This window comes from Pogona vitticeps, chromosome 3 (assembly GCF_051106095.1).
Source record: "Pogona vitticeps strain Pit_001003342236 chromosome 3, PviZW2.1, whole genome shotgun sequence".
NCBI lineage: Eukaryota > Metazoa > Chordata > Lepidosauria > Squamata > Agamidae > Pogona > Pogona vitticeps.
In genome coordinates, this window is record NC_135785.1 from 148,507,413 (window position 1) to 148,795,770 (window position 288,358).

Below are 288,358 nucleotides of genomic sequence, written 5' to 3' on the forward strand. Positions count from 1 at the left end.
AAACCTTGTAAAGAATTAGGATTCCCACCTTATTTCTGTTCTCAAAAAGCTTCCTCTGCTGCTAGGCCTTTAATAATAGCCAAAAGGTGAGAAATGCAGCAAATGGAAATTAGCATAGATATAACTGCCAGACATGCCTTCACATGTTGGCGAAAACTGTATTTACAACTAGACATTGGAGTAAAGCCTGGTTGGATAAAGCAGCCTGATGTTTTTGGTGTCCAGATCCCATAATCCCTTACAATTGGCCTGAACCAGAGCACAGCTGCCCATCTGTGGAGTAAAATGTGTTATAATTTTCCTCACAATTTGGATTAGGGATGAGGAAGCTCTGAGCCAAAGGTCATTTTTGGCCCACTAGTCTAACCATCTAGCCTGGAAGGGCTCAGTTGAGACTCTCCCCTGCTTCTGAAGCCCCATCAGAAGGAAGAAGAGGCAGGAGAACAAATGTGACACCATCTCAAGACTTTCCATGAGTTCCCTTGCCCCTGTTGTGGAGTTTTGAATTTTGGTTAAATTCCAATAGCTGTGCAACAGAACTACAGGGACTCACAGAGCAAAATATCTTCAAGTCCCTCAGTTTAGTCTATCCCTTTTTCCTCATCAACTGGCACATACAGTCTCAGTACGTACGATACTTGGATACACTATCAGGAGAAAGAATAAAAAAGTTTTCATTTATTTACATATCTATAGCAAACTGACAAAACATGGCCAGCTGACGTTTAGCAACAAGCCTCAACAGACTCACTGACTGTGGGGGTAATGGCAGGGGTAGGACTTAACAAAAAACTTTGTTATTCATGGCTTCATGGGAGCAACTTCATGCTTTGTGAGTCATCAACTTTTGAGTGACATTGACTCAGTTGACCGAATCATCAACTTTTGACAACTCATGAAGCGGGACGACTCACCAAAATGGTGAGTCATCCCCATCTCTAATTAGGAAGAATTGATAAGGAGGCATCTTACATCAATTAACAGGAAACATTAAGGCAAAGATAAATAAGTATACAACAATTAAAAATGTCATTCTGAGAAATGGAGAACAAAAAAAATGGAAAACTCAAGTAGTACTAACAACTCATGTAAAGCAGTAAAGCATGTCTATCTAAAAATCACACACAGGTAGCTGAGAGAAGGCTTGCTTGAAGAGAAAGGTCTTTTCCTGCTTGCGGAAGGACAGGAAAGATGGGGCCAGCCTGGCCTCCTGTGGGAGGGAGTTCCAAAGTCTGGGAGTAGCAACAGAGAAAGTTTTCTCCTGTGTCCCCATCAGAGACACCTGTGAAGGTGGCATGACTGAGAGAAAGTCCTCTCCTGATTATCTTAACAGTCGAGGTAGCTCATAATGGGAGATACAGTCTTTGAGATAGCTTGGACCCAGGCCATTTAGGGTTTACAGGTTAACACCAACACTTTAAATTGTGCCTGATAACTGATTGGTAGACAGTGGAGCTGCTGTAAAAGGGGGTGGGGTTATGAGATCCCTGCAACCAGCCCTAGTCAGCAATCTGGCTGCTGCATTTTGGACTCTCTGAACTCTCCCGATACCTTCCATCTTCAGCCCCACATAGAACACATTAAAGTAATCAAGCCAGGAACTAGGGGGTGAATCACAGTGGCCAGATCAGATCTTTCATGAAATGGACGTAGCTGGCACACTAGTTTTAACTGTGCAAATGGACTTCTGTTCATCTCTGTGACCTGAGCATCCAAGTCCTCTCTGTGTGAAATGTAATGTGAGAAGGATGGGTCCTTTCTACTGTAGCACTTTTGATACATAGATATGCAGTGCTGTGACACTGAGAGGCAGCATGGTGTCATGAATACAATGTCAGAGTGGGACTTGGGAGATCTCAGCCAGGGAAACCCACTGGAGGGAGTGCTTAGCAATAGTAAGGTCCTTTTTGAATGTCTCACGTATACCTCAATGTATTCCCTCTCCATCCTGTTCAGTGAACTAACCCATCACAAGTAAACATTTCTTACCTTTGTCTTTTCTCACTTGTCATATACAGAAATCTAGTCTCTGAACACAGAGGATCTGTTTAGGTGTCATAGTTGGGTTATACTCATGAAACTATTGATGCAAATTTTCTCCAGGAATTTGCTGTCTAATTTCCTTTTAAAGCCATTTAAGCTTGTGGTGAATCTAGCCATAATATATATTTTCCATCTGGCAACAATCAAGTTGCGGAATAAGATATAAGGACCTAGTATGCTTTTTACATTATTAGTGGGCAGATTTCTTATCCCATTTTCCTTAGCATAACAAGGCTCAAGGTTATTAGTAATCCCAAGGCTATTAATAACTTGTTGATATGCCAGTATGACTGACGGAGGAGTCATCTCTGAGAGCAGTAGAGGTGGGAGATAACTGAGTGCCACTCTGATTCTTTGCACATTCTTCGGTTTAGTTTGCCTTCCAAATCCCATTGGAAACAAAGTAGCCTAATTTGACCATGAGTGAAACAGAAGATAAATAATTTCAAGCCAACCCTATTGTTACATATCATTATCACATATATGACTGAGGTAGAAGAAGAAAAAAATAGTTTGGATTATAAATGAGCAACCTTGTCTATTTGGCCTTCACATTAATGCTGCAAACTCAATTGAAACAAAAGTGATTTAACTACTTTTATGGTATTTAGTATTTCAACTGAAGCCAAAACGATTTAACAGCCCTTTTGGTGTTTCAACTGCACTACTTTCCCTTCTCATGGCAGCAGAAACTGAGCAATTTGGTTAATTACATTTTCTTTTTGTGAATATTTTCTTAGAATATTTGACTTGGAAACTGCTCACCTTATTTCTGAGGCTCTTTTACGCAGAGGTGTCCCAGAAATGAATGGAAATTGCACCCTAGTAAGGCTGTTTAAGATAAAGACATGACACTGAGAATCAAATTGCTATCATTCTCAGTATTATTCTCAGCACACTGAATGTTGCAAGATGAGCTTTCAGAATAACTGAACAATAGAAGAGAAGAGTGCAATAAGGTAGGCTTTGGATAGGGGGATTTTTAATACGACTGCTTTCCCTGAAAATATCTTTTACTTTGTACATAGTGCTTCATAAATATCTATTTATTCTTTCAAGAGTTGTAAGTACTGGTATATCCAGACTACTATTAACATTTTTAAAAAAGCTAAATCCTACACACATTAAAACAGTTTAAACTGCACCCAGTGAGATTTAACCTACTCAAGTGTGTACAGGATCACAGCCATTTTCTAATTGTCCACTCCATCGTAAGGTATGCAATAGTTCTTTCTAGTAACTACTATGCACAATTGGTTGCAAAAATGTCCTTTTGCCACTACAAAGTATTGCTATGGTAGATAACTGATTTTATCTCTCTCTTTTCTTTCTCTCTCTTAGCTGTGAAGTAACCCAAAGATAAGGTTATTAAGCATGCACAAAATGATTCTGCTGGAAGCTTTTTCCATTAGTGAGTCACAGACTAGAAGTCTTTTCATATACTCCTTGTCTAAAGCAATTAATATCCAACTATAATGAAGCTGTAAGGGAGGGGAGGGTTAATCCCTCAAGTGATTTAAAGGAATTAACTAAATGTTGGCATCTCTTCAATTGCACTGTCTTACTGTCCATGGTTTTGGGCCAGAAATACTACAAAGGTAGTGAATGTTCACCAAAATAGGTAACATCCAAAGGCAGCTGTAGCTATGCCAACTCCCATGGGGCTTATCTCCCATTCCCCCCCCCCAGATCAATCCACTACTGAAGAAGGAAAGATATATTTGAATGCCTTCCTGAACTCCTGTACTAATAATATCTGCCAAGCCGTTCTGTAGTGTTGTGTTTTGTAGTATTGTGCCCAATGCATAAGGGTTGCCAAGTTTCAGGACACCAGCTGAAGTCTCAGGGATTATTCTGCTTCTCTGGATCTCCTGGTTGTGAGAGCAATCTCAAGGGAATGGTGCCAAAGGAGGATAAAGTTGGATACTGGTACAGTATGTGAAGTGGTTTTGATACCTGGACAACCTATTCCACCTTTTCTCACCTGGTTCTAGCCATCAACAGAAAGGTGTTTGTATATGATTGTGCTTTGCCCTCCCAGCCCTGGAATAAAGACACGAAACAGTAATATGGGTTAAATACAGGCCACACTTTATTAATATAATTCCGAATTTGAATTTGCCATCCTTTGGCAAAAGAGGAAGCATGCTGTAGTGTGGAAACAGGTAAATGGCAGGGGTATCCAAATACCCCTTGATCAACCAATAGACGAGGCCCCAGCCCCAGCTTCCAGCGATCTAAAGACAGCAGGAACCCGGCCAGCCATTAAAGTGATTTGTTGGATCCAGTGCCATATCTAAGAGAAGCCAGCAGCCAATCCTTATTGCATATTCTGCAAGTTACTCCATGCAATTTCTCTTTAGATGGCCTACATGCCAAAATAAACAGGACAGAAGATTTTCCCACAGTAAATAAATGTGTGAGAAAGAAGAAAACAAGAAAAAAAAAAACATCCCTTAGCACATCCTGAGTCTCCAGAGATCAGATGTGATGAAGCCTTGCTTCTTTTCCTGACTGAGGGAGAAGAGCAAATGGGGCTTCCCTACTCATCTAAACAAAGTATACAATATCCAAAGCCAGTCAAGTTATTTTGACATGAGAGCAGAGAAGCTCACAATCACCACTCTTTTTCTCACAGTAAGAAAAGAGCAATAAAAATAAGTCTCTTTTCTGAGATTAAAAAAATAAAACTTCTGTTTTTTGAGGCAACTGCCTCACTTTGCCTTATTTCAGAGATGGCCCTAAATGTAGTATAGAACCAGTATGGCATAGTAGATGTCAATCTAATCATGCCCAACAGACATCACTATCAAGTAAGATTGCATAAGATTCTAGCCTTGTGCATACATAATAGTAATAACTGTCAAGTCAATTTTTGACTTATGGTGACCATGTCCAGGATTTTCCAGGGAGACAGTACTCAGAAACGGTTTACCATTCCCTTGTTCTGGGGGCACGCTGGGACTATGCAGCTTGCCCAAGGCCACATAGGCTGGCTCTTCTCCCTGGAGGCACAGTGGGGAATCGAACTCACAACCATACCTAACTCACTGAGCTATCCAGCCAGCTACATAAGTCAGCCATAATTAGGAAAAAGGATGATGGGAGCAAATGGTTAGTGAACCTGAGACTTCCACTCCTGAATACTTATAGTTAGGTGTGTTGCTGCACTGGACTTGAAGAAGCAATTCTGTTGAAGAAGGTCACAGAAGGAAAAGGACTTTTGAGGGGGACAAGTTCAGATTTAGAGGCCCAGTTGTGTGGGTGGAGGATCAGTGGTAATGAGATTCCTCAGTTTGTGCAAACAGAAATAGTTGTGCTGAATGAAAGCCAGCAATTTGGATGGGGTCTCTTGTATCTACAATAAAGAGGTTTAACACATGTGCCTGAACATTCAGAGGTTAGTCAGTCATGTACCTGCCTGAAGCAGAGCAGCAAACTGTGCCCCCCCCCATCATCAAGTCAAGGCTCAAAGCCACTCACATTTCGGTAGCACATATAACAGGAAGATCTGCAGGCACCTCTTCCCTATTGCTGGCAGTAAAGACACAACAATAACACATTCAACAACTTGCTATGTTCTGCCATTTCACGCTTTCCAAAATTTGCTGTCTGAGGTGGCTGCCTCACTCAGCTTCATGGAAACATCTGGCTCTTCAGGAGGAATCCAGTCTGTAATTTCACTCACTTGAGTTGCTGAGATATATTTTCCACTGTTGATAATAGACTGTACGACGATTTGCTTGGCACATCTTTCCCCCTTCGAATGAGACACTCCCTAGCCTTTTAAGTCAGTGGAGTAAATTATATAGCACACAGCTGAGTGTCACTTTCACAAACACAACAACACAGTGGTGATGGTGATCTGTTTGTGTGTCCAGTGAGTTTCTGGGCAGTAAACCTTGCTAACGAGAATACATATAATATAGCTGTGCGTATTAATTTTCACCTTTTAGGCGTTGGAGTATACAATGGTTTATATGTAAGCCTACATACTGATAATGTTTCAGTGATTATCTCCCCATGAAATGCTGTTCTTCCCATCAAACATCGAGTCGTTTTGTACTGGAATGAAAAAGACTGTGTGATCTGCCACCCCTGCACATTTGTCACATCTTGAAAATCAGGGAAGCAGGATTCTCCCCGCCCCCCCCCCCATCCCTTGTCTAATTTTTCTTCCTCTTAATTGAACTTGTAAGAGACTTGAGAGCAGCAGGAACAGGGGATGAGTTCTAATTGCTTGCAGGCTGATTTCTATCATCTCAAAGTTCATGGTTATATCAGTGATAGTTTGAAGTTCAGTGGTGACCATAATCAGGCTTCAAAGTAAGCAATATCTCCCAAGTGGTGCTTCAGTGCCTTTTCCAGGCAGGGGAAGGGGGTATCTTCTGATCTCTTTTTAAAAATTAATATATGTGTAAGTATAACTCTTTCAACGGATGAACATGAAGCATTTCAAAGAATGAAAGAAACACATAAAGGCTAATAATTTCAAAGGTTTGTTTATGCACAGGCAAATTACTCCTGAGCAGAGAAGCAGAAAAGCTGAGTCTGAAGTCAGTTTTTCCCTGCAGTCTCCCCAAAGCCTGGTGCAAAACTTTGCGAAATTAAAGGGAAAGCCACAGTAATTCATTACTATGCTACATTTTCTTAGCTGTGCTCCTGTGCCTTTTGTGGCAGCCCTAGACAGAGTACAGTAATATGATAGCTAAAGCTTTTCTGTTTATCATAACTGGACACTCCACCACGGAGAAAGAAGGACTGGTTCTCATTGTTCACCTACAACTGGTTTCTCCTGCTTCCGATATTATAACACATGTAAAAAAAAACCACACACCCTGAACCAAAAATAACCCCCAAATGCATATGTTATGCACATTGAAAGAATAAGAAATCAAAAGAATTTAGACATTTTGAGAACCAGGATTAATGTGTGCAGGATTACAACAGAACAGCCCTGAAAAATGTAGTTGACTGCTAAGTAGATGTGTCCCCCAGCATAAGCAGAGGTATTTCTGTACAGATTACATATAAATAAAAGTTATGAAGTGGACTAGCCCAAGGTGAAAGACAAGGTGCCTCTTCCCAGTTCCATCTACACAAACTAACTAGAAGGGCAGGAGGATCTAATTTCAGCACTGGTGACCGAAAAGCATTTTCCAACTCACCTGACACCAACAGCCTGAGGCCACCCTGTCTAGAACAAACTGGGTTGGACTCCAGCAGAGGGGAACAGCCTGGGAAATGGGGTTGGTTCCCCTCCGTATCATCGAGCAGCTGTCACCTAAGGCAACTGCTCCACTCTGCTTTGTGGTCTATGTCTGCTAGGATGATTTAGCATTGGCGTTTGCCCAATGCAGTTGCATTAGGCTATCCAAGAGAAAAGAAAAGAAAAACAAGACCCATTATGTAGAAAATCAGTTAATGGGAAGTTTAGGAGGGGCAGGATTGCTAAACGTGGTTACAGAAACCTGTGAGGCTGCTTGCCATGTTTGTAAGTTGGCTACTTAGTAAGATGTTGGAGAGAAAGAAGCAGAATGTGGCCTGTGGGAAAAAGGAAGTAAGGCAGAAGGAAATTGAAAGTTCCAGTCTCAGTGTTGCTGCAGAAAAGACAAAATAAAACAACACCAGGACTACCTGTTTGCATGGAGTGACTAATATGACTCCATAGGGATTTCAACATTTTTAGGTTACAATATTATGAAATGCCTACCTTGTTGGTCTATTCTACACATGAAGAATAACTTTTGATTTCTGCAACAAAATCTCACTTCTGGGTGAACAAAATGTCCCAACTGCCTAGAGGGTTAGTCAGAGCATTCTGCAGAACATCTTCAGTTAACTAGGCATGCATTTTCTTTCAAAATACATATTTTGTAACATATTTTAAATTCATTAAAATATGATTTTTAGATACTTTTTTTCCTTTACAGTTTATAAGAAAATGAACAAAATAAGAATAATTATCAGGTTAAAGATGCTGAAAAAGAACAAATATATCAATAGAATTGTTTAGGCAACTTTTGATGACATAATTAACTAAATTTTTGTGTGTATTTGTTTGTCTCTCTGTTATTGTTGTTGTTAGCCATGAACTGTATCAGAACAACAGGAAATTGAAAAATGTGTTGAATAGCTGTGTTCTAAATAGGTCAATATGTACCAGAACACAGAATGATAAAACTATCGATGGCTACTAGTCAAGATGGCTTATATGGTGCTTCTGGTACAGATCAGTAATTTATAATACCTGGCTGTGGAGCCAGGAGCTGGACTTTTGGCTCTTCCTGTGCTTCCAAGAGCACATATGGCTGATGTGGTTGTGTTACTTACCACATATGCAATCTTGGGCGATAAATTGCACATATGCAATTTATGGACCCAAAGCAACACCAGAAAGAGTGACTTGCAAACTCTTCTGTTTTATATACTTTATAATACCACATTTTTGTACATTGACATCCTTGGGATGGTTATCATAGCCAACTTGAAGGTTCATCATCATCAGTATATCTTTGCATGCTATTTACTGAGGAATGTGAATAGGAAGGTGCTATTCCATTCATGTTGTCGGATTGCTGTTACAATTTGGTTCATCGCAGCAGACTGGACACCTCGGTACAATTTTGTTGAGCTGAGAAAACAAAGTCAAGGAAGTCCAAACTCAGAGTCAAGGCAATTAAGGGGGTCAGTTCCAAAGCTACAACTCAAAGTCAAATCCAGGCAAGTAGTCACTACAAACAAACAAGAGTTCAAGAGACAAAGCCAAACTACTACAAAATGTCACAAGAAGCAAGGCAGTCAGCAACATGGGTCTGGATACACAGCAGGAAAGTCCAGAAAAGATTTTGCCTCCAGTAAAAACACAGTTCCAAGCTGAAATTTATATAAGTAGGCTGCTGAAGCTCCACCCTGAGGTTAGCTGTAGGCGTTTAGCTCTGGCTGATCACCTGCAGAATTTGGCCTGCTGAATTCAATATGAGGAAGAAACCTTTTCTACCAAGGAGCCTTTCCCTGTAGCCAAGCATTTGATTTGTAGACTCTTTCTAGGCTCATGCCTTTGAGCTATGTCATCCAAGAGAGCTGGGAAGGGATTCAGCTTCTCTGACTCATCCTCAAAGCTGCTTTCATCTGGAGATTCAGGTTCTTGGCCCTCCAAAAAGGCCAGCACAGAGATGTGGTCATCTGGGAGTCTGGCCTTCTGGATTTCTGAGCACCCAGCAGTTTCTCCCTTAGGACAGATTTGAAAGGTTCTGGCCTATTCTCATTAGAACATTCATCTGGAAAAACTATGATACAGTTCCAATAATCAAAAGGAGGGCAAGGAGAGTCAAAGCAATTCAGCTGTAACTGATTAACTGGGGGGGGACTGGGGGGGGGAGACTGACATTACATCCATGCCAACATATTATAGGATTTTCCTCTCCAGAGTGTAGTTCTTGCTGCTCAGCTACTATGACATGAATTATGGGACTTGGAAGCCCTGGTTTAAATCTTAAGCCATGATCACACAAGAGAAATCCCCCCCTTTCTCGTGTCTTCTGTCTGTGTATTTGCATATCGTGGTCATGTGGCATGTATCCTATTATAGTGGTTCATACATTTTTAACTGTTTCACTTGTTTGGGGTGAATTAGATACAGTACATTCATCTACATCTGTTGAGCAGGGCATATCCCCTTCTTTTTCTTGTCCCTTTCTCTGTCCCCTTTCCTTTAAAAAATTTGTGAGTACATCGCTGTGTTGGCAAAACACCCTTGCTGGGTATGTACTACTCAGGGCCATTTCTTCCTGTTTCCATGCTTCATTGCCCTCTGTGGAGGAGAACCTACATCAGTGGCAGTCAAAAGACAATAGGGGTACTGATGCTCTGTATTTGACAGAAGTATACCAACATGCCAACACTCCTGTTTGAAAATTAATCTCAAAAAATTAAGAGGGTTGAGAGACAGCAGGTGAGGGAGGTGGGACCACATGCTAGATACATAGATGTGATGTTCACCCCGTGCCCCGGTTTCTTTTTCTCAACCCAAAGGACTCTCGCTGGTGACGTTCCCTCTTTCTTTCACTGCCACCAGTGGATTTCTTTATCCACACTGTAAAGGACTTTAGTCTAACACTGGCTGCCAACAACAGAACTTGTTTATTAAAGGGTATTCGGGTAATTCAGAATCACAGATGTTCTTTATTCATTTCATATAATCAAACTCATTGGAATATCATATCTTCTGCCACACATTTGATTACCTCCAGTTTTATTTATTCACTTAACCAGTTTATCTTTATTAGTTACAGTTCTCAGGCTTTCTCTAACTATCTCTCTCTATATACAAACCTCTTTCTTTCTCTTGTTCCTCACTCTCTCTCTCTCTAACTGCTTTAACTGACTCTCTGCCTCCACCCCTCCTGTCCTCTCATAGGCTATGCAAATGAGCTCCACCTCTGAGTGACAGGCGTGACATGGGGCATCCATCACAATAGGAAATGAATGAGTTTAGGAGTACACATTCAATGGGATGTTGGTTGTATTGTGTGATGAAAAGTTGAGCAAATATAGTAGTAGCTTTCCAGAGGGCAGAATTTGATGTGGAGATAGCACCAAGGAGGAAAAAAAGAATTAGTATTGGCCTTGCAATATCAGAATCCCCCCCTCCCCCTCAAAAATACCAGTTGACTTTCACAAGGAGTAACTCAGAAACATTTTTCCAGTGTGACCACAGCCTCAGATAAGACATTGAAGGTGCAATTCTCTGCACATGTATTCAGGAAATACACTAACTTTGGTTCACATTTGACTACAAACATGCCTGTTGCAATTTTGAAACAATGCATGAGTCAAAACTCATTTATCCTTTGAAAGACACAGTAAGGGAGTTACGATTTTTTAAAAAGCATATAAAATGTGTGTCAAGGCAATGTATACATGGACCTTCATGTATTAGTCAAAACTACAATTACAGTGCATTAAGTACATAGAATCCTGTTGCACAGTTACTCAAATGGTGTAACATTTAGACATGTATTGTTGCAACTTAAGAAATCTCCATATTCATTACCTGTTGCATACTGAAATTTGTGACTTGGCATGCAATAGATAATGTCTACAGAGACTTCTCACCACACACAATTAACTTCTAAGAGTTACATCACTTGCATAACTGCAAAATAAGATTTCATCTAATGTATTAATCAAATGTGCACACAAAAACACATTTATTAGGAGAAATGCACACATCAATGAATTTCATATAAACTTTGAGAAGTTTACATTTCCAAATGATGCAGTGGTTAAACTCCAATACTGCAGTCTAGTCTCTGCTCCTGACCTGAGTTTGATCCTAACAGATTCAGGTATGTGGCTCAAGACTGACTCAGCCTCCCCATTTTCTGAGGCCAATAAAACGAGTGCTTAGCTCACTGGTGGGCAAGCTGCTCTTTTCATGATTATGTTGTAAACTGCCCAGAGAGTAATTTATCATCATGGGGTGGTATATAAGTTGTAACTTTTATTTATTTATTTATTTATTTATTTATTTATTTATTTATTTATTTATTTATTTATTTATTTATTTATTTATTTTCTATACCATCCTATTAGTGCAAAATAGAGATGGGCATGAATCACCAGTTTGGTGGTTTGTGCCAGTTTGGACAGCAGCCGAACAGGAGTTCCATGGTTAGGTGCCCCGATTGCCTCCAGTGTGTGCCCACTCAGAAGCATCACTCTGGCTTCCTTCCTCCACCTCCTCTGCCTCTGAGTGGGTGCTCACCAGAGGGGGTAGGACACCGAACCACAGAACACATGTTTGGCTGTCATCCAAACCAGCACAAGCTGCCAAATAAAGCAAAGCACTGTTCCAGGAGGTTTACAGCGAAATAAAATAAAGATACATACAAGTTCAATAATCAAATTAATAAATAAATCAAGTAAAATAAGCACAACATACAGTAAGAGGTGTAATATTCCAGATAGGAGGCAGAGCAAGAGTCATGTGAATCAAGCAAGGTTGCATTGAAGAGCCACGTCTTCCGCAGCCTCCTTCAACAACAACAAATTAAGACTGGAAAAATTCAGAACATTTGTAAAATGCTCAGTGGCCTTAAAAAGCAATCCTTTCTTCAATCCCTGTGGTGATAACATTGTCCTACCTTATAGGACAGTTATAACAAACACTGAGGTAATATATATGGAGAACATAAGAGAAGTACTTCATAAATTATCATCAGAGAAGTGTAGTTCTGGTTAGTGATATTTCCTTGAGCTGTGGCAGAAGGAAAAGCCTAGGCAGTATCCAATTTTATATTTTCAGCATTCTCATTTTTCACAATTATATTTCAAATGGCTCACTGAAGCAACACATAATTTCTTTTGTGCAGAATCAGCATCGAGGTTTTCAACTTTTCTTCTTTGTTGTAGACAAACCTTTCACGAAAGATTCCAGTGCCTTTCAGAATGATGTAGACTGCGGTGCATTTGCTTTTTGCTTTATTAATCATTTAAAAAGGGAACCACTTAACCAAGAAATGGTAATTAGATATTTTGAAAAAAAAAATTCACAGATTCTGTAGTCAAGCTTAAGCCATTTCCTTTCTTCCTCTGTGTATGTGTTTTTTTCTTTAGAAGCAAACCCTTTCAAATATATTTTTGAAGGTAGTAATTATGTATCCATCAGAAACTCTTCAACTAAAATGAAGAAGTAATATAAGAACCATTCAAAATATTATGTATGAAATACAAGCTCTTTTCTTTGTGAGTCATGACTTTCAACTAATTTCGTGGCTTAATAGAATAGACATGTGGATTTTAAGTGAGGGCTTTGAACTAAATGAAGTCTTTGTTCTGTAGCCATTTCTTAATCTTCTGATAAAAAGACTCTGTAATACAAGGGCATATAAAGATCATGGTACCCCAAAAAATGTCCAGGAATTTGTTTGCCAATGCCCATCAGGACATAGTGTGCACCTTAACATAGGTCTACAATGTCCATGTGCCTGACTTTACAGGTGAATACAGTGGTGCCCCACATAGCGACGATAATCCGTTCCAAAAAAATTGTCGCTATGTGGATTCACCGCTATGCGGGGCAAAAAAGCCCATAGGAACGCATTAAAACACATTTAATGCATTCCTATGGGCAAAAAACTCACAGTTCTGCAGAAATCCTCCATGCGGCCGCCATTTTCGCTGCCTGGTAAGTGAGAAAGGGGCACGAAAACACAGTGGGTGGCCATTTTCTTTACCCAGCGGCCATTTTGGAACCGCCGATCAGCTGTTAAAAAAACATCGCTATGCATCACAAAGCGATGTTTTACCACTATAAACATCACAATGTGATCGCTTTTGCGATCGCAAAAAACACATCGCTATGTGGATTCGTCGTTAAACGAATCGCTCGTTATGCAGGGCACTACTGTATGTTCTTTCCCATCCAAGTCCATATTAAAGAGAGTGCCATAAAAAGAGAGGGGTTGTTATGTGTCGTCAAGTCACCTCTGACTTAAGGCGAATGAATAATTTCCACAATGTTCTGTCCACAATAGCCCTGCTCAACTCTGTGGCATCCAGGGATCCAGATTGCAGGGTACTCCTCTGAGAGCTGAGTTGTATTCTATCTAAATGACTGTTTTTATCTTTAAATTTGCATGCATATGCAACCCATGTCCTGTTTTCTTCTATTTTGGTGATACCTTTCCTCCTTTTTGGCAATGCTCTCCTAGCCCTATTGCCTAAATAGTGTTCATCCAAACAGGCGTGAAGGGAGACATGTTTTTCTAACATGCTATCAGTTTAACAGGGCAGATGAGGATCTATCTGAACCCTGTTTAAATAATGGAAAACATTAGGCCAAAGTAGCCACGATCTTCACTGTGCCATTACAGCTAATCATCCACACTATGAGAAAGACAGTGAAGAAAGACAGGGGCAAAAATCAACTCATTTGAAACATGGTGTTGGAGTAGAGCCGAACAGATACAAAAGGCAGTCAAAAATGCAGAAAAGTGGGTGATCAATGAAGTCAAGCCTCAACTCTCACTAGAGAAAAAAAAATGAATCAAGTGAGCCTATCCTTCCATGCACATAAAATGGAAATATGGAAATGACCAGAGCAGATTAAAAACAACAACAAAGAGTCTTGTAGCACATTAGGTATTAGTGGCCAGAATCCAACTGCTGTTTGTATATTACTACAAATTGTTGCTGCTATTCGGACTAATTCTCAAGGTCCCAGGGTGCATCTCAGTGGTGCAAGATGGTATTTGGCCAGGCAAACGCCCAGGATGCACTTTAGCACTTTTTCAATTAGCTGCAATAGGCTTCAGAAATATGCACTAACTTTACAGGAATGCTAATAAGACTTTTGTTTAAGATAAGCTTTCATGGACCACAGATCACTTCACCAGATGCATCAAAAATCTGTATCAAAAAAACCTTGTAAATTCTTTAAAGTGCTCTCTGTTGTTTTTGCTGATGTTTTCTACCCTCTGTCAGACCTTGTGTCTCATAGGTTGCTATATCATAATGGAGAATTTATTAAGTAATTGCTTTGATCTCAGCCTAGGACCACTGATGTAAACTAACTTTAAGAGATAGCAACCACACACTTTGTGAGTTTATCAACCTCACCCCAATAAAGGGTCTTTGTTGTGGGTGCCAGCCTTGACTACAACAATGTTTCTATCTCTTATAGAAACGGGGTAAATTATAATAGTTACTTTCTGATGCGTTTTGTTTTAAAATTTGATTTACCCCACACCCACCTGAGATATAATTTGTGACTTGGGAGAGTCCCCCTACCCCAAAAGCAACATGAAATGATTCCTCCTCCCCCAAATTTGGAACCACCAGCTTCAAGAGATGTAGCTATTGCCAGCATGGACAGGATATTTATGCTCCTGCCTGCCACGCAGCTGATGTAAGGAACTTTTTAGAAAAACAAGCTAGCAACCCCAATTCACTAATTCAATTCTTGTTGAACAAACTATAATTGAAACTCCATCTTCCTAAAATTAGGCCCATTAAGTTTCAGTTTCTCACATATCAAAATGTAAGGTTTTTGCACTTCAAATATGAAGAAATTCATAAATGTTGGCAAATTTTCACCTCTTTGGTGGGTCCAAATAGTGAAGAATTTTATTTCAAGTTGCTTTTGAAATAAAAATGGCTCTGAAACATACATTTATTTATATTTGGAACGGGGGAAAAATCAATCACTTCCTTTTTGGGAGGCTTCAATAACGCTAGATCCTCAAGCCTAGACACAAAACAGTTGCTGCTGATTTCAAAGGGCTTGAGAGTTCAGTTCCCCACTGTGCATCCTAGAAAAGCCAGCCTGTGTGACCTTGGGCCAGCTGCATAGTCTCAGGATACCCCCAAAAGAAGGGAATGAAAAACCACTTCTAACTACTCTCTACCCAGAAAACCCTGAAAGGGGTTGCCATAAATCAAAATTCACTTGACGGCACATGAATATTATTAAGCACTAGATACAGAGAGCTGAAACAATCATCAGACTAGACCTACACGCCATGGCCTTTATTATTTATTCCCCAGTGTCCCTCTCCTCCTTTTTGCAGATCAGGAAAATACCTTACATGAAGATCATTTCAGGACTTTAAAGCATCCTGTAAGATTTTTCTAGGGTTGCCTAGTTTTGGACAGACATTAAATGACTGGTGCCAGAACCAATGCTATAATAATAAAAAAGTCTGGATAATTTAGTATACTTCTGGGGAACCTTGTTCTTTCTCAAATCGTTGAAGACCATTACAAGCAACTGTGTGATACTTTAGACTGATTGTTCCATACACTGTGCTGAGAAGTTGCTGAGGCATCTCTCATAGGGAACAGAGAGACTGGGAGGGTTTATGTCCAAGAGAATGTATATTCTCATGGCAGCACTGGAGAAGGTTAATGCATGAGGATTACAGTCATTGCATCATATAGATGTGTGGGATTATTAGCAGAGAAGGAAGAAGGCATGTAGAAATAAAATCTAAAAAGCTATAATGACAGAACAATAACTAAGCAATAAAACACCAATAGTGAGGAAGACTGCCAAATGTGTTAAGGACACATGTGAACAATTTAAGGAGAAATACTGGCTGTTTTCCTATCACTTGCCCATTATTTATATTCTTAACATTTGACAGTGCCATTTCTCCTTGAAAGCTAAACTCACCGGAATAAATTTTTCATTTCTGTAAATCCAGCAAAAAGAAGGAGAAAACAATTCCAGGGATTTCGCTTTATAGTTTCTATTACTATTTTTTTTCTTTTCCTGCCTGATTGCTACCAAGTGGGTTTTTGGGGGGATTGGGGTGGGAGAAGGTGGCAAACTAAGTAACCAAGAATGAGGAATGTTAAGATTAAGCATTCTACATTGTCTTGTGTTTGTGGATCATATACTAGTGGAAGTTTCCCCTGGATTGCAATTTCAGAGATGTATTATATAGAAAGATAAAACAAATTGCCTTCCAATCTACAGGCACAAGAGGGAGAATATTATGAAATCCTATTATCCAACTAGCTTTCTAAATTTCCTTGCAAGGTGAATTTGCGACTCTGCATGTTGCCATACAAAAGCAGTCCTATTAAAAAGGTATGTGGGTTGTTTAGAAACTCAGTTATTCACATATTTTGAAATCAGTAAGGGGTAAAATAGAGATTTATATCTAAAAGGATTGTGTGAATGGCAGAATATTCATCTGTTTGCCTTTCTACAAAACCAGCCAGAGACAAATTCCATCTGCTTCAGCCAAATGCCATGTTTCAGTCTATAAAAATGAATGTGCTATGTGTCAAGTTGCTACTTTGGAACTCATCATGAGAATTAAAAGAATATATTTCACACATGATCATGTCAGTAAACGGGGTCAACTCAATTCATACTTCTTTGCTTATCTATAACGTCAAGCTATGATGAGAATGTATGAGTCTGCCATCAAAACATCCCAACATAACAGACAGAACTTAGTTATACCTTCCCACGGTTCCAGACACACTTAGTAGAGTCGTATACTATCTGGCAAAGCCCCGTTGTTGCATTGTAGTGGAAAGGAGGCATAGCGGAAATAAGTCATTGGTATGTGAACAAGGCTGTTCATGCAGGTGACACACATTCAGAACTGTCCATAGGAAACAATGTGTGGAATGCTCCACTGCATAGACTGGCAAGCGTGTTAAATGATGGCAAAATATGGAGGAAAAGCGAATGAGGCTCTTACTGGAATTCACAAGCTTATTACCTTTGGTGAAACAATGACCCACTTTTAAACTAGAAAAAACAGTAGCTAAAGGCACTGTCCCCAAAGGTAATGGCAGCAGGTTCTCTCATGTCTCTGACATTTGGATACTGATATGGAATGATCAGCTTTGACATTATCTTGTGCACTTCCCTCTTTTCTCTTAGAGATGATGACACATTTCCCATTGGCTTTCTGGGTCCCTCACCTTCTTAATGTCAATATAAGTAAGAGACATCCTGGGATTAATGCTAGAATAGGACCATATGCAGCTACAACTTGGGGCTAATTTGGACCTTTCTTCCCTGCCCATAGCTACTGTGAATGTATCACACTAGTAGAACACAGCAAGAAAGCAACCCTCAGATAAATATACCTATACGTCCATCAAGATTTTTCGGATTCTGTCTTTTTCTGATCTATACATTAGTTATTTATTCATTTATTTCTTGGATTTACATCCCACTTTCCTTCTGCATCTGTCATCTCATAAACAGAGGAGGAATATAAATAAACACATGCAACTACTGAAACAGAATTGATGACATTTCTCCTCCACTGTTGTCCAGATCAGAAACAAGACAATCCTTGTTTTTTATAAAACAAGGAAAATAGCTTGAAATGTGTCCCTTAATTTAAAAATGCCTACAGTTTTACATATCTAACGATGGCTATTAGCTGGCCCATCAACATAGTACGTGTGACTACCCTTCTTCTCTGACTAGGCTGCAGCAATTTCACAGCTCTAGCAGTGGAAGAAATGTTGTGTTTGGGAGGCATCATGTGGGTGATTGCTTTGAAGCCAATGGCGTACATTCATTAACCAGATATAATAGCAGTAGTAATTAATGTGATTCTCCCTGCCTTTCTTATGTCAGCAAACCTGGAGCCTTTTATGCATATGTGCAGAATACTTGTCAGCAGAAATGAAACTGATTTGGCCCAGGGTTGGAGAACTGTTTGCCCTTCATCCACTGTGGCCAGCAGTAAGTGAGTAGAAGAGTTGAAGGCCCAGTGTTTTCCTAACACCCTCTTGACCTGTTATCTCAACTCCTAAGTTCATAACCAGGTACAATGTACAGTATGAGGAGAAAACTAGAAGAGGACTGAAATGAGGTACACAAGTAAGTGTGAGGATTACAGTCCTCATAAACTCAAGGGGATTGGAACTGTCTGTTTTAAGTAATCTGTAAGTGAACATTTCCTATGAAATCGCTAGCCTGGAAACAAAGGAATCATAGAGACTATATACAATCAATGTCCACAAGCCATGGATGTAATTATTATACATCTCCTGCTAAAGTTTTACTTTGTCATCAATGATTAGGTTCTTTTTAATTAACCTCCCCCCCCAGCACTTGTTAGGTTGTCAGGTGAATGAGGTTAGCATTCTACCTGTTCGGCATTACAGGGATTACAGGATATTGTAATTGTAGCTGCTTGCTTTAGCTCTGCTTTTAGTTTACGTTGAGGCAGATGCATATTGACAGCAGGCCATATGCTCCTGGTGCCAGCATCAGCAGGATGCTCACCCCTCAAAAAACATCTGGATACACGGAGGTTCAGAAACAAACCTTGGAAGAAACTGGCTTCTTAAAGCAGACAAATTTTGTTTTTGTTTTTTAAAGTTATAATTACTTTCCACATATTTCTCAGCACAGTGCAATCCTAACACAAGTCTTCTTGGGAACAAGTCAATGGGACTTGTTTCTGTGGGCATAGAATAGCAGCCCTAACTAGACACTGGAAAAAATAATAATAATTGAAAATCAGCTGGCATGGCTACAGTATGAACAAGTGTTCCGTATGCGGAGCGCTATTCACCCAAATATTTGATGGGACGAACCTGTACCAGGTCTGTAGTTTCAACACATGACCCCCGCTAGGCCAAACACCGGCCATAGATTCGATAGTAGTAATTTAAAAAGGAAATTTGCCACTAATCAAATTCCCCACCTGGTGTGGGCCAGGCGGTTCAACCCACATGCCTTGTGTTGTTGTTGTTTTGTCGTTAAGTCATGTCTGACTCTTCCTGACCCCATAGACCAGAGCACGCCAGGCCCTCCTGTCTTCCAATGCCTCCTGGAGTTGGGTCAAATTCATGTTAGTAGCTTTGGTGACACTGTCCAACCATCTCGTCGTCGGTCATCCCCTTCTCCTCTTGCCTTCACACTTTCCCAACATCAGGGTGTTTTCCAGGGAGTTTTCTCTTCTCATGAGATGGCCAAAGTACTGGAGCCTCAGCTTTAGGATCTGTCCTTCCAGTGAGCACTCAGGGTTGATTTCTTTCAAAATTGATACGTCTGTTTTCCTTGCAGTCCAGGGGACTCTCAAGAGCCTCCTCCAGCACCACAATTCAAAAGCATCAATTCTTCAGTGGTCAGCTTTATTTATGGTCCAGCTCTCACTTCCATACATAGTCAAAACCATAGCTTTGACTATGTGGACCTTTATCGGCAAGGTGATGTCTCTGCTTTTTAAGATGCTGTCAAGGTTTGTCATCGCTTTCCTCCCAAGAAACAGGCGTCTTTTAATTTCGTGGTGGCTGTTCCCATCTGCAGTGATCATGGAGCCCAAGAAAGTAAAATCTGTCACTGCCTACATATCTTCATCTTCTGTTTGCCAGGAGGTGATGGGATCAGAGGCCATGATCTTTTTTTTTTGATGTTGAGCTTCAGACCATTTTTGGCCACTGTTGAATTTTCCAAACATGCTGGCATATTGAATGTAGCATCTTAATAGCGCCGTCTTTAAATAGTTCCACTGGAATGCCACCACCTCCAATGGCCATGCTTTCTAAGGCTCACTTGACTTCACTCTCCAGGATGTCTGGCTCAAGGTCAGAAACCATACTATCTGGGTTGCCTGGGATAGCCAGATCTATCTGGTATAATTCCTCTGTGTATTCTTGCCACCTCTTCTTGATGTCTTCTGCTTCTGTGAGGTCCCTACCATTTTTGTCTTTATCATGTCCATCTTTGCAGAAAATGTTCCTTTAATATCTCTAATTTTCTTGAAGAGATCTCTGGTTTGTCCTTTTCTATTATTTTCCTCTATTTTTGCACTGTTCATTTAAGAAGGCCCTTTCTCTCTCCTTGCTATTCTTTGGAAGTCTGCATTCCATTTTCTGTAACTTTCCCTATCTCCCTTGCATTTTGCTTCCCTTCTCTTCTCTGCTATTTGTAATACCTCGTTGGACAGCCACTTTCTTTTCTTGCATTGCCTTTTCTTTGGGATGGTTTTTTGTTGCTGCCTCCTGTACAATGGCATGGGCCTCCATCCATAGTTCTTCAGGCACTCTGTCCACCATATCGAGTTCCTTAAATCTGTTCTTCACTTCCACTGTATATTCATAAGGGATTTGGTTTAGATTATACCTGACTAGCCCAGTGGTTTTTCCTCCTTTCTTCAGTTTAAGCTTGAGTTTTGCTATAAGAAGCTGATGATCAGAGCCACAATCAGCTGCAGGTCTTGTTTTTTACTGACTGTATAGAGCTTCTCTATCTTTGGCTGCAAAGAATATACAGTAATCAATCTGATTATGGTATTGCCCCTCTGGTGATGTCCATGTGTAGAATCGCCTCTTGTGTTGTTGGAAAAGAGTGTTTGTGATGACCAGCTTGTTCTCTTGACAAAACTCTATTAGCCTTTGCCCTGCTTTGTTTTGAACTCCAAGACCAAACTTGTCTGTTGTTCCTTTTATCTCCTGACTCCCTCTCTTAGCATTCCAATCCCCTAGAATGAGAACATCTTTCTTTGGTGTCAGTTCTAGAAGGTGTTGTAAGTCTTCATAGAATTGGTCAATTTAAGCCTCTTCAGCGTTGGTGGTTAGTGCATAAATTGGATTAATGTGATGTTGAAAGGTCTGCCTTGGATTCGTATTCAAATCATTCTATCATTTTTGAGATTATATCCCAGTACAGTTTTTCCCACTCTTTTGTTGACTATGAGGGCTACTCCATTTGTTCTATGTGATTCATGCTCACAATAGTAGATATGATAATCACCTGAATTGAATTTGTCCATTCCCATCCATTTTAGATCACAGACTCCCAGGATGTCAATGTTTATCCTTGCCATCTCCTGTTTGACCACATCCGGCTTACCAAGGTTCATAGATCTTACGTTCCATGTTCTTATGCAGTATTTTTCTGTGCAGCATCAGACTTTCCTTTCACTTTCAGGCACATCCACAGCTAAGCGTCCTTTCGGCTTTGGCCCAACCACTTCATTAGCTCTGGAGTTACTTGTCCTTATCCTCCTCTCTTCCTCCGTAGAATGTTGGACGCCTCTGACCTGAGGGTCCCATATCTTTTAGCCTTTTGTCTCTGTTCATGGGGTTTTCTTGGCAAAGATACTGGAGTGGCTTGCCACTGCCTGCTCCAGGTGGATTGCGTTTAGTCGGAACTCTCCACTATGACCTGTCCATCTTGGGTGTCCCTACATGGCGTAGCTCATAGCTTCTCTGAATTATTTAAGCCCCTCCACCATGACAAGGTAGCAATCCATGAAGGGGCCGCATGCCTTGCTTCGAGTATAATTCCAAGGGTTTTTGCACAAGGAGGCCTTCTAGATTTAGGCACGAGTGCATTACCTGTGGAGGTCAGCACCCGAATTCATCCTGCTTCAAAGCAAGTGCCCAGCGCCAGAACAAGAGTGCAGGAGGTGGCAAAAAGCCTAATAGTAGTGGGCGTATCCCTGGAAAAGGGATCCAGCACAATTAAGGTTGGGGTTTTAGAAGAATCTTATTTATTATTATTATTATTTATTTGATTTATATCCCACCTATCTGGACGAATAGACCACTCTTTAAGTATATACCCCTGTAAGGAGGATGACAAGTACTTTTTGGATGGTTTTAGACACAGATTCAGAATCCTGGCAGAAGGAGAGTGCAACGTGTTTATTTCATGGAACCTCTGATCAATAATTGGCATGGGAAGTATTGTTCAGAACAAGATCGATAAGGAAGTTAAGGAGGGTAAGGTCCTTGGACTGTTCCCAACACCACCTCTTGAAAACCTGACAGTTTCTCCTTTGGGCATAGTGCCAAAGAAGGCCCAGGGCAAGTTCTGGTTAATCCACAACTTGTCCTTTCTGAAGGGAATGTCAGTTAATGACACCATACCCCCAGAACTATGCATCGTTAGGTACACTTCCTGTGATGAGGCAATGCACATGGTTACAAGGTGCGGTATGGGGACTGAAGTGGCAAAATGTGATATAAAATCAGCATTTAGAATTTTGCCAGTTCATCCTCTTGACTTTAACTTGTTGGGAATTCAATTTCAAGGTTCATATTAGATAGACGGGTCTTTACCCATGGGCTGCTCAGTATCGTGCGTTGCTTTTAAAAAATTTAGTTCATTCATGGAATGGAGGATTAGGCACAAGGTGCACTGTAATTCTATAGCCCATTATCTTGATGACTTCCTTTTCTGTGGGAAAAGGAATTCAGGAAAAAGCAGATTTATATTAAACAACTTTCAGGCATTGGCAAAAGAGCTGGGGCTGCCCCTTGCTGAAGAAAAGACTGAGGGACCAGCCACATCCCTCACCTTTCTAGGCATAGACTTTGACACAATACAACAAACTTCGAGGCTGCCTCATAATAAATTGGTGGACCTTAGATCTAGAATAGTGCCTCTATTACACAAAAGAAAAGTATCACTTAAGGAACTACAGGAAATAGTTGGGGACTTGAATTTCACCTGTAGAGCTGTGGCACCTGGACATGCATTCCTGCGGTGCCTGTGTGGTGCCATGAAGGGTCTTCAATGACCAATGCACAGAACCAGAGCAACACGAGGCATGAGGGAAGATCTTCTTTTATGGAGTCAGTTCCTTGAGAAATTTAATGGGATCTCCTTTTGGAGAAGCAAAATTGGTCTGAGAGCAGATTTCCAGGTGCACTCGGACACTGCCGGATCTTTCAGGTTTGGAATTTATTTCTGAGGTAGATGGTGTTCAGGCATATGGCCCAATGAGTGGCATCAGAAAAGCATCACAAGGGACCTGACCTTTTAAGATTTTTTTTCCAATTGTGGGTGCATTATGGCTGTGGGTCGAAGAATGGTCAAATTCAGTAGTTTGTTTTTGGTGTGACAATCAAGTGGTCATTTATATCATAAACAACTTTACATCGCACTTGAAGTGGGTCATGATATTGGTCAGGGCCTTTACATTAAGGGCACTGCAATTTAACATTTTGGTGCATGCCTGACACATACCAAGGTTAGACAAAAGGATAGCTGATGCATTGTCACACTAACAGATGGAGCTGTTCAGGGAGCTAGACCATGGAGCCAGGGGACTATCACATAAGGAAAATGTTAGAGGGATGGTCCAAAGAGAGGGGAAGAGTTTTAAACACTGGAACACCTATTTCCCCTCCCTCATTGGAGTGCATATGTAAGCACTGGGTGCTCCTTTGTAGGGATGAATATGAAATAGTATTATTTGAAGCAGCTTCCCTAATTGCCTTTTTCGGTGCCCTCAGAATCAGTGAACTGGTTGTTGGGGGTAAAGCAGATAAATCTAGCCTAGCCCTACAATGGCAGGACGTTAAAGTCCAGGAGGGAAAAGTACAAATTTTGATTCGGTGATCCAAGGCTAATCAAACAGGCAAGGGCAAGCAAATTATCCTTGGGCAATGCAGTAAAGATAGTATATGTCCAGTTAAAGCCACATGAACATACCTGAAACTCAGAGGACAGGACGCAGGATATTTCTTCCAGCACGCTGATAAGTCGCCTCTGACTAAATATCAGTGTTGGAAGTTGACAGACCTAGCACTAAATAGAGTAGGTGTTCTGGGCACTAGGTTCAGTACCCATTATGCTTAGAATTGGAGCAGCCTCCACTGCAGCAGCCCTTGGTTATAGCTCAAAGAAAATTAAGCGATTAGGTCATTGGTCATCTTCAAGTTATCAAAGATATATAAGAACCCTACCTAACATATAGGCAGGGGCATGGTTTTGTGTCTTACAGATCCTTTAGGGTCTGGAAGGTGAAGGCACATTGTGATCATTGGTCACAGCTACATATATTGGACAGAGCATTATGCTGCCACATCCCCATAGGGGAGTGATTTGGGGCTTGGAGCCCATGCGCACATCACCTGGAAAGGGATGCATGGCGTGCAGTGGAACCATTTATGCAGGTTGGCTGCATTTGACCATTCTCCACCAGACATACTGGTAGTGCATCTTGCCCAAACTTACTGGTAAAGCATTGATCCTGGACATTATTCGTGACCGTAAATGGTTGAATGCCAGGTATCCAGCCATGTGGATTGTATGGTCCATGATCATTCCTCAGTTGGCCTAGTGAGGTGCCAGGAATCTTGCTGATGTTACCACAGCCTGGTAGGGAGTTAGCCAAGAGGTATGCAGAGCCATATGCAGCGGCCTTGGATCGATGATAGGTCAGCAAAGGATCCAAATGGATAAGCCTGATTTTTTTTTTGAAAGATGGAGTCCACCTTTCTGATTTGGGTTTGGATGTCTTCTTGGGAGACATCAAAGGGGGCTTTCTTGTTGAGCTCAAGCGACTTGGTGGCGGCCATGGGACATAGCATGGCTAGTCCCTATGATGTGGCAGGCAGTGTGAAAAAACAGGTGTTTTCCGTTGTATCCCACTGTAATATCAGGTAAGCCAACAGGGCATCCGACCTCCCGGCACTGCGGATCGTGTGATTACAGTGCCTGTAGGAGAATATTGCTGGGCCACTTCTGGATCAACAGTCATCAACTAAAGATGGCTAGGGGTGTTTATTAGTGGTCGGCCAGGTTCTTGCTGTTTTTAAGATTACTGGAACCTGGGTCTGGGGACTCTCCCATTTGTTGATCAAGGGGTATTTGGATACCTCTGCCATTTACCTGTTTCCACACTACAGCAGGCCCCCTCCTTTTGCCAAAGGATGGCAAATTTGACTTTGAATTTAAATCAATAAAGTGTGGCCCATGTTTAACCCATATTATTGTCTCATGTCTTTATTCTGTGGTTGGGAGGGCAATGCTAGAGCCACTGATGTGTCTTAAAGACTTCTGGCAGTGAGGCTGACCCTTTGCCCTTCACCCCAGAGAACACGAGAATATCTAGTCTCACAAGATTTTCAAATAGGAGAGGGGAACTCCAGGTTACTTAAGGGGCGTTCCCCCTCACACCGCCCTCTTCTTTTTCGGCACCTGCCTGCCTGCCATATTTCTCGTGTGTTTTTCTGGTCACCTTTAAAGGGCCGGATAGGAATTTTTGATCTTCATCCTGATTGGCCTTTGGGTGGGGGAATTTTTGCCTAACCCACACTAGAACAGGGACGTTGGCATTTTGGTGGAAATTTTCGGTCACACTAGTGGGTAGTGTGAAAAAAACAGGTATTTTCCAGTGTGTCCAACTGTAATATCAGGTAAGCCAACAGCGCATCTGACCTGGCACTGCAGATTGTGTGATTACAGTCCCTGCGGAGGGAAGATGTGCTGGGCCATTTCTGGACCAATAGTCATAAACTGAGGTCTGGGGGGGGTTATTAGCAGCCTGCCGGGTTCCTGCTGTCTTTGCTGGAACCTGGGGCCGGGAACCTGCCCATTTGTTGATCAAGGGGTATTTGGATATCTCTGCCATTTACCTGTTTCTGCACTACAGCAGGTCCCCTCCTTTTGCCAAAGGATGGCAAATTTGAATTTGAATTTAAATCAATAAAGTGTGGCCTGTGTTTAACCCATATTATTGTCTCACATCTTTATTCCAGGGTTGGGAGGGCAATGTTTCTTGGCACAATTGTTGTAGTACATGCCAGATTAAGCATTCTTGAGCAGCAAGCAAACAGCTTGTGGGAGTGGATGGGTGGAAATTCCTCCTCAAGTAGCATCAAACGGCATCTTAGAATTTGTGTTGCATCTCTTCCAACATCTCTTCAAACAAAGAGTCACCAAGCGCTCTGTATCACCCTCCTCTCCCCACTATAGCCTTATCTTTGAAGCTATAGGCTTCTATATGGCCAGGTGGAGGGGAGGCAACACAGTCATACGGCAGAAAAGTTAGGATTCCCAGTTGTGGGAACCCTCCAGTTGTAGCAGACTGCTTGAAGTCTGAAATTAGCCATGTTTTAGACTTTAAACACACAGTGTTCTGCCTGTGTGGCCACCATTGACAGTGGTCAGAGCACAGTTTGCTTTTCTTCCTACGGGTTTGGGAATAGGGGATTTAGCAATGCCACAGCAAGTAGCAATAAAGGCAACTGCTTTGGCAGCCTGGTCCTACAACTTGTATTATTCTGGGGACATGGTGTTGCCACAGAGAAATTTAAGAGAAAGTGTCTGTGAAATAGCCTTCTATTTCTAGCAGGCTCTTCTTCTTTTTCTCCTTCTTAAAGAGAGAAGAATTCTAGACTATTTCTAGGAGAAATGTCTTCTGAGAAATTTTGGCTCAGCATCATTATTTCTAATATCTTTCCAAAGTCTCTGCAATGCCTTTTTTCTATTTACTGCAGAAAATATTTTTAATATAACTCCTTCCCTCCCCGATATACACCCTGAATTAGACACAAGGAAGGAGAACCTTGTGTACAACTTTAATTAAAAGGTGAAACTAGTACTGGACCCAAGCTTGTCCTCCTACTGGGAGCACAGTTTTCCAAAGAGAAATAGTGTCAGTTTCCTACCTCTTTCTAAGGATCCTTTTGGAATTATTTTAGTCAACTTACCATAACATGGCAAATTAGCAAGGGATGCACTGTTTGGTCCCCACCACCACCACCCCACTGCACTTCTTTTACTCAGCCTGCAGCTTCACTGGCTGCCAGCACTTCCTGCCCTGAAAAAGCACTTTGAGGAGAGTTGGTAGGCAATCCCTGATATATCCTCCATGTTGGTTTCATTTTCCCCTGGTCTGAATAGGCTTGTAAGAAGGACAAAGGACTGGGGGTTAGGCTTCAGTCCTTCTCCACCCATTGTCATGGTCATTAACAGTGATGTTTCTGGTGTGTGGTCCTAATCTTTCTGGGGACAGATGAAAAGGCATCATGATAAATAGGAGTCATTGTATCTAAGATCTCTCAAACCACCTATCTTCTCGGTCCAAAATGAGTATATCTCAGTCATCAAATGAGTGCCCTTTGTCCTTCAAATGAAGGACAAAGGCTCAGGACCACAATCAGCAGAAGGACAAGGACACTCATTTGATAGCCAAGATGCATTCATTTTAGACGAAGATAGGTGGTTTGCCATGACTGAACTTCCAGATAACCTCACCTGGATGACTGAGAATCTTCACAGATATAAAACACAGCAAGATTTAGTCTTAGAGCCACGCTAAATGCTAATATTGTGAGGAGCTCAATGGCCTAGGCCAGGGGTCGTCAACCCCCGGTCTGTGGTCCGGTGCCAGTCCATGGGCTTCTTGGAACTGGGCCATGGACACAGATCTCTGTCCCCACGGAGGGGTGTGCTGAGCTTGCAGAGGGCCGTGTTGCGCTCGTGCTTTGCCCCCATGCCCCCTTCGCAGCTGACTGGCTCACTCACTCACTTGTTGCCCCTGTCTGCCTTCCCTTACGTGCTTCCGGGGTGATCAGAAGGAAGCCGAGCAAGCCAATGGGCGCAGTGCGGCCACCTTGGGGAGAAGCCATGAGCTTCACAGGCAGGTGATGGGGTTGATGGCCGTCCATGAGCGAGAACCTCGGACCCTCCCTCCCTCCTCAGGCCACAAGGACTCCCTTGAACCCTCTTGCTCTGGTGTCCCAGCCCCAGCAAAGCAAGTGGTGGTGGAGCAGGTGTGGCGACTGTCATCCTGGCACACAAAGTGCATCTGCGCCCAGTGATTGCCAGCCAGAGGGGTGGCTGGGCACCGGGTGTGGGATGTGGTGCTGAGCGAGGCAGATGGGGCTCAGACTGTGGGAGGCCAGCCTAGAGCCTCCACCTCATCCTGGAGGAGCCACGGCAGGGAAGGACCGTGCACCGACTTGCAGCATCTTACCCAGCTGGCAGCATCGCCAGCTTTGGTGCACTCTGGGCTGTGGTTGGACTGGTGCACCCCTGATCCCCGGAGTGCCAGTGCCACCAGCGCCTCCATGGCCCCCTCCAACACAGGTGCATGTGTGCCTGCATACCCCCTCCCTCCAAACACACACACACAGAGCCAGGTGCACTGGCTGGCCGGCAGTGAGATGCCCCTTTCCCCTTCCCTCCCAGGAGGCCCCGGAGAAGGGGGGCAAACAAAAGGTGAGCCCAACAGCTGGCCAGGCCAACAGTGAGCTTCTCGGGTGGGCTTTCTGACCCTGTCCCCCTGCCAAGCTGTGATCCTTAGCCCTCTGTTGGGGAGGGGAACTTTTGAACCCAGGACAGGCAGACGGTTTGGGCTAGCAACCTTCTGCTTAATCTGCACAGCACAATCAGGGCTTGGCTTGACCCTCCTTGCTCACCTAGGGCAGGAGGCAGTGTTGCACTAACCAAAGGTTGCCCAAGCCCCGCAAAAGCCATGCCAGGTGCCTTGGCAGGGCGAAGCTGGTGGGTCCACCTGAGGGAAATGGGTCAGTCAAGCAGGGAGAAGGCATTCATGTGTAGCTGCCCCCCCCCCAGGTTTTGTGCATTTGATTGTTTGGCTGTCATTGCCAAGTTTTGCCTTTTACACTTACATGCGTGAGTGCGAAACACCCCTCCGCAAGCATGGCATGCCCACCCACGAGCGTGACATGTCCACCCACGAGCGTGACATGTCCACCCATGAGCGTGACATGCCCCCCAACTGGTCTGTGCATGGAGCCCAGAACCCCCAAATGGTCCGCAATCCCAAAAATGTTGGGGACTGCTGCCTAGGCCATATTACTTCTTTTCCTTTCAATGTGTTCATCTTTGTAACAGGGAATAGAAGAGTCTGTGAGTTTCTCTCAGATCTGAATTTTTCAACTCATCCTAATTCAATAATGTATCCATCTTGTAATATGGAGACCACTTCATATTACATACCATATTCAGGTAGCCTCTTGGAAGAAGAAAACTGAAATGAAATTTTAACCTGTTAGTAATATCAGCCAGATAAATAGTAGGACACTAGGATCAGTTAGAATGTAATATACAAATTGTGGGATTAATGTGCAAATTCTATATTACATTCTAATTGATACATTATAACTCAAACAAATAGTGGATAATTTTTTTTAAAAACAATGTAAATTTAAATGCAATCAAATTTTCATTTAGCAATTAAGTGAAAATAATGATAAGGTTGAGACATTGTGGGTTATACTGGAAAGATCCAGAAACTAGTGGAGAATCATGAGGAGAATTTTTTGTACCCTTTTGTGGTGTTCTGGTTGTTTTACATCAAGAATGTAATTTCTCTTTGTTCTTAATCAGATCAATACTTAAGGACAAAACTAAAACCACTTAAAATGCCTTGTGTGGCTAGGGCTTTGAGCCTACTTCTGAAAAGTAGCATAAACAGAGCAATGTCCCATGGGTGATTAAAAGAGCATCAGGTTACACAGAAAGGCTTAGAGAAGGGCAAATTAGTTTTTCCTGCACATGTAGATTATTCTACATGTGCAGGAAACAGTTGGGAGCTTGGGAAACATACTGCAAGCTTTAAATGTAGAGATGCAAAGGATTTGAGATGAGTTGTGAGCATATCACAAGATGAACTGTCTGGAGGCTGTTTACGTAGCTAAGAAAAAAGTGGGTGGTAAATTGATGTGTTCAAGCTATCCTCAGGGCTATTTGCTGAGTTTATTTATTGTAGCAAAAATTATATTTGATTCATAACTCTTTTCATATTCATCCTTCAGGATGCCCGCGGGGACATATGGGTAAAGCTCTGAAGATTCAATATGATTTTATTACATTTTAATAATAAAATGTCATTGTTGTAACACTTACATGAGCTTGTTAGTCTATAAATATGATCCTTCCTTTTGTATGCTTGGCAACTGAAGCTCTTACTCTTGTCCCATTAGCTTTAATTCCTTTTAAGATTTGCAACACATGATGGCCTGACACATCTTTCTACTTTGGTTCTTTGCTCACAAAGTCAAAGTGTGAACACCTATGTCAGCTGTCTGTACCTCAAAGGTCTGTGAACCATGGAGGACAATCCAATTAAATATGGTGACAATTAAGCCCTTGAAGGCAGTAAAGTCAGGAACCAGGAAAAACTGATTTCCCATTGCCTTGAAGTAGTCATGAGTTTTACTGAATTGTCATCTTGATAATATACTTCTTTTACATTCTAGAAGCTCAGAAACAAAAGTTTTTGACATATTACTTGGCTGGTGTTTCTGCAGTGAGAAAAGTGAGTGAGATAACTCAATTGGTCTTTGTGATATCATAGGCTTGGCTAGAAGAATAGCCTCTCTTTTTTTCTTGACTACAATAAATGACAGACGTGAGGTGGCACAGCATTTGTAAAATAGACTTACATTGTCAGACGTACCTTATGAAGCAAGTTCTAATTGTAAGGTGTTTTTGCATTGATCCTTATTAATTTGGTTTCTAGGATTATTCTCATAATGGTTAAAAACAAAACACTGAGCAAATTGGGAAGGAAAAGGGTACTTAGTTTATCACATAAGAAAAAAATGGGATAAATACAAGTCAAAATGAATGCAAAGTTCACTTTACTGTTTCGCTCCAAATCAAGCTGGTGTTAGTAATATGTAGTTCTCTAGAGGTTGTTGAACGACAGCTCCCCCACACAGCTGCCCTCATATTCCATGCCTCCCCCAAATTGTTATCATAGGTAGTTTTAGAAAGCTGCTTCTTCCTTTCATTACTAAAATGAAGTAGTTCCTTTAAAAAAATATAAATGCTCTGGTATAAAACACATTTTATCCCATCAACCTTGTTGTTCCCTCTGTACCACACAGAGCATGAGGTGGCAGCATGAGACCCACGGCATAAATCACAACTTATAATATGTGATCTTCCTTTTCTATCATTTAGTGAGGCCACACTTGCAACTACTGGTTGCTGTGGGTTTTCTGGGCTCTTTGGCCGTGTTCTGAAGGTTGTTCTTCCTAACGTTTTGCCAGTCTCTGTGGCTAGCATCTTCAGAGGACAGAAATAGCACTCTGTGCTCTGGTGCAGTTTGTTTGGGAGTTGAGTATTTATAGCTGTGAGATCAGCTTTTGTCCTTTTCAGGAGATGGGTGATTATGGTGATCAGTGTGCTTTTGTTGTGGGTGTATTGTTGTGATAAGGAGAGATTATCTGTCACTGTAATTGATGGGTGTCATTAGCTGGTCTTTTGTGTGTAATGATCCCCTGTCCTTGTGGCTGGGTAGAGTTCATTGACCTTTTGCATGCTGTATTTTTGAGAGCTGGGAGCCAAGTTTTGTTGAGCTTCACACTTTCCTCTTTTTTTTGTTGAAGTTCTGCTGGTGCTTGTGGATTTCAATGGCTTCCCTGTGCAGTCTGACGTAATGATTGCTAGTGTTGTCCAGTATTTCAGTATTTTGAAATAGAATTTCATGTCCAGCTTGTTTTAGGGCATGTTCAGCTACTGCCAATTTTTCTGTTTGTTTTAGCCTGCAGTGTCTCTCATGTTCTTTGATTCTGGTGTGGATGCTTCGTTTTGTGGTTCCAATATATACCTGACCACAACTGCAAGGTATCCAGCATAATCCTGCAGTGGCAGGGGGTCCTTTCTGCCCTTTGCTGACCGTAACATTTGTTGTATTTTTGTGGTGGGCTTGAATACTGTTTATAGGTTGTGTTTTTTCAAAAGTTTCCCCATGCGGTCCGTGACCCTTTTGATGTATGGCAGAAATACTTTATTTGTGGGTGGCTGTTTTTCCTCTTCAATTTGGTGTTGTTTTCTTGGTTAGATGGCTCTTGTGATTTAATTCTTTGGAGTAGCCATTTGCGTGTAGGGCCCAATTCAGATGGTTGAGTTCAGTGCTGAGAAACTGGGCTTCACAGTTCCAATTTGCATGGTCTACCATGATTATGCCTCTTTTTTGCTGTGGGTAGTGGTTGGAGTTTTTGTGTAGGTACTGGTCTGTGTGGGAGGGCTTTCTGTAGACCTTGTGTCCCAATAGGAGGTCAGTTTTGCACATGACCATGACATTTAAGAATAGGAGTTGGCCCTCTATTTCTTTTTCCATGGCCAATTGTATATTTGGGTGGATGCTGTTGAGATGGTTGAGAAATTTTTCCATTTTTTCTTCACCATGGTTCCAAATTGATGGCTGGTGAAACATTAGGAAGAACAACCTTCAGAACACAGCCAAAGAGCCCCAAAAAACTACAACAACCATTAGATCCCAGCCGTGAAAGCCTTTGCGAATACATATAACGGTACTCTTAAAAGTGAGTTTTACTCCACAAAAGGAATGAAATGAGCTCTTGCCAAATTCTAATCCTTTTGGCCCCAGTGCATTCCTATGGAGCTTGCAGAGTTTTATTTTTATTTCCTGGCCGGAACGGATTAATGGATTTCAAGGTATTCCTATGGGAAATGGTGCTTTGATTTACAACCATTTCGAGTTATGCGCATATTCTGGAATGGATTATGGTCGTAAATCGAGGCACCACTGTAATTGAGTTGGAAGTGGCCAATAAGGTCATGGAATACAATCCACTGCTTAATGCAGGAATCCAAATCAAATCAGATCTGACAAATGGTTGTGCAATTTTCTCTTTAATGCCTCCAGTGATGGAGCACTCTTTGAGGTAATTGGTTCCATTGTTGTACTGCTCTAACAGTTAAGACCTTTCTCCTGATACTCAAGCTAAATCTGGTTTCTTGTAGTTTGAGGCCATTATTGTGTGTCCTGCACTCTGGGATTAATGAGAGCAGATCCTGCCCCTCCTATGTTTAACAATCTTTCAAGTATTTGAAAAATGCTGTCTTATCTTCCCTTAGTCTTCTTTTCTCGAACATGCCCAGTTCTTTCAGTCTTTCTTCATAGTGTTTGGTTTATAAGGGGGAACTAGAGCGGCACAGAATTTGGAGACTATGCTTCTCTTAAAGCAGCCTGAAATCATATTTGTCCCATCTTCTCAGCCAGACTGGTGGGACCAAAGGCAGGGATGAATTGTGTGTCGTGGCCTGCTTCACTTTCCCACCCAGGCCTTTACACTGAAGAGAATAAGGAGAGACTGACGCCAATGAAGTTCCTGACACTGCAACAGCCACCTCAGTCTGCTGGCTCCATGTGCCCCAACCTCTGATCCTGAGGCACCTCCAAACCCACTTGGTGATTTACTTTCTGCAACACCTTCGAGATTCCCAGCAAAAGACTCACACCACCTTCCCCATAAGTTAGTGGTTTCCAACCTAGGGTGACCCAGTTGCTCTTACAGTGCAACTCGCAGAAATCCTGGCCAGAACAGCTGCTGGTGAAGGCTTCTGGCAATTGCAGTCCAAGAACACCTGGGCTTCCCAAGGTTGGGAACTACTATCCTAAGCTAAAGGCCAATAGGGCAGCTGCAGTTCTGACATGCAGCCACATAATGAAAAGGCAGCCCGGCCAATCCCATCCCACAGCATCAACTGAACCTGCTTCTTATCTATCAAACAGGAGTCAATTGATGAAGAAAAGTCAAGAGAAGAAGGAATAGATCCACCCACTGAGGATGGTGGAGGGTTGTGGATGCCCTCTCACACATTTTGTCCAAATGCCAATCCATAATGTATACCTCCATTCCATCTCCCTCTGCTTCCCACAGTTATGCAATTATTTTCATACCTCCAAATGTCCTGGTTTGTATCCCTGGGGATACATGTATTCCAGATAGGGAACCACTACTTTAGTGAATCTGGAATCACTCATCCAATTTGAAAAGTAGACTGAAGCCTGTAGTGCAGATGCAATTGTAGAGAGCTGTCTGTTGCTACTAAAAGAGTGTCTGAAATACGAGTGAAAGAGATATTGAATATTGGTATTTGTGAGGAATGGGAGTGAATGGATTTAATAAAAATGGAATGAGAGTGACATGGCAGAAAATGAGGGAAATGTGTGGAGGGAGATGGCAGTTTTAATAGAAGAAACTGGAAAGCATTAAAGAAAATAACTATTACTGTTGTTTTATATCCTCCTGTTGAAATGTGTTGCCAGGGCAGTTTGCAATAAACTATTTAAAACATCATAAAATATCTAATACATAAAATAAACTAAAACAGCACTTCTATAAAACTGAAATGAAAATAATAAGCAATATCCTGCAGTATTCTATAGTGCTGCTTGTTTCCGTTTCATGCACAACTAGCAACAATTATATTTTATTGCATTAAAGGAGTGCCATCATTGTGAATGGCACTTTACAGACTGCCCAAGTGCCTATAGTCTAAGCTTCAACATAGAAGTAGAAAAATGGGAGAAGCGGGGCGACACAGATCTACAGGGGAAGCATAGGTGATGTTAAGGCTTCAAATCTGCATACGTTTACAAGGGAGCAAATTACTCTGAATTCCATGGCAGTTACTGCACATGAGGTTATTTCAAAAGAAGCAGGCATAAGCCATTACATTTAGGTACACATATATTCTACAAATAACAGAAAAGAGAAGGGAAACAAAATGCAAGGGAGATAGGGAAAGTTACAGAAAATTGAATGCAGACTTCCAGAGAATAGCAAGGAGAGACAAGAGGGCCTTCTTAAATGAACAGTGCAAAGATATAGAGGGAAATAATAGAAAGGGAAAAAACCAGAGATCTGTTCAAGAAAATTGGAGATATTAAAGGAACATGTTGTGCAAAGATGGACATGATAAAGGACAAAAATGGGAGGGACCTCACAGAAACAGAAGACACCAAGAACAGGTGGCAAGAATACACAGAGGAACTATACCAGAAAGATTTGGATCTCCCGGACAACCCAGATAGTATGGTTGCTGAACTTGAGCCAGACATCCTGGAGAGTGAAGTCAAATGGGCCTTAGAAAGCATGGCTAAGAACAAAGCCAGTGGAGGTGATGGCATTCCAGTTGAACTATTTAAAATCTTAAAAGACGACGCTGTTCAGGTGCTACACTCAATATGCCAGCAAGTTTGGAAAACTCAGCAGTGGCCAGAGGACTGGAAAAGATCAGTCTATATCCCAATCCCAAAGAAGCAGTGCCAAAGAATGCTCCAACTACTGTACGATTACTCCCATTTCACACGCTAGCAAGGTTATGCTCAAAATCCTCCAAGGCAGTATTTAGCTGTGTGGACCACAATAATCTATGACAAGTTCTTAAAGAAATGGGAATGCCTGACCACGTTATCTATCTCCTGAGAAATCTATATGTGGGACATGAAGCAACAACAATCAGAACTGGATATGGAACTGGATATGGAACAACTGATTGGTTCACAATTGGGAAAGGAGTACAACAAGGCTGTATATTGGCTCCTTGCTTATTTAATTTATATGCAGAATACATCATGTGAAAGTCTGGACTGAATGAATTCCAATCCGGATTTAAGATTGCTGGAAGACATATCAATAACCTCAGATATGCAGACAATACCACTCTGATGGCAGAAAGTGAGGAGGAATTAAAGAACCTCTTAATGAGGTTGAAAGAGGAGAGCGCAAAAAATGATCTGAAGCTCAACATCAAAAAAACTAAGATCATGGCCACTGTTTCCATCACCTCCTGGCAAATAGAAGGGGAAGATATATAGGCAGTGACAGATTTTACTTTCTTGGGCTCCATGATCACTGCAGATGGGGACAGCAGCCACGAAATTAAAAGACACCTGCTTCTTGGGAGGGAAGCAATGACAAACCTAGACAGCATCTTAAAAAGCAGAGACATCACCTTGCCAACAAAGGTCCGAATAGTCAAAGCTATGGTTTTTCCAGTAGCGATGTACGGAAGTGAGAGCTGGACCGTAAAGAAGGCTGACCACCGAAGAACTGATGCTTTTGAAATTGTGGTGCTGGAGGAGACTCTTGAGAGTCCCCTGGACTGCAAGGAGATCAAATCTATCCATTCTGAAGGAAATCAATTCTGAGTGCTTACTGGAAGGAGAGATCCTGAAGCTGAGGCTTCAATACTTATGAGAAGAGAAGACTCCCTGGAAAAGACCCTGATGTTGGGAAAGTGTGAAGGCAAGAGGAGAAGGGGACAACAGAGAATGAGATGGCTGGACAGTGTCATCGGAACTACCAACATGAATTTGACCAAACTCAGGGAGACAGTGGAATACAGGAGGGCCTGACATGCTCTTGTCCATCGGGTCACAAAGAGTCGGACATGACTTAATGACTGAACAACAACAACACAAATATATTCAGTATAATCCTAGACCTGTCTAGCCAGAGTGTGGTTCCAGTGAATTCAGTAAAGTTTCCTTTAGTGCCATCATGAGTTTAGTTGCAAAAGGGTATGGGAACAAGGGAATTTCACAGAATTAGGGAATTTCACCAAAAAGCTGTTAAAATTTCAATGAATGTGTAAAATCACTTTCCATTTGTCTTTCTCTGAATTCTGCTTATATTTTTGTCCACTTATTTTTTGTATTAGGTACAAGACAGTTTATATGGAAACACATGCACATTTTAATACATTATTACTTACATGTGCATTTATTCATACATATTTACCTAACTTGCCTCAGTTGACTACAGTCTCCTTGTGTATATCTTTTCAGTTATATGCATCTTATCGATTCACGTTTTAAAATGAGTAGATTGTTTTGTGTCTACTTCATTTTTCCAAAATGCTCTGTAAATTTCATGTTGTGTATCTGATTCAAGTTGTGTATCTTCTCTTTTATGCTGCTCTGGCAGGCAGTGGAATTTCTAGCACCATGTAGTAAGATGGGGGATGTTATCTAAGTTGACCCTTCCATTAGGCAGAGTGTCCTCTTTCCTCTTCTGAAATTGTGTTCGTTATGAAATCTGGTTTAGAAAGAAGCATGTAGTCCTTCTTCTCCTTGTTGCTGGTTTCAACACCAGGTCTAAAGAGGATGATTGTCAGCTTTCATGTAGGCACTACCTGTAAGCAAAAACCCAGATTTCCCATGGTTCTTACCCATATATAGGGCCTAAGGGCAAGAAGGAACTTCTCATTTTAAGACTTGGAGCTGAGAGCTCAAAGAAAAGGGTAAGAGAAGGGATGCTAGGCATTTATTTCCAAGAATTTTCACAATTCCCCATTGTGTGATGCCTGAGTTTCCTTTTGGTGGTGTTACTTCAAACATAGACCAAACAGATTGGTGAAGACGTTCTGTAGTGTTGTAATGCCATTGAACTCTCAGTGTGATCCTCAGTTGTCTGGGCTCATACAGAGGGGATAATAGATTGAAAATTCAACACCAAAGGAAGAGAAGGGAGGACAAATACTCCATGCCATGAAAATGCTGTGTGTGTATTGCAATAATAAGAGAAACATTAATTTGGGGGCTCTAGTTCCCAATATTCCCACCGGTCATCAGGGCTGGGCTATTCCAGGAACTGTATATCAAAAAAAGAATATTTCCCATCTCTGGATATTGAAATGCATGGTTAGTTTTAGCACACCAGTCCTACAGTGGTGGGACAGACATGTAAAAAAATTCATTTGATATTGTGTGTTTGTTCTGTAATGTATTTCTGTGGACAGATGGTACAGAACACTTTTATCCTTCACTCTCAAGTCTTTCTTCTAATACTGGATATTTTGATTGTAAGAACAGATTACTTAACCAGAACAAGATACTCAAGAGTGAAAGCAAGACGTTATGGGTGCTTCACTGGGTCATTCAGCAGTGTAGGACCTGGTCTGTGTGGGGTGGTAGTAACTCAGTAACCTTCAGTGTCACTTATCTTGGAGTACAGATAGCTCACTCAAGAAAACAATAGAAAAGGGAAACTCATCTTCAGTTCTCTTTTTAAAAACTACAACAAGAGCATAGTCAGTCAAGCTTCTTTTGCTCTTATCCAATCAGCCAGCTGTTTTATCGCCAGTTCCATCTTACACATGCTGGTCTTTGCTGACATCCTGTGTTTACAATTTAGTTTTCTTGTCCACCCTGTTCAGCTGAACACTGAGATCCATTGAAAAGACTTAACCATACAACCCAGTGCATACCTTCTCAGAGTTTAGTCCCAGTGGGGATCGAAGCCTTAGTTAGCTTAACACTCATTCCCAGAGCTTGGAAAAAAATTATTTGTGGACTACAATTTCTAGAATTCTTGAAGCAGTGTGGCCACTGGTCTGAGTAAGTTTATTTTTTATTTTTTATTTTATTTTTAAACTACTAGGGATAGGGTAGGGAATACAAAGGGTGAAAGGAAGTGGAAGGGATGGAAAAGGGGTTTTGAGGATAGAACACAGAATATACAATCATCCAATCTATTCATATTAAGTATACAAGCATCCAATCTATTCATTTTTCAATAAAAGATCAACTTTCTACTTCTTTTTTTTAACTGTTTGATTACCTTCTAGCTTTCAACTTACAATTATGTTTTGGTTTGAATCTACCGTAAGTTATTCCATCACTATCAGGAAACTGAGACCAATTGTAAAATACACCGTCTCTTTCAATTTCCTTTTGTCTTGGACATACATTGAGCACACCTGAAAAAGTATACATTTCAATCATTTCCCATATTTTATTATGCTTCTTTTGTTTTCGTGGCTCTGTTTTCTTCCATTTTTTTGGAATAGGAGGGCAAATCCAGGACAGTAATCCAATTTTTAATCTCCCATTTTCTGACTGTTGTAGCTAAATAGCTTACTGGGTAACACTTAATCCCACCTATATTACCTGGCATCGCACTCAATGAACACAGTTCTGGAGTTAATAGAGATTCCTTTAACTGATGTTTAACATCTGATTATTTCTCTTCCATCAAATCTTTGATCTGGCTGAGACGCTCATTTACCTGCTGAAATCCTGTTATTATTATCATTTGCATGGTAACTTGCCATTCATTATCTGGCAAAGTCTCCAACAGTTGATATCTAATTTCTTCAGGGGCCATTTCCATCTTTCCAATGAGTATGATCTGTATAAATAATGCTTTTTAGTTTCTACTGTTTTATTAACAAACCAAACCCATCATCATCAACCTCCCCTGGATATTCCCTCTCCCCCATACCCAGATATTATAGCATATCGATCAACTTTTAACCCAATAATTTAAATTACAACCATGGCAGTCTTATCAGAGTCTCACACAATCCAGCCAAGAAAAAGTCTAGACTAAACAGCAGACACAGGAAGTCAGTCTCTCCAGTATATATTGTTATAATAAATAAATAAATAAATAAATAAATAAATAAATAAATAAATAAATAAACAAACAAATAAACAAATAAACAAATAAATAAATAAATAAATAAATAAATAAATAAATAAATAAATAAATAAATAAATAAATAAATAAATAAATAAATGGAATAAATAAATAATAATCCGTCAGACTCCAGTCCTGGTTTTGCTAGCTCCTCAGCCTATTCAGTTGCATTTATCTCACTGATGATTTCCAGACCGCTTTTTTACTTCCAAAAGTTTATTCCTCCTCCAAAAGCCCAGCAAGGTTCTGTTATCAAAGTGCCAGTCGTCAAACTCCTCAGTCTATTCAGTTAGTCTCACTGGTTATTCACAGCCTGTTTCTTACTTCCAAAAGCTTATTTCTCCTCTGAAGACCCAGCACGATTTTACTGTCAGAGTCCCACACAATCTAAGGAAAAATATCCAGGCTAAACAGCATTCACCAAATTTTAGTCCCTTAAAGCCTGTCCAGTATTATTTTCTCTGGGATATTTTCCAGAAACATAAGATTTTTCTGTCTCACTGTTCTCTCAGTTTGACCTTGAACCAGCCTGCTGTTTACAAGTCAAGTTTTGTTTCGTTTTGAAGGAGCAGGCTGGCAAGCCAGATTCGCCACTGTTATCTTCTCTCCATCAAATATTTTCACTCTCATTTCTTTTTCATCTTAATGAGGTTTTTCATAAATCAAAGGCTTCCACTTACTTTGTTATTGTATATTTTCGGCTGTGCTTCTTGTTCTCCTGTCCTCGGTAGTGGAGTTTCTCCCAGCTGATCTGCCAATATGGCTTCCTGTCTTCGGTCCCCCATTTTCTAGAGGGGCCTCTGGACCGGGTGGTTCCAGCTTTTTCTGGGAGCTATTCCCAGAAGCTGCTGGCTGCACCTCGACAAAGCTCTGGTCTGAGTAAGTTTCATTTATTGTCATAATTTGAAAGAGGAAAATGTCACTATGACGTACAATCTTTCCATTTTCTGGTAGTGGATATTGCTCTTCAATCACCCAGTGATGACTAAAATTCATCTATGGCTTTGAAGAAAACTCATCTGTATCCAATACTGAGCTTGAGCTTGTTTGAGTATCAGTAGTATTAAGTTTCAAAACAAACCCCCATACCATCAAATCAGCCATGTAAACCATGTTAGCCACCATTAGCAGCTACATAATATCTGGAACTGTCCTGGATTGCCCCAGGCACGTCTCTGTTGGGTTTAATATTGTTTATATTTGTTTAGATCAGTGATCTATCTAGTCCATCGACAGCTTTAAAATACCTCAAGAACTCTAAGTAGGGCCTAGGTCTGTGGCTTTATAAATTCAAAATGAGTAGAATATACTTCAACAATTCTTCATCTTCTCTGCCATTTCTGTAGCTCTGGGATTTAAAGATATAGTTGAAGTCTCACTATCCCCTTTATCTGTCACAATCTAATTTGAGACATGACACCTAACCTAGAAGTAAAGGTAATACATTATTCAAGTGCTGTATTACAGAACAATTTCCCTCATTGCTGATAATAGTCATCAGAAATTCTTGTCTAGCAATTTGCAACTTATTTTGAGATTATCAGAGGAGATAGACATTCTCTGATTGGTTACTTGTAAAAACTTGCATTTTGATATAGCAGAAGATGCCTGTCAAGCGTATGCAATATATAACAGCCTTCAAGTTATGTTGGAATCATTTTTTGCTCCTGCGAAAGTTGTAGATGATGTTACTAGCCATGGAGTGTTCCACAAAGGAAATAAGTGATCAGATTATATGGAAAACTATGGAAGTTTTAAAATATATATATTTTAAATTTCAATAGAGAATAATCAAGGAAATTCTGCCAGTGGCCATGCTGGCTGAGGTTTTGCCTCAACACCCAGGAATAAAGAGGCAAGGCACAAGTGATGTGTTTTAACTAGGGTCACAACCTTATTGAACAATTAATCGGGGGGGGGGGACACATGATATCCATCCCTGACTGTACATTCCTGAAGCATGAGATTGTGCATAACATAAACAGAAGCTCATTTGAAAACCAGCATATTGTCTAGTTATTCAGATCAGAAGAGTGGCTAGACGCTGGAGAGAACTTGGTGGATCTAAACCAACACACTTGGCCTTTCAAATCCATTAGCATTTTATAGCTGCATGGAATTCATCAGTTTATTTTCTGAAGACACGTTGTAAAAGTTGATTTATTTCTATCCTTCCCCTTCTCTACTGCATCTTAAAAGCTATATGAATGAAGAAAACAGATCTTCTAACTAAAAATAAGGGAAGTCATATAGAGGGTTTTTTCCCGCACTTCCGCTCCAGCTGCTTTCACACAGAGGCTAACCAATTCATAGGATCCTTGGAGATTTCCTGTGAATTTAAATCTGGGTTGGAGGATGGGGAAATTTTAGTCTAGTTTCCTCTACATTGTTTATTTCTAAAACTCAGTGGTGCATGTCAAGGTGCTAGACATTTCAAGTTCAGTGCAACTTTCTGGAGATCTCAGCCATTATAAAAATGGTAATGATGAATAATACAGCTAACAGGTTGTGTCCATGTAGCAAGTTATTAGCATATCAGCTAGCATTGCCTGAAGCAACTCTTGCTGAATTTTCAGAAAGAAAGGCATACAAGAGGTTGGAGAACATGTTTGGCAGGAAATTAAAAAGCTAGTGTTTTGCCTTTTGTGAGCAAATCACCAGCAGGGTGCATGGGAAAACATTTGCTGGAAAGAAGCAGGATGTGAGAAGGGAGAGCTTAATCTATTCTCCTGTGTACTCTTCTTTCTCTGCAATTGTTCTTCCACAAAAGTGACATCAGAGGCCTGCCTTTGTTGGGCAGCTGTTGATGCCCATACCCAGACAGGTTAGCTACTGCAATTGCCTAGTGACCCATCAGTCCCAGCTCCTTGCTGCCACTGTCTGTCCACTTCCTCTCTCCAAGCATGCTAAGAGTGATGAGAGTGAGAAGCAGCAGCAATAGCCTCCACTTAACAGGTGTGATGAGTGGATGGAGACAGACAGGGCAAATGCATGGCCAGGAATGACAATGTCAAGGAGCAAGTATTTCCATTCAGATGTTTCCAGGATTTACTTATTTCATTTCTAGCAACAAGGCAGCTCACAAATGATTAGAAAACAGTGTAAGTGTATTGTCATTCATAGCATCAGTAGATCACCACTGATTAATAAATTGCCATTTCCATTCCCACGCCAAGTTGTGCAACTGGGATAAAATCAGAAATCTGAGCAGCATCTTATTAAGTGTGTGTAGTTCATCTTTAGTTTTTGGAAATGATCATCTCCATAATCATTTTTTAAAAAAAGAGAGAAGTGAGTGGTTAAGGTTGAGCAGTAGCACACGGATGGACATGCAAGTGACTTACTAGCCCAATACGAGCTCAGAAGATGTGGAGACAGTGGGAGGAGGGCAGGTTTGCTGATGCAGGGCTTGCTGGGCTGTCAAAAACTTGCATCCTTACTTTCTCACGTCTCTCTTCCTTTGTGCATCAAGATGCCTCCGGGGCTGTCACAGAGTTGACAGTTGCCTTTCCTTTCATAAAGGTGGACAGTTGTTGCATCTTTGAAGTCCTGGGGGATTTTGCCTTGTGTCCACATTTCTCAAAATAAGTGTGTTCAGTTGTTGGAGGACTTTATCACTGCCTTTTAAAAATAGATCTCCCCTGGAATTGCATCTGCCCTGGGGCTTTTCTATTGGAGAGTTGGTTAATGGCCTCTCATGTTTCTTCCAGGCACAAGGGAGGTCTATTAATCTGTTGACTGGCACTTGTGGCTATCTGCTAATTGCCTTCTCACTAATTTCAGATGGCCTGCTCAACGCCTTTTGAAAATGTTCAGCCATTCCTGCAAAACCTGTGATTTCTCTGTGATGACTACTGAGCCTACAGGGCTCAGGGGAGTGACAGTCCCACATGTTGGGGCCATAGGTGGTCCTGATTGCTCCAAATAATTTCTTAGTCCTCTCATGATTAGCAAAGCTCTCCTGCTTTCCTGCTGAGACACGAGTTCTGCATCTCTCATAGTTAAGACTTCAACTTGTGATGAATGTTGTTGAAAGTAGCTTCATAGGTAGTCGATTTATTGAGCTGACACATTTTATTGAGGTTGATTTTTTTTTTTTTGCTCAAGAAGTTTTGCAATTTCTTCTTCATTCTCATAAAACCAACCTTGGTGGACACACTTCTTTGGGCCAAGAGCTTTCATAGTCATGATAGATATAGTATTGCAGGGAGTTTTCCATTGATTGTCAATGCTTCTGCTTCTGGCTGCTCTTTGTTCTATATTTGCATTTAGTTCTGTCTTCAGCATCAGGCTTGATCCCTCATGACTGAGCTTGGAAGCATTTATCATCTTTGGTGCTTGTTTTCCTTGTGGGCATTCTGGCAGTTTTATCTGTATGTTCATTTTCACGATGAGTACTTCATGATCTGTCCTACTTACTAAAACAACAATTCGTTGTTATGATTTATGAATTATACTTACCCCTGTCTATTAATAGGTCCAAGATAGGATGCTGTCTATTGAAAATTTTAATGTTTTTAAAATAATGTAATTTTTAAAGCAGACACACACACACCATTAAATAAATCAATGGAGATTACTGTGCAAAAAAGGTACCTTTTCTTCTAGGCAAATTAATGGCTAAAAGCCTTCTTAGAAAGGAATGGGAATTGAAGTCCAGCAACATCTGATGCACCACACCTCCTCCAGTAGTGCCATAGTGAATTCACAGGTGAGATGAGATACGAACAAGGGTGAACACACAGTCTTAATTGCATTGCACCAGCTTTGTATCCTTATTTATTCATGCCTTGGAAGAAATGAAAACAGTACTAGGTGTCTCTATTTTAATTTTTATGGAACTTGCTAGTGGTGTGGATAATTAGAAAATTCAGGACATTCTCTTATGATGATGATAAAGCATTTTAATTTTGTAAATATTGAAATAAAATAATTAACATTTGACTGGTGTTCCTCTCTTTTCACATTACATAGAACACCATGGCACTGGAATTTATCGATCTGTCTACATATTCAGGGAACACAAACATCCGGCTGTAGTCTCTGTGCATATTATTGGAGGAGAATATGAAAAGTATGTGGGTTGAGCAGCCTGTTATAAGGAGCTGCATCAAAGAGGTGTAACATTATCTATGTAACTGTGGGTATGAGAGTGTATCTTTTTAAATAGGATCATTATACTATCTGCCGGAAATCCAATAGTAAGTTGCCACTAGAGTAGTCTCATTGAGTCAGTAGTGATTTGGGGAATCAACACATATGTGAATTCCATTGATTAGATGGGCCTACTCTAGTTATGACTTATTAGTAGATTTTATCTTCTATATTTCAACAGGTGATTCACACAATACACATATCACTTCACAGTGTCATGTATGAATGATCCATAGCAGATCTCCCATTGATTTCAGTGGGTCTGATCTCATCCTGAATTTGGATCCAATCCACTGCTTTGTAGCTGAGACAGTTTACAGGCATTTAGTGACCTTCCTTGCCTTCTCACTATTCTCCTCCTCCATCCCTGTGTTTCAATTTATTGTTACATCTTGTGGTGTCTTTTGCGTGGAACTTTCCATCTAAATATTCAGCTAGCTTCTCCGCCTTAAGAACATATTGGAAAAAAACCCTCTCCTTTCTTTTGGAATGTCCTTTTAAAAAATCCTCCCTTTATTTAATTCAGTCCATTCTATGATTCTATTGAGGTCTGGATTGGTATGAGGTCTCCAGCCTTGGGCAGGGGGTTCAACTAGAAGACCTCCAAGGTCCCTTCCAACCCTATGATGATTCTATGATTCTATAAAGTCATTCTATGCATTTTTCTTTTTCTTTCATGGCCTCCTCTTGATAATGTAGTTTTATTTATTTATTTATTTATTTATTTTATTTAAAATATTTTTACCCTGCCTTTCTCCTTGAAAAGGAACCAAGGCGGCTTTTTAATTTCACCTCCTGCTGGATTCGTCTTTCATTTTCATGGCTTCTTCAAAATTGTGGCAGTGTAGTCCTAGCAGAAAGAGGGATTAATTGTAGGGGGTTGGGATTCAGGATCTGCACCTTCTCTTGGCAGAACTCTGTTATGCTGACTGATCTCAGAGATGTGCCAACACCCCCCAGTGGTTGTGTCTATTGGGTAAGAGCTGCTGCCATAAGAGCTAAAGAGGGGCAAAGAAAGGTTTAGGCAAGCAGGGAACCAGGTTATGTCAGAGCCTAAACTTCTCTAGCTGAGGGACAAAGCCACAATGTCAGCAGAGAGTCAGGAACATTTGAAATAATTTCCTATATCCTTCAGTTTAGGGCTCGGATTCGGCACAGCTTCAGGTGGCCTAGTGTTAGACCAGCTGGACCTTGGCCATCTTTAGTTAGGATTGTTCTCTAAAATCCTAGGCAGCAATGTGTGTCTTGGTTCCTCCCTGTACTCCATTTTTGAGGATTGCCTTGTTTATTTTAAGTCTTTTTGGCAGATAATGGACAGTCTGATTGAAACGGTAGCCATATTGTCTGTTCCCTATGCAGATCTTCCTATAAATCAACCAATCAATCAAACAAACAAACAAACAGAAATTGTGTCTTCCATTGTGTAACCTGATGAATGTGTTTATCCCAATTAATTTTATCTGGGATAAAATTCAGTATAGTGTAGATGTGGATTTAAATTCTGCTTCTCCTCTAGATTTATTGGATTGCTTGGCATTGCCTTTGTTTACCCTGTCTGCTTCCATAGCATGGTTTTTACTCAGCCTTAATAGATAACTCATGGTTATGTCTGTCTTCCTTCAGGAAATTATGTGGGAAAGCCCCTTGTCAGGGTCTCATCACAGTGGCCCTGTCTCCCCGAGGAACCTAGATACAGAACAAACAGATTCCTGTCCCCTTAATCTTGTTTCTTCCTCCCACACTCTGCAGCAGGGAAGGCACAACCAGTGAGTGAGCTATCAGCCATGCCACCCAGACCTTCAAAGTCACATGTGCTCCTAGAGTTCAATTCATTTGAGTTATGCCAGTCTTGCTACTGTCCACTATGGATAGTAAATTTTCCAGTGCTTCCTGTTTTCTCCTGTGGATGGAAGGCAAAGGTCTGTTTTTGTGATCTTCCAGTTTCCCCTATTGGGAACTCCTATAAGTGCTGTGCTTTTACCCTTGTGCACCTGCATTCAGCAATGCAATCTTCCTTAAGCAATTGTTTCTGGCTGTAAATCATAGACAAACATGCACATCATATTATTTCTGCACCGGGGCACCTGTGTTTAAAATTCTTTCAACCCATTAATTCCTTTCTCTGAGGCCATTCTCATTTAAATCCAGTTAAAGACTAAAGGTTTATGACCTGCAAACAAGGCAGAAACACTCGTGTGTGGCTTTCCAGCCAAATATTTTAGTACATCTCAGTTTGTCAAAAGTTTCATGTACTGCCTTTCATTCTATATGTATTCTTTCAAGTCATTTCTGAGTCCTGACTTATGGTGACCCTAACAGTGTTTTCACTGTATGAGATGTTCAAGAAGTAGCTTGCTTTTGACACTAGCCTGTGACTTTTCATGGTCGAAGAGGGGCTTGAACCCAGATCTCCTGAGTTTTAGCCTGGCACGTATTCCACTACATAACACGAGCTCTTGCTTTTTAATGCACCACATAGCTAAACACCAGCTGTGACGTGAATGAAAAGGCTACCGTTAAATTCTTTGTATTCTTATTGATTTCAGTGGGTGAGATTTAAGTATGTGCTTAATCAATGGGACTCCAAAGGGTTTAACTTAAGCTAGATTTTGCTCTGTGTTGGACAACTGTAAAATCTATACAAGGCAAACCTTTTTGGGTCATCTTGTCAATCAAGAGAGCATGTTAAGTACATAAAAAGATAAAATTTGTCCCTAGGCTTAGTTCCTAAAGATGCTGTAAGTACCTGCTTCCTCAGCTTTTCTTTTCACAGCTCTCATCTTGACAGCCTCTTTAAACACCCATTCTTTTTGCAGGTGTACTATATTTATTTCCACTAGACATCTCTCTGGAAGTCTGTTGCTGTCACTTGCTTGCTAGATTTTTTTAAAAAAATAACAAACAAATAAATACCCTATCTTTGCAGGAGACAAGCTGATCACGGTAACCTTTCCAAAACATTAGGACTTCCTTCATTTCCTTTCATACTCCCGTCTTTACCGCTGGAGCACATCAGAGAATTCTCTCTCTCTCTCTCTCTTTTATCAAATGCCATTGACTGAATGCCGTCCTTGCAAAATAATCCATTTGGGAGTTTCGTCTTGCATGGATATTTGTCATGACGGATTTCTCTGCAACTGCACTTGAATTTGCTGTTCCTTCTGTGCTAATACTGCCAGCTTGTTCTCTGAAAAAGCATGTGGCCACATCTATTTTCTAAGACAGAAGGTCAGGTTAAAAAGAGTCAAATGCATCCTCCTCCCTCCTCGAACATGTGTTTGTCACTGAAGGTGAGTAACAGGTACACTCTGTCTGCTCTCAAACATTGCCAACATTTTAAACAAGGGAATTCCATGAAGAAATGCAGTGTCCAGTTCTTGTGTGCTCTACTACACCAGGAACTGCAGACACAGATCAGAAATGTTGGATGAAAAAACAGAGCTTGCGAACGACAACAGATCAACACACCAATGTGTTTCAAGGCTGTTTAACTTTCATCGGTCTTTACTTGTAAGTCCATTCTGTGCTGTTTCTTCAGTAATATGCATTCTTATACTATTTGCATTTAACGTTATGTAACATACTTTTTTCAAAATAAAATGTGCATTTTATATTTTTTTCCATATATTTTTGAAAAGCTTTGTGGGCAGAAAACTACTGGAATATGTGGAAAATGTCTGTGGTTATGATGTTCTGATCTGCATTTTGATTACATCGTAATTCATAAAATTGAAATTTGTCATGCAGCCCTGCCTCTGAAATCTTAAGAAAAAGAGAAAGGAAAGACAGATAACTGCTGCTGATGGATTCATGTACAGTATTTCCTTTGAAAAAAATGGGAACTGATTTTATTTTATTTTAGCTTTTAAAATACGGAAGGATGTTCTGCAAAACTTTGTTATCATTTGCTCCATGGATTGTCTGGTAAGGAAATGAGCCAGAAAGATTGATTACCAGAAAGAACCTCCACCACCATCCAGGACTAACAGATCAGTAGCAATCAATTCCTTGAAATATCAGAGTAAATGTCTGCAACCCTGGAGTGGGGCCTTGTGCAGTGCCACACAGGATGTATCCTTCTGGTGCTGTGAGGCAGATCTTCACCAACTAAACCAGATGGTGTGTGATCTGAGTGGGACAGATAGACGAGCGGAAACAAAATAATGCTATCAAGTCAAGACCTGCTTCCCAGAGATTGTTGGGGCACATTTACAGGCTAAAGCCTAGAATATCCATTGAAAAGAAGTGCATTTCTTAAAAGCAGAAGAAAAATGTTTTCTCCACCAGAGATAAGACTAAAGTGTTCTCCAGAAGCAGCTAGGAAGGGATCTATAAGTGCAGATGATAATTTTTTTTTTTGTTTTTAAATGATAGCCCATAAATAGTGATTATACCTTAGACTTTGGTGTAGGGCATGCAGAGTGCTAAATGAATGCTACCATTGGACTCATTCTTCCAAGATGCTTGCAGCAGACATCAAGGAAAGGAATAAGAAAGTTGTTAAGGTGTAAATTTCAATAGTAGCACTGCATGCAAGGCAATGAAATTGACAATTGCTCCTGAGCAGGTCTAAATGACGTGATTTAAATTTACAAGAATGCACTCTAAAGCTAGGCTTGCCATTGCATCAGCATTTCATTCCCGTACTGCCAAATCTTGAATCTCAAGACTGAAGCTTAAGGCTTGCCAATGCTATTTTGATATATTGCAGGTAAGGAAGAAGGAAGATGTAGCTGGAGGTTTGCGTTATCCATATTTCAGTCTCTCATGTCATGAGGTTTGAGATGGACACTCCCTTGAAATATTTTCTTCTACCCTTTGTCAATCAGTCATCAAGGCAGGCGGGCAATGCATCCCACTAATCTAGCTGCTCAATAAAATGTGTAGAGAAGGAAATATTATTTTACATTGGCCAGAATCCTATAATTGTCTGGGTATGGCTTGTATAACATGCTGCAGCTAAATGTGGCAGGGCACAGCTTGGTGGCGTGCCTACTCACATGCCCAATTGTGCAACCAATATGAGTCTTGGCACCTTATCACCTAGCTGCAGTTAGTAATAAGAAATTGCACAACCATCAATAGGATTCTGAGCATTTCATTTTAGCCCTAGGTGGCCATTTTGTTTTTCTTCTCTTTTATGTGGGTAGAATTTATTTCAATATGTTAACAAGTGTTGAAAGGAAACAAAATGGGTGCAGAGAGCAGGGACAAAATTCTGGGAGAACATACTGACTGAAATGGGAAATAGCAGAACATTCACAATGCTGAAATGATTTGTGAGTGTGGAACCCATCTCTGTGGGTTAATCTAAGTGGAACATATGTTGCACCTTATATGCACTGATGATACTGGTATTATTCCTGCTGTCTAGATGAAATAAGGCATGGTCCAGTATCAGCTATCACAAAGTGGTGGTGGGGATTGTTGTTCCATGCTTTTTAACCTCCCTCTTTGTAGTAGGGTAGGCTTGTAGATCAGGATGGGAGAGGTACCTCAACTTCATTTATTTGAGATGACTTTCTTCAGAGAGAAAAATCGGAAAGGGTAGACAAAAATTCCAGTAAGATTGTTCTCAAGCGGCATTAATTAGCACAAAACAGAGTGGAAGAAATGTTCCATTTGGTCAGACCCTTGGATAGTGCATGTAGCATCTTTGGAAAATGATCTTGGTAGGGCTGATCACCATGGACACCCATCCGTGCATTGGGCCAGGTATCCTGCTGGAGCTTCTGCAAAAAAGTGACAAGCCATCCTTTCTCTCCCTGCAAATGCTACACTTGAGACACTGAGTGGGTGAATTAAAATGCTGAAGCCATACAATGTTCTTTTCAGCTTCAGGGTAGGAAGTTTGCCTGTCATTGGGTGATAATCCCCTTTGAGAACTGACTACCTATTATTGAGTTCTAAGGGGAGAGGTGGTGGAGAGAAATTGAAAGGACCATTTGCTCATTGCAGTCATCTGCCCCTCAGTCTTGTTGTTCACCTTGGGCCCAATAAATTGACCAGAAGCAAGCCTTCTTGGTAGCATGGCTCACCAAGAGCATTTTGGCCTGCCCCCATTGAAGAGAAAGATGCACCTGACCTTCAGTTCATGTCCAGTATCTCACTAAGCTTAGCAAAATCACGTTTTCAAAACTGGTTGGATAGCTCAATGGTTTAGGTACCTGGCTGTGGAGCCAGAAGTTAGTAATTCAATTCAGTTGGAATATATAATTATGCAGCCCAGCTTATTTTCAGGGGGTGTTTTATCTTATAGTCATGTCATCTTCTTCTGGTTGCTGCAAAAGGCTGCACAATGGTGGAGGGCAGGGTTTAACTTAAACAGGGCTTATTTTTGGGGTAGGGCTTATATTAGGAGTATCCTGAAAAATCATACTAGGGCTTATTTTCAGGTTACGTCTTATTTTCAGGGAATAATGCTCCTAATATAAGCCCTACCCCCAAAATCAGCCCCGGTTAAGTTAAACCCCACCCTCCACCATTGTGCAGCCTTTTGCAGCAACCAGAAGAAGACGACATAACTATAAAATAAAACATCCCCTGAAAATAAGCCCTAATGCATTTTTGGAACAAAAATTAATATAAGACCCTGTCTTATTTTTGGGGAAACACGGTATGTCTGATAAGAATATAATATGAAACTGTTATAAGTCTGTCAAGCACAAATTTGAAACTAGATCAGGTCAAAATGTTCAATTACAATTAGTTTATTCTTCAACATGTTGTACTATAAATGCTCTTCAAGTTTATTATGACTACATGATTATTTTTTTACCTGCTCTCTCTCTCTCTCTCTCTCTCTCTGTCACACACACACACACACACACACACACACACACACACAAATTTCAACAGAATTGACTTGGCAGCATGCAATTATTATTGTAAGTCAAGCATCAAGTGGCATTGCTGGCTGGGGAAATTTGGGAGTTGGGAGTCCGACAAAGATACTTTGTCAAATTCTGGTACAATGTCATCCAGCTGAAATGAAGAACACTCAAAGCCTACCTCTTCTTGCTTGGGGAAGCATGAGGGAATCTAGGCAGCACTCTTTTTTTCCCTACTGTAGTCCACTGACAGCTCCTTAAGATCTTTTCCTCCTTCTTCCATTTCTTGCTGCATCTTCTCACATCTTACCTTCCCAACTGACTGTAGATGCCCACCCCCATTTCCCTTTGAACCAGAAACAGAAATGCAAATAGGAAGGAGACAATCCAATCACAGTGACTGATGGAGCACACCCATCACTGCTGTGACTGGCCACATAATCCCAGCTTTCATTCTGCATTTCACATAGGTATCAAAGCACGTCAAAAAGGATGACAAAGAACCCATTCCTTTCTAACTAACTCCTTTCTCACCTTTTTTTGTGGCACAGGAAACTGTTGCCCCCACACAGAATTTTACACATTATGCCATGATAATCTGTGTGTTGTTAAAATGATGAAACAGCTGGCAGAATATTCTGTCTTTTGTATATCAGCAAGAAGCATGGTAAATCCCAGCCTTGTTCCCTCCCATTCAATTTCCTCGATTCATTGGTTTAATGGTGGTCAGATTGCCTTAGGCGATATTCCAGTGGTTCATCTATTCCACTCTAGCTGGAATTCTGAGTAGAAAGGGTTATTCTATCACCATCCACAAGTTAATAGCCAAGAGTGTGGTACCTTATTCCTTCAGTAAGTTTATGTGACTATCCCATTCAGTTGGGGGTGTCTCCCCCCATTTTCCTGCCTGAAATAGTAAAATGCTGCTATTTCAGAGAAGCAATACTCTCACAACAACAGATCGCACTTCAAAGTCTGACTAAAAGACATCATACGGAGTGTGTTTGCAAGCTTCCAAAATATAAGCTATGACAGCTCCAGCCGTGGGAAGTACTTTGAGTAAACAGTAGTAACAGCCAGGAATTTGTCAAGGAAATGATATAAATTAAACTTTGCTCTTCCCAAATCATTTCTACTTTTGCTAATTCTAGTGAAGAGATACGTAACAAAGTTGAAAGTTGGGCATGGTCCATGCTGTCCTTCTGGATCTTGACAAATGTCAGAGGGAAGCCATTTTGAGGTGCTATTGGTAGGAATCTAACTGCTAAGAAGCCCTGCCAACTGAAAGCCCTCATTTCCAAGTTCTTTACTGGTGAGAAGGAAGAAAAACTTTTGAACTCTGCCAAAATATACTTGACTAATATTAAGAAAAAAAATTCCCCCAGCACTTGTCCCCTTACTTTAATTCAGAGTTTTTAATTCTTTTGCTTTGCATGAGTGTTTTAGATACCTGTTTCAGTGAATTTAGCCCTCTGTGCTATTGTATTTTTATTTTTGACACTTTGCGGGTTTATTGTGTACTTCACCCCCTGATTTTACTCTGTGTGCTTTTACCTTGTGCTGTTGTATTATTGTTTCATTGTAAAATTCATGGAATTTTTTCAGTATACTTTTAAACCACCTGGGGAAATGTGGTAGCTGGGAAGTGTGATAAATGTATAAAATAAATAAACAAGATCTCCCTTCACATTTGAAAACAGGTTCTTCGATTTCATCTTGGCTTTCTCAAGTTTCATCTTCATTGTTTTTGAGAGAAAGATATTGTAATTTAATATCAGTTGTCCAAGCTGAACTTAGCCTGCTGCATCGAAGCATAAAACTCTGAAACAGCTCAGTTCCTCTGAAGGTATATAGTTGATTTGTGAGCAAATGATGTTTCCTGATTCTGAGGTGCTAGCAGACTTCCAAGAAAGAAAAAGAAAAAAGAAAGAAAGAAAGAAAGAAAGAAAGAAAGATTCTGTATTTTATTAATTATCATTAATTTAAAAATATGAGTTTTTTCTTCACAATATAAAATTCGCAATACAGTCCAGAATTAGAAACAGTCCAAGTCAGAAAAACTGTTGAATTCCTGTGAAATTCATGAAATATTTTACCTTGAGGAATTGTTTATGAGGGGTGAGGGTGAAGTGGTATTTCTTTTTTCTACCTCATGCAGATGTATGGAACATATGAAGTGGAGTCTTCATGCAAAGATTGGATCATATGGATTTGGCAGTTCCCATCCCAACGCTCATCTTCATTGGTGGAACATAATGGAACTGAATCCTCCATTCATTCTGGAACAGGATTGTTGCAGTCCAGGTTCATATCCTTAATCCACTTAAACCAGAGAAGGCAAAGCTGCTCCTCATTAGTTGAAAGGCAGCTGAAGTGGGGATGGGGTTGCACTCTCTCTGAAAACACAGGTGTGCAGCTTGGGGGTGCTTCTGGATTCATCTCAGAACCTGGATGGCCAGGTTTCAGGAGTAGTCAGGAGTGCCTTTGAACAATTAAAACCAGTGCGTCAGCTGCACCCATTTCTTGAGAGGTCTGAACTGGCCATGGTGATGCCTGCTTTAATTCCATCCTGGCTGGATTACTGTAAAGTTCCCTAAGGAGGGCTGCATGTGGAAAGTGTTTGGAAAGTTCAGTAGGTCCAAAATACTGCAGCCAAATTGTTAACTGGGCACAATTCAAAGTGCTAGTTCTAACCTATAAGGTCCTAAACTGCTTGGGTTCAAACTATCTGAAAAAACACTTCTCTCTCTATGAGCCTGTCCAGGTCATCAGGGGAAGGCTTTCCCTTGGCCCCACCACCATCACAGGTGCACTTGGTGGGGGCATGGGAGAAAGCCTTCTCTGTCCCAGGATGGTCTCATCTTTGCTGTCCTTCCACAAGCAGCCAAAGACCTTTATCTTCAGGCAGGCTTTTCCTTAATGACTAGATGTCTGGGAGAGAAAATAATAGGTCTGCTTCTATAAGCTTAGAAGTCTCCACACTCTTGGACACCCTGCCTTATGAGTTGAATCCACTTAGAAGCTCTCGTCAGAACCTCTTGACCACCTTGTACAAGAAATAAACACATGGGGATATTGGACATTCCCTGTATGTTGTAGAGCAGATTCCTAAGCATCTCCACTGAAGTGCTTATTAGCTGGATCCACTTGAGAATTCAAATGGTGCAAAAAAACAAACAAAAAATCCTTGAACTGTCTTAGTTGTCCCAAGGACAACATTGGATCTGGAAGCATTACTGATTACAATCTTTCTTTTTCTTTTCTTTAGGAGAGTAAGGAGAGCACTGCAGCCCTCTGATTTTGAATTCTTTTCCAGCATCACACATGGCACCACAATCAATGATTAAGGTTGATGGGCACTGCACTCCAACAGCAGTAGGAAGGTCTCAAGTTCCTCTCTCTGATTTGAAAAAGAACGGGTCAAACATCATGCAATAAAGCACATGGAACCACCTACTAAAACACTGGTTCCCAACCCTAAGTCCCCAGATGTTCTTGGACTAAAACCCCCAAAACCTTCACCATTACCTGTACTGGTCAGGATTTCTGGGAGTTGTAGTCCAAGAACATCTGGGGACCAAAGGCTGAGAACCCATGACGTTGACTCTCTTATCTGGGTTTAATTTGTTGAGCTGCACTCAGACAGATAATGATTCTTTCCACATTGATAATGCATGCTGGTGGCAATTTCTCCAAATACTGTCTGAGGTCATTGCTAACTATTACTTGGCTCCTGCTACTATATTTAACTTCTCTGTTGGAACTTTTATTATTATAATATCACAAATATAAAGATTTTTTTAAAAAATCTCTCTCTTAAAAATAAATTATATACATAAAAAAGCAAAGTGTGTTTCTTATATACCACCCCAATGTGCTTAAAGCACTCTTTGGGTAATTTATAAGTTAATTTTGCAGGCTACATATTGCTCCCCAGTGAGTTAGGTACTTATTTTACCAGTCTCAGAAGACTAGAAGGCTGAGTGAACCTCAGGCTGGCTACCTGCAATTGAACCTAGGTCATGAGCAATGTTTTGGCTGAAGTACAGCAGTTTAGCCACTGCGCTACAAGGCTCATAACTCTGTGGACTTTTCTGTAGTTCAAATAATTTCATGACAATTCTCACATTTTATTAAAACTACCTCCCCTTGCATGTGCTGAAAAGTTGCCTCCTATTTGCTCTTAGGATGAAATTGACCGTGGAAGATATTAGAGCTGCATCTGACATTATGAGAACATATTGGGGGTTTATGATGGCTAGACAAATGAATCTGTCAAAGACCATATGCAGACAGCAAGGGAAATTTGCCAGTGCTTGTCTTGGTCCCATCCCCTTAATGCACACACTTTCTGCTGTGTATCTTTTATTGCCAAAAGGGAGATGCACAGATTGTGTGTGGGATTTTCAAGTATTTAAGTGAAGAGGTGAGGAACCTAGAAAGGTGCTGGGGAAAAGGGGGCTGAGCAAAGAGAAGTGTACGTTTTCTTTCCTTCTCAGTCCCAGACATGAGGTCTTCCATCTGTGGATGAGGATATTGCCAAGAGGCCATAGTTCCTTCTCTAGGAAGCACGAAATTTAGCTTCATCCATTAGGTCCACAGAAACCAGTGGGTGAAGATAACAGTGGGATGACCCACTCAGAAAGCCAATATCAGTGCCCCAGGAGAAGATACAGTAAAAAATACCATCAGTACTGGAAGTCTACTGAAGATATAAGACATAGCAAATAGAAGAAAGATCCACTCTCTCTACATTCTCCTAGGGTGTGTGTGTGTTCCTTGCTCTTGTGTGAGCCCTGTGGAACAGTAGCAGTTCTTTCTGGTCTGTGTTCTTCTACCCAGACAAGAAAGGAGCTTAAACTGGGCATATACCAGAAACTGGTAATGCCAATAAAGGTTTCTGCATGTATGTATGTATGTACCAGAAACTGGGGAGGTTGCTTACCAATCTCGTAGGAGTGGTGGATCCACTCAGTGGTTTACTCTGAGCTTGATAGAATCTATCCATGGTGCTACATCCTATCCCTCAAAAAGATTCAGTACCTTGATATCTCCTTTGAAGTTTGGACTGGAAACCAGAGTGTCTCCACTGTCTGAGCCACCAGCCTTCATGGCTTGGAATTCTCATTCCCCACCTCACCCTTCTGTAGGACAAACAACACTATATGTCTCCAGCTAAGTACTGGATTTGTAGTCATTTACTGGCATAGCCTGAGAGACGCTCAATTACAATCTTCTTTATGCTCCTCTTTGAAAATCAGTTTCACAATATTTCCTACCATAAGCACAACACCAAAATATTTGCAAGCAAAAAGTCTAAACCTGGGTGTTTTCCTAGGTATGCTGGTAAGAAGGTGCCTGACACTTTTCCTAAGAAGCTAGGCCATACTGGAAGGAATGATGCTGCCTGTTTTTGCTGGCTGCACCACTTACTGCAAGTTTCTCATAGACTCTGGTATCAGCAGAGAAGCAGTATCTGGTCCTGCTCTGTCCTTTTCCCTACCCAGCTTTCAACAGCTTAAAGGATATAAAGCCTTATTGGACTGATGGCTGGCTTAGTTTATGCCCAAGGCAAGGAGTGGCTAGCACTTGGGCAGATTCCCCTTAGGGAAAAACACCTGTGGTTATATACATTGTTAGGCATCTCTAGCTCTGTTTAGCTTCAGGTTGTGACCTGGCAATCTAATTGCTACACAGGATGTGAATGATACAGCTGCAAATCCTAACTTGTTTCCTGTTTTGCCTTAAGCAATGGCAGAATATTAGCCCCTGGGTTTTTTTTTTAACTTTTTCCATTGAAATGTATCATTTACTTACAGTCTGTCATCAAAGTCTAGAAAACGACTTTTCAAAATAAATTTGTTCCTATGCTTTGTCAAGTGTTCTAGAAGTAATTAATTGCTATTTCCGATTACAATGTTTAGGAAGCTATCTGCATTTCCTCCACAATGAACCTAAATTAAATGTAATCTGTAACTTGAAAGTTCTGTGTAATTGATCTCAATGGATGTTTCCTTATTCCTCTGTCACTGGCTGCACACAGCCCTCTTCCAAATACCTTCAGTTCCTTTAAGTGTGTAACCTGTTAGAAAAATTATACAGCAGCTCATCTGTTAACTAGCAGTTAGTTTCCTTTCAAGAATGTGAAGTCAAAGGTCTTATGATTGCTGGGATGTCTGAAAGTCTGCAGCCTTTCATTTAAGTTAGTTCTTTCTCTCTGCTTTATTTCTATGGTTCATTCTTCCCGCTTTTGGACAAATTGGCAAAAATGCTATTTTCCTGCAAATTAACGTAAACTGTACATGCCTTTGATGCCTCCTTTGCAGCCACAGAACATGTCTAAAAGTTTGACCTTGACTGATTTTGACCTTGCTATTATTGTTGTGCAAGAATGTGAGGACAATGTTGAATCCAGGAGTACAGCAGTGATCTTGTGCTGACAGAGCAAATCAGCATCCTATAAGACAATTCTAAAAATGTGGGGAAATCCAAACAAAAATATATATATCACTCTTAAACTGGGCTTCAGATCAGCACCAAATTTGGCATAGTTGTAGCAGATAGCCTGTTCTTCCTCTGTGCCAAATTTGGACAACAGATTTTTGAATTATGATATTTTAAATGTAAAACTGTTGTATTCTCTCTGTTCAAGAAATAGGTAACCCTAAATGTCCTCTGATTTAAAACAGATCACATAAATTGAAAAGACCAGCCTTGCTTATCTTGGGGGGGAAATGGTTAGCTCCACCCACTACAGGCTGCAGGGGTTGAAATATTGATCCACAAAAAAAGCCTTTCAAAAGGGGAAAAAACAGCCACTTTGTTATAAGACTGAGCATGTGTAATACATATTTGCTTTAAAGGTTTATCAGAAATACATGAATGGAGTGACAGTCCTCCAGAAATGGAGATATTTATTTATTTATTTATTTATTTATTTTTTATTTATTTATTTATTTATTTATTTATTTATTTATTTATTTGTTTGTTTGTTTGTTTGTTTGTTTATTTGTTTATTTGTTTATTTGTTTATTTGTTTATTTGTTTATTTATACGCCGCCCACACTACCCAAAGGTCTCTGGGCAGCTTACATTATATTTTGCCATCTTAATTAAATATTATCTCAGGATTTCTGAGACCAGTCTCCTTACATACCTTCTCAAAGGAGAGATCAGCTCCACTTCTGGGACAATCTGAACTTTTGACCATGCCAATGAAAATCCAATTAGCTGACTTTTAGCAAATTTTTACTCTTTCCTGGCAAAACGGATTATCAGAATTGCAAGGAATTCTGTGTTTGCTTGTAAAAATTCTGGCACAAAAGAACATTAATTTTAAAAAAAACACACAGATATTGGAAATATATGTTTTCTCGAAGGCTTTCATGGCCAGGATCTGATGGTTGTTGTGGTTGTTTTTCGGGCTCTTTGGCCGTGTTCTGAAGGTTGTTTTTTTTCCTGATGTTTCGCCAGTCTCTGTGGCTGGCATCTTCAGAGGACTGGAATAAGACAGAGCATGGACAGAATTCCTACTCCAGTCCTCTGAAGATGCCAGCCACAGAGACTGGCAAAATATCAGGAAGAACAACCTTCAGAACATGGCCAAAGAGCCTGAAAAACCCACAACAACCATCAGATATTGGAAATATTTTTTAATATATTAAAAACAGCACAAATATTCAGAAGCCCAGTTGTTTAATTTGTGAAGTTACTTTTTTCTGCATTGCGGCTGGGGATGGTCTTACTTGATGTTAGCAGAGTTTGGTGCCTATATCCTGTCATAAATTTAATTCCACCAATCGTGTCACTATACGATTGCTTGGTACAGTGGTGCCTCGCTTAATGGGCACTCCATTTAATGATGAAACCACATAGCGATGAAGATTTTGTGATCGCAAAAGTGATCTCATTGCGATGTTTCCTATGTGTTGTTTTTTTTTGCTTTGCGATGATCGGTTCCCTGTTTCACTTACCGATCATCGCAAAACGAAGATTTTTTAACAGCTGATCGGCGGTTCCAAAATGGCTGCTGGGTAAAAAAAAAATGGCCCCCTGCAGTTTTTTTGCACTGATTCCTCGCTTAAAAGGCAGTGAAAATGGCCACCGTATGGAGGATCTTCGCTTTAAGGTATTTTTTTTGTCCATAGGAATGCATTAAACAGGTTTTAATGCGTTTCTATGGGCTTTTTAAAATCGCATAGCGACGAAATCACTTACTGTAGCACCGATTTTTGCTGCATGGATTAATGTTGCTATGCGAGGCACCACTGTAATTTCAAAAAAAAAAAACCCAGTGATGGTATGTACGATCAGGTCATTTCTGATGTGTGGTGATTATATGAGTTAATTACCTCAAAATGTCCTATCATCAACAGCTCTGCTCAAATCTTGCAAAAAAAAAAAACACACACACACACCTCATATAAGTTTGTTCTCCCTTTCTACTCCCCCCTGCCCCCGCCTTTTCCAATAAGTTCTGCCAAGGTCTTAAAACCTAATAACTGTAGATTATTTTCTTGAATCAACCCATCTCATGTAAAATCTTCCTCTTTTCCTATTGCATCCCTTCCCCACTTTTCCCAGGAACATTGTCTTTTCTGACCAGTTCTGTATTCCCATACAGTGGCACCTCAACTTACGAACTTAATTGGTTCTGGAACTCTGGTCATAACTCAAAATGGTCGTTAAGTCAAAGCACCATTTCCCATAGGAATGCATTGAAATGCAATTAATCCATTCCAGCCAAAGGAAAAAATTTCCAAAAAACCCCCACAAAACACTGCAAGGCCCATCAGAAACATGATTAATCTGTTCCAGCCGAAGAGGGAAATAAAAAAGAAAAGCAAACAAACTGTGCAAGACCCATTGGAAATGAAAACAACAACAACAACAAAAGCAAACAAATCCCGTAAGACCCATTGGAAATGGGGAAAAAAACCAAAAAGCAAACAAACCCCACAAGACCCATCAGAAATGAGAACCCCCCCAAAAAAACACAAACCCTGCAAGACCCATCACAGCACAGAAACATAATCCCACCACCTAGCCCAAAACCATGCTGCAAAACCCACCTAGAACACTTTTTAAAAAGCAGAGAGCAGCACCTTACCTTACAAGGCAGTCCGAAGCCTCCTCTGATCGCACTGACTCTAACCATTGGGGTAAAAGAGCTACAAAGAAGCAGCCTCTTCACCTACCAACGGTTAGCAATTTGAATTATCTGCCTTTTCCCTCTGCCTTTTTCTGTTCATAACTGGAAGCTCTGGCTGCAAGTCGAAGTAAAATTTTGCAGCCAGAGCTGGTCGTAACTAGAAATGGTTGTATGTCGGGACATTTGTACGTCGAAGCAGCACTATATGTGCAAAGTTGGATTACCTCAATTTACTCGTTTATACCTATAGTGAGACTTGACTTGCTTGAACACCCACTCATTTGTCTTTCTGGTGATATGTGGTATTGGTAAGGCTCATGTCCAACACGACATTTCAAATGAGGATTCACCCCCCCAATCTTTTTCACTTTCTTTGACATAGTATGGAAGATTTTGACCTTGATTCCAAATGATGATCTTTGCTAACTTTCAGGTTCCCTTTTTTAATTTAAAATGTGAGGAGACATCTTTTGGAAAACATCCAGGTAACACGTTTGTAGAGTAACGGTTTGGAAACCAGAAGATAGCTCTCTTGTCTGCATTCTGCAGAGCAGGCATGGCAATATTAGTTTCTCTGAGAGAATAAAGGGTGTGTATGTTTCTCTGTTGCATTTGTTGCACTCATTCACATGTTTGTGTCACCATTTCATTAAGTCCAAAACAGTTCTTCAAAAATTTTGGCACGGAAGGACTGCAGCAACATCCCAGCTGTTTTTGCTTCTGTCCTCTCCCAGTAATCATATACAGTGGTGCCCTGCTTGACAATGATAATCCATTCCAGGAAAATCGCTGTTAAGCGAAATTGACGTCAAGTGAAAAAAAACCCATTGGAATGCATTGAAAACCGGTTAATGCATTCCAATGGGGAAATACCTCATTGCCCAGCGAAGATCGCCCATAAAGAACTGCCGAACAGCTGTTTAAAATCACTGTCTTCCGAAGCAGGGGTCCGGAAAGCAGCCATTTTGCGAAGGGAGGGAAGCCATTTTGCAGAACTGGAAAAATCATTGCTTAGCGAACAAACAGTTCACGAAGCAGGCTCCTAATCAACGTATTGTGAAAAAAACCCATTGGAACCATCATTTTGCAATCGCAATAGCAATCGCAGAAAACTCATCATAAAGCGATTTCATCATCTACCAGGTCGTTGTCAAGCGGGGCAACACTGTAGTAGACACGATAGTGTTATCCTCTAGTACTGGGTAATTCTACATGAGAAAAATTGTTGCTAAAAATGTGTGTATTTTATGTGTGCTTCCATTTTTAAAAAGCCAAGAAATTTAACTTTTCAAGGACACTCCCTTTTATTAATGTTAGAGACTGCACATCTCTATCTATGATTCAAAATGCCAGAAAATGGCCCAATATTGCTATAAGTTATTGTGCCCATGTTCCCGGCAGGAAAAAGGATATCAGACTTTACATTACAACAGGCAGTCTGAAGGCTGATGACACCCATGTCAGCAGTAAAGATGGTCTTACAACATGCCCTCTTGTGTTCACTACCATTCACACAGAGATGCTAAGCAAAGGAAAATCCCTGACTCCTTTTTTCACCAGTTAACCACTTCTCACCCAAACACAAAGAAATTGTCATGGCTTTTTTTGAAGAAGTTCCCTAGGTTGCTTGAAACCACAAAGTAATCAAAATGCTTAGAAAAAATGGTAGTGCATAGAAAAGGGTGAGACCAACTTGACAGCTAATTAGGGTATTATCAACATTCAAGCTGCCCTTTGCATTGTAGAGCTTGGCATCTTTTTCCTACTAGCAACACAGGCATAATATTGTGCAGCAATATCGGATCAATTCCTGACATTTTCAATCTTGGGTACAGAAGAAACTGAGCCTCGTGGTGCAGTGGTTAAACTGCCATACTGCAACCAAAACTGTGCTCACGACCTGGGGTTCAATCCCAGGTAGCCGGCTCAAGGTTGACTCAGCCTTCTATCCTTCTGAGGTCGGTAAAATGAGTACCCAGCTCGCTGGGAGGGGGGGGGAAATGTGTAGCCTGCATAACTAACTTGTAAACCACCCAGAGAGTGCTTGAAGCGCTATGGGGCAGTATATAAGCAGCACACTTTGCTTTTTCTAATATCCTACATTCATACTGTAAACTGGAGGTTTTTTGAAGAACCAGTTAGCACAGTGTGTGTGTGTGTGTGCGTGCGCTTGCTTGTGTGTGTCATAAGGACATCTTTGGAAAATTTACGCGGTTCCTTCCAGCTTAATGATCTCACTCCAAAATATACCCCACATCCTTTGCCTCAGGAACTTAAGGTGTATCAAATACTCAGAATGGGAAATGATGAATAAGAAATGGAGTGCTGTCAAACAGTATTGAAGCCTGGAGGCATTTTGTTTTTAAGTTGTCTAAGGCAATAACTCAATAAATGTATTAACATTTTCTACCCTGGATACATTAGTATGCCTCTTTAGGTATTTGAGACAATCAACAAGTCATTAGTTTATTAACCTGTTTGCCTTATGTATAAATTATCAGTACCAGAAGATCAAGGATGATACAGGATACACATGTGAAATATATGCATATATTTTTTATTCAGACCTGGTTTATGGACTATTCGGGCAGATTATACACAAATAGCAATGTGAAGGTATCCATAAAATGCTTACTGTAGTAGCAGAACCAGGTAGTGGTCAGTGGTCCATCATGTACCAAATGGCAATGTTTATGTTGTTGATAGGTTTAATTGTATGTCATCATCTATATGAAGTATTTTGTTTCATGTGTCTCTTTGGAGAGAAAAGCACCATATAAATGAAAATAGCTCTTTTACTCTCAAAATGTTCATTTGTTTCCTTCAGTACTAGCACTTCTGCACTGGAAGTGAAGTATAATAAACTTTTTAATTTTTATGTGCGTGTATAAGCTCAGATTTTTAAAAACTGGGTGTTAATTTCAGAAAAATTGTAAAGTCATATTTTTGGTTTAATTGATCATATTTAGACAAATTTAAGATCATAAATGCTTGCATATTTCAGACATTTTTAAGTCATAGAAATTCTCGCCTTAATTATAGGCATTTGTAGTGAAGACAAAGTGTACCCTTTGTGACCCTTTTAAAATGGGGCAAATGAAAAGTCTAGGAAGGCACTGAGCTCTGATGACTGGTAACAGGTGTTAAGCCAAAATTTTCAATAAAATAGAGTCAGTAGTCTTGTCACTTCCACTGGCAGTGCAGAAAACAAAACAAAACAAAAACACTTTTGGGCAGTAAAGAACCTCTCGCCTCTGAAAAACCATTGAGGAATTTCTCTTTTCCTTGGAGAAATCTGGTGGCTCCCCCACCTCCGTTTCTCTGCTCACAAATTGGATAGAGAATTTCAGAAGACCATCTGGGCTCAGCTATAACAGTATGCATTTTGCTCTGTTTATTTTGCCATGATTTTTCTGGTAAATAAAACGGAACAATGCAATCCTACAATTGCAGTATAATGCAATTTTCCATTCAGAATTAAGCTCCCCTGAGTTTAGATGCTCTTTAAAAAAAGCTGGCGCAATACTGGAGCTAAAATAACTTAGAAAATAGTACAAGAGTCATACATGATTTATTATTTATTTAGACTATTTATATTCTACCCTCTGTCATGAGATGTCAGAAAGAGGTATAATAAAAGTAATTTAAAACATTTTAAAACATATGAAACAATTGAGATGCAAAACATTTGAAACCATTTAAAATTATACTCTGACAAAGACTCCACAGCCTATTGTAGTGCCAGTAACAATATTTTAACCCAGAATCGTCAGCTAGAATGGTAGCCTGTGAAATTATTTAAAAGGCTCTGTCTTCCTGAATCTCATGGAACACAGTCAGGACTGGCCAAATTTTTAGGAAGAGTGCAAGATCCCGGCCGTGAAAGCCTTTGCGAATACAGTGCGAAATTTGCTTCAGGCAGCGGATACAGGGGACAACAGTGGTAACTGTTACTCCTGAGCCCTCTGGCCTTTTGCCTTTCTCAGAAGACAAAGCTGCACAGTCCGTCTTCTCTATCTTGCATCTCTTAAACTGATCTGAACGTTCAGGTGTTACTCTGTTTGAACTACCTTTCAGCTGCTAGTTCTGTCAGCTTCTGCTTGTGGAATGGAGGGAGCACCATCTTATCTTTCTCTTCATCCAGCAAAATGTCTTGTGCTGTCCACAAATATGTCTAGTGGAAGAGAGAGAGGGAGGAGGGGAGGAGGAGTTAGGGGGCAAAGTGGGAGGAGACAGTTCAGTGTATCAAGGAGGTAGAAAAAGAAGGAAGGGAAGGAAAAGAGGTGTGAGAAAAGAGAATATGAATATGACAGAATGCACAGGTTGTTGGAGGACTTCAGCAGAAGCTCTAGAATGGACAGTTGTGGTCTTTCCGCAGGAACAAGGTCACTCAAGGAAGGTGATTCAGCTGGACCCTTCCTTCAACCACCCACCACCAGAGGGAGATTGGACCAGATACCCTTGTTGTGGGACAATATTGGAGTGTTCTGCTGAGGAAGCCCACAGATCGGGAATGTTTTGGGCCAGCCCCTCAATGAATCCTGTCAATGTCCAGACAGAGTTATCATCCTCACAATTTGGACAGTTACCAGATCTTAGTTGTTTTGAACCAATAGAAGTTGGTGTAGACTCACCTAATGTTAAACTAAATAAATCTGTTAATGTCCAAAAAGAAACTCAGTTGTCATTTTCCGCCAAAACCGAGGAACTGCTTCAGATCTTTAATGAACCCAATCACACCACAGTTTGTGAATGACATTCCAAACCTTAGGAATTATCTGCATGTCCCTGTTGCCTTCAGTATCAAGGTTCTTTCTCCAGTAAGTACTTGACATTATTGGATTTGAAGGGGCTCTTCAAAGGTGATCAGGACCCTGCACATAGTAAGTATTGTCTTCCACAGATCTAAGTCCACTGCCCTCAGGAAGGGCACACAACTGGGACTGGCCTGCTGCTCACAGGACCTTAAACTCCACTTTGTGCCCCATGGCCTTTTTGGAGAGGAGAGGGACTCGGGTAGCTGTATCTGGCAGAGAGAGTAGCCCGCAAAATCATTCTGCCTTTGGGGGCCAGGACTGACACTGATTTGCCCCCAGAAGGAGCAGGGGCAAGCTCCCCTTAATGGTTGGCCTTCCAAGAGGAAAGGGTTACCTGGATTCCTTAATTTTCCACTACCTCCTATGTCTCCCATCCTCTCTTGCCCCATCCCTTTGTCTGTTGTTTCCACTGCTCTTTCTTCATTCTCCTCCCCTCCCTCCTCCTTCAGTGACTTTAGCTTCTTTCCCCTCCTTCATTTCCAGTGCCATCTCTTTTACTCTACTCTCTTCTCTCCCTTCAATAATTAGGCAACTGGGTCAACACTCCACACATTTGATATAGTGAGATGTAATCCATAAATGCTGATGCCATACAACAGGTTGTTAGTCTCTATGTACTCTGAGATGCTATGTGATACATATTAAATATATCAAAATATGACATCCAGTTTGAGATGAATAGACATATTTTACAAATAAGCAAGCTGAAGTTTAAAAAAGATCCACAATGGCCATTTTGGAAGGGACAAAGGGCTCGGAATGAATAGCCAAATGGCTATCTCTCAAAAGGTCCCAATGGGGGAGAAATCGCTGAATGTTAGAAATAAGGATGATAAGAGGGATTACTTGCAATAGTGATGATATTGTTATGTCTGTAGTTACTAATATATTTTTATGATACTTTTGTATTTTTGTCACATTGAAAATAAAAATATTTTGAACACTGGCAATCTAAGGAGGAGGAGGAGAAGGAGAAGACAGTGAAAAAATTTGCAGGGTTCTACTGCCGGATAGCCCAATGACCTGGCATCAAGTGTTCCTCAAATGTTAGCACAATGAGAAGCAACTGAAGCCTGTTACACCTGCCTGCTTCTATAGCTACATCTTCCAAACAGCTTTCCTGTTAATGTTGCATGAGATCATTTTGTATATGCATTTACAGCTTTGACAATGGAGAGGGAAAGCATTAAAAGGGAGCCTTCTCAAGCCTTAAATACTGAATTCACAGTGTTTCTCAAATGCAAAGGATAATAAATTTACATTTCAAAAACAAAGCAGTACCAAATATCTTACGCTTTTACCACTCTGACAATGAAGATATATGAAGAGTCCTTTTGCAGGCCTCTAAAGGTGAATTCCAACAGCGCTAAAAAACTCCAAATGAAAGATCACATATAAATTTCAGTCAAACCAATGGCAACAATCCTCTGGCTACTTAAATCTACAGTGACAGGAAAGATAAAGATGCTCATAAAGAGCAACTCTGTTCAAAGACTATAGTGAGAACTGAGCTACATTTCCTCCCCTCCTCACTTCCCTGCCTGGCTTGTCCTGCCATCTGCAGGCTTCAAAGTTGGCTGGCATTCCAGTGGGAGGAGAATGTATGAATGAGAAGGGGAGGGTTTCACATCATTTACCAATGAAGGCTTCACTTTCTTGGCTTTGGCATTTTAAAAAAAGCAAAACTTTTCATTCTTTCTCCTTTACAAATATGAAGCACAACCATAGTTGTGTTTTCACTCTAAGGGCACCTATCTTGAAGAGCACACTTAATGAGGACTAGAACTCCTCCCCTCACTTGGGTGTCTTCTGGGTTGAAAAAAAAGTGTTCTTCCCACAAATTTGAGATGAAAAGCTTTATCTGAACATTTGGCTCAGCTGGGGCTAATTTATTTATGTCAGGGCTTTGACAGTTCCATTTTTCATTTTTTAAAACAATATCAAATCAGTTAAAAAATATAATAGAAGAAATCACTACAATCAATACAATTAATCATTAAATTGGAAAAAAAAAATAGGGATGTGCACTAGCACCAAAACTTGGATTCAGAATTCAGATTCGAAATTGCAGGTCTTCAGATTCGGAATTTGGAATTTCAAAAATTCAGAATTTCCAGATACCCAGAACTTAATCAGTTCTGGGTATCTTACTAATCAATGGCAATACTATATAGTCATCATTTTCCCTTTAAAAAAATACAAAGAGGCAAATCATTTTTAAAGGATTTCCTTATGGCTCTGACACCTTCCCAGTGAGTGTGCTAAACAAAAAGAGTGCATATCAGCAGTGCTTAAATATTAGGAAATGACTGTAATGAGTATACTAATTGAATGGTGGGAATACTGGCAGGAAATGCCAGCAGTATTGGGGAAGCAGAGGACAGATATCACTGGGGGAGTGGACAAGTACTCTGGGCAGGAAGGCTGGAGGTGGGAACTCTGCCAACAGCATGGAGCAGAGGACAGTGGATCAGGCACAGTCTTGGGGTAGCAGTTGGAAGAATGAAAGAGGCAGAAGGAGGGGATAGCAAGCAAATTTTCAGACAGAGAGTCCAGGATATTAGTGCTCAAATGGATATACAACTGCTTTCTAAGAACAAGTCCTTAGGTTGGTTATCCGAGAACAAAATTGTTTTTCAGTCTGAGAAATATTTAGAAATAAAACTGTCTCAATCTCTTAGAAAGGCTTTTACCAGACTCAGATTCAAACTGCTGGACTCCATGACCAAACATGGTTGCCTCCTTCAGTTGCCTTACCACGAATGAAGTTGCATCTGCAGTGCCCCTGCTATTGAAGATATTACACATATATTATTTGATTGTGAGCTATATTCCACTGCTACGCAAAACTATCCGTCCTGTTGGGGAAAACAGGTCATTGGAATGTGAACTTTAGACTTTCATAATTTCTTTAGAGTGCCAATATGAAAGCTGTCCGCAATATAGCAAAATTCATATCTAAGGTGATGGGCATAAGATCTCACTACATTGATCAAAAAGAGGTTCCCTGTAGGGGTGACTCACTCAATTAATATATGTACATATTGTTTTATATTTTACTGTTGAAATGTATTTTATCTCTTTTTAGCTATTTACTTCGGATCTATGTGATTTGTACACTTTTGATATAGTCGAAATGACTAATCAAATAAATAAATATAATAGCGTGTGTGTGCATATGTTCAAATTTACCATTATTCAGCGAATTCCAAATATTTTCAAATCTTAATGTACATCCCTAGGAGTAAATATTACTCCTTTACTGATAAATTCAATTCTTCAAAAAATGATTCAGTTTATGAATGTGTGTATTGTGTTTCTGTACCCATGATTCAAAATGCCAGGAAATGGCATGAAATTGCAGCACAATATTGTACCCCCATTGCCAGCAGGAAAAAGGATGCCAAGTTTTACATAGTAAAGGAGAGCCTGAATGCTGAAAGTGTGGCTGCCCTTACATATGCTTACAATAGATAGCCTTATAACAAAAGGCTTTAATAAAGATCTTCCTCAGAGCAGAAGTTGAAGAAAGGGCCAAAGTATCTCAAAGGGGGTGGAGACAACAGAGTGAAGGAGCTGATTGGGTGGGTCTAACTGAGTAGTACCAGCACCAGATCTGAGGCTGGGAGTCCTTGTGTATTAGTGTAAATAGGAAATCTAGCTGAGGGAGGCTTGGGGGTATCAACCTCCCATTACCTGAAAAAATCAGTTGGCTAACTCATTTTATTTCTAACTATTGTTGGTATCTGTAACTACATAAATAAATTAAATGATCAGATGTTCTTGATGTTATCAGACTTGATGAAGCATAACAATTCTGCGGTATGTAACTACTGCCTAGCAGCCCTGCTCTGAATACAGCAAGACATGAGTGTTTTAAAGTACCAGTGGTGCCTCGCTTAACGAGCACACCGTATAACGACAAATTCACATAGTGATCTCTTTTTTTAGATCGCTAATGCGATCTCATACCGATGGTCTCTATGGCCAAAAATCACATTGCGATGATCGGTAAGCGTTTCGCTTACCAATCTTTGCATTGCGATGTCGGGAAATCAGCTGTTCGGCGGTTCCAAAATGGCCACCGGATGACCCAAAATGGCCACCGCAACCATTTTTGCGCCCTGCCCTCGCTTACCGAGGGAACGAAAATGGTGGTGCTATGAGGAAACATCGCTTAACGGTGAGTTTAGAAGCCATTGGAATGCATTAAACTAAGTTAAATGTGTTCCTATGGCATTTTCCTATCTGTATAGCAATGTTTCCCCATAGCGATGGTTAATCCGGAACGGATTAACCTCGCTATGCGGGGCACCACTGTACCTGCATAGGCATAAACACATATACTTTCTGCTGACTGACTAATCTTTCCATCTTTATTTTTATTTTTATTTTTACTCTTCTATGGAAAAGAACAAGGGTGGACACAACTGATGGCCATTTCTCCCAGGTTTCCTTCCTTCCTTCCTTCCTTCCTTCCTTCCTTCCTTCCTTCCTTCCTTCCTTCCTTCCTTCCTTCCTTCCTTCCTTCCTTCCTTCCTTCCTTCCTTCCTTCCTTCCTTCGAGTAAGGGCTGTTCTAAATGTTCACAGTTTGCAGTTTAATTGTTTTCTTCAAGAGAAAAGCGATAGATTCCAATGTCAATTGTTTTATAAATGGATGAAAGAGCCTCATGGCACAGTGGTTAAACTGCTGGACTGCCGCCAAAACTGTGCTCATGACCTGGGATTCAATCCCAGGTAGCCGGCTCAAGGTTGCCTCAGCCTTCTATCCTTCTGAGGTCGGTAAAATGACTTCCCAGCTCATGGGGCGGGGGGAATGTGTAGCCTGCATAATTAACTTGTAAACTGCCTAGAGAGTGTTTGAAGCACTATATGGCAGTATATAAGCAGCACACTTTGCTTTGCTTCAAGTGTTGCAAGAAGTGTGAGCAGCTAGAAGCTATTAGTCTGGCCTTCAGAAAATATAACCAACTCAAAGAAGTGGCTTTACAGAGGGCATTAAGCCAAATAAATAAAACATTTTTGGGATGCTAATAAAGAAGTGCTTATAAAAAAGGAACACTTGTTGAGATAGATAGATAGAGAGAGATCCTAGTAATATTTTAACAGCTTGGCTATCAAGCAAAACTATTATTTGGAGAACTGGAGTGTCACACATTTCCAGTGCACTGGAAATGTAATTGTAGAACTAATCTAACAACAGAATTCTCCAGCAGATGTGACATTTTAGAGGGCTAATTTAATTTGATAAATATCCCCTGAAAATGTAATTTTAAGATGTGAGCATTTCCCCCTGCTGCATTTCGCAACAGATTGAGACAACCAAGGTTACTGAAGCTTACTTAAAGCATGTTTCTAGTGGAAACTCATTCACATTGTGCATAAAATAGTAATAAAGAGAAACTGATGCTTGTGGAATGGCTAAACATATGCCTTCCATTCTTGTTCGTCTTTCAGCAGTGTAGATTTAGAAATGGCTCTGATCCTTTCTCTCTGTGTGTGTTTCCTTGCCAAGTAGTGGGATTTGCTCTCAGGCTGGCAGTTTGGTGAGCAATCATTAGATTTGAACCTAGATATATCATCAGTCTAACCTTCCCTTAGAAAAACTTTCATTTTATTGACTACCAAAAACAAAAGCAAACAAAAACCCAGAAAAGCATTCTAAATGTATATTTGCATCCAAATTAAAAATAAAATAAGTGCATTATTTTCAAAAGTTTTTTGGTGAAATACTCCCTGTCACTTTATCTCTCTTTACTTTATATTTTGAGAGTAGCAGCTTTTGACAGTTAGTGAATACCTTGAAATATATTTCAGCTGGTGGTTCAGTTTATGGGGGGTGGGGTGGAAATTGCCAAATCTTCCTGCAGTCTTAAATGTTGTTTGAATTAGAATGCTATGTGCAGGGGTCTAGCCCAAGCCACTGCCCTCAAGGTGGATTGGAGGACAAAACCCCCCAACATCATCTGTGCTGCTGAAATTTGTAGTCTAACACAGAGGTCATCAACCCCCATTGCCGCTCCATGGCTTGAGCCCGGCTGGGCCCATGAAGACAGACCTCCCATCCCCCCCACACACACTCCCCTCCCCACAGCTGCTTTGCACTTACACATGCCAGGGCCGGCGTGAGCGCTCCCTCACCCCTTCACGCAAGCACCCCTGTGTGCAAAGCAGCCGTGGGGAGGGGAGTGTATGCAGGGGGTGGGGAGCTAAGAGCCGGGAGGCAGAGCATGGGCAGGTGCACCGGCTGTTCGCCTCCCAGCGGGCTCCAATGAGGCAGGGGTCAGTGCTTCTCACTGCCTTCAGCAGGCCACTGCCACTGCTGCTGCCTCCAGCTCCAGAACTGGCACCAGTGGCTGCATTTGAATTTCCTGTGGAGGGCGGCGAGGAGTAAAATAAAAAATGTTTAGTTAATTTTTTAAAAAAGAAAGACTGCCAGGCCACTGCCGCTGCTGGCATGCAATCCCTCACCCCTTCAAGCATGCACCCATGCTCAGGGGTGGAATGGGTGCATGGGTGGACAGGAGCTCCTGCGCATGGGGAAATGTGCATGAGCACGCCTATGGTGCGCATGCTCCCTAACCACTTTGCATGTGCACCAAGGGCCACCCCACCTCTCTCAGAGGCTCCACCAGTCCGCACTACTAAAAAGATTGGGAACACTGGTTTAACACACCTAAGTGGTGTCAAGTTGCAGAAAACTGACTTAGAGCACTGTTGTTACCCATTCTATGAATACATCGGCCCCTTTACCACATGGAGAATATTTTTCATTGTGTGCCTTTGTGTGTTTAAACTGGCCTTTCCTTTGTTGTAATGCAAGTAAGAAGGGGGGAAAACCCACTAGAAATCTTTTAGGAATCCATTCAACAACTCAGCTAACAGAAAAAAAGAAGTAATCATAAGTACAGATAAGAAACCCACAAGGTTAAAATGTGATGAAACTACAATAGGGCTGCAGTATTTGTGGGGGATCAGTTCCAAGCCTCCACCCGCGGATGATGAAAAATATGGAAGTACCAAGCACTGTATATTGCATGGCCTGTGGCTCCCTCTAATGGCCAATTCTGTTAAACACACCCTGGAAATATAGATATATGTTTCGGGAGGGGGAGATTTATTTAGTAATTTCAGCCAGTGGGTAAATGAATTAATGGATACTGATTCTGTGGATAGGAGGTTCCTACTACAGTGGTGCCTCGCTTGATGACAATAATCCGTTCTAGCAACATCGCTGTAGAATGAAATCGTCATCAAGCGAAAGTAAAAAGCCCATTGAAAGGCATTGAAAACCGCTCAATGCATTCCAATGGGTGAAATACCTCAGCGTCCAGTGAAGATCCTCCATAGGGCGGCCATTTTCCGGTGCCTGTAATGCGAAAAATCCATCCTAAGCACAGTGGGGAGCCATTTTGAACAGCGGGTGGCCATTTTGAAAACCCAACGATTAGCTGTTTTTGTTCTGTTGGAGTTTTTACAAGCATACGTTCTGCCTGCAGTTTGTGTGGCTGGGAGGGACCTTTTTGGGCTGGAGTAATTGTCAATCTATGTAGCACCAACCAGTCATTCTTTCTCACCTCTGAATTCAAAGACAGCATCACCTCTCTAGTCTGTTGAAGTCAGTTTGTTTATTGGGTTACTATTGATCTGTTCACAACTGTAAGTAATGAAATGATTATTCTTTCTACTACTAATGTCTTGGAGTCAGTTATTGAGACTGCAAGTGCAATTTAATGTGAGGAGTGGACTATCACAGGAACTTGAAACTACTCTCCTATGTGGATCTTTGTACTTCTACTGTGTCACAAAAGTTTTTATCAGAAATTAAAAACTCTGCAGCAGGCTCTACATACAATAAAGAACCATGGAGATTCTGGATTCTTTATGTTCTTTAGACCCTGTATGCAAACATTTCCTATTCACACTTGTTGGTGAAACAAAATTCTTCCCTGTTCTTAATTAGGCTGAGAAATAGTAACCGGACTAGGGGTGTAAAGCAGGAGAAAAGTGGTATAAAATGCAGCAAATAAACAAATGTGTGTGCAGAAGGTGATGACAGAGGTGGTAGAACTGGGTACTTCCTTCTAACCACGTTGACTATGCTTGATTAGATAACTCCTGAAAAGGACTGGAGTATTCTTAGAAACATGATGACGACAGTGATTAGCTTTTGAGTCTCTAAAGTTCATCTCAGTATTCAGCTACTACCTTGTGTCAGGACAATTGATCATGCAGGATAAATGAAACAAGATAAAATGGAAGCTGCTCCTGTAAATCTTCTATTGTTTTTGCCACTCTTTTGACCTTGTCACTTTGACAATCTGTCTGGTCTTTAGTTTCTGTCATTGACCCTGGCCAAGCAAAGCCGAGAATATCTTGTGGTGTTCAGCAAGATAAACCCTTTGGACAGCAGGAATTCGATTCTGCTTTTATGATGGCTTATAAAAAGTGTCAGGTATGGAGTTAAACACTGTGAGAATGAGGTAGCATCGTTTATTGAAATGGGCTGAAAGCATCAAATAATTGAAACTAGAATGAAAAGCTATGTTTCATTTATTATTTCCTTAGAGCATATGGTTTATTGATTTTTAAAGTTGCATTTTTAAGCTCTGCTACCAAGGAACATATCTGTCTAGATACCTATATCTATATCAAGATAAAAGCCTGTGCTATAGTCATTTGTGGTTTGCAAATTTAGTAGACTCCAACTCATTTGTTAAACTCTCACAATTTACAGGGCAGACATGGGTCTCCAAGGAAACACAAAGTCATTCAAATTAAATAAAGCCCTTGTTGAAGATCAGACATCAGAATATCTTAATGAGATATGGGTTCTATCCCAAGATGTCTCTGGCTTTCAAGTGTAAGATCTCAATTTTCTATTCTAATCTCCCACTGAGAGCGATGACAATTTTTATAGCTATTTAAAAGGAAAGAAAGAATGAAAACCCTTCAGGTATGTGTATTAAGTTTTAAGCCAGAAGCAAGCTCTCTCTATTACTTTTTTTGTGATGGTAGTTATAGTGGAAAATAAACTCAACATTTCATATACCAGAAACATTTTCATTGTCCTGCTGTTCAAGAATGATGCTATTCATATTTCTGGGTTTGTGGTGGAGGAATGCTAGCATAATTTCTGGATTGGTTTCCTCTCAATCTACCAGCCATAATCATGATTAGAGATGGGCATGAACCTGAAAAATGGCGGTTCGTAAACAAACACAAATCAACTGCAAAAACAAAGCAGTTTCCAGTTTGTTTTTCAGTTTGTGCCTGGTGGTGGGGCTACCTACTCCTGTCGCACCGCTACCACCGCACCACCTTGCATGGAAGCCAGGCAGGCTGCCTGTATGCAAGGAGCCAGGCCTGCTGCCTCTCAGGATAGAAGTGGCAGTGGCAGAAGGAGCTTCAAAACAAGGTAGGGAAGGGATGGGGCAGGGGGATGGGCAGGCATCCCATTTTGCCAAAACAAAACAAAACATCAAGGGGGGGGGAAGTTTGGTGCTTCATTTTGTTTAGGCAAAATGGGATCCCTAAACCAAACATATACTGAACCATGTACCAACCCAGTTTGTGGTTTTCTTTTCTTGTTTCTGGATTAGTTCATGCCAATTTCTAATCATGATTTTTAATTTGATAACTGCCTGATTAATAGCACTTTGATAAAAGGCTATCAATCATTGCAGCTCATCTGAATTTGTAGCTACGACATTAGTATAACGCTGGCTGAAATCCACTTGGGCAGGATCTGCCTATGCAAGAGGAATGATGTCACAGATTGTCATTTTTGTGATTTCATGGTGCATGTGACTTCACTGCACTGTGTGCAAGCTGTGTGCACCCTGAAATCACAGAAAGAAGCCTTTAAAGCAGTAATCTGCCACTGCTTATGACAGCATTCCTGTTGCCCACCCTGAACTGCAAAGCAGGATTTCAGCTAATTTTATTAGTTTGCCAACTACTGGTGATGAACTAATATGAATCATTGTAGATTTAGAGCTGCTGGGGCATCTGCATTCATGATGGCATCATAACCCTCTGTGGTTTTGGGACAGCAATACAGTTTTTTTTCAATGCTTGGTGGATTTGGATGGAATAAACCTTTTTATTAGGCATCTTTTACACAATGTCCATTGTACATCCTTTGTGTCTTAAATGATATAAAACACTGTGAAGCTTGTGCCAATCTTGCAGTTTGGGCCAAATTTTCAGAAAATTATACAAATGAAAATTATAGGAATTAAAGGAATGATGTAGAAGCTTCTTGATTTTTCAAGAAAGTTTCAAAGAGGGGGAAAGAAATGTTTAGAATTTCAGATGGTAGATTTTGGAATAGCCTTGATCTCTGATAAGAGAATCATTCTAGTTAAATGAATAAATTGTCTATTAGAAAAACAAACAATCCAATAAATTCTTCGTGTCTTGCAATCAACCCACATTTGACACTTCTGTTATGGAGCGACATCACAAGTGTGATCGCACCAACAAGCATGGATCAAAAAAGGGTGTGAAAGAAAATGTGGTGATAAGGCTCAGGTTCAACGTTGGATGTCTGCTTCTAAGGCCATTCTTTTGCTGTGGCCAGAGGGACACCACAGGTGAGCAGACAAGGATGTACAGAAGGCCCACCACTATTCACTGATTCTCTCCAATGCTGAAATGAAATGTTTTCCATTATGTCTAATGATGAGTCCCTCAACTCTCTCTCTCATTGGGATAGAAATAATACTGGAGATGCCTATTGCCCCTAGCAGAGCATCAGGGAAACCAGAGATGGGAAGAGTTACTTTTGGGACTGCATTTCTCAGAACATCCCCAAACAGTATGACTGGTGGCCACATAGGCCAGGGCATTCTAGGGGCTATAGTATAAAAAAATAACTTTTCTTGTCTCTTCATATTCCACTCTGCTAACTTTTAATCCAATTGTATTAATATTTTAATTGTATTTTATGATTATCTATATTTTATATTGTCCATTTTATGTTGTAAGCCACCCCGAGTAGACATCGTCTAGAGGGGAGGGGTATAAATAAATAAATAAATAAATAAATAAATAAATAAATAAATAAATAAATAAATAAATAAATAAACTAGAGCCTGAAAATACTGTCATGCTGCAAGTAAGGCCTGTATTTTTTAAATGGCTTTGTTCAGTGCATGGTTGCAGAAGGAATTATAGAAATAATAATAAATCTTACTGCAAGCCTATTTTCTGGGTATATGTCTATATGGACCATGTCTGACATATCTCAGATGTAGGAAGCGGATATCTAAAAGTGGATATCATTCCTTTCCAAAATAAGCATCACTAATACCATTCCTGCATCACTGTTTCTGCTTCACAGTCTTGTGTTCACTGAATTAAGACTAACGAAATGGACTCAGTGAGACCCATAGTGAGTCAATGTGGAGAGTCAATAAGGCTGGTTATGTGCTGGGATGTTAACGTCCTGCGTTGGATTCCCTCAGTTCGTGGAAAGACACATGTTATGGTTTATCAGTGCCCTGAAAATACTGCAGTTTTCATATAAATCTGACAAAAGTTCTCTGTGGTGCAGCAGCGTGTCAGAGAGAGTCATCACACATCATAGAGTTCTGGGAGTCTTGAGACTGTCTCCATTCCTCCTAGAAAGACAACATTTTCTTACATTGCAAAACTGTTCCCACATTGGTTAACAGGGAGCTCAGCAGGTAAGGCAATGAACACCTGTGGTTTGGGGTGTTTTATTTAACTCCCAAGAGTCTGATGATTTAGGATGTAGTCAAATTAGTCCTGAACAAAAATACATTTCTCTTTTTATCCCTACTTTTAATAAGCTGCTCAGCAGTCTCAATAGAGAAATAACCCTTTTCCCCAAAAATAAGACCTAACATGAAAATAAGCCCTACTAGGATTTTTCAGGATGCTCGTAATATAAGCCCTACCCCAAAAATAAGCCCTAGTTAAGTGAAACCCCTCCCTCCACCATTGTGCAGCAACGAGATGATATGACAGCATTTGAATAAATGTAGATGGTTATACATGAAAAAAGAATATCCCCTGAAAATAAGCCCTAATGCATTTTTGGAGCAAAAATTAATATAAAACCCTGTCTTATTTTTGGGAAAACGGGGTGTATTCCTAGTCATTATTATTCTTGCCATGAATCTTTCTGAAACATTTTTTTATTCCAGTGGCTACATGGGAGCATATAAGCCATGAATAATCTCCACTGAGCAGCAATGTGCTTTATAGTCCTTGGAATTTTTGCAAAAGTGGACTTAAATCTCTCTGGGCATGATAGGAACTGTATGCTATAAATTCCTCTAATACTGGGGCTATCAATTTTATTTTATGGAGCTAGCTCCTACTTGTGCTTTACAGCTGACTCTGGCTTCACTCTTTCTTAACAGTTTTCTAATATTACTTCCATTAAGAATGTGAAAGACTCTGATGCTTCCTAGAGATGGCGTTATTCATATTCAAATATGAATATATCTGCGTAGTTTGAGTTAACAAGGGTCTGCCCCCTAGGGCTGGACCATCCACTCACGTGTCTGGCAGCAGCAGCAGCCCCGCTCATCCTTCCAATCACTACTAGAGCCCTACTCTCTTCCTGCTTGGCTAGCGACTCGGCAGCCATGAAGGGAGACTTGTTCTCCCTCCCACCTTGCCTGGAGTGACTAGCCAAGTAGGAAGAGAGCAGGGCTCCAGGAGTGACTGGAAGGATGAGAGAGGCTGCTGCTGCTGCCAGATGCATGAGTGGATGGTCTGGCCCCAGGGGGTGGACCCTCATTAACTCCAGCTGTGGGGGGATATTTGTATTCATATACAAATACCCCAATCTCCAATGCTTCTTTAATAAGCACACCAGCTGAAAAACACTTCCAAGGGTTTGTCTGCAAGGGTTTGAAAAGTTGTCTTCGTTGATGCAGAAAAGCAAACTTCCCTGCTAGGCCTTGACTCAGTCATTCAAAGAATCCCTTCCACCTCTGCAGTTCTAAGATTATAATAAGATTATTAATGAAGACTCAGAGCATGGTGTGCAAATTGTTTTTAACAACTATCTTTGAACTCAACAAAGCAAGGCAAGAAGGCTGCATTCTGAACTGGAGTTTAAGTTAATAAAGACTTGCATCTTTTTCTAGGAGTAGTTCAAATTCTCCAGCCTCCTCATTACAAAAGAAGAAGAAGAAGAAGAAGAAGAAGAAGAAGAAGAAGAAGAAGAAGAAGAAGAAGAAGAAGAAGCACTCTGATTGAATTGCCAAGCCTTCCTCCTGTTGCTCTCACTTCTTCCTCCCACATTGCCTCTCCTTTTCTTCCCTCTCTCTTCCTGCTACACCCACCTACCCAGCCACTCTCCTCTCCTGCTCCTGTCCCACTGTGTCCTTACAGTCCTGTGAGCTTTTTGCAAACCACTGTGCTTGAAGCAAGGCTTTGTTTGAGGTGTGTCCACGGAAATTGCCTGCACTGTGGCAAATTCTCTGCAGGCAACTGGCTGGATACCTCACAAACAATTCTGCTTCTGAGAAGTCCTTAGACCTGGTTGTTAGAAGAAAACTAAAGCTGCTCTGGCAGCTTCTCTTTACAGCATAGGGAGAGGAGTAAGCTCCTCCATGAACTGATCATTGCATTTTGCCTAATGGCAGGGCTGGACCTGTGCTATTCTAGATGGTGAGGTCATGAAAAGTGAGTTTAGCTGCCATTCCACAAATGATTCTGAGTGCAAATTTCATTTTCTCCCATAGAGAGGTGAGCCACTATTAGGAAATTCAGTGTACCAGTATCAGGAACAACACTGTGGAGTGAAAGAGATAGAGAACTGGACAGGAATTCTCCAACTCTTCTGTGGTAAGATCGGCTGACTCTTTAGCAATTGCTGTAGAGGTAAATTTGGAAGTGCTGGAGCCTTTTATTTAAGTTCCCCAAAGCCACATCCCTAAGGAGAGTCCAGAAATGCAGACCCCTATGTTGAATCAGATGAGTGACATTCTACCATTAAAATCAGAAAAGTCAAGGAGGAGGATTTATTGCTTATTCTCTGACAGTTATTTAACAAATTGGCCTGAAACAAGAGGGCAGAAGAGATGGGTTTCAGGGTGGCCTATGTCAAGCTTGAGGTAAAGAGGTGAGAAATTAGAGTTTTTAAATGAAAGTTTGCAATTTATTTCCACTGTGTGTTGAGGGACACTGTTTCTTACAACAGGTCCGAGGAAGTTCTGATATACACTTTATGTGGATATTGTATTGGTGCATTTTAAGCTATGGTGGTCTTAAAGGTATTCTCCATAGGAAGGAACATTTGTTAGCTATCATTGAAACTTACATGAGAGTGGACAGCAAGAAGGAAGCAGAATGAGGAGTCTGTGTGGCTGGATATCCAGGAGAAGGGATAGAATTCAGGACAGGAGAGAATTTTGTCAGTTAAAATGGCAGTTGTGAGTGAGTGAACTTAGAAGAAAATAGAACTTGCAATGGGCAAGCATACGTGGAGCCACATGCCAGCCTTGGGCAGCATCACATTCCAGAGTCCAGAGATATGGGATTTTATCCACAATTCCAGATCAGAACCCTTTAGTTTCCCCATTTTCAGTTTCTTCACTATTTGGACACATATAATGAAATATTTCAGAATATGTGGATACAAATCCACTCAAAGAAAATCTGTCATGATTTGTAAGACAAGTAATTTGGACCAGTTTTTGTTTATTTTATTTTTTAATGGAGAGGCAGCCCAAGGCTGTCTGCACATGTGACTGCTTCTCAGCTGAGAGGCAAGCATGTGTGCAGAGGCAGTTGGCTAGGAGCTGGCCTAGTTGCCCCCCCCCCAATTTATTTAAAAATTAAATATTTGAGACAACTCAATGACTCAAAAATTGCTAAAAGTTCACCAGTCCGGGTGCATTTGAAGAACATGAATGAACAAATTAGTGATTTTCAATTATTCATTTCTTGCTTTGTGCCAATCTCTAGTCTAGAATAGTTCATTCCAGCTTCAGTGCTAACATAGTGTTATATAGCTGACAATGATGGAATGATAGGCTGAAAATACAATTCTGTGTCTTCATTCGTATAGAAAGAAATTCAAAATGTTCCTTCTTGGATCACCATCACTCCTAAGATTTCTGTAGCTAGCGTAACTAGTGGGAGTTTCCAAGTTGTTTGAATAGATTCATAGGATGGAGTCTATGCAACTGAAGCTAACATCTAACTGAAGCTAACACTTCTTGTCACCTGCACCTAAGTGATCACATCCATGAGTAATGTAGAACCATCACTCAGCTGCTGATAGACATCCAGCTCTAAGGCAGTGGGGAGGCTGGAGTGTTGCTGAATGGAGGCTGAGGATATTATACACCCAACATGTTGCATCACACACACTAGATCCCAACAATATTGATACTTATTTCTTCTGTTATAAGGATTGCAATAATTTTGTTTTATTAAAGTAAAGGGGATTGAAAAATTGACTGGGAAATGCAAAGGAGGTGTCAGTGGCGGCGGTGGCAGAGCCCCCCCCCCACTTTTTGAATTACATTTTGGTGGAAACAGGTGGTGCAATTCCCAGGCTGAAATGGTGGTTATTCAAATGTTTGCCCCCCCTCCGCTGTTTCTCTTTATTCATAGCAGCCTTGCAAATAGCTTGCGGACCGAAAAGATGACTAGGCCCATATCGCATAGGACCTGGTAATAAAAAGAAGAATAAAATAAAACAAATTAATCATAAATAGGAATTAAAGTAATTAATAAATTAAATGCTAAATTTAAAAAAGGGAGAAGGGAATTAATAAATGGCTAATATATTGAATAAATTAATTATTACTAATTTATTAATTAACTTAATAAATTAATTTGTTATTAATATTAATTAATTAATAATCAGCAAGCACTGTCATTTACATCAATTAATTCATTTTATAAATTACAGATAAAAGCTGTTTCATTCATTTTAATAATAATTAATTTAATAAGGACAGCAAGTGGTTAGGGTAATCAAGGGATCGAATAGTGAATTAATTAGGAATTTGAGCAAATAGGGTCTCACATTTGGTGAATAGACAGGACTCTCCTTATTTAGGTACAAGGTTTGTTGTGCAGTTTCAAGGTCACTAATTAAAGAACCCAGGTCATAGTGAGTGACCATAATTAAGAAATAGTGATAATTACGCACCTAGGGAGTGCTAAGTAGGAACTCAGGTTCTTAACCTGTACTGAGAAGAATTTCAGCTATATTAGCAATTGTATTGCTGAGGCAATCGTTAACACTTAACCAATAGGAAGCCTTGGTTTATAATGGCATCGAGAAAAGGGGAAAAGAAGGGGAAACAGCCAGCCAAGAAAAGGCCAGTTCCTCAGGTGTCTCTGCCCCAATCCTCTTCTGATGAGGAATCCTGGCCGGTATGGGAAGAGCTTCAGGAAAAAAATCTCAGTATTAGAAGCCGAGTGGCTGGGGAGACAAGCTCCGCAGCCAAGTGAAGTTCAGCCACGTAGATCAGCTAGAGATGCCAAGAGCCACTGTAGGGCTAAGCTCAAGGCAATAGTGCATTATCTAATGGCTTGGTTTGCTGTTCTTGAGACACAGCAGCTACCTGAAGTGACCACCGGATGTGATGCAGATGGGGCCTCCTCAACACCAAGGTCACAGCATGCTGAGAAAGGTAGAAGGTCTTCATACACTGGGGATAGACCAAGTATGGCTACAACTTCATTAGGTGAGTTGGCCGCTGCATGTGCACACCGACCCCCGCATGGCGTTGGGCTGACAGAAGTCAATTTAATCACACACTTTACACACCTTACAATTCACAGAGTGCGGGGCTTCCCAGCACCACATGGCCATGCTCCAGTCCACAATTCAGTGGCTGGAGCATGCCATACTCTCCTTTCACTTTGCCAGCCCAACCTAACAATATGGCTAGCATAGGGGTTTGGCCTTACCTGTCCATCCCCAACATGGGTTACAATATTGTCCGTATGGAAACTACTCAATGCCTTTGGGTGATCACCTCACCCAGGCAACACAGGAGAAGATATAGAAGGATAAATATGTAGACGTATTCAAATTATTAAACAAAAATGTAGAGAAGAAGGACTTAGACAAGGAAGATGACAAAGAGAAAGAAAGGCGTGGGAGAAAGAAACCCGACAGAACATGGGCAAATTGGCTTCCCAGGTTCTTGATTTACATGGGGGTGATAGTTAAATCACAGCCATGAAGGGCGCAATCCTTCTTTCAGTATTTGGACATAATTTACAGGGCCTATGTTGACTTCACAGGGCAGGCGTGGCTTCATTATGACTAATTGATCCATATGCAAAGCACAATTCATCCGAATATGTGTTGGGACAAGCTCCTGCCGGGTCTGCGGCTTCAGCACACGACCCCCCCCACTCAGCCAAATTTTGGGGATAGATTTAAACAGGAAAGTTGCCCTTAGTCAGAATCCCCACCCTGGATGGGCAGCCGGTTCAACCCCACCTGCTCTGTTGGGAGTACAACTCCAATGGCACTTGTACAAAAAGGCCATGCCACTTCAGGCATGACTGTACCACCTGCGGCAGCCAGCACCCAAACTCATAATGTTTTAGAGCTGGCACCCAGCGCCAGAACAAGGGCACAGGAGGCAGTTAAAAGCCCAACAGCAGCAGGGGTACTCCTAGGAAAGAGACCCAGCCCAATTAAAGTTGAGGTTTTGGAAGCCTGGTTAAGTTTCTACTCCCATAGAGAGTATTATCTTTTTAAAGGCTTTAAATATGGTACTAGGATCGCAGCAGCAGGAGAACGTAGAGCATTTTTTGCACAGAACCTTTGATTGGTGTGTGGGATGAAAAGTATCATCCAGAGTAAGATTGATGAAGTAAAGGAAGGAAGGGTCTTCAGCCCCTTTTCAATGTCACCCCTGGAGAACCTGAGGGTTTCTCCATTAGGCATTGTGCCTAAAAAGGCCTAGGGCGAGTTTCAGTTAATCCATCACTTGTCTTTTCCAGAGGGAACATCATTCAATGACACTATCCCTCCAGAACTATGTATGGTGAGATATACCTCTTTTGAGGAGGCAGTGTGTATGGTTAGGAAGTGTGGAGTAGGGGCCAAACTGGCAAAATGCAATATAAAATCAGTGTTTCAAATTTTACCAGTTCACCCGCAGGACTTGGACTTGTTAGGATTCCAGTTCCAGGGATCTTTTTACATAGATAGGGCTTTACCTATGGGCTGCTCAGTGTCATGTGCTGCATTCGAACGATTCAGCTCATTTATTGAATGGAAGTTACGTGTAAGGTGGGCTGTAAATTGATGGCCCATTATCTCAATGACTATCTTTTCTGTGGAGAAAAGAACTCAGGAAGGTGTAGATTCATCCTGAATAGCTTTCAGGCATTATCAGAAGTGCTGGGACTACCCCTAGCCGAAGAAAAAATTGAGGGACCAGCTACATTCCTCTCCTTCTTTGGGATAGAACTGGACACGACGCAGCAAGCATCATGACTGCCTGATAATAAACTAGTGGTTCTAAGGAACAGGATAGAGCCTCTACTACAGAGGCAAAAGGTGTCACTAAAGGAACTCCAAGAAATAGTACGGCACCTGAATTTTGCCTGTAGAGTGGTGGCACCTGGGCGCGCATTTCTGCAGTGGCTGTGCAATGCTATGAAGGGTCTACATTGACCAATGTATAGGACCAGGGTTACACAAGGAATGAAAGAAGATCTATTAATTAAGGGCACTGCAGTTTAACATACTAGTGTATGCCCGGCACATCCCAGGTCTGGAAAATAGGATAGCTGATGCATTGTCACGCCAACAGATTAAGCTGTCCAGGGAGCTAGACCCTGGAGCCAAGGAGTTCCCAGATGTTCTGCCCCCAGAGATCTGGCAAATTGGTGTGAAGATTCATCACGAGCGATAGGTCTGGCCCTGGCACCAAGGACAAGGAAGGGTTATTCAGCCATGAGTATAGAGTTCCAGGAATTCAGGAAAATGGTCAACCTGGAGCCGGCCTGGCTGGCACCGGTCGAACATTTACAACAATTTATCATACATCTGAATAGAAATGTATGATATGCACCTGGAACTATTCAGGGAAGGCTGTTAACACTGGCCTTTTATGCAAAAATTAATGGCTACAGTGACCACTCAGGGGATTACCGTATAAGAAAAATGATAAAAGGATGGTCCAAAGAGAGGGGTAAAGTACAAGACAACAGAGCTCCTATATCACCTCTGTTATTAGAGCACATTTGTAAGCAATGGGCGCTATTATGTAGGGATGAATACAAAAGGGTCCTATTTGTAGCAGCGTCATTAATGGCATTCTTTGGTGCCCTTAGAATTAGCAAGGTGGTTGCATCTTGAAAAAATGATAAGTCTAGGCTAGCCCTGCAATGGCATGACATTAAGGTTGAAGAAGGGAAGGTACAAATTCTTATTCAGCAATCCAAGGCTGATTAGCTAGGCAATGGTATTTATTTATTTATTTATTTATTTATTTATTTATTTATTTATTTATTTATTTGCTTACTTACTTACTTACTTACTTACTTACTTACTTACTTACTTACTTACTTACTTACTTACTTACTTACTTACTTACTTACTTACTTACTTACTTACTGGATTTCTATCTCGCCCATCTAGACCAAAGGTCCACTCTGGATGGTTTATAAATTTAGAAACAATAAAACCACCTGGGTCTTGGAGCCAGAGTGCACGTCACATGGAAAGGGCTGCAAGGCATGCTGTGGAGCCAGCTATGCAGGTTGGCATCCTTTGGCCAGTCTCCACCGAATGTGTTGGTGATACACCTTGGTGGCAATGGTTTGGTCAGGCATCCTGGGAATGCATTGATCCTGGATGTTATACGTGACCTGAAATGGTTGAAGGCCAGGTACCCTGCTATGCGGATTGTGTGGTTCATGATCATCCCTCGTTTGGCATGGAGAGACACCAGGTTTTTCCTCAACGTTAACACGGCACACAGGGGTGTTAACCGTGAAGTCTGCAGAGCGGTGTGCAGTGAACCTTGGATCGGTGACTGATCACTAGAGGATCCGATTGGATAGGCCGGAGTTTTTTGTTTTTTGTTTTTTTGGAACAATGGAGTCCATCTGTCTAATTTGGGTTTGGATGTCTTCTTGGAAGACATCAAGGGGGGCCTGCTTGTTGAGCTTCAGCGACTCGATGACGGGCATGGGACTTAGCTATGCTAGTCCCTATGCTGTGGCAGGTAGTGTGGAAAAAACAGGTATTTTCTGGTGAGTCCCACTGCAAAATCAGGTAAGCTAACAGCCCATTGGACCTCCCAGTGCTGCGGATTGTGCGATTACAGTGCTTGGGAGGAAAGATGCGCTGGGCCACTACCAGACCAACAGTCATCAAGTAAAGATGGCTCGAGGTCCGGGGGTGGTCAAATTGCGGGCGGATGGGTTCCTGCTGTCTTTAAGTCCATGAGAACCTGGTCTTCTGTTGATTAAGGGGTATTTGGATACCTCTGAGATTTACCTGTTTCCACACTACAGCAGACCCCCTTTGCCAAATGATTGGCAAATTTGAATTACAATCAATAAAGTATGGCCCGTATATAACCCATATTATTTGTCTTGCGTCTTTATTCCAGAGTTGGGAGGAACTTTTAATTATGTATTTTAGAGATGTATTCTCTGATTTTATTTGTCTCTTTTTAAGCTACAAGCTCTCAGAATGTATGCTCTTTCATTATGTTGTCCCTCCTTCAAAAAGGGCAAAAAAGAGGAACCTGGGAACTACAGGCTGATCAGCCTGACGTCAATCTAAGGAAAAGTTCTGGAACAAATTATAAAACAGTCACTATGCAATCACCTAGAAAACAAAGCAGTAATAACTAGAAGCCAACACAGATTTGTCAAGAACAAATCCTGCCAGACTAATTTGATATAATTTTCTGATTTGGTTACCTACCTGATAGACAAAGTGAATGCTGTATACATCTAATATCTTGACTTCAGCAAAGCTTTTGACAAAGTACCCCATGATCTCCTGATTAGCAAGCTAACTAGGGTGTGGGTTGGATAGATCAAGTGTCAGGTGGATATACAATTGGCTACAGAATCGTACTCAGAGGGTGATGATTAATGGCTTCTTTTCCAACTGGGAGGAGGTAACAAGTGGGGTACCCCAAGACTCAGTCCTGGGTCCGGTGCTCTTCAACATTTTCATTAAATGTCCTTCTTTTTTCATCCAATAGAAGTAATACCATAATATGGATCTTGGAAGGTGTCTTTTGGTCAACAAAACTATGTCTGCTTCTTCTGTCCCCTTGATTCTCATTATTTTGTATGGTATTGATACATTCCCTATTAACCTTGCTTCTCACTTAGTTTTACTGTTCAGATTGCAGCCTCTTGCATTGTTTTCTAATTTGTGTGCATGTTTCCTGTGAAACTTTATTACTTTTTCTGGCTTTTCTTCTGTTTCTGCATAAGCATTGCCACATTCTACTCTGTTCTTACTTTGAAAAGCTGAAGGAATTACACATTTGTTCCTCAAGAAAGAGTCACCCCAAATTAGATACTCCCCAACTTCCAGTCAATCTAAAAGGTGCTCAATTGAAAGTCATAATAATCGTAAATGATTTTCCCCATTTAAAACTCCTCTTTAAATGCTGTTTTAATATGAGTGAAATCTGGCAGATCTGATCATGCCATTTGTTTGGAAATACCAAAAATTAAAGTAGGAGAGGAGTAAGTGAGTCTTTCCTGGCAATTAGTGAGAAAAAATGGAAAATGTACAAGAAAGGACATTGATTACTCAAAAAGGTAAAATAAAATGAAAGTTTCTTTCTAAATAGAAATGGAAAAGAAAACAATTGGTTTTTTTCCAAAGCTTGCTTCTCATGTCTTCATATTGCCAGAGTTAAAAAGCTACTGATGCCCATCTTCAGATGGTAGCTCTCTGATTACCTCTTCAAATGGACATGAATTTCTTAATATTTGCAATGAAAAGATCTTGAGATTAAAAACATGGGGAAGAACTCAAAGTGTCAGACAGACTGACAGGTTCTCCTAATTCAAACTATTAGTCTTAATTACAGTACACTTGGAATATTAAGAATACTGTCCTAAATTTCTCACCCTCATTGATTTTGGCTGGCATCACTCCCAACAATTTCAGAGTGCAATGAAATTTCCAGCAAGCCTCACACACATAATTATGCAATTCCTCATATTCTATCTGAATAAGACAAGTGAGAGTTCACATCCCAAGTGTAGACTTACTGAATCAATGGAATTAACATTGGTGCTGATTTACTATATTCCTGTTGATTCATTGGATCTACTGTAGTGGAGACTGACAAATAGATCTAGGCTTTTGAATGGTTATCCTTTAAATTTTTTGTTTGAATTATGTGTGTTAAAGCCATGTATGTATTGAAATAAGGTGCTATTCCTTGCTTATAAAAAAGAGTCCTTCTTATTAACTCCTGTATGGCAGGAATTGTATAACATGATCTTGTTACAAAAATTAACAATCCAAACACCTTAGAGGAAGAAAAAGACAACACCCACTATGGAAGGACTTTTAAAATTATTTATTCTGCAAAATAAGGGAGTACACATGGGTTAATACCCTTTTCATAATGCAAAGTACCTGAGAGCTAAAAAATTTAGAAATTGAAAGCGAGAGGTTTTCTTATCTTTAACCACAGCATGCTTCCATACCTAAATCTTGCCAACTTTTTGCCTCATATTAATCAATGACTGAAATCCCATTGCTTAGCATAGTGTGTTGCAACTAGTAGGCCCATTGAATCAGTGGGAATTTGGTGAGTCAACTTCTCTGTAAGTGCCATTTATTCTTATTGTGACTTACTGCACAAAGCAACACGATTTCAGCAATTGATTCGTTCTAGGACAAGCTGCTTGCCCACCACATCTATCAGTCTCCCTCCAAACCACCTGACAGTAAGGTACTTTTGACCCTTTTTAGAACTTTAATTGGTGCTTTCTAAATGGTAAGATGTTGTGAATCAAATGCCAAAGCAAAAGAACTGGCTTTCGAAGAGAAGAGCTTTTATGATCGTGTCATTATCATGGCTAGCTTTGCATGAATGTCTGCTCTTTTAAAAAAAGTCTTTGAAGGCTGGTGACTTTCCTGAACAATAAAGGATTTGAAAGGAAGACTCTGATATTTTTCAGTACACTTGGAAGTTCAGTGTATTTGGGGAATTCATAACAACAGAGATCCGCTTAATTAATACTGAATTACAGTGAAAATCCTATTAAACTACATATGACATTTGCATTAATACCAAATGAGTTCATCAAGAATAATGTTATCACAAGAAATACTAAAGGGATTAATAATAGCTAGACAATTATATAGAGCTGTTGAAGGCACCACAGAAGAAGTCAGTTCAACTGAAGTGTAAAAGTGAACACAGCAAGCATGTTGGTTTCACGTTGAGGAGAAATTGAATTTTTATGCATGACCTTGGGAGATGTAATACAAACATTAAAGCATTTATATATAGCTCCTTCTATACCAGAGTAGCTAATATAGTGATCTGAACTGCTGTGGTGATGGCAACAAACGAAACATCCATGTTAGAAGCAGTATATCACTAATTGCCAGATAAGGAGGACACACATCAGAGGACATTCATCATGGCCATGCTCCTTCCATGAGGCAAATCTAACTGACTGCTGGAAACTGAAAATGATGGACAGGATTAAAATGGGTAAGAATTAGATTGATTTTGTTCCAGAAAAGAGATTTTTCAGGAAGAAAATCTTGAAAATCGATTTGAAAATCGATTTAAAAAACTGCACCTTGGATTTTTAAAAACAAGCTATGCTGGAGAAAGTGAAATGAAAAAAATTGCCAATCCAAATAAGGCACTTCAGTGCCTAGCTATTAAATATCTAACTGCAATTCCCATGTATTTAACCATGTTTATGTGCAATTACGATTATGAGATCTTCTTTCCAAGAGGCTCCTAGTTAGAGATGGGCACAAACTGGAATAGCAGTGGTTTGTAATTGTTTGTGGGTCGTGGCTACTCATAAAATATGAATTATCATGAGCCCCCTCATTCATCTTTCTTTTTTTAAAAAAACCTCCATTTTATGAATGTGGGATATTGTGCTTCTATACTCATGATTCAAAATGCCAGGAAGTGGCCTGATATTGCTGCACAGTATCATCTCCACATTACCAGCAGAAAAAAGGATGCCAAGCTTTACATAGCAAAGAGCAGCCTGAATGTTGACAAAACCAATGGCAGCAATCAAGATGATCTACAGCAGTGGTCCCCAATCTTTTTAACCCCATGGACCAGTTGGGGAAGGAGGGGCATCCCCCTGCGCTTGTGCGCATGCGTGAAAGAGGGCGTTCTCTCTCGTGCAGGTGCTCATGCACTTGTGTGCATGTGCAAAGGATCAGGAAGGCATTTGTGTGAGTGTGCATACACTCATGCCCATGCGCATGTGCATGGAGTGGTGCTCAGGGGCACTCGTGCGCATGCATTAAGGGGCGGTGGAGTGCTTGTGCAGGCGCAGGCCCACACAAGCATGTGCAAAGGGGCTGTGGGGGGGAGTGAGGGGGAGGTCTGTCTCTGCGACCCAGTCCAGCTCAGGCCATGGATTGGCACCAGGCCATGGACTGGGGGTTGGGGACCCCTGGTCTACAGGATACCCTCTTGTGCTCACTACCATTCTCACATGTCAAAAAACAGCCTTCTCATGATGTTCTTAAAGTATGACAGCCTCAATTTTATCATTTTTGCCTCCAGAGAAAGTTCAGGCTTGAATTGCTTGATTTGTTTGTCTTTTTCGCAGACCAGGACATCCGCAGATCTCTCCTCCAGCATTGTATTGAAAATGGATCAATTTTCTTTCTACCAGATTTCTTCACTGTCCAGCATTCACATCATGTATTTTAGAAATTCAGTTCTTCATTCACTGCCATTCACATAGAGACACCAAGCATTGGAAAATCCCAGAAGTTGACTCTTTTTTCTGGCAGTTAACCACTTCTCATCCAAACACCAAACAATTGTCAGAGCTGATCTGAATCTGGGTTTTAAAGTTAGAAATTTATATTTGTACTGCCACCCTTTTTAGATTTGCCTTGCGGAATCTTACTTTGCCCTGCTGGCAAGATATCATCAGAGCACAGGTGTGCTCTGATAATAAACTTACCTACATTTATATTCTGATAATACACTGGTTACCTTTCTATTTATAAAAAAGAAATATTCATCTAGTGCTGAGGAATCTGCCTATAAGTTATAGAAGCTGGGGGAGGAGGGGAGGGGTTAGGGTTTGATTTCCTTAATTCTTAAGCAGCCCTGTTGTGGCGATCACCCCTTTTGTTGCCCCTATTTCTTTGGGCCTCACAAAGGAACACACGCCCTTTTCGCTGCCACCAGGTATTTTTCTAATATCACTTCAAGTCCCACACAGGAACTGTCACCCCAAATAGGTCATATACTTTAGGAAGCAGGGTTTATGATTAAGAATTCTTTTATTATTAACCAAAACAACAGGAAAATCATATATGAGTTCGTTCAGGTGTTAATACTTTTTAGATCATACAGTCAATCACTTTACTATCAATTTTATATCTCTCTTGTTAGGCTTATGTGTTCATTCCTGCTTGTTACATGTGTTTTACTTTCACTTTTCTCTCCTAAACCTCTTTAACCTGTTCCTAAACCCTAACACTCTCTGTACATCTTCTGGTCCCTGACTCTTTCTACCTCTCCCTAACTCCAACTGTCCCTAACTGTCCCTCTAACTCCGCCCCCCTGCTCTATCCTTGGCTCCTCCCCCTTAGCTGCTGTGATGGACAGGCAGGAATGACATCACCTTTTTGAATTCCGCTACACCTGTGATGTCAATCTGTTTGGAATCTTGATTCTATAAACAATCCCTCAGACCACCTTAAGGAACCAGAAAGATATAAGATAAACAATAAATGTGGACCCATTCCCCTAGATCCCATTGGACTCTCTCTATTAACCATAGGGCAACTGAATGCTGTGTCTCTGCACATACTTGAGTGTGCTTTCTACCAGGTGGGCCATATGGGATTGAGAATGAGAGATAGCCAGTTGACTTTCTAATTTGTGAAACCAGGAAATACTACCCCCATTGTCAAAAATAGTAACACCTTCAAATAATTGTTCCATTTTCTCCACTTAAAATGGCACCCTGTTTTCTGCCCCTTCAGACAAGCTGTTTCAGCTTACCTAATAATAGCCAGTTGAAATGGTTCTGTGGTGCAAATCACCCATTGTGGGTCAGCAAGGAGAATAAGGAGAATGTGCCCTTGGGGGCATCAGTAGTGGTCAGGGCAATCTCCCTTTTTGATTGCTCCACAGTGGCAGCTGGCACTTCTTGCCAGGCCTCTTGAGACATTAAGCTTTTCAAACACTTTGATGGGCTTTAGTTATACAGCACATGCTTGCTTACTTCTTTCCACATTAGCTGGAGAAATGAAAGTGTGCACACAAAAATTCAGGTGATCCTAAGTAGAAGTTCCAAGTCTCCCTGTCTAATGAGGATACCTAAGGGGCACTTTACGGTTGCTTTCAGCATGAAACACCATCTATTACTGAACATGCAGAGGTACCTTCCATTTCAATCAAGCAGAATGACACTTCTCAAAGGGGCGAGATATTGACTTTTTATTAGTCTTTTCTTGCTTTTAGATTTTTTTCCCCATCACAGCCTCTTCAAATAAATTGCTTCTACCAAAATAAAGAAAAGAAAAGGGAGGAAGGTAGGAAGGAAAGCAGGGGAAGGAAAAGAACAGGTAGAATGTAAGCCAGTATTTTGTCTCAGAGTTTTATGGCAAGCCACAGTATTGACTATCATCATAAAGAGAAAATTTCAGCAGAGGAAAAGTTCACATCACAAGCCCTAATTCTGAAGTGCTGAGAAGAATGAAAACTCTCACATGACAAATAGACGAGGCAACGGAATGAAAATTGCATGAGCAGCAGCAGGTACCTAGGAACAGAAAGGGCCCAATTTTTATTACAAGATCTCTTTTCACCTAGAAGGAAGGATTATGTTTTTGGTAAGGCACAGCTAAGCAGGATGGGATATTTCAGAAGATATTTTAGTAAAATGTCAAATCATTTCAAATTGTAGGGGTTTTATCGAATAGTGGCTGTGTGCTAGGAAAAGCACATCAACGTACGGAAGACGGGACACCAATTTTTCTGTGACATCCTACCCACCCAGTGTTTTGCAGTCCTCCCTCACAAAATATAGCATGCTCTTCTGTCCTTGGCAGTTCTCTAAGCAGACACAAGTTTTTCAAGGATATGGAACAATGGGACAGAAACAGGGCATTACTGCATAGCTGGAATCCAGTTGTGGGATGATGTAAATACATTCTGCTCATGCAAAACTACTGCTATGAGATGCATGGAGCTCAAATAATGAAAGCTGCTGTTCTAGCAATCAAATAGGTCATATGATCAGAAACATGACAGACAGACATCTCATCTGATGGTCACAGGAGTTCCTGATTTATTGCTCTTTGTATCTTAATATTGACCAGAATGTAGTGGTTAAAAAATCTTCCAAACATAGTAGTTAAAAATCTTCCAACAACTTCAACTTTTTAGAATATTGTTTTTTGTTTTTTTTCATTTTGGTGCATCCAAATCACTCTAATCCAGAAAGGTGCAGGAGATGTCTGAATAGCAGCTCCTCTGATGTGGATCAGATGTAAAGCTGAATGCTCATAGAAATTTGTTAGCAGTTTCAGTTCAAAGGGATGTAGACAGTTACGTCTCTAAAAATGTAAAATATTTTTCTTAGGGATGTAAATCATTGGCTGCCCCATTCTCATGCAGAGGGACAAGAAATGGCATTTCCCCCCCATCCACCTCATTTTTGAGATGCCAGGACGATTATTTATGGTGTCAGGAATTAGAGTTTTCTCATTTGCTTGATAGTTTTGCAAAAATTCTATAAATTGCACAAAAATACTGCAGAATTTCTTTATGGACTGCTAATGCTTAGAAGCAATTGATGGGTTGTTCGTATATTTTGCCATCTTTTAATCAATAACAAAGTTCTTCTGTGCTTCCTCTCTGTGTATGTGTGCACATGCACTTTACTTCACAAAAGGAAAAGTCATACGTTTTGCACAGGTATTTTTCATGCAAATTACAGAAACATTAACCCAAAAAGGCCATTCTTTCTCTTGTTCTTGCCCTGGGAATGAGAGCTCTTGCAGGAGATGCTTCTTCAGTGTGAACAAGTAATGTTATGAGAACTTGTCATATACTTAATTTCTCCCCAAATCATCAATATAAGAAAAAACAACAGAATGGATAAAAAATCTAAGGGAGTCAGGAAAATTGGCAGCTCTAGCTTTTGTGAAGGATTTAACAAGTCTCTCCAATATCAGCACTTTGGTAGAAGGATGTTGAAGTAACATCTTGTGGGACTTGATCTAGTGTACTGTAATCTTTGGCATTTCCTTTCTCAGAGTGAGAGTGTTCCAAGAGAATGTAGCTGTGACAGACAGGCCAGAAACCACACCTGTCTATCACAATGGAACACTAATTCAGTAGCCAATGGTTGTACAGGAGGGCGGAACCAGGGAATATAAGAAGAGAATGGAGGACAGTTAGAGTTTCAGTTAGCCAGGAGTTAGGGGCTTTGGTTAGTGATGAGATAGGACAGTTAATCAGGAGTTAGGGAAAGAGTTAGGTAGTTTGAAGAATTGTTTTGGAAAGAAACACTTGGAAAGAAACGTATAAGAGAACTGAAAGCAACTGTTATAAAGTGATTTAAATTAAATATAAAGTACCCAGCATATTTCTAAGTTAAATGAAATGTAATGAATACCAAATACAATTCCATCTATGATTTCCTCGATTCTTAAATATGTTAATGTATTAATAAACAATATTATATTTGACACGATTGATTCTGTGGTCCTAACTGGTAATTGAGGAAGGATTTCCTCTGGTGGCAGTGGAAGTGGAGACAAGAGAAACTGTCATGCCCGAAGGCAAATCTGTTTGATAGGCAGAAGATACAGAGGAGCTGGGTGTGTGTGACAGTAGCATTGTTTCTCCACTTGCTTGGGAAATGCATACAAGTTTTTCTCTTTCTGTCATTCTGTACACCCTACCCATTACTCAATCCTCTTGTATTGTATCACCTTTCTGTGACTTTGGTGGCTGCTAAGAACAACAACAACCCAAAGGCCTGAAGTGCTTTTTCACATCATAACCTCTTAAGTTTCTGCACCTATCTTTCTACAACTGTATACCTTATTTACCTAGGGATTCCTGTATGATGTTTGCCACTTTAATTAAAAGTGATGTGTTCCCCCTCCTCGAAATCCATTAGGGGATGCAAAAAGGCACTGATATTTTTGCTGCAAAATATACTTATGAATGCTCCCCTTCTATATGAGAAACCATCCATTAACTTATATATCTGGCATTTTGCAGGGAATTTTTAAAAAGTAATTTTTTTCAAGCTCTCACAAACTACAGTGGTGCCTCGCTTGACAACGTTAATTCGTTCCAGCGAAATGACTGTAGAGCGAAATCGTCGTCAAGCCAAATAAAAGAGCCCATTGAAATGCATTGAAACCGTTCAATGCATTCCAATGGGCGAAATACCTGCTCGTCCAGTGAAGATCCTCCATAAGGCGGCCATTTTCTGCTCCCTGTATAGTGAGGAATCCGTCCCTAACACAGCAGGAAGCCATTTTGCACAGCGGGTGGCCATTTTGGAACCCCGACGATCACCTGTTTTGATCGCCATTAAGCGAAAAAACGGTTCCCGAAGCAGGGAAGTGGTCATCGTGAAGCGAAATTCCCCCATTTAAACATCATTTTGCGATTGCAAAAGCGATTGCAAAAACCTAATCATTAAGCGATTTCCTCGTCTAACAAGGTAATCGTCAAGCGGGGCACCACTGTACACCCTACCCCTTCAGTATGGATGCAATAAGGCTCTCTGAAACAAATTGCTAGCCTTATCAGAAATCCTTTGGATTTCCTAAGGATTTAACAGTCATTCCCCAGAGACAGAACTATTAAGTTTCAGAGTGCTAAGGGGGAGCTGAGATAGAACCACCAAAGTATAGAAGCAATGATTTCTATGAATCTTCAGTACTTAAAAGTACATACAATGACAGTGAAAGCTCTAATAATATGAGGAAGAGGCCAGTCATTTGGATGGATGGGCTGTGTGTAAAGCCGGCCTGTTTGCTTAATGCAGAGAACTGTGGTACTGCAGTGTGCTTCTCGTGGTCTGTGAACAAAGATATAAACCTGCACCCTGTGGGATCCTTCTTGGTAGTTCATCTGTGTGTATATGCATCATGCATACAAGGCAGTGGAGGTGGGTGTCAAAAAAGAGGAGGGCAAGTATTGCCTTAGTACAGAAGGCTCAGAGTTTTCCTTTTCCCTCAGGAAGTGATGGCAACCTCTCTGCCTAGCCTCATTCAGCATTCTACTTCTTCCTATCACTACTGTGTGACAGATCATTGGGAAGAGAGATGAGATGTTGGGAACTGGCATGTGTATAAACAGATTAGGGAAGCAGACAGGTTGTTCTGTTTAAATCAGCATACTTAATAAAGCTGTCATTTAACTATACCAAATACCATTTGGAATCAAATTTTCCTTTCCCTCAATTTCTCCCTCCTGTGGCTCTACACTTTCAAACCTGGAGATGTTTTTATTTGCTATCTATCCTCCTTCACAGGAGAGCAATTTTTATGTTTTATTACTAATTTATCTTATTGCATTTCACTCTGCACAACAGGGTTTTAAGTGCTTACCAGATGCCTGGTACCTATGAATCACAATTCTTTCTACATTTTAAATGATTTTGTGTTTTAGCATCAGTGAAAACTCTGCAGTTCCTTTTTTGGTATTTTGGAAGATGAAGATTTCCTGAATACAGGAGGAAAAAGATATGGTTGCTTGTTTTGTTCTGTGATTTTTTTTTTAAAAAAATCTTTATAGAAAAAAAGAGCGTAATGAATATCTGTGCTATTAAGCCCATCTATGGGCTTGGAAATAACACGGATTCACATTGCAGCCCCCATACACATTTAACTTGGAATGTAAACCATATTCTGTAGAGTAAACACAGTAAGGCTTAGATTATCCATCACAGGCTATAATCACATGAGCCAAACATTGCCTTCCTATTCCCCATTGAATTTGTATCATAAATTTGCAGTCAGTGATACATGTCCATTAACAAAACCTGGTGAGCATGCTAACTGTGGATCATTTCTCTCTGGGCCAGAGGTGTCTACTTTTTTTGTTGTGGATCTTTTCAAAAAATGTTGATGCATGCAGTCTCATCACAGCTTTTTTGAACTACTGTCACCATGGATGTACTCCCTTTGAGAAGATTCAGGGTAACCTGGGACCTGATTGGTGGAACTGTATCAAAAGAGCAAAAAACAGATGATGGAATTAAACAGCTCAGACAATGGAGCAGCCTAGCTTAGTCTCTCTCAGGAGAATGCTATGCTCAAATGTTTTTCTGCTGCACTCATGCTTTTGGACTATGTTTCAACCTGACTATATTGTAATTAGTGTAGCATAGTTAGTTTTTTTGTTTTCTGCAGGGACTTTTCTAGAATTGCTTAGCTTCTTAAATTTTAAATTCTTGGATATAAATTGCTTCACATCTGTTTGATTTTCCAGTTTTAAATCTGTTTTTGAACTTTTATTTTCTTTTGCAACATCTTTAATAAAAGAATAAAATACTTCTGACTATTTTGGTCATTTGGAGAAATCTATTATGACCAGAATCTTGACAGTTACCATTATTGTTCCAATGTCCTCAAAAAGCTGCTAGTTCCCATTATAATTAGTTTATTTTAGAAGTAATCCTTTCCATTTCTCAAATATAAGTAGAGTATATTTTTTTCTTTCCTTAAAAAACCCAAAAAAACTTAATGCTACAAGCGCTCTCATCTCATCCATGAGATGCTCTCTCATCTCATCTACTGTATGTCCTCATTGATTCAAAACCCACAACAGAACATAAGAAAGCAACTGAACCAGATATTATTCTTCCTCCACCAGTTCATGAGGCCTTATCTCCATAATTATGTAAAGAACAAAAGGTTCCAGGTACACCACAAAAGGAAGTTACATCAAATTACACTCATAATGTTACTATGTTATAACTTCTTTATGTGGGGGGGGGGATAATTACAACCAAGAAGTTATTAATAATTAGCTATTTTCAATTTCTTCTGCTTTCTTTTTGAGCTAATGGAAGGTGAGGGGATGACACTTCGGCTGAAACTTTAGCAACAGTAGTTTAATGTCTCATCCTGGAGATGTCCGAAGCAATGTGCCCTTTCTCAGAACAGTCACCATGACAGGGACAGTAAGGTCATTGTATAAAAACTTCACTGACCTTTATATTTTCTTGTTGTTTCCATATTAATTAGCTCCTGCCTCTTCATCTACAATTCTGTTTGCTGATTTGGAAAGGAGGTTGACATTCTAATACACTGTGTCTTTTACTTTCATCATTTGGTTCCTTTTTGAAATTAAACAATGGAATATCAGGGACATGTACCACAGTTGACATGGCTGACCTCTTTCAGAGCTGTCAAAACCAGTAATTTAAATTTTTATGTGAGGCACATTGTGCAGCAGATTAAAAAAGGAAAGAAAAAAAAGGGGGGGAAAGAAAAGCAAATTCAACATATGGGAAGACAGCCTGCCAAAATTAAGCTGCTTATGGAATCAATGTGACAACAAGATTGCCACACAATGCAAACACAAATGGAGTGAATGGCAATGCTGGGTGACTGGAAACAGGAAGGAAAACCTAGGTGAGATACCAAATTCTACCAGGAAGAACTACTGTGAATTATAATGTAAAGCACAGAGAGTCCTCTGTTCCTATTCATGTAGGTAAGTAGACAACATAGTTGGTGCATGGAAGACTGTGCAAATATGACCCTGAATTATGTTTACTCAAATTGTCCTCTCAATAATTTGGCTTCGTAGAAGGGAGGAGTTGCAAAGATTGATAGGAGGCTCCTCTTCCCCAGACTGATCTATGACAGTGGAGAAACGGTCGCAAATCTGACATCAGGTACGGCAGCACACAAAGGCCAGTGTTAGTACATTTCAACCTCCTAGGACATTATTTCATTGTTCTCATTGGCCATTGCATTAAAAACCAATTGCAGAGAGAGATTTGAAAGGAAGAGGGCTAGATCCATACCTTTGAGTGTGTATCTTCAGACTTAAATAGAAACAGGGACTTTTTCGGCTGACTGTGGCTGACATCCTGTTGCTTAGTGTAGTAGGTCACACTAGATTAGGTCTATTGAATCAGTAAGATTTATTGAGGCAACTCTCTGTCAGTTCCATTGATTTAACTGGTCCTATTCTAGTTTTGACTTACCTTATTGTAGTAAGTCACATCTAGAGTAGGCTCATTTGAATCAGTGGAATTTACAGAGGAGTTAACTCATCCAATTTCCACTGATGGGCCTCCTCTGGTTTGACTTACTATTTATGGAACAGGATTTCAGCCAATAAATTGAATTTCAGTACAGTATTGTGTAGACAGAAATCAGCTTCTTCCACAAAACTCTGACCTCAGATAAAACCATTTTTCTCATCAAAGAAAAATGTAGTCATTGTGGATTAGCAGACTGAAAGTTTTGTATTACCTAATCACTCTTCCTATGGTCAACATGTTCGTGGACTGAACACTATGAAAGTTCATTGCCATTATATTAAAGGGGGAAATGACAAAAAGGAGAGACAAGGAAACAAGGATAAAATATCAGGGCATATTAAAGTCTAAAAGATTTGCTTCAGTGTGAACTCCTGTGGGTCAAAGTCCACTTCTTCAGACACCTCATTAGCAGTGTTAATTATGCAGTTGTCATCTTAGGTATCCCACACTGCTTGCTCACAGAACAATGTACACTATATACATAAACCTGCAGCTCAATATTGTACTCCAGATGTCTGAAGAGGTGGATTATAACCCAAAGAAGTTCAGACTTTAATTAATCTGTTAGTTTTAAACATGCCTGCTCCCAATTTCATCATCTGATTTTCTGGTGGTAAAAAATGAGGGAAGGGTCATTTCATAAATTGGCAGTAAAAATGCCCAAAATTCAGAGGGGGGTGAACCATTCATAATCATAGTGCAGTTTCCACTCCCCCTCCCCACCAGCAGACAGAGGATGAGGAAGCAGCCGGGTATCTCATTCAGATTGGCTTCACAATGATGCTATGTTGTATGATACTAATTAAAGAAAGGATAGTGCCCACTATTACTCTGCCTCCTGGAAAGGACATAATGATTGTTGCCAACTGCTAGGACAGGGAGCATCCGTGATGAAAAAACTAAAACCAAGTTGTACGGATTTTTTAAAAAGATGAGCTGGGGCAGGGAAAAATACTGGGAATATTTTATTTTCTGGAAGCCAACATTTTCTGCCCTAGGCAAATCCCCATCACCACACCAAAACAAGGATTCTTTCCTTCCTGGCCATAACTTCATAGCACTATACCCTGCTAATCCATTGTTCCTAGCTCTTTATTTACAATCAATTAATGATTGTCTCCTATCAATTCATATTCCATTGAACCTGTCAATTAAGGAAAGGAATGAGTGTTGGTTATTCCCATACATGTAGCAATCAAATCTTTTCTGAATTGTTACAGATTTCAATACTGTTACATGTCCTTATAAATTTGCATTCACTGTCTCTTCATTTTTACTGAAAAGGAGCATTGATATATTCATTCTGCCAGAGTTCAGCCAATGGGACACAATCAGAAAAGCAAAGCAGCTGACATTAAAATTCTGTGTGATGGGATTTGGGATTTCTTTCATCTCAACAAAGGAGGTCAAGATTTTGTCAGGATATTCTCTCTTTGATAACTTAATTTTGACAAGCCCTAGTACTTCTGAGAGGTTCATAAGTTTTTTAATATGCTAATTAAATAAAACTGCAGAAGTTCTTTGACTTCTTTAAATGATCCCTTTCAATCTTTCATTACCCCCCCCTCAGTTGTTCATACAATTAAACATATGAACCAAGATTTGCAAGATATTACTGGGTAAAACATTTGCAGAGCTTGAGATGTTACTTTTTCAAAAGAAAGAATTACACATTGTTATTATTTTTTAAAAGCAGTTCATTTAAGTTATTCCTTACTCATCTTTAATGACTTGTCACATTACTCATTAATAATGAGCTTTAGTTTCTTTTTGTTATATTTTTCATAAAATACATTGGCAAATAGAAAAATTGCCAACCCCCCACAAGACCTCTCAAAAGACCTCTCAATGTTTTAAGGGCAACAAGTAAACATTACCCATTGTGACAAAGACCTAGCAGTGTTGGCAGCTCTTTCTTATGCCCTTTTAAAAAAGCATTTGGGTTGGTAGAATTGTTACACCAAAGTATGATGGTAATACCTTCAATGTGTTCCTTCCAATGCTCTTTTTGCACATTGATAGTATTTCTTATTATTCTCTAAATGAAGATGATTAAAATGGCTTTACTCATACAAGCTTTCTTCATTTTTATAGCAACTTGGGACACTTTGTGTTAAATTTCTTAAAAGCATGTTGTTGTTGCTGTTTAGTCGTTAAGTCATGTCCGACTCTTTGTAACCCTATGGACCAGAGCACACCAGGCCCTCCTGTCTTCCACTGCCTCCTGGAGTTGGGTCAAATTCATGCTGGTAGCTTCGATGACACTGTCCAACCATCTCATCTTCTGTCATCCTTTTCTCCTCTTGCCTTCACACTTTACCAACATCAGGGTCTTTTCCTGGGAAAAGCGTGCACAGCTATAAATTTGTTATTGAAATTAGCAATGATTTCTTGCTTTCCATTAAAAAGCCATATTCTGCTGCCCCCCCCCCATCTCAATGTTCCTTTTCTTTCTCTCCTACATCATTATCCACTTGCGGGCATGATGAACTCCTTGCCCTGTATGATAACAATGTGCTTCAACTAGATGTGACATTTGGGGTTTACTCTCTGAATTTATTCCTGAGTCTAGAATGATAAGACAAGAAGTCTAGAATGATAAGACAAGACTCTGTTCTTGTTCCTACTCTGTCTAATCTAGATGTAAATGATATTCTGGTAGCTGGTGTGGTGTAGCAGAGAGTGATGGACTAGAACTCTGACAAACAGGGTTAGAAAATCTCGTTAGCCATGGAAACTCATTGGGAGAGTGGAACTGATAAAACCACTTCTTAAATGCCTCACGTATCTTGAAAACCCTATTAGGGTCACTATAAATCAGTTCCGACTTGACAGGACATAACAATAAAATTCTAAGTATTTCAACAGATGTCAATAAACATCATAACCTAGAGCAGGAAAACAAATATTTTGTTTTATGCTGATAATGTGGTCATTGTATTGCTACTACATCAGAGCTTAAATTGTTACTAAATTGGTTTTCCCTCTGCTCTGGTATCTTCAGCATAAATTATGAATCATCAGCATCATATGATCCACCCAAGATGTGCTCCCCATGCAGCCATTTTGTTGGAAATGGGAAAATCAACAGTTTCTCTTAGTAGTATGGGATTTGCAGGCAATCTTAAAATATAGGTTTAAGAGTTGCATATTTGGGTGGGCTCCTGACATAATATCCCATCTAGTGGATGAAAGCTACAGAAACTCCTGGACAAAATATGTGTTCAAGAATATCTTCATTTGAATGTCTTCCATGTGTCTTCATGCCATAGGATTTAATTCTGAAATTATCATACTAAAACAAAAACACTGTGCTATCTCATTCAAAAAGTATTTTGTATGTCCATGTGTGATCTGCATACCTCATTTTCTAGGAATCTCCTATGAAATCCGGTTTCAGCAAGCCACTTACTTGAGTAATCTGTATATATCTAAATATCACTTGGCATTCCCTTTAGCTCATTTTAATGTTCTGCCTTCTCAGTTGTTAAGTAGCTGATACGCAGATGTTCCCTCATCTGTGATTATTTGCATATACAGTGGTGCCTTGCATTGCGACGTTAATTCATTCCGCAAAAATCGCTGTTGAACGAAAATATCGCTATGCGATATTAAAAAGCCCATAGAAATGCATTAAAACCTGATTAATGCGTTCCTAGGGGCTTAAAACTGACAGTTCAGTGAAGATCCTCCATAGCACGGCCATTTTTGGTGCCTTTTAAGTGAGGAATCTGTCCCAGAAAACAGGGGGCGGCCATTTTGTTTACCCAGAGGCCATTTTGAAACCGCGATCAGCTGTGCAAAAATGGTCGCTTTGCGATGATCGGTTCCCAAAGCAGGGAACCGATCATCGCAAACCAAAATTCCCCCATAGGGAACATCGCAAAGCAATCGCTTTTGTGATCGCAAAAAGTTCATCGCAAAGCAATTTCGTCGCTAAACAGAGCACTTGCTAAACAAGGCACCACTGTATAACAACCGGGACCTGGAACTGGTAGAGCATGTTCTTCTGTTTTGTAATGCTTATGCTACAATTGAACAGTCAGTGATTGCTGGTCTTTTACCCCTCTTCCTGACCAGTATGCCCAGTCCTATGCTATAATATCCAGCAGTATCACTAGGTATTCCTGAATTTCTGTTGATTGCAATAAGAGTCACAATAAAAATAATGAGTGCTGGTAAAAGTTCTTGTGTGGGGTTATGTTAGTGCTGCATTTCCTATATTTGTATTTTCTGGTTCTTATTTGTTTGTTGTTTCTTTATTTGTTTTCTTGTCTACGTATTTGTGTATTTATTTATTTATTTTACTTAGATACTGCCACATTATATACTATCACCATTCTGGGTGGTTTACAACAATAGATAAAACATACAATACTAAATAGTAATTATACACAAATTAAAACATTAGTGAAATGAGGACAATTAGCACTAGGGATAGCTATCTGAAAGCAGGACAGGGAGTGAAAAGTCAAAAACCGATAGTTCTTGTAAATATAGTAAATTATTTTGTATGTTTATTTTGTTGACCATGATAAATTATGTACAGTGGTGCCTCGCATAACGATCGCTCCGTTTAACGATGAAATCACTTTGCGATGGACTTTTTCCCATCACAAGAGCAATCGTTTTGCGATGGCCCCTATGGGGAAAATTCGGTTTGCGATGATCGTGGGGGAGCGCTCCCCTACGATCATGGCAAAGGCCCCGCCGGTCAGCTGTTCCAAAAAACGGGCTTTGCGCTGCTCGCGGGGAAGCACTACCCGGTGAGCAGCCCAAAGGCTCACTTTTTGGAACAGCTGACGGGCGGGCGTTTGGGCTGCTCGCGGGGAAGCGCTTCTCCGGGAGCAGCCAAAACGCCCGCCCCTCAGCTCTTCTGACAGGCTGGTGTTTCGGCTTCTCCTGGAGAAGGGCTTCTCTGGGAGCAGCCGAAACGCCCGCCCCTCAGCTCTTCTGAGAGGCTGGTGTTTCGGCTTCTCCCGGAGAAGGGCTTCTCCGGGAGAAGCCCAAACGCCTGCCCCTCAGCTCTTCTGAGAGGCTGGTGTTTCGGCTTCTCCCGGAGAAGCGCTTCTCTGGGAGAAGCCGAAACGCCCGCCCCTCAGCATTTCTGAAAGGCAGGCGTTGGGGCTGCTCCGGAGAAGCGCTTCTCTGGGAGAAGAAAAAACGCCCGCCCCTCAGCTCTTCTGACAGGCTGGATTTTCGGCTTCTCCCGGAGAAGGGCTTCTCTGGGAGCAGCCGAAACGCCCGCCCCTCAGCTCTTCTGAAAGGCAGGCATTGGGGCTGCTCCGGAGAAGCGCTTCTCTGGGAGAAGAAAAAACGCCCGCCCCTCAGCTCTTCTGAGAGGCTGGTTTTTCGGCTTCTCCCGGAGAAGCGCTTCTCTGGGAGAAGCCCAAACGCCCGCCCCTCAGCTCTTCTGAAAGGCAGGCGTTGGGGCTGCTCCGGAGAAGCGCTTCTCTGGGAGAAGAAAAAACGCCCGCCCCTCAGCTCTTCTGAGAGGCTGTTTTTTCGGCTTCTCCCGGAGAAGCGCTTCTCTGGGAGAAGCCCAAACGCCTGCCCCTCAGCTCTTCTGAGAGGCTGGTGTTTCGGCTTCTCCGGGAGAAGCGCTTCTCCGGGAGAAGCCCAAACGCCTGCCCCTCAGCTCTTCTGAAAAGCTGGCGTTGGGGCTGCTCCGGAGAAGCGCTTCTCTGGGAGAAGCCGAAATATCCGCCCCTCAGCTCTTCTGAAAGGCTGGCGTTTCAGCTTCTCCTGGAGAAGTGCTTCCTGGAGAAAAGCCGGTGCACGCTCTGGAGGAGGGTGGGGGAGCCTTCTCCCACCCTCCTGGCCAAGCGCCAGCCGGTCAGCTGGCCGAAAAAGCCGGCGCGCTCGGGAGGAGGGTGGGGGAGCCTTCTCCCACCCTCCTGGCTAAGCGCCAGCCGGTCAGCTGGCCGAAAAAGCCGGCGCGCGCTAGGGAGGAGGGTGGGGGAGCCTTCTCCTCCCTCCTGCCTGAGCGCCCGACCCATTTTTGGCCAGCTGATCGGCGGCTCCAAAATGGCCGGTGCAACCATTTTCGCGCAATTTCCTCGCTTACCGAGGGCGCGAAAATGCCTGCGCTATGGAGCTACTTCGCTGAACGGTGAGTTTGGGGCCTATTGGAACACATTAAACGAAGTTTAATGCGTTCCAATGGGTTTTTCTATCCTGCACAGCGATGTTTCCCCATAGCGAAGGTTAATCCGGAACGGATTAACCTCGCTATGCGAGGCACCACTGTATTGTGTTTATATTAGTACTACATACTGTACAATCTTCAAAACACAGGTGAGCAAAGGCACTGCTTTGTAAAAGTACATCTTATGCTTATAAAAGCAGGAATTTTCTCATCACCAGAACTGGTGAATTTAAATTAAAGCATCTGCTTTGTTAGTGATTCAGTAATAATCCAGATGTGCTTGAAAAACTAGATTGTCATCCCTCAAACCCATGCTGAAAAGAAAAAGATTTGCTGGTCTTGAAGGTGCCATAATTGTTTGGTTTTAGTTTTTGCTAATAATCCTGGGATATGGAGACATATTTTCCATATGCAAGAGCTCAGAGGCTAGCTCAGCAAGCTTGTTAACCATCTGATCTTTTCGGCCATAGCATTTCCACTTGCTACATTCCTTTGGCTCAATTCTGCCCTCTTGTATATTCATCCAACATCTGGGTGATGGATTTCAATGTCAGCTTGGGTCGTTGCTTGTCTAAATATTACTCACTGCCCACTCTATCTCATAACCTGTTTATCGGCAAGCTGTGTGTTGGCATTTTGTAAGTTTCAGTGTGGCAAGGGAAAATATTTGCAAATATGAATACTGTATATCAATCAAACTTGCTTACCCAGCACCATGGTGAAGTATTTGCATTTATGGGCCATCCGTGGTTTTAACATATAACCTTTTCAACTTTGCCAGTCTACATATTTATTAAGATCATTAATCATTTGCCAGCATTTTTAAAAAGGTCACATTCAGTTGTATATTTAAAAACACCGGATTATTTTTTATTTTATTTTTTATTCCAGTCTGTCATAACCTAAAAGCAACACATCTAATATCTAGGAATCATTAATTAATATCAAGCACACTGAAAAATTCTAAATAACATTTTACTTATGGTTGTGATGACTAGCCAGCAGCTACCAGCTAGATGTGGCCCAGATTTTATTTGTTTATTTATTTATTTAGAAATAAATGAGCATTGAAGCACTGGTAGTCACAACAGATTCCCCTCCATCCACTCCTAAAGTTCTCCTTGATATTTGAAAAATGGCCACAGAGGACTCCAGGCTCTCCAAAGTGGGCTTTGGGAGCAAACAGGAGGTTGCAGTGGGGTCCGTTTTATTTATTTATTTATTTGAAATATTTTTACACTGCTTATCTCCTTAAGAGGCAAAAATAAAATGCACAGAACTATCAGTCTTGCCTAATAGGAGGAAAGTTTCAGAAGTTTTTCATTTTCAGCTGTGATACACCTCCCCCCCCCCACAAGGGGAAAGGAAAGAGTTCAATTCCACCTCAACTTCAGCTGTAATCTTAATATATTTTGAATTGCCACATAACTCCCAAACTACTATACACATTGTGTTTTCAGAAAGCATATATTAAATGCAAATATGTGTTTAGTGTCATCTCTAGTTTGGACTAAAACAGAAACAGGAAAGTATCATTAAGAAAGGTTTATGTGAAAGTGATTTGACAGAGACAGAGAGAGAGAGAGAGAGAGAGATCTTTTTTTTTTAAAGCCATTTAAAAACCTAGCTCTTTAGGCAGGCCTTCCCTCCAGTCAATTAACTCATTTTCTGTTTCTATTAATCTCCCCATCTTGGCAATGTATATATAAATAGTTTGGTAGGGTTTTACTATGTATATTTATTGTTGTGTTTTATTGCCTGTGTTTTTATCACTCATGTAAGCCACCCCGAGTAGACTTTGTCTAGAGGGGTGGGGTAAAAGTCCAATAAAAGTAAAGTATCATGCACAAGCCAAGGTAAAATGGAATAAAGAAGACAAATGTGCTCCAGTTTAACTAAAGAGATGTGCCACATTCTTTTCCATTGGCCAGACTGATTCTTAGTAGATTATAAATAAGGTAGCATTGCCTCTTGGAAAATATAATCACTGAGCAGGTCAACAGTGCCTCAGAGGAGTTCAAAATTATGCCAATTCTTCTAACCTACATAAATAATTAATTTTGCGACAGTTGAAAAATATATCTAAAATAAATTGAAGTCTTTCACTATTAATGAATCAGAATATTTAGAAATTGCAGCAACTGTCATAATTTCTTATGCATCTGTGTTTTCTGTCTTAGCTGTAGGTCAAGGCAAGGGAACCCATTGCTTTCCAAATGGGGATGGACTCCAGTTCCCATTAGCCTGCCCATTTGTGAGTGATATTGGCAGTACTGGTACATCCACATGTAGAGGGCTGGTCTAGAGGTTCTAGTCTAGGGGTTCATCATTAACAGCATCCACACATGTCTGTTTTGCTTGTAGCATCTATCCTTACACATCTATGTCCTGGTAAAACCTTTGGCCTCTTGGTAATTGTCACCAAGCTAACCAGCTTAAGCAAAGCAAGAATTAAAAACGGACTCTTCCTACTTTATAAATAAACATGTAATTTTTCTTGTCATATTCCATTATTCTGTGTCACCTTTGACTTGTCCAGGCTGGGAAAAGATCGTTTCGTTTAGTCGTTTAGTCGTGTCCGACTCTTCGTGACCCCATGGACCAGAGCACGCCAGGCCCTCCTATCTTCTACTGCCTCCCGGAGTTGTGTCAAATTCATGTTGGTTGCTTCACAGACACTGTCCAGCCATCTCATCCTCGGTCATCCCTTTCTCCTCTTGCCATCACACTTTCCCAACATCAGGTTCTTTTCCAGGGAGTCTTTTCTTCTCATTAGATGGCCAAAGTACTGGAGCCTCAGCTTCAGGATCTGTCCTTCCAGTGAGCACTCAGGGTTGATTTCCTTTAGAATTGATAGGTTTGTTCTCCTTGCAGTCCAGGGGATTCTCAAGAGTCCCCTCCAGCACCACAATTCAAAGGCATCAATTCTTCGGCGGTCTGCTTTCTTTATGGTCCAGCTCTCACTTCCATACATCACGACAGGAAAAACCATAGCTTTGACTATTCGGAGTTTTGTTGGCAAGGTGATGTCTCTGCTTTTTAAGATGCTGTCAAGATTTGTCATCGCTTTCCTCCCAAGGAGCAGGCGTCTTTTAATTTCGTGGCTGCTGTCTCCATCTGCAGTGATCATGGAGCCCAGGAAAATAAAATCTGTAACTGCCTCCATATCTTCCCCTTCTATTTCCCAGGCGGTGATGGGACCAGTGGCCATGATCTTAGTTTTTTTGATGTTGAGTTTCAGTCCATTTTTTGCACTCTCCTCTTTCACCCTCATTACAAGGTTCTTTAATTCCTCCTCACTTTCTGCCATCAGAGTGGTGTCATCTGCATATCGGAGGTTGTTGATATTTCTTCCGGCAATCTTGGGATTCCTCCAGTCCAGCCTTCCGCATGATGTATTCTGCATATAAGTTGAATAAGCTGGGGGACAATATACAGCCTTGTCGTACTCCTTTCCCAATTTTGAACCAATCAGTTGTTCCATGTCCAGTTCTAACTGTTGCTTCCTGTCCCACATATAGGTTTCTCAGTAGAGAGATAAGGTGGTCAGGCACTCCCTTTTTTTTAAGAACTTGCCATAGTTTGTTGTGGTCCACACAGTCAAAGGCTTTTGCATAATCAATGAAGCAGAAGTAGATATTTTTCTGGAACTCTCTGGCTTTCTCCATAATCCAGCGCAAGTTAGCAATTTGGTCTCGAGCACCTCTGCCTGTTCGGAATCCAGCTTGTACTTCTGGGAGTTCTCGGTCCACATACTGCTGAAGCCTACCTTGGAGGATTTTGAGCATAACCTTGCTAGCCTGTGAAATGAGTGCAATTGTGCGGTAGTTGGAGCATTTTTCGGCACTGCCTTTCTTTGGGATTGGGATGTAGACTGATCTTTTCCAATCCTCTGGCCACGGTTGGGTTTTCCAAACTTGCTGGCATATTGAATGTAGCATCTTAACAGCATCATCTTTCAAGATTTTAAATAGTTCAACTGGAATGCCATCACCTCCACTGGCCTTGTTGTTAGCCAGGCTTTCTAAGGCCCACTTGACTTCACTCTCCAGGATGTCTGGCTCAAGGTCAGCAACTACATTGTCTGGGTTGTCCGGGATACCCACATCTTTCTGATATAATTCCTCTGTGTATTCTGGGATAACCAATAAACAGAAATTAAGGCCCACAATAGCTGTAAATATATGATAGTCCATCTCCACACCTAGCAAGATACAAGAGGTAGTGCTGGAGTCATAACTGGCCAGAGTTATTTTTCCAAACAAAGCCAGGGAGGACAACTATGGTCCTCTAAATATTTTTGGATCTTTACCATTAGCTGTGCTAGATAAAGACAACAAGAGCTGTAAGCTAGAAACCCCTCCAGGAAGAGAACTTCCAATGAGAAATTTGAGAGTACTACTACTTTCACCTTTCCCTCTCTCCAAACATTGGGAATTAGCAAGACCCACTGTGGCTTGTGCAAGAAGAGCGAGCCTGCATGGCCCTGGGCAAATTTACACAGTCCCAGGGCTCCCCCAGAAGAACGGAATGATAAACCACTTCTGATTTTTCTCTTCCTGGAAAACCCTGAAAAGGGTCACCATAAGTCAGAATTAACTTGACAGCATATGATTGTGTCTATTTCGCTTGTCACAATTTCTGGGAATGTTCACAGTTTCATTAACATGTGCTCCACGAATGCTTCAGGATGTCACTGGGTGAGGTTGGGCTCATTACACATAAGTCCTATTTAGTTGTTTCCTACCCAGTTTTTATCAACATGCTTAGAGAGGCACAATGACCCCTTCTGGTCTCTGTTGTCACTTTCACCACATAGAGAATGTCGTGTTTAGCGGTAGAAAAGCCTGCTCACTTGTAGGTCTAAATTAATAATAATCCAAATTTCATTGGATTCATGCCTACATGTAGAACCTTCATGCAAGCAGGAGTTTCTCTCCTACAGACACATTAATCTACAGGTAGAAAATACAAAGACAGAAAGGGGAAGGCTGCTCTTTTCTGAGCATGCTGCTAACAGCCAGGTAGGTAACAGCTGATTAAGGTTAACCCTATTCTAACCCTTGTATGCAGAAGAGCATCTAAATTTAACTCCTCTGAGTCCTTTGGAGAAAAGCAGGATACAGTATCTGTAGGTGCAATTTAGTAAAATTAAATTCCATTAAATTGCATATAGGATTAAGCTAGATTTGTTCACTCACATGATAGCGAGAAAAAAAAATGTGTTCATGAACTGGGGCTTTACCATATTTTCTGTATGACAAAGTAGCAGTGATTGGATTGAAAAGGGTCACCCAAAAGTGCAGAGCTTCCAAAATGAGCTCTTCTCAATTCCCTTGGATAAATTGCCTGTTTTACATATCCCATCTATTTGCCTACTTGCACAGTTAGCAAATTAATTTGCATCATTTGTGAGAGATCAAAGTACTTTATCCACAATAAGTAGAATCTCTGTTTACCAATTTAGAACAAAATATGTCTCCTGATTGGTAACACTCTCCTTTGATCTTCATTACCAACATACTTGTACTTGCATAGATCTTTCCTACATCTTCTTTTCTATCCCTCCTAGTAATGGGAAAAAATAGACAAACATTTGCAGCACCAGTGCCTTCCTTGAATTTTCTGTGTTGTGCTGAATTTGATAAGTAAGAACTGTAACTACATCTTATTCACAGTTGCTAATGCTAGAATGTCATCATAAACTAAGAGCACATGATGTTATGGCCTTCTTAAAAGAAATGAATGGAAGCTAAATAATTGCAAATAATTTCAAAATAATTAAAAGCTACAGCTCTGAGTAGAGAGACAGAAATCTACCAAGCCCACTTCTCCCTACCCCACACCACTTTACCCTACCCCACATCAAAGATTGTTCTGTGCTGTTTATATCTGAAATTTTGGAGGGAAAAAATCCGTAAATATTTATGTGCATTTTTTTAAAGAGGAGCACTTAGGTATATGGGACCTGAATGGTTAATTTACTAACATATGTATATGTACATTTTAGAAATATGCACAGCATTCTTGTGTATTTTTCAAATAAGGACATTCTGTCAAATACATATTTCTATTTCACAGAACGCATTGCAAGCCCAGAAATATATGGAATTCCATCCATATGTTACATCCATTTCCATATTTGATATTGGTTGTACAGGTTGGGTAAATTCTACACAATGTAATGCGATGACCGCATTAACCTTAATTATCAACAGAAGGGTTCCTTTTGGCTTTGAAAGGCTTCACTAGATCAACCTGACAGCCAAAAGTAATAACAAGATAACTAAATATATAGTTGACAATAGTTAAGCAAATGCATTGCAGATTGCTGGAAGTCAGCCACTGCAGATGGTGGACTGAGGCATAACAGTTACAAATAGGAAGCTAATGCATGTGGTGTCAGATTACTAGCACTTGGAGTGAGAAATGCAGTGTCTTTACACATGCAGTTGCCATAACCAGTATTAAGGTCCAAATTAGATTATTCAGTTAATGCATCATGGGAAACATAATTTCCTGAAGTGATTAAAAAAAAAAGACTGTCTAGCATGAGCTTGCCTCTTTTGCATTTTGCAATTTAGCTTTGTTTTGGTTTTTGATTCCTCCTCAGGAGGTAAACATGCTTAGACATGGCACTGTGGAGAGACTGCATGCCTGAAGGGAAAACACAAAAAGAGCAAGGAACACACAATTGCTTTGACTTGTGACTTGACCTTCAATTTGCATAATGAAAGAGTAGAACAGGATATCTCTACTGACCGAAGATTTCTGTTAAAACAGTCAATATCACAGAGGCCTCACATGTGACCTTCCTTTCTGGCTATTTGCAAGGGAGAGCAACAATGAACTAATTGCCCTGAGCCAATTTCCACTGTGCAGATGGAACAACAGCCCTAGGGACTGTAAGCAGAACAATGTATTATAAGCAGATAAAGAGGGAAGGATCTCTAGACTACACAAAAATCCATGGTATAAATGCACTATGATATGGAACATAGTTCAGATGCAGCAAAATTCCTGAATCCAGACACAATGGGATAGGCCACCATTCACTATAGTCACAATGATAAACATTTCACTACTAGATATGTATATATATTTTGTGATAATCTGATGCAATTTTGCCTTCGAATTCATGCACAGTATTAGATTAGTTGCCTTAAACTTAGTAGCTAAGAAATGTAATAAAAGAGTGATCATAAGGATGCAAATAAAAACAAGTAAAATGAAGAGCCATCTTTTAAATTTTAAGGAAGCGCTATGAGATTAGCATGGTGTTTTTGTAAGGATGTCAGACTACCCCTTGGAAAATCCATGTTCTGATCCCTATACATGCCGTGCCATTTGGAGGAGGTAGCTCAGTGGTGCCTTACATGCAGAAACATCTAAATTCAACCTCTGTCCCTTCCAGTTACATCTGGCAAGGATCTCTGTCTGAAGCTCTGATGACAGTCAGCATAGACAACAATACTGACTTGGTATAATAAGGCAAGTGCACATTCAAACTGCCGGTTGTGTATTTGTGGTTCTGAACATTATATTGCTCAAAATAAAAAAAAGCCCATACATTTTACTTAGTGTGGACAATTTGAGAAAACATTGCTCTATGAATTAAATATCTAGACATGACAAGGGCAGCTATGGTCAATTTAGCCAATTGGCAAAATCATATACAGATTTGATCCAGATATTGCATGGTATTTATGTAACTGGCAATTTCTCTTTAAACTACTTGGCATTCCAAAAGCAATATATTTTGAGATCTTGGCAGACATTCCAATTCTAATACACAGACCTGGCACATAACTCTGCTTGTACAAGCCAATCTTTCCAATATTACATATTTTCAGTGAATATCTCATCATTTTTGCTCCTAATGCTAGAATGCCATATTTCCTTTATTGATCTCCAATTACTGCATTTTGCTAAGCTGTTGCTTGCTCATGTTTACACAGCTATTTAACAACCAGGTTCCATCTCAATCTGTAAGCATAAGTGACATTTCTAGAAGATGTTTTCATGAAATTTCCTCTCTCCCCCTCTCTCTGAGAAAGCCTTCATTTATTGGCTAATACAGTCTTTTTTTAAAAAAAAAAAAAAAAGATAAACTCTGAGGACTGAATTTAGCTTTGATCTTCTTCACATATTAATGGAAGTATATTTAGAGATGTGCTTGTATTTTCAAAGTTTCTGACAATCTGAGCTGAGTCTCAAGGCACTGAGAATTTACATAAATGGTTTGAATTTCCAAAATCTCTAAGTAAACATCAGCATCTTGAAGATTAATTAGAACTTAAGTGACACAGGAGAGAAGAGCCTCAAAATTCTAATAAGCATGGCTTCTTTAAGCCATTGAGATGACTCACACAGAAGAGTATGTCTTAAGAGCAAGATAACAGATTTGAAGAGTTGACTCGGGGAATTAAAATAGCTTATAAAGATAGCAGTTGGAAAAGCAAAAAGATAGCTTTTGGAAAAGCAAAAAGAAAAAACCACCATTTCTGACATCATGTTCACACTCATACTTGGTCACAAGACAGGATTAAGTGTTTTCCTTTATACTTTGAAATAGCAGAAGCAAGAAGATGATTTTTTTTAAAAAAACAAGTAATTACATGTGCTTTAGGTACATAAATACAAGATCTTCTATTTTTCTTAACAGCATGCTAAAGTTTTTAGAATAATTTTTAAAAATTACATTTTGGACCACATCCTGCATAATCTTCCCATGGTTATACACCAGTGGCCATGCTAGTTGGGGAATTTTGGGATCGGTGGCCCCAGAAGCTAATATTTCTAAGATAAGCTTTTGAAATAGTTGATTCAAGCTGAAAGAGAGACCTGCATGCAGAAGCAAACTTTGACACATACTGCTAATGTGGTTGCTCATTTGCAGCTAAGTTTTTCTCCTTAGAATGACTGGAGCCCTATTGATTGATTAATTGATTGATTGATTGATTGAACTTCTTTCCAACCCATCTAATGGCAAGCCACTACTAAGGGCATCTTACAACAGATATTGTATGAATGTTTTTTGGACTGTATGAATATGAGTTTTCTTTTCTTTTTTAAAAAGGCTAATAGGGATATCTAGCTACTGGATATCACACCTCTTGCTTATGTCAACAACTGAAATTTGGCCAACAGTAACAATAGTACGCTAGAGCATCATTCTGCACACATAAAGCAAAGCAAGGAGTAGCGAGACAGAAGGAGTCAATCTCATGTCATTATTGCTGTGCCTCCCTTCATACATATATGGCTGCTTTAGCATTCATGCTGTCTCATCTGTCTGACACATTTAATTCTCCCATGAAGCTTCTAAAGCATCCTTCCTCTATTTGTTCTGACTTAAAATGTCCCCCTGTGTTCCCTAACTGTGGAAAGATGAGATCATAAACCATACACTATACTTCAAAGCAATATAAAATAAAATATACTGCGGCTGCAATGCCCAGACCACTTATTCTGGAATAGTCTCATTGTCTTTAATATGACCACTGCAGAATCCACCATTTATGGGCACTTAGTTCAGAACACCAGATATTAGTTTAGATGGATTCTATTTATCAGTGAGTTGACCAATGCGCTCAACGAGTGCGACATCCAGACACAAGCCATCCTTGTTGGTGTCTGAGTACACGCTGCTGTCATTGGAAATGGAAAGTGCTTAGTGTCAAATTGTTAAGGAGACCAAAATTAGCACAGCTAATAATAAAAATGGCAAGTTTCCCGACATGTTGACAGATTAGCAAAGTAATGATTATGGAAACATCTTAAGCATAAATGCAGCATGCAAATGGGGCTATGATGTTTTTGTGCACATTAAAGATTAAGTAGATGAAAGAAAACTAATTAACCTTTGTACAGGAAAAAGCAAATAGCTTAAAGGCAAATATGTAGTGATCTTCCTTAAAGCTATTTGAATGCTGGCCATCACCAAATCTTATGGTAGATAATTTGAAAACTTTTAGATAGAGTAATCCTGTAACTGGTCAAATTGTTCAAGGACCAGCTGAACTGATAATAGCCCAGCTGAAGCTGTACTGAACAGTGTCAGAGTTACACATTTTTAGGGGTGGCAGTGGTACTGCTGCCCCATTTCTCTGATTATGAACTTTATGCAACAAATGCTGTGCAATAAATTCCACTTCACATTTTGCTTGTCCCAGCTCCTACCAACCTAGCAGTTTGAAAGCATGTAAATGCGAGTAGATAAATAGGTACCACCTCGGTGGGAAGGTAACAGTGTTCCATGTCTAGTCATGCTGGCTACGTGACCATGGAAACTGTCTTTGGACAAACACTGGCTCTATGGCTTGGAGACAGGGATGAGCACCGCACCCTCGAGTCGGCCACGACTGGACTAAATGTCACGGGGAACCTTTACCTTTTTATATATTTCTTTGCAATATCAGGAATCATGCCTTTCTTAGTTTGTCCCGTGCAGAAACAGGACCCTATCTATGTGCATTTGAAGATGAATTTGTGGCTGTCCTTTCCTCCTTGGTTCAAATATGACATTTTCAAGATGGGTGACTAACATTGTATCTATAACTAGCCATTTATCACCTGTCTAAAAGAAGGAAAAATAAATCTTAAACGCTTTTTAGGCCAGGGATTATGACCTAGTGGTCCTGTCTTATTTTTAAAAAAGGTATGTTTAAAAAGTTCACCTGGGGGGCATGAACAGCTTCTATAAAGTCAACATTGACCTTTGGGTTTTCCAGATAAAGTCCCTGAATCAACATCCCCCTTAACTGTGGAACCATAACTACACAGTGACACAGGCTTTATTATACAACTTCTGTGCTCATAAGGGAGTTACATCATGTAGTCTTTTTTTTTTTAAGTCTTATCAATCTCACCCCTCAGGATGAAAGGGCATGAACAGCTACTTTTGATCTGTTTAAAAAAGTTGGTCTGGAACTTGCTGATAGCTGGAAAGAGTTTTTCTAGGTCAGAAAAAAGGATTTTTTTTTCATGTGCCCTGGTGCTTAAAGAGTGACTAGCTAAAATTTGGGAAGTGAGATATGACTAAATATTTGGAATGTATACATTTGAGAGATGTACAAAATTTTTTGCTGGCAATTAGCTTTGGTATATTTAGCTCATGAAAACTAGGTATTATATGGACATGGATAAATTTAAGAAGCTTATCCCTGTTTTAATGAGCATCTATTTTAGCTGATTAACACTGCTGGCCTGAGGATGAAGCAGAAGGAGCATCTCATCCTTCCACTGCATGATGAATGCAGCCACAGGCTGTTAATGTACACCAGATATTTTATCAAAACTGCAGTCCTTTATATGTGTAGTTCTATGTAATAGGGTTGTTAGGAATCTTTGGTGCTTTTGTCGAAGAGAAGAAGGAAGAGATAGTAATGAAGGAGACAACAGCAATGAAAGGAAAGAAAACAGAGGTAAGGGTGATAAAAGTCATCTTTTTAAAAACTCTCATCCAGACAGAATAAACACCCCAGGAATCATGTTTTCATGTGAAACTCTACTAGACTGATTCATACTGATGTATAACCTCCATCCAAAGTTCCAGTCATTCCAGTGTCCCAATCAAATAAATTGGAGTTTTAGGGGATTAAAAATATGAATATGTGCCTAGGTTTGAGACCCAGATCAAACTACAAGAAGCAACAATTGCATTGGACTGAACTGGTCTCTGAAACAAGACAAGAATTGAGTTGGGGATGCGCATGTAACCTGAGTATTTCGTGGAAGAGCAAGCACCTCAAGAAATGCATTTAAGCATTTAAAAAATGAAAAATTGCATGGTGCTGGCCTATATAAACAACTTGGAATTTGGATGACTCAGCAATGGGATCCTGGCTACCGGAGAGAGCAGCTGAGAGAACAGTGGGGAGCTTCTTTAAGATGAGAAATATAAACAAAAACTTAAAGGTGGCTTTGAGAATGCACACTGTATCCGGCTATCTGTTCCATAAAATGCAGACAGCAAGAACACATCAGTCATATCATGAGATCTGACGCGTACATAGCAGCCAAAATTGTACAGTTGTGCAAAATGTACAAATTGTGGAAGCTAACTGCATTAAGTAAAAAAATTTCTGCCAGTACTATCTGTGCATGTCTACAATCCATGTACTGTAGTCTAAAATCTATTTCTGCTTTAGAAGTTCAGTACCAATTTGCTATTTCAGAGTTGCAGTGTGTTGCTAACATGTGCCATTTCAGTAACCAGATATGAAGGCACAACAGTTTCAGACTAAGAAGTCATTGTTAGTAACCCCAAATTAGTAAACAATAGATACCACATTTTTTAAAAGTGAGGAGAAAATGAACATTAAGAAAACCAGTCAGGTGTTTCTCAATAATCTGTTTGCCAACAAGTTGGTTAAGGTGTGTGTGTGTTTGTGTGTGTGCGTATGTGTGTTTTAAATTTACTACACTGGTGTAGATAATAGCTACTGTGCTCCTGCTTTGAACTACAAATTGCAGGGAGCCCAATGAGTTTCTCAGTGTTACATAGCTGAACCTTGCCAACAGAAACTCAGATGGATAGAGCTATTACACTGAAGGGCAAAATACTCATTAAACAATGGTCAATACAAATGGAGACCTTTTTTTTTGGGTCCCAAGGATTTGAAAGCTGAGTAATTTGAGACAAGGGCAGAGGCACATCATGAAACAGCCTGAGATCAATGGCTATTAATTTAAGAGCAGGACATTTCCTAGAATGAAACAGTTTATGTTGTTAGGTGGGATAATTACCATTTTCAATTATCTGACATTTCACACAGCTGGGGTACTATAGTGACAATAACCCTTAGCACCTAATGTCTCCTCCACTGCCAGCCATGCCTTTGAACAATAGCCCTGTAGGATTATTTCAGTGTCAAGCCCAATATTCTATAAACCATTGCTTTCTTTGTCTTATAGTACTGAGAGGTATACACAGTTCAAACTAAGTTCACACAAGGCTTAGGTTGACAAATAAAAGCAGTCAGCCCAGCTGTTTCTTTGGCAGATCTCTGGAAGAGGAGGGCCAGAATGTACTGGAACCCCAACACCCTGGTCAGGGGTGCCTGACCTCCACCCCCCCCATGGATGATGAAACAAATTACAAGGAGGCTCCTATTGTAGTCAAGGGTAATTGATAAAGAAAAGGGAAAGATGCAGGTCATTTTCTAGAACTCATCTACCAGCTGGATTTTTATTTCTTTTTATTAGTTACATCTATATCTTCCTTTTCCTCCAAGGAACTCAAAGTGACATACTAGTCAGGGCAATCAGGGGAAGCAGGTCAGCGTGGGAGAGATGCTGGGAGATACAGCACTCCAGAAGAAAATGTCTTCCCACGCCAACAGATATTCACCTAGTATTGGTTGTGAGACTTCAGCGGGAACTAGAACAAGTAAAAAATGGTTCCCCCAAGTCCCAAGCAACATTCTCATCTTGTCAGTAATAACTGTATTGAGACTTGGGAACAGGGTTTTCGTGCAGATGAAGAGGCAAGTGATTTGAGCTTGAACGTGCACACTTAGTAATTAAATTTGCACTAAAGAGACTGTGGCAATCGACCTTGTAGCCCCTGTTTATATGGCCCTCACAAAGGATCACACCCCTTTTCCTTCATGCTGCCACCAGGTATTCTCCTAATACCAATTATGTTATACACGTGTGCTGCCCAAACTAAGGGTTATTGAACCTAGGAATCAGAGGTTTAATTAACAAATATTCTTTTATTGTCAAGTAAATCATAAAGAAAAATCACGTCTGAACTTCATCATGTATTAACACGGATTGGATTATGTATGCAATCATTTTTATTACAAACTACTATATACTTTTGATCAATATCTCTCTTACAGTACTTATTTATAACTTCATTCCTGCTTGTTCAATATATTTTAAACTTCTCAATTCCCTCTCCTAACACTCTTAGCTCAATTCACTAACCTTCTCTCTCCTAAACCCTGACTGCTATTTCACATCTCCAACTGTCTCTCTAACTCCGCTCCTCCTGCCCTGTATCTGGCTCCTCCCCCTTGAGCTTCTGTGATGGACAGGCAGGAATGATGTCACCTTCTGGCATTTTGCTACAGAGACCATGTAGATATCATAAATCAGGCTATTTAGCTAGCCAGACGTTTAGGGCTGCAGGTGTCCATCAAAGTAGCATAGTGGGCTACTTTGCAGCCACTTACTCTGCCCAACACTCCCCTCCATACTGAAGGTGAAAATGTCTGCTGATACATAGCCCTGTAGCATCTTTCCTTGACAACTTTCAAATACTGAACTTTTATACTGCCATTTTTGATGATTGCCAGTTTTTATCCAAGACATTCAGACAACCACTTGAAGTGCCAGTGTCAATTGTTAAACCCATGTACCAACTTGAATCATCAAACCTAAAATTGTCACACTCTTTATATTTTCATTATTAGTTACATTTCTCTCTCTCCTTTCCTCTATGGAGTCTGAGCTTGTGTCCATGATCCTTATTCCCATTTTAGTCCTGACAACAAACCTGTGGGGGACAATGGACTGAGCTATAGGGACTCACCCAAGAGCACCCACTGAGCTTAATTGTCAAGTGATGATTTAAATACGGGTCACGCCAACACTAACTTAACACTCTAACTGCTCCGCCACACTGTACCTCTAGTAAGGACCCTTTCACAGGGAAATAGTTTTTCTCTAAGGATTTCTGTGTTGCCTTTCGGTACATGTGTTTCATTTTCTCACATATATCTACAATCCATTTTCTCTGAGGTATTAATTAGTACTCCCCACATTTGAACATATCATGTTTTTCTATGTGCTACTGCTTTGTTTTTCTTTTCCTTCCTGAGTTTCTTTCTCCTTGCTGCAATTTTCCACCACTACTATCTTACTCTCAGAAACTTTTCTCTGCATCAATATATAAGCATCTTCAGGAAGGCTGATGCAGCTTTCCAAACACCTGTTTGAAAAGCTGTCAAACCAAATGTCATTTCTCAATATTCTAATAACCTTTTCTTATCTTAGTATAAACATGCCTGCCATAATTTTTTTTTCTTTTTTGGATGAAAGGATATCCTCATGTTTTTCTCTTTTTTGCTGTCCATTGCTATTAAATTCTTGTAGTCATCTCTGCATGGTCATATATGGAGCCGTGCACTTCATTTTGAAATATTGTTGCCTTTAAAAATGTATATAAAGTGAAATAATTCAGATTATCTTCTCAAATAACAGTCTGTTTTGCAAGAGCTATGGCTCTGGGATTAGATGAGCAGAACATCCATGTTCTTCAAATTCTGCTCATTATGTTTCTTCTAATGATAAAGTCAGGATTTATGGAATATTACCTTTACTTGAATTGGTACTGAGGCTCTGTAGAATGAAAAAATGTGCCCCCAATGACATATGACTCATGTGCCAATTGGTGGGTGGATCCTCCATGATTTCATGAGATGCATTGTCCAGCCCTCACATTCTTTAGAAAGGCTGCTTCTGTGTGCATACCTTTTCTCCTAGCAACACAGAACTGAATTTTAAGTATGAAGGTATGCAAGTCAACCAGATGCATGAAAATTATGGCCATCAGTGGAGCAAGAAGCAACTGTTGCTTGGGACAAGGAGAATTAGACTCTATGCCACAATCATTCACGGACTCACATTCATTCTCAAATGCAGGTGCTTTTCAGTTTATTTTTTCTCATGTTATTTTTACTTTTGCAGATCTCTCTCTCACACACACACACAGACACACACACGCACACACACGCACACGCACACACACAGACACACACAGACACACACACACACACACACAGAGAGAGAGAAAGAGAGAGAGAGAGAGAGAGAGAGAGAGAGAGAGAGAGAGAGAGAGAGATTTCACTATATTATTTTCCATTTTCCATTCTGGTTTTCCCATCTGAATTCTATGGATCAATTCTCTTGCACATTCCTTCAAATGGGTAGCTAATATGTCTTTCTTTCTCAGTCTTCAGGCCAAGTAGCTGGAACACAGTGAGCTTCGACAAGAAGTCTGGCGGAAGGTTAGGGGCAAATGTAATGTTTTATAAATGGCTAACTGTGGCTAATTTTCTGTAACTGTAATTTTATCTGATATTTTAATGCAAGTCATTGTGCTTTGTGCTTTTCATTTAATCATTGCATTGTACTGTGTCAGAAATCCACTGATTTTTGTATTCGCGAAGGCTTTCATGGCCGGGATCTAATGGTTGTTGTGGGTTTTTCGAGCTGTTTGGCCATGTTCTGAAGGTTGTTCTTCCTAACATTTCGCCACTCTCTGTGCCCGGCATCTTCAGAGGACAGCACTCTGTGCCACTGATTTTTCTTTGATTTCTTTTATATTGTGCCTTCAGTTCATGGATCTTATTCCCTGTTTATCTGCTATGATTTAAAATGCATCTTCAAATTAATTACAACTATAGATCACCTCAGATCATATCTGATTACACCTTTCACCCACTGGGGGAAATAAAGGACCTCATTTTCAACAACAAGAAACAGGAGGCAGATGCCCCTATTGTATGTATGATAATACCCACAAATTGCAAAAACAGATTTAAAAAAAGAACCTGCCTAGAAGCTGTTCTTATTTGCTATAAAATATGTAGCTTCATGTTCATTTAAAAATAATAATTATATATATATATATATATATATATATATATATATATATTTAAAAAAATAGATTACTATGGATTATTTTCATGAAGTACCGCACAACTTTTTAGGAAGGGACATTACTGCTGATCTGGTTTTTATAAGATCTTTTAAAGTTAATACTTGTTTGGTTTCTGCTCAGCAACTCTTCTGTGAACATTTAATCACATTTGAATGAATATGGTGATAAAATGTAGTGAAGCATACACCTTGAGCCTGAGTAATTGATAATTAGTGTTCTTTAATATGCAGGATTCATTTAACATCAACAGAAGTCACTTTGGGTCTGGTGCTGTATGAAGTATTCATCGAGTCAGTGAAGTAAACAGGAGCCATAATTGATTTTATGAAGTGATAGGTCAAGTGCATAAAATGAATTCTTCTGATTTCCCTTCCATCCAACAAAACACCATGCATCGAACTCAAGGCTATCGGGAGAGACTCTTTTCCAGGGTTGTGTTCTGTGTCAGCAACTCAGAGAACCTCCTTCACCGTGACCCCCCACCCACTCACAACTATGGAATACCTTCCCATTGTGGTTGGCAACACAGCATTTTGTTTCCCAATACATTTTAATTGGTTGATCCAGTCTGGTTGATTATGTTTGCTGCTTTCTTTATCTTTTATGTTGATAATGATGATGATATCATGTTGATGATCATGATGATTTGGTGTGCTTTTATTATTTTAACTAGATTTGTAAACCAGCCTATAGGGATCAAAAGTGTTTTAAATGTCTACTTCTCCATAATAATTCTGATGTATCCCTTATTTGCATTTCTTCCAATTCATCCTTTTGTTACATGTTTAGACTCTCTCTTTCTCTCATACTCTATTTCATCACGTGCACATCTATAACATATTATATATTAGAAAGGAAATTAAATATCAGTTAGCCTACCTGTGCACTTTTTCTCAGCTACTCCTTCTCCTCCCCAAAAATCCTTCCTCTTCTAACTCTGATCTCCACTGGTACCAACCTGTCTGAGGACTGAGCTATATTTGTTTCCCAAATCCTGGAAGCCATATTTTTTTTTGTATTATATATTTGTGTTCAGCCATGTAAGAGTTGATTAGCATCTGTGCTTGGACAAACACACACTAAATTCCCTACACTACTCCACTAGAGCTGCTTTAAAGCAGAAAGACGGCATTGTTAATTTTGTGCACCTTCTGATGATTCTCTTTTCTTTACAACTTGTTCTCTTGACAGAGTCTCTGTGCTTTTAGGGGGGTGCAAGAGAGCCAGATATTAAGTACCGTGTTTCCCCAAAATTTAAGACAGAGTTTTATATTAATTTTTGCTCCAAAAAAAGCATTAGGGCTTATTTTCAGGGGATGTTTTATTTTTTTTCCATGTACGACAATCTACATTTATTCAAATACAGTCTTGTCATCTTCTGGTTGCTGCACAACGGTGGAGGGCGGGCTTTCACTTAACTAGGGCTTATTACGAGCATCCTGTAAAAAGGTTAGTTCTTATTTTTGGGGAAACAGAGTAGTTATAGTTTTTCCTTTGAATGAGAGTTACATGAAGTTTGGGATCCTATATGGAACATCCCAAAACCCAATTGCATCAATGTTCATCCTCATGCGCACACCCCAGCTACAAACAGGAACAATCAAACTGACTGATTCAAGTTGTCGTAACAATGAACTGATGCTGGAAATCTGGTTTGTATGGTCCAAATAACTATTGGAGGGGAAAGTTTTCATTATGCTACAACTCCCAGAAGCCCTCCAAGGAACATGAACGGGGGGGGGGCTTATTCTGGAAATTGTAGTCCAGAAAAATAACTGTCCTCATTTCTTTTATTAAAAAAAACGTTTGGAATCCTAACTACTAATGTTATTGATAACACTATGTAATAATAGCACTGATGACTAAATTGCACTGATGACTAAATTGTGTGTGTCAGCAGTTCTTTCTACTGAGAAGGCAAGTCACTTTTGTTTTCAAAAGTGGACCCGAGAACCAGTCGCTTGTGATCCTATGCCAGAGAGATTCCCACCTTTCACATTAAATCATCATCAGAACCACCAGCACCAGCACCATCATAATCTCTAATGATCAGAGCATGTTGCCTTGCTAGCTTAGCACCAGCAGCCCACTTTGTTTGTTTGTTTGTTTGTTTATATCCTGCCCATCTGGTCAATTGAGTTCCCTCTCCCCACTGCATACGATGCAGCCAGTGAGTGCATCTGGTGTCTTATCATCAGTGGTGTCACACATACCAATTAGATCTTCTCAGGCCACATCGTAATATAGACAGAGAAGCCCCTGTCCATATGAGTAATCTTTGGGATGCAGAAGGGGATGTTGGTCATCATCAGAACTGGATGTGGAGGGAGGGAGTTTAACTGACTGGTTTGCATTCTGCACTGCCCTCTCCTTCCTTCCTATCCTCTCCCTTTGGTTTGGCTGGCTTCCAGCAAGTAGACTGCCGGCTGCCTGACCTGGCCAAATCCAAGTTCCCTTTCACAGGACATTTCTTTCATCTACCCTCCTTAAACAGACAAGGTCAACAAGAAGACAACAACAAGGTGGAAAGTCATCAGAGGGAGATCCAACTTGGAAATAAGGAGGAATTTCCTGATGGTGAGAACCATTAAGCAGTGGAACAGCTTGCCTCCTGATGTTGTGGGTGCCCCATCGCTGGAGGTTTTAAAAAAAAGATTGGACAGCAATCTGTCCAGAATGGTATGAGGTCTCCTGCCTTGGGCAGGGGGGTTGGACTAGAAGACCTCCAAAGTCCATTCCAGCTCTACAACAATTCTATGATTCTATGGCCCTGTGTCTGACTTGGCTACATAAACACTGCACAGACATAGTAATCTAATCAGCTAAGAAGGGAGTATTACACAGCAGTCCCTTCCTTCCTTGCTCCTCCCCCCCCCCTGCTACTTCCCATTTTCTGTGGCCCTCTACTAACAATTTCAAATTCACACCCATACATTTGCCTTACCAAAGCCATCATCTTCTAGCAGTGCTCTCTGACTTTCAGAGGTCAAGGGTGGCGACAGACTTTTAAAAAACCTTTCTAACCTGTATACACCTATCTACAATGGGATCTGGGGTTTTATTTTTATTTTTTAATACCTCAGAGAAAGGGAGCAGTGGAACCTGACTCTTAGCCCACATTAGATTGTTTCTCACGGCCTAACCTGGATATATGCAACATTACACTTCGTATGCACTTGATCCCTTGGCTCTAAATAATTCCACATCAGAATTCTGGGGGCTTTAGACAAGAAATCAGAGTCCTCACACAGAAGTTCTCAATTACATACAGGTGGGAAATGAGGTATCAGTCAGCCATTTTTTTCCTTGAAGAAAGAAGAGAAAATGGGTGGGAGTGAGGAAGCTCCATAGAGCTGCAAGGGATTAGGAGAACTGGTAGTTTCTCTGCCCATTAGGCTGCACACAGAGTGCTTTTCAAAAAAAACATCCAGCCCCTAATCACTGTGCCTATTAGATTATGTACAAGGTGTCTATCAAAAAACTAACCATCTTCTATCAGTTCTTTCTTTCTTTCTTGATTGTTTTATGGGCTGCAATCCATTCTCTGGGGTTATCATTTTTTAAAATATGCACATTTTTGAAATTGGATGCACTGCTTATACACATTTCCCCATTGCCTAAATCATGTCTGAAATCTGCATATTTCTCTATATGCTATTTTAAGATATTTGCATTGCATTGGATATATGTACTCACAGCCATCTGTTAAGGGGTGTATGTTGTAACATAGCATGTCTCAAGTCGATATGTGGTTTGGGGAGTGCAGACAGGAGAAAATCCATATACAAAGTCAACCTGAGCAGATTCCTGTTACAACTCCAGTGGTGCAGCCCTTCACAAGGCTCTTCTGTGCTGGTAATGAAAAAGCATTCTGAGCTCCTGGGTGAGAATCTCTGTAATGGGAATCTCTGTGCAAATGTAGGGCTTGCCACTTTCACGGTATTTGCTTTACACATTTTTCAAGCATGTGTAATAAATGGCAGTTGCAACTTTATCAAGGCTCAACATGACGTTTTCTGTTGAAACTTCTGACCTGAGGGAGCTATTGCCTGGAAGCACAAGACTATAAATTGTTTTTTTTTTTCACTGTGGGGAAAAACACATTGCTTGCAAAAACAAAACAAAACAAAAAACCCACGACCTATTACATTATTTGATATGGAGCTTAATTGCTAATAATTGCCGTAGGGGGCCAAAGGAATTTTTTATAATTATGTTGATAAATGTTAACACTGTTCTGTTGGCTAAACATATTCTTCATTAGTCTTTCATCTTTTTTTTAAAGTAATAAGCAATTAGGTACATAGGAAGCTGTCTTTTACCAGACTTGACTATTTGTCCATCTAGCTTGGTCTTGTCTGCTCTTCTCACAGTACCTTTCTGAGGTTTTCTCATAATCTGCTGTTTGTTTTGTTTTGTTTTTTGAACTGGACCTGCTAGGACTTGATTTTAGGACTCTCTGCATGTAAAGCATGTGGAAAACATGTAGCCTATTAAAAGATTATATTTGTAATCTGTAAAACCATGCTGAAATGGAGCGCACATGTACGTATCTTCAAGCTGAACAGAAAGACTGGAAGCATGATTGAGCTTGGAAATAACTTGCACACTCCATAAGCTGTTTGTCTTAACTTGCAGTATTCTTACCAATGTCACTGCTGAAATTCAGTAGCTCAGGGATGAATTTGATGGTGGCACAACAAGTGGGGTGGTAGTCCTCACTGAGTTCAAGATGAGCAAACCTACACCACTCCACCCCCACCCCTGGAGACTGAGTATTTGTAAGCTAAATTATGAACAATGCAACTGAGCTATTGTCAAATTTAGGAGATCAAGGAAAGACATGTTAGTGGTGGGGAACAATGATGTGATGATAGTTTCCCTTAAGATGCTAATGGCGTCATGTAGTTATCCTGATTGTCTATCATGTCTATCTTTCCTCTTCTACGGCTTTGAATTTGAGTAAAGGAAGAATGTTTCCAGTCTCCAAAGCAGCATAACACAGGGAGTGATGATAGATGCTAGCTTAAAATTGACTGTTGCCCTTCCTGAAACCTTGAGCTTCCCAAAGAACTCTAGTTTATAGTTATTATTCAAATAAATTTTTGTTTCTTTTCTGAAGCTTTATTTTTAGTTCACATATTTATGTGTCCATGCACATAGGTTTTCACACACACATTTACAATGTATGAGGATAACAACGCAAAAGTGAAAGCAGATAGTATTGTTATTAGTATGATTATTATCTTCTGAGACTGAGTCATCAGTAGTGTCCCACCTCCAGAGTCAACAGTGGTTCAATCTGTGTAGCAGGACAGTTCCTGAGCAACATGTACCATAAAGCTGCAATAAGACACAGTTGCTGGTGGGTGATATTTACATACAGAACCTTCAGTCCTAAATGAACCCATAAGATAGCATCAGAGATGGGCTTTGGTATTAATGAATATCACTGTGCTAATGTGCTAATTTCAGCTATGGCATCGTGAGGTTGGCAAGTCAAAGGGTTAATAGCTCAAATATAAAAAGGAAATCTATTGCAGCTTTAACAGGTAGTATTTAAATAGATATTTAATCGGGGCAGTTAAGTGGTAATGGCACCAATTAATCAAGAACTGAAAACACATTCACCTTAGAACAAACCCAACCTGTTAAATTCTGAAGGAGATTAATTGTGTTCATCAAAACCAACAGTGAAATCAAATTATTAGCAGGACAATGTCAAACTGTCTCCCCTCACAGCTGAAGCCCTTCTTGGGTTATGTTAATGCCTTCCCACAATCGATGACACAAAGTTTGGTTTCATGCAATACTGGAAGACCTTACATATAATTGCAAGGGTATTAAGGAGACAACTCAGAAGGTGGTGCTGGGGGACTCCTGTTCAACACACTGGTCCCTTGGGTATCTCAGGGTTTTGTCTTCTATGTTATTTAACATTTACATGAAACTGCTGGGAGAGGTTGTCCAGAGTTTTGGGCTTCATTGTTACCAGTATGAAGATGACACCCAACTCTATCTTTCCTTGCCATCTAAATCTGAGGAAACTGTTTCAGCCCTAGATCAGTGTCTGATGTCAGTAATGGAATGGATGGGGTTGAATAAACTGTAACTTAATCCAGATAAGACAGAGCTGCTTCTGGTCAGTCAAAAGACAGATCAAAGAATAGGACTGCTATTTATGCTGGAGGGAGTTGTGCATCCTCTTGAAAATGCAGGTGCACAGCTTATGGGTGCTACTGGATTAATATCTGAGCCTGGATGCCCAGGTTTCGGCAGTGGCTGGGAGTGCATTGCACAATTAAATCTAGTGCACTAGCTGTGTGTGTTTCTAGAGAGGTCTGATCTGGCCATGGTGACACCTGCCTTCTGGTTGGATTATTGTAACATGCTCTACATGGGACTGTCTCTGAAAACTGTTCCAAAACTTCAGCAGATTCAAAATGCTTCAGCCAAATTGCTAACTGGGACTGATTACAAGGATCACATAACCCCCTGTTAAGGCAGTTCCACAGATTGCCGATCCATTTCTGGGCAAAATTCAAGGTGCTGGTTCTAACTTATAAAGTTCTAAATCAGTGGTTCTTAACCTTGGGTTACTCAGGTGTTTTTGAACTGCAACTCCCAGAAACCCCAGCCAGCACAGTTGGTGGTGAAGGCTTCTGGGAGTTGCAGTCCAAAACTCCTGAGTAACCCAAGGTTAAGAACCAGTGCTCTAAATGACTTGAGCCCAAGCTATCTCAAGGACCGTGTCCCCCTTTATGAGCCTGCTCGAGTGTTAAGATAAGAGACCTGCACAGGTGGAGATAATGAGGGTCTTGCACCATGGTGCCGGATGGTCCACTTATTGATCCGCTGCTCTTGCGGGCTCCACAATCCCATCCTATCACTCCAGAGCTCGCAATGGATTAGCCCTTCCTTGCAGGAGGCAGGACGACAAGCCTGTCTCCCAGGTCGAAGAGTGGCTTGCTGATTGTGAGCTCCAGAGTGATAGTAAGGATGCCAGAGCTAATGGCAGTGGCAGAATTGTGAGTGGACCGTCTGGCACACCATGCAGCCAGACCCTTGTTATCTCCACCTGTGTGGGGTGGAATACAAAGACCCCCATCTCTAGTTAAGATCATCAGGCCTTTCTCTCACTTCCACACTTTCACAGGTGTATTTGATGGGGGACATATGAGAAAGCCTTCTCTGTTGCTGCTCCCAGATTTTGGAACTCCCTCCTACAGGAGCCCAGGCTAGCCCCATCTTTGCTCTCCTTCCACAAGCAGGCAAAGACTTTTGTCTTCAGACAAGCTTTCACTTATTGGAGTTGGGTATGGGCCTCTTCCTCAAGGACCTACAATGGGACTTTTAACTGAAATTTTTGGCTTGGGTGGCAGGTTTGGGGCATATAAATAGACCATAGCTGTGCCAGGTAGTGTGAGGAAAAAAGTAGGGGTGTGTTCACATTGGTACAGGGTTGCCAAAAATTATGGCATCTCGCTGGCAGGTCGAGCCTATTGACTACCAGGTGAGAGGTGTCTTATATGGAAGGACCAACCTGCCAGCTCCCCATTTAGGGTCTCAAGGCTTGATGGGAAGAGCTGGTTAGGGGTACAATTTCATAGAGCAACTGAAGGCGTGCTGTTCAGAGGATGGCACAATTCAGTAATAGGAGCTCACCCTGCTCTAGGAAGCGTGCAGAGATCTACAATTATCCAGACATAAAAGGAACTTACACTATGGTAGGCCCCCTCGTATTTTGGGGGATATAAGTTAAATAAGTTAATAAAGTTGTGGCCCAAGTTTTAATCCAACAATCTTTGTCTCACCTTGTTATTTCCAGGCTGGGAGGGCAATGGCTCCAAAGTTAAATGAAAAATGTGATAAAAACTAGAAACAGTTCTTTCTCCCCTGATGTTATACTGTTCTATGGTCTGGAACTATATTACATGAAGAAGAAATCTTTAAAATATGCCATATTACCTGAAGATGTCTTCCATGTCATTTTGCTCAAGATGAAGCTTGACTCTTAGGCCTGTCTGTACATATGTGCACATTATACATAAAGTATGGTTCTAAACACTGGTACACATCTGATTGACATGCTGGTAAAGAGTTACATGTGCACACTAAAGTCCTTGAATAGCACCACGGTCCCTGAATGAGAACCAATGTTTCATATATCTGCAAATGAATGCACTACAGCAATCTGTAGACCCCTGGTATCGATGTATTGATGTGTGAAAGCATAAAAGCATATTTGAAAGTACACTTTCAGACAAGTAAATCCTTGTGCACAGCATTCATGACAAACTGAAATTAAGCTTTGTAAAGTGTGAGGTGATGAGTGCAAATGAATTTTTGGCAAAAACAAGGAGTAGAAGAGACAGTACTTAAGATTGAGAAAATGTGTGCCTGTATAATTGCTGTGGCATTTATGTTTTATTGTGGGGAAAACAAGTTTAACAGCATCATTAGAAAAAACGCCTTACCAGCAGAGGTTTATTGTTTGACTTGATTACCTGGAGAATTCAAATTTAATTCTTTCACCCTTGGATGTGCAATAGAATAGCATTTTCACTTCAGAGAATATTGGTTTTCCAAAAGTCCTTCATTATTATGCTAATTTCCATTTGGAAATATTTAGAACTATGGCAGCAAGTGCTCACAACAACCAGAAACGTGTATAGAGAATAACTACCAAGACAATATGAAACATAGATTGTCAATACTGCTCTTGGAAATAATAACTATGACATAAATATCCAAGGTTATACCAATGAATCTTTTCAATATGCAGAGAAATAAATGAACCAGCTGAGCTGACAGATGATACTATGATGATATGTAAGTCACAATCTTTGCATAGTTTCAGACCATGATACAAGAGCATTAACATTGACTATTTATTTTTACCTTCATCTTCTGTATTCTTGGTTATTGTCAAGAGATTATTTTAACTTTCTGTTTCAGAGATGCTAATTAGCATACACACACACATACATATATATACAAGAAGGGAAAATAAACCAGTTACAGCAAGAGTGAGAGAACAAAAATTATGAACCTTCCCCCTTCAATCAGGTTCTTGGATGTTTGATATTCTTCTGTGCCTGCAGTAAATACGGAAGCAAACAGGTGAAATGGGTTTTCATAACATTTTGTGTGTCTCTGTTCCATTAAAAAAAGATAATATGCTTAATTTCTGCCTATCACACTGTTGCTAAAGGCACAGAAACTCTGTGAACAAAAAACACAGTTGCCGATTGTATGCTGTTTCCAGTCATCCAAACAGACCTTAAGCCTATCATTCCTTTGACCTTTGACTCAGAACATGGCAGATGATTTGCCTCCACAAAAATGGAGACCGGGAACTGTAATGAATGGTAACATTTTACTGATCCCATCTCTGTGTGTGGCAGAAGAAAGTGTGAGTTATGAATCAAAACCAAATGTTCACAGATTGTAGATTTTGGGTGCTATGAAAGGGCAGCACACTATTTGTTATTTTGCTACTGAATACTGATACATGTATTAGACTTTGCATGCAACTTGACTAGAAGTCCTCTGGTTCAGTTTTCGATTTGAAGGGCTGTCCAGTATATCACCAGATATACTGTCTAGTTGTTTTTGCTGCTGCTGTTGTCACTGTCTGTTGTTCATTCTTTTCCAGCACATGATGACCCTAATAAGGTTTTCAAGGTATGTGAGATGTTGAAGGCATAATTTATTGTTGCCACCCTCCCGATGAGCTTCCATGGCTGATTGGGAATTTGAACCTAAATGATTAGACCTATTCAATTCACTGCCCCAGATTAGCTATTAATTTCTACTGAAATTACAGTAATATTTCTTGTTTGCTTCTGTTCCTTTTGTATTTTCCCCAGTCTAGGCAAATCATTGTCAAGACATGCCAGAGTCAGAGGTTCCAAATAAGTCTGCCTCCCTGTCATCACAGCTGCACAATCAGTTCCTTGATTCAACCACAGACCAGCTTCCCTCCCCTGTACAAACAAATCATACAGTTTTTTCTTTTTGTATCATCATTTGGTGACATCTATATACTAATCATCCAAGGCTTTTCTATATGGGATGGAGGGCCTGGTAGGCTTCTATTCCAGTGCAAATTAATTGAAGACTAGTGCTAGGAAAAGTAAAGGTTGGGAGACCATCTTGATTTCCTCAAATGTTATATTCTTTTCTGTTTTTTTTTTTTAAACTGTAGCGATGAGCTTGTTGTTAAAGATGCTGAAGCAGTTTCCTTCCATCATACTGTAATTCAAGCACTGGATAGAATTCCAGAGGCAAAGTTTTGGGACATCTTCTTCTTAGTGATTCAAAACTATGATTGACAAGATTTCTCTTGTGATATATGCTTTTGGCCCAGATAAGCCCAGTCCAAAAAAAGTTGGCATCACTTAGGCAAAAAAGAAAATAGGAGAGACTGACACATCAAATGTGTGTGTGTGTGGGGGGGGGGGGGGTTAGAAAAGAAATGAGACTTGTGAGCTTCAATTCACTTTTCAAATAGTTTACAAGGACTCCTGCCTCTTTGACATATTAAAATAACATTTTTCTCCCAGAACTGTAAGCAGACTTCTGATTTATTTCCAGTTCCTTTCCTATCCTTTTTTTTTTTTTGGGGGGGGGGAGGAGGGGTTGTGTGTTGGATATCTGTGAAGCCTGTGGAGGACCCTTGAGCTAGAAAGCTGGACTGCAAAGTTGCCTACTTATTGTGTAGAAGATCCCACTTACCAAAGAAGTTCTTTCATTATTGAAACACAGGGCCAGTATTCTGTACATGGAGTACAAACAGTTTCTAGAGATTTGTTTCTTATCACAGTTTAACATTCAACAATCTCACTCTTTTTATAATATTTTTCTTACCTTTTATATTCTTGAAAATTGCGGTTATGGAACAGATGGTTAAGGCATACTTTTCCAGTTGATTGTGAGAGCTATTCATTCACTGAGGTAGAAAATTATTGTACATCATTCACTTTCATTGCGAAAAGTCATCTTAAGTGCATGGACATAATACATTACTGCAGGAACAGCTGGAGGTTCTGTCAACTAATACCTTGTACTACTTTTTCTGCATAAAACTTCTATTAAATGTCTTTTGCATGGAAAAATATCTGATGTTTTAATCCTTCCTTTGGGACTGAAAATGCTATGCTTTGGCAGATAGGTATCTGAAACAAGGGTAGTCCCATAAAGATTAATATAAGATTGTCATTTTTTTATGAGTGGTGAATGGTATTCTGTTATTTAATGTCTTGCAGTTTAGAAATATTCTTCAGGCATCTTGGATGATTTTATTATGAAGCTGAAACACATTCTGGGAAGGAGTAAAGGCAGTCTAACACATGTAAGAGAACAAGACAACAGTCACTGTGGATGAGAATTTTGCTTTCTAATGAAAGGCACAAAACACAAAAGAGGCTTCCCTGCTATCTTGTTCTCATACAATTTGTCTTCTTTTGTTGATTGCCAAAAGAAAGCCTCTAAGATTCATGTGATTTGTGTTTATGAAAGGGGGTACATGAAAGTTTTGTGGTATATGTGTGATTTTTTTCTTCTTCATGTTCTCTCTTGTGTAATCATTCAGCATCCTTCTGTCTATCACATTGCCTGAGAAATTTGCCACCCAGTACTGGTCATGGGAGCTATCAATAGCCAATCAGAATTTCCAGGGATGCAAGAATTTTGAATCTGTAAAAAACATGGAAATAAATAAGGAGTGCGCTTCTTGCTGCATTTGTTCCTTGTGGGTGAAATAACTGTGTGCCTGTTGAACTTCTGCTGCCCCCATTTTTTTTCCTTTGCTGCTTTTTATTCTTTATGTACTGTTGTTGACTTTTTGGGTAAATTGATTCTCTGTTGTCTTATCTCTGCTTTTTTGGATCAATTTTAGGCATTCCTTAGGGCTTTCAGTGTGCCAGAAACATGCATGGAGAAACGCAAAACTTTAAAGAGGCTTCACCTTCCATGTAAAATGAAGACTGGTACACAAAAAAAATACGAAAATGAAAAGAGGCATCCCCTGAACTTGTTTTTAAAGAATGTCTATAGACAAAGACTGACCCACATATGTGCTTATACTGTAGCTGTCTCATGTACCTATTGATTAGTAGTAAAGATGGGCATGAACTGGGAGAACAGTGGTTTGTGATAGTTCATGGTTTGTTGCTATTCATGAACCACAAATCATGAACTTCCTTGAACTTTCAAATGAAACCATTTCATTGTTTATGCAATGTGGGACTTCTGGGAGTGACAGAAAAGCCCGTGCATGAGATAGTTGCCAAACTAACAGCAAATCTTCACCTGACTCTCCTTCCCATCCAATCTAAAGACTGGATTTGGGACATCCAAATTGTAGTCCTACAAAGCAGGTGCCCCAAAAGTGCTCTTTACCATTCTTCCTCTCCCAGAGGTCCCAAATTGTAAGAACCACAAATGAATCACTGACACTCAAATATAGTTCATTATTTTGTTTCATTATGGACAGCTTCATTTTCTTGAAGCACCCCCAAAGTAACCATGAAAAAGCTAAATTTGTGGATTGCTTTCCTTTGTAGTTTGTTTTGTGCCCATCTCTAGTTAGCAACTGTGGTGTCAGCTAAGCTAAATGAGACATTTGGCATACATATGCAACCCCTAATTTATATGTACGCAGAGAGAAAATCCTATTCATATTTATGTCAGGCTTACATAATTTGCTGTGGCTAATTTTGGTTAACTGATGTGATGCCATGGGATGTGTTGCAATCCCATAGCTGGTCATGCACTCAGTTGCACTATTAAGCAAAGCAAAACAAAGCAAAGCATGCTGCTTATATACCGCTTCATAGCACTTCAAGCACTCTCTGGCCGGTTTACAAGTTAATTATGCAGGCTACACATTGCCCCACCCCCAGCGAGCTGGGTACTCATTTTACCGACCTCGGAAGGATAGAAGGCTGAGTCAACCTTGAGCCAGCTATCTGGGATTGAACCCCAGGTCGTGAGCACAGTTTTAGCTGTAGTACAGCAGATTAACCACTGTGCCACGAGGCTCTTTTTAAGATGCACCCTGACTCCTTGTCAATTAACTACACTACAGCATGTTGCACAATCATTAGGAGAAAACCAATTGAATTCTGGCCATATGAATACAAATGCATCATTTTTAAATGTACATTTTTATATATACAACTCTGTCTTGACATTTCAAGAAAACCCTTCAAATTTGGTAATGAAGCATCTGCTTGGTGTTCTTATTTTTAGACAGAAGATACTCACGTATACACTACGGCCAACATTCCCCCCCCCCCGCCGCCAATCTGGTGTGGTGGTAACTATGAGATACATCCTGTTGTACTGCATATTTTATAAAGATTCATGCAATCTACTTATTTTGCCAATATTAAAACATTATCCAGGTAGACCAAATAAATTTTACATCTCTTTTCTCCTCTGATTCCCGAGGTGACATTACAGCTTAGTTTGCAAAATTATGTGTAGCAGCTGGTATGATAACAAAACAGATGGTTAAATCACTTCAGTAATCAGATTAGGAAAACACACTTAATTGTAATCTGAATTCTGGTCTGCTTTGTATTGATTGTAAATACTATATGTTTTACTATTGTATTTTAGTCTTGCATATTTAACATGGCAGATGCATGCTTGTAATAAGAATAAAGTTAAGATCTTTACAACAGGAGTAAATAGGCACCGCCTCCACACAACAAATATGATCCTCTTCTTTTTTATTATGGTTTCCTCACTAACCCACATACTTTTTAGGCAGTCTTTTAATACTTAATGAGTTTGGGCGCTGTGCATTATTTTATGTATATTTTAACTTGCTATAAAGGTTTTTTTTTTAAAAAAAATAGCTTTAACTGATTGTTTTAATACTTACATATGTTTAGTTCTTTTTTGATGTAATAAGTTGTTACATTTTAAATGGTTTGCTTTTTAATAATTTTTGAGGTGTTTTGAGTCCTGTAATTAGGAGAAAAGTGGCACAAAAATTAATCAATCAATAATTACTAGAAATACTAGAATATAGAAAGCCACTTTGAATATCTTTCCCCCCCATGATTGTCCACCATTTGAGGAGCAAGGGGTTTCCTCTCCTTCACCTTAGATGGAGCCCTGCACCCAAGCATGGCATTAAGTGGAGGACATTGTAGAGAAAGTGAAATGATAGCCAGGTTGTCAGCACAACAGTTCTTCCTACTTGCAGTGGGAATGGAAGGAGCAAAAATTCCTCAAGAAATGAACTATCAAAGTTGTACTTATTAACCACAGCTAAAAATGAGGTTCCCTTTGGTGCAACTGTTGGAAAAATTTGACTTTTTCTGGAGTAATTTGGTGAAATTCATGAGAATTTCTCTTCCCGCAAACACAATGGAGAATTTTGCAATGGCATTTGTGCACAGCTCTTAATACCCACTGACTGCTGCATTCAGTAACACTCATTGCTGCTTTCAGTAAATCTCAAGGGATTTACTTAGAGGGAAAGTCACCTTCAATGAGTTTTCCCTGGTGTTTGACAAGAGTTAGAAATTATAATAATATATATATATAATAAAGTGTTTAGTAAATATTTGTGCTCATTCCAGTGTAAAAATGAAAGCAGTATCATTTAAATGAAATATGTGGCATATTTTAGAAAAAGCTTAATTTGTTCCTGATTTCTCCCCACCTAGCAGCTATTCAGCTTGGCACCACAAAACAGCCCACTTGCCTACCCTTTCTTATCCACTCACCAAGGCACCAATTCAGTATCAGTTGGGTTTTAAATGACTTTTCAGGGAAGAAATATAAGGATCACAAAGCTACAGCTGCACATCTTTCTCTACTCTTCTTTGTACCATCAAACATGACAAAACGGATGAAGACAGGTGGCCCATTGCAGTGAATGCAAGTAGAAGGGAAGCAGGATTGTACCTCTAGGCCAAGTCTCAATGCCAGTTCAGCATAAACTGTGAAAAACTCTCTGTTGGGGTAGAGAATGAGTAGTCTTGGAGATGTTGATAGATTTCAGCTCTTGTCATCTTTTAACAATGGTTGGGCTGGCTGTGGAGGCCTACGTCCCTCCATGTTGCTGATAACCCTGCTTTTTCAAAGCTTTCCAGTCTAAGGCACAGCAGCTATGGACACATACTGTGTTTCCCCAAAAATAAGACAGGATCTTATATTAAATTTTGCTCCAAAAATACACATTAGTGCTTATTTTCAGGGAATGTTTTATTCTTTTAATGTACAACAATCTGCATTGATTCAAATACAGTATAGTCATATCTTCTTCTGGTTGCTGCACAAGGCTCTCTTCAAAATGGCTAGGCTGAACGCTCAGATGTCAAGGTTTCCCATCTGTTGAGGTCCATTCCTAAGGCCTTCAGATCCCGCTTGCAGATGTCCTTGAATCACAACTGTGGTCTCCATCTGGGGCGGTTTCCCTGCACTAATTCTCTGTACAGGAGATCTTTCGTAATCCGACCATCAGCCATTCTCATGACATGCCCAAGCCAACATAGACATTGATATTTCAGTAACGTATACATGCTAAAAATTCCAGCTCATTCTAGGACTACTCTATTTGGAACTTTGTCCTGCCAGGTGATACCAAAAATGTGTCAGATGCAACGCATATGGAAGGTGTTCAGCTTCCTCTCCTGCCGTGCACAAAGGGTCCAGGACTCACTGCAGTACAGGAGTGTGCTCAGGACACAGGCTCTATAGACCTGGATCTTGGTATATGCCATCAGCTTCTTATTCAGCCATACTCTCTTTGTGAATCTAGAGAGCATGGTAGCTGCTTTGCCAATGCGTTTATCCAGCTCAACATCTAGGGACAGAGTGTCAGAGATTGTGGAGCCAAGGTACACGAAGTCATGAACAACCTCCAATTCTTGTGTGGAGATGGTAATAGAGGGAGGTGAGTCCATGCCCTGGACCATGACTTATGTTTTCTTTGGGCTGATTGTTAATCCAAAGTCTTAGCAGGCCTTGCTAAAATGATTCATGAGTTGTTGGAGGTCTTTAACAGAATGGGCAACAATGGCTGCATCATTGGCGAAGAGGTAGTCCCACATGCATTTCAGTTGGACTATGGTCCTCGCTCTCAATCTAGAGAGATTAAAGAGCTTTCCATCTGATCTAGTCTGGAGATAGACACCTTCTGTTGCAGTTCCAAACGCATGCATCCGCATGACAGCAAAAAGATCCCAAAAAGGATTGGTGTGAGGACATAGCCCTGTTTCACTCCAGATGTCAAAGGGATCTGATGTTGAGCCATCAAAAACTACAGTGCTTTTCATTTCCTCATGAAAGGACCTGATGATATTAAGGAGTTGAGGTGGACATCCAATCTTGGGAAGTATTTTAAAAAGGCCATCCCTGCTAACCAAATCAAACGCCTTTGAAAGATCTATGAAGGCCACAAAGAATGGCTGTTGTTCCCTGCATTTCTCCTGCAACTGTCTAAGGGAGAATACTGTACCATGTCAGTGGTGGATCTATTCGCTCAAAATCCACACTGTGATTTTGGATAGACTCTGTCTCCAAGCACCTGGAGCCTCTTCAGTACAACATGGGCAAGCAGCTTCCCTACAATGCTAAGAAGGGAGATGCCACAGTAGTTATTACAGTTGCCCCGTCTCCTTTGTTCTTGTACAATGTGATTATGTTTGCATCCTTCATGTCCTGTGGTACTCCACCTTCCCTCCAGCAAAGACAAAAGACTTCATATAGTTCAGTGGTGATGATCTTCTTATAGCACTTCAGCACTTCAACAGGGATGTTATCCTTTCCAGGTGCCTTGCCGGAGGCGAGAGAATCTGAGGCCACTTTTATTTCTGCAATGGTTGGTTTGCTGTTCAACTCTTCCAAAACAGGCAGGCACTCAATGTTATTTAATGCTTCTTCAGTTACTACATTCTCTCTGGAATATAGCTCAGAGTAGTGCTGCACCCAACGTTCCATCTGCTGTGCTCGGTCCTGGGTGATCACACCTGTAGCAGACTTCAAGGGAGCAGATTTCTTCTGCATTGGACCTAAAGTGTGCTTGATACCATCATACATTCCCTTGATGTTACCTGTGTCTGCTGCTATCTGTATCTGAGAGCAGAGCTGAAGCCAATAATCACTGGAACATCTGACAGCCTGTTGGACTTGGCTACGAGCAGCTCGTAGAACTTGCAAGTTGTACATGCTAGGACAGGCTTTGTATGCTGCTACCGCTCTCCTCTTATCCTTGATGGCTGGCATCAGCTCCTCCGAATGGGCTTCGAACCAGTCTGCCGTCTTTTTGGTCTTCTTGCCAAATCTGGACAAGGTGGTGTTATAGACAGCGTTCTTGAAATGTTCCTATCATTCAGGTGCATTTGCATCAGCTGGGCCTGGAAGGGTTTCCTCAAGCGCTTGGGCAAATTCCTCCACTTTTCTTTTATCGCGAATCTTGGTGATGTCAATACGTGGTCTTCCTTCCTTTTTTGTGTGATACAATCTCTTTGTTCACAGTTTTAATATACTATACTCCAGGGAGTGATCAGTATCGCAATCAGCACTCTGATAACTGTGTGTGATTGTAATATTAGGAAGGCTAGAACATATAGTGAGGATCAAATCGAGCTGATACCAATGCTTGGATCTTGGATGTCTCCAAGAAACTCTGTGTTGAAGCTTTGTATATTACAGAATGTATTGCTGACACAGGTTCCCCTTGACATTTAGTCCAGCCGTGTCCGACTCTGGGCCACAGTGCTCATCCCCATCTCCAAGCCATAGAGCCAGCATTTGTCCGTAGACAGTTTCCGTGGTCACGTGGCCAGTGCGACTAGACACAGAATACCATTATCTTCTCACTTTGCTGACAACAGCAAAACTCCAACAAGCGTTGGCCATTTTTGTTCATCCTTCCAGTGCCAAAACATCCTAGACAAGTGGGCCAAGAATTGTGATCCGCACCAACTCTAGTGTTAAAGTCACCGAGAATGAACAGTGGCTCTCTTTCAGGGACTTTTTTGATAGTAGCTGCCAGATCATCGTAGAATTTCTCTTTCACTTCTGTAGTGGATGACAGTGCTAGTGCATATGCACTAATGAGGGTGACCGGTCCTCCTGATAAGTGTAGCTGCAGAGACAGAATTCTTTCACTCCCCACAGTAGGTGGAACAATGCATCTCAGAAGAGAATTTCTGACTGCAAAGCCAACAACATATTCTCTGGTCTCATTCAATGGTTTCCACTGAAAACCAAGAGTATATATTTTAATTTAATTTTAATTGTTTTAATTTTTTTTAACTATAGTTAAATTGTTGTCAGCCACCCAGAGACCTTTGGGTAGTGTGGGCGGCACATAGGCTAAATAAATAAACGAATAAACGAATAAACGAATAAACGAATAAATGAATAAACGAATAAACGAATAAATGAATAAATGAATAAATAAATAAATAAATAAATAAATAAATAAATAAATAAATAAATAAATAAATAAATAAATAAATAAATAAATAAATAAATAAATAAATAGGATAGCCAATGCAGGGAGGGGAAGCTATGCAATGAAGTGGGCCTCCAAGTGGAGAAGCAGGTGCTGATTCCTTCCAGTGGTGTTTAGGTGTCCCATTTGCAGAAGGAGCACAGAAAATCTATATAGCAGGAAATATATATCCGCAGGCTTTGAAGAGCCTTTGGGAAGCTTGATTTAGCCACATACATTTGTTGCAAGCCTTGTCTATGGTAATCCACCAAAAATGGACTAGATAATTGAGAGTGCAAGCAAAACTGAGGCTCCAATTAACTGAACATTCCCCCATCACTAGGGACATCTATTTTGATCATTCATTCTTGTGGTCCTTTGCAATTTCTTTTGAATGTGTCTCAGTGCTGTTTTTGGAGCACTACTTACCAATTTGTGGTGGAAGTAGGCACCATGTCTAATTTTCTCTGTGTTACACATCTTTCCATCATATTGCTGCCTCCCTACCTGCCAGGACTTCCTGATCTGGAAGAGGCTGGTATGGAAGGAGTTACTTCATGCCCTTCTCCTCAGATATTTAATGGAAGAGGAGGAAGCTAAGGAGGCTTCTGGCTGCCAGGAATGCAATTGCATTACGAAAGGCAAACACACACTCCTCAGCCATTTTGTAAGCAGGAGAAACACAGGAACCCCAAGCCTTACTCATGAGCTATTCTCTGATTTTTTTTTAAAAAAAACTCCTTTGAATAGTTTTGCAAAGGCAATTTATGTTCTATCAAATTAATAAGAATGGCTAAACACGCAGACTAAATTTTTGGCACAACTCTAAAAATCCATGTGTAATAACCTAAGAAGAACTGTACTGGATCAGGCAAAAGGCCTGTTTGGTTTAGCATTCTGTTCCCTATGGGGCTGTCAAGTAGATACATATGAGATGCTGAGAAGCAAGACATGGACGCAAGGACAACGTATGTTCCCTAGCCACTAATATATGAAGGCATATTATCTGTGATACAAGTAATAATATATGGCAACCATATACAGTAGGAACTCCCCCCCAATCTTCTGTATCAATATCCACAGATTCACTTATCTGCTGCCATAAAATAATTTTTTAAAAAACACGTCAGAAATATCATTTATACATAATCCAGGGTGTATTTACCAGAACTGGCCACTAGGGGGAGTTAGAGCCCATGCTATGTATAGCATTTGCTACAGTATATCCACAGTTTTTCAGTGTCTGCTGGGGGGTGGCTTGGAACTGATCCCCCATGGATACTGAAATTCTGCTTTAAAGATGTTAGGTGTGTTTATTCAACTGTCTAGTTGTTTTGATCTCAGCTCCCAGAAGATTCGACTATCATGTTTAATGATCAAGAATTCTGGAAGTTGAAGTCCAAAACATCTGAAAATTTAAAGCTTTGAACTACTACTATAATCATTCACTGGCAAACATATTGAGTCAATGAAGAAATACATTGTGCTGATAAATCTTGAAACAGCGGATTTAGAAGACAGGTCACAGTTGTAATCACCATGTTCCAAACCTGGAAGCATGGGAACAGTGGCTCCCTTTTATGCCATCTAAGCAATTTGTGTCTAGGATGAGATTTGAGCTCAAGTCTTCCTGATTTACACCAGCCATTTAAAGCAGCTACAGGGCACCAGGGCTTGAGAAATCAATGTCGGAAAGTAGCACTTGGTCAAATATCACCAAATAGGAGCAAGGAAAGGGAATCTTGAGGGAAGCATCTGCTCAATAGATATGCTGTGAGAAGTCACAAATGCAAAAATAGGTTTACTAAACAAATATTTACAAGGCATGTGTGCCTGTCAGAGACTACAAATCATAGACCCACATTTGCAGGAAACAAGCTTATGGGCTTTTGGGTTAGCTGGGAGTGTGTGTTCATTTTCCTGCTGCATTATTAAAAAAGAGAAATGTCTGACATATTTGAGAATACAGATTTATACATATGCTGAGCAGGAGAAAGGGAATAAAACATTTATCAATGAAATCCAGCTATAGTGAGCTATAGTGTTCTTTCTTGTCAGCAAACAGGGACAGTGGGCTTGGAAAATACAACTTTAAGGTTAGAACTAGATGTTATTAGGGGAAGGAGAGGGATGTGTGGCTGTCTGAAAATTACAGGTTCTGAATTAGAAGCTGCAGACTACAAAATCTGATATTGGAATTTAGGAAGGTGAGATAAAGGTTTTCTCATGACTGGGCTCATCGCTGTAGTGGCCACTTGCACATCACTAAAATATGCATCCATCGTTATACCTGCAGGACAGTGCAACAATGTTATTTTGCAGCACAGCAAATCAACACTCTACATGACAATTCTAAAAACGGACAATCTAAACAAAAAATAATAACTTTCTTGTGTCATCAATGCTCAGAATGCTCATTGTAATATAAAGTCTTTTATTCTTTTTCCTGCTGGCAACACAGGCTCAATATTGTGCAGCAATATCAGGCCATTTTCTGAGATTTTGAATTATGGATACAGAAGCACAATATCTCACATTTTAACTGTTTGTTTTTTGGTGGGGTTTTGTGTGATTTTTTTCCCAGAATTGCGTTTAAAAAGTAGGCAAAGAGGGACACAGAAAGCCGAATAGTGAGCTACAATATATGACCGTGGTGGTTGTCCTTATTCCTTTAAAAGCAGGAAAATATCTGGATGGGCACTTCTAGTTTCTATCTGGGGGAGGCGGTGGAAAAGATGTACCTGGGCAGGACACCCCACTTCCCTATTATGAAAACCACTGCTTTTCTACAACATAATAGGCAATAAGAGAATGGAACTAGTGATGATAGGGTGGTCTGGGTAAGGCGAAAAAATACCTCTAGAGAGCTAGATGTGCTCTGCAAGGCACAGATTGCTTAAACCAGTTTTTTTTTTAAAAAATAACATGCAGGATTGACAATTATAATGACAATGAATGGTAACTATCTGCGATGAATAGGACAGAGATTTCTAAGTCTAAAAATACTGAGATACAACATTTTTTTCCTGGTACTATAAAAAGTTGTGATTTTAGGCAGAGGTCCTCAACCCTCGGTCCATGGCCCACTGCCGGTCCCTGGCATGAGCTGGACCGGGCTGAAAAGACAGACCTTCTGGCCCCCCGCACACACTCCCCTCCCCACAGCTGCTTTTTGCACATGCAAGTGTGTCAGCACCGGCATGAGCCTCACCCCTTCATGCATGCACCCAAGCGCGCAAAGCAGCTATGGGGAGGGGAGTGCATGCAGGGGGGAGGGGGAGGTCTGTTTTCATGGCCCGGCAGTGGCAATGGGAGTTGCCCAGAGCCAGGAGGCTGAGCATGGCTGGGTGCTCTGGCTGCTCACCTCCCGGCGGGCTTCAACAAGGCCAGGGGTGGCTCTCCTTGCCACACTCCACCATTTGAATTTCCCGCTGCAGAGGGTGGCGAGGAGCCCGACTGCAACCTTGTTGGAGCCCGTCAGGAGGTGAACGGCTGGAGGGAGCACCCTGGCCATGCTCAGATTCCCAGGCTTCTGCCGCTACAGCCGGTGCTTGTGCACGTTCCCTCACCCCTTCAAGCATGCACCCACGCGCAGGGGTGGGGTGGGTGCATGGTTGAGCAGGCGCTCCTGCACATGCACGGAGCAGTGGGGGAGCGCATGAGCATCTCTGGTGTGCACAATCCCCCACCGCTTAATGCATGCGTCCGAGAGTGTGAGCACAAGGGGGTGCCCCACCTCCCTCAGAGGCTGAGTCGGTCCGCAGTAAGAAAAAGGTTGACAACCTCTGACTTAAGGGGTAGGTAACCTAGTGTCCACTGGCTGTTTTTGATGAGAGCGCCAATCAGCTCTAGCCAGAATGATCTCTCAGATTTGTCAGGGAGCATTAGGGCCAAGCCATCTAACCTATGCAAGGTGTCCATTCATTTTAAACATGAAATACTATGAGAGCATTTCTTGAAATGCAGTTTGTTACTGAGATGTATACATAAGGAGAAGCTGCAGTCCAGGAAACATGACAAGTCAGATTATCCTCCCTCCCTTTTCTTACCAAAAATCTTGTTCCTCATCAAAAGAGGTAGAAACACATGAGGTTCTCATCTGCTCTGAAGTCTTATGCCATGTGATTGAATTTGTAATAACTAACAGACCTTTTAAGGATCTCTAAATGCGACTACTCACAGAGCATTACAAAATTAGCAAAAGCCCAGTTCAACATGATTGTTATCTAGTGAGGTCTTTACATGCAACAAAATCAGCTGAGACTCTCTCCATGAGCTGACCATTTCCAAAATGTATATCTTTATTGAAAGAGAGAAGGATAAGACATAGAATGCTGCAGTTCATGGTAGCCCACAACAATCTAAATCCTACAAATTTAAGTTTGGAAGCAAAAGGGGGAAAATCTTTTGGGTGCAGAGGCGGGATAAGTAATTAGAAAAAGAACATTTTTCTCTGTTCTTGCTCAATGCAAGAACATTTTCCATCTCTAACTCTTATAATTTTTGCATCTAATCTGGGGCAATTATCTACCTACACCAATTTTGAATTAAAATGTAATACGACATGTTCCCCTAAAATGTCTGAAAAGGCCAATGTGTCAATGCAAGATGAGATTGCATTTATCTAGAAAAGAAGTTCAGCTTCATTTTTAACTGACATTTTATCTTCGGTAGAGCTCTGCCTGTACAAAGCCAGTGGGGGGTGGGGGTGGCAGTCTCTACTCTTCTCTTACTGACAAATATCTAATAGTACAGCAGTTGTTGTAAGCGCCAGTGGCCCTGACTCGGAATTGAAATGTCAGAAGTAGTGCTGTAATGTAGCATTTATCTGTTCAGACACTTAGGAGCATGAAACCTTAGTGCTGTGATTATAACACGGTATGCTTTAACGTTTGTGTGCAGTACACATACAAGGAGAAAGCAGAAAAATGCTCACACCATAACAAATATCAAGAATCGTTCCGTCAGAGCATTTTGAAACAACATAAAGGTTTCCGTGATCAAACACATGTCAATACTTGTGTGAAATTCCTGGCTTGAGGATTTATAGATAACAAAGCAAATGAATGCAAATTTGGGGCAAAGGTTTTCCTTAAAATTTTATTTTAAAGGGAAGGTTTTTCTCTCTCCTGTTGACTATGGACAAGACAGATTCATTAGCATATAAAGTAAAAGATATCTTAAAGAAAAGCAACAAAACTAATAACAATGGAATTGTTTAAACATATTCTGGAAATGGGGCTTCCTTGGCTATTTTGTGGTGAACAGAAGCCCTGCTTTAGAAATATGTACTGCATTTGAAAATGAGGAAGTCACCCCCATGTAAGACTCAGAATGCAAACATTCTGTCAAGTTTAAGTATATTGGATTTTTCCAAACCACACCTGTATTTTACCCATCCTTATTTTGTACTGAATTATGAGACTTTTTGTTTTATTACTGCACTGAAATTAGGGTATGTTTAACCTCCTTTTTCCACAAGTGCTCATCTGTGCATTTTACCAAAATTATGTCCCCTCTATGGGCCTGTCCACACTGTGAAATTTGGTGCAATCCAGCTGATGCTTAAAAGGTCCTTATCTTCAGTGCAATCTATTTTAACTCTTGGTACCCATCTGTGAAGGAAGTACAAAAAACTATTTTGCATCTCAATGAATCATCCCCGAAAGATTGCATGCCCTTTCCCTGTGGCAGAATGATATGGGTCAGCTCAGGATGGATCAGTTTAAGCAGAAACAGAAGTGGACATAGTCTTTTACTCTGTGCTATCAGGGAGCAATATATCATAACTATATGCCAGTGTGGACAGGCTCCGAGTCTGCTCAGGATGGCATGAATACCTCCATATCATTGCAGAAGAAAGCTGACCTACAACTCTAGAACATGAAGGCCTGTTACATACAACTAGCCTGCTATTTCCATATTAGACTATGATTTAAAAAACAAGTCATGTCAGACTAATCTGATCTCTTTTTTTGATACAGTTACAGGCTGGATAGATGAAAGGAATGCTGTGGGTGTAGCATATCTTGAATTCAGTAAGGCCTTTGACAAAGTTCCCATGATATTCTTGCAAGGAAGCTAGTAAAATGTGGTCTAGACAGTGCTACTGTTCAGTGGATTTGTAATTGGTTGACTGACCGAACCCAAAGGGTGCTCACCAATGGCTTCTCTTCATCCTGGAGAGAGGTAACTAGTGGGGTGCCTCAGGGGTTTTGTTCTGGGCCCTGTGCTATTCAACATCTTTATCAATGACTTGGATAAAGGAATAGAGAATATGCTGATTAAATTTGCAGATGATACCAAATTGGGAGGGGTTGCTAATTTCCCAGAGGACAGGATTAAAATTCAAAATGACCTTGACAGATTAGAGTCCTGGGCCAAAACTAACAAAATGAATGTCAACAGGGAGAAATGTAAGGTCCTACACCTAGGCCGAAAAAATGAACTGCACAGATAAAGGATGGAAGACACCTGGCTAAACAACAGCACCTGTGAAAGGGATCTAGGAGTCTTGGTAGACCTCAAACTGAACATGAGTCAGCAGTGTGATGCAGCTGCCAAGAAAGCCAATGCGATTCTTGGTTGCATCAATAGGAATATAGTGTCTTGATCGAGGGAAATGATAGTACCATTCTATTCTGCTTTGGTCAGATCTCGCCTGGAGTATTCTGTCTAGTTCTGAGCACCTCAATTGAAGAAGGATGTTGACAGCCTGGAACATGTCTGGAAGCCATGTCCTATGAGGAGTGGCATAGGGAGCTGGGAATATTTAGCCTTACAAAAAGAAGGTTAAGATGGGACATGATAGTCATGTTTAAATATTTGAAGGGATGTCATGTCGAGGAAGGGACAGGATTTTTTTTCACGGCTCCAGACACTAGGACAAGGAGCAATGGTTTCAAACTACATGCATTTGGTGAGAATGAAGAGAACCTGTTTTTGCTCTTTTTTTTATTCAGGGAGTTCTACACCCTTTTGGTAATCTCAAAACATACAGATTCCTGCCAATATAAACTGTCTCACGAAACAACTTAATTGTTCCTCTACTTCCTCTCCATTTAAATGTGGAGAATGATCCTTTTTAGCCACTTCTAATGTATTCTTGTCTTTCTAATCCCAAAGGTTGCTGAATAAGGCAAACATTTCCCTGTCTCACTCCAGGTTACTTTTATTTCCCTTTAATCAATGAAGAGAGAGTATCAGCTGGTATCAAGCCATTATAGACTCCCTGAGAATATATAACTGGCATGTGAAGAGTATCAGCAGTGGTGGAAAAGCTAACAGCTATAATAACAGCTGTCCACTTGCAAAACATGGAATTCTACTATATCTATCAGTACATCTACAAAACCACACACAGAAAGTAAGGCTTAGAAATCAAGAACCAGTTCTTATTGTATCTGCATGATATGACTGCAACAAACAAACAAAAATCAGCAATGTTGGAAACCATGTTCTATACTGACATATATTGAGGAAACATTTCATTAGAGAAGTACATCTTTACTACTCGCCTCTTGCATGGTTGCAGGAGGAACTGCAACACTCATCTCATCCACAAAGCTTGCAAGGAATTTTCTGGCATGATCAACAGAGTTCTTGCATTAGTGAGAACAAAGTTTTGTACGACAGTTTTCAGGATATTTTCACACAAACATGGGCAAATTATGCAAATTTCAGAAACTGCACAAAATTAGAATTGCTGCTGCATTATTTAAGAATCTGAAGCATTAGATGGATTATTTGTGTTGTTCTGAATAATGAGCCAGTCTTTATGCCTCATCTGAATGTGGTGGCTTTGATTTTCAAATGGAAAGGACCCAGGAGACTTTTTGCACAAATGACAGACATCTTGGGGGGTTGGGAGAGGGCACTTCATCTTTGCTTTCAGCTGAAAGTATAGAAACTTGCAGGGCTTTACAATTTCTTGTCCAGCCACTCTGTTGTGTCAAGGCAGCCTAAACTGGTGAGAATGAAATGTATTATTTTAATCATCAAATATTACCAAGCACTGTTTATTATATTAACTTTGTTTAACTGTTTGGCCCCAGTGAGAAGAACTATGTTCTTCTCAACTGGGAGAACTATGTTTTTCTCAACAGGGAGAACTATGGCAAAACAAAGAATTGCTGTGAACAAAAAAAAAAAGTGAACGCGAATGTCAATCTGCTGCTTCAAGTTGGGTTTTTAACCCCCTTTTTTATTCCCAAGTGGAAGGTATAGTTACAAGCACTTTTGGAGTTATCCATTTTATCAGGCTGCAATTTGAAGTGGTACAGTAAAGCATGGCCCCGTGCACACTGTCTGGCCAGGGCACAGGGCCGTTTGCCATCTCCACTCAACTGCATGTCACTTGTGGCTGTGTATGGTCAGTCAATGGGGAGTCTGCCATAGACTACCCACTTGCCAGCCGGAGAACAGCTGGCCTGCAGGGCTGAATGCAAGCAAACACTGGGTGCTGCTGTGCTGGCTGGTCCGTACACAGACCAACCAGTGTGCATCTAGTGTAAGCATTAAATTCTAATCTAGCTATAGTGGTGCTAGTGCTGGTGTGAAATAAGTATGTGTGTTTTGGACCAGAATCAGAGGCTTCACTCACAGTTCCCAGGTCTCTAATGATAACGAACTGGCACCACCAAAATGGCCACCATCAGTACTCAAGACACCTATCTGCTAATGCTGGCAAGTGGCATGTTGTAGCCCGTGGGTAAACAAACCCAGCATGCGCAGTGCTGAGGAGAGAAATGAATACTTTATACCTCAGTATTCACAGTAGCAGGATGGCCTTCTGGGCCCCCTATCCCTGCAACACTGTGAGGGCCACATGAAACAGCTCAGTGGGCCAGATTTGGACCACGGGCCTTGAGTTTGCCACATGTGTTTTAACTCATAAAAACATATGAGGTGATATTTGGATGAATACCAGGTTCTGGATATAGATTTGATTCATGCACCATACATCTCTATCCCATAAAAGCCATTTTTCTGCACCAGCTGCAATGGATTATTCAATTCTTAAGAAAATCTCCAGTTTACAGCTGAATGTGGGGTATTGTACTCTGCATCCATGAATCAGAACACCATGAAATGAACTATATTGCTGCACAATATCATGCCCTTGTTCCTGGCAGGAAAAATTGTGCTCACTACCATACACAAATTGACAACAAGCAAGGGGAAATCCCAGAAGCCGACTCCTTTTTTCATCAGTTAACCACTTCTCATCCAAACACAATACAATTTTCAGGGCTGTTTTCTGACAAGTTTGAATGGTAGTGAGCAAAGAGGGCATCTTGTAGACCATCTTGACTGCTACCATTGCTGTTGTCATCATTCAGGCTGCCCTTTGCTATGTAAAGCTTGGTGTCCTTTTTCTTGATGAAGGTTTTTGAATAACTGAATTTCCAGACTTTTTAAAAGTGAGATTTAAGTATACATACACTGCACACATATTCCAACAGAAACTTCTCTCATGTAGAATTACTCAGTGCTAGAGGATCCTAGAAGATGAGCACATAGTCTGTAATATGGTTGCTGGAAGGGAACAGAAGGAAGAACAGCTGAGATTATGCTGTAGTCCTTTTATGCCACAGTATTTTGAAGGGCTGTTTTGAACTTAATGAAATGGTAAAGCAAAGATGTGAGTGTAACACATACAACAGACCCTTTAACTTCTCAGCCCACTTTCATCTATCATGCAGCTATAATAGGCCTTGAACTGGGAAAGATGCTCAGTAACTCAGGTTTCTTTTGTAAATAGATTTTATTATCTAAAAAGAAAGTCAGTCAGAGTGACACAGGTATAATCTAAGTGATGCTTCCTTTCCATTGCTTTTTGTTACTGTTTTTTTCTAAATTAACCTCTTGTCCTTATCTTTTATAAAATAGAGTTTTCACCAGAACAAAAACCTTCTTTGTTTATATTCAAGCTGATTAAAACCAGTAGCCATTCATAATTGTGGTCAATTTGACTCCATAATTTAGAAAAACCAAACAAACTGGAATAAAGGATTTGGAAAGAGAAATGAATGAAAAGATGCACAGAATTATGATAATCTATACCATAGTGTTAAACTTGCTTAGATTAGAAGAAGGGAAAGCCCCTTGAATCTGTGCTCTAGCTGATTTTCCACATTCTGTTCATTACTATTATATGTCTCATGGCTGCTTCTGGGGACTTTGCATAGTCAATGTCAGGACTAGATTATGCCACCCATCACTGGCCAGTCTGGAGCTAATTGCCCACACCTGTTTTCACTTGATCGCTGCCTTCGCAATTACATGCCAAGTGTTCATCAAGCACACAGAGCAGGAAATTGGTCCTTGATGAGCTCCATAATGGTCTAATCCAGTGCTGATTGCAAAGAAAAGTAGGAAACAATTACTGGGTAAATCCTAAATGCCAGCTCATTTCTGTGCAGGTCAATATTATATGTTCTGTCTTCCTCCCCACCCCTTTCTCTCTCTATCTGCATCAGTAGACATGAAGGTAGAGCGATGGTTGTGTGTCTTGTATCTGCAGTGTCTTTTTCTGATTACTACTTATTGAATCAGAAAGAGCAATTGCTTTTATATTGCCAGACTCCTTACAGATTAAGTAAGTTATTACCGTAGCCTTAATCTTCAAAGGATGGCTGCCGTAGCTGTGGTGACAAAAGTGTTCAGAGTCAGACAAGAACAAAAGAGCCATTATCTACAGTAGGAGATGTTCAGTGGGAATGCATTATTATCACCAAACTTCAATGTCTGCTGTATCTTCACTGGGAACTTGGATGAGCTTCTTTTTTTAATTATCTCAGGGCACAAATTACTATTCTTAATTGAAAAAAATGGCACCTAACTAACCCATTTGGATGGCAAAGAATGTAATAAGGACTGAGAAAAATGCAAACTTTTTCATTCTTGGAGTGACAGCTGGATGAGAAATGTACTCAGAAAGGGACCTCTGGTCTCTGCATATGATTGTGACAAGAGAAAAAACATTGAGGTATTAACCCATTTTCAGGAACATCTCTATATCACAAGCTGACAATAGTGGGTCCCTGTTGTTAGAGATATTAATTGATTTTATACCTGCATCTGCTCATACTTATGAATTTTTACAACACCCAGTAATGCATGCATAGCTTGATCTTGGGGCCAAAATCCAGAGACCAGCAATCCTGGGACCACACAGGACCAGCCACAGAATGGCAAGTGATGGAGGGTAGCAGCAAACAGCTCAGGCAGTGAAGCCAGGAGATAGAATTTTTGAGATAGGCTGAATGTAATGAGTGAGTGTGATGGGTAGCCCAATACAATGTTAAAACATATGAGGTACAATATTTTAAGTGCATTCACTCCCTCTCCCCATGCCATGGAATAACACACTGGTTTCCTGGCTCTTGAGCAAATATAGGAGACATGGAGAGGGGACTCATCACTTCCCAAGTTTTTCTGACAGACATCTTCTACCAGCGTAAAAACCCAACAGCACAAGGACTCCGTAGAATTGTGGCCATTATGTCCAGCCTGCATGGAATTGGTTTTATGTCCTGCACCAGGAAACATATGCAGGCAAGTTGAGCAAGGACAGTTGAGTGAAATTAATGGACAATCCATACTTGATTTGCAAAAGGATCCCAGAAGGACATTTGAATGGTTGGGCTTCCATGAATCATGCATATGTGTCAGGTCAGCCAGAATCAGTACCTGTACTAGCAGAAAGAATAGGTGCTGCTCAGTGGAGAATTTCACACCTTTCTTCAGATTTTAAAAATGCTATAAATGATAGGTGGGTACACACAGAGTCATATGTGCTGCTACTATTATTTTTTACGTTAACAGCATAATAACGGTGTTTATTCCCACATACATGTGTGCTTGAAGGTAAAAACAAATTCAATTTTACATCAGTAGGCATGATGGTTCTGGACAAGGCTGCATAGAATCTCCCATGGTGGTGCAGGTAAGAGGGGGCTCCAATGTCACATGAATCAATACACTTTTGCTCTTATTTAATGAGCCTATAGGTCAGACAAAGGTCCTTTTACTTTTCTGGCACTGAACGTGTCACAGTTACTGACATGTTTCTCACAGATGTACCACAGCAGTCTCCGTGGTATCCTTTATGGTGAATGTGGTAGGTGGCTAGGCGGAGACTTGTAGCCAGTATAATAGATGTTTGCTTGGCATCGCTATGTGGAGCCTGAAGGTTTGTGCACACACTCTAATGAAGAGAGATCACCTTCCTGTCTTTTTCTGCCATTAACAGCATCACCTCACCTGAACTTGGATCTTATCCAAAGCTGCGAGATGTTTCTCTTTTTAACTGCACAACTCCATCTCTGCAAAATGACACCCCTTATTACCATGGCATTTCAATCCTAGCCCCTTCGGTAGTCAGCCTTGTCCTTGCTAGCCTTCTCTTTTCAAGAACGTTGAAATGCAAGTTCCTGTTCTTTGGGAAATTAAGACAAGCTGCAGGAGCAGCTGATTTCAGCTGATTTGAGCCAGAAGCAGACTCTCACACCACCACAAAACACCCAACATGCTTGATGTGAGGAGAAATTGGCTGAAATCCAATAGTAAGTCTAGAGAAGACCCCCTTGAATGAGTGGGGATGTGGTGAGTCAAGTCCTTTGCATGTTCCATGGATCCATTGGGCCTACTCTAGTTGGTAGTTACTCTTGGATTTCAGACATTTTTTCCAGCATAAAGAATGTCTACAGATAGATTAATTTCTGTAGCTTGGCTCACCTCCACAAGAGAGAGTCTCACAACAAGCGGCAATATGTGTTTTTTGTATTATTTCACTGTTTTTACTATATTGGAAGCTGCCTAGAGTGGTCTTTTAGACCAGATGGGTGGGGTATAAATCAAATAAATAAATAAATAAATAAATAAATAAATAAATAAATAAATAAATAAATAAATAAATAAATAAAATATACAGCATGTATTTTTTCTTACACATGTAAGAGGGTTTCTTTTTTAAACTTTTAAAAAACTCAAACCTTATAGACGTGGTAAGATTATTCTTATACTACACAGTTCCTATGAAGGGATGTTGACGCCTTGGTGAAGCACACTGTTGTTCCATTGTGAATTTCAGTTTTCAATTAAATCAGTGGTTCTTAACCTTTGTTACTCAGGTGTTTTTGAACTGCAACTCCCAGAAACCCCAGCCAGCACAGCTTATGGTGAAGACTTCTAGGAGTTGCAGTCCAAAAACATCTGAGTAACAAGGGTTAAGAACCAGTGAATTAAATCACTCACTGTTGCTTCTTATACATTATATTATGAAACAACAACAAATTCCCTCTTTCAGTTGTCTGATCCATTCATTCTTTGTCCTCCAATGTCAGGAATTTGTTTGCACATTAAGTGAGCCAGAGGGTAATCAACTTTTGTTTTCAATGTACAGTATCTGCATCATTTCATATATTGATTAGTCCTTAAATCGACAGTTATGTGCAGGTTTTACAGGCTAGATGTTTGTGTGAATTATTAAGACTGCTATAATCATGGTTGAAGAGTGTCTGAGATTTTGAAACAGAAAATTAAAAGAATAGTTACAGCAGAGTTATTTCATTGTCTGCCCCCCATACAGACACAGAGAGTTAGAGAGTGAGAGAGATTGAGAACCCCTGAAAGGAGTACCACAGAAATCAGTCACACCATAATGAAATATGTAATGATATTATATCCGCCGTTCTAACTTTTATTTACTTTTAATTCAGAATTCTAACAATTCCTTGCTTTTAAACAAACAACTGATCACTCAAAGCATGAACTTGATCTCAGCTTGAGGTCCTGCTTGATCTAGAAGCAGATGCCATTACTTACAGAGTTAAGGCAATTTCTTTTATGTGGAGAGGTGATAATTGTTGTCCTTGGCTTTATTGTCTCAGAAATAAACAACAAATTGTATTTGAGTTAATGTCACTTCGCTACTTCAATTTTTTTTTCCAGCTAGGAGAAAGTGATGACTACAAAAATACAGAGGTTATGTAGCATGAAGATTTATTTGTTCTTCTTCATGGCCTCTGTGAATGCACACAAATGGGTTCGACCAGCAGTTCTTAACCTTGGGTTACTCAGGAGTTTTGGACTGCAACTCCCAGAAGCCTTCACTACCAGATGTGCTGGCTGGGGTTTCTGGGAGTTGCAGTTCAAAAACACCTGAGTAACCAAGGTTAAGAACCACTGGGTTAGACTGTGCCTGTGCAGGACTCCTCGGAATATTCTAGAGCTTAAAGAAACATGACTAATATTTTATTTATTTATTTATTGCATTTATATGCCGCCCATCTAGACATCGTCTACTCTAAGCGGCTCACAACATGTACGATAAAAGCATTTAAAAATATACAGAGTTTACATAAATAAAAACAAAGCAATATAAAATGTAAATCGTAAGTTTATAATTTATAAATTTATAATTTATAAATTTATAATTTATAAATTTAAATTTATAAATTTATAATTTACAATAGGACGCTTCCCCATAGCATGCATGCTCCACATGCATGCTCCACCCTCCCGTAATACCTCAGTTCCTTGCTGCGATTGGACTCCTTTGCGACATCTAGAGCGAACCTCTCTTTGTATTTTTGACTTTTTGACTTTGGACTGTCTATCTAATTACAATTTCTGGATCACAGACTTTATCTCTATTTCTATGGTTTGATTTGATCTATGGTGTTTGATATGGACTGCTAATCATTGACGTTTTCCCATGAGTTGTTTACCCCTTCCCTTTCCCCTCTCTTTCTCGCCTATTTTTATGGCCTTGTCAGGCCCCTTTAAGCATTGCACATCGTATGCCAACAAGATTCCCTTTACCAACGGCCATGATCACTGTTTATTTTGCTTAGGGAAAAGGCATTAGACGCACTCCTGCCCAGAGTGTAAAAATTGACCAAGTCAGCATTTAAGCTCCACTTACAGTGGCTTCATTCTTATTTGTGGGAAAAATCACTCTCTCCCTCGAGCCCTGCATCTATGGAGCCTACCGTAGCTTCCCCTCCTCCTGCTCCTCATCCTGAGTCTGTTCTTCTGCCAGTTTCTGCTACTCCTTCTCCGAGGTTCTCTTTTAAAGTGCCAAAATCCAAAACTCCTTTGGTATTGACCTTGGTCTCGATGTCGAAATCGCCATCGACAAAAGATCCCAAGAAAAAGAAGGAGACAGTTAAATAAAAGAAGTCTAAGCATCCTTCTAAACCTGTTCAAACTCGAGAACTTCTGCCGATTCAGCTTTCCCTACCGTCCCTGATCCTGGAGGAGTCATTTAGGGAGTTACCGGGCCTGGATTCTCCTTCTGAGGCAGGCAATTCTGTACCACCTCCACAGGCTCAGGCTTTGGTGTCGATACCAAGCCATGGTCGTTCTGAGGCTGATGTGATCTCCAGCCTGACCTCGGCCCATTTAAGCCCTATTTCTATCGGTCAGGCAACAGTGATACAACTGTCTAATTCAGAGGCTTTGCTGTACCAATCCCCTCCTCGCAAATGACTGGCCAAGCATCGTCATATCTCGCCAGCTCAACATTGTACTTCTCTGGCTCGACAGTACCCCCATCATAGTGACATTATTATTCTTTCTTGTTCATCCCAACGTGTCTCGAACTTGGGGTATGAGGAACCTTTTTACATGGAGGCGGACCATCAAGGTGGTAGCTATTGCTATCCAGGAGACAAGCTCAATCCATATTATGACACCGGCGACTATGTGAGATCTAAGTGACTTCACTATGTATATGCATCACCCTCTGCATCTTCTCAGTCACCATCGCCACCACCTTCCCAACATTGATACCGATCCTATTATCAACTTGAACCTCTGCCAGCGAAACACATCTAAGCTCCATCTTCAACAGGTTACTTCTTGACAAGGGCCTCCCCCATAGAAGCGCCCCCGCGTCCCTTCGGTATAGTCTTCCTTGATGTCACACCTGAAGCTATCTCACTCTCTCGCTGGTCAGGGCAGTGCTCCTAAAACTTCCTGCTCATCTCAAACGGCTGCTTTGGTAGAGGTTCCTCGAGCTTTAACTTCTGTATCAGGAGAGCATCATCATTTGCTATCCCCCCCCTCTCCTTTATCAGGGGCTCTTCGGTCTCGACAGTCTCTGAATGAGATCCATCTTCAGAGGCTTCTAGAGAGTCACCTTCAAATCTATCAACCCCTGACTCTGATGTGGCTGACCTTCATCCCCCATAACCTTCTGAGGACTTCACCTCTTACTCTCAGTTAATTTTACACATGGCAAAATCATTAGAACTGGATATAGAACAACCGCCTCCTCCAAAACAGGACCTTGTCTTTGATGACGTAAACCAAGAAAAATCTCCTCCACTGAGTTTGGCATTTATTTTATTGAAATAAATGCTAGACCTCATTAAGGAGTTGTGGGATCTGTCATCATGTAAAAAATCATTATAGAATGCATGGCAGTGATACTACATTTCTGACTGAACATCGATCACCAAACTCTATCATTGTACAGTCTAATCAAGTATGAGCAGGGAATTTTTCTAAGGTCATAGGGGAAGGTCGAATGCTAATGTTTTAAATCATTGCCTCTATTCCCTAGCTATGTTTCTCATGAGGGTCTCAAACTACCAAGCCACTATGGGAGCCTACCAGAGACAACTATGGAACAAGGTTCTACTAGTTCTCCAAGCCGCTCCTGAGGAGACTAGGACCAGTGCCCTCAATACTCACCTGGAGGCGACTACGTTGGCTCAGCAGCAGCACCTAGCATCCCGTCATACAGCTGATGCAGCTTCAAAGGAATGATCTCTGCTATTGCCCTTAGAAGGCATGCTTGGCTGCACTCAATGGGAATCACTGATGATGCCAGATCCCGTACTGAGGAACTTCTTTTTGATGGTGTTAGTCTGTTTAACCAAAACAACAACAACAACAACAACAACAACAACAACAACAACAACAACAACAACAACAACAACAACAACAACAACAACAACAACAACAGAAGGAGTAATGGACAACTTGCACAAGATCCGGAAGGCAGCTCGTTCTTACTCTGTCCAACTACCAAGATACCACCATAACTAGTGGAGCAGGCGCTTTACCTCTCTGCAATCCTATCACCAGGTATATTGTCCTTACAAGCCCCCTGCTCAGGAGAAGTCCAATCCTCCTCCTTCCTCTGCTGCCCCTTCTTATCAGTCACAGGCTCTTACTCAATGTTGGGCGGTCTCCCATCATCCCGCAAGGAAGAATAAGCAATACCTTTGACTATCCTACTTCAAACCCATCACTCGATCGTCTTCATCACTCCCGGCTGGCACCTTTTATGGTCTATTGTCACCAAAGTCTCTTGGGTGCTTGCCATCATATGTTATGGTTACCTGTTAGAGTTCATAGACCTCCCGCCAACTGATCTCCTCAGACCCACAGCTTTCTCTCCTGCTCTGGAAGATGAAATTTCTGTACTACTTCAGAACCATGTTATTCAACCCGTCCACTCTCACGATCTTCTGAACGGTTTCTATTCTCGTTACTTCACAGTTCCCAAAAAGTATGGTGGTCTCCAACCAATCCTAGATCCCAGACTACTCAATACTTATATTCATCCAAGACGTTTCCGTATGGTCACCCTAGATTCGATCATCCCTCTTCTTTGTCCAAATGATTCATTTGTCGTTATAGACCTGCAGGATGCTTATTTTCATATTTCCATCCACCAGCATCTACGCAGGTATCTTCACTTCTACTTCATGGATTTGGTTTCAGTTCCATGCTCTCCGCTTCGGGCTTTCTACCGCCCCAAGAACTTTCACAAAATGCATGGCTCCTGTGGCAGCCTACCTTCATCTACACAACATCACGGTCTTTCCATAAATAGATGACTGGTTGATCGTGGCTACTTCTTACCGCAAAGCATTACCAGACACCAACTTTGTTCTTCAGACACCGGCAGACCTTAGCCTGCAGGTCAACTTTGCAAAATCTCATCTCCAACCATCCCAGGTCATGGACTATATTGGTGCACACCTAAACTCAATCAAGGCCAGAGTCTTCCTTCCTCCCGAACGAATTCAGAAACTACGTTGACTGATCCACCCTTTTTGTCCTTATGCCAAAGTTTCTGCCCACCATACACAGCATCTTCTAGGTCTCATGGCCTCCACCACATCTGCTCTCACACATGCACAACTGAAAATGTGCTCTCTACAGGCTTGGTACCTGTCTCAATTCGATCCTTTGATGGACAGCCTTACCAAGCATCTGCGTGTAACTCCAGAGCTTGTGAGTCAACTAACATGGTGGATGTTCATGCCTCACCTTCTAGTGGCTCATCCCTTCTGGCCCATTCAACTGACAGTCCAGGTTACAACAGACGCCAGCCCAACAGGTTGGGGTGCACACTGTGGCCCTCACAAAATCCAAACCCTGTGGTCCAGGTCAAAAAAACTACTTCACATCAATCATCTATAGATGCTGACAGTCATCAAGGCATTTTGCGCCTTCTATCCTCTCATAGTAGGTCAAAGGGCCCAGGTGGCCATGGATAACACCACAACCCTATATTATATCAACAAGCAGGGAAGGCACCCACTCATTGTCACTCCTATATTTGGTGATTCTTCTTTGGGAATGGTGTTAACAGCCACCACATTTTTCCAATCACCATTCATGTGTCTACAAAAGACAATGATATTGCTGACCGTTTGAGTCGCCTTTCCACTCAAACTCATGAATGGGAGCTCGACGACTCTATTTTTTCTCAGATCAATGGGAACACCGACCATCAATGTGTTCAAAACCCAGGGCAACTCCAAATGCAGCAGGTTTTGTTCTTGATCAGGAAGAGGCAGGAACTCTCTTGGTGACACCTTCATGGTGAACTGGGAAGATGGTATCCTTTATCTGTTCCCTCCTATCCCACTAATTCAGTGGACATTAGTCAGGATATGCCAGCTACACTTTGATGCCATTCTAGTGGCCCCATGTTGGCTTCAGCAACCCTGGTTTACCACCCTTAAGGCCATGACTTCCGAGTTCCTGAAGCTGCCTCCCCAACCATTTCTTCTGACCCAGGATACCAGCAGGGTCTGTCATCCTAACCTGGAGTCGCTCCACCTCGCAACTTGAAGGATCCCCCCAGTATAGCAGAGGTTTTGGACAAAGCCAGAAAACCCTCCAGCAAGCTGTTGTATTCTTACAAATGGGATGTTTTTTCTGAGTTCGCTGCCTCTAGAGGTCTGCTACCTGTTCCAGTTTCGTTGGATACTCTTCTTGTTTTTCAGTGCTATCTATTTGACCAAGGACTGGCCCATTCTACATTAAAAGTTTATATCTCTGCTATCGTCTCCTACCAACCTGTGGGCTCAGAAGCCTCCCGCCTGTTCTCACACCCGACCTTGAAGAGGTTTTTAAGGGGCTCATGTAATATTCGTCCACCTGTTCAGCCTCCATTGCCTCAATGGTCCCTTCAAGTTGTGTTGCGAGCACTTACTCGCTCCCCCCCCCCGTTTGAGCCAATGGCTTCTTTGGATCGTTGACTTCTCTCTTTCAGGACTTTATTTCTTATAGCCATAACTTCTGCACGACGAGCGAGTGAATTAACTGCCCTTCGGGCTGATGCCTCTTATATACAATTCCACCCAGACAAGGTCATCTTATATCCTGATGTCTCCTTTCTTCCCAAAGTTGTATCAAGTTTTCATGTTAATCAACCTTTGATTCTTCTGATGTTATTCCCTGTTCCTTCTTTGGATACTGAGTGCAGGCTCCATTCCTTGGATGTTCGTTGTGCCTTAGCACGCTTTACTTAGCATTTTACATTTCTAGAACTAAAGGTTTCTGCACTTCTCCTAGACTATTTATCTGCTTCCATAGCCCATGTAAAGGCTCTCCTGCCTCCTCACAGACAGTTTCTAGGTGAATCGTGTCTTCTACTATCACCTTGGCCTATGACCTGGCTGGCAAGGCTCCACCAGATGTGTTAAAGGCTCATTCCACTAGAGCTATGGCTATGTCAACTGCTTGGCTGCGCAGCATTGAGGTCTCTGACTTTTGTCAATCAGCCACTTGGTCTTCGCCATTGACCTTTTTAACACATTAGTGGCTGGATGTCAGAGCCAAAAAGGAAGCAAGTTTTGGAAGGGCTATGCTGACTTCAGTATTACCATGACAACCCTCCTTTGGGTAAGTGAGCTTGCTAGTCACTCATTTGTGTGCATTCACAGAGGCCACAAAGAAGAAAGAGAGGTTACTTACCTGTAACCATGGTTCTTTGAGTGGTCCTCTGTGAATCCACACATCCTGCCTATCCTCCCCGCTGTCCATCATGGCTTGTCTAGAGCTTTGTTACACTCAGAGCTATGACAGCAGCAGACATTTCGGAACTGAGGTATTACAGGTGGGCGGAGCATGTGCACTACAGGGAAACATCCTACTGATCACATTTCTTTAAGCTCTGGAATATTCTGAGGAGTCCCACGCAGGCACAGTCTCACCCACTTGTGTGGATTCACAGAGGACCACTCGAAGAACCATGGTTACAGGTAAGTAAACTCTTTTTAAAATTATTATTTTATTTACTATATATGGCCTCATTAGTGTGCACACTGTTCTGAGTGGTTTAGAAGTTAAAACTTACAAATCCTGAAGACCTCACATGGCAATACATATAATAATATGGTAATTTTTTAAAAAAATCTTTTAAAAAGAGAAAAGAAAAAAATCATTAATATTAATATCAATACTAACAGTATCTGGGAGACTCAATTGTTAGAGGAAGCTTTGAATAGTTCAGTTTTTAACAGTTCCCTGATCATAAGAAGGCAAGGAGCCTGGTTGTATCTCTACTTGTAACCTATTCCAGAAAATGGGGGCCAGCACTGAGAAAGCTGGATTCCCTGACTTTACCTTTCCGGACTCCTTTGGTGTGAGCACATTTAGCACCATAGATTGAGAAGAATAAGGGAAATGGGGAACTGATTTCTGGGAGAGACATTCTGACAAGTATTGAGGTCCTAAACTATTAAGGGCTTTATAAGTCATAACTGGCACCTTGAATTGAACATGGAAGCTGACAGCAAGCCAATGAAGGTGTGCCTAGACTGGGGATATATGACTGCATTTACTAATTTCAGAAATCAGTGTAGCCACCGCATTTTGAACCTGCTGAAGTTTTTGTGCTCTTTTTTTTGTGTGTGGTGCAATAAAGGGTCTTTATTAAAAGACAGTATATTACAAGGGTATTGTAAATCAAACATCTAAGCTTCAGGGGTATTAGAAACATATGCAATACAGGATAGCTTTGCAAGCTGTATAGGTAGAAGCACATGCAATGCAGGCTATTCATACAGGGCAGTTTCTTGTCCTCAGCAGCCCAAACCATCTCTGATGGGTGAGGATGAAACAACGTTGTCTGCTGCTTTCAGGGCAGTTCTGTTTGGCCCATGTCCACAATCACACACAAGCCCATCATCCTTCTCATCACCACACATCGGGGTGCAGGCCGGCTTTCTTGTGCTTTTCAGTTTCTGTTTTGGCTTTCCGGTAAATATGAATAGGTCTTCTGCAGACCTGCATTTTCTTCTTAGATTTTCTGTCTTCAGGCAGCCTCTCCCTGAGGCTTGGAGGGGGTCCTAAGGGGCCCAGGGGCATGGAAAAACCCACAAGTCCCTGGTCGTAACCTTTGGGGCGCAGGCGACTTTTGGCTTTCAGCGGGTCCTTTCGGCTTGTCCCAGCAATCAGGTTTTCCTTGTCCTCTGTCATCTCCAAACCACACCGGTCTCTGCAAAGAGCGGCAAGTACTCTTTTCAAGGGCAGGCCTTATGTACAGAGCATCAAAGGGGTTTATTTTTATGGATTACTGTTGTTAGCCATTATTTATCCAGGTAGGAGTGCAACAGAGCAATTAACCAGTTGGTAAAAAAGCACTCCTGGACACAATATTGTATCTGAGCCTCCAAAGAGAGTGTCAGATGCAGGAGTACCTAAGCTGTGAACCCAATCCTTCAGGGGAACTTTAACTCCATAAAGGCCAGGCAGGTCTTCCTCTAATTATTCTGATAACCCTCCTTACAGTAGAATCTCCATCTTATTTGGATTAAGTTTCAGTTTATTGGCCCTAGCCCAGTGTTGATAGTAGACAGCACTCAAGGAGCTGTGTAGAATCATCTGCAGATGAAGCAGAGAGATAGAGCTGCATGTCCTCAGTGTAGTGGTGACAGCACACACCAAATTTCTGAATTACTTCTCCCAGCGACTTCAAGTAGATGTTAAAAAGCCTCAGAAGATGGGCGACCTCTATAAGACCCCATAGCAGAGGAGTTCCCAAGGGATGGAAATGACATCCCCATACCATCTGGGATGGGCCATCCAGAAAAAGCCAGAGCAGGTGGAGAACAGAGCTCTGATCTCTGTGTGAGGTCCATTCTACTGTAGCATCATTGGCAGATTTTAATAGCCATGATGGGCCAGGATCTAAGACAGAAGTAGTAGCATTCCTAGCATTCCAGTGCCTTGTCAGCATCCTCAAGCCTTACTAACTAAAACTGACCCCATGAAACCTGACTAGATAGTGCACTGGACATCTCAAACTTATCTACTAGGATAAATGAGGCATCAAGGTCATGAGAGATGCATTCAATCTTAGATCTGAAGTGGGCTGCCAGTCGGTTACAATTCTTTATACTTGATTGTAACTTTCACATGTGTCTGGCATTTGCAAGGCTGTGGACAAGTCAGAAGAGTTTCGCCTGTTGGTGAGAGGCAACATTAATCAATTGATGTTATAGCTTCTTTTTGCTGCCTTAAGTAAATTACAATATTTGCCAGACATCTCCCTGACTGCAGCAAGATTGCATTCTAAGGGAGTTTTCCTCCATCTGCTCTCCTGCCATCTTCTTAATCACTTCATCACCCTAAATTCTTCTGTAAACCCTGGTGAAAGTCAGGCTCTGAAATGAAGAGCACATTTTGAAGTGATCAGGTCTACTGCCCAGGTCAGTTCTGAGTACCAGGGTGGACCTGGGCTTTGACAGGAGGGCCAAGCAGATCAACCAGATGGAATATCCTGTAGGGGGCATATCTGGGAAAGGGCAACCCCACCTTCCACACCCATCCAAGTGTTATATAAACCAGGTCAACTTTTTTTATCTTCCATACAATCACAAATTAGTTCAGATTTAGATTGACATTTAGCAGCAGCATGAACAGATCAGGTGGTCAACTGGTAGGAGTATCTTGATTCTGCCTGGTGAGAGGGGGACCAGAACATGGGAATGATATTAAACATCTGGAACACACTCTCCTGTAATAGCCTGACCTTCTCCCACCTTATTTCTATCTACCTGTTATCACAGATGCAACCTTGCTCTTGATGACCTCAGCTATGATTAACTAACAGCCAGTACTCTCCTTCCCTTCCTCAGCTGCTAATTTTATCTAGAGTCCCTTCTAGATGCAAGGGGAAAAAAATAAATAAGTTCAGAAATACATTACTATCTCTCCTCATTAGATATGATTAGACTGATTCCTTCTAATATACTTATATACATTAAAATTAAAATTAAATAATCACTCTAAATAACAATAAGTACTCTGGTTTACAAATAAATTCAGTATCACAAAATATATTCCCTATCTACCTCCCAGTAAAGTAAACGTGCTCACCCCAACTTCAACTCAGAAAAAGTCCCCTAAGGCAAATAGACTCAATAGGGATAAAAGAATAAGTACATTAAGTTAAATAATGTCGGTTAATGTAAATAAATTATACAAGGCAGTCTATGGTACCCTATCAGCAAAATCATTTTATTTATTTATTTATTTATTTATTTATTTATTTATTTATTTATTTATTTATTTATTTATTTATTTATTTATTTATTTATTTATTTGATTTTTACCCCGCCCCTCTAGACAACGTCTACTGATTACCAAAATCAATTGGTAACAAAAGGCCAAACACTTAACCAAACAAAAATACAAATTAGCAAATTAATGAATTGACAAATTGATAGGAGTAATAGCTAAACAATGCTGATATTACAACTCTCACCAAATTAATCCAAGAAAATATTTAAGTATCTGGCTGCAGAGCCAGAGGTTGAGGGTCTGAATCCCCAATGGGCCTCCTTGACAGGGGATGGACTTGTTGCTCACAAGTGGTGGGCCTACTCCATGACACTGAAATTCAGTTACTGGAGCACTGCAGAGAAAGTATCTCTTTTCTTTTTCTAATTTGTCTCACTGGAAGATTCTGATAATTGTAACTAACACTGCATAACTGCCCTTTTCCTGGATTTCCTTTTGAAATTGTATTGTAACAATTGCTTCAGAAAAATTGGCTTCATGGACAGATCTTCCCAAATAATGCTGTTACAGAATTTTTAACAATGACTTTTTTTGGGATGATAACTTCCAGATTTTGCCAGCCAGGAGAGCAGAGGGAATATGGGAGCTAGAGTAACTTTTTCAAATTTCACAACTTTTTCAGAGCTCTTGGTTAGTGTTATGATGATAATGTCAGTATGAGTCAGGAACACATAAAAACTAGGGCATGAACCCACATACTGACCTCTGCCTGTTTGGTCAGCTTCCCAGACACTCACAACAGAAGCACTGGTTTTTCAGATCCTCAGATAGTTCATTACCATGAGGTGCCATGTGGAACTTCCAGTGACCAGTCTGAGAGAGTGAGAGCGATAACACCTGCTCCCTCTTCACACCTGAGACTTGTGACACTAAAAGGTCTCATGTCACCAGGGAGGAAAAATGGCTACTTGGGCCCAATTTGGACATTGTCACTCAGGGGTGTACTCACTTTTGTTGCCAGTGGTTTAGACATTAATGGCTGTGTTTTGCATTATTTTGAGGGGAGAGCACATTTATACTTTTATACAAGCTGTATACTCACTGCTTTGCATTGTAGCCAAGTGTCATTTCTTCAGTGTTGTCACATGAAAAGGTATACTAAAATATTTATGAAATGTGAGGGAGTGTACTCATTTCTGTGATATACTGTAAGTGGAAATTTTCCATGCTATTCAAGGCAACAAGAACATGATATCTGAACACATTTCATCATGAGTAAATCTAAATAAATTGTTTTAGATGTTACATGGTCTTTTTCTGAGATATATTTAGAACTGTGGTACCTTTTAATACCCAAACAAAAACCACACTGGGATGTTTTGAACTTTGCTGTCAATGCCAAACATAAATCTCAGCAAGCAAGCATTCTTGATTTGTTCTAAGCAAACATAGGACTGCTTATGTATGCACTTGTGCATGTCATTTTTTTAAAAAACTAACACTACAAATTTAAAATATTTCCATCTGAGCATACAACAGTTCAGTAAAGGATAAAATTGAATTTGCCTAGTACATTGCACACAATGTTGCTGTTAAAAGGAACCCAATAAACATTCAGAGAAACAAATATGGAAGCTATGGGTATGTCAGTCCTGTGGAGCTAGGCAGGAAATAGACATAAATTATGTCAAAATAACAATTTACTTTTAATCAATACTAAAAGTATAATTAGACATGGGCTCATGTCTAATATTATTTCAGTGCAGTGAGAATGATGTCAGCAGCAGCAGATTGCCAGCAATTGAAGAATTCCTTTTCTCAGTGTTGGGATGAGTGAGATTTATATACAATCAGACAAACTTATGAGCAATTTGAAATCAAAAGCAACTCCAACTACTAGCAGTCAGCCAATGTTGCTGTTAACGTCAGTCTGCTGCATAGGCAGAGCTATGCATCAGGATACTGGTCATTTTGATTACAATTTAATGAGGATGATGGTTGTTGTGGTTTTTTTTGGCTCTTTGGCCATGTTCTGAAGGTTGTTCTTCCTAACGTTTCGCCAGTCTCTGTGGCTGGCATCTTCAGAGGACAGGAGTCAGAACTCTGTCTGTGCTCTGGTGCAGTTTGTTTGGATAGTTGAGTATCCATAGCTGTGCGATCAGCTTTTGTCCTTTTCAGGAGATGGGTGATTGTGGTGATCAGCATATTTTTGTTGTAAGTGTATTGTTGTGATGAGGGAGAGGTTATCTGTCACTGTGACTGATGGGTGGGAATAATCAAAACACTGGTTGACCATGCAAATAGGAATTGTGAAGCCCAATTTCTCAGCAACGAACTCAAACATCTGAATTGGGCCCTACAGGCAAAGGGCTACTACAAAAATGAAATCACAAGAGCCATCAAACCAAGAAAACAACACCAAAATGAAGAAGAAAAACAGCCACCCACAAATAAAGTATTTCTGCCATACATCAAAGGGGTCACAGGCCCCATGGGGAAACTTTTGAAAAAATACAACCTACAAACAGTATTCAAGCCCACCAGAAAAATACAACAAATGTTACGGTCAGCAAAGGACAAAAGGGACCCCCACAACACTGCAGGAGTATACCAGATACCTTGCAGTTGTGGCCTGATATATATTGGAACCACAGAACGTGGCATCCACACCAGAATCAAAGAACATGAGAGATACTGCTGATTAAAATAACTGGAAAAATCAGCAGTAGTTGAACATGCCCTAAAACAAGCTGGACATGACATTCTATTTCAAAATGCGGAAGTACCGGACAACACCAGCAATCATTATGTTAGACTGCACAGGGGAGCCATTGAAATCCACGAATACCAGCAGAGCTTCTACAAAAAAGAAGGAAGTCTAAAACTCAACAAAGCCTGGCTCCCAGCACTGAAAAATACAGCCTGCAAAAGGTCAGCGAACTCTACCCAGCTACAAGGACCGGTGATCACCGCACACAAAAGACCAGCCAAGATAATCTCCTCCTCTTATCACAACAGTACACCCACAACAAAAAAGACGCTGATCACCACAATCACCATCTCCTGAAAAGGACAAAAGCTGATCGCACAGCTATAGATACTCAACTATCCAAACAAACTGCACCAGAGCACAGACAGAGTTCTGACTCCTGTCCTCTGAAGATGCCAGCCACAGAGACTGGTGAAACGTCAGGAAGAACAACCTTCAGAACATGACCAAAAAGCCTGAAAAACCTACAACAATCATCAAATCCTGGCCATGAAAGGCTTCGAGAATATAATGGGGATAAATTAACCTATTAACTAACTCATAATAAACTGAAAGTTGTTTGCCATTGTAATGCTTTACTTTAGCCATGAAAACATTCAAGCTTAGCTGTTTTTCTAAGTACCCAATGCATATTTTGGGGGAGGTTGCAGCTGATTGGGAAAAATGACAATGACACAAAGCTCTGTGAAGAGATTTCAGAGAAGGTTCTGCCCTTGAGTTAATTACCTGAACCCACTGGGTTTGAACTAAGGTTGTAAGCAGAGCTTGGCTAAAATACTGCAGTTTAACCACTGTGCCACAATGCTTCTCATTCAAGATTGGTGACACTGCACAAACTAGCCAACCAAACAGATCCTGCTGTATTTTAAGTCAGCAGTAGAAACTGGAGCAGAGATTCAGCTACTCAGAGATATGCTTGGGAAGAAATACATGGAGAAAGCAGTCCCTGAGATACTCAGCCATAGAACACTTTAAAAAACAAACAGGCAGACAGACAAACCTAGCATGCCTGTTTAACTACTAAGCTAATTGTGTCTATTAGAATGTATTTCAATGGAAATGTGAAAACATGGTTAAGAAGAACAACAGGGATCAATGTACATCTACAGAGCTCTCATAATAAGGGGAGAAATATACAGCCTGTCATCCAGCAGGGCCTCAAACCTATATAACAATTTCCCCTCCCAGGAAATAAGTGGAAACCTTTATTTACTTATTACCCCTTGCCAACTCTTAACATGTTAACTCTTGGAAAATCTCATAACATCATTCTAAGAAAAGAAAGATTGTGGTAGATTCTGATTGGAGAACAGGAGTATCTTTTGCTAATATAGTTAAAGTGCTCATTTCTTTGTAGCAGAAGCTATTTTCTTGTGATCTTCCACAGGACATCATCATCCACCAATTAGCAATTTCTTTCTTTCCTCAGTTCCTGGGATGAGCAGGCAGACGTATTGATCCAAAAGTTAGCAACGCATCTCTTGATAAGAAATTTTACTGGCATTTCTGCTCCCTGTATTTTCCATTAGAGGAGTAAGGTACTTTTTGGCAGGGACACCATCTGATGGGAAGCAATACGTCCTCAAATCTCCTCTTTGGCATACATGCTCTAACAAAGTAGAGCTGATGTACCCACTTTTAAAGTAACCTTTGCTTTTTAAAAATCAAATCTATGACACATTTTCTGGGCAGGCACTGAACTTTTATTGCATTAGAACAATGAACTGATTCATGTAGTACAGTGCTTTTACAGGGTGTTTATCTTTGTGCAAGACTATGGCTGAAATCTAGTAGCAGAACTTGTGCTGCACACTGCATAGTTTTTTGGAAGTTAAATATTTCCAGTGCCGTCTCTTCAGGTCCCAAGACTCCTGCCAGCAGTGAATTTTGGCAATTAAAGATGTCTGCCCCGTCCTCTGGCCCTGAATAACTTTCCCACACTGATAGGGATCCCAAGGGAACCCCTTTGCGGGAAGGGGAAGTGATTGGAAATTTTTAATTTCTGAAAAACTGTACAGCTGATGGTGCCATCCACCTTACACAGTGTGAGTTCTGCCGCTGGATTTCAGGCAATATGTGTTTAGCTACCTATACAGCCCACTGGGGGGCGTGGTGGCACTGTGGGCTAAACTGCAGAAGCCTGTGCTGCAGGGTCAGAAGACCAGCAGTCGTAAGATCGAATCCACGCGATGGAGTGAGCTCCCGTTGCTTGTCCCAGCTCCCGCCAACCTAGCGGTTCGAAAGCATGCAAATGCAAGTAGATAAATAGGGACCACCTCGGTGGGAAGGTAACAGCGTTCCGTGTCTAAGTTGCACTGGCCATGTGACCACGGAAGATTGTCTTCGGACAAAACGCTGGCTCTATGGCTTGGAAACGGGGATGAGCACCGCCCCCTAGAGTCCAACATGACTGGACAAAAATTGTCAAGGGGAACCTTTACCTTTATAGCCCACTGGACAGGTGATCTCTTAAGATTCTAAAATGGCTCATTGGTCTGGTACATCCCCACCATAAAAAGCATTTGCAGCATACCCAATACATTACAATAAACACTTACTTGTCTTCCATTTGGAAGAACTATCAGGATAGCCGTCACTGAGAGGTGGGGGACAATTTTCACTCTCTCCTAGGCCTCAAGGGCCCACGTCCACCAACCAGAAATGATTTGAATGAAACGTCTTTTTTTTAAAAAAAAAAAAAATTAAAAAGGCTTTTTCAAACTCAACACAGACCCCTGGGGAGCAAAATAGCTAATAAATTACCTGTCAGTCCCCGTCCATCCCCACATTTGGATAGAGTGATTGATTATTAAATGAGTGATCATTTTTATACTTCTTTTCAGCATGGGAGATTTTGAGGGGCAAGGGAGCAGTCGGGATAGTGGTGGAGTGTGTGCAAACTGCACGTGGTTCTCCCTTGAGCCAGGTTCAAGCCCCCTCTGAGCTATGGAACTCACAGTCCTATCCACTTGTGGAAGTAAGTCCCATTCTATGTAGTTGACCTAAGTTCTGAGCAGATATGTTAATATTGCTTCTCCCATAGGGAACTAATTATTGTGTAGATAGGCTGATGTCAAGTGCAGTGGCATAAACTGCAACAAGTCGCTGCTACTTAACATGTCAATGCTTGTACTGTTCACTAGTTGCATGAGTGAGTGTAGAGTGAGGGACACAAGCAAAAAATCATTAATGAAAGGCAATTGGACACTGTGCTTTATGCCATTACATTTACACCAGCATAAATAACCAATCTGATACTGGCCATGGTCCTCACTTCTTTAGACCCTAATTTGGCACTTAGTCATTTATATGTTGAAGTTGGAGTTGTTGGAATTTTTACAACCTGACATGCTGCCTGAAGAAGAAATGGTTGGAGGGGGGACCATTCTAGACTAGGGTAATCTATCCAGTATGAACCAATAGTTCCTTCCCTGCCTCTGAGCTCAAAGAGAGCCTCTCTGTTCTCTAGAGTCTGTTGAGATCAGTTGTTGAAAGCTGCCACATTTGTCAGTTTGCTGTTCATCTATAAGTAAATGAAACGTTTTATTTGCTCTCCCAGTTAATGAGAAAAAGGAGTGGATTGCTCTGGGGAACTTGAAGCTTTTCTGTTCTTCTGCTGCATAGCTAGAAAAATTTAACCCAAAATTCAAAACTCGATAATAGAAGTCAGTGAGACTTATGATACTCAACAGATGGAAAGATTTCACCCATAAAGTCCAAAACACTCTCTCTTATCAGCTGTTTTCTCTCATCAGTGTTCAGGAAAAAATGGTGAGGTTTCCCAGGCCTGCTTCACCTAAGGCAGAGGTGGTTAAAAGAAACAAGGGGTGCACTAAAACTCTACCCATTGACCTCAGAAACTGCACCCACTCCTGCATCTTGCCAACCCCCCAAAATATTTTCTCTTTAAAGGCTTTCTTTAAAAAAAATGCTTGTTAGGGGCCAAAGTTTAAAAATGGAATGCCACAAGATTCTTGGGAAAATGCTTCTCTCCCCACCTAGCAGGTGCAAGGGGAGTTTCTGAGTCAATTAAAAATGATTTCAAAAACACACAATTGATCACCTTGAGAGATGCATGTAATCAATTGGCTGTACTTGACCAAACTCTGGCATAAGGGGTGGGGTGGCGTTTAAAAGCCATCTTCCACCTGAAACGTGTAGCACTATGTGAGTTGCGTTGCTCAGTTGGGACTTTGTATTGAGGTGTTGAAAAATGGTCACCAAATTATTCTTTCTTGATTAAATAGGCCGGATACTGAGGCCGCCAATAGAGAAGTCACTGAGACTCATTCAATTTCTTGCTTCCATCATGAGAAGAAGGGGTGATTTTCCCCCCATTAAGGTGTCTCCAAAATGTTTATATGCATAAAATGTTTATGTGCAAAAGCAGTATTTTTCTCCTTTCTGAAGCAAACCACATTGTGAGGGCAGGACTGGCTGACTGATCAGAGAGATAAAAACAACCCATCCAATATTTCTTATCTTCAAAAATCCTTGCATCAAGTCAGTAGCTATCACAGTTTTCTGCAAAATGCGCAATTTGCCTAATCTGCACAAAAATAATCCCTTCAAATGTGAGAAATTTTGAAAATATCAGCAGAAAGTATCCTGCTCTCTTGTAGAAGGTAAAGGTAAAGGTAAAGGTTCCCCTTGACAATTTTTGTCCAGTCGTGTTCGACTCTAGGGGGCGGTGCTCATCCCCGTTTCCAAGCCATAGAGCCAGTGTTTTGTCCGAAGACAATCTTCCGTGGTCACATGGCCAGTGCGACGTAGACACGGAACACTGTTACCTTCCCACCGAGGTGGTCCCTATTTATCTACTTGCATTTGCATGCTTTCGAACAGCTAGGTTGGCGGGAGCTGGGACAAAGCAACAGGAGCTCACTCCATTGCGTGGATTCGATCTTACGACTGCTTGGTCTTCTGACCCTGCAGCACAGGCTTCTGTGGTTTAACCTGCAGCGCCACCACGTCCCTTGTAGAAGACCAAACTATTTTTTTTTTGTTTTTTCATCCCTCCATCAGCATCACACTTCCCCAGATTAATTCCTGATAGAGCTGGTCATTTGTCCATGATGCATCATCCCTGATTAGTGTGAAATAAATTTAGCCAAATAGGAAATGGATGACATTGGGTTTATGACCACACCACAATCAACGTTCAGCCTATGGATTCTGCCCTCAATAGGTGTTCTTCACCCTTTAGCTATGTGGAGTTTCCTGGTTTAGAGGAAGTGTCTATTTGGGAATCAAGTGCTGGGTCCAGCCATTGGAAACGAGTTTCAGCATCATAGATACCTGTGTTTCCCAGAGGTATCTAGATGACTGCTCTTAGAGGCAAAATTCTGGACTAGTTGGAACTATCTGATCTAGCAAAGTAGTTAATCCTTTAAGAAAGTGGTAGATCTCATACTTTCAATCCCAACACTTAAATAAATTAAATAAATAAACATTCCTGATTCACTCCCTAGTTTCACCAGGTTGGGGGGGGGAGATCCTAGAACAACCATTGCCTGTCATTATTTATTTATTTATTTATTTATTTATTTATTTATTTATTTATTTATTTATTTATTTATTTATTTATTTATACATACCCCACCTATCTGGACTATTAGCCCACTCTAGGCGGCTTCCAATACAAAAGACAATAAAACACTAGGATGTACACAATCGTTCAATAAAAATGTCAATGAAAGAAAAAAAAGAATAAAATAAGGAAAAAATAGGAAGAAAGATCAGGTACTGGCTGGAGGGAAGGCCTGGATGTACACCATATTTTAGTTGGGTTTTAAAGATACCCAGCATAGGGGCCGCATGAATCTCCGGAGGGAGGTTGTCCCAGAGGCGAGGAGCCACCACTGAGAAGGCCTGGTTTCATGTTTTCTCCTTCTGGGCCTCTCTCGGCATCAGGCTCCTCAGCCTCACCTCCTGACTTGCACGGGTGATCCAGGTAGACCTTGGTGGAAGCAGGCGTTCTGCCAAATATCGAGGTCCTGAACTGTTTAGAGCCTTGTAAGTAAGCATTAAGACTTTGAAGTTGACACAGAAACGAATGGGCAGCCAATGCAGTGTGGCCAGAGTTGGAGAAATGTGTTGGTATTTTCTCACTCCAGTAAGGAGCCTGGCCGCCGCATTCTGCACCACCTGAAGTTTCCGCATGAGCCTCAAAGGCAGCCCCACGTAGAGCATGTTACAGTGAGATTACGAGAGTGCATGCACCAAGGTACTGAGTGCCCACATGTCGAGGTAGGGCTGCAGCTGGGCAATCCGCTAAAGGTGGAAAAAGGCGGTGCGGACTACTGATGCCACCTGCGTTTCCATGGTGAGCGTCGGGTCCAAATGTATGCCCAAGCTGTGAACCCCACTCTTTGCGGCCAGGGTCACCCCCCAAACATGAGAGAGTCACCCAGGCTGCCAACCACAGGGCCACCCCACCCTCAGAACTTCTGTCTTGTCCTGGTTCATCCTCAGCCCATTCTCCTGCATCCATTGCAGTACAGTCCCCAGGCAGCGCTGAAGGGACAGGATGGCATCACCTGCAGTTGGTGAGAAGGAGATGTAGAGCTGGGTGTCATTGGCATATTGATGACACGAAGCCCCACATCCCCTGATGACCCCTCCAGCGGCCTTATATAGATGTTGAACAGCATTGGGGAGATGATTGACCCCTGTGGAACCCCACAATTGAGACTCCACAGGGCCGAGACACTCTCCCCAAGCTGCACTCTCTGGGGACAGTCCCCCAAGAAAGAACGGAGCCAGGCGAGAGCCGAGCCACCAATTCCCAACTCGGAGAGCCGCCCCAGGAGGATACCGTGGTCGATGGTATCAAAGGCTGCTGAGATGTCAAGGAGGACCAACAGAGACATTTTACCCCGTCAGCCTCCCTCAACAGGTCATCGTACAGGACGACCAATGCCGTCTCTGTACCATGGCACGGCCTGAAGTTCGACTGAAACAGATCCAGGGCATCTGTTTCATCCAAGTGGGCCTGAAGCTGATCGGCCACCACCCTCTCGACCACTTTGCTCATGAAAGAAACATTGGTGACGGGCCTATAATTGCCAATTTCGTCCGCCACCATATTAAGTTTCTTTCGAACTAGACTGACCAAACCTCTGACTCAATGTCATATGTTTATATGTGTTCATAGTGTTTTTCACTGCAGTGTATCTGGAAATGATATTTTCCTGCTCATTTTAAGCTGCTTTTAAAACTACTGCTGATCTTCCTTATACTCTATTGATTTGCCAGTTACGTTCAATGTGGTATAATATCCTATTAATACAGGCAACAACTGCATACTGCCTTAGTGGAGAGAAAGCTCATTGAAATCAATGGTGGTTACATCTGAGTAGACATACACAGGCAATGTGCAGTGAGTGTACTATTAGCAAAGCCCAGAATTTGAATTAATCATTCTAATCAGCATTAATAAGTATGTTTTCTTCATTAGGCTAGGGAAAATGGCCCGTCAAATTTATGTGTGTTCCTAGATTCCTGCTATGGTTATAGCTATACTTCCTTTCAGGCTATAATGCTTGCATAAGTGGTTATCATTTAATTTATATGATTAAAATCTGGCTGTAAAAAAATTATTAAACTGTACAGTTTGAAAACAGAAAAATATTTAAAAGAGAATGCTGCTGTAAGTTTAATAAGACCAAAAGTAATTATAGCTGTGAATCACACATTACCTAGCGAAACAGTAAGTGAAAACTGTTCTCAATCTATTATTTCCTTTTGAGAGCTTGTTCCATTTCTGATGACATTGCTAGCTAATCAATGTAAGAATATTAGGAGTGGTCTCTCCACATTATTTTCATACATAATATTTTAACAGATCCTTTGGAACCAGTAAGAATACGAAAATGGAGATCTGATTTGACTGAAAAGGCAAAGGTTGGGAAGAGCAGCATCCTTTTGTAATAAATTCCTTATTTCATTTGTAAATAGCAATAAAATAATTAGGGGTCTTTCAACCACAGCTTAATTCTTCATTTAACTTTCAAAAGTAAAGAACAAACTATGATCTAACATTCCTTTTTATATTATCATGTTGCTCAGCAAGAGGAAAAGGTAAAGGTAAAGGTTCCCCTTGACAATTTTTGTCCAGTCGTGTTCGACTCTAGGGGGCGGTGCTCATCCCCGTTTCCAAGTCATAGAGCCAGCGTTTGTCCGAAGACAATCTTCCGTGGTCACATGGCCAGTTTGACTTTGACACAGAACGCTGTTACCTTCCCACCGAGGTGGTCCCTATTTATCTACTTGCATTTGCATGCTTTCAAACCGCTAGATTGGTGGGAGCTGGGACAAAGCAACGGGAGCTCACTCCGTCGCGTGGATTCGATCTTACGACTGCTTGGTCTTCTGACCCTGCAGCACAGGCTTCTGCGGTTTAGCCCGCAGCACCACCACATCCCTTGTAAGAGAAGTGTAAATACTGGAGGGTTTATGCTATGTGTTGCCATGAGAAATATGACTTATGGTGACCCCGAGTAGGGTTTCCAAGATGTGAGAGATATTTAAGAAGTGGTTTTACCAGTGCCACCCACCAGTGAATCACCATGGTCAAGCAAGAGTTTGAACCCAGATCTCCTGAAACCTAGTGTGTCACTCTATCCACTACATGGCACTAGCACTGATAGGGTGCTGATCATATCCCAAAGCATGTAGATGTTTTCCAAGGGCTGCATATGAGTGTGCCCTATGCACCATTACTTCTTCACTCTAATAGGGAATATTTTACCCAAAGCTTATATTATCAATGCAATGTAAGTTTATAGCCTTCAAAAATTCAGAAGGCATAAAAAGCAATTGTTTTTTTATCATTTCACTTAGAGGTTTTGAAAACATGCTGTACTTTTATAACTCATATAGTATTTGTGCCAAATATGTACAGCACGGCATTCTTTAGACTAGTAAAACATTGATATATGCTGCACACTAATGAGAGAAATGTCATCCCCATAATTTGTTCTGACAACGTTCTAGCCCTTTTCAACACTTCCATTTCACTGTATCAACTGTTGTTGCTGCTAGCTTTTGAATTTCACTCACATTTTGGGAAAGGGGCCACAAGTATTAAGGGCATAAAGTCTGTCTCAAAAAATATATATATATAAATTTTACTATTATTGGAAAGGTGCCTTCATAATATCTCCTAATATCATTCCTAATAAAATATACCCACTGAATGCCACCAAACATTTAATGCTGCTTTACATAAGAATGATGGATTAAAAGACTGCAAATATTCCTGCCTATATGCTACATATTTAAAGCAGATCCACTGAAACTAATGTGACAATTAGCTGTTAAGCATATTTGTATGCCTCTTCCAAGGAAAGGGTAATTCATCTTATGGCAGCTTTCAAATGTGAGATAAACACATGGATAGCTTTCAAGGTAACAGCATTGCCTACCACAGTCTTCCTGAGAAAGGCATTTAATATTCGATAAACTCAATGTCCTGATTCAAGGCTTGATCCACTCTGACCTTATTCAGTGAAATCCAACTGTGGTCTGGAAAGAACCATTCCACTGGTATGAAATAATATTATAATGCTATTGAATCCACTTATGGATAATGATTGTGGAAAGATTATTGGATAGTAAAGGAAAATTTGTGCATCCCTTCTGTCAGCACAGGATTCCAAACTGATCATAGAATAATGAAGTTGGGAGGGGCCTATAAGGCCACCAAGTCCAATCTCCTGCTTAAAGAAGGAATACAAATCAAAGGATATTTGCCAGGTGGCTGTGTACGTTTCTCTTGAATGCCTCCAGTACTGATGTCTGAATGATGTTCTCTAAAGGAACATAAAGGTCATTGGGCGCTTCCACATTTTTAACCCTGAAGAGAAAGCCAGGGAGAGTTGGCCTAGACACAGCATGGAAACCAACTGATATTTCTGGTATATGATGAATAGTGTGAGAGATTCAGTGTGGCATTGTTTTGTGCTAAATACAAAACTGTAACCCTTTCAAAGCCAAGGCGAACTGGAATATGACATTTTGAAAACCCCTGTACCTCCTTGTGTCAATGTCTTCTTTTATATGTAACCATGATCACAAATGATGAACATTGGGTAACATAGCAAAGGGTACATTAGGTAACATAACATATCAGCGGCTTAAAAAAAAGGTCTGATTGTATCCCCCACAATGGAGATTCTATTGACTTCCAAATTTTGGTCTTCAATTTGATCCATTTGATCATGTAGACATTGTGAAAGTATTACCATCTCTCCTGTCCCTACAGTGATGTAGCAGTAAGTTTGGAAGTGTAGGTACTCATTGTTGACAGAAAACCCAGACCACAGCAACAAATGAGGAGCAGGGGGTGATTTGTTTGTTTGTTTTTGGTAAAACTACTTGCCCTGTGTATTGAAACAGAGTAACTTGCAACATTATACTGTCCCTGGAAAACTTCATTTCTGTCCTGGGTTCTGTGAGTATGACAGCTAAGCTCAGAGGTAAAGGGGGAGTTTGATGGGGTGGTCGATGATGTCATCATCTCTGCTTCTCTGAAGGGTTGAGTCTTTGACTCTGAGAACATGACACATTTTAGGATGATTTACATCTGTAATGACCAACAAGCCAGACTTCACCAAGATCTTTAAATCTAAAATCTAAATAGAAGTGTATCCTAATAAATGTGTAAAGTATGGATAAAAATGGCTAAACAAAGACTTCTACACCCAATAAACAAATCAGTTAGAAAGGTTTCTTTATATAAATTTTGAATTTTCTTATTCTTTCTGGATTTCTCATTTTAATTCAGTTGAATTTTCAGTTGGAATTCAGGTGAAATTTTTGAGAATTCCTCACATCTTGAGTTGAGTTCTTCCCAAACTTTGAGAAGTTTTTTTTAAAAAAACTATTGCATGGAAATTGATGTGTGTGTGTTTTCCCCTTTTTCAAAGTGTGTGCTTTTTATATAATACATTATTTTGTAACCATATCCTCATAATAACATTTAAAAATGTTATTAATACACACATTTTGTGTGCACATTCTCCTATATATATACTGAAGTACTTTCTGTCTCATTTCCCCACATCTGGATCATGTCCAAAGTCTTTCTCAACCTGCCCACAATGTGCCTTCTAATCCAACTGTAGCTACATTTGCTAATGTCACAGAGGCTAGGCCCTTGGTAGTTTCCATAGGAGGTTGGAGATATCTCACATTGTGGGCAGGTCGAGAAAGACTTTGGACATGATCCAGATGTGGGGAAATGAGACAGAAAGTACTTCAGTGTATATATAGGAGAATGTGCACACAAAATCTGTGTATTAATAACATTTTTAAAAACATTTTTAATAACATTTTTAAATGTTATTTCAAGGAAATGGTTACAAAATAATGTGTCTCTGTGTGTGTGTGTGTGTGTATATATATATATATATATATATATATATATATATATATATATATATATATATATATATATATATATATATATATATATATATATATATATATATATATATATATATATATATATATATATATATATATACACACTTTTGAAATGAAGTCCAATCAAAACTACATTAAATATATAAAAAGGTTAGATGAAAGAGAGAATAATAAATCTAATGTGTGTTCTGTGCCACCAAGTTGGAACTGACTTATAGCGACACTAATAGGGCTTTTAAAGTAAGTGAGATATTTAAGTTGTTATTTTACCAGTTCTACTTCTGCCAGTGAGTTTCTGTAGCCAAGTGGGGATTCAAACACCATTCTTCAAAGTCCTAGTCCATCACTCTATCCACTATACCACATTGGGAATTCAAAGTCTAATGTACTATACTGAAATATTTAGAAGACCAGGTCCTGCTGCAAAATGATTGAAAATATGTAAATTTGTTCTGAGACTAACATAACTCCATTTATGACTGCTATCATAAACAGGCAAACAAATAAATTAATCAACAGCACATATTATTTCAAGGATTGGGACTGGTCTTCATGCCAGTACTGGAAACCTAATGATAAGGGAAGATGATAAAGAAAAATAGGTTGGGCAAGCAAAATCTTATTTGATAAACTGTGCCGCAATATAAGAATGGGCCATTCATTTTACAAAATGCTTACACTGCAACTTCTGAAAATTGCTTTCAGTTTTTCTTGGTAGATCTCTCAAACAGCTAAACCAGTTAACCTTTCCAGTGGCCAACCCATTTTCCTGAGCAGCGAAAAAGCAGGAAACAGAAGATTAATTCAAAACTCTGGAATACACATTTATAAGAATGCTGCACTAAAAGAGTTTAATGGGTTTCTCATCTCATCACCTTTTATAGCTGTTAGCCAAAACTCCGCATTCAGAATATGTCTCAGTGATTACAAGCATATTATTTTTATGTGCTTTGCTTGCGAGGCACCGTTATCGTAAAATGGCAAGTACATATGTACACATGCCCTTCATGAAATGCAGAGCAGAGCGGACTAGAACCATTTTTAGAGCAGTTGATTTACAATCTCTCTTCTGATTTGCAGTGTAACTACATTTAGACACCCATGCTGGGAACATCTGAAGGTATTGCCTCATCAGAACCCTGATGATTCTGCCAGATGGGAGGGGGAAGAGAGTTTTCCTCTTATCCTTTATACTCAATACAAAACTGAAGTACTTTCTGTCTCATTTCCCCATATCAGAATCCTGTCCAGTCTTCCTCGACCTGCCTACAATGTGCCTTCTAATCCAACTGCAGCTAGATTTGCTAACGTCACAGAAGCTAGGCCCTTGGTAGTTTCCTTAGAAGGTTGGAGAAAATATCTACATGGTGTCTTTCTCAAAGGGGAACATCTGGTCTATTCTATCCTACGATAACTGCATATCCTTTTTGATACCATAGGATTACACCCTAATTATATGGAAATACCTAAAGGAGTGGGGAAAACCCTTGCACAGTAGTTCAAAAATTGTGTTGATTTCCTTATTGTTTATTTAATTAAGTGTAGTTTTCAACATAGCCTGGAAATCCGATATCTATCAAATGATCCTTGGAAGGATGCATGAACATGTGAACAATGCATGTGCCTCTAGAACTTGGAATTTCCTCACTATTAGATAACAAATTTGAAAACTGGAATTTTTTCCAAGAAGCATGACAGGACAATGCACCAGTTTCACGAGTCTATTTTTTTTTTCCAGAGAAAAAGTCATTTAAGATTTTCTAGTGGCAAATGTCATATCATAAAGATTATTGGGGAGTATAAGAATGATCAAGTTGTTCTCCGCTTTGCTTTCTTATAAAAACCTTGATATAAAACCAGAAATAAAGCTCCTGTCATAATAACTTTTTACAGCTAGATTTTAATCAATAAATTAAGTCATAACCACTTATGCAGGCATTATAGCTTGAAAGGAGGTACAACTATAACCATAGTAGGAATGATGGAAGGCACATAAATTCTGCCTCCTCCGCACACACAGAGGTGCCAATCAGACCTTTCTACATTTGTGGTGAAGGTCTAACAAGGCATGTGTTAGCCTGTTTGGTTGAATGTGCTTATAAGGCTATTATGATTAGAAAGACAAAGTTCCCAATCACAGGAGTATTGTCCTATGAGAATACTTCAGAGTTTTGTCAGAGGACAGAGTGCTGTCCTCTGAAGATGCCGGCCACAGAGACTGGCAAAACGTTAGGAAGAACAGCCTTCAGAACATGGCCAAAGAGCCCAAAAAAACCCACAACAACCACAGAAGTATTGTAAGCATGTTCAGTCAAATGAGCTTCCAGATCCCTCTTCAGACATTCACACAGAAAGGTCTGATGGACATTTGGATGGGGACAGTGGAGGAGATGTTGGGGACCCATCTCTACCATGTTCACAGCCTTACTCCCTTTCAGGTTTTATTTCCTGAATAGGATAACAGTTACCCTATATTTATTATGAAAGATACTTTGAAATATCTTGTTTCATATTATTTATGTGCTTATGAAGATCTGATGTAAGCAAAGGTCTTACAATTTCAGAAGTGAAAGGCCAAGATTATATTTTGTGCACATACACAAGGCAAATCCAGATTTACCCAGACATATGTTCTACAATGTTTAATGAGACTTAATCTCTAGTACCTGTGTCTATGACTGATACCTAAGGTGGAACCCTACACACCTTTAAGCTACAATCAGATTGCTCAAGCATCCTTTAGATTCATTCCAGAAATAAGACCACATGAAACCAATACATAAAGCAAAGATCTAGAAAGCATCCAGGCAGCATCTAAACGTTTAATTAATTTTACATCAAGTGCTTTGTTTAACACATGCAATTATAAGAAGCATGTATACTGAACTGCATAAGTTTTCAGAGGGGAAAGTCCAATTTAAGAACCATTGCTTTGTTATGAAGTGGCAAACCAAGATACAATGTATCAAAAGTAATGACAAAATGATATTTTGTGTGCAAAAAAACCCAGCATTTTGTGAGACGTTGTAGCTGAGACTTATTAGCACATTGTCACCATGGCTAATTCACTTAAACATATGGGGGCTTCAGGCAATGCTGTTTGCCAGTTGTAACATTCACTTCCATCTTTTCCTACTGAGGAAACTTTGTTAAAGAGGAAAGGATGGAATAACTGCACAATGCCTTCTCACTATTGCAAAACGAATCCTTTGTCTAGAAATGCCCTTGTGCTGCATTTAGTTGAGACCTTCCATGACAGGATGAAGCTGTTTAAAATCTCCATCACCCACAGAAGGCAGAGCTTGGAAGTCATTTTTCTAATAAGCTGCTTTTTAAAACGAGTTACATTTTGCAATAATGAACTGGAATGGAATCACTTTTTTTTTTTTGCCTGTAACGCCCATGGCTGTAATTCACTACTTTTCAGTGGAACAAGAACAAGGGACTGCCTGTTTCTTAGCAGTTGGGTGGTGAGTTTGGCCTTAGAGTGGGGGGTGGGGGAGGAGGTATTTCATTCTGTGCTCTTGCCTCACCAGCTGCTGTGAGTGAGAAGCAGATGGGATGATGGGTACCAGATAATTTTTGCAGGGAGATGTAGAAGGTATTTTCACATTTTTGCATTTCCTCCTTACTTCTTTCCTCATCCCAGACTTGGAGGGTGAGTAGGTAGGTTGTTGTCTAAGGCTACGCTGAGAGTAAAAGCCACACTTCCAATAAATTCAATGGGATTTATCTCTGTGCATACCCAGTATGACATACTACATGGTAAAGGCTGTCTGGCATACAAGGTTGTGTGAAGAAAATTCAGGCACTTTCCTTAGCTGACAATATTTTCTCACCAAGAGACTTCTTAATGTTTGCAGAGTAACACAATATCATGAAAGGACAATCTTCATGAAATTTGTTAATTTGCTATTTAATTTGTTAATATTGGTAATGCTGTATGTGCAGTTCTTGTTGTTAGAGATGGGAAGAGATTCTTGGGAGATTTTCTTAGGCGAGGTGGAGAACATTCTTCTGCGTCCCCCAGTGGTAGCATTAGCAGTAATGTCTTACTAACAAGCAATACAACAAAGCAGGTGACAGTAACACTAATGATAATGATCTGATGCCCAACTAAACTAATGAGTAAAAGCAATAGTTCCCTTTAAAAAGTAATTTCCAAGCTCTGATACAAGATACAAAAGCCTGGCTCTCTTTTTCCTTCTCATTGCCCTACTCACTGTGTTGTAAATTCTCTCTTTCATACAATGCCTATAGACCAGGCTAGCCCCATCTGTCACACCATATCTCTGTAGGTATGAGTGTAACTCTAGCTGTACCTTCTCCCCGGTAGTCCCTTATAGCAGTGGTTCCCAACCTTGAGTAACTCCAGTTTCTTGGATCAGTGTCATAGTGTGTGGGGGGGAAAGAAGGATCCTCCTGCCCATACTCCCACTCCTCCTCCCTTCCTAAATGCTGTTCTGCCACATAAGTCAGCATGCAAGTCAAGCTGGCAGGGGTTGGGATGGGAGCTGAGTGGCTCTGGTCAGTGAGGGCTGGCCAAGGGCCGGCCACGCAGCCATCACCCACCCTGCTTCCCAGGGGCCCTTGGCAAGCCTTTCAGGGGATGAGAGGAAAATGAAGGGCTCTCATTCAGGAGATGGCAGGGGAGGGCTGGCTTCAGGAGTGCCTGCATGCAGAATCACATTCCAGGGCTGCTGTGCCCTCCTTCCCCAGAGGTTGTTGGAACAAAACGACCCCGTGGATAGGGACAGCCAGATGAGAAAGAGTGAGGTGTGGGGAGCAGATTGCCTCCACCCACCCCGCCATGCTCTGTGAGCCCTCCACCCCTTGCATCATCTCCCCCTTTGGGGGACGCAGAACAAATGAGAGATCTGTGCTTGGAGAAAGTTATTTATTTGAACTATACAGTCACCTGCTGGCTGGGGGGATTCTGGCAGTTGTAGTCCACAGGTTAGAGTCCATGGGTTAGGGGTCGCAGTACATGCCTTGCCCCAGGTACTACTCATGCTACACCATTTTATGGAATAAAGTTCCCAGAAACCTTCATCTCTAGCTGTGCTGGCCAGGATTTCTAAGAGCTGCAGTCCAAGAACATCAACATAGTTCAACATAGGCGTATAAAACATTATCATCAATTTTATCTGGTGTAACTATTCCTTTTCCTAGCACTTGGTCTTTCAGATATACTACTTATGACTTCTTAGCTGCCATGACATCCTTGGGAATGTTTCATCAAGGATGTGTGGCTATATCCAGCTTGGTTTTTTTTTTTTCTGTGATTCTCATTGGTCTGGCCCAAAGCTCATTCAGACTCAGGTCCACACTGGACTGCAAGCTTTTATTTTATTTATTTTTTTAATGCACAGCAATCCTCTGTGCATTCCACAGAACATATGTGTTTCTGTATGCATGTTTGAAATGGATTTTTTTACATGTTTTCCAAATGACTAAAGCATGTATGTATGCCTGCATTTTTAAAACACATTACTTTTTCGGAACAGGGCCTGGCTTTGGAATGGTCTCACAAGCTTGAAAATTGCATTTCATTCTGTGTCCATTAAAATGCAAATCTAGCAAATTTCTCAGGCATCCCTGGTCTCAGCTTTTAATTGAAGTAATACATTGAACAGACTATGTCCCTTCTGTAGTTTTCTGAACTAGACGAGATGATAGTAGTAAAATGGGTAGGACCTTCAGGAAGTTTACACTAACCCCCTTCTCATCCTAACCATGTTTCCCATTGAAGTTTAGATGAGGGCAGCACATCAACTTCTGCCAAATCATGAACCAAATTGGTGCCCAACTTGGGCAGATTTGTACAAGGTGTACATAGATAAGTCAGAATAGTCAGAAGCAGTTCTGGGACAAAACTATCTGGGATGATCTGACAATTTATACAGCAAATAGGATCAGGACTCTGGAGAGTATTTGTATCAACAAAGGAAGAGTGGGAGGGAAAGTAGAAGAGCTGACTTTCAATGGTGACCTTCAGAGGCATGCATTTCACCACTGCTCCCCATCCACAGTGCTTGCAGGCATGCTGGTAAAAGTCATCTCAGCACCTGAAGCAAGAAGAGAAACACCATGGCTGGTACATGTTGTGCACCACTCCTTGCAACACTCACCAGGAGAGGGAAAGGAAAGTGGCACCAGAAGGGACTCATTCTACCTACCCTGCATATTCTTCTCACCCACTCAGCATAGCCATACCTTTGCCAGCTATAGGGATGGGATTTGGAGGTTTTCTGGACTACAAATACCATAATTCTCTATACTGGGAGTTCTACCTACCTTACAAACACTTAAGTGTGACGTACCTGAGACAAAGGCCTCCACTGGAAGGTTTTGAGAATTAGATAAACCAAACTTCCTGTTCCTGCTCAAGTGCTTGCTGGGGACTTTCTTTATGAGCAGACGTTTCAACAGAACTAGGTCTATCTAAGCCTCAGAGCCTTCTAAAATAGGACTTTTTCCAAGGTGTGTTAACTTTAGGCGTTTGTAAGGTGCCCATGAATTAGGTAAAACTCCCAGAATGGAGAATTATAGTTTTGGTAGTCTAGAAAATTTTAAGATCCCATATCTAAATAATAGAGGATTGACCTGAGGATTACTAGGGCCAAAACCTTATGAGAGGGGCTGAGTGAAAACAGGTGATTTCTCAGTCATCTCTCACCATAAGGCCTTGGCTCCAAACCCCCTTGAAGATAGTCCCTCACACAGCCAGCGGAGTAGCAGCAGGGCTATGCAAGTAGGCAGCAGCACCAGAGATAAAGGCACTGCCACACTCCCCCTCCTCCACTCTCCCAGCTCCTTCTCCTTTTTGAGTTACATAGGTGGCTGGGCAGCACCCAGAAGAATAAATGGTCAAGATGGAAGACACTGCTGTGTGTACGTGCATTTTAAGAACTGTTGTTTATTATTTGGGGAAAAAAGTTGAAGGGTGCCAAGTATCCAAATCCTTGACTCTAGGCATCTGAAATATGGTGGGTTTACTCTTCACAATAAAATATGTCATGTTTCCAAATATCATATACTTTGGTACAACAACAACAAAAAGTTACAATGTTGGTTTACTAATGCAAGTTAATGAGGGCACTGGTGATCTGAATGTATCATTTGTTTCAGATCCAGGGCACAGGTTGAATCGGATGGGGCCTTGCTCACTGTGGCCCAAATTAGGAGCCATTTCAAAGTGCCAAGTTGGCCTTTGAGCCAAATGGGAGATTTTGTGCACAGTCCTACTCTAGATGTGCAATAGGCATTCTGTGAGCTGGGAGGGCCATTTGTTAGTTAGTTTGTTTAAAATCAGAGGATTCCTGATAACCATGGGGAATTTCTGGATGTCTTGGCTGATGTAACTGCTGACATTATCTATGAAATGGAGAGATGACACAGCTAGGTGACATAACTGCTTCCATTCTGCTGACCCTGGAAAGCTCTTTGGTATTCCAGAAAACTACAGAAAACTACAGACAACAAAGCAAGTGTAAAGATGATTGGAGCACATGAGGGAAAGCCATCCAATGGGAGGACAGCAGAGATGGGCATGAACTTCCTGGCTCAGTGATTCATGCCAGTTTGTCCATTGGTCCAATAAGTGTTCCGCGGTTCTGAGCCCTTCCCCTCTAGCGAACACACACTCACAGGCAGCACCCAAACTTCCCTGCCCAGCCTCCTCCAGGCTCTGCTTCTGAGTGGGTGCCTGCCAGAGAAGGCAGGGTTCGGAAACATGGAACACCTGTTGGACCAATGGACAAACCAGCATGAATTGCCAAACCAGTGGTTTGCGCCCATCTTAGAGGAGAGAGAAAGGGGGAAGGAAGCTGGTGGGGGCACTGAGACAGAAGCTGTGAAGACAGTGAAAGGAGAACAAAGTGAAAGTATTGTGGAGAGCTGCAGGACATAATGCAATGAACCCCTATCTCAACAGTACACTTCACACTGCACCAGCTGGGACTTCAGTTTCTCTGGAGGCACCATAACACATTTTCAGGGAGTATCTTAGTACATCTTTGCCACCAGAAATAACAATAAGCTTTTGTGATGCTGGGGGCCTTTTACCATTTTTGATTAGCATTTGATAGATAGATAAAACTTTATTATGGTCAAAAGACCAGCTACAAATAAAATATCAAAATATATAAATATACAGAAGTATATAAAAATATTGGGATCAAATGCAAAGCAATAATCAGTTCTGAGGTGAACAACAACAGCATCAAAACATCTCCCCTAAAGCAATTCCAAAATGTCTAGCAAACCATGCTCTAACTACAGAGCATTCAAGCTATGAGACTATATAAAGAGAGACCACCTGATCACGGTTTTCCTTTTCTCTTCTTTGGGTCAGACCATCATGTGATTCTTTTGTATTTTTTCTCAGTTAAGGAAGAAACATGAAGTCCTAAATGCCCATAAGAAATAGCTGATGATGCGGCAAGTATTGACAACAGCTTCGTCTAATAAAAATAGTACAACTTTCTGGGAAATGGTTTCAAGTAGGTTAAAAGGCTTTTCTAGAATTACTGGCTATTACATTTCTTCATTGGATTGTAATTTTTTAAATAACAGAAACATTATCTTAATCAATCACAAAGTAGAATATATTTATTGCTCCCAGATCAGAGCTCCAATTACCTCTTGAGAAGTTAGATAAACAATGTTATGCTTTAAATCTAGAAAAGTATCCAGCCCAGATTTTATTCTTAAAAATGACTCACTATTGATTGGTGGCTGTGGTTTTATTCATGTTTTGTTTGTTTCTTCAGAAGATTTCGACCCACGTAGTCAAGGTGGGCAATACACTTCATTAAAGACCAGTTGTGGGGGAGGGAATCAAAATACATTATATGCTTTAAAACAAAACAAAAACAGAAAGCTTTTGCTTATGAAAAGTTGTCTTCTCCCTGAAATTTGGCTCAAGGCAATAACTATTTTTCTTATTTTTTTTTTTAAAAAATGTATTTATTAAGCTTTCGGGATAATATGGGGAAATTATAGATCAGATTGTCTCAAGAAATATTATGGATAAGGCAAACAAGACACTGTCTTATTTTAGTATATCTGTCAGAAAAAGAGGGGAAAACCCTGTTTCCACCAGCAGGAGGTTATTTGTACAGATGGAAGAGAAATTTGTTTGATTCACATTTTTATGTGATCACAAGACTTACAATTTCAAGATAAGTATTGATATCTGCACTTTTCAAAGGTTTACAAGCAAATGTTTGCACATACAAAATGCACACAAAAATACAGCAAGTCTACAAAATGTTTCTATTGTAGAGAGGTGCATGTCACAACACTTCTCTTGGAGAATGCTGCTTGGAAAAAAACACAACACATTATTTGAAAATTGCATAGAAAACCATTTTTAATGTTCATATTGAAATATGTATCACATTGAAATATGTATCAATATGCTAGAGAGGGTTGCACTCCCTCTGAAAACACAGGTGTGCAGCTTAGTGGTGCTCCTGGATTCATCTCTGAGCCTTGATGGTAAGGTTTTGGTGATGGTCAGGAGTGTCTTTTTGCAATTAAAACTATTGCCCATTCCTGGCCATGGTGATACATGACTTAATTATATCTCAGCTAGATTACTGTATGTGGGGCTGCATATGGAACATGTCAGGAAACTTCAGTAGGTCCAAAATGCAGAAGCCAGATTGCTGACTACAGCTGGTTACAGGAATCATGCAACTCCCCTGTTACAACAGAACCACTGGCTGCTAGTTCATTTCCAGGTAAAATTTCAAGGTGTTGGTTACAACTAGAGATGGGGATATCCGTAATCGTTAATGAATACAAATATCCCCCATCCCAGGTGCACCTAATGTGGGTCTGGCCCTTGGAACTGGCCTGTCCACTCACCTGCCACCATGCTGCCAGCCTCCCATTCTTCTCACCAGCTGCAGAAGTAGCTCTACAGTCTCCCTGCTCTTTTGGCTACTCAGCAGCCATGCAGAAAGACTTGTCCTCCCACCTGCTGCCTGGAGTAGCTAGCTGAGCCAGGAGACAGTGGAGCTACTTCTACAATTGGCAAGAAGAGCTGGCAGTGTGGCAGCACATGAGGCTGATTCCGAGGATCAGAACCACATTAGGTGCACCTGAAATGGGGATATTCGCATTCATTTATGAAAACCAATATCCCCATCACTAGTTCTAACCTATAAAGCTCTAAATGGCTTGAGCCCAAGCTATGTAAAGCAGTGGTATCTAAAACACCTTAAGTCTCCAGAGATTCTTGGACTGCAACTCCCACCACCTCTGCTGGCCAGGATTTCTGGGAGCTGAAGTCTAAGAACCTCTGGAGGTCCAAGGTTTGGGACCACTGATCTAAAGGACCACATTTCCTTTTATGAGCCTGTTTGAATGTTAAGATCAGGGGTCTCTAAACTTTTCAGTATGAGGGCCACTTTATACATTTTTGAGGGTCAAAGGAAGAAGGAAAAAATCCCTCTTGGGACTGTGTCTTTCCTGCATCCTGTCACCACCCAATAAAAAGTGTCATTTCAAGCCAGAGAGAGAGAGAGAGAGAGAGAGAGAGAGAGAGAGAGAGAGAGAGAGAAGCCTGGGGAAGTGTGGAAGCTTCGTTGTTTCCCTGCAGCGGATAGGCTGAGAGAGAGAGAGAGAGAGAATGCGCGTTCGGGCAGGGGATGAGTGGGAGACCAATCCTGTTTCCAGGCACTGTTAGGGAAGTCAGGGAGATAGGGTGGGATGGAAAAGGTCCTAGAGCCACCACCATCCATTCTAGGCAGCCTCATACCCCCAGCATACTGGACTGGGTAGGATAAAAAAGCAAGGTGGGCTGGATGTGGCCCATGGACTGTAGTTTCATGCATTTGGTAGGTAGAGGGTCTTCTCAATTGCTACTCCTAGACTTTGGAACTCCCTTCCACAGGAAGCTAGGCTTGCCTCATCTTTATTGTGTTTCCTCAAGCAGGTGAAGACCTTTCTATTCAGGCAAGCTTTCTTTGGATGACTGCCTGCCTGAATTTTTTAAATGGATTTTTGTTGTTTAGTCATTAAGTTGTGTCCGACTCTTCCCCATGGACCAGAGCACACAGGCCCTCCTGTCCTCTACTGCCTCCTGGAGTGTGGTCAAATTCATGTTGGTAACTTTGATGACAATGGGTTGTTGCACCTTGCTACTTTGAATGTGACCTGTTGTTGCTTATGTATTTTAGTATGGCGTTTATCTGATCCTTTTTGGAATTTGTATACTCACTGTTGCTCGCTTTAATATTGTTGTTAATGATGTAAGCCATGTGGGTCCTTTTAAGAAGAAAGGTGGGTAAAAATATTGTAAATATATAAATAAATAAATGTGATGAAACTATCTTAACTTTTGGAGAAAAAGAGAAGCTCACCATGATCAGACTTGGAAGGCCAATTCAATCCTAGCTATTTGTAGCCTTTGCACATTTTAAATCAAACTTTGATCTGATACCTAGGAAAATAATGTGGAAGAAACTGCTGTAGCTTCTTTAAAAAATGCCTTATCTCACAAAACAATTATATTCAGAACCTTCTGTGCAAATTTGTCAACTGAATTCTATTTTGCCATCTAGAGTAGCTAGGCAGTTTATTTTGCGCCTCTTTTGTTTATTTCTCCATTTATCAACTATTTTGTTCCCTGTCCCTGTCTTAATTTGCCAGGATTCGCTACATTAAAAGTTGTAGTAGTTGATGTTGGTAATGCAGTTCTTTTTCTTCTATACCACATTTTAATTATTCTAATTACTGTAAGAATTTAGCACTCTTGTTTCTGCAAGTCTTGACATTAGCAATTAATTACAACAAGACCAAAGTGTGGGTATTTCTCAAAATTATGTTGGTGATTATGATGATAAATTAATAATGTTTGTTTGTACTTCAAAATCACCCATCTGACCAATGGTCACTGACAACACTAAAACAACTATAAATATATAATTCAATTTAAGCAACAAATAAAAATTAATTTAAATTGGTCAGGTGGTTATATACAAGCAGACACTCAAGTGCAGCTATTAGGAAAGGCAAGATTTAAAATTTGAATTGTTTTTCCCCATCCTAAAGAAGATGGGTGCCACATGTCCTCACACTGTAAGTCTTCGAAATCCCTTCTTCTCCTTTCATATTCCAGTCTAGACTTTGAGTTTCAATCCAGATGCAGGAAAAGTTTAGGCATGTTATCTAGGGACAAGGTCAGTTCACCAAATTTTGGGTTAGCTGCAGTTCTAAGATGAAAAGCATGGTGACAGCGTGCATTGTCACTGTCTGGAGTTTGCGCTCCATCTTTTGCTTTTAGCTCCTGGTGCTCTCTAGGATACTTCCTGAGTACCAAAGGCACTCTTCTCTGGTCAAAGCAGATGTAGAAAGGAACAACATCAGTAAAAGTGTGGGGGGAAGGCATTACAGCTCACTTCTAGTGCTTCCTGCAGTTTTTTCCACACAAATTTCTGAATGCCATGAGGCCTATGAGATTCAAAAAAAAAGTGCAGATAGGATGAAAATGAACTAAGGTCTTAGAATGTTTTAACTGTTGTCCTGTTTTATTAAAAACTGGAATAATTACTGCATTAGTAATCTGCTTGTAGTATAAACCCATTAAGCCTCCCCATGTTCTTCCTTCACTCACTCTTCTTGTTTCTCATCGGTCGGCTTCTTACTACACCTGGACACTTGAGCATCGTGTACCAACTTCACATACACTAGAAACCTTTTAATCTCTAGCTAGTTTTTTTCCTCTTTCAACTCTTTTTCTGTCTTTTCTGTCTTTGCCTCTTTTTATCTCATTCCATCTGTACAATCTTTGCATGGATTAGAAGCCTATCCACACTGGTGCCTTTTCCTTTTATTTTGCCTTTTGTCACCCACCCCAGTGGTGGGCAAAGCAGAATTTGTTAAGATCCTAAGGAAATGCTAAGTCACCTCCAGGTTTGCTTACAAGGAGAAAGTTTATTGAGTAATGGTTGCTGTGGGTTTTTCAGGATATAATCTCTTTGGCCGTGTTCTGGAAGTTGTTCTTCCTAATGTTTCACCAGTCTCTGTGGCCGGCATCTTCAGAGGACTGGAGTCAGAACTCTGTTACTTTACTGAGTAATTTGCAAACACTCAGGTATAACCAATGAACTGGAATAGATGACAGTGTGGTCTGCAGATCATCAAAAGTAGTCTGAATAACCACTAGGCAGATCAAGCATTTTAAAATAATTTTTGCTGTTTACCTCCCCAAGCTGTAGCTGAGCAATATATCTTCACTATGTTTTGCTCTAATGAGCAGGACAAACATGTGAAATACTCCCCATCATATGTCCCACCATGGTAAGCTTAGGTATGTATGGTTGATAGGAAAAAGCACAACAAACTTGTTAGTGGTGTTTGATAAGCACATGTTGTCTTCAGCCCCACTTCCTTGCCAAGAACTCATCAGGACAGCTTGACTGTCCTTTGATCCATCTTTGCACCTGGACAACACAGAAGAAGCTTTGAACAGCCAAGGAATATGGAACACAGCACATCCAAATGGAAGAGATCAGGCTTAACACCTTCCTTTTCTCTCCCTCCTCTTTTCCTTTCTTGCTAGTCTTTCTCTGTTTCCACCCCAACATTAATTTTAAAAAATGCATGCGGAGTGTCAGCGCATCACTTGTTTGTGGATCCTTCCACCAGGTGGTGCTCTTTCTCCTGAGCCCTTCCTCCCCTCTTGGGGACCTCTTGGTAGAGCTGCAATGAAAACAAAGCCCAACTATAAGTTTCTCTGCTGCAAGAGGCACAAATGCAGCAGAGAAACTCATACCCACCAAGGAAATATTGCCAAAACATCGATGTAACAAAATTTATCTTTTTAGGGTTAGGGTTTTTTAAAACAAAGGAAAGGAAAAAGGAGCCCCATAAACATAAGCAGCCCAGATAGAATCATTCTAGTACTGAAGTGTAGCCAGTCATATCACATTGAATTTAGGAAAATGTTGTGGAAATTAAAAAAAAACACATCAGAAGGCACACCCTAGGATGTATGTCACATGACCTGCAAAGTGCAACTGTTCAGGGAGTAAAAGATGTGATAAAATATGGAGACATTTTGCATGTGTGACATCAGCCTGGGACATACTAGAATGGCCCCTAAACCCATGGCAGTCTCCTAGGATTTGGAAACAAACAGGCATATCACCCCACTAGCTCTCTGCATGAGCCACTGAAGTTGTTAATGAGTAAGGGCAACTTCCAAGCAACAGCAAATGCAACACAGGTTTAAAATGCCAGGAGGAGTGAAGCACAGTCTCCGAATGGGGACAATGATTAGAAACAAACCAAGTGGCAATTTAGGTGATGCCAACTCTGCAAGCTGAGCTGCCTTTTGATTAGATATAATTATTTGGATGATGGGTAGAGAAGGAAAGATTGAGTCCAATTAGAGAAAGACTTCAGGTTATGTTTCTGCCCTCGTCAAGGGTCAGCATTTATTCCAAAATGAAGTGTCCTGCTGCAATTAAGATGGAACTAATTAGCAGCCTAAATAAATTACTTATCAAGAGAATACATCTTTCCTAATTATGGCTAGCTTTCAATAAACTCTTCAGTAAAACAGAGCCAAACAATACAATTACAGAACATGCATATTATAGCACTTTATTAACAACATGTAATTTGTAGGAACACAACTTCTAAACCAAACCTACCTAGAGAGGGAAAATAAGTTTATACTAGACTTGGTACAACAGAATAGGAAATTATAGAAAATGACATCTAATAAGTCACAAGATATTTTTCTTTATTTCCTTCCCCTCACATGTCTATTGAAATGTATGTAATTGCACCATGGGAAAAAGTCTGGGAGTGAATGTGCATAACCAGACTGAGTACAATGTATATATGTTACCCCTCCACTTCTAGGACTCAAATCAACACATAGTCTTTGCGGTGATTTCTTAGCTTTCTCCAGAGTTTTAATGTTGTTATGTGCTGTCATGTTGCCTCCAATTTACGATGACCCTATGCATGAGTGATCTTCAGAATGTCCTGTCCTCAACTGCCCTGCTCAACTCTTGTGAAGTCAAGATTGTGGTTCTTTGATGGAGTCAAACCATCTCATATTTGGTCATCCTCTTTTCTTGCTGCCCTCAACCTTTTCCAGTGTAATTGTTTTTTCAAGTAAATCTTGCCTTCTCATGATGTGCCCAATGTAGGATAGACTCATTTTAATCATTTTTGCCTCCAGACAAAGTTCAGGCTTGATTTGATCTAGGACCAACTTGTTTCTCTGTCTGAGAGTGCAGGATATCTGCAAAGCCCTCTTTTGCACCATATTTCAGAGGAATCAATTTTCTTCCTGTCAACTTTCTTCACTTTCCAGTTTTTGCATTAGAACATAGTAATGAGGACTGCAATTGTGTGAATGACCTTGGCCTTGGTCTCCAGTGACACATCCTTGCACTTCATGGTATTTTCTAATTCTTTCATTACTGCATTTCCGAGTCTCATCCTTCCCCTGATTTCTTAGCTGCAGTCTCCGTTTAGATTGATGTACCAAACACACAATGTTTATACATTCCATTGCTTGCTTTATGGTTTCTAGTATACCTTGATTCGTTTCATGTTCCAATTATGTGTGTTGTGCAGCATCAAACTTTCCTCTCACCTCTATGCATGTCAGCCACTAGACATCCTTCAGATTTAATCTACTTGATTCATTAGAAACAGCACTATTCAGACTTATCTTTTCCTTTTCCCCAGTAGCTGAATGAATATTTTCTTACCTGGGATTCTCATCTTCCAGCACTACCTTGTTTCAATATGGGCTGTCTCATCATAGGTTTTTTTAAGGTAAGAAAGTTTCAGAAATGGTTCACCATTGCTTTTTTTTAACAGTACTAACAAAAGTTAGCTCAAGTGTCACTGTTGTTGTCTGTGAAAGATCATCTGCCAGTGTCATCTTTAGTTACTGGTGCTACCCAGTAGCTTCCCTCCACAAGTTTCTCCACACCCATCACAATTGGAACTATTCATTCTATTTTGTTGATGTGGTTGTTACTCCTGAGGAGGGTGGATACATCTTAGTCTGGTGTCGCATTATGAACTTTCCACCTTGGGTGACCCTGCTACAAGTCCAGGTTTATAATGGATTCTAGCATTCTGACAGCATTCCTTCTGGCTACTCAAACCACCTCAACATGTTAAGGTGTGCATCCAGGTGGAGGAGAGTTTTAATACAAGAGGGGGGAAATTGTTTCTCTTCTTGGAGGGCTTTGAATGGCATGAAGAAACTGAAGAGAAGCAGCACATGACTTTCAGTTCTATTTCTTCTTTTTATAATACCAAGTCAAAACTATTCTCCCAGTTTCAGTTTCTGTTTTTAACCTTTTCTTCCCTGGGGCAAAGTATATTTTTAGTCAAATATGTTTTTAATTGGGAGAGGCATGTACATGGAGAGGAAGTTCTTGACCTTTGAGGTGCTGCATAATCCCAGGGAAGGATGGTGATATTTCTTGGGAACAGAGTATTGCTGAGTTCTTCTGTTAGCTTAGGGACCGTAAAATTTTCTAGAAATAAAAACGTCAGCCCTTCACCTTTTTTCCCCATAGAGGTTTCCCGTAGATTTGCTGAAGGGGGTTGTGTGGCTGAATTAGAAGTCTTCTCTCTCTCTCTCTCTCTCTCTCTCTCTCTCACACACACACACACACACACACACACACACACACATTTTAAAAAAAATAGAAAGTGACATTGACCTGATTTCCATGCTTCTGATGTGACAAATGAAAGGAATGGGCAGATCAAAAATGAAGACACAAGCATTTCCCACTTCTATAGAATCAGTTTCCCCCAGGAAGCTCTTCTTCTGTACATTGTGAAAGGTGAAAGCAGGAAGCTCTTTTTAGATGTACTGCTCTAGGGCATAGTGAATGCACAAAGAGTTAAGGATGAACACAGGAGTTCCATGCTGTTCATTGCTGCCCTTCTCATAGAAATAGTGAATTTCCATGTGCCTTTTGTGTGTTCAGGATGAACCATGATTTAGAACATTGGTTTGGAGCCTTAATTTTGCCAGGATTCTAAATCATGCATGCAGGATCCATAGCTGCAAACACTATTTTGCATACTACACAGTGGCCCCTCGCTTGACAAGGATAATCCGTTCCAGCAAAATCACTGTAGAATGAAATCCTCATCAAGCAAAATGAAAAAGCCTATTGAAATGCATTGAAAACCAGTTCAATGCATTCCAATGGGTGAAATACCTCAGTGTCCAGCGAAGATCCTCCATAGGGCAGCCATTTTCTGGTGCCTGTCTTGCGAAAAAGCCTTCCTAAACACAGCGGGGAGCCATTTTAAACAGTAGGTGGCCATTTTGAAACCCAACGATCAGCTGTTTTCTGATCATTGTAAAGCGAAAAATCGGTTCCCGAAGCAGGGAACCTATCATTGTAAAGTGCATTTTCCCTATCTAAACATTGTTTTGCAATCACAAAACCTATAAAAAACCACATCATTAAGCGATTTCCTCGTCTAACGAGGTAATCCTCAAGCGGGGCACCACTGTAAAGCAGAATATCCAAGAAGGGCTAAAGGGTAATTGACTTGTCCTTCCTCTCACCTCATTTCAATATGTGAAGTTGCTCTGAGTCTCCCTGTCTTCTGGAAGGGGCACTAGATAGACAATTTCTGGGAACAGTGAGCAAAGAATCATGGTAAATACATAAGCTAGCAACTGGTTGTTTCCAAGCCAGATTTGGTCTACGGCCCATCAATATTGCTTCTACTGTAATAGTAAACAGTGCTCATTCATGTAAGAAATGAAGAAATGTTCTTTTAACTCATTTTAACAAAGAAAAAGATACATAATCACAAAATACAATCACATGTATCCCTTCCCTGGAAGACACCTATTTTGAGCAGTAGAACACCAAATGAAACAGAACGTTTCATCTATATTTTGTCTAAATCTGTTCTCACGTACTATTTATTTTTCCCTGTCAATGAGATTAATATAGTCTGCTGAATTGCAATAAAAGCCATGGAGGTGATCCTATGTTTTCACCAATGCTGTGCTGAGGGATGCTAATTCTTATACTGAGTCAGACCACTGATCTGTCTGGTTCAACATTTTGCATGATGGCAGGAACTGGTTCTCCTGGGTTTTAGACTGGGACCCTTCCCTGTCCTATCCCCAAGTGCCAGAGACTGCACCTGAAAGCCATCCTTAGTGTCCTCTTAAGGGCAGAATTGTTCTCCTGGATCAGACTGCTGCACCGAGACTGGTGTTTTATCTCAAGGTAGTAGTCGGCTAGATGCCTCTGAGATATTTTATCAAAGTGCTAAATCTGAGAGGTAAGTGATGTAGTTGCAGGGTCGGAAAACATCATCCTGCAGGTTGCTAACTCGTCTTTCACTAGCCTTTCAGTTTGCATTAGCCAAGGCATGCTAACACTACTTCAGACTACAGGGCAACCATTTTAACTGTGGTGAGGCAAGCACAACTAGCTCTAGGTTTGGAAGTGCCCAGAGTCTTCTTTTCCAGTCAGGGAACTTTCACTGTGGATGTCCCAAGTGGCAGTGATGAAATGGACTTAGGAAACCAACTTACCAGCCAGTTGCATCAGGTACACTGGGTACTGTGGGAAAATTTAAAGAGATGGCTTCTGCCTGTTGCTGCCACCAAATAAGTAGTGAGAGTCAGTGCAGTAATGGTTGTTGTGGGTTTTCCGGCTCTTTGGCTGTGTTCTGAAGGTTGTTCTTCCTGATGTTTCGCCAGTCTCTGTGGCCAGCATCTTCAGAGGACAGCACTCTATGCTCTGGTGTAGTTTGATTGGGAGTTGAGTATTTATGGCTGTGAGGTAGGCTTTTGTCCTTTTCAGGAGATGGGTGATTAATCAAAACACTGGTAGACTGTGCAAATTGGAACTGTGAAGCTCAGTTTCTCAGCACTGAACTCAACCATCTGAATTGGGCCCTACAGACAAATGGCTACTCCAAAAATGAAATCACAAGAGCCATCAAACCAAACAACACCAAACTGAAGATGAAAACAGCCACCCACAAATAAAGTATTTCTGCCATACATCAAAGGGATCACGGACTACATTGGGAAACTTTTGAAAAAACACAACCTACAAACAGTATTCAAGCCCACTACAAAAAATACAACAAATGTTACGATCAGCAAAGAACAGAAGGCACCCCCTTACCACTGCAGGAATATACTGGATGCCTTGCAGTTGTGTCCAAGTATATGTTGGAACCACAAAATGAAGCATCCACACCAGAATCAAAGAACATGAGAGGCACTGCAGACTAAAACAACCAGAAAAATCTGCAATAGCTTAACATGCCATAAACCAAGCTGGACATGAAATTCTATTTCAAAATACTGAAATACTGGACAACACCAGGAATCATTTTGTCAGACTGCACAGGGAAACCACTGAAATCCACAAGCACCAGCAGAACTTCAACAAAAAAGAGGAAAGTTTGAAACTCAACAAAACTTGGCTCCCAGCCCTGAAAAATACAGTGTGCAAAAGGTCAACAAACTACCCAGCCACAAGGACTGGGGATCACTACACACAAAAGACCAGCTAATGACACCCATCAATCACAGTGACAGATAATCTCTCCTCCTTATCACAATAATACACCCACAACAAGACACACTAATCACCCATCTCCTGAAAAGGACAAAAGCCTATCTCACAGCCATAAATACTCAACTCCCAAGCAAACTACACCGGAGCACAGAGTACTGTCCTCTGAAGATGCCGGCCACAGAGACTGGCGAAAGGTTAGGAAGAACAACCTTCAGAACACAGCCAAACAACCCAAAAACCCACAACAACCATTAGATCCTGGCCATGAAAGCCTTCGTGAAGTCAGTACAGTACGTTGGATAGAATGTTGGGGGCAGACTCAGAAGACCAGAGTTCTAATCTATGCTGAGCCAAGAAGTTTCCTAGGCAACATTTGTTCAGTCACTATCTAGTAGCCTAACCCAATTCACAGGATTTTCGTGAGGTTAAAAATGGTCAGACTGACATGTATGCTGCTTTTAATTCATTGTAAGAAAGGTAGAGTAGAAGCCTGATAAATAGATAAATAAGTAAATAACTTGGGTGACAGGACCAGAAACGGTGTCAGTGGGGCCAGCTATCTTCAGTGGACCCCAGCAAGGGAGTAGATGACATTTACTAAGTGCCAATGCTATTCCTTTACATCTGTATTGGCATACATAGCTTTACAGAACCAGGTAGAGCAAAACAGTAGTTTTCATTTTACACAACCTTAACTTTAAATGTGAGAGTCAGTGTGCTATAGTAGACTAAATACTGGACTCAGGAGATCTGGGTCTCATATTCTGACTTGGTCACAGCAATCCACATAGGAGATGTGTGTGTAAGGGAATTAAACCACTGTTTTAACATCACCAGAAGTTGGAAATGACTTCAGGTACATAACAAAAGCAAATTTTGAAAAGTCAGAATTTGCTAGGGATCTGATCATCACTACCCAATGTCTTTTATTTATTTTACAATTCAAAAATTCTATGATATTTATTAAGTATTTTATATTCATGCTGGCATAAACAACAATTTGACTGATTGTATCTCGAATATGTAGATGCAGAACACTGTTATATTTATCAGATATAGGAGGCAGAATATGAAAGCAGTTGTCTCCAAATTATTTTTCAGCTATATGAATTTTTTGGTTCCATTGAAGGAAGGAAGGTATAAACAAACAACCATCTTCTGGTTTAGCATTTCATGAATGTCCTTAATATTTACATGATGATTCCACTCCAAAAAGGGAGAAGGAAGCAGGAGCAACAAATACATTGTGACCTCTTCACATAAAGAGACTGCCTCTAGAGACTGATTGCTAGAGATACGCTTGGCTGAATCCAATATATCAATATTTATTAAGCAGACAGAAAGTCAATTTCACCATAACTTGCTTTGCACAGGTGAGGAATATCTCTCCTAAAACAAAGCACCAGTCCTCATTTTAGTGGACCCTATCAAATTTATTGACAGGAACAGTTTTTTCCAAAATGCAGTGATCGATCTGCAGACTAAAGGTGGGGATCAGTAGACAGATATCACTAAAGTTGTTGCTGAAAATTTGTGTTGACTTATTGCTGCCTGATGGTTAGGACAGTAAGGAGAACAGGCTCCTGTTATCAAACACATTCTTTCTTCACCTCACCTCTTCTGCAGCTATTCTTTTCTCCCATTCAGTGTGAACCTTCGCAGTGACCTGAACCTTACAACACAACAGCAACCTACACATTACTCCACAAGACATTCCCATCTTGCTAACATTGGAATTCTGCATCATTTAAAACATGAGCTTGAAGGTTCCCCAACTATCCAGAGCAGGTTTTAAGGGGACATGGAATAAAGGGTCTGCAGAGACAAAGGGGATCATCCCCCACTTTTTTAGTAATGGAAGTGGATCCTGTGAAGTGGTTAGCATAACATCTGTAACAGTGCTATCACTAATCAGAATCAAATTTCTGCTGCAATTCATGGTTGAAAAGAGGTTTGTAAATCGTGGTTTAGGCTAAGTATGCTTTTCAAAAAAAGAACAGTTGGGAGCAAAATCTGAAAGTTCGCTCTCAGTCCAACTTGCAAGTAATGTCTGACGGCAGCCCAATGTGCTTCTTGACACTGCTGTTACAAGCCAGATGATGCTATGCTTAACAATAAAAGAAGCTATCACTGCACATCAAACCATATGTACTGGATATGAACTAAGGAGATGAAAACCTAATCTCATCTATGCCTGAAATCCAGTAGTAAATCACAGCTAGAATAGGTCCGTTGAATCAATGGGGATTTGGCATTCATTCATTCATTCATTCATTCATTCATTCATTCATTCATTCATTCATTCTTTCTTTCTTTCTTTCTTTCTTTATTTATTTATTTATTTATTTATTTATTTATTTATTTATTTATTTATTTATTTATTTATTTATTTATTTATTCATTCATTCATTCATTCATTCATTCATTCATTCATTCATTCATTCATTCATTTATTTAATTATTTAATTATTTAATTATTTAATTAATTTCATTTATACCCCGCCCATCTGGTCCAGGGACCACTCTAGGCGGCTTCCAGATAAATAAAAACCACAAATATACACAAAATTTATAACATCCGCAAGCAATTGAACAGATTATACAAGATGGCAGAGGAAGAGAAGGAAAAGGTAATCCAGAGTTGACTGGAGGGAAGGCCTGTACAAACATCCATGTTTTCAGATGCTGTATTTTTTTGTGTATAAGACATCCCCATGTATAAGACGCCCCCCCACTTTTCTAACCCAAAATTAAGAAATCTAAGTGGGGCTTAGCAAGTGTAGTGGGAAAGGGATCAAAGTCCTGCAGGATCGCTTTGATCCCTGCTTTCCCCTCCACTTGGTTTTTTTCTCTCCTCAGCTTGCTTCCATGTATAAGACGACCCTCAATTTTTAGTCTAAAGATTTTAGACAAAATATAGTTTTATACATGGAAAAATACGGTAATTCTAGCTGTTTTTAAAAATCTAAGGTAAATTCTCTTTACATACATCTGATCCAAATCTGAGAGGTAGCTAACAAACTCTCCTCTATAATCTGCTGCTTCCGCCATTAAAAATCCACAATTGCAGATGGGCACAAACTGCTGGTTTGGCATGGTTCATTTCCTGGCTGAACAGCTGGTCTGTGGTTCCACCCCCCCACTCCCTCCAGTGGGCACACAGTTGGTGGCAGTGCCCCACCCTGGCTCCTCTGGGCACTGCTCCTGAGTGTTGCCTGCTGGAGGGGGCAGGGTATCAAACAGTGAATCAGCTGTCTGGTCAGGAAACAAACTGCTCAGAACAGCCAAATCAGTGTTTTGTGCTCCTCTCTATCCCCGATCCTAACCTTCTCACACTCACATTCTTATTTATCTGGTATTTTAAACACACACTCACTCCTGTTTACTCTCTCCCCATCCCCACTTGGACTAGGGAAAGCAGCCAATCATAACAGAATTCTATATAAATATGTTCTTTGCCCTTCCAACTGTCATAACTACCTTTGCTGTTATTTACCCAACATTCCCCTGTCAAGCAATTCATTTGTTCCAAGTTGAAAATGTCTTATAGCAACCCTAATGGGGCTTTCAAGGTAAGTAAGATATTTAAGGAGCGGCTTTATCAGTTCAACACCCCTGGTGACTTTCCATGACTGAGTGAGGATTTGAACCAAGGTATCCAGAGTTCTTGTCCATCACTCTATACTCTAAATCAAACAGAAACATTTAAGCAGATATTCGGAAATATTTCAGCTTCTACCTTCTTCATTTGAATTTTCATTTTACATATAGATAAGAAATGCACATGAAAAATCTATGTACCTTTTTTCAATTTGTACGAAATAAGAGAAGTGGTATGTTTTGCTCCACTTTTGTGGATTTTGTTTGCTGTGTGAAAACTTATGCAGGGATACCTTCTACCTTAGCTCCTTTTTTCTACAGTATTGAACCTTTCACTTCTGTATTATATCAACTGTATAGTGGTGCCTTTGCTCTTGACAATGAAGAAGTCTATTATTTATTCATTGACTGATTTGTATCAACCTAATATCTGAACTCATCTGGGTGGTGTACATGCTAAAGAAAAATACAACCCAGCAATAAACCAACAATAAAACATGACAGAGAGAAGTAAGATAAAATCACCACCACGAACAGCTGAAATGGCAATCAAATGTGATACCTACAGCAAGTTGTTGTTGTTGTTGTTGTTGTTGTTGTTGTTGTTGTTGTTGTTATCATCATCATCATTAAAAAGTCTCCACTTGGTGCCAACAAGAGATTGTGCAGTACCATGAAGAGTTGGGGACCACACTGTATAGAGAGAGTGCGTCCACTGAGAGGGCTCTCTATCATTTTGTTACCCACCTTGTCTCATTTATCAGAACTTCTGGACAAGTTGGCTATCATTGATATAGAAAAAAATATATAATGCTTTCATTATGTACAATATCATTTCATATGTATAATATCTATTCAGTGATTGGCTTCTGGATTTTTCTCCATTGTCGCTGCAGGAGTTCACTGCATATAAAACATAACTACATAGCTACATGCAAAAGTTACAACACGACAAAAAGTGCTTCAAAAAGAAAATGCACCCCATTTTGATATAGCATATTTTAGTTTTCCATTGCCAGCCACATCGGGACAAAAACAAGTGTCAATTTTCAAATCAATCAAAATCAGATGACAACCACCACCTTAAAGATGAACAGATTTACTGTGGCAGACAATAAGATTGTCAAGATCATGGAACTTTATGCCCCAATAAATGTGCTAGTCTTGCACATGCTATAAGGCTATTTCACTTATTTGATTCTGTTTGCTGCAAAAATGCACTAAAAGAGACCTCCCTTGGAAAGAACTAAATTCTTTGTCATGCTGGTCTGTTCCTGATTTTTGTTTCTCTCACCAGAAATATAATTTAAGGAATAAAATGAAATATGCTTTCCACCTGAAAAAGAGAGTTTACTGAGCTCTCTGTTTACACATGGATGTATATATTGGCAAACACAAAGTGTCATTCAAAGTCAATAAATGAAGGGCTGGAGAATCCCCACCCACCCCCTTTACCTTTCTGCAAATTGGTAATAAAACACCAGAGGCCTGCTTTTCATCACTGCAGCTTATGTCAAGAGATTTGCATTCACTTCAGATGCTGATTAAACTACCCACAAAGCTTACAATGCTAAAATTTGCTTTGAAGTACAGGGATATGTCCTTTAATCATATATCTGTACTAACTCTGAAAACAAGAAACAGGAGAGCAAAGAGTGCCCTTCCCCCTTCCTCAAAATGCACCTTGGCTCTTGTTTAGTTTGGGGTGGTTTTTTACATCTTTCTCCCAATTTGTTGTTCACATTTGACAGCTTCTTAACAGTCATTTGCCCCTTAACTCCCAAGGAGTCCAAGAACATGTAGCTGAAGAAGTGCCAGACTTCAGACTTCTCTGTTGTATTTACTTAACATATGTGAACTGGAGCTCGGAAATCATGCATTCAACGCAATGCACTAATGTTAAATGCATTAATTTTCTGGATTGTTGGGGGGGGGGAACTCTCTAAACCTCCCCCCCATTTTTTATTATTTTGAAAGTATCTTGATGTTGGATTTGCTCATTAAAAATATCAATTTGTATGTCTACTTATAAAGGTCCTCTATCTGTCCATGATCCTTGAAAAAAAAGAAAGTAAGGCATTTATACCTCCTTTCAAAGACCAGAATTATGGGAGCTAATCCCAACTTTGATCCCATAAATATATTTACACTAGAAATGGGAGTATTCATATAAAAATATGAATACCCCCGCACAGGTGGAGATAATGAGAGTCCATTCATCTTCTGCTGCCGCGGGCGCCACACTCCTGTCCTATTGTTCTGGATCTTGCGACTGGCTAGCCACTCCTGGCAGGAGGTGGGACAACAAGCCTCTATGCAAGGTCAAAGAGTGGCTTGCAAGATCTGGAGCAATAGGACAGGAGTGTGGAGTCCGCTGCAATAGTGGATCGGTGAGTGGACCGTCGGGCCACATGGGGCTGGACTCTCATTATCTTCACCTGTGCGGAGGTGTTCGTATCCATATACGAATACAAATACCCCAATCTCTACTTTGGACTATAAGACCCAGAAGCTTAAGCATAGTCAACAGTCTATGGTTTTGTATTCTCAAAGGCTTTCACGGCTGAGATCTGATGGTTGTTGTAGGTTTTTGGGGCTGTTTGTCCATGTTCTGGAGGTTTTTCTTCTTAACATTTTGCCAGTCTCTGTGGGTAGCATCTTCAGAGGACAGGAGTTATAAGTCGGTCTGTGTTCTGGGTTTTATATACAGTGGCGCCCCGCTTGACGATTACCCTGCTTGATGCTGAAATTGCTTAACGATGAGGTTTCTGCGATTGCTATAGTGATCGCAAAAAAGTGGGGAAAATCCACTTTACAACAACCGGTTCCCTGCTTCGGGAGCCATTTTTTTGCTTCACGACGATCTTTACAGCTGATCGTCGGGTTTTCAAAATAGCCTGCCGCTGTTTTCCAGACCTATTTCCGGAAGACAGTGATTGAAAATGGCTTCCCCTATGGAGGATCTCCACTGGACGATGAGGTATTTCGCCCATTGAAACACATTAACCGGTTTTTAAGCATTTCAATGGGTTTTTTTTTACTTTCACTTGACGACAATATCGCTTAACAGCAATTTGAACAGAATGGATTATCATCATCAAATGAGGCACCACTGTATATAGAATATATCTATATATATATAAAACCCAGAACACAGACAGACTTATAATTCCTGTCCTCTGAAGATGCTGTTATATATTCTCTTAGGCTTCTGGAACTTACAGGACAAAATCCTGTTGTGTAACTTTGTACCTGGCACAATTCAGATCAGGCACCATAAGCATTTCATTTACATCAGGGTTCCCAACTTTGGGTAAACCAGGTGTTCTTGGACTGCAACTCCCAGAAACCTCAGCCAGCACAGCTGATGGTGAAGGCTTCTGGGAATTGCAGTCTGATAACACCTGGGTTATCCAAGGTCAGGAACCACTGACTTACCCTAATTAAAAGTTTCCTCTCTATTTGTTTTGTGTTTCAAGGCTCTCTTGGGCTCCCTTTTGCCCAGAGGAACCCTCAGAAATTGGGGAGGGGCCTTTAAAAGTCAAACATCACTATCCGGATTGGGATCACTACACATTGCCCATTGTCCAACAAGATCAATTAACATTATGTTTGGGAATAGATAAGGCCATGAACTACAGGTTTGGCAGTTTCTGTCAGTTTGTCTATTGGTCCAACAGGTGTTCCATGGTTCCGAACCCCACCTCCTCCAGCAGGCACCCACTCAGAGGCAGCACCCTGGCTTCACTGCCCTGCCTCCTCCAGGCACTGCCTCTGAGTGGGCACCTACCAGAGGAGGTGGGGCTCAGAACCATGGAACACCTGTTGGACCAACAGACAAACCAATATGAACTGCTGACCCAGCACTTTGTGCCCATCTCTCTTTGGGAATCATGGTTTTACACAGAATCAGTGGTTGTTCAACCATTTTCAGTTAAACTCTTTTGCCACAACTCTTTAAGTGAAACCTTCTCTTTCCTCCATGCTCTTTTTCTTCTGTACGGCTAGCCAGGTCACTGTGACCAGTGCCTCATACACTCACAGTCTGTTCAGCTGAACATTTCCATTACTGAAATAAAAACGTTATCCTACCAATAATCAATTTTTTTTTCAAAAAATCAACCTCTTTGGAACAAAACCAGCAGTCTGTAAGGATGAGAAAGCTGGTGGCATGCTTCCTCTCCGAAGCGTTTTGACAGATTGTTCCAAAAAAGGACATGTTGTATAATTACAGCAAGAACAATTAGAACAAAAGTGCCTTTTGGTACTTCTAAGTCTAACACAGCAAACTTATTCAATTCTACACTTGTCAGTTTGTTTATTCTTTATGTTATGAAGTGGCTGTAGTATATTAAAGAAACTGTATTAGATATCTAGCCACTGATTTTCCTTGCCGTTTCATGATCCATGAATGATGGGCAGAAAGTGAGATTCAAGTGGGCATGTTGGGCTCTAGTCCGGATTAGTATTTCTGGACTGGTATCTTATTGCATTGCTCCACCTGCACAATGGGAGTGACATTATGGGTCATGGAAGATTGCTGATTTAAAGAGTTCTTTTTTTTTTAATTTCAGGATGCACACAGCCCTAACATAATGATACAAAATTGTGTGCACTCTGAAACAGAAAAAAGGAACTCTTTTATTAACAGTGATCGACAACTTCCAATGATATCATTGCTATTGCACCGGCAGAGTGACATAATAGTTACAGAAAACAAAGAAAAATATATTGCATTCTTGCACCAATTGACATTTATTTTCCTTTAAATTTCATTTTCTGTTTCATTCAAAGTGGAACATTTTCACCTATTGTATTGCCAAAAATATCTGGCTTGGTTATCTAGCATTTTAGCCTCTATGTTTACCTTTTAATCATCAGGAGTACAAAAATTTAGCTATATATTGGGTTTTCTTTTCCACTCTACAGAGGCCTTTAACAGAGATATCACACCAGGAATCCCAGCTACATCTTCCACATAAGCTGCTGGTTTTACTCCAAATAAGTCAGTTTTCAAAAACTGCCAATGGGTGACTAAAGACAGTCTTTAATTTACTTTGGATTGTTGCCCTTTCTCCTGCTTTTTCGAAGCAATTGTTGTTGTTGTTGCATTGTTGTTGTTGTTGTTTAGGGTTTTCACTTGATTCTTGGTTGCCTGCATTGCCCTGCTCCTCTGCAGTATTTAAGGCTTCTTTAGCACTTTGGGTTGAGTGCCAGACAAAACACAAATGGGGGAAAAATGAAATGAAAGAACCTGAAAGAGCCAGTCTGTTTTGAGTTTAACAAAAGGAACAGCAAAATAAAAGACTCCCCAAATCATGAGACATCCTCAGAACAAATCAAACCCAGCAATTTTTCCTGTGTACATCCCTAATACTAGACATTCACATCCAAATTGGGTGGAACATTAACTGTTCCATATTTCCAGATTTCAAATACTAGCTTTCGGGATAGAGAACTATAGTTCAGAGCAAGGCTCAGTAAAAGATTATTAGTAAAATCTGTATCCTCTTTCTCATGGCAACAAAGTATCAGAGAATTATAGCAGATAGGTAGAGAATATAGATTTAACTGATAGTCCTGCACCAAACCCAAATCTGAACTGTCGTTCTCTTAACTGAGAGCTAGGCTTTCAGAAGGGAGACTATGTGGTGTAGTGGATAGAGTGATGGACTAGGATTAAGGTGGTTTGGGTTTGATCTCTGCTCAGCTATAGCAACTCTGGTAAAGTACTTTTTAAATATCTTGCTTGCCTTGAAAGCCCTATTAAGGTTACTATAAGTTGGTTCCAACTTCATGTCACATAAGAAAAATAACAAGACTTTCAGAAATGCATTTTAAATATGGAAACTGGAACAATCAACATTCCATCTAATATGGACATGAGTGGCTAAATCCATTTATTACTCACAAGTAGAAGAAACCCATCGGGCTAACACGAACACAGGTTATGTGTTACCTTAGTAAGTCCCATTCATCTAATGGGTCAACAGAAAGCTGAGCTGGTTTGACTTTAGACCAGTGTAGCGAACAGCCCTGCCCTCATCTGTCCGTCACAGCTGAACAGTGGAGTACGAGCCAGTGAGAGGACGGAAGGTGGAGCCAAGGGGGGAGGGGGCTGGATATAAAGGCTGGTGTATGGCGCCTGTGAGAGAGATTTAGTGAGTGAGTGATAGTGTGAAACTTAAAAGTGAACTTTGAGTGAGTTAGAGATCTTTAAGAACTCTGAATGGAACAGAGTGTTAGTAGGAGTTTAAAGTTAAAGTAGAACTGATTCAAATACAAGTGATTAGCAACCTGTGATTTGGTTATTGAATAGTAAAAATATGTCAACTTCCCTGATATAATAAATCATTTAAGTTTTAAAAGCACACATGTCTCCTTGATTGAATGGTATTGAGACAGCAATGCCTGGTAGCAGCAAAGCAAGAAGAAGAGTGAGAACTTCGTGAAGACCTGAAGGAATAGGGGCTTTAGAGGAAATCACCATAACCAATATATCCCATGTTGATGTCTTTGTCTTCTACCATATTGGAGATGCAGTCTGTGCTCAAAATTAATTGAACTGGCTTTAAAGGGAAATAACCTGGTTTAATTAATTTTATTCTTAATCATAGCTCAAGGTGTGTACTTCACTACACTACATCCAGTTTATCATAAAAAATTAAGAGTCACAATTTCTAAACAGCATAATTTAGGGGTGGGTTAATAAAAAATAAAAAGTGAACTATAGCCACATTTTTCCAATTTGCCTTTACTTTTATTGAGCACTATTTAAAAATCAGGCATTTTTAAAAAATTGCATGTAGTCATTGGTCAATAAGCAAATCAGCTCTGGCAGCAAATTTAAGCCTCATGGCACTGTGGTTAATATCAGTGCACTTAATTTAAATGTCTGATGGCTAGAAGGAGAACATTGAAGTGCGCTCATGGGGCAGGCAATTGCATTTTGTAGATTTAAAGAATTATCTTAGGGAGGAAAGCAGGATGGATTTGCTTTCATAGCACAAAGGAATTTTTTTTCTGCCCTGTGCCTACTATCATTAGGTCAACACAACAAAGATGCTTTTTTAGTTTGGGTTGGTTTTGATTTGGGCTGGGTTGGATTATTTTTTAGAGAGATCATCATGGGTTTCTCAGTACAGATTTTTTAGATTTAGGAGGAAAGAGAGTTTGTATATTAAGAGCAAACACTTCATCTGCACGGTGAATAGAGGAGATGAGGAAACATTTGCTAAACATTTCTAGAATGAACCAATATTGTGTTAAGTCCATCAGCTATTGAGAAGGGGACTGATGTTGGGGCTAGGCTTAGTCTCCTTTTCTCAGGAAATGGCTGATCAGCAAGGCTGCTTTCTTCAAGCATGATAGTGATATGGGAAATCATGGCGCAGTGGTTAAAATGCTGTACTGCAGCTAAAACTGTGCTCACGACCTGGGGTTCAAATCCCAGGTAGCTGGCTCAAGGTTGACTCAGCCTTCCATCCTTCCGAGGTCGGTAAAATGAGTACCCAGCTTGCTGGGGGGGGGGCAATGTGTAGCCTGTATAATTAAAATTGTAAACCGCCCAGAGAGTGCTTGTAGTGCTATGGGGTGGTATATAAGTCCAAAAAATAAATAAAAATAAATAAATAAATAAATAATAAATATTGACTCTGAATGATGTCCAATCCACTTAGTTTTCATTTGTTCCAAAATGAATGCCATGAATGACAAAGAAAAGTAGAATTGCCTAGTGCTCCCTCCCTTCACCCAGGCTCATAGAAGCTTTGCCATAAATATGCGAGACCAGAGTTATGGGTTAAGCATGAGCCACACTTTATTGAGTAATCAATGTTGCCAATCCTTTGGCAAATGGGGGGTCCTGCCGTAGTGTGGAATCAGGTTTAAGCACAGAGGTCTCAATGGACCCCCTAACAAACAAATGGGTGAGTCCCGAGCCCCAAGATTTCGTGGTCATGAAGACAGCGAGAACCCAGCTGGCCCAAATTTGACCACCCTTGGACCTCAAGCCACCATCTCCTTGTTGCCCTGGTTGTGGCCCCAGCACATCTTTTCCCCCAAGCACTGTAATTGCACAGTCCACAGCACTGGGAGTTCAGGTGAGCTATACATTACCTGAGATTGCTATAGGACTCACCAAAAACCTGTTTTATCCACACTACCCGCCTGTGTGACTGAAAATTCCACCTCAAAACTTGTCACACACCTTTTGCAGTGTGGGATAGGCAAAAAATCCCTGCATCCAAAGGCCAATCAGGATACGGATCAAAAACTCCTATCCATTCCCAAAGGTGACCAGATAAACTCACACTAGCATATAGGTTGAGTGGGTGGGTGCCAGCGAAGGAACAGGAAGAGAAGAGGTGGGAATGGCCATTATATAACTGATAGTTCCCCCCTCTCCTACCAAAGTTGCTCACGCAAGACTAGGAAGTCTCGCAAAGTCTGTAGAAAAACATGGACCACACTTTATTGAGTAATCAATGTTGCCAATCCTTTGGCAAATGGGGGGGGGTCCCGCCATAGTGCGGAATTAGGTTTAAACGTAACGGACCCCTTAACAAACAAATGGGCGAGTCCATGGCCCCAGGTTTTGCAGTTGTGAAGATAGCAAGAACCCGGCTGGTCCAAATTTGACCACCCTTGGTCCTCAAGGCACCTTCTTCTTGTTGACTGTTGGTCCGGGTGTGGCCCCAGTGCATCCTTCCCCCCAAGCACTGTAATTGCACAATCTGCAGCTCTGGGAGTTCAGATGAGCTATACATTACTTGAGATTGCTATGAGACTCACCAAAAACCTGTTGTATCCGCACTACCCACCACAGAATAGGGACTAGCCATGCTAAGTCCCAGGCCCGCCATCAAGCTTACCAAGCTCCAAAAGCAGCACCCCTTGATGTCTTCAAGGAAGACATCCAAACCTCCTTCCGATAGATGTATTCCATCTGACTAAAAAAACTCAGGCCTATCCATGTGGATCCTCTGGTGACCCATCACCAATCCAAGGCCGCTGCAGACAGCTCTGCAGACTACCCTGCTAATACTCCTTCATGCAGTGTTAAGAGGCCCGGCTGGGGCTCATCCCAATGTAATTCCATGTGATTCACCCTCCTCCTGGGAATGATTTGTTATAGATCAACCAAGCCTGTCCAGCAAAGTCCTATAAATCAGAACTAAATATTGGGCCCGCCAAGGCTGGGCCTTCACTACCACCCCAGCATAAATTAAGAAACTGGGTAGCCAATTCACCCATGTCCTCTCTGCTCTATGCCTCCTACACCTCTCTTTGTCTCTCTCATCTTCCTTATCCAAATTTTTCTTCTCTGTTCAGCAGGTCAAATAAGTCTACATAACTGCCTGTCAGATTTTTCCTTGGTTGCCAGGGTGAGGTGATCACCCAGGGGCATTGCGTAGTCGCCAAATGGTAAAACTTGTAATGTTACAGTGTTATAGCCAGTATCTGGTACTGATGGGTAAGGCCAATTGCCCACACCAGCTGTTGAATTTAGCAGGGCTGGAAATGTAACTTGTGGATATGGTGCAGCCTAGCCACCAAGCCATACCCTCGTACTAGGCCAAGGGTTGCTTGGAGCCATAAAATTATGCAGATCGTATGCTGAATAGAAGGGGGAATTAATCTGCCCAATGCCTGTCCAAGGCTGAGTGGGCATCGGTGGAGGGGTGTCTGATGTAATGGCTAACTCACCTGACAAAGGCATCATCATGACTGGATCCTCCCTTCCATACTGGTGTTCAGGACCTGTGTCATCCAGCACCTCATGCCTGCCCTGTGTTGTTGCCGCTGTGCCAATTGCTGCCTGGATTGGGGTCACTCTTTCTTCCTCCACACACTGCCATAGCAGTGATACTGCTGCCCCATCTGTGTCCTGTCTGGAGATCCCTTCAGCCTGTTGCTGTCTTTGACAAAAGTGACAATGCCACTGGTCCATCCCTGCTGTACTGGTTGTCTGGACCTGCCTCCTCCATCACCTCATGCCAGCTCGCCATCACCACTGGTGTACCAGTTGCTGCTGGGATTGGGTCGCTCTTCTTTCATCAATTCCCTGCCACAGCAGTCTTACTGCTGCCCCATCTTCTTCCCACCTAGATGTCCCTTCAACCTGGTGTTCCACCTCTAGGACAGCAAACCTGGACATTAGATTATCAGCCATAGCTCTGAGCTTAGCCTTCCGGTGGCTCTTGGCCTGCTTGGCCAATGTCATGGCTGCGCCTCACTAGTCTGTGGTAAATCATTTACTTTAATCCCACTAGTTAAATATTGCAATGAATGTGTTTATACCCATGGGCTAAACGTGCTGTACCACGGCCCCCACGACCACTCCTGCCCCTAAAACCCCACCAATTAAGCTAGCTGATTACCTGAAATTATAACACGTAAAACTAAATCAAAAACACAAGAGGAAGCATTGGGCAAACTGTGGGAGGGAGCCGATGCTACCCCCTCCTTTTCCCAAGGGCTGAGTCAGTGGGCGCCACAACCACACTATGCAGTGTGAAAGGCAGTCAAGCAGCTAAACTTCATCCTTGACTGTTGCCAGCAAAGGAAGAGGAAGATAAGAGGGGGAAAACAGCCCTTAAATAACCTATAGTTCCCCCCTCTCCTATCCAAGTTGCTCACACAAGACTAGGAGGTCTCATGACTTCCGTGGAAGGAGGCAAAGGTGAGCCACACTGCCAAGTGTGGCTCACTAGTAGCTCAATCAAATGTTTTCCAAGTACCTCTCTCCCTCCCTCACAATGAAAAAAAATGCAGTAGCAATAAAGTAAATAACTACCCATAATTGTTTGATTATCACCCTCGGCTACCTCAGGCAGAAGGGATGGAGACTCAAGTCACACAATTCTCTGTCAACTTAAGTTGCACTGGTGACTCAACTCAGACTTGACTGGGGGGATTTTCAATGATTTGGACTCAACTTGTGACTTGGAACCAACCCATCCTCTCCCTTTTCTTGGAGGGAAAAATTGTTTTTAATAGGGACTACAACTTGTGACTTGGGCTCGAGGCGGGGCTTTGTTGCGGTGCTGCCAGCAACTCCAGAGAAGAGCTCTCTGGAAAAAACTGGAACCCTCCGGTCCAGGATCCCCCTTTTGAAATGGGGATCAAAGGAGAGTCTAGAAGAAGTCTCTCTGAAGCAGATGGTGAGCAGCAGAAGGAGAAGAAAGGGAGGCAGACCCGGACTTTTTTCTTCTGAAGAAATCACCGTGCACGGACTGGAGCGGGCACCATTTTTTGGCACTGAGCCGCGAGGAACCCTTTACCGGGGGAGAGGAGAGCAATCAATATAAACTAATAATATATAACAAGTAAGTAAGCCGAAGCCTCTGATTTATGAAACAGCCTCATTAAGCTGAAATAAGAATGAAAATATTTGGCTGAAAGAATAAATGCAGCGGCGGGTTTATCTTATCAGTCTGACTCAAAAGCGAAACTAAGCTTCTCCAAGTGAACTCTTAAAACACCAGGCTGATTCTAAAGCCGAGAGTCTGAGATGGAAAAATAAATCTTATGTTTCTGGAAAAGAATCCCAGACAGCAACACCGTCTGACTGGATTTAAGAGACTTCGGTGGATGCAGTGTGGCTGGGATACGTTACTCTTTGCCTTCTCTGGACTTTGGGAACTATAAATAATAGAATCTGGTGGTTTTCGGGAGAAGGAGCTGACGTGGCCGACTGGACTAAGGAGCATTAAGGGGTTAATGAAGATCACAAGACGAGCTCCAAGGACAATCTACTGGACAGTTTGTGACTTTATGATTGTTGTTTTGTTTGTCGGACTGCAGACCATGTGTATCTAATAACAGAAGCTTGCTGAACCCAGGAGAAGAAGAAATAACTGTGTCACGGTTCTATTTGATATTGTATTTGCTGGGCTAAAAGTTGATTTTTATATTACAATATTTGGATAAAGATTGGAGGGAGATCTAAGGGGAGGATTATGATGAGGGGTTTGAATTGTTGATAAAATTGTGGAAACTGTGGAAGGATTTCTAGGGGGTGATTATTGTGGTATTTATACAAACCCCAAAGCCTGAGATGGACCCCAAAAATTCAAAAGAACAAATGGAGACTTGGTCTGTTCAATCCCAAAGTTCTGGAATAGTGGTGCAAGAAATAGAAAAGGAATGGCAGATTAATATACAAAGGCTAATATTAACAGGGTTCCAGCGAGTGAATGCAGGTCTTAGCAAAATAGAAAATTTGATGAAAGGGACGAAAGAGGGGACAGTAGATGCCAAACAAAACTTAAATGAAGTTGTACAAACTTTAGAATCGTCTGTATTAGACATGACACCAGGTAATATGAATGCAGTAGAGAGTTATCCAGTGACCCATGCAGCTTCCAAAATTAAAAAGCATTATGACAAAAATCTTAAGGAGGCAGAGTTACTGAAACCAGACAATCTTATGGTGAAAATATGGGAAGTGAAAAAAATGGATATTCTGTCAGATGGGCTGAAAGACTGTTCAATTCAAAAAGAAACTGAACGATGGGATGTATTGTATAAATGGCAGCAGCTACCAGACAATGTTGGAATAACATAGAATAAAATTAAAATTAAATGATAAGATAAAAGCAGGAGGGTAATCAAACTGTGAAAAAGCAAAAAGTTGATATGTATTAGTAATATGAATTGATTGGATGATGTTATACTTTATGCTCTCCTATCCCCCAAAACCATTTTTCCTTATCTATCCCCTCTTTCTTTTTGTACCCTTTATCCCTGTTCCTAAATAAATATATAAAAAAGCAAAAAAAACAAACAAACAAACTTGTGACTTGGGCTCAAAGACTTGCCAACATCTACTTCCCTTTGCTTCTGGCAGGACTGTGGCATCCACCTTCGTGCCCCTTGCTTGACCTTCAAGCCCCCAGAGCACACGAAGGCAGACACTCTCTTTAACACTTGCTGCCACCAGGTGATCTCTAAATCACCATTACTTCAGAAAGACTCAGGTCCACACTTCAAGTCCTTTTAAAATAAAACTTTAGTTTATTGATTACATAGATTAATTCGTGAATATCTTCAGTATTTAATCATTCCTCAGAATTCCCCCCCCCCAAAAACTATACATTCTATTACTCTGTCAGGCTTTTCTCTCCTGCCTGACTCTTATATTTCTCTAACTGACTTAATCTCCACACTCTGACTTGAACTTCACACACTGACTTGAACTCTCTTAATCTTACACTCTGACTCTACTCTCAGTGACTCAATCTGACTTAAACTCACTTCATCTCACAATCTGACTGAAATATTGACTCAGGCTCCGCCTCTTATAGTATCTGTCTCAGCTCCGCCTTTCAGCAACATGAATATTCAAAAATCATTACATTGTACAACAAGAACCATAGATCAACTACGTAAATAGAGAACGCTACAAGGACCGTCAGCTTATGTTAACAACAGAGTACAGCGGTTGGTTGCAAGAGATAAAGAAATACTGTTTCTGTGACAATTCCTCAGCCTTGGAAATATTTCCAAAAAAGAAGACAACAAGCCAGGAGACTGCATTGTTTTATATGCTATTTCACTTGTCTAAAATTTGTTTGTTTTTAATACAAAATATAACTGATTCAGAAATATGTTAGTCAGAAAGTTACAATATAGCATCTTAAAAAAACTTTTCAAGAACTTCCATGAGATTGCAGAAATGGACAGGCATTGTTATAAATATTGCTGGCTGAAATCCTATTCTATACGTTATGCCATGTAAGGCATCAGCTGTAGCAATTTTCTGAATATAAAACTTTCCTGACTTCCTCCTTGAAAGCCATGAGGCTTTCATACTTGGGAAGCCAATAGGAGATAGGGGGAAAGTCTTTAATTATCTTATGTCTTCAACACTGGTTTGATGTCACTGGAGGTAGCAATTTCTATTTATTTATTTTATTAGACTTATATGCCACCCATCTAGAACATGTATACTCTGGGCAGTTTACACAATTTTTAGTAATTAAAGACTGTAAAATCTTATGGTCTCCATCAGCCTTAAGGGATTCCATGGGAGTGTTGGAACGTTTGAGGAAAAATACAATTTTTTAAATTTCCCAATAAATTACCATGCCTGATGACATTGCATAACTTACAAAACAGGATTTCTGCCTATGAATTAATTAATATTCACTTAGTTGTCTGGATCTGTTTTTAAAGGATGTTAGTTCATCCAGTGTCCCCTGCTTGTTTTCCCCAAACCAAGGGTTCACTCTGGTGATGTTCTCTCTTTCCTTCGCTGCCACCAGTGGATTTCCCCTATCCACACTGTAAAAGACTTTAATCAGACACTTGCTGCCTACAGAACTTGCTTATTAAAAGATATTAGGTTGAATCTGAATCACATATGTTCTTTAATCATTGCATAGCATCAAAATCATTGAAAACTCATATATTTTGTTACACACTCAATCACCATTTGCTTTATTTATTCACTTTAACCAGTTTATCTTTATTAATATCAGCTCTCTCTATTTCTCTATCTCTCTCTCTTCACTCTTCAACCTCTCTCCTTCATACCCCGCACTCTCCTTCTGTAACTCCTGACTAACTGATCCCGCCCCTCCAGTCCCCTCATAGGCTCATGCAAATGAGCTCCAGCTATGAGTGACAGGAGTGACATGGGCACTTGTCAGTTAGTTTAATAATAATAACAATAATACTAATATAAACAATAACATTTAAAGAATGTTGGTTTAATAATAATATTTGTTCGTTTCCCAGGATGCACGATCTCCTTATCTTTATGTTCTGCATCACTTTGAGGAGTCTCATTGAATGAGAACTGAAAAATAAATGCTGCTGCTGATATTAATACAGGTTTTGTCATTCATTTTATCCTCATTTAGGATTAGGGGGACGTATTTTTCTGAAGCAGGTGAGGCAGCAGAACTGATTTCCATTTCTCCTCCTTGAGGCATTTATTGTCTTTTGCCTGTTCCCTAAATGCTCTGAGTATTCTTGGACCAAAGTAATGCTAAGAACACATGGTTATTATTAATATGTTATTAATAATAAATGACTTCTTGGAGAAATCCATTCAGCTCCATCTGCCATCACAGACAACAATCAAAAGCGAAGGAAGCAAAAAAGAAACCCATAAGAAATGACAGAAATATAGGTGACAAGACCAATGTTAGTGAATGAACAATGAAAGAGATGTGACTCTCACCAAAAACAGTAGAAAAGAAACAATTATTTACTTTGGAAAAAAGAGAGAATATGGAATTATGAAACCAACCATGTGTCTAGAATTCTAATCCTTCAGTTTCCACCCATCCCTCTGCATGTAGAATCCATTTTGTTCAATGAGGCAATGATGTTGTGGAAGCCCCTCCCTCCCCAGAATTTTTCCTGAGACCCCTACTGGAGGGCAGCCCTTCAGGTACTGTGGAAGGTGTTGTCCTACAATTCAGTGCTGAAGTAAAATTCACTTGTCAGTTCAATTTCCACCCACCCCTCTGCATATAGAGCTGGGACACCTTTATTTCAAGCACTGAAACATCTTGGGCTTACCCCCAAGGATCATTGTCACTATGTTCAGATATATAGGACTCAGATATGATGCAGAGATCAAAACAGACTACCTTTAGACTAATTTCTGGGCCTGTTTCCATAAATGTATAATTTTAAGCATACCTTAACAATTATGAAGATTATGTCTGCTGAAACACCAGTAACCACAAATATATCATTTATCTTATTTTCCCCTCCCACCTTCCCTGAATTAATGACTTTGAATTATAAGGGATATGTGTCTTTTAACTCTCTTTTTCCTCTTCCAAACATAAAAAAAAGAAATAAAAAGCAAACTAAATTAAAACAATGCTAACTTTCAGAGAAGGTTGTCAAAATATAAGTAACACAATGGATTTAATGTGTGCATAGGGGGGAAGCCACATGAAGCAATTTTGTTACCAAAATATGACAAATTCAAAATGAGAAAGATAACTATGGAACACCTATTACTGAACTCTGGTTTTTAAATGAAGTTAGACATCTGTGAAATATAAACCCCACAGCTAACAATTTATGTGACACTTTGTTAAAAAGGAAAGAAGGCTTTGACATGCAAATTCCAAGCTTACATTGCATCAGAACAAGGTAACCTTGCAAAACAACCTTCACATACACATGTATGCCCGCTCACCTATACAGTATGCATGTCCACATGCACACACAGAGAGACTGTCTTTCTCTCTTCAGCCTAATGCCTCCCATACGGATCTGTTTTTCCTCCTCCTTTTCTAATCAAGCTGACAGCATTTCTCAGTTTATTATCTATCAAAAAACCTTGGTTGAGCCTGTTATGAACTGCTCTTTTACTATCATTACCCACATTTCCGTCTCTGAGATATAAACAGCTACATTGTGTGAGCTCATCTTTGCATATTGGACATTATTGTGCACACACAAAACACTTATTGCAAATGTCAACCTATTACTGAGTATTAAAGTCAGGTCATGATTAGAGATGGGGACGAATATAAAAATGCTTTTTCCGACGAATATAGCCAATTCGTTAAATATTCATAGATCCGTATTTGTGGGTTCCAGAGACCCCCACAAATATGAAGGGACAAATATTTACCAGTTTTTATTCGTCCTTTGTATTAACCCACCCCCCAAAACTCACAGCATTCTGCCTACCGGCTGCCGATCAACTGATCAGTGGCAGAAAGGCAGCCACCACCCCACATAGTCACCCAATATCACAGCCTACCCCTCCACCCCCTTCCTTTCCCTACCTTAGGCCCCACCCCACGCCATGCCACCCACACCAACACCCTCTTACTTTAATCGCTGCTGCCGAGGTCTTCTGGCCTCAGACACATGCATGTAAAAATGGAGACTGGCTGCAAAGATGCCATCTGCAGCTTCATTTAGGGTAGGAAAGCAGCAGCTGCCATCTTTGCAAAGGGCAGTCTGGATTCCCTTAGCCTGCCTTAATGGAATCCAGACTGCCCTGTGCAAAGATGGCAGCTGCAGCTTCCCTACCCTAAATGAAGCTGCAGCCACCTTCTTTGCAAAGGGCAGCCAGTCTCCCTTTTTACACGCAGTGGCTGTGAAGACCTGATGGAGACCTCGACAGCAGCTATTAAGGTAAGGGGGTGTCAGTGGGAGTGGGGTGGGGGCTCAAGTAGGGAAAGGAAGTGGGTGTGGGGAAGGCTGTTGGGGTGGCTGGCTGTGTATGTGGGGGTGGCTGCCTATTGGCTTCTGATCAGCTGATCGGCAGCCGGTAGGCAGAATGGGCATCTGTGCTGTGTGGTAAACTCTCCTGGGGGGGGATACCTTTTGTTTCGGTATCTCTGCTTTCTTCCAATTTTTAGCATAAAGCTTTCTGACTGTAGTAGATCACTGGATAACTCTTTATCTCATCTATGTTGCCTGGTATCATACTCAATAAAAGCAATTCTGGGGTTAGTGGAGTTTCATTTACCTGTTGTTTGTCATCTAATATCATCTCTTTCATCTGATCTACTATTTGGCTAAGACATTCATTAACTTGCTGAAATGCTGCTGTTATTATCTTTTGCATGGTAGTCTGCCATTCTTTATCTGATACTTGTGCCACTAATTTTCCCAAACTTTGAGACTGGGCAAGAAAGGTCTCCAGCATTTCGTGCTTTAGTTTTTGGGAGGCCATTTTGATCTTTTCAATGAGTGGGCTTTGTATAAAGGTAAAGGTAAATGTTCCCCTTGACAATTTTTGTCGAGTCGTGTTCGACTCTAGGGGGCGGTGCTCATCCCCGTTTCCAAGCCATAGAGCCAGCGTTTTGTCCAAAGACAATCTTCCGTGATCACATGGCCAGTGCAACTTAGACATGGAATGCTGTTACCTTCCCACCGAGATGGTCCCTATTTATCTACTCGCATTTGCATGCTTTCGAACCGCTAGGTTGGCGGGAGCTGGGACAAGCGACGGGCACTCACTCCGTCACATGGATTCGATCTTACGACTGCTTGGTCTTCTTACCCTGCAGCACAGGCTTCTGCGGTTTAGCCCGCAGCGCCACCACGTCCCTTTGGGCACCACCACATCCCTTTGTATAAATAATACTATATCCTTCACTTCACCAAAGTGACCAAGCCACAAATATACCATCTACTCTTTCAGAAGTTTCCACTATTTTATCAACAAACCAAACCCACAATCATAAACCTCCCCTAGGATCTTCCTCCAATCTTTACACAGATGTTACAGTATATTTTAGCCCAGCAGTTTAAAATATAACCGTGGTAAAAATATTCCTTCTTCTCCAGAAACCTAGCAAAATTCTATTACCCATGCAGTCCAGTGAAAAAGTCCAAGCTAAATAGCAATCACAGGGGTTCAGTCTCTCCAGTAGGTGTCTTTATAACCTGTCATATGTTCCTTCCATTAATCCAAAGATCCAATCAAAAACTCTAGTCCTGGTTTTCCCATCTCCACAGTCCATCCTCAACAACATTATCACTCCCAGATCTATGCTATTGAGAAGTCTGGTACCATGATATTATATTTCTCAATCTGATTTCTTTGTTTCTAAAAGCTTTAAGTCACATCAGCTGTTATTCACTCTGGGATTTTTTCCAGAAACAAAAATTTTTTTCTGTCTCACTCTCACTTTTGGCCTTGAACAGCCTGCTGTTTAAGAGTCAGTTTCACTTTTGAGGAGGCAGACCGGCAAGCAAGCTTGCCTCTCCTTGCCTTCTTTCAGCCAAATATTTTCACTCTGATTTCTTTTTCTGCTTAATAGGGCTGTTTATAAATCAAAGGCTTCAACTTACTTTCTTGTTGTATATTTTCAACGCCGTATTTGTTTGTTCTCCTCTCGTCCTTTGACTTTGCCTCCTTCCATGTATATAACAACCCTTAATTTTCCTCTAATTAGTTTAGGAAAAAATGTTGTTTTATACACAGAAAAATATGGTATCTATTATTATTATTATTATTATTATTATTATTATTATTATTATTATTATTATTATTATTATTATTATTATTATTATTATTATTATTATTATTATTATTATTATTATTATAAGAAACATCAGGCACAATCAAAATTATAAAAACATTGACTGGTATTATGTAACAGATACAAGTTTTAACCAAAAAACCAAGTATCTGTTAAATATCGGCACAGTATGTATGCTGTTCTTAATATTGCTGGGTTTTATAGCTCTGATGGTGTGATTTCTGAGATCTGCAACTGCTTATAGTACTGTGTGAAATTTCTTGATATTGTTCCCAAAGCCCCAATGGCTACGGGGACCAATTAAGTTTGTTTCTTCATGAAGCGAGATGTTTCGATTGTCAGATCTCTGTACTTTGTTAGTTTTTTCCAATTCTTTATTTTCAGCTCTGGCATCCCTTGTAATTGCAATGCCAATGATCCAGACTAGACATGGGGACGAATAAAAAAATGAATTGATATATTCATCAGAAATCACTGATTCATTAAATATTCATCCCTTCATATTTGTGAATTACAGAGACCCCGATGAATATGAAGGAACAAATATTTTCCAATTTTTATTCATTCCCCATGCAAGTGGGGGGGGGGAAGCCATCCAATGGCTTTTCCATTCTTCACTGTATTACTACTATGTCTGGTGTGTTATGTTCAAGTTGTCTATCTGTTTGGATCCAGAAATCCCAGAAGATCTTAACTTCCTCATTTTCTGACACCTTTTCTACATGACGTTCCCACAGGTTTTTGGAGGCTGGTGAGTTATATTTTTTGCACAATGACCAGTGCACTTATTTTGCCACTCTGTTGTGTCTCATTTTGTAATCTGTGCAATCTTTGGACATTCACAGATGAAGCGTGACAGAGTTTCTTTCTTTGTTTTTTTTGGCAGATTCGACATTTGCTGTTTGCACTAACTCCTTGGATCTTAGCTTTCATCACATGGTTTGGAGTGCTTGTGCAGCAAAAATTGAGCCTTCGGTTTCTTTCTCAAGCATCCCCAGTACTTTTTCTATACCCCCTTAATTTTTAGCACTCTATATAGACACAATTTTTCATTTTGACACACAGTTTTTCACATTTGAAAGGCCTTTTTTGAGGACTAGTCTTTCAGTCTCTGCAGCCTGGATGCTTTTCAAATAAAAACAGTGGGTGTGGCCAACCATTTTGCTACAACACAAACAAGAGTGATCTTTTCAGTTTATATCTGGCATTTTATATCTGGGGTAGTTTGGGGGATTGCCTGTTCTTAAACTGAGGTAAAACAGTTTTACTTTTTAAAGATCTTAATTTGAAAATCATTTTCCCATTTCCCCTAGATCTGGTGCAGAGCAAGAGCAGACTGTTCCAGAGACCAGTTTCAAAGGCTTTTTTTTTTTTTTTTTTTTGCCTGAGCTGCCCCCACTTTTAGAATTGCCTTGTAGAATGTTGCTTTTCTTTGCTGCACAATAAGGAAGGGAAGAGTAACTACCGTGTTTCTCCGATAATAAGACACTGTCTTATTATTTTTTGGGGAAAGAAAAACACCAGAGGGCTTATTTTCAGGGGAGGGCTTATTTTAATGAACATTGACAGCACTCATCTCGCCCTTGTTGGTCCTTCGGAAGCCGGCCGGAGGGTGAGGTGGGCGGGGGGGAGGAAGGAATCTCCTGCCGCCCCTGCTCGCTATGGGAAGCCGGCAATTCCTCTTGCGGAGCCGGCCGGCTCCTGCTGTTGTTGCTGCTGCTGCTCCCGGGAGCTGGAAGGCTGGCCCGGCCGGTCCGCGCTTTCTCTCGCCCAGGCGCGCCTTTCTTGCCGAGCCTGCACCCGCTGCCACCCCGCCTGCCCTCCTTTCGCTGCCCGGCAATGGGACGGCGGGGCTGCTAGATGGGCAGCAGCTCCTCCCCCGGCGGTGGTGGGTCAGGCACGCCCCTCTCGGCTCCCGGTCCCCATGGCTCGGTAGGGGCCTCCGGCTGCCGCTGCCCAGAGACGCCTTTGCTCAGCCCCCAGTGGCAGCCATGGAGGCTCCTGCGGCTCCGGCCGCCGTCGCCGCCGTGCCTGCCTTCCCCCGGGCCTCCCGAGGCGTCACCCTTGTCTCTAGCCTCCTCGTGGTGAGTCCATCGCCGGCAAGTGCCGGTTTGGGGCGGCCGCGGCAGAAGCAGCCTCGCCGGCGGGAGGGTGGTTGGAAGGGTGGGAGCTGCGGGCCAGGGACTCTGGGGGGCACCTCGGCAATGAGGGAGGGTGTGGAGCAGCTTTCCTGAGGGGGGAGAGGGTGATGTCACAAAAAGGAAGCCCCATCTTTCACCCACCCGACTGGCCGGCGGCCTTTCTCTCCGCCCACTGGTCACCACCGGCGGGGCGAAGAGGCTCCGCCGCCCTTGTTGGTCCTTTGGAAGCCAGCCAGAGGGTGAGGTGGGCGGGGGGGGGAGGAAGGAATCTCCTGCCGCCCCTGTTCACTATGGGAAGCCGGCAATTCCTCTTGTGGAGCCCTCCGGCTCCTGCTGCTGTTGCTGCTGCTCCCGGGAGCTGGAAGGCTGGCCCCGGCGGTCCATGCTTTCTCTCGCCCAGGCGCGCCTTTCTTGTCAAGCCCGCGCCCACTGCCGCCCCGCCTGCCCTCGACCGCCTGCCCTGCTTTCGCTGCCCGGTAATGGGATGGCGTGGCGCAAAAATCAATCTCAATAGGGCTTATTTTCGGGGGAGGGCTTATTTTAGAGGAATGTTACACAGTAAGGGGAGGGCTTATTTTCGGGATAGGTCTTATTATTGGAGAAACACGGTAGCACTCATGTGGGCTCTTGGAGCTGAGATCTTTTGGCACATAGATGGGTTGTGAGTGACCTCAAGGATTATTTTTATGCTATTATCATTGTATGGAAATTTGAGACTAGAAAATGTTTGCATGGCAAGAAGCACTTTTCTGCAGCATGGGAAACCACTGAAGGAAGATTAGTTCTGCTTTGCAACCTGTTCCACAGAAATGAGCTGTGCTTTGCATGTCTGAAAGCTTCTGTCATGAGGGATACTTCTAAATCTACAGTTTATTAAGTCATGCATTTTAAATCAATTAATCATGTTTACCAATCCTGGTTTTGCTTTTGTAGTATGTCTTTAGCATATTGCATCTCACTGCATGCTGTTTCCATCATCTAATACCAGAAGACAATGAGACAGAAAGCATAAGTTTGCAGAGCTCTGTTGTCACCTGCTCTTCCCTCCATGCTACCCAATAATGTTTTATTTTGACTGTCCAATTTGCCATCATTGTATTTGGAATGCCATTTTTTTTCAAACCACATTTTGTCCCTCTTTTTCCAACCTTATGTTTATGTTTTGGTTTTGCTTTTTAAAAAACTGGGTTAGAAATCTCTGGAGGTTTCTTGTGCATTACATAGTGGTGGTGGATTTGAAACAAGAACTGATATTTATTTCCCCTGGGAACCTGGTGCTTCAGTGGATTATGGTCCTGCCTGATGTGCAGAAATGCAAAGCAATGATGAAACCATCTTTGCTCACACTGGGCTTGTATCTGGTGAACTTGAGAGAAAGAAATTTTGACAGGAGAAGAAAAGGAGGAAAATCCATTAAAATGTGTAAGAAGAAGAGGTGAAAGAGCAACTTTCAATTTGGTGCCATCGTCAGATCCAGATCAATGTGTGCATCTACTAGGAAAGGTGCAAATACTTGTGGGAAAGTCCTGTTACTTTTGCAACACTGCTCAGAGAAGTGGACAAAGATGGACCAATAATATTTAATATTAAATAATATCTATCCCACTGTAAGTATCCTCATCTGCATTGTAGTTCCTGTCTGATCTCTACAGAACTGCTGGATGTGTCTCTCCATGACAACAGAATATCCAGATTTCAGGGATCTTGTCGTCTGCGACTATGGTTGGACAAAGATCAGTGCTTTCACGAAAATCATTGAAATTGTGTACTCCTACAGAACATTTGATACAGCCGCATGCACTGAAACCAATGGCTTTAGGTAGGCCTAATTCTCTTTCAGATTGGATTGGATGGCACATTTTCAGTTTGGCTAATTTTGACATGGAGAGGCTGTTTGTCCCATAGAGGGTCCCTCAGGCAGAAAAGTTGCCCACCCAGATGGTCCTAAATGGAAGAGTACTATACTACCACATGGTATTCCAATTTCCATGTTTTTTTAAAATTCTGACTAATAATAATTATTATTAATAATAAACTTGTGCACTAGCTCAGGGGTTTTGTCGAGAGAGAACACATTTTCTTAATACGCACAAAAATGTGTTGGGGAACATGTTTCTCTCTCATCCAGTAGCACCATTAATTTTCTTCAGAGGAAGGAAGTTGAAACAGCAGCTTTGTCAATGGGAGCTTTATAGTCACAGTGAATAAACCCATAAATGCCTGTGCTATGAATTGGAAATGTGACCTCATGCTCTCTGTTGCATTATTCCTGGGGAGAAAGTGGGCACATTAAATCAAAAGTGCTTTATAATACATGGACAATTTCATGATTGTACAAGTGAAAACTATGGGCAATAGAATGTAATGTCTGAGAATGCAGCACAGGAAGAACTTAGTTCAAACGTTACTTCAACTTTAGCAAAGCCCACTTTGCCCCATATCCCCATGATGTTGCATATAAAGCAATTACTTCTGGCCTACTTTTCTGGATTTTTCTCATGATTACTGGACTTGTCATAGAACAGGAGTTCCCAACCTTGGGTAATCCAATGTTCTTAGACAGCAACTACCAGAAACCCGAGCCCACACATCTGGCGGTGAAGGCTTCTGGAATCATAGTTCAGGCAGACCAGGGTTACCCAAGGCTGGCAACGACGGGCATAGAAGATTCTTGACATATCATTCCTTTTTGCAATGAAATGACCAAACTCGGTTTCAACTCTTTCATTTTCTCAAAAGTCCAACCCTCTTTCATTTTATCAAAGACTCATAAAACAAATCCTCTACCAAGTGCCCTTTTTCTTGATCTGTCAAGCTACAATAATCTGAATTAAACCAGGAATCTAAAGCCTCTGGGGTTTGCTTATTTGTTTATTTATTTTGGTGCGCTAAACAAATGATGACCCAATTAACTAGTTCCTAGATTTTCTCATGTCCCTTGACAAACAGAGACATAATCCTGAGCATGCACATAGAAGCAGCCACAAATAAAAAATGCAAATATTTTATTTGGCAAGGAACACAGATTGTTAAAGAAAAAAAATCTGGGAAACGGCATAGAATTTGACTGTAGCATTTTTGATTGCTCATGTAATTCCTTGCATATGTTAAGGGTTGTTTTTTTTTTTTTTTTTTTTTTTTGGTTAGATAACACATCCAATCTGTCAAGGAGGGGTCTATCAAAACAAGAAATAGCAGGTTTTAAGCTCTTAGTCAAAAAGAAATCTGCAAAGTCTGTTTTGCCTGAAGGACAACTTGAAAAGCAGCAACAGTTGGTACTGCAGATGGCATAGATGTCTGGAATGAGAGGGGCAATATTTCTGCAATAAGTGTGGATAAAATATCAGCATATGGGCATAATAGACTTAAAAGGAATCTACGGTCTTTATCTGATTTTTTTTTCTTTTTAATTTTACATAGAAAATACCTTGCTCTATGAGTGGATGTTTACCACAGATTTGCATAAAGAAAATTCTGGAGACCATTTGGAATTTTCATCTAAGGAAGTGTCACAGGAGACCAAAACAGTTTTGAGGACCTATGGACTTTCTTCAGGCATTGGAGGCCCCCCAGTTCCTTCAACAAGCAGCAATCCCTAACTTAATGGAGGCTGCTTTTGTTATCAGCAGGGCTCTGGAAGTCTGGGGTAGCATGGTGGCTTCCATGTTAGGGCCACCTTCTTTATTCCAATGAGTTCTGCATGGAAGGAGATGCTTCTGGCACTTCCAGAGCTGATAAATCAGGTTGGCTGGTGAGTGGTGCTCAGCCTGGAATGTATAAAAAGGGCAGGTCTCAGCTAGCTGGCTTCTTTCATCATTGGAGCTTCAGCAAGAAGAATCAAATTGCCTTGAGAAGTGCAGAACAGAGCAAAGATGAAGAAGCAGAAGAGGTGGAGAAGAGGCAGCGGCAGCAGTAGTATGAGGACAGCGAGGAGAGAGCAGAGTTCACAGCAGTCCCATACTCAAAGGAGCTGAATTCTCTCTCTCTCTCTCCCTCTCCCTCTCTCTCTCTCTCTCTCTTTCTTTCTACCCCACCCATCTAGTAGCAAGCCACTACTCCTGATGGCTGTGACAAAAATAAACATAAAACAAGATAATAAACATAAATTGAAAAGAATGCTCCCAAAACCCAACCCAAAACTCCATGTAATTCCCAGGATGGCGGAAATAGCATAAACTATTAAACAATAAACAATACAATGATGTTAATAATTAGTTAAATTAGAAGGGGGTGAGGTCCAGCAAGAAGAATCAAATTGAATTTGCTTCCTAAAGCCAAGTGGTGGTGGGGGGCCTGACACACCTCCACTGGCAGAGATCTCCATAACGAGGTGGCCACCCCGAGAAGGCCCAGTTCTTAGCTGAAGATTTCCAGGCTGCCCTTGGGATGGGCATTTGCATGTCAGCATTAACAGCTTGAACTTGACCTGGAAGCATACTGGCAACTCCCCAAGTGAGAGAAATATGATCACATTTTAAGGTACTGTATTTTTCGCTCCATAAGACGGACCTTTCCATAAGACACACCAATTTTTTAGGAGAAGAAAACAGGAAAATATAATCTGTTTTCTTCGCTCCATAAGACGCACAGACTTTCCACCCCCCTGTTTTGTGGGAAAAAAGTGCGTCTTATGGTGCGAAAAATATGGTACCTAAAACCAGTCCTGCTGCAGCATTTTGAACTTGCCTTTGAGGGTAGCCTTATACAGTATAGCATTGCGACAGTTATTCCTCAAGATTACCAGTGCGTAAACCAGCGTTATTAAGGACTTCCTGTTGAGATAAGAGTGAAGGTGTGTAATCTGCCTAAGTTGGAAAAAGGCAGATCTGGCCACAGGATTCAGGAGCACACCAAAATTACAAAACTGATCCTTGAGAGGGAATGTGACCCCATCCAGACCAGGCAGAACAGCCCCTAACCTATCAGGTTGCCCTCCTAACAAGAGGATCTCTGTTTTGTCAGGATTTGACTTTAGCCTGTTAGGCCTTATGCACTCCATAACTGCACCTAGCAAGCACTCCAGGGTCCTCACAGCTTCTTTAGCTGAAGAGGAAAAGGAGAGGTAGTGTTGTGTGCCATCAACATATTGATGGCAGCACATTATAGATCTCCGAATAACCTGCCCCAGTGGCCTCATATAGATGTTGAACAGCAATGGCGAGATGATCGATCCCTGTGGGACACTGCATTATAGGACTTGTGGGAACAAAACAGCATCCCCAAGCTGAGCCATCTGGCACTAGTCACTGAAAAAGGACTGAAGTCAGTGCAATGCTGTACCCCCAATCCCCAACTCCATGAGGATACTGTGATCAATTGTATCCAAGATAGCTGAGAGATCTATGAGTACCAAAGGTTCATACTCTACTGGTCACCCTCCCATAACATGTCATCTAGCAGAGTGACCAGAATTGCCTCAGGCCCATGGCATGGCTTGAACCCTGACTGAAACAGAGCCACACTATTGGTGTCTTCCAAGAACACCTGCAACTGGACAGCCACTATCCTCTCAATCAATTTACCCATGATGGTATATATGAGACAATTCATGGCTATTTGTGCAGTTCTGTAGTGACAAGGGTAAAAAACTATAGTAAAAACTATGTAAGTAAAAAACTATAGTAAAAAAACTATGAAAGTGATGTCTTCAGTTTTACAGACTGGGACAGCAGCACTTTTAAGTCTACAGAAAAGGAGCATTTTTTCTTGCATCATAGGCAAGTTGAAGGAGCAGCACCTGGGGGGAAACAGCACAAGAAAAGAAATTGTGACTATCAAGATCCATTTTCAGGACATGTATTTAAGTAGTAGAAAGCACATTTGCATTGGAAATAATTAAATATATATATATGCAGATGCCATTATTAAATGGAATTACTACTATGCATTCATTTCCGCATACATCAGGGAAATCTGAGCCTTCAAACAGCTTAACACCAAAAAGCTAAGCATCTGGCTGAAGTTTGCATTAGTAAAATGATGTTTAACAGGATGTACTGAGGCAAAAGATGTTCTGACACTGTATCTCAAAAATGTTTTTGCATGAAGTGTGGCAGAAATATACTTTAAACAACGAATTAATATTTAAATCCTGTTGTGTTTTCAAATGCATCTGGTCTGTGGCTAAAGTGAAAGAAAATATGTCAACTTTTACAGAAGAATCCAGTTTACTTCTCAGCATACACAGGCAATGTGATAAAACACCAAAAGCACAAGAAACATTTGTGGTTCTCCTGCATCACTTTGCTGGGAATATTATGTTACTCAATGGCTAGTTCCCTATGTATGTATGTATGTATGTATGTATGTATGTATGTATGTATGTATGTATGTATGTATGTATGTATGTATGTATGTATGTATGTATGTATTTATTTATTTATTTATTTATTTATTTATTTATTTATTTATTTATTTATTTATTTATTTATATTCACCCCACTTTTTCCTTAAGAAGGACCCAAGGCAGCTTACATCATGAAAAGACAACATTTAAATCTAGCAAAAGTGAGTTTACAAATATTAAAAAGGATCAAACAAATATCATACTAAAAAAAGTGAACAAAAGCAATACCAAAGGCCATTCAAAGCATTAAGGCACAAAAATCCATTTTAAAGTCTCACACAGGCAGCCAGTCACTGAGGGAAAGTGAAGATAAAGGTCTTTGCCTGCTTGCAGAAGGACAGCAAAGATAGGGCTACCTGGGCCTCCTGTGGAAGGGAGTTCCAAAGTCTCCTATGTCTCCACCAAATGCACCTGTGAGAGTGGTGGGATCAAGAGAAAGGCCTTTTGTTATTGCTCCCTCAGTCAGGCACAATTAATCTCATTATCATTACTTGGCTGGGAAAAAAACAGGGAAATACATTTTTATCCCCCCTCTCCACAGGGCTAATTCTGATATCGGACCTTGCAATTTATAAAGATAAAAAAGAAAGAACCAAGCACTGCTGCTAGGCCAGAGATTGGGATTTGATTTCTCACTGTGTTCCCCGGGAGAAGACACAACCGTGTGGCCTTGGGCAAGATGAACAGCCCCAGGATACCTCCAGAAGAAGGGAATTGTAAACCACTTCTGAGTATTCTCTGCTGAGAAAACCCTGGAAAGAAGTTGCCATAAATCAGAATTGACTTGATGACACACAATTTTTTTAATAGATCTTTTCCCTTTACTTGTAGGACTTATAATGATGTTGAAGAAAAGGTGGACCATCATACTGTTATTTCGCATCTAGATGTCCAAGAAAAATCAACATACCCAACCCATGGATCTTTTGATTTGAAAGCAAAAGTAGTGTGACTGTGGTTATCATTATGCAGACTCTATATAAGGGAAATCAAAATTTCTTCTAGCAGCCAGACACAGGAATTAATTGAGGGGAATAAATATCCCACAGTACTAGAAATGGGCACTTCATTTTCTCTAATTTTGTTTTATTCTACCTTGCGTTATGTGACTTTGGGTGTTTGAGTAGGACATACTTTATTCTGCATACTCCTTTGGATGTGAAACATTTTTATAGCTTTCAGTACATTTGAATCCTAGTTGGAGTTAGAAAACACACTACAAGTCGCAGGCTACATGTTTCTTCACCCTAGTGCATTGGGGTCTTCACCACTTTTCTTAACTGTATCATGGCATGACATCATTGCTAGGTGTAATGGCTGATCCCGCAAACAATCATGGGGGCCTCTGTCTCTTGTACTAATTAATACCTCTAGGGATGATGCTACTTCTTAACACAGTGTAATTCCATTGGGCATGCTGACCAAAGAAATGCAGGCGGAGCCTGGGAGACCCTTGCCTTCAACTGATAAACTGCTTTGTCTCGTCTAAAGCAAGCCAGCCCCATCTCTACAAATCTCAGATAAACTTTCTTGTCCTCTGTCTTCAGGCCAATTTCTTTTTAGATAACTCCTTTTATGGAGGAGTTATCTAAACTCATTTTGACCCTATTATTCTTTGAGGTCAATAGAAACAACTTTATGCTATAATAAATGATTCAGATTCAAATTGAATCTTAGCAGCAACAGCACATGGTATAATACATTGTGAGAGAAATGGATTCCCTCAATTCCATGCTCCATTTGGACTCTACAGTCCAGCTTCATTTGAATTGTAGAGTGAAGGGAGAGTTTTAAAATAATCATTCTGAATGTGCACCCCCAAAAAGTTATATTTCTTTTTTCAAAAGTACCCACTGTGTAAACACTTAGAGAAATAAAATATAGTTTGTGGTTTGTATATATTTTTAAAAGTCAAGCTTCTGTTTGTGTTGGTTTTTATTTAAATACCCAGTACTCAAGGTAAATGACTCGTTTACTGTCACATTATAAATCTAGGTTATAAAATTAGGTTACTGAAAATAAGGCAATGAAGATCACAGTTATCAACGTTCTGGATACCCTGATCTTTACCAAAGGGGTCAAGATGATGAATGTTAAATTCTATTAGATTATATCCTATTTCAAGTTTGTGTTCCATTTTAAAAAGGAAAGAAGGAAGGGCTGTTGTTCAGTGGTAGAGCAGATGCTTTATATTAGAGGTGTGTGTTTCTGTATCTCTTGGACTACAGGTTCCAGAATTCCTCAAGGAGCACAGCTAGCTGAAATAAGCAAGATCATTAGTACTTGGGTTGAAGACAACCGGGATACACACGTTCTCCAGGCAGGACTATGAAAGAATCTTTCTCAAAAACCTGGAGAGTAGCTGCCATTCTTATATATTATAGATTTAGTCAAAGAGTATGTTCACCATCTTGGGTTATCAATGACTGTGCAGCATCAATAAATTGCTTGTTTAGGGGAAAATATTATTTTCAAGATTTGCAAGTGAGAAGCTTCTGGATGCTCCAAGAAGCTTTTGGAAATGGCTGGGACATTTCCATTTGTTGTCATGATCGAAGTTGTGTTAATTGGAGCCATTCTCCTATGGCTTATTCATCCTGGACAACATCTCATTATTTCTAGCAATTAGTTGCAGCACCTGGTAAAGGTTGTTTTACCTTTCATGAAAAATGAACCTTTTTCATAAAATGTAGGCTTTTCTGGAAAACAAGCTGATGAGGAGTAACACTAAACATACCCAGTAAGGCAGAACCTCAGAGTCTGAAAAAAATATCAAAGAAAGGTAGATTCTAAAGTAACTTCACTAGACAGAATGTGAAAAAGGACTATGAGAGCTTTCCATGGCTCAACACTTCAAGCCACTTGTACAACAGAATGAACAAAAGAGCTTCCATCTTAATTGTTGCATGAGCTATTAAGCCCCTAAGTGTCCATGTGCTATAATGTCAGTGACTAGGTCAAATGGTGCCTTTTGCTGCAGAAAGACATGTGGTCTGTGGTCAGTAACAAAAAGTTTAGATAGTACTTGAGAAGAACACCGCAAGGTGATAAAAGCTACGCTCAGCAACACGTTCCATTCCTTGGGCAGGATCACAGGCTCCCTGCTATTTTCTCTTCAAGTTGGAGTTCCCTCATCAAATGCACTTGAAGAACAAAGGAAAAGGGGTGTCTAAGAAAGAACAGCTGAGAAAGATCTGTAACTTTTAAGGTAAATAAGGAGTTCTACTCCTCTAGTGAGTTTTTGTGGCTGAGTGGTAATTCAAAACCATGTCTCCTGAACCCTAGTCTATCATTCTGTCTACTACTACACCATACTGGGTATCAAACCCCAAAAGTAAGTGCACTTAATTCAGTTTGCTCATTTCATGATCCTTTTTTTCTCCTCACTGGGACAATTTTATCACAATAGCTTATTATGAGTTGTGACCAGATAAACATCTCAGTTTCATGGAGAATTTCTTCATCCCTTGAGCAATTTTTTTCTTTTCTCTAAGACATGTTTTTTCCCCTATACTGAAGTAAAACTAAATTATGAGTGGATCAAATTTGGGAGCATTGTATGTTGACATGCATACGAAAGTCTCTTAGAACAGGAATGGACAATTCTAGCCTTACAGGTCTTTGATAGCAAATTACATAATCTGTTGATCTATTCTGAGTTCAATTACATGTAGAGAGCCAGAGACTAATAAAATGATGTTTTTATTATTATTAAAATTCCTAGAATCTCCCAGCCAACATGGCTACCAGCAGCTGGGGATTATTGCCTTGAAGTGTTAAAAATTAATTTTTCCAAGTTCTGCACAGAACCATTTCCCACCTCCATCCCAGAAAGTCTACATTTTAGGTGTGTTTCCATGTAGAGTCATAGAGTCAAGCTAACTAGGTGTGGGGTGGATAGATAAAATGTCAGGTGGATACACAATTGGCTACAGAATCCTACTCAGAGGGTGATGATTAATGGGTCCTTCTCCAACTGGGAGGAGGTAACAAGTGGGGTACCTCAAGGCTCAGTCCTGGTCCCAGTGCTCTTCAATATTTATAATAATGACTTGGATGACGGAGTGCTGGGAATGCTTGTGAGATTTGCAGATGATACAAAATTGGGCGGAATAGCTAATACCCTAGAAGACAGAAACAAAATTCAAAATGACCTTGATAGGATGGAGCACTGGGCCGAAAGCAACAGAATGAAATTCAACAGGGATAAGTGCAAAGTACTGCACCTCAGACAAATAAACTAATTGCACAGTTACCAGTTGGGGTATACCTGGCTCAGCAAAATTACAAACGAGAAGGATCTTAGAATTGTCATAGATCACAACCTAAATATGAGCCAACAGTGTGATGTGGCTACAAAAAAGGCAAATGCTATTTTTGGCTGCATTAATAGAAGTATAGTTTACAAATCCAGCAAGGTGCTAGTCCCCTTTTATTTAGCACTATTTAGGCCTCACCTTGAGTATTGTGTCTGGTTCTGGACATCACACTTCAAGAAGGATGCTAACTGTGGTGCTCGCCCTTGTGGCCCCTGTTTTATTTCTTCCTCACAAAGGCTCACGCTCCTTCCTCCTCTTCACGCTGCCATCAGATTTCTTTAACATCAATTAAGTACTGGACACTTATGCTGCCAAACACAATCAGTTTATTCAACAGGGTGGGGTTAATATTCAGTTGGTAATTGCATTATAAATCACAGGAAGCGAATCACATATATTAAACAAGGTTTGGTTCATTCAAATCACTCTTTTAACTCTCCCTATCTATCTCTGACCCTCCTGGTCCAATTCCCAAGCCTCCAGCTCTCTAACCCTCTTTCCAGCCCTCTCTCTCCTCCTTCCCGACTCCTCCAACTCCTCTCTGGCCCTGCCTTCCGGTCTCTCTATTGGCTCTCCCGTCAAGGTTCCGCAGTGACAGACAGGTGATGTCTGGGCTATCCACTACACTAACAAACTGGAACAAGTTCAGAGGAGGGCGTCAAGGATGATCACGAGGCTGGAAACCATGCCTTATGAGTAAAGGCTGAAAGAATTGGACATATTTAGCCTTGAGAAAAGAAGACAGAGGGGTGATATGAGAGCACTTTTCAAATATTTGAAAGGCTGTCATACAGAGAATTGGCAAGATCTGTTCTCGATCATCCCACAGTGCAGGACATGCAACAACGGGCTCAAGTTAAAGGAAGCCAGATTTCAGTTGAATATCAGGAAAAATTTCCTAACTGTTAGACCAGTACGACAGTGGAACCAGTTACCTTGGGAGTTGGTGAGTGCTCCAACACTGGAGACATTCAAGAAAGACTTAGGTAATCATGTGGCAGATATGCTTTGATTGTATTCCTGTATTGAGCAGGGGGTTGGACTTGATAGCCTTGTAGGCCCCTTCCAACTTCACTTTTCTATGATTCTATGACAAACATTTGCCCCACACAGTACAATGAGGGTATGCATATGTGGCAGTTCTGCCCATTCTACCTGGGGTGTTTGTGTGTGTATCATAACAACAGGTATGCTATATAGTTGTGGATGGTTTATTAGTATGCAAGCATAGACTGGATGTGAGAATCACTGGTGAAAGTGTGATGGAATGTTGGATGCAGGGCTGAATGCTGATTGGTTGGTGTGTTTGGAATGGGAAGAAGTGTTATGTTAGGTTATGTGAAGTGGCAGTTGGGCAGTTAGAGGCAATCTGTTCCTGGGGAGTCAGAGAAGAGGAGTCTGCTTAGAGAGTCTATTGCGTAGAGTATGTGGAAACAGTTAGTTTTGGGTTTGAATTGGGAGAGTGGTCGAAGGTGACATTTGTGTGAATACAGTTAATGCATATACAATTAGAGTTGTTTTTCTCTTAGAATCATAGAATAGTTGCATTGGAAGGGGCCTATAAGGCCATCAAGCCCAACCCCCTCCTTAATACAGGAATCTAAATCAAAGCAGATCTGACAGATAGTTCCCCAATTTTCTCTTGAATGCCTCAAGTGTTGGAGTGCCCAACACCTCCCAAGGTAAATGGTTCAATTGTTGTTCTGCTCTAACTCTTGATGTTCAAATGCCTCCTAAATTACCTTTCCCTTTGTTCCATTTACCTATTCATCCCAAATCATTTTTGAAGAGGTACCCGCATAGGTCTGTGCTAGCATATCAGGAAAAGAAAGAAAGAAAAATTAAAGAAGGAAAAAGTGTTGCGGCATCTTAAAGCCTAGCTGCTATATTTTAATGTGATCTTTCATGGACAAGTCAATTTCTTCTCTCTGAAGAAGAAAATGGACATGTGTACAAAAGCTTACATTAAAACATAGCAGTTAGTCTTCAAAGTGCCACAACACTTTCATCTTCCTTAATTTTTCTTTTTCTTTTGTTTTTGCCCGACATGTCATCCCAAATAAACTCCTCCTGTTTGTTCGAAATACAAATTTTCTCCTTATTTTTTTTAGTATAGTTTTACTAAAGGGTATTTAGCAATCAGCTATAAGGAGTACAATTCCAATGTCTATGCAGTCTACACAGAAGAAAAAGAAGGTAGAGTTTTCACTCAACAACAAATCAAAGTATAAATTCTTGTCTTCAGAATACCTCTGATTTATGAATGTGGTATATTATGCTTCAGTATCCATGATTTAAAATATTGTGAAATGGCCCAATGTTTCTGAACAATATTGTGCCCACATTGCCAGCAGGAAAAAAGGTTGCTTTACAAGCTTTGCATACCAAAGGGCAGCCCAAATGTTGACAATATCAATGGTAGTAGTCAGGATGGTCTACAAGATTCTTTCTTGTGCTCGCTACCATTCACATTTGTCAAAAAACAGGCCTGACAACTGCCTTGTGTTCAGGTGAGAAGTGGTTAACCAATGAAAAAAGGATTCAGCTTTTGGGATTTTCCTTTGCTTTGTGTCACTTTGTCATAGCCTAAATGAGTGAGCTTCTAAATGTTTGTTCTATTTTCTTTTTAATATCCTTTAAAGTATTCTTATAGCCTGACTCAGAATTCCTTTCCCAGCACCATTGCTTTTTTCACCAGGAAGAAGTTAAAAGTACTCCTCCTGAAAGTCAGCAGAGTCCTGATTGCCAGGATCGCCCCAGATTTGGGGCTGATTTCCCTTTTCAAGACCTATACCAGAAGCCTGGTCTCAGAATTCCTGAGGGAATGTTTATTGAAAGCATTCAGGGTTGGAACAAACACAACTGTTCTGTGCTTTGGTAATGCAGAAATAGTTTGAATATGCCTTACAAAACTGTATGATGATGCGTGGTAAAATGTCCCTTTCCAGAGCATTGTCACTTACTTTAAATTAAGCCTGTGTTGGTTTGTTTGACTCTTCCAAGAGAGCCTCTCTCTTGATTGTTTCTTGTCATTGCTCTCCAGACATCTTCCTTCCTGGCCCATGAAGTTCCAAAATGTATCTACTTTGCAACACTTTTGCTGGTAAGCCTGTTCCATGCTCACTTTGTTTTTTTCCCCCTTTTGAAAGGCCTTTTTTGAGGATTAATATTTCAGTCCCTTCACCCTTGAGTCTTTCCAAATAATAATAATAATTAATAAAGCAATTGGAACCATCCATTTTCTTTCAAGATAAGCAACATTGATCTATTCAGTTCATATAAGATATTTTAAAACTGGGGACACTGGGGTTGCTTCTTTCTGAACTGGGGGCAATTTTATTTTATTTTTTTAAAAAATCATAACTTAAAAATACTTTGCCCAAACTTCACCAAATTTGTCACAGAGCAAGAGCAAACTGCTACATGTGTGCCAAATTTGTTGCTGATCTAAAGTACATATTCCAAATTATATTTTTTGTTTATTCGGATTGTCCCCATTTTTAGAACTGCCTGGTAGAGGCATGATTTCCACTGCTGCACAATATTTGCACTGCCATTCCACTGTAAGACCAGCTAAGTCCAACATTGGTTGGACAGCATAATTCAAGGGTAACTCGAAATACTTTGAAAAGGTGGTGGAGTAGTTGTTTCTAAGCAAACTCCTAAACCAACAACACAAATGAGCTAGCTGAGTTTAGGATGAAGGTGTGAGAGGTGTATGTGTGCCTCATTATTGGGAGAGTGTGTATCTTACTAGTGTGGTAGTAGTAGCGAATGCCTCTTTGGGGACCTTGTAAAATGCCCTTCCATGTGTATGAACCAGGTGATTCAAGATGCATCCACTCCCAACTGAACGAATTATCTTCTGGAGATGTGGGGCAGGCAGTGCATACTTGAACTGCCATACAATTTGACAAAAATGAGCTGAGAATCTCTTTCTTTGCTAGAACAACTAGCTTCTCACATTCAAAAAGCACATTTTGCCATTGGCGGTTTTTTATAGATACATTATCCAGAGATATCAAATCTATCAAACAAACCATAATAAACCATAAACCTTTTGTTAGGTTAGCCCAAACAGCAATATTTCCATCTTATGAAAATGAAGTAGTTTTACCCCTTGAGTAGAAAATGTGACATTTGGGGCCCATAAAACAAAATGAATTTCCAAAACACATTGCTGTTATAGAATCAGCAGCACTAAAGATCTTTGTAGGCATCTATTATGAAAATTATGTTAGCATTCAGGGTTCTTAGAAAAATGTTGCTAGCTTTGGTCGGTGATTTGGGGTACAAAGGGAATCTCATTGTTGCTGGAGTAGAGGATGAAGGATAGCCGGAATATGATCAATGTCTCCTTTCCCTATTTATAAAACTCTTGCTAGAGAGCATAAAAAGAATAATAGCCTTTCTGCACACACTCCTTTTCACTCCTCTGGCGTTAATGAGATATGGATCAGAACTATACAGAAAAGTTGTAACAAGCAATGACTAGCATTCACTGCATATTAACTTTTATTCAAGCAAGCATTAAGAGCACCACAAGAGAGATGTGCATATGCAGCAGTTCTCGATGCTCTTCTTGATACTGTGGTGCACCAAGGGCAAATTCTAGCTAAAGTGATAAACATTTTTGTACCTTTGATTCCTCTCCCCCCCTTTTTAGGGGCACAGGTGCTTCCCAATCTCTTCATTAAAGGCTACATTCACCTGTTTGGCATGAGGATTTGTCACGCCTGATATACACATAAATGTCCAAATTGTGATGTTTTATGATATTCAATATCCCCCCTCTCTCATCACATCTCCTTTTGTGGTCCTTGTCTCTGCCCTCTTTCCCTCCCATTGTGTCAGTGGTCTGCTTTGGAGCCACGCTGTATAGTTTAATGGACTGATGTTTCTTTTCTTCTGTTTTCCACACTTTTGCAAGTTACTTTTATTTATTTATTTTTAATGAAAAAACAGCTGTTAGTAGTCTAGTGTAAAACTGCTTCAGTGTTACACTGCCTCCCTCACCATCTCACACTTCTGTGGAGTGGTGTAATGTAACTTTACGTAGGTTGGAAGATGGTGGCGGTGGCCCTAGTCAGTGACTGCAGGAATACATGTAAAAAGTACATTGCATGCCAAATGCTGTGGCCACTGACAAGCCCTTGGACTTTGGGCAGCGAGGCTGACCTTTTGCCCTCCACCCAGGATGGAGTGAGACTGTCTCAGTCTCTCGAGACTAGTAAGAGGGAGGGGGGAAAGCCAGGTTACTTAAGGGACTTTCCCCCCCTTGCACCACCCTCTTCTTTTTGGGGCACCGAGAGAGAAAGAGAGCTCTGCTGTGGTGTTCAATTCATTGCTGTGTCACCAAGAAGATTGGTGTTACTGAAGGAAGGGAGGGTAGCATCGACTCCCTCCCAGGGTGCTGTTCATTGTTTAATATTTCTCTAATAATTATTGGACTGCTTCCTTATTGATTCTAAGTTTGCAGCTTTGGTAGTTTGTGAAGGGAGAAGGAGGCGGCAGCGGTGGTGCAGCGCGCACATGCACAAGTGGTGTTCCTTTAAAAATCTTCTCTTTCACAGAAATTAATTAAAGACAGAGGGGCGAGACTACAGTCTCGGGGTCACAGCAGCTGTTTTTTTGTTTTTGGCTCAGGGTCGCACAGCATTTTGTTTTGTTTGTTTGTTTGTTTGTTGCCTGACACATTGCCTTAGGTGAGGGCCGGTAGGTAAGAAGCAGCTGGGGAGTGGCACAGGCTTTTGGATCGGCCGTTGGGGTGCTGACGGTATGGCTGCTCAGCCTCTCGGCCAGTCAGCTCCTAGGGAAAAGAATTTGCAAGACAGAAGGTTTAGGGGCTGCTAGCCCGGCACCTTACCTTTGGGGGGGGGGGGACTGGGTAAGCAGGAAGTCACTGAGGAGCAGCACAGCTTGGATGCTTGCATTGGGGCCACTTGGCTTTTCAGCCGTTTGGAGCTTTGAGCTCTTTCCCCCCCCCCCATCCTCCCTCCTCCAGAGAGTGTTTTGAACTCCTTGGTGGTGCATAAGAGGAATAGCGCCAAGTGTCAGGAACAGCAAGTTCCAGTCAGAAGGCACCCTATTTAAACCAAACTTTTTGATTAATTGGTCAATAATTACAACAGGATTGATTAATTGATTCAGGTGGTAAATTAACTTGGAGTGGTTGGTTGTGAATTTATTTAATAATCAATACTAAATGAGTGATTGATAAAGATATTTAACTAATTTCATTCAATTGAAAGAAAATTGATAATAATTAAAAAAATCTATTTAATATAAAGGTAAAGGTTCCCCTTGATAATTTTGTCCAGTCATGTCTGACTCTAGGTGGCGGTGCTCATCTCTGTTTCCAACCCATAGAGCTAGTGTTTGTCTGTAGACAATCCTCTGTGGTCATGGAACGCCGTTTACCTTCCCACCGAGGTGGTATCTATTTATCTACTTGCATTTTTGCATTTTGCATGCTTTCAAACTGCTAGGTTGGTGGGAGTTGGGACAAGCGATGGGAGCTCACTCCGTTGCATGGATTCAATCTTACAACTGCAGGTCTTCTGACCTTGCAGCACAGAGACTTTAGTGCAAGTGATTGCTACTTTTCTAGGGGATGCTAAATTGGAAACCTAGGCTTCACTTCTGCTGAAGAGTTTCCAACTTAATATTTCTCAATTATTCAATAAGTGTTCATTAGAGGAGTTTTGCCAAATACAATAGTTGTTAAATTCATTATAAAATAATCAAATAATAATCAATCAGAACAAATTTATTGAGCCAATTAATCAAAATAAATTTATTCTAACTTCAATAATAGTTACATTACTTACAATATTAAGCACATGTCTGCAGTGGAATGGTGAGTGGACATGTCCACAGTGGAATGGTGAGTGGACTCATTTTTTCCACCTGTGGGGGGGATATTCATATTCATATACGAATATCCCCATCTCTAGTCTGGACCAGCTGAGCCCGTTGGTGCCCCTCCTCATGGAGGACTTGGGGAACATACAGAGGTACAGAGACAGACCACATCAACAACACTTGTCACTGCATACTTCTCTAAAGACACACCCAGCAATATAAAGGAGGATTCTATTAGTTTGTTGTACACTGACAAATAAGGAAAGTACTGGTATAAAATACAACAACAGGAACAAAACTTAGCTGCTGATGAACATAAGATTTGGGAAGATATGGGGAGCATGATAAGAGAAACATCCTTTGGATGCCAGGGAAAGTTCAATAAGAGTACACAGCTCAGAACTCAATATAGAACAAATGCTGTGTCTGGCAGAACCCTAAAATAGACAGTTCTGCTTATTTAAATTTCATGCACTAGAAAGGAACTTTTATTTTCCCCAGAGAGTCACTTTTTGTTTCAGATTCCAAAAAGACCAACAATATAGACCTTATGTGGTGTTGCCTGAAGAGCTGCAAGCAGTATTTCCAAGTTAGATCCAATTGCCATGAGCGGTGGGTTTTTTACTCTTATCAGACAAAAATGCATGGAATGTTAATTGTTCCCCTTCAAAACAAACAAACAAAAAAATCTTCCTTTTTTTAAAAAAAAATCACTAGTTACTTTATTGTCCCTTCCAAAGTAACATATTGGGACAGATTGTATCTCATGACTTTTTGCAATGAACCATGGTGCTAAGAAGCACAGGTGATGTATTCTCTAGTAGTCAGCGCACACCCAACAATTCCACTAATCCTAGCCAAATGTTAATCTGCAATACATTGGATCTCTCATTGACAAAATACCTCACATCTTAGTTAACATGAGTATTTTTCTTAACCCTGGTCCACTAGGGTGAAAATCTGAATACTGCAGTGGTGCAAAGGACAATCTGTGGTGCAAAATACATTATAAGCTTCAATGGTGCAAAAAACATGGTACTTTCACACATCTTCTACCCACAAATGAAGCAGCAACATGAACCAGATTTTGTTTAGGTGAGAGTCTTCTTAGACCTTTCAGTGAAACCATGTCCCTATAGCTTTGAAAGAAAAAAAAGATGTAGTACCACTGCATCTTCTAACCAAGCCATTTGCCATCCAATCTCTGTTTGAGCATCTGTTTTTCTTAACTAAATATAGAGGTTTACATTTCTCCTTGTTGAAATTATCCTAACCTGTTAAGGTCATGTTGAATCCTGATTCTATCTTCTGAGGTACTAGCTACTTCTTAAAGTTCTGTGCCATTTGCAGATTTAATGAATACCTCCTCTACCCCTCCACCCATGGTCTTTACAAAGATGTTGAGCAGGTGGGCTTGGGTCAGAAATTGTCATTCTATACCCCCTCTCACCACAATATGATGAGGATATATTAATGAAGATAGCTTGTCTATGACCTGATAATCTGTGGCAAATCTACCTAAGAGTAGCATCATCTGCCCCGCATTATATCAGCTTACCCACAAGACTATCAAGGGGTATCTTATCAAAATCTTCACTGAAAATGTCTTGTCCAAGCATGACCTGGAAAAGCTGCACTTGGCACTTTCCTCACATGGATGATCATGCCATTAGGCAGGCTGTACCTTTGTATCAGTGATGCAGCCAAGCCCCCTGTTGACATCCACACTATGGTGAATTGTGAGGTTGGAAATCCACTTCCTTATGTCAACCTGGGACCCCATTTCTTGGATGAGAAAGCCTACAAGGATGTCCCCATTGCAAACATCACAGAATAATGTTTTATCTTTGTCCCTTTTGCCCATCCATCAATAAGAAGGAAGATGCCAACAATCACAGTTCACACCTCATAGGAAAGTCAGTAAGGTGTGGCAAGGATTGGCATTGCTTACCTAAAGCAATTATTTCAGTCAACAAAATACAGTAGCTAAGGTTTGATCTAGCTGTTTGAGCTGGCTAAGATTTGGTGAATGTTCTTTGTTCCTTCAACTTTTCTTATTACTTTCACAGGCAGTTTAGAATAGAATACTGTGGCGGAATGCTCACGTCACTCCTGTCTATCATATGGAACTCAAGTGCAGGAGCCAATGATAGGACAGGAGGGGCGGAGTTAGAGTGGCAGTTAGGGAGTTGGAGAGTTAGAGAGACAGTTAAGGAGAGAGGGAATGGGAGTGAGAGAGTTAGGACATTGAATTGTGAGAGTTAAGACAGAAATTGGAAAGTTGGAGTGCTATAGAGAATAGGAAAGAGTTAAAAGGAATAGAGAATATATAGATAATTAAAGAATATTGTTAAAGAGGTTACTGTGAATAAAAACATTTACAAGTGAATGTGAGTTGAAATCCAATTTAATGAATGATCCTCAACAACTGTGATTTACACCTGTGATTTACATACCAACTAAATGATCAAATAAACCTGTTATATTGGTAGCACATGTCTGAGACATATTTTGCATATGTGGACTAAATCCACTGGTGGCAGTGTAAAAAGAGGAAATGGATCCTGAGGGTGGACCTCTGTTTGAGGAGAACAAACAAGGGACACTAGGGGGACGCGACACTTACTTAGACACAATATAATAAAAAAGAGAGAGAGAGAGAATAGTATTATGCTAAATACTATGACAGCCTGCACATTTGTCACCTTGCTTTTCAAGGTTTCATTATTCAATGAAATAATCATTTCAGGTGATTTCCCAACTCTCAGTGACTATTTATGAAAAGTAATCAGTAACTAAAGAACGTGAAAAACAACATAAATTATTTGTATAAAAATGATAATCTTCTCACTTTCTGGAATTGTTTTACAAGTATATTATTCACACCATGTGGAAAAATCTTGTAAAACATTACAAGGTAGACAAAGATTATGCTCTGATTCTAAGGGCTCCAGATCAGGAATGAGACTCCTTCACCATATAAAATTAGAACCACACATATAAGATACTTTACAACAGTAAGTATGTGGAGTGTCCAGACCCAAGGATATAGCTGTCAGTGGGGATGTGCAGAGTGGAAATGTTCATTTCCATTTCCATTTGGTTTCTTTTTGGAAGGACCTTCTTTAGTTTTCAGTGTGTATATGTGTGCACGTGCGCATGCACACACACACATCTTTCCTTTCCCATGAAAGATGGTTCCTCTTTGGGGTTCATTTTGTCAGGAATTTGGCGACAGGAAAATACGCAGAGTTAATTGAAGACACTTACACGTTCTTCTTCTTTAGCAAGACAGTTGTATTTCCAATATTTACAAGTATATACAGGCTGGCATCACATCAGCATGGCAGGAACTCATTAAACAAACTGGCATAGAGGATAGCAGCAAATGGTGGAGAGAGAAGAGAAAGCTATGAATACACTGTTCACTTATATACATATACAAGGCTTCTTTAGTCCAATCAGAAGACACATTACATCGTCTTCTGCTCCTGGGTGTCTTCTCATCTTCAGACATTGCATCATCTTCTCAGCAGTCACAGTGACTCAGCATACACACATCTGTTCACAATGGCAGCTCATTAATAACACATTTATCCAGGTTCAGGCCTATAAAATTACAATATCTTGACACATTTCACATTGTTTCTTGCTATTGGGTGGCAGCAGTGCTGATGAGGAAAGGAGGTGGAGGGAATACCACAGGGTTGGAAGAACTAATCGCAGAGTAAACAGGTGAGCAGCTATGGTCGCAGCAAGGAAACCACAGGGCTATCAGAGCTGATGGAGGGGGCCAAAAAAAGTGGATAGTGGCTGTGCAGAAAGAGTGGGGCTGGCAAAGCTAGCAGCTTGGTATGGAGGAGTCCAGTCATGGAGGTGTGGTGAGGAAAATTTCCCTGGCAATTTGGGTGAAATAAGTGTTTGATGGGGAAAAATGTTTTCCGATGGTAATCAGACTTTGGAACATTTCCTGAACAAAGTTATCTCATTTTGTCCTTCACTGCTGTGCTCAAAAAGCAGATAGTACTGTTCCAAAGGGTACTGCTTTAACACTGTTGCCTTATAGTTACTATGTGTGATGAACAGGTCAGTAACCACTCCTGTCCATCACAATGGAACTCTTGATTCAGGAGCCAATGGTTGATCAGAAGAGGTGGAACTAAGAAAATATAAGAAGAATGGAAGACAGTTAAAGATCAGTTAGGGATATGAGTTAGAGTTAGGGACTTCAATTAAGGATATCAGTTGGAGAGAAGCAGTTTAGACAGTTAGGACCAGTCTTGTGTTAGAAAAGAATAGAGAGATAGAGAACAAGATAAGAAATTAATAAATACCTAGATTAAAATGTTATACATAAGCAAATATAAATGTTATAAAAGCACAATTTATTAAATGAATAAAATAAGACCATCCATGATTCACTTTATATGATTTACTTATAAACACTTAAATAAACATTGTTTTATTGAATAACACTGATTTAAGAGTCATATGTAATAGAGTGAGGAATAAATCTTCTGGTGGCAATGGAAAAGGGTTGAGAAATAAATGACATACCCGAAAGTTAACCTGGGTTGTGTGGAAGAACAAACAGGGGAACTGGGGGTGCATGACATAAAGTGGTGAGCAGTGGTTGGGATTCGAATGAAATCCAGTGAGCCAAAATAAAGTGAAATTTATGAGGCTAGATATGAATGAAAAAGAAATTAAATGAGTCAAAAATAAAGAGAAGTTTTCTGAGTCTGGGATTCAAAGGGAAGGAATACCAGAAAGCCTAAATTAAAGAAAATCTCTGAGTCTAAGAGAGCTGGTTTTCAATAGCCCAAGGAAGGAGTAGGGAACCCTAAAGCTCTGTGTGAATAGCTTAGTAGGGACTCCTGATTGTGGAAAGACAAAGGCAGGAAAAGACTCTGAGGAGATTTCTGTAGTTAAAAGTTTACCTCAAGCTGAGAGTGTTAGGGATCCCAAAGCTCTGAGAAAGGGAGCACTGAGGGGACCAAAAGTGGAAGCCAAGGTCTAAAGGAACAGCTGAAGTAAATATAACTGAGGCTTACAAAAGAATAATAAAACCAAGCTGAAATAGCTGGGTGACTGGAGGCCAAAAGAGATACAACGTAACAGACACAGTGAGGCTTGAAGCCCAAAGATACAATGTAGCGATATTATAAGCTGCCAAAAGAAAGCTACATAGTTGAAATCTCTAACACACACACACACACACACACACACACACACACACACACACACACACACACAGAGAGAGAGAGAGAGAGAGAGAGAGAGAGAGAGAGAGAGAGAGAGAGAGAGAGAGAGAGAGAGAGGTCCTTTTTAAATTGAGGCTTGTGTATTGGAATTGGTGAGAAAGCAGCCTACCAGTTTAATAAAAATATGAACGATTAATCATGACTTCCAAGAGAGGGAAAAAGGCAGTTATGGAACTTGCTGAGAGTCAGACTTTACCTCAGGAAGGGGAAATCTCAGATCAAGAGGGCCAGGAATATGAGGGCTCAAGGGAACAGGAGGATAGCTCAGTGAGAGGAACTGATTTAACCTCCCTGGAGTTTCAAAAATGGAAAATTGAGAAAGAGCAGGAATTTCAGTTAAGAAAATTACAGCTTGAGGATCAGACCAGACAGCTGGAAATAAGAGAAAAAGCTGAAGAAAAGAGACAGCTGGAAATGAGAGAAAAGGCAGAGAAATGGCCAGGGAACAAGAAAGAGCAATAGAAAGGGCTGAAGCCAGACAGATGGAAATGAGGGAAAAAGAGATGCAACATCAACTAAAGATGAAAAAACTGGAAATGGCATCTCTAAACAGTAACAACAGTAACAACAGTAACAGTACAGATGAAGGGATCTCAAGAGTAGACCTTAAGCAATTCCCTCAATTTGAAAAAGGAGATTGTCCTGAATCATTTCTAATTTCGTTTGAGAGAGCCTGCTGGGACTATAGGGTAACAGAACAGGAATGGGTGCTGATATTAAGGTCTTTAATTAGCGGTGAAATGTCAGAAATTTATGCTAGTATTTCAGAAGACCAAGCTAGAGATTATGAGATCTTCAAGAAATTAGTTTTCTCAAGATTTGGAATAACCAGTGAAAAACTCAGACACAAATTTAGACAGTTAAATAAGAAGCCTGAAGAGTCATATTCACAATCTGGGGCAAATTTGGTTACATATTTACAAAAATGGATGGAGCAATCTAATGTGCAAACTTTGCAAGATATGCACGACCTCATATGATTGGAACAATTTTATTCAGCTTTGCCTGCTGAATTAAATATTTAGTTAGAGACAAACAACCTAAAACAGTACAACAGACTAGTGAATCTGCAGATTTAATATCAGAGATTAGGAATTCAAAATATTCTGAAGTGAAATTGGACAGAAACTTTGAAGAAAGAAAAAGAGAACCTAGAGATTTCCACAAAACCAACAAATAGACAGATGACCATTTTAGAGAGAGACCCTCAGAGCAGTACCAACAGAAGGATAAAAGCTTTGAAGGAAAGGGAGACAGAACCCCTTTCAATGAACAAAGAAATTTAAAAACTTGTTTTGGTTGTGGGGAACCAGATCATTTCATTTCAAATTGTGAATTTATTAAAAACAAAGAAATGGGACAACAGAAAACAGGGGGAGTTGTACCTAAAAAGATCCAAAGGCAGGATGAAAATTCTAAAGTAAGCCAAGATGGTGGTGGTTTAACTGACAAAACAGTAACACAGGAACAACTGCCTCATCTAGCAGATATTGTTCACTGCTATTACATTAAAACCAACAAAGAATTGATGAATTCAGCTGAAGAAAATATTTATATTAACAACATCAAGTACCTAGTATTGAGAGACTCTCGTTCTCAGATAACTATATGCCATACAGATATTATTCCACAGGGAGATATCATTCCAAATGAGAAAATTTCAGTTAAAGGAATTGGGACAGAATTAATTAAGTTACCCATGGCTAAAGTGCATATAAAGTATAAAGAGTGGACTGGTAAATTTAAAGTAGCTGTTTCATATCAGATCCATATGCCTTGTTTAATTGGTTTAGATTTAATTAATTATATCAAAACTGGAATGATCACCACATGCTCATAGAAAAGATAGAAAATCTTTATGGTAATAGTGAGGTTCCTGAGGAAGATATACGTGTCAGTCAATCACCTGAATTTGCAGGTAGATATAATAAATTCTCAGAAAAAGTGTTTTAAACAAAAACAAGAATATGATTATATGCTGCAACGATCTTCTAATGCAGTCAAAGAAGAACCACCTAAAAGATTCTTTATAGATAAAAGTTTCCACAAACAAATGGATATCCTTTTTGAGTACAAAGAGATGTCTGGAGTTGAAAAAGAGATTTGGAATAAGATGAGACATGTTAAAGGTGGTTTCATATATATAAGCTCACAAGATAGTCAGAACACACCCACTACAGTAACTGGAGAAAGTGGGGGAGAAAAAAAATTCTGGAGAGTCAGAGAAATAAATGTAAGGGTATGAGAAAGCCCAATGAAAGGGGTTTTAACCAGGAGATAAAGGAGAATAATAGCTCAGAGAATTGGTTAAAAGAGTTTCAAAATTTCACTCTATTGTTCTCTGAAAGTCCTGAGAAAATCTGTATAGACAAAGATAGTATACCTAAGGAAAAGTCCTTAGCAATATCAGAGCTTAATTTAAAAAATGACTCCTGAAAAAGAGAAAAACTTACATGAGGATCAGGAAACATCATGCTACCCTGAGGTTGTTATGGATGGTCTGGTATATGGAAAGTAGCTGTGTCAGATCAAATCCCAGCTCCTTGTCTGGTTGGTTTGTATCTCTCAAAGCATGTGCGGAATGTTTGCATGGTAACCCGCTCTCAGGGTAGGCAGATTGTAGCCTCTGAGGAAAGCATGTAAATCCCAACCACTGAAACTTTTGTAGAAAGACCCAGTTTAGGGGAACATCCTGAAAAAAGAGAGACTGCTGATTTGGTCCTAATGAAAAATCCTAATAATTCCTCCTTTATTAAGGAACAAAAGGAAGATAGCACCTTAAATGTTTGCTTTGAAAAAGTTAAAGAAAATCCCATTCCAATGTCCCCTGAGCATCCAGAGAGGTATTGTGTGGACCAAGACCTATTGTACGAGGGGGTATTGATAAGTATTGAGCCTTACCCAGAAAAAAATTGAGCTAGGAAGCTATAAATTGCAGGGTACTTTGGCTAATTTGTCTATATTCAACAGTGAAAAAATCAACTACCTATGCTTTTAAATTAACTTTCATTTTCCAGTCCAATGTGGAAGAGCATAGGACCATAATCAAGTTCCTTTTTCTCCAAGGGAAAGGTGCAAAGCAGATCCATGATGAAATGTCACAAACTATGGGTGACAGTGGCCCTTCATATGCAACAGTTAAAGTTGGGTTGTCAATTTTAAAACTGGCCATTTCGGTGTTGAAAGTGAGAAACCCAGTGGAAGGCCTGTTTCTGTCTCTGTGCCTGCAAATGTGAATGCCATCCATGACATGATCAGGGAGGATGGTTGAATATCAGCCAAAAGTATTGCTATATACCTGGCAATATCCCGTGAGAACGTTGGTGCCATTATCCGCAACAACTTGGAAATGAGAAAGCTGGCAGCAATGTGGATCCCCAAACATTTGACAACTGAACCAAAGAGGAAACATGTCAAGTCATCAGTGGCTGTTTTAGAACATTTTGTAAGCAATGAATCGGATTTCCTGCACAAACTGGTAACTGGTGATGAGACATGGATCTACTGTTATGATCCTGAGACAAAGGAACAGTCTAAGGAATGGAGGCACAGTGGTTCCCCCAGGCGAAAGAAGTTTGAAGTGCAAAGGTCAGTGCAGAAGCAAATGGCAATAATTTTTTGGGATAAGGAGGGGGTTCTGCTGGTGGACTACCTCCAACAGGGTTCAACCATCAATGCAAAATATTACCGTCCTTTATTGATGAAGTTGAGGCAAAACATCAAGGAAAAACATTGAGGTGTCATCCTGTTGCATGGCAATGCCTGGTCACACACTGCAGGTGAAACAATGGCAAAACTGATGTTCCTAGGCTTTCAAATGATGCCCCATCCACCCTATTCTCCCAACCTGGCTCCTTCTAACTATTATCTGTTCCCCAAAATCAAAAAACACCTAAAGGGACAATGATTTGGGAGTGTTCTGGAGGCAACTGATGCTACAAATGACTGGTTACACCAGCAGTCAGAATACTTTTATTTGCAGGGACTTAAGAAGCTGCAGGACAGATGTCGCAAGTGTATTGACTTCCTGGGGGAATATGTAGAATAGTGTGGCAGTTACAGCTTCCTAGCTCAATTTTTTTCTGGGAAAGGCTCAATACTTATCAGCATCCCCTCTTATAGGGAGGTTTTAATGGCACCTTGTAGGGGTGGAGAAGGGCCCCACTAATAGCTAATTGTCCTTGTTAAATACCAAGAAAAGATTCTGGAAAAAGCACAGGTAGATGTGTTTGGAGGACACATGGGTGTCTCTCGCACTAAGCAAAGGTTCACATTGAATTTTTATTGGCCAGGAATGGGGCAGCAAATTAAGCAGTATTGCCAAACCTATGATACTTGCCAAAAGTGAGGCAATGAAAATGAGAACACTAGAGCTAAACTATGCCCATTGCCTGTTATCTCTACCCCTTGTCAACATTTAGGTCTGGACCTGGTGGGACCCTTACCCAGGGCAACTAGACGAGGAAATAAGTATATTTTATCCATTATTGATTTTGCCACCAGAAACCCAGTAGCAGTCCCCTAAGAAAAATAGAAACAAAAACTGTGGTGGATGTATTAATTAGTTATATGTGCCAAGGGGGTTTTGTGTCATAAATAATAACAGATTTAGGAACTTCCTTTACTTCCAAACGAATGAAGAGACTATGGCAGATCCATGGAATTTCTCATGTGACGTCATCTCCTTACCGCCCCCAAATGAATGGGTTGGTGGAAAAAATTAACAGAATTATGTGTGCATACTGGGGCGTGGTGGCGCTGCGGGCTAAACCACAGAAGCCTGTGCTGCAGGGTCAGAAGACCAAGCAGTTGTAAGATCGAATCCACGGGACGGAGTGAGCTCCTGTCGCTTGTCCCAGCTCCCGCCAACCTAGCGGTTCGAAAGCATGCAAATGCAAGTAGATAAATAGGGACCACCTCGGTGGGAAGGTAACAGCTTTCCATGTCTAAGTCACACTGGCCATGTGACCACGGAAGATTGTCTTCGGACAAAATGCTGGCTCTATGGCTTGGAAACGGGGATGAGCACCGCCCCCTAGAGTCGAACACGACTAGACAAAAATTGTCAAGGGGAACCTTTACCTTTACCTTTACCTTTACCTTTACCTTTACCTTTACCTATGTGTGCATATGTAGCAGAGAACCCAAATGATTGGGATAATAAATTACAACCACTGCTATATGCTTATCAAGATATTACCCAAGAAAGCACAGGTTTTAGTCCTTTTGAACTTTTGTTTGGTCGTAAAGTAAGAGGGCTTTTAGATTTGTTATTACAGAACTGGGAAGATTATAAAGAAAGGGACCTTGTTGTAGAATACATGGATAATTTAATGAACACCTTACAAAGATCCCTAGAGATAGCTGGGGAAAACTTAAAGGGGGTCCAAGGTAGACAGAAAAGTTGGTACAGTACAACCAAAAAAAGCCAGAGAAAGAACATTTGGTCTTGGAGAAGTAGTATTAATGTTGAGAGCCATAAAAGGAAATAAGTTACAGTTAGTGTGGTTTGGACTGTACACAGTGGTGTCCAAAATGAATGATGTCAATTATAGTCTCCAGGGAAGGTGAAGGCTGTAAAGTAGTACAGGTCAACGTGTTAAAACCCTACAGGCTCAGGGACGAATCCAGGAGCACTCCCAACTGCTCACCTGTATTTTCAGAGTGAGTGTAACCTCATCCAGCACATGCTTTAATCCTGTTCCTTGATCAGCCTTTTGACTGACCAGGAGCACCTCTGTCTTGTCTACATTAACTTTCAGTTTATTCATCCTAATGTAGTCCATTACTGACACCAGACACTGATCTAGAGCCAAAGCAGCTTCCTTGGATTTAGATGGGAAGGAGAGATAGAGTTGGGTGTCATCAGCATACTGGTGACACTGAATGCCTAAACTCCAGACAACCTCTCCCAGTGGTTTCATGTAGATGTTAAATAGCACAGGGGACAAAACAGAACCCTGAGGAATACCACAAGCCAAAGGCCAAGGTGTCAAACAGGAGTTCCCTGGCACCACTCGCTGGGTTCTCCCCTCCAGGAAGACCCAGAGCCACTGTAAAACAGGGCCTCCATCCCAGAATTATGGCTCAGAAGGATACCATGGTTGATGGTATCAGAAGTCACTGAGAGTCCAGCAAAACCAATAGAGACACCCTCCCCCTGTCCAGTTTCCAGCATGGTTCATCCATCAAGGTGATCAAAGCAGTCTCCATCCCATAACCAGGCCTGAACCCAGGTTAAAATGGATCTAGATAATCTGTCTCATCCAGGAACCCCTGGAGCTGAGAAGCCACAACCTGCTCCAGCACATTGCCCAGGAATGGGATATTAGAGACTGGATGATAATTATCCATTACTGTGGGGCCCAAGGAAGGTTTTTCCCCCAATAATGGCCTTATTACTGCCTCCTTTAAGCATGCTGAGATGCTATCCTGTTAATTTGTGTTTCCAGGCTACAGATGCCTTCTCCCAAAGTAGTACTTCTTTTCAATATTAAATTATAAGATATTTAATATTTAAATGATTCCACAATATTAAGTCCACAATGTTTTGTTTGTGGGATAATGCAGCACATCCCATGAATTAGTATTTTCATTACCATGCCTCGTGGTGTAAAGAACTGGATAGTGCCTTTCACATCATTGGAGTCAAATGGCACAGCTCGTATTACTTGGTACCAGTGATGTCAAAGGCACTATCCAGGTTGTTTTTCTATTTCAAAAATACAAATCTCTACTCTAAACTCAGAAATATCCCTGTCCTGGACTCCAACTGACCTGACTCCAACTGCCTTCTTCATTTGGTGTATATTGTGTCTAGCTACAGTGGACCCTTGACTTACAGACGGCTTGACTTACAGACTTTTTGAGTTACAGACTTCTCTGGCTACAAAATTTAGGTTTGACTTGCAGACTGAGATTTGACTTACAGACCAGAAAAAAACCAAAATGGAACAAAAACGGCCTGTTACGGGATTAATCGGTTTTCAATGCACTGTAGGTCAATGGAGACTTGACTTACAGACTTTTTGACTTGAGAACCGCCTTCCAATATGGATTAAGTTCTCAAGTCAAGACCCCACTGTATAGCTACAGCTATATCCAGAATGAAGGAGACAGTTGGAGACAGGTTTTCCAACAGTCGAAGACAGAGATGTTTCTGGATTTACTATGGGGATTTGTGTTTTCAAAGTAGAGAGTCAATATTTTCTACCTTTTACTGATCTTAGCAAGCTTAGAGGTTTATTCGACATGAAGCTAAATGCAGACACATAACATAAAGTGTCCCATTTGAGGCTCTGCACACCTTTCCTACATTATCTTTCAAAAAAACATGGAGGTTACACCAGGATTAGATTTAGACTTTGGGGGACCAGGGCACTTCAGGTTCAGAGGGGGCTCATACACAGGAATTAAAATACACATCAGATCATGAAATTTACACATAAGTCCATTTATTGCACGTCATTGGATCTTATATGTACATAGAAAGGTTAAATAAATTATACATCTGAAGAAAATACATGTACAGTGGTGCCTTGATTTGCAACCCTAATCCGTTCCAGAAGATGGATGTAACTCGAAATGGTTGTAAGCCGAGGCACCATTTCCATAGGAATGCATTGAAATGCAATTAATCTCTTCCAGCCAAAGAAAAAAACCACCAAAAAAAAATCACTGCAAGACTCATTGGAAATGTGATTAATCCCTTCAGGCCAAAGGGAGGGAGGGGAAGAAAAGCAATCAAGTGTGCAAGGCCCATTGGAAATGCACAGAAAACAAACGGAGCGGATTGGAAATGCACAGAGAACAAAGGGGGCAGGTCGGAAATGCAAAGAAAGCAAAAGAAAAATCAAGGGAAGCATGCAGAACCCATCAGGAATGGGGGGAAGCTAAAAAGCAAACAATCCCCCAAGACCCATCTTAAATGAGGGAAAAAAGCAAACAAACAAACAACCCCGAAGACCCATCAGAAATGGGAGAAACCCCCCCAAAAGCAACCAACCCCCCCAAGACCCATTGGAAATAGGGAAAACCCAAAGAACAACCCCCCAAGACCCATCAGAAATGGGAGAAACCCCCCAAAAAGCAATCAAACCTCCCAAGACCCATTGGAAATAGGGAAACCCCCAAAAACAAACAACCCCCCAAGACCCATTGGAAATGGGGAAAAACACTCCAAAAAGCAACAAAACCCCCCAAAACCCATTTGAAATGGGGGGAAAACTTCAAAACAAACTAACCCCCAAGACCCATCACAGCACAGAAACATAACCCCCCAGCTCAAAACCACGCTGCAAAAACACCCAGAATTTTTTTAAAAAACAGAAAACAACACCTTACCAGGCAGCCCGAAGCTTCCCTGCAAACACACACACACACACACACACACATGCACACACACACACACACACACACACACACACATTCAGAAGCAGAAGGAGGCAGTCCCAAGCCTCCTCCCACGCACATTCTCTAACTGCTGGAGTGAAAGACCTACAAAGAAGCAGCCTCGTCGCCACCTACAGTTAGAAATTTGAATTTCCCACCTTTTCCCTCTGCCTTTTTCTGTACATAAGTGGAAGCTCCAATCGCAAGTAGAAGCAAAATTTTGTGGCCGGAGCTGGTCATAACTCAGAATGGTCGTAGGTAGGGATGTTCATATACATTTAAATACATACTAGCAAAACTCCAAGTAGATTTTTACGTAAGACAAATTACAAAGAACATAGCTGCATATAGCTGTAAGATGTTAAAACCTACTACACTTGGCTTAAATAAACTTAAAACCTTTGCACTGACAGGTTCAGAGTTTAATTTTGTTGTGTTAATTGTTGAGTTGAGTTGCCTGTGCAGTGCCTTTGCCCTGACAAGTAAGGAGACTCCTTTTCACTTGCACACAGTTTGCAAAAGGAAGGAGACTCACCTGTAGTTTTGCAAAAGACCAAATCTTTGCTCTCCTCATCTGGAAGAAGTCATGGGGCACTATGAGGAGCGAGGGGTGGTATGGCACACACTTTGGGAAGCTCAGGAATGGGGGGTTCCTATTGCAGCTGACACCTGCCTTTTGTTTCTTAAAAACTTTCAAGAAAGATGCCATGCTTCTCTGTGCCACTTGAGCATGGTGTAACCACTTTTTCCAGCCATTATGTTGCTACTTGACCATTACACAGACACCTTTTGGACATGTTAAGAAAACAGAAATACACTTCTCTCTCCAAGGCATGGGAAAGATCACACCAAGAGTGCTCATAAAAGAGCAGGTTGCATACATTACAGGTGAGAGCCAGGAATACTGACACTATTTGCATACTGAAGTAGCCTACTTTTTTTGACACTGATGCAGAGAGACAGGTAGGGTGCAGCAGAGAGAGAAACATATGATTAAATGAAACTTCTTATTTCTAGTCTTCTTAGCTGGGGCTACACAGAGATACACAGTATCTCAGAACAGCAGTACAGCATCCTCATCGCACACTGGTTTGAAGATTTTGTCTTTCCTTCCTGCATTTAAATTCTTACTCATTGTAGCACATTTGTAAATGTATATTGTTCATGTATTTGACTTAATATACACATTTCATTTAATTTGCACATCCCTTTAGCTAAAGTGTATTTTTCCACTTTTCCCCAATTGTGCAATGTTCAGACATCTGCATCATAAGAAGGTTTGCATCATTTTGTGTTTGTTTCATTTCTCTAAAATGCCTTGTCAAACATTTTTTCACAGAATAACAGATTGGAAGACCATTGGGTTCAACACCCTGTTGAATGTAGGAATCCAGATCAAAGTATATGGTTGTCTAATTTTTTCACGAATGCCTCCAGCCTTGGAGCACTTACCAACACCCAAGATAATTGGTTTCATTGCTGTACTGCTCTAACAGTTAGGAACATTTTCCTGGTTTCCAATCAAAATCTAGCTTCCTATAATTTGAACCCATTATTATGTGTCTTGCAGTCTGGAATAATTAAGAACATATCAAGTCCTGCCTCTGTATGATGATCTTTCAAGTATTTTAAAAGTTCTATAATAACTCTCCTCAGTCTTCTTTTTTGAAGACTAATCATGCCCAATTCTTTAAGTCTTTATTTTATTTAAAATATTTTTACCCCAACTTTCTCCTAGGAAAGGATCCAAAGCAGCTCACATCATTAAAACACAATACTAAAACTAAAAACCATGAATTATCCAATTATTAAACAAATTAATAACATTATATTAAGACTGTTAGGTAAAGCATTATTAAAACAGTAACAAAATGCAAACCATCTTGTTTTAAAACGTCTCCTAGGCAGTCTGTCACCTGCTTGAAATAAAAGTCTTTGACTGCTTGCAGAAGTCAATAAAGATGGGGCCAGCCTAGCCTGCTGTGGGAGGAAGTTCCAGAATCTGGAAGTACCAACAGAAGAAGCCCTCTCCTGTGTCCCCATCAGGTAAGAGTGGTGGGATTTTTTAACACCTGGGCAGGCTCATAGAGGGATATGTGGTCTTTTAGATAGCTTGGACCCAAGCCATTTAGGGCTTTATAGGTTGAATCCAGCACTTTGAACTGCACCTAGAACTGTTCCATTGGTACTTCACATTTTCAAAGAGGGCCATAGACTGTCTTTTGGGGAAGACTGAGCTAAAGCAGGTATTGAGCAATTCTGCCTTTTCTTTGTCATCTGTTAGCATTTTTCCATCCCCATTAAGTAGCTAACCTACTACTTCTTTTCTCTGTTTTTGCTGAAAAATGCTTTTTTGTTGTTGCTTTTTGCATCTCATGAATCCACATTGGTCTTTTTATGTCTTCCAATAAAAGCATATATGAAAAATTGTGTATATCAAGGAAATATACACAGTCAAACACAAGCATTACCATTTTAAAAATGTATTAAGTAAATCATTTGTATATGCATATTATATAAAATTGTATACAAAATACACAAATTATGACAAGTGCAACCCACAATGCAAACATATTTTCATGCAAACGTTTTAGAAAATTCTCAGAGCTCAGAGTAAACCACTCTTAAAGAATGCCAATATTTTCAAAGTTTTGCAAGAACTAGATTTAAACCTGCAAAAAAGAAAAATTCAAATTGACAGGCTTTGTCCATTTGTATCCAGACAGACATGCAGTTTCTATCCATTCCTATCCAGTCTAAAATGAGGAATAGCTGTATTGGTCCTTCCTTCCTAATAACTTATTTATTTATTTATTTATTTATTTATTTATTTATTTATTTATTTATTTATTTATTTATTTATTTATTGGACTTATATACCGCCCCATAGCGCAACAAGCACTCTCCGGGCGGTTTACAATTTAATTATACAGGCTACACATTGCCCCCCCCCCAGCAAGCTGGGTACTCATTTTACCAACCTCAGAAGGATGGAAGGCTGAGTCAACCTTGAGCCGGCTACCTGGGATTTGAACCCCAGGTCGTGAGCACAGTTTTAGCTGCAGTACAGCAGTTTAACCACTGCGCCCCTCTTGTGTGAATTCACATACCTCTTCCTTTACAAAGGAACTTTGCATTGACATATTTTGCAGCAGCATTAGCACTGAGAATGGTTAGGGTCAAACAAGACTACATGGACTGAAATCAGGTTGCAAAGTTTAGATTGACCTAACAATAGTTAACCGAGCATTGACTTGTAGGTGGAATGCTGTGGTGGCTTAGCTCAGAGAACAAAAAGGAAAGAGAAAAGTGATTTGTGAGAAGGAAGAGGGAGTGCTCAAGCCTCCAGGACTCTTGGTGTACTAATCATTGTTAAGCAATCAGGAATGTTGTATCTGTGCAAGATTGCCAATGTCACGGTCAAAGCCTGGCCTATTTTACCAGGCCTTCATTGCCTTTATCAAACTGGTTGCATTCATAGACTTCTCAATGTTGTTGGCTTACAAAGTTCAGCTTCCACAAAAGAAGAGTAAAGCATACTCTTTCCCTTTTTGCTTGAGGCCTGAAGAATCTATTTAGCTGCGATTACATATCCCTTTTGCTCAGTTAGACTGTATTGCAGCCTTTAGCTTTTAGTCCAAGCTAGGGAATATCCCCCCCCCCCTGAACTTTGACTTCAGTAGTCCTGAGGTGGACAACAGCATCATTTGAAAAAGGCAGAGAACTGAGGAAGAGAAAAGTGATTATTTAGAGCAATTTTCTAAGGAGAGAATAGTCTGAGGATACTTTCAAACCGGAGTCTCAAGATGTATAAAAATATTGTCAATGTAGACATTATTCTTATCTAAAGTACTCAGGCTCAATTTAGTTACGAATAAAGTCTATGTTGTCGATATTTTTATACGTACATCTTGAGGCTCCATCTTCCATTTGTACTCTGTCACCAGTGGATGTACCAATTCCTTCTGCTTTGTTTGATACCTTTGAACCACAAGAACTAATGCCTAACAGCTTGAAAAAAGCCTCTGATACCTTCTACAAAAAGAGCCAACAGACTTCAACTGTGAAATATAGCCATGAAAGTAAGTAAACTGTACGTAAACACTAGCCATTCAACCTTTTCTCCCCTATTGTTCTACACTGGATATAAAGGCCTATTCCCTGTGGTTCCTTTTTTTCCAGGAATGGAAACAAACACATGAAAACATTCCAGACAGACATACTAAGTGGTATGATATTTAACAATTCACACATGATTAACATTGAAGCAATATGAGAGAAGTTCCAAACAACAGACTAACCCTAGTCAAATGTAAAATTAGTCAAATAGGAAACAATGTTTGATTGTATTTCCCCTCCTTTCACAGTTCAATTAAATGTATGCTAATCATAGGCATTAAGGTTCTATTAATCTGTCCCTTGGGCACAAGGAGTTTAAAATATGAAACAGCTGTTTCCTTTGAAAAAAGTGCTTTACACAGTAAACAACATGCAGGCAATCCACAGGGCAACAGTGCAAAGAGCCCCAGGAGAGACAGAATGCATCCATCTGCATTTTTAAAAATACTGTTTGTGCATCCTTGTGTGGAAAGAAAAGCCATAGTAGAAATGGAAATTCCTGGCTTTGAACCATTAATAGGCCATTATTGTCATTTATCAGTCAGGCAATCCATTGATCTTTGTGGTTGCAACCAGAAGTCATGCCAAGACTGCTGCATTCTATCAATTTTGTTGTGGGGAAAATTCCTTGAGATAAACAACTATTTTACAATGCATGTTGTGCATCGTGTTTTATCTCACCTCTGCACTGGCATACCTCAGCAAACCTTTCCACCATTTCACTTTGTCAGGAGTTAGCATGCCCATATACCCATTCTTTAGAAGGGAACAAGGGAAATTCTAGTACTCAGAGCAGGAAATCAGACTCACAAATTTGTATGCTCTAAGTCTGTAGAGTGCTGGAGGCAACTCTTTCCTCAAATGCAATTGTTGTTTGTGGGATGCACGTGCTGCATTCAGCATTGGAGATCCTAACCCATGTGCCCAACTCAAGTGAGGTTATCAGGAAAAGGGCTGTTCAGTGATGCTACCAACTTTATGGCATACCCTCTGCAAGAACACTCAGCTGCCCATCCCCACAGTGAACACCTGTGGATAGAGTGGCACAGATGGGATGGCTTTCCAGCTGTTGTAAAGTAGCTCCCGTCTTTTACTAGCTTCTGTGATATTTTTATTGTTCTTTTGGGATGATCTGGTCAAGCTGTTACATTATGAGCTCCCATAGTGTAGTTTTATTATATCATTATGTTTTAGTTTTGAGAGCTTGACTTCTGTGCTGTGGCTATTTTTATTGATTGGCTTCTTTGTGAAGCTAAAGCAGGATATAAATGTCTTTATACAAATGAAAGAAAGAGACATACCATGGAACTTTTTCTTTGTAGATAGCTCAGTGGTTTCGGTATCTAGCCATGGAGCGAGAGGTTGTGAGTTTGATTCTCCACTGTATCTCCCTGTCAGGGACTGGACTTGATGACCCCCAGGGTCCTTCCAGCTCTGCAGTTCTAAGATTATGACGATCATCATGATGATACAGATTTGGACTATGATAGTCCAATAACAGGCAAGCAGAATGTTAATTTCCTAGCTGCCTACCTTTTGGACTACAGCTTGCGGGGCTGGCTGTGGAAATTGATGGAATAAAGTGCTTGCAGTTCTAAATTTACAATTACATCATTATGGGTATAGCATCTTTAAGATTAACAGATAGCATGCATTTTCATGGATACACACATCCATGTGGACTGTATGTCCTCAAACATTTATGTATAATTAAATCTGTTAGTCTTAACTTGTCATGCCACTGTTTGTTGTTTTGATGTAACAGACTAGCAGAGCATGCCTCTGAAAATTACTAAAGGGAAAAATTTCAAACTCTGAATGCCACCGTAAGATGGTCTACAGATACTTGGCACATAATGTGAAAAAAATGTATAGGGAGCTGGTACTTAGCTCATTTCAAGCAATCTTCTTCAAGAACCAGTGTTTCACACTGGATTTCACATATCTGCATATTTATTTATTTATTTATTTATTTATTTATTTATTTATTTATTTATTTATTTAATTATTTAATTATTTAATTAATTATTTAATTAATTATTTAATTAATTAATACCCCACCTATCTAGTCAGTTGTGACCACTCTAGGCGGTGGTTCCTACAATGTCCCATGTTAAGAAATGCTGTTCTGTTCCTTGCTGAGCAGTAACTTGCAGATAGTTGCATTCATGTTGCTTTAGCTAATCCTGGCCTCCTACTCTACAGACCCCCTCTTTCCATCCCTTGCAGCAAGAAACAATATTGTTTGTCAGGCACATATTTTGTGGCACTGTGTCAAGCGATTTATTCAGGATCCACTAAGACACTAGCATGATCAGCTGGTGTATCAACCCTCTAACTAGGTACTCCTCACCGCTGTGAGGATTGTCAGAGAGCTGCCCTGTTAGATTTGTCAGCTGTGAACAGATGAAAGCTCCAGGTGGCATGTTAGTTTTTAGTGGCAAAAAGATAGACACTTACTTAATTTTTTCCACATGTTGGACACTGATGACCTTCTTAGAGAATATGAGGTGACACTTCAGAACAGCAGGTTTTATAAAGGGGAAAAAACACGTTCCCATGAGGTTAGTCATCAAAACAATGCCTTCGGCAAACCTTCCTGTTTTTGTTTTTAACACTGTTGCAGTCCCTGATGTTACACACTGGCTACTGCTCTTCCTGGGGTTTTATGGAGGACACCACTGACTGCCTTTTGAGTGTAGTATCCAGCTTAAATATGGACAATTCTATAAATATGTGCTCCCTGGCAGATACGTAGTGATAAATGATGGAGTGCATGTACTCCTCTTGAAAGGCCCTAAAAACATACTCCTAAGGAAAATGCAAAACTGCAGCCAACTGTGTGGATGATTATCAACAAGCCAGCCCTCTCCACCAGGGTATTTTGTTTTTTTATTTTGTCTTATTTATAGGCTGCCTTTCTCCTGATAAAGGAACTGAAGGTGGCTCCCACTGCCCAAAAATATAAAAAATAAAAACACTTTAAATTATACATTAAAAATAATTAAACTACAATAGCAATTAAATACATTGAATGATTCAAAATATTTAAAACTTTAAAAACTCTACTAAAAATGACATTCAGGAACTCAGTTATGATTGTTAAAAGCTAATTTTGTAATGTTAATACTTCTTAATCACCCAATCAAGATCAAATCACAACCAAACTCTTGGTGTTACAACAAGATGTTACTGTTGCTAGGAAAATAGCCTTCCCATGATAATTTGAGGACTAAGATCAGGGAACAGAGAAAATTGAAGGTGGGTCTTATGATGTAATTATCCCTGCCAATCAAAAACTCCTGGTGCTCTTATCCTGCCATCCTTGGCTTTGCTACAAGACAGCATATCTGCATGTTCAAAACAATCCAGAAAGCTTCAAAATCTAGGCTCTCCAGGTCAGCAGCATCTCATGCTCTGAAATCTCGAGGCTAAAATGTGAGAACAGGGGGCAGAGCTTTCTGATGTCACATGAGCAGGACAGATGGGCTGGGAGGGAAGAGTTGCATGTTTGTTTCAATGATTCTTTTTCCAAGCTTTGCTGGTAGGGCTTGCACAGCAAGAAGGCTCAAGAGTCATGGAGCTGTTGCTTCCTGACTTCTCTAAATGGTACAGTGCACCCACCATTGGTGTGACACAAAGTCAGGAGCAAGGGGAGCAGACTAGGGACAGAATAAGTGAATGCATGCTCTTGGAGCTATCTTCTCAAATAAAACACACACACTTCTTCTCTTCTTCACACTCAACCTGTAGGATTGAAATCCACCTCACACATAGAACCAAACCTTCTCCTCTTTCACTGCTTCCCATCTGGAAATCATGAGAAGCATTCAATTCCCTGACACTTCAGCTGGCAACCTGAACTTAACAACTTAGTAAACAGCCATTGGTATGTTCCAAGAGCACTCTCTCATACACCATTTTTGCCACTTCCCCATCTTCCTTTTTGAGAATTCTTCACACGGAATATTCAAACAATTTTTTAAAAATCTCTCTAATATATATGTTTGACAGGTTTGATGGTACCACTAATGGTGTCCAGTGTTTCATTTATTCTGTTCTTACCATTTGGATTTTCTTCCCTCTGACTCCAAAATGTCTTTAGCCATCTACATGAAAGAGAAGCTCAGGTACATTGTACATAGCACAATAACCATGCACTTGTAAATGTCACATTCTGATGTGGAGGTTTATTATTTTGCAGCATACAGAACCTCTTGAGATGTTATGGAAAGTAGGAGACTAGCAACCATCTACTGAAAAGTTGCTTATTACATATCTCTGAGCAGAACATCTATTAGCATCTGAGAAGGCTAATGGATGCCTCCTTATTATTCCCAATGCCTTCATTACTCTTTCTGTGAGAGAGGTTTCATGTATTATCCAAATGTAGGCAAAGAGGAAGTATTAGCTAAGCTATGCTATCTGATTTTTGAGTAGCTGATGTAATGCTTCAGAAGAATCATATCCAGGAGGAATCAGTGTAGAAGTGAGGGGGTATACGAGCTGTGCTTGGATCTCCATGCCACAGGTTCCTTTTTTTAAAAAATGTTGCAAGGATGGCATAAAAATGAGAGGGAGAATTCACCTAGCCATGGCACAATATTTCCATGAAGTAACAGCTACAACATGTTTAGAACAGACAGTTCTCTCTCTCTCTCTCTGACATTATTGTTGCATATATTGGTTTTTGGATGAGACATCTGCTCTCGTGTGCACTGTTCTTCCAGGTGATAGCTTTGAGAGCACAAGAACTTGAGGGGTTTATAATTAACCAAATTTTAAGATATGCTTCTGACTCAGTGAGGACTGCTTTAACAAATAAAAAAACAAAAACTGCTTAATTCTGCCCCCTTCTCTGCCAAGAGATGACTCAGGAGAAGGGGGCAGAATTAAGCAGTTTTTGTTTTTTTATTTCTTAAAGCAGTCCTAACTGAGTCAGAAGCATATCTTAAAATTTGGTTAATTATAAACCCCTCAAGTTCTTGTGCTCTCAAAGTGTGTGGAATGAGATGTTTGAATATATATATATATATATTCAAACATCTCATTCCACACACCTTATCTTACCATCAAGAATCTGTCATGAAGATTTTACACAGGGGAGAATCCAATGCAATAAAATCACCCTATAGCCTAAGAGAAAACTCTGTCTATATATTTAGATAGCAAAAATCATGTCATCAAAGTACTGTACAAAAATTGGCAATTAGCAGGCTTGAGAGAACCCCAATCTCTGCAGGAGTACAAAAATAAATGAGAATAATAACCCTCTGGACAGCTAATGCCTTAAGACCTGGACTATGGGATAGACAGAAAACTGCAGAGGCAGTATTTTGGGAAAGGCCATAGGTGGATGGGAGCTCGACACTTCAACATTTTGTCTCAGAGCTCATTTGTGTTTAATTATTTTGCTATATTGTGAAGGTGAAGTTGCTGAACATAATGATGGTCTGTGCAGCAGGTATGGCCAATGGCAGGATAAAAACATCAAGAGGGGATGAACTGTCTGTCTTCAGAGAATACAGCTTGGGGAGATGCTGTCCACTCCATAGACACTCAACTATGGAATCCTGCAGGGGTCAATCATCTCCCCAATGTTATTTAATATCTACATGAGGCCGCTGGGGGAGGTCATCAGGAGTTTTAGAGCTTTGTGTCACCAATATTTGGATGCCACCCAGCTTTATCTCTCCTTCCACCCCTCTACAGAGGATGCCATCCCATCCCTTGAGCACTGCCTGGATACCATGCTGGGATGGATGAGGGATAACAGACTGAGGCTGAACCTGAGCAAGATGGAAATCCTGTGGGTGGGTGCCCCTAGTGTTTGCAGTCTGGGTGCTTCCCTCTTCTACTCTTTCTGCGAAGGATGGGTTTGTTTGTTTGTTTGTTTATTGAGCTTATATGCCGCCCATTTAGACATAGTCTACAGTGTGGTATCCACCCAAGTCATGAATATTCATATGCTATCTGCATAGACCAATGGGAGTGCTGGAGGGGCAGAGTCACGAGATATAAGAGACTCAGCAGGAGGAGGGGGAGTTAGATAGGGAGTTTTAGTTGAGGAAATTTAGAGTTTAGAGAGTTTTGGAGTTTGGGCAGGAGAGTGGTGGTTGAGAGGGATAAAAGAAAATATTTGTTTAAGAGTTAACAACATAGCTTATTCTATCAACCTCTGTAACAATACACAATTTCTATTTGGTTCTTTGAAAATGACATATGACCTGGACATCTATCATTAATAATAGGTAATGTTGATGTAATCAGCCGATGGCAGCTGAGGGGCACATAGCGTGATCTCTTAGTTTGGTGAAACAAGCAGGGGCCACATAGGAATCATGACACACAGCTTGGGCATACTGCTGGACCTGGCGCTGTCAATGGAATCCCTGATTGCATCAATGGTCCATTCTGCTTAACTCCATCTAAGGTGGATTGCCCAGTTCTGACCCTACCTTTACACCAGGTCCCTCATCATGCAAGTTCATGCACTGGTAGTCTTGAGATTAGACTACTGCAATGCTCTCTGCTTGGGGCTGCCCTTGAAGCTATTACGGAGACTCCAACAGGTCCAGAATTTGGCAGCCAGATTGCTGAGTGAGGTAGGGAGACATCAACATATTTCCCCCACCTTGGCTGCCCTACACTGGTTACCTGTTTGCTTCCATGCCAGCTTCAAGGTGATGGTGTTAACCTATAAGGCCTTAAATGGTTTAAGACCTCAATATCTGGCAGAACACCTCCTTCTGATTAGATCTGCCTATCCTATAAGATCCTCCCAGGGTGAGTGACTGAGAGTTCTGACCCTGAGAAAGGCCCAAAACATGACAACCAGAAATCAGGTCTTCTCAGCAGTTGCCCTGCAGCTACGGAACAGTCTCCCGCCTGAAATTCACCTGGACCCTTCATTTGGGAACCTTCAAAAAATCATAAAAATGTGATTATTTAGACAGGCCCTGGATTTTAAAACACTCTGATACAATAATGCTTTTAGTAACTAACATTCAACCCTCCACCATGCTTTCATTTTATTTTTTATGCTTTTATTATGTGGTTTCTTAGTTTAAATTTGTTTTAGTAAATCTTCTATTTTGTTTGGTCATTGCCGATCATCTTTGCCTTTTATGTTATTGTTTTATTCTGTTTTTTGTAAACTGCCCAAAGTGGCCTTGGCAGCTGGATGGGTGGTATAAAAATCAAATCAAATCAATAAAAATAAATAAATAAATTTGAATTTATTGTGACTAAGAAAAAAGGCTAGGAGAAAGCTGAGCAATTTGTGCTATCCTGAAGCACAGAAGGATATTTGACCCAGGAAATAGTTAAAACAATGCTGGAGAAATCTAGGCAGATGTGGTTCTGGGATTTATATTGATCCTACTATTAGGCAGAGTAAGGCATCTGCCTCATGTTGCAGATGCTGGGAACTCCCACTGGCAGCCCACAGTTGTTCTTCCAAGCCATTCTGCTGTTTTCCACAAAGCCTGTCCTGCACTCCACAGTAAGCACCTCGCTGTCTCGGAACACAAGACTGCCTAGTCCAATATTCTGTTCACCTAGTGAGTGCGCAACTAGTTGTATGATGGAAGCCTTGCAGCAGCATATGAATGCAACTGCAGCCTTCTCCATATGTTCCCCAACCACCAGCAAGTATTGGGCAGTATCTTATTGCCTCTGAGGGTGATACAGAGTCATTTGAACTATAAGCCTTTGATCAACTGCTTGTCCACATAGCTTCCTTCCATGGAGTGAAGAGGATGATGCTATTGTGATCTTCTCTCCAAGCAGCAGAATATCTTCTCCCAGATAATCAGTTTACCTGATTATATGACAAAGCTATCTTTCTTCTCATTTGTCAACAGTGCCCCTGCCAGAGCAAACCAAGCATCACTTCCTCTTTCAAATGTGTTCAAGAGGCTATATAAGGTTTTATAGCTATTGTTTTCACAGCCACTTTGCTAGAGGAAAATGAATTTTAAACTTTGTAGGGGGAAAATACATTTCAGGAAGTCACGATCAAAAATACTACCACAGTACAAAGGCCCATACCTCATGTATACACAATATTTAAAAAGTTAATAAATAAGCAAAGAAACCTGTAAGTCCTCCCTAAATTTCACACATGAGAAAAAAGGTCTTAAATGAAGTGTGAGCTTAAATGTGCCTGTGATGATTCCAGTATGTGGAGACATTGTGTACAGATGTAATTTGTAATATTGGTGTGTTGTTTATATGGACAAATGCATGTTTGGATTGAATGCATGTGCAGAAAACTGGATTGATTGACATACGAGTTCTAGAATATGGTGCTAAATACTGATTGGTTAGTAAGAATGAATAGGGGAGGAGATGTGAGAAGTTGATTAAGAGTCTGCTTCTGAGATGATTGTGGGTTTTTAATTTGTTTTTAGGTAATAGAGAGTGGTCTGTATAGTGATATGTGCATGAGGTGAAGAAACATAACATTTTGCTCCTGTTTATGTATGCAGAGACTTAGGACCTGTTCAGATGAGTATTGTCCCACTGTTACGGGTGTGCATTTGTTTGTTCTTTTTTCTGGTGACCACACAATATAATCACCAGAGCAGACTAATTTGTCCCCAGATCACTCCAACCCACACCTTTTTCAGCCCCTACCTTGCTGCTGTCAAAGCTGCTGAGACTCCTTCCAGCTAAATAAGTGAGCCACTTTAGGATATTGGCAAACTGAACACTTCCCCTGCTCCTTTGCAGAGGGGCAGGAAACGGGTTTTTTTTAATGCTATTACATCACTGTTGTGCTGAATCACTTAGATTATTTTAAAAAAATGTATCTGCCTTTTTCAGCACCTTCTTCTGATGGCTGTTGGAGCTGTTTGCCCTCTATTCACTTTGTGCATTGCCTCACTTGGTGCACACACATGCATGCACACACATGCGGACACACCCACACACACACACAGAGAGAGGCATGCACAGCAGTCAGGAGGAAGGGAAAACCCACCTGACTTCTTTCACCCTGTACCACCCCCACCTCTCTCTCCTGTTTGTCTTCCCTTCCTTCCTTTTCCCACTCCTTTCTTCTTTTCCTGACTTAGAATGAGAGTGGGGGCTTCCTCACTCCCTGACTCCCTCTCACTATCTTCCTTCTGGCTTCCTTGCACAGCAAAGGAGGAACTCCTTCACAGTTTTGCGGTGTCTCCCCCCCCCCCAGTTTCAATTGACATTGTTCAATTGAAAGGAAAAGTAAACAATTGCCACTTGACAGCTGAAGGAGCTGAAGAGGTGCTAGAGTTGATATGCCATTTGAATGAAAGGAAAGCAGCAAATGGCATATCACTCCTCCCCTCCTCCAACCTCAAGCAATCCTATTTAGACCTCACCAGCCTGGACCAAAAGGGCCAGTGTAGAAGTGCCCTTGCCTTCGCCTTCTCCCTACTTACAGGTTGTTTACAGATCCTTTGTGTTTTTCTCCAAAATAAACTCTCCTCCTCATTATTTTTATTTAATTTTATTAAGTGTTATTCCACAGTCAAACAAGTCATTAGAGCTACAGTATGTGCCAGCAAAGCTACAATTTAAACCTTATTATTATATGAAAATATTAATCACCTTGATAAAACTAATGTCTCTTTTATCAAGACGATTACTTTTTCATATAATAATAATGTTTTAAATGAACCCATGGTCAGGGGTTTTGTGTTATTTTAAATAAAGCCAGCAGAGTCAAGGTGCCTGGTTGGAAGGCAGAATTAACAGAGACAACCCCAAAGACTGGAAACCTGCAGTAAGGATGTCTAGGTGGCTGGTTTATGGTGGCTGTGCAGAGCGTGAATGACAAATGGGGAATGTGCATTTCACAGAAGTACTCTAGTGAGTAGGGACACCTCCCTGTCTTGTTGCAGTGTGTCCACGGAACAAAAGTATATTATCCCCCTCTGCAACTTCTCTTCTTCATGGATTGCTTCCTTGTCATGGCGAAGGGGCTTGAGTAACTCAGAGAAGCTATGGGCTATGCCGTGCAGGGACACCCAAGACGGACAGGACATAGTGGAGAGTTCCGACTAAACGCAATCCACCTGGAGTAGGAAATGGCAAGCCACTCCAGTATCTTTGCCAAGAACACCCCATGATCAGAAACAAAAGGCTAAAAGATATGATGCTGGAAGATGGGCCCCTCAGGTCGGAAGGCGTCCAACATGCTACTGAGGAAGAGCGGAGGACAAGTACAAGTAGCTCCAGAGCTAATGAAGTGGTTGGGCCAAAGCCGAAAGGACGCTCAGCTGTGGACGTGCCTGGAAGTGAAAGGATAATCCAATGCTGCAAAGAAAAATACTGCATAGGAACCTGGAATGTAAGATCTATGAACATTGGGAAGCTGGAGGTGGTCAAACAGGAGATGGCAAGAATAAACATCGACATCCTGGGCATCAGTGAACTAAAATGGACAGGAATGGGCGAATTCAGCTCAGATGATTATCATATCTACTATTGTGGACAAGAATCCCGTAGAAGGAATGGAGTAGCCCTCATAGTCAACAAAAGAGTGGGAAAAGCTGTAATGGGATACAATCTCAAAAATGATAGAATGATGTCAATACGAATCCAAGGCAGACCATTCAACATCACAATAATCCAAGTTTATGCACCAACCAGCATTGCTGAGGAGACTGAAATTGAACAATTCTATGAAGATTTACAACACCTTCTAGAACTGACACCAAAGAAAGATGTTCTTCTCATTCTAGGGGACTGGAATGCTAAAGTAGGGAGCCAAGAGATAAAAGGAACAACAGGGAAGTTTGGCCTTGGAGTTCAGAACGAAGCAGGACAAAGGCTAATAGAGTTTTGTCAAGAGAATAAGATGGTCATCACAAACACTCTTTTCCAACAACACAAGAGGCGACTCTATACATGGAAATCACCAGATGGGCAATATCGAAATCAGATTGATTATATTCTCTGCAGCCAAAGATGGAGAAGCTCTATACAGTCAGCAAAAACAAGACCTGGAGCTGACTGCGGTTCTGATCATCAGCTTCTCATAGCAAAATTCAAGCTTAGACTGAAGAGATTAGGAAAAACCACTGGGCCACTCAGGTATAATCTAAACCAAATCCCCTATGAGTACACAGTGGAAGTAAAGAACAGATTTAAGGAACTCGATTTGGTGGACAGAGTGCCTGAAGAACTTTGGATAGAGGCTCGTAACATTGTCCAGGAGGCAGCAACAAAAACCATCCCAAAGAAAAGGAAATGCAAGAAAGCAAAGTGGCTGTCCAACGAGGCCTTAGAAATAGCAGAGAGGAGAAGGGAAGCAAAATGCAAGGGAGATAGGGAAAGTTACAGAAACTTGAATTCAGACTTCCAAAGAATAGCAAGGAGAGACAAGAGGGCCTTCTTAAATGAACAATGCAAAGAAATAGAGGAAGATAACAGAAAAGGAAAGACCAGAGATCTGTTCAGGAAAATTGGACATATTAGAGGAACATTTTGCGCAAAGATGAACATGATAAAAGACAAAAATGGGAGGGACCTAACAGAAGCAGAAGACGTCAAGAAGAGGTGGCAAGAATACACAGAGGAATTATATCAGAAAGATGTGGATATCCCGGACAACCCAGACAATGTAGTTGCTGACCTTGAGCCAGACATCCTGGAGAGCGAAGTCAAGTGGGCCTTAGAAAGCCTGGCTAACAACAAGGCCAGTGGAGGTGATGGCATTCCAGTTGAACTATTTAAGATCTTGAAAGATGATGCTGTTAAGGTGCTACATTCAATATGCCAGCAAGTTTGGAAAACTCAACAGTGGCCAGAGGATTGGAAAAGATCAGTCTACATCCCAGTCCCAAAGAAAGGCAGTGCCAAAGAATGCTCCAACTACCGTACAATTGCACTCATTTTGCACGCTAGCAAGGTTATGCTCAAAATCCTACAAGGTAGGCTTCAGCAGTATGTGGACCGAGAACTCCCAGAAGTACAAGCTGGATTCCGAAGAGGCAGAGGAACTCGAGACCAAATTGCTAACTTGCGCTGGATTATGGAGAAAGCCAGAGAGTTCCAGAAAAATATCTACTTCTGCTTCATTGACTATGCCAAAGCCTTTGACTGTGTGGACCACAGCAAACTATGGCAAGTTCTTAAAGAAATGGGAGTGCCTGACCACTTTATCTGTCTCCTGAGAAACCTATATGTGGGACAGGAAGCAACAGTTAGAACTGGTCATGGAACAACTGAGTGGTTCAAAATTGGGAAAGGAGTACGGCAAGGCTGTATATTGTCCCCCAGCTTATTTAACTTATATGCAGAATACATCATGCGGAAGGCTGGACTGGAAGAAACCCAAGCCGGAATTAAGATTGCCGGAAGAAATATCAACAACCTCCGATATGCAGATGATACCACTCTGATGGCAGAAAGTGAGGAGGAATTAAAGAACCTTGTAATGAGAGTGAAAGAGGAGAGTGCAAAAAACGGTCTGAAACTCAACATCAAAAAAACTAAGATCATGGCCACTGGTCCCATCACCTCCTGGGAAATAGAAGGGGAAGATATGGAGGCAGTGTCAAATTTTATCTTCCTGGGCTCCATGATCACTGCAGATGGAGACAGCAGCCCTGAAATTAAAAGGCGCCTTCTTCTTGGGAGGAAAGCGATGACAAATCTGGACAGCATCTTGAAAAGCAGAGACATCACCTTGCCAACAAAAGTCCGAATAGTCAAAGCTATGGTTTTTCCTGTCGTGATGTATGGAAGTGAGAGCTGGACCATAAAGAAAGCAGACCGCCGAAGAATTGATGCCTTTGAATTGTGGTGCTGGAGGAGGCTCTTGAGAATCCCCTGGACTGCAAGGAGAACAAACCTATCAGTTCTAAAGGAAATCAACCCTGAGTGCTCACTGGAAGGACAGATCCTGAAGCTGAGGCTCCAGTACTTTGGCCATCTAATGAGAAGAAAAGACTCCCTGGAAAAGACCCTGATGTTGGGAAAGTGTGATGGCAAGAGGAGAAGGGGACGACCGAGGATGAGATGGCTGGACAGTGTCTGCGAAGCAACCAACATGAACCTGACACAACTCCGGGAGGCAGTAGAAGACAGGAGGGCCTGGCGTGCTCTGGTCCATGGGGTCACGAAGAGTCGGACACGACTAAACGACTAAACACACACACTGCAACTTCTCATGTCCTCAAAGAGAAAGCTCACAAGGTAACAGGATGCTGAGGCAGAGGGAAATCTTCAAAAATCAATTTGGCAATTCTTCCTTTCCTACCAATCCTTGCATTTCATCCCAGATTTTCCAGCAACACACCTGACTCTATGGAGATGCTTCCTCAGTTCCACAGTCAAATTATAATTGTGGTAGAAAGTGCCATGTTAATAGTGGATATCGACTGATAATGGTCATATGAAGGAAGAAATTTTGTTACTTGCGCTGACCTCTGTTTTGTTTCCACACACAATTCAAAGTGTTCATTCCGACAGTGAAAACTCATAGTTTGCTGGGGATAGAGTTTCTAAGGCAGGAGTGATGAAATTACAAATGTTGAGATGTTGTTGGCCTTCAACTGCCAGCGTTCTTCAGTCCAGCCAATCTGTCCTGGTTACGGCTGCTGGTAGTTGCAGCTAGACATCATCTAGAGGTCTGCTCACTCTTTAGTTATCCTTGTTCTAGAGGAATATCTTCTTCCATGTGTGACTGGGTAGATCTTGAAATCCTCTTTGAAGGCCTTCCTCTAGATGCCCCTGACAATTGAAGTTTGCCAAGTTGCTGCAAGAGGAAAATCTCTCTTTTTTAGCTGTGGTGCCTCACCAATGCAGTTTCCCCAACTTGGAGGTGTGCCATATCCTTACAGTGTGATCTTTATAGTTTTCTTCCCTGCAAGCATTTTAAATTTCGTATCCTAGAATTTATTATTAAATTCCAGAATTTCTAGATGTATTCAGAATTTAAATGGCTGCTTTTATATTTTTATATTGTCTTTTTTTATTTCCTGAGTTCATTGTTATTGTTGGTTGCCTAAATACATATTTTTATTATTATTCTTTTAGTCTCATGTGATCCACCCACATACCTTTCTTGTTATTAGCTGGACCAAAAATAGTATGTATACAATACGGTCAGGATCCAGCATAGTAATTCTGTTGGTGGAACCACTTATGTTAGTAGAACTAAAGTGGGACAATCTATACTCCCTGTATATAACCAAAAACTGATCTGGGGACTTGGGAAACTATCTGGAACCAGATTTCAGGTCGTATGGGGGCTGCATCAAGAATAGACCAGGAGAAAGACCCATCAAATTTCTAGCTGAACAAGAGCTATACATACGGATCTAGACAATATACAGAAGCAATGGCTAGAATCCTATTGAGGTTTGTATAAAGTTTACATAACTTGCTGTGGCTGATTATGGTGAACTGCTAAGATGTTAGGGTGCATGTAAGGAGTGTACCTGGCCACATACTCAGTCAAGCAACCAATATACCGGTATGTCTTGGCACCTTATCAATTAGTAAGCCAAAACTGACATGAACACCATTAGGATTCTAGCCATCACCTTTTCCCTCCAAAACTAGCCACATCTTTACATTTGAGAGTAAAAATACTGTGAGGATACATATTCAATTCTGTCAATAAGAATGGCAATAAGGTGAAACTGATCACGTTCAGATTTAGATCAACTATAGTAATGAACCTAGGACTTCCACAGTGCTGCAAGATATTATATATGAAATTTAGGTATCTATTAATTAAGGAGGGATACCCAGTATGGTGTAGTGGATAGAGTTATGGGCTAGGACTCAGGAGGCCTGGGTTTAAATCCCTGCTCAGACATGGAAACTGACTGGAAATATGGCACTGGTAAAACCACTCCTTAAATAGAACATTTACTTTGAAAGCCCTGTTAGGGTCACTATGTCAGTTCCGACCTGAAGACACATAACAACGACAATTAATTAAGGAGGAAGAGAAGCATTGTTTTTTCATTTAAAACATGTCATTTCTTCACCATTTCTTTTCATGATAACTTCTAAGACATTTCTAAATTAACAACAGGAAAGGGAAAGGTGACAGAGGGAAGAAAATTTCCCCACTAGGTAAGATCAAAATGTCAGAGAAAGAAGGATGATCGAAACTGGTTGACTTTACCTGCTTTATCTCTGCTGCCAAACAGATACATTTTCAATCTTGCTTTCAAAGTTTGATTTAAAATAAAATGATTCTCACTGTTGCAGAACTGTTTGGCAACTCAAACGGCACTTTACAGTCATAATTGTTGTTTTTCAATGAGACTCCATGTAGTTGGAAGTTATCCAAGTGTAATGTTCAAAGGTTAGAAAGAAGGAGTTCTCAAAACAAAATGAATCTATTTAAATACATTTGCCAACTTGTTTCCTTTAATTCTACACTTCCTATAATATGTGAGCAAAGGAAGCTTTGTCAGTAATTAAAGCCACATGGTGAGAATGAGTGGGCTACAGCCTCATTCTTGATATAGGAAGCATATGCCTGCTCACAGTCATCTTCCTTTTGAAGTATTAGGGTGTAGGGAGGCTATGGACTGCCCATTAAAAGGGAGGATAGTGCACTCTTTGCATGGTCAGATATGCTTTTCTTTTTATATTCCAGAGTCTGACCATGACATTGGGAGAAAAAAAATTTAAGCTGACTATTAGTATTGTCTCCTGTTCATTTTGGCATAGATGCATTGGAAAATAGGGAGTGTTTGCCTTTAACAAGAAGGTTTGGGCAGAAAACAATTGTTGTTATTCATTCTTATGAAGAACTGTGAATTGCATTATACATAGGATCAAAACATACATTCTGCTCCCCGATTCTAGGTTGCTGGCAGGGGTACTAATCTGACATTCTACAAGAGAGATGTGCTGGGGTTTTTTGTTGTTGTTTGTTTTGTTTGTTTTTGCTTTTATGGTGTGGAAGATATACGTCATCAGATTGTAAGACCAGCTTCTTAATTCTAAGCATATACAAAGACTCAAAACTACTAAGCCCACATTTTGTTTTTTTATTTGTGGACACATGTCTAATTTGTTGCTACTGTTTTATATGTAAAATATTCTGTATCCTAAAACTGATTTTGAAAAAGAATTTGTTTCCAATTTATTGATAGGGAGAGAAAATTAAATTGTTTAGTGATTAATACAAGAGCCACAGTTATAGGAGAAATCTGCTACCCAGACGAAGAAGAAGCTATTACAATAACACTGTAATCCTACTTTTTTTTGCACACAAATGTACCTGGTAGATTTGTACTTACAGTAGACCCACTGATATATGCAGGCTGAAATCCTGTTGTGCTGCTCCACAAATGGAATAACTTGTGGAGATAAATTGCTTTAAGTTGAGAAATCTCTATATACTGTACTACATTATCAGTCACATGAAGAGTTGTGTGACTGTACACAACAGATAATGCTTATGGAGCTTCTTAATGTGAGGCAATTCACATCAGGATTTCAGCCACAGTGTGGATCCAAGCTATTCACTGTCTCACTGAAGTGCAATTGATTCCAATGATCTTTTCTGATCATGACACTCATCATGCCTAGATGCAGCTCACTATACTATACATTAGCTAAACTAAAGCTTCTGGAGTAAAAGGATTGCCACCATAAAGATGACAATACCGCACAAAAAGGAATAGTTTGTAATTCACAGAATGGAGGTCAGCCTTAGTCCTAGGCTTCTCTCTGGATTATCATATTTATCCTTACTTTAAAGGCTTTAAGGAATCCAGATCTGAACTGTATCACAGCCTCCCATTCCTTTTCTCCTTGACAACTATCAGCAGGATTACCAGTCCTTTTTTTCGCCCAGCTGTTATTTTCCAATCTCTGTTGTAATTCCCTTCTGAGCCAACCTTTATTTAATGATACTCTGCTTCCAGAGCACTGAAAAGGTCTGGTTGCAGCTGATAGACTAAAATGGTCCTTTTTGGTCCAATAAACAGGATTCAGTGAGAAACTGCTCAGTTGACAAAATGTATTTTATATCTACTGAGTTGATGAACAAGTATGAAGAAGTCAGCATATTTTTGGCTTCACTAAGAAGGAAAATTTTATTTACAGCAAAGTTCTAGCCTGCAAAGGCCACCTGTTTCCCCCTCAACTTGTTTCAAGTTAAAACAAAGAAGGTAGGATATAGATACGTATGCTACAATTCTGCCCAAACAGACTGGTCCCCACATTGAGGGGGCCTTTGACAAAACTGTTTCTGAGGTACATCAGGTCTCAGTTAAGCTGGAAGAAGTAGAGGTTATAAAAATTATTTTTGTCATTATAGTGATCAGAATTCCCCATGATGTTAAGGACTACGCTAGTTAAGATGTTATAGGAACTGCCATCCCAGAAAGTCACTTCTGAGCTATAGAAAAAAAGTGGTAAAGAGTTTTAGAACACCATTTAAAATTCTCTAGAATGCTCTGGATCAAGTTCCGGTAGAGTCACAGATTTTAACCAAGGATACCAAGTGTCAAGATCATGCCTCTGCACAAGTACAAAAGGAACAATTATAGTGCCCTGGATATAGAATTCAGCTTCCAAAGAGATTCCTTAAAAAGGAAAATGTGTAGTCTTTAACTATTGAAACAATATGTATTTGAAAGCATCTGGTTAATGCTAAAACACACAGCTCATAAGGTGGGTGGCTACTGATTGAAGTCAGGGTTCACAATATTATTCCTACCTGTGATTACCTGGGGGCAGGAGAGGAAATTAAAATCAGAAAATGAATTACAGAAATCAGCTAATATATTGTGACCAAAATGCTAATGGTGAATGGTGGTTGTGTATGGTTTGTATAACGTATTGTGGCTAATAGAAAAGTGATGGTTGTGCACTCAGCTGCATAATCAAAATGCAATCATTTTTATTATTTATTTGAAATATTTATACCCCACTTTTCTTCTAAAAAGGACCCAAGGCAGCTCACAGTATTAAAACTAAGCAGTATTCAAATCTAAGAAGAATAAATTATTACAATGTTTGAACAGAATTAAACAAATTATAGTATTAAAAATTAATAGATTAAAAAAGTATGAAAAATACACTAAAAATAACAGAAACACAAAAGTCCCATTTTAAGTGCCCCCTCCTAGGGTCTAATCAAACCTGCCAAAAGAATCCCAGTTGTACCAATTCTTTCCATATCTCTGTTGTACCTATACATTTATTTTCATGATCACATGGTGTGTGTGTGTGTGTGTGTGTATACACACACACACACATATACATATACATGTATATGTATATGTATATGTACATATATATAAGTGGGAGTGTTCACATTGTTTGTAAATGTATCAATTCATTTCTTTCTATTTGAACAATGCATTCATGTTTGTTTGTTTGTTTGGTGGCGGCAGCATCGGCAGTGGATCCTAATACCAATATGTTGATATACCTTTTAAACAAACAAACAAAGAAAACAATACAGCACCCAGAAAACCAAGCCCCTTTGCAAAGGAAATAAATTGTCAGCAAAGTTCACACAGGCTGAAATGATGAGGAATGAAGCAATTCATCATTGGTACAAAATGCAACAACCCTTCCAGCAAGGGTGAAGTTCATTGGTAATAAACCACTGGCTGGGAAAATGAGTCAATCTTGGCTGTGTGTCGTGTGCTCAGAAATTTATGAAATGATCTTAAAAATAGCCATATTGGTATAACTGGGTTGTTTTGGCAGATGTGATCAGGCCTCTTGACACTCAGTCAGTCAGAGAAAACCACCTGAAGAGACAATTCTTTGCCTGCTTGCAGAAGGACAGCAAAGATGAGGTCAACCTGGCCTCCTGTGGGAGGGAGTTTGATAGCCTGGGAGCAGCAACAGAGCAGGACCTCTCCCATGTCCTCAATACATGTACCTGTGAGGGTGGTGGGACCAAGAGAAAGGCCTTCCCTGATTATTGTAAAACCTGGGCAGGCTCATAAAGCGCCAATTAAGCATAGTATGAGGGTGCTTAGTTTGTCCACAGGTAAACAGGCATAAAATAGATGATTAAATGTCCTCCTCTTTCCTCTTCACACATAGCTGGGGCAAATGACATCCTTCCCAGGTAGTGGCCTATGGAAGGAAACCATTCATAGCCTTCCATCGACCTTTGGCTGGTACCCTGAAGCTAATCTCAGCTATGAGTCAGTACTTATCCACTCACGCATGGTGAGTTATGTAAACCTTAAACAAATACCAATAGGATTATGATCAGTAGGAGAACTATCAAGTTGTGCTCTGCTTTGCTTTCTTAGAAAGAGATCTATATAAAAGAGAAATAAAGTTCCTGTCATAATAATTTAATAGCCAGATTTTAATCACATAAATTAAGTCATAACCTCTTATGCAGACATTATAGCCTGAAAGGAGGTATGGCTAAAACCATAGTAGGAATCAAGGAATGCTCATAGATTCTGCCTCCTCCATTCCCCCCCACTAACTTAGAAGCCAACCAGGCCTTTCCAGGAACAGCAAGCAGATCCCACTTTAAAATGTTGTTTTGAGAAAGTGTCAAGCATGGAATTATCCCCTGAATCCCCTGAAAGGTTCCTTATTAAACAGGGTTTACTGTATAGAGAAACACTGATGAAGACTTCAAAAGGGGGACATGAGATGCGAAGTCAGTTGGTAGTACCTGCTAAATATCGCCAAATGATTTTAGAAAGGGGACATTCTGATATATTTGCTGCACATTTAGGGATAAATAAGACCAAGCAGAGAATATCTCAAAACTTCTTTTGGCCAGAAATAGGAAAAGAAATTAAAAATTTCTGTCAGAAATGTGATGTGTGCCAGAGACAGGGTAATAACCGTGACAGCACTAAGGCAAAGCTGTGTCCATTGCCCGTAATCTCTACACCTTTTAAATGCATTGGCGTGGACATTATAGGGCCATTGCCTAAAGTCACAAAAAGGGGAAACAGATTTATTCTCACTATTGTTGACCATGCCACAAGATATCCTGAGGCGATTCCTTTAAATAACATTGAGACCCATACAGTGGCTGATGTACTGTTAAGCTATATGAGTAGAATGGGTTTTGCCTCAGAGATTATAACTGACTTAGGACCATTGTTTACTTCCAAACGTATGAAGAGACTATGGCAGATTTGTAGTATTAAACATTTAGAAACTTCTCCATATCATCCTCAAAGTAATGGGTTAACAGAGAAATTTAATGGAACCCTGATGAGAATGATTACAGCATATTTAGCAGAAAACCCTAATAACTGGGACCAGAAATTGCAATTATTGCTATATGCCTACAGATCAGTCCCACAAGAAAGTACGGGGTTCAGTCCTTTTGAACTACTATTCGGGAGAAAAGTGAAAGGACCACTTGATCTGATTAAGAAAAAATGGGAACAGATTGTAGAAGAAGATCCACAAAATGTATTCTCATACATAGACACGTTAATGAACAACCTCAAAAGAAATTTAGAGTTGGCTGCTGAAAACCTGCAAGCCCAGAAAGTCAAACAAAAAGTTTGGTATGACAAAAAGGCTAGGGAACGACAGTTTAACCCTGGAGATGAGGTGCTGATGTTGAGGCCCATCAAGGGGAACAAACTACAATTGAACTGGGCAGGACCTTATAGGATCATTTCAAAAATGAGTGATCTTAATTATATTATTGAAGGAGATGAACACCTAAGCAGGAGGGTAGTTCATGTAAATGCCATTAAGTCATACTATAGAGAGGAAAAGAAAGTGCTTTTTGCAATGAAAGCAGCTGATAAAGAAGAACATGATTTGCCATACTGGGAAGGAAGGGGTGAAATAAAGTTCAACCCAGGGGAGGTGAAGATCAGCCCTGCTCTCACCCTGGAACAGCAGAGGGAAATAAAGATGTTGGTTATTAAGTATCAACAGGACTTCTCAAACAAGCCTGGTTTAGCCAAGGGAGTGATGTATAAAATAGATACGGGAAATGCACCCCCACAGGCAGTAACCCCATACAGAGTAACCGGACCTTATCTGGACATGGTGCGCAAGGAGCTGGATGAGGTGCTAAAAGAAAATATTATTGTGCCATCGTCTAGCCCTCGGTCTGCTCCAATAGTTCTGGTTGACAAACCGGATGGAAGCATTAGATTCTGTGTGGATTACAGAAAATTAAACCTAGTAACCAAACCAGATGCTTACCCCATGCCCAGACTTGACAACCTAATTGAAACCATTGGGGGTCGATACATTTCCTGTTTAGACTTGACTAAAGGGTTTTGGCAAATGCGGATAGACCCTAGAGATCAAGAAAAAACCGCTTTTTGTAGCCCTTTCGGCTTATTCGAGTTTCGTGTCCTCAGTTTTGGCCTTAGGAATTCCCCAGCTACATTCCAAAGGCTGATGGACAAAACTCTGCAAGGTCTCAGTGCATTTACAGTAGCCTACACTGACGACATAGGGATCTTTAGCAACACCTGGCAGGATCACCTTTGTCACCTAGAGTTAGTACTGCAACGGTTAAAAGCAGTGGGGTTGACAGTAAAAGCAAGTAAGTGTCAACTGGGTAGCCCCGAGATGAAATATTTGGGTCATATGGTAGGGGGAGGTGTGATCAAACCCCTAGAAGCCAAGGTAGAGGCAATACGTAATTGGCCTAGACCCAATACCAAGAAAAAGATTAGATCCTTTCTTGGTTTAGTGGGATACTATAGAAAATTTATCCCCAGGTTCAGCGAGATTGCAGCACCGTTGACTGAGCTGACGAGGAAAAGGAGTGATGACTGCATCCCATGGTCCAGTGACTGCGAGGAGGCATTCGGGAAGTTGAAGGAGGCGTTAACCAACCACCCTGTGTTGCGTGCTCCAGACTTCGATCGAGAGTTCATCATTTACACCGATGCATCCAACGCCAGGGTAGGAGCCGTGCTGTGCCAGTGTGATGACAACGGAGACCAGCATCCTGTGTCCTACCTAAGCAAGAAAGTTCAGAAAGGCGAAAAACACCTGTCGACCATAGAAAAAGAATGTTGGGCCATCATGTATGCGATCAAGAAATTAAAACCTTACATCTGGGGAAGACACTTCATTCTGTGTACAGACCACTCACCTCTGATGTGGTTAAAGACTATGAAGGCCCAAAACAGCAAGCTCATGAGGTGGGCTTTAATTTTACAGGACTATGACTTTGAGGTTAAGGTGGTCAAAGAGACTATGAACTGTGTTGCTGACGCCTTATCCCGAAGACCTGACGACAGATGAAAAAGTTTGGACTCTTGAAGTTAATAACTGTGTTTGATATATTATGAAAACTGGTGGTTATTGGAATATTGTTATGTATATATATATATGCAATTGATTTAGGATGTGTAAATATATTTTGAGTAATATGGTTATGTGAGAGTGTGCTTAATATGATAATGGTAAGTGTTGATATGTGGGGAAATGTATTGTTTTAATGTTGTTTCCAGTTGTTTTGGGTGAAAAGCACCTTAGCTTTCCCCCACAAAACAACTTTTAAAGGGGGGAAGTATTGTTACATACAGCTATGACATCACCTGCCCGTCACTGCTGAAGCTGTGTGTCATCTACCTATGGCGTGACGGAGGGTGGGACTTAAAGGGTGGAGCTGTTGTATATAAGGGGAGTGAATGGTGTGAGAGGGTCAGATAGGGACGGTTAGGGAGATAGGGCTTTAGAGTTAGGGACAGTTAGGGTTTGGAGATACTGTGAGATAAGATCTGTGCTATATAGTGAGAGTCTGTGAGAGTGTGTGTGTGATTGTTATATTATTATAGTGATTGATTTATTATTTACATACAAGTGATTTACCATTCCTTTTGTTGTATACAATAAACCTTATTTTTATTTTTAAATCATACTTTGGCCTGAAGCTTCATTTGAGGGAATGGTTGGTGGCAGTGGTACTGAAGAGTGATTGTGTGTGACGTAATAGCCCCTTTGTGAGGTATAAGGAGGCTGTTACAGTGATTATAAGGCTGTCATGATTAGAAAATGGTGAAGCTCCCAATCATGGAAGTGTTGCTAGCACGTTAATTCAAATGCGCTTCTAGATCCCTCTTCAAAGAGTCACACTGAATGCAGCAAAATCTGAAGGACATGTGGATGGGGGGGGAGAAAGTGGAGGAGATGTTGGGGCGCCATCCCTCAGATATTTATGTACTTATGAAGCAAATGTCTTTCAATGTGAGCTCTAAGTTCCTAGGACTTAACCAACTTCTTGGTCCCAACAAATGTATAACAGCACTAGGACTTATATAAAGGTTGTTGTGAGCTGTATAAACCTCATGCCTTTATTTCAGTTTGGACTAACAGATTTTGTTGCTACTTAGTAAATCAATTTTACACCACAATTACTTCAAAGAGACCAGATTGGCAATACCAAAACTAGCTTTTTCTGAAATGAGGGGAAGAAAAGCGTACCAACCTGACACTTGTTCTTATGTTAATAAACAATGATTTCTTAAATTGGAAATACCACACTTGGACCAGCAGAGAGCATCTGTTACAGGAGTAAAAAAATGTCCCTGGGTAGACTGGCCATACTTGATAAATCACAGATCTCCTCAATTAAAATTAATTAATTAATACTTTATTACATCAACAGATCAGATGTTCCTCAATTAAAATAGAGGGTGATTGCTTAATTCATAGCTATTATGACATTTTAAAGAGTATGTAATAAAAATTGTAGAATACAGGAATGTAAATCTTCACAACTGTGTTCCCTCAGGTGAAAATGAAATCTTTCATAAGTTTTCTTTCTGCTGAGCAAGATTATAAGAGGGGTTTTGTGTTTGCTTGTTTGTTTTTTGCATGTTGACACTGACTCTTAGTTCGATACTGCCAAAATGTTTTGCTGTTTACCTGTTTGAAAACCAAAATGTTTTCCATATTAGACAGCTTTCAGTGGTAAGACAGCTGAAAAACACACCCCACTGATAACATGACTGAATGAGTGGCAAGAGCCAATGCACTGTGGAGATAAGAGTGTTTCTCTAAAGTCACAATTTTCTGCTATATTAAAGAGTTTCTTGTCTTGAAAGGTTTAGAATGACATAGGCATCTGTTAATTGCTGCAAGACATGTTTGTGGGACAAGAAAACATCAGCATATTTCTCCCACAGAAGCAACCTTGGGGAGGGCACTCCCACAGAACGGCAGCAGTGTTGTGCAGCAGCAGGGTCACTCTGAAGGCAGTTACTGTACCTCTTCTTTCTTTCTTTCTTTCTTTCTTTCTTTCTTTCTTTCTTTCTTTCTTTCTTTCTTTCTTTCTTTCTTATTTGTTTGTTTGTTTGTTTGTTTGTTTATTTGTTTATTTGTTTATTTGTTTCCGCTTCCTATCCCACCCGTCTAGACCAAGGGTCTACTCTGGGTGGTTTACAAATTTTAAAACAATAAAACCAATAAGCACATATTCTAAATCCAGGATAGGCAAAAGTATAAGAAATTAAGATAAGGCACGAGGGAAAGCCTGCCAAATACCAGGTTTTCAGTTTGTTCCTGAAAACACCCAGAGAGGGAGTCAGGCGGATCTCCACTGGCAAGGTGTTCCAAAGGCGAGGGGCCACTGGCAAGAAGACCCTGTTCCTCGTTCTTTCCTTCCGGACCTACCTTGGCGTTAAGCCCCTCAGCTGCCCAGCCTGGCTGGAACAAGTGGCTCTGGCAGAACTGGGTGGGAGAAGGCGCTCTGCCAGATATCAAGGTCCTAAACCGTTTAGGGCTTTATATGTAATTGTAAGAACTTTGAAACCAATGTGGAAGAGAATGGGCAGCCAATGCAAGGGGACCAGAGTGGGGGAAATATGGTGGTACCTTTTCACCCCAGTAAGAAGTCTGGCCACTGCATTCTGCACCATCTGAAGTTTCATCTTTTTCTAAGCTGCCTTGGCCCAACTCCTCTTCCTCAAAGAAGTTCTCAAGATTCAGCAGCAGGCACTACTGGTTGTGAGCAATGGGTAGTGGTGGCAACTGATGCCCCCCCTCAGAACTCCAAACCTGAGGTAGTTGCCTCACTGGGACCCATGCATGGCCAGGTACTCTTTTCAGTTCCTTTCTGTTTCAGGCTGATTCAAGCCATAAATAAATGTAAATACTACAAATAGGGGGGAAAAGGATGAGACACCAATAGTCTCATAGAAAAATGGAGTTTATTAATTGTTTGAAATAAAATACTTCATGCAAGTATACATCGTTCTATACTATTTATTTATTTATTTATTTATTTATTTATTTATTTATTTATTTATTTGATTTGTATCCCGCCCATCTTTCTCTTATATAATTTTGTTAGTCATGTATCTATTGATATATATTATAAATTTATTGTGAATTGATGAGGAGGATAGTAGTAGTAGTAGTAGTAGTAGTAGTAGTAGTAGTAGCAGCAGCAGCAGCAGCAGTAGCAGTAGTAGTAGTAGTCGTTGTCGTGTCAAAAACACTAGGTACAGTCAAGATTATTAAAACTTTGGTATTATGTAACAGATACAAGTTTTAACCAAAAACCATCTGTTAAATATAGGCGCAGTATGTATGCTGTTCCTAATATTGCCAGGTTTTGTAGCTCTGATGGTGTGATTTCTGAGATCTGCAACTGCTTATAGTACTATGTGAAGTTTCTTAATATTGTTCCCAAAGCCCCGATGATTATGGTGACCACTGAAGTGTGTTTCATCCACAAGAGAGATGTTTCAATTGTCAGATCTCTGTACTTTGAATGATGATGATGATGACGATCGGAAAATTTTAATATAAACAACAAGGGACTTAAATCATTATTCAGGAACAAGAAGTTTCATACAATGAAGGCAGAACTCTGCGACGGGAGCTCACTCCATCACATGGATTTGAACCGCTGATCTTTCGACTTTGCAGCCCAGAGGCTTTGCAGTTTAACCTGCAGTGCCACCACATCCCATGTAGTAGTAGTAGTAGTAGTAGTAGTAGTATATAAAAGAAATGAAGTGGAACCAGGAAGATTTCATTATAAGGTTTCTATCTATCTCATCTACCTATTATTTCTCATTCCCTCATCTCTCCCTCTCCTCCCTCCCTCCCTCCCTCTCTCTCTTGCTGTGCTTTTAAGCTCTTCAGATAGTTTACCTCTTGGCGGCAACACTACTTGCTAATGACAGAGGAGAAGAGTGAAGGAGGTGACTGAACAGACTTATTGACAGCCAAAAAGGCCTAAATTGATTATCCACAAAGAAATACAATAAGAGGAAGACGCTTCACTAAAAGCATATCCTTCGAACAAGCTCTCTATTAATTAATTGTTAGCCCCAGGAGATAATGTGGTGCCTAAACAAGAAAGCAAACCATTGAAAGTGGAACATGTGTTGCAACAGGAGGGGCACGGGAGTGCCTTAGTCGCCTTTTAGAAACTCAGCCAAAGGGCTTGTGTCGCCAAGCAGGCTGTGGGAACATAGCTGGAAGATTCTGGATGCACATTAAATGCACCCCACTTAGTCATCATGTCTGAATACAGGTAACAACACAGAGACATACTCTTTAGAAGCATTTATAAGAAACAAGAGTTTTCGGTACAAAGGTGCTTATTGTCCAGAAATACGTTGGACAATCTGATGACCAAGCACCTTCTTGTCAGCGAAAATGTCTGAACATTACTTCAACTTTATTGAAGACATGACCAAATATATGAACATTTCTCTCAATAGCTACATCACTCTCCAATTAATATGCAAATGGTGGACATTAGTAAGCTGAATCCTGTGTTTTCTTACATGTCTGTGATGTACTTATGAACATGCATGTGTAAACATTATGGGTAAAAATGCAATTTCACTTCATTTTTTAAAAGAATTTATAGAAGTTTGCAATTATCTTCATGCTTGCTCTGGAAAGTTTTTAATATATTTTAAAATTCTAATACAGAGAATAACAAAACTGATAAACCTTTTCAGGTTCATATTTCTTAAAAATAGGGAGTTTGCAACCGCAGCTTATACTGTGGGTCATGTACTAGCATATGCAAGTAATAGGATTCTGGCAAACATCTGACATTGAATGTCTTTGTATACAACTGTGTTGAACTGGGCTGCCATTTTTTCCCTTAACTCCTCATTTTTAATACCTGTTTGGCAGACAGGTACAACATAACCCTCCTTGTATAGCAAACAGCTGTGCCTATTGAATTTAACTAGCACAGGTGGGGAAGAATTTGATTTCAGTTCATTTCTGTAAAATTCGCCAACATTTACAACAGCATAATTGGGATGGAAAGAACTTGAGGGCTAGTACATTTGAGTGAGGTAGAGAGTATAACTAAGGAATTACCAAGGCAAAGATTTTCCTCTACCTGTTTTAGCTCTGATTGCATCACCATCCATACAATATAAATCTTAATGCAGTGTGACCAGTGATGCAATCCTCGAGTTTGCCTACTTGTAGGTTCTTTTAAAAAAGAAAACAAAAATAAAAAAATTATCTTGGTTCTAGGGAAGGAACTTCAGCACTATGGTGCTTTTCAATACCAGTTCATTCCCTGCTCTCGGTCTCTAGATGAGAAGCTATGAAGCTTTCAGTTAAACCTGTCTCCTTCAAACAAATGTAGCTCCAGGAGAAAAGCTGTGTCAGGACAGTGGCTTTTTGTTTGTTTGTTTTACAAGAAGTGAGTTCTTGAAGTTCAGTGCAGACACGAATCTCATAAAGCCATGGTCCCCTTTGCATTTAACAGCAATCAACTGATGTGGAGTGTCTGTTTCATCTGGATAAGCCCTTAGTGAGTTTGCTATCCCTACTTGTAGTCAGATAAGCATCTCCCCATATGCACAGAGCATCTGCCCGCCAGAGACATGTAGGTAAGGCAAGAACATGTATAGTCTAATGCTGGATTACTGTTTTGCCCCATCTATATGGATTCCCTGGATGCACAGAGGAGTCCTTGGATGTCTGCAAAGAGCTATAGAAATTGTGCCTTTTCTTCTGGAGAAACCATTTGAATATTACAATTCCCAAAATATTAGTTACATTGAATATTTTGCTCTCCTAATCCATTGCCATTTGACAAAATGGAAAAAATGAGCATAATTCCAATACACATTAGATTAAATATTTCTATGTCGCATATTTATTTACAAACCAAATAATAGTAGTACCTAATATTGTTGTAGTCATCCAGTCCTCTGTGTTCAGCTAGGCTTGATTTAAGTTCAGCATTACATTACTGAATTTATCTACTAGCATATTTAATTATTAAGATGTGAGGTGCTAATTTACAATTGTTTCCTTATGAATGCTCCTGACAGCAGAGGGAGATAGCACAATCGCCTTAGCAACTCTGCTACTTTACACAACCCCTGGTTTTTAAGATTTGCAATCAGCACTACATACTCAGAATCTCTCAGCAGTTGATGCATATGCGGGCTCACCCACACACGGTCTTGCTCCAGGTTAAGAGGTAGTTCTTTCACCCATTGTCCTGGGTTAGTTGTATGGATCCACATGATGCTAATAGAGTCTCAAATCAAACTGTTCCACTTTCCAGTTATCTTCCCTCAGTTATGAACTGTTGTTTTTACAGTTTTTGCTGCTGCTGCTGTTGTTTTGTAGCCCACTTGGTCCTGGGGTGTGTCAATCTTTAGAAGGCAAAAGAGCCACGTGGTGTTAGAGCTGTGCAAATGCTATGAAAGGCAACATCAATGAAAGGAAAAAGACAAGAGGTGAAGACAGGATAGAGAACAGAAAGAGCATGAGAAGGAAAGTGGGAAAGAGATGGGAGGACAAAGATGGTATGGCATTTAAAATCAGAAGAATCTGTATTATAGTGCAGGAATACTAGCTAGCAGATATGGAAGCTTAGAGTGAGTGATTCTAGATCTACAAACAAAATAGAACACAGTTCCAAACCACATGAATCCACACAACACACTGGATCAAATCAGGCTTCAGTGATGCTCAACGAACCACAAATTTCCTTTGACTTAGCCCTGCATTTTTTTTCCTCTTCCTATCAGAACCCTCAAAATATAAGACCTTTGTGAAAAGGCCTGGATGCCATGGCTATATAAAGCAAAAACATGAAGATGAGGAGCAGATTTTTTAAAACTTGATCAACAAATTTCCACTATAGAGAGATCCACCAGATCTCCACATGAAAGGTAGGTGTGGCCCTTTTATTGGGTGAGGTAGTCACCTCAAGTGGCAGAGCTCCACACGAGAGGATATCATGGTGTTTCTATTTGGTAAGGTAGTAACTTCAAGTGGCAGGACACTAAGGGAAACAAATTGCCCACAATGTCCCTCTCTGAATTCGTGCCCCCTCAGTGATGGCGCTGCGGGCTAAACTGCAGAAGCCTGTGCTGCAGGGTCAGAAGACCAGCAGTCGTAAGATCAAATCCACGCAACGGAGTGAGCTCCTGTCACTTGTCCCAGCTCCCGCCAACCTAGTGGTTCGAAAGCATGTAAATGCAAGTAGATAAATAGGGACCACCTCGGTGGTAAGGTAACAGCATTTCGTGTCTAAGTCACACTAGCCATGTGACCACGGAAGATTGTCTTCTGAAAAAAAGCTGGCTCTATGGCTTGGAAACGGGGGTGAGCACCGCCCCCTAGAGTTGAACACGACTGGACAAAAATTGTTGAGGGGAACCTTTACCTTTACCTTTACCAGTTAACTTCAGTGCTCTGGACAACTGCTTTGTCTCACCTCGCTTTCTCTTCCGCGTGCAACCATTGTTGTCATGACTTGCTTTTCACTTGCTCAATTTCTTTGCATTGAGATGGTGCTTTGAAAGACATGCCAGCCACAGCTGGAGCTTTTTTGCCTGGACTTGTATGTGAGGATGCTCAGAGGCAGGGAGGTGAAGGAAGAGCAACAGTGGTGAGAGTAGAGGAGGAACTGGGATGGACATTTGCAGTGAGAAAGGTGGGGAGAAGTGTTTCTCTTCTCATCTCAATCAGCAAGGTGGCCAATCCACCAATGATAAGAGAAATTTTTGAAGCATGAATGGTGAATTTCCAGGTCAAGGGCCTTATCTGGCCCACAGATGCATTCAGCAAGCCTCTTCCTGAAAGTCTAGCCCTCAAAGAACAGAGGGGGTAAAACACAGGTTTGGCTTGGGCTATAATTTTGAGGAGCCACAACTTTAGGCTACAACACAGACACTTGTGTTAATAAAGCACACAGCGAGCCCAGTCAGAATGTGCTGGGGCTTTAAAAAAACACCCCAAAATAAACAGCAAAGCAAGTTCCATTGCTGGGGCTTAAATAAAACAACCCCTAAAATAAAGCACACAGCAAGCTCTGTTGCTGGGGCTTAAAAAATTAAACCTAAACCAAAAATAAATAGCAAAGCAAGCACAAGGCACTGGAGCTGAAAAAAAATCACCAAAACAACAACAACAACACAGCATAGAAACATACCCCCCAGCCCAAAACCATGCTGCAAAACCCACCCAGAACAATTTTTTAAAAGCAGAAAACAGCACCTTCCCTTACCAGGTAGCCTCCTCCGATCGCACACTCTCTAACTGCTGGGGCGAAAGAGCTACAAAGAAGCAGCCTCATTGCCACCTACAGTTAGCAATTTGAATTTCCCCCCTTTCCCCCTGCCTTTTTGAGTTTGTAACTGGAAACTCTGGC

At 40.6% G+C, this 288,358-nt stretch overlaps 1 long non-coding RNA gene across 1 annotated transcript; it reads left to right on the plus strand.

Annotated features, from left to right (window-relative positions):
• Positions 1-120,578: 120,578 nt before the first annotated feature.
• On the plus strand, positions 120,579-121,428 carry LOC144588443 (uncharacterized). The gene is made up of 2 exons (XR_013544017.1): positions 120,579-120,715; positions 121,026-121,428. It is a non-coding gene; the product is annotated as an uncharacterized LOC144588443 (long non-coding RNA).
• Positions 121,429-288,358: the final 166,930 nt, after the last annotated feature.